At 58.8% G+C, this 273,983-nt stretch overlaps 8 protein-coding genes and 2 long non-coding RNA genes across 27 annotated transcripts in view; 6 read left to right on the top strand and 4 right to left on the bottom strand.

The window, feature by feature from the left end:
- Positions 1-37,352, bottom strand: part of PACS2 (phosphofurin acidic cluster sorting protein 2) — a 61,656-nt gene extending 24,304 nt beyond the window's left edge. The window contains exons 1-3 of the mRNA XM_059915253.1: positions 37,201-37,352; positions 3,906-3,993; positions 517-606 (exon numbers count right to left, since the gene is read on the bottom strand). Coding sequence (XP_059771236.1) covers positions 517-606; positions 3,906-3,993; positions 37,201-37,319 — 297 coding nt within the window. The 5' untranslated portion in view covers positions 37,320-37,352. The remainder of the gene's footprint in view (positions 1-516; positions 607-3,905; positions 3,994-37,200) is intronic.
- A 14,631-nt stretch (positions 37,353-51,983) lies between these two features.
- Positions 51,984-123,901, top strand: BRF1 (BRF1 RNA polymerase III transcription initiation factor subunit). Of its 10 annotated transcripts, none has more exons than XM_059915158.1 (18): positions 51,984-52,322; positions 60,483-60,563; positions 78,426-78,599; positions 94,522-94,553; positions 97,672-97,744; positions 107,258-107,407; positions 108,471-108,564; positions 109,806-109,932; positions 110,318-110,357; positions 110,688-110,780; positions 115,228-115,497; positions 117,066-117,124; positions 117,688-117,769; positions 117,874-117,929; positions 118,279-118,535; positions 121,622-121,673; positions 122,182-122,353; positions 122,767-123,901. In XM_059915158.1, the coding sequence occupies exons 1-18, from the start codon at positions 52,139-52,141 to the stop codon at positions 122,802-122,804; spliced, it is 2,034 nt and encodes a 677-aa protein (XP_059771141.1). In that variant the 5' UTR covers positions 51,984-52,138; the 3' UTR covers positions 122,805-123,901. The 10 variants fall into 10 exon arrangements, with proteins under 10 accessions (XP_059771141.1, XP_059771142.1, XP_059771143.1 ...); XM_059915157.1 differs by having other exon boundaries at positions 51,986-52,322; positions 117,063-117,124; XM_059915160.1 differs by lacking the exon at positions 60,483-60,563 and having other exon boundaries at positions 51,985-52,322; positions 117,063-117,124.
- BTBD6 (BTB domain containing 6) lies at positions 98,764-101,277 on the bottom strand. The gene is made up of 4 exons (XM_059915156.1): positions 100,850-101,277; positions 100,671-100,761; positions 100,411-100,529; positions 98,764-100,241 (listed from the first exon to the last, which is right to left on the bottom strand). The coding sequence occupies exons 1-4, from the start codon at positions 101,218-101,220 to the stop codon at positions 99,209-99,211; spliced, it is 1,614 nt and encodes a 537-aa protein (XP_059771139.1). The 5' UTR covers positions 101,221-101,277; the 3' UTR covers positions 98,764-99,208.
- A 486-nt stretch (positions 123,902-124,387) lies between the features above and the next one.
- On the top strand, positions 124,388-126,639 carry LOC132360786 (uncharacterized). Its single transcript, XR_009501180.1, has 2 exons — positions 124,388-124,965; positions 125,176-126,639. It is a non-coding gene; the product is annotated as an uncharacterized LOC132360786 (long non-coding RNA).
- Positions 126,640-137,350: 10,711 nt separating this feature from the next.
- LOC132360042 (uncharacterized) lies at positions 137,351-148,146 on the bottom strand. Of its 2 annotated transcripts, XR_009501044.1 has the most exons (5): positions 148,074-148,146; positions 145,162-145,426; positions 144,721-144,840; positions 141,113-141,223; positions 137,351-137,444 (listed from the first exon to the last, which is right to left on the bottom strand). It is a non-coding gene; the product is annotated as an uncharacterized LOC132360042 (long non-coding RNA). The 2 variants fall into 2 exon arrangements; XR_009501043.1 differs by lacking the exon at positions 141,113-141,223.
- On the top strand, positions 147,935-155,976 carry NUDT14 (nudix hydrolase 14). Of its 3 annotated transcripts, none has more exons than XM_059915152.1 (5): positions 147,935-148,103; positions 151,508-151,551; positions 152,163-152,227; positions 152,429-152,666; positions 155,662-155,976. In XM_059915152.1, the coding sequence occupies exons 1-5, from the start codon at positions 148,023-148,025 to the stop codon at positions 155,900-155,902; spliced, it is 669 nt and encodes a 222-aa protein (XP_059771135.1). In that variant the 5' UTR covers positions 147,935-148,022; the 3' UTR covers positions 155,903-155,976. The 3 variants fall into 3 exon arrangements, with proteins under 3 accessions (XP_059771135.1, XP_059771138.1, XP_059771137.1); XM_059915155.1 differs by having other exon boundaries at positions 155,709-155,855; XM_059915154.1 differs by lacking the exon at positions 147,935-148,103 and adding an exon at positions 150,913-151,135.
- Positions 155,977-161,387: 5,411 nt separating this feature from the next.
- JAG2 (jagged canonical Notch ligand 2) lies at positions 161,388-185,003 on the top strand. Of its 2 annotated transcripts, XM_059915150.1 has the most exons (26): positions 161,388-161,469; positions 161,643-161,993; positions 169,599-169,656; positions 171,438-171,689; positions 171,947-172,007; positions 175,491-175,621; positions 175,730-175,849; positions 175,998-176,111; positions 176,288-176,401; positions 176,518-176,631; positions 176,713-176,759; positions 176,868-177,038; positions 177,840-177,990; positions 178,085-178,237; positions 178,312-178,425; positions 178,688-178,801; positions 178,895-179,008; positions 179,149-179,265; positions 179,685-179,712; positions 179,794-179,879; positions 180,247-180,360; positions 180,459-180,574; positions 180,881-181,129; positions 181,651-181,782; positions 183,225-183,384; positions 183,638-185,003. In XM_059915150.1, exons 1-26 carry the CDS (start codon positions 161,404-161,406, stop codon positions 184,102-184,104), a joined length of 3,714 nt encoding a protein of 1,237 aa, XP_059771133.1. In that variant the 5' UTR covers positions 161,388-161,403; the 3' UTR covers positions 184,105-185,003. The 2 variants fall into 2 exon arrangements, with proteins under 2 accessions (XP_059771133.1, XP_059771134.1); XM_059915151.1 differs by lacking the exon at positions 176,518-176,631.
- A 48,571-nt stretch (positions 185,004-233,574) lies between these two features.
- On the top strand, positions 233,575-234,757 carry GPR132 (G protein-coupled receptor 132). The gene is made up of 2 exons (XM_059915251.1): positions 233,575-233,578; positions 233,736-234,757. Exons 1-2 carry the CDS (start codon positions 233,575-233,577, stop codon positions 234,755-234,757), a joined length of 1,026 nt encoding a protein of 341 aa, XP_059771234.1.
- Positions 234,758-242,457: 7,700 nt separating this feature from the next.
- Positions 242,458-259,309, top strand: CDCA4 (cell division cycle associated 4). Of its 5 annotated transcripts, XM_059915147.1 has the most exons (3): positions 252,702-252,981; positions 255,173-255,232; positions 257,285-259,309. In XM_059915147.1, the coding sequence occupies exon 3, from the start codon at positions 257,291-257,293 to the stop codon at positions 257,963-257,965; it is 675 nt and encodes a 224-aa protein (XP_059771130.1). In that variant the 5' UTR covers positions 252,702-252,981; positions 255,173-255,232; positions 257,285-257,290; the 3' UTR covers positions 257,966-259,309. The 5 variants fall into 5 exon arrangements, with proteins under 5 accessions (XP_059771132.1, XP_059771129.1, XP_059771130.1 ...); XM_059915149.1 differs by lacking the exons at positions 252,702-252,981; positions 255,173-255,232 and adding an exon at positions 242,458-242,478; XM_059915146.1 differs by lacking the exons at positions 252,702-252,981; positions 255,173-255,232 and adding an exon at positions 248,331-248,384.
- Positions 259,310-262,365: 3,056 nt separating this feature from the next.
- Positions 262,366-270,119, bottom strand: CLBA1 (clathrin binding box of aftiphilin containing 1). The gene is made up of 8 exons (XM_059915250.1): positions 270,082-270,119; positions 269,423-269,787; positions 269,123-269,310; positions 268,030-268,809; positions 266,756-266,901; positions 265,132-265,261; positions 264,031-264,135; positions 262,366-263,129 (listed from the first exon to the last, which is right to left on the bottom strand). Exons 1-8 carry the CDS (start codon positions 270,117-270,119, stop codon positions 262,965-262,967), a joined length of 1,917 nt encoding a protein of 638 aa, XP_059771233.1. The 3' UTR covers positions 262,366-262,964.
- Positions 270,120-273,983: the final 3,864 nt, after the last annotated feature.

The raw sequence follows: 273,983 nt of genomic DNA, 5'->3' as shown, positions 1-273,983 counted from the left end.
TAAATAATGCAGATCTTAATTATGCAAAGAGAAGCGGAGGGATGAGGAGCCTGGGGGGCGGGGGAGGGCTGACCTACTCACACCCCCCACCCCCCATTCCCCACCCGGGGGGCCCTCTGTTTCACACGGTGGGGGGGTCCCGGTCTAAACAGCCCACATTCACCGCCAGCACACCCCAAAATAATACTCCCGAGGGGTTTGAACTTGCAACACCGAGTTTCCATAGGTTCCTCCCCATTCTTCCTTTTCTTTTTTTAAACAATGTTGTTTTTTTGAGTGGCTTCCCTCAGCCCCCGCTCCCCCATCTTTTCTAAACACAGGAATGAGGCGACCTAAACCGATCATCTGAGTTTTGGCCTCACTACGTTCTCTTCCTCATGGGAATGCGATGAGAGACTCGACCTAATAAGCAAGCACATTTCTAACCTTGGAGAGTGAGCCCTGTGGGAGAGGGGACCTCTGTGGCCACAGGGGCTGCGGGAAGGGTGAGGGTGGGGGGTCCCCCTGGAGGCCCACCTGCAGGGAGAACGTCAGCGCCAGGTCAGTCTCCACTTGTCCACTGGGGGGCAGCACGATCTCGTGGGACCGCAGGATCCGCTTGGAGCCCTGGGACAGAACAAGACACCTCCTAGTTCAGAAGAAGGCATCTTAAAATGAAACAGCAAAGGTGTCGGCTTGTCAGGTCTCTTCAGACTGTCGGGCAAAGACCCGCAGATGGCGGGGGTGAGGCCTGAGCGCGTGTGACTCCCAAAGGCCCCGCGGGGAGATTTATCCGGAGCCTTAAAAGAGCCCATATCCTCTGACCCCCAAGTCCTCCTCTAGAAGTCTGTGCTAAGCCGTGAGAGAGGAGATTGAGAACAGTCGCTGCCAAATTTCATGCAGCTGCAGGACGGAGATGCAGGTGCACAGGCAGGTGTGCGAGAAGCCACACGCTCCCGGGAAAGCAGGACGGGGAGGGGTGACGCCCCCTCCCCACTGAGAGCAGAATAACTAAAGCCCAGCGGCACCGTCACGAGGACAGAGAGAGCAGTACAAGCCTAGAACCACATTCAGAAAACACACAGACTCGTGTAAAAACAAACCTAGTGTGTAATAAGGAGCCTTCAGGTCGGCAAGAAAAGCTAATCACTAAATGGCTGAGATACACGGGTGGTGAATCATCTGTATAAAACACACAGGTCCCGGGGGCTTCCTGGTGGCGCAGTGGTTAAGAATCCGCCTGCCGATGCAGGGGACACGGGTTCGAGCCCTGGTCCGGGAAGATCCCGCATGCCTCGGAGCAACTAAGCCCGTGCGCCACAACTACTGAGCCTGTGCTCTAGAGCCCGCAAGCCACAACTACTGAGCCTACGCGCCACAACTGCTGAAGCCTGCGTGCCTAGAGCCCGTGCTCCGCAACAAGAGAAGCCACCGCAATGAGAAGCCCGCGCACCGTAACGAAGAGTAGCCCCCGCTCACCGCAACTAGAGAAAGCCCGCACGCAACAACAAAGACCCAACACGGCCAAAAATAAATAAATAAATAAATAAATTAATTAATAAAATAATTAAAAAACAAACCAAAAAACCCCCACAGGTTCCAACCTCAAACCTTGTACCAAAATAAGTTCCAAATGGATTAAAGATGTTCATGATAGTATTGTTTTAAAAATAGCTCTCCCAACATGGACGAGCCTTGGAGATGTTACACTAAGAGCAGGAAGGCAGACACAGCAGGGCAAACCCCGTGAGCCCACGTCCAGGGGGCACCACGAGGAGCCAGATTCACAGAGTCAGGCAGGAGAGCAGAGGTTACCACGCGGCTGACGAGGCCAGGGGTGGCCTCGGGAGCTCCCAAGGCGTCTCACCAAGATGAGGGGTGCAGAGAAATGGGTGGGAGTGGGGTGTGGGTCCAGGACAAAGACGTGAGCAGCACAGACGTGTGAGCTGGCGGGAGTGACGGGGAGGGGGCTTGGGCACCAGTGTGGGGTGGCCGAGCGGCTGAGAAGAAGTCTTGCTGGAGACACTGCCCTCTGGATGCACGAGGCAGTGGTGCCGAGGCCGCGCTGCCTGCAGCTACTCCCAGCATGCAGTGTGCCGAGGGGGCCCCTCCTGCCACTCCGCCCCCACCCCTAGCTCTCCCGGGGGCAGGCACCCCGTGTGGGGTCTCGTGCTCTCCCCACCCCCTGGCCCATTCCCCTTTGTCCCTCACAGCCGTTTCCCCCCAGTTTCCTGCACATCTGATCCCACTCAGGTCAGGACCTGAACCGATGGGCCCGTGCCCGGGGAAGGAGGATCCAGGCGCAGACGGGGCGAGGGGGCAGCAGTGAACACATGTATGGAGACTCGGGTCAGCGAGGGAGGCCAGCTCGTCTGCTTCCTCTGGGAGTCAGGACACAGGGGCCTGGGGGCGGGGGGCAGCTGAGGAGCCAGGAGCAGGTGTGAAAGGCAGGTGACCCAGGCAGGAGAGGATGCCCCAAGAGAAGCAGGCAAGGAGCTGAGTGCCTGCCAACTGGGGGTGGGGGGGGCCCGGTGATGGGGGCACTCGGGTGAGCTGGAGGAACGGGGTGGCTCCAAGGGGCCTGGGACCCTGATCAGAGGCTGAGTGCTCGATAATGACGGGGTCCAGGGCAGGACCACAGAGACGGGCAGCTGGAGGAACGGGGCCAGAGTGCAGGGGGTCCCGTCGTGTCAGAGGTCAACAGTGCCGGTTTCAGAGGCCAGGGATGGGTAAACCACCTTGTTCTGAGGACCCGGAGCGCAATCGACCCCTCCCGAGCCAGGAGGCCCAGAGCACAGCCGCTGCTGCCCGCAGGCCGGCGGGGCTGGTTCTCGTGTGGGCACCTTCCCATGTCCCAGGCGTGCGGCCGGGCACGGCCTGCTTCACGCTGAGAGCAGCAGCACCTTCGGTGGGGAAAAGCGTTTCTTCGGGTCTTTGTTCAACAATGTACTGCTCTTCTGGTGACGGCAAATGACCGGGAAGGGCGGGCCTCACGCCTGCCGGGCTCCAACCTGAGCTCCCAGTTTGGAGGAGAGCCTGGCGCCGAGACCCACGAGCTGCTCCTGGAGGTCCAGCCAGGAAGCCCTGGTGAGCCTCATCAGGAGCCGCAGGCCAGGTCCCGAGCACGCACGCCAGCCGCGAGCCTGGGCTCCAGCAGCCTGGGGCTGGGGTAGAAGCAGGGCCTCCGCCCTGCGTGGTGCCGACGGTCTGGGGGTCCTAACAGGACAGGCCTCCGTACCCGCTGGGCCCCAGCCAAGGGGCCGAACCCAGGACATCCCCACTTCCAGGAGCTGCCACACAAAGCCACGCGTGAGCAGTGCTGGGGGAGGGAGGGCCCTGCCGAGGTGGGCCCGACACACGGCCACAGCCGCGGGGGACGGCTGCAAAGGGCTGCGCGAGGTATAGCCCAGGCCCGAGACCCACGTCCCACTTCCGGGGCCACCAAAAGGCCAAGGCAGCTCGCGTGGCTAACGGGGCCCTCCTCCAGGGCTGCTGGGGAAGGGGGCGCTGAGTGCTGGGGCAGCTGGGTCCCCCTGAAACACCGACACTTGTTCAAAGGCAGAAAGAAGGACCTGTGAGGCCCAAGGGACATGGAGTATTATGGCCTAGGAGCGAGAGCTGAGCACAGCCAGGCTGGGCCCGGGTGGAGGGCTGGCGGGCGAGGGGCACGCAGTGCCGGGGGGCGAGCGGGGAGCAGGGAGGGTCTGTCCCAGCTTCTGCACGGGGCCCATCTGCAGGTGAGCTCAGCACACTTGCGTTCCCCCGCACCCGGGGACCCTGGTGGCCTGCGCGTCACTGTGCCCGGGAGGGCGGGGCCTCCTGCACAGGCAAGGGTCCAGCTGCTGGTGCGGCTGTGCCCCTCTCGTCTCCTGGGCAACACAAGGCACCCTCATGGCCCCAGGTCAGTGACACAGGCAGACTCTCACCTGCATCTTGACAGCAATCACCACCGAGATGAGCTCCTTCTCCAGCTCCTTGAAGACCACCAGCTTCTTCAAGGTCAGGCTGCACAACCTGCAAAGGGCACAGACGGGCTCAGCAGTGACTGTGCACTCCGACGCCTTCTCATGTTCCAGGAAGGCCCCAAACCGCAGCAGCCCCAGCCTCAGCTGGACTGCGGGCTCTCTGACCCCAGCACCTCGGTCACTCATGGAGACTGGCCCTCACGTCTCCCAGGAGCCCTTGCCCAGGCCCAGCCAGACTGGGAGCCACCCTCGGGGTCCCTGCACGTAGGGGGCACCCATCAGCACCCCCAGGCTGTTGGACCAAGCGCCCCTCCGCAGAGGGTCTCCCTCTGGTGAAGGTGGCCTGGGTGGGTCCACGGGCGGGCAGACAGGAAACCTGAGACCACAAACCCCAGAAGCCCCCAGGGACCAGGGTACCAGCGCTTGGGAATCCCACTCCCAGCTGCCAGAGCACAGGCCTCCCAGGGACCCTGCCCTCAGGGTCCACTCGAGGCCCCGCCCCCCCTCCTCTCCAGGGTCCTGCCCACCCACATGGCCCCACCCATCCCACAGGCCACACCCACCCCAGCTGGGCTTCACCGCAGCCTGTCACCCTGGAGACTGTCATCTGCCCTCCACTGAGCCCAGAGGGGCCAGGAGACAGACATCAGGGCTTCCCCAGGCAGGGGATGCCCCTTATTTGACCACTGCAGGTTGGAGAGAGACACAGTACGTCCCTGATAGTCCCTGACACACAGCAGTGAAGCAGGGGAGCCCAGCAGGACCCCTCTCATGGCGGGGCCACTCTCACAGCTCAGCCCCTCTACCATGGGGGCTGCTCTGATTCTGCAGGGCCAGGGAAAAAGCTAGAGAAGGAGACGGATGAAAGCAGTTAACGTTCACCAGGACAGACCACATCCTGGGCCATAAAACAATGCTTCACATGCACACACTAAAAGAACTGAATCACATAAAGTATGTTCTCTGATGAAAATGGAGTTAGCTAGAAATCAGCAATAGAAGGACAGCTGGCAAACACCAGCTACTTGGGAAATTCAACCGCACACTGCTAAATCACCAACAGCACAAAGAGGAAACCCGGAAGGACATTAGACGTATTTTGTGTGGAATGAAAGTGAAAAACAACATGTCAAGAATTGTGGAATGCAGCTAAAGCAGTACTGAGAGGAGAATTCACAGCATTAAATGCTTACATTAGAAAAGAAAGACATTCTCAACTATACAATCTAGGCTTTACCTTAAGACACCAGGAAAAGAGCAAATTAAACCCAAAGTGAGAAGGCAGGAAATGAGGATACAAGCAGAACAATGAAATTGAAGACAAAGAAACAATTAGAAAAAATAAAACCAAAATCTGGTTCTTTGGGAAGAGTAATACAATTGACAAAAACTCCAGCCACACAAAGGGAAAAAAAGAGAGAGAAGGCAAAAATGACCCATATCAGGAATCAGAGAAGGAGCATCACTACAGAGCTCACCGACATGGAACAGCATGATGAGGGGTACTACAGATAACTCAACGCACACAAATCTGAGAATTGAGGTTACATGTACCAAATCCCTGAAAGCTACAAACTGCCCAAACTCACCAGGATGAACAACAGCCTGATCTATTAAAGAAGCTGAATTAATAGTTAAACACTCCTGAAAAAGAAAACTCCAGGTGAGTTTAACCAGATATTAAAAGAAGAAATAACACCAATTCTACAAAATATCTTCCAGAAAACAGAAGAAGAAAGAATACTTCTCAAATCATCTTATGAGGTTAGCAAACACCCTGATACCAGCACCAACATCAGACAAAAACAGTACAAAATTGGAAACTACAGACCAGTATTCCTTTCTGAACACACATGTAAAAATCTTCAACAAAATATTAGCAAACTGAATACAGACATATATAAAAGGAACAACGGATAATACACCATAACCAAAGGGGGTTTGTTCCAGGAATGCAAGGTTGGTTCAACATTTGAAATCAATGTGATACACATCAACAGAGTAAATACGAAAAACCATAAAATCTCAATCAATTCAGAAAAACTTCTGACAAATTCGATATCCATTCATGATTAAAAACTCTCAGAGAATGAAGAATAGATGGGAATCCCCTCAACCTGATAAAGAGCACGTCCAAAGGTCCAAAGGTGAGAGAGAGAATACTGTCCCCTAAGATCAGGAACAAGGCAAAGCCGCACCCTTTCACCCCTGCAATTCAGTGGGCACTGAAGGCCCGCCCAGGGAAAGAGGGCAAGAGAAGGAAACAAAAGGCAGGATAGGAAAGGACAGAATAAAGCTCTTCTTATGTGCAGACAACACAATCATTATGTAGAACGTCCCAAGGAATGTAGGAGAATGTGAAAACGAGCTCCAAGAACTAATGAGCTTAGCAAGATTGAACGACATCAGTTCAACATATGAAAGGCAACCACGTTTCTATATACCAGTAATGAACAACTGAAGTCAGTGTTTAAAAAACCTTCCATTTACAAAAAAGAAATACCTAAATCTCATAAAATAAATGCACAATCTGCATGCTAGAAACTCCCCACTGCTGTCACAAGGAATCAAAGAAGATGTGCCAGGCTCATGGACATTAATTCTCCCCAAACTAGATCTACAGATTTAATGCAATTCCAATGAAATCCCAGCAAGACTTTTTTGTAGTTATTAGTAAGCTGACTTTTAAATTTATATGGAAAGGCGAAGGAACTAGAATAATCATAATAATTTAGGAAAAAAGCAAAAATAAACAAATGGTACCTAATTAAACTTAAAAGCTTTTGCACAGCAAAGGAAACCACTGACAAAACAAAAAGACAATCTACGGAATGGGAGAAACGATTTGCAAATGATACGACCAATAAGGGGTTAATATCCAAAATATATAAACAGCTCATACCACTTAATATTGAAAAAACAACCAACCTGATTAAAAAATGAGCAGAAGACCTGAATAGATATTTTTCCAAAGAATACATACAGATGGCCAAAAGACACATGAAAAGATGTTCAACATCACTAATCATCAGGGAAATGCAAATCTAAACCACAATGAGGTATCATCTCACACCCGTCATAATGGCCATCATCAAAAAGTCTACAGATAACAAATGCTGGAGGATGTGGAGAAAAGGGAACCCTTGTACACTGTTAGTGGGAATGTACATTGGTGAAGCCACTAAGGAAAACAGTATGGAGGTTCCTCAAAAAACTAAAAACAGAGTTACCAAATAACCCAGCAATTCCACCCCTGAGCATATATCGTTTAGAGACAAAAATACTAATTTGAAAAGATACGTGCACCCCAATGTTCACAGCAGCACTGTTTACAATTGCCAAGGCATGGAAGCAATCTAGGTGTCTGTCCAGAGATGAAAGGATAAAGAAGACGTGGTATGTATGTATGTATATGTGTGTGTACATATATATGTGCATATATATATGTGCATATATATATATACATATATATGTATATAATAGAATATTACTCAGCCATAAAAAAGAATGAAATTCTGCCATTTACAACATGGGTGGACCTAGAAATAAGTCAGGCAGAGAAAGACAAAATACTCTATCATTTATATGTGGAATCTAAAAAATAAAATAAATGAATGCATATAACAGAAACAGACTCAAATATAGAGAACTAGTGGTTACCAGTGGGGAGAGGGAAGGCGGGAGGGGAGAGATAGGTATAGGGGAATGAGGTACAAACTCCCATGTATAAAATAAATAAGCTACAAGGATGTATTGTACAGCACAGAGAATATAGCCACTACTTACAGTCACTTTAAAGGGAGTATAATCTGTGAAACTATTGCGTCACTATGCCGAAACTAATATAATATTGTAAATCAACTACACTTCAATAGAAAAAAATAATGACTTTGAAAAAGGAGAACAAAGTAAGCTGGGCACCTCTCACTGACATCTAGACTTGCTATAAACCAACAGTCATCAAGACAGAGTGCTGTTGACAAAGGAAAGGCGTATAAATTAATAGAATAGAAAAAGAAAGTCCGATAAATTGGATGTCATCAAAATTTAAAACTCTGCTCTGCGAAAAACACTATTAAGAAAATGAGAAGACAAGCTAAGAGTGGGAGAAAATATTTGCAAATCACATATTCAACAAAGGATTTTATCCAGAGCATATAAAGAACTCTCAAATCTCAATAATATGAAAATAAACAACCCAATAAAAACGGGCAAAAGATTTCAACAGACTCTTCACCAAAAAAGACATATGGACAATAAATAAGCACATGGAAAGATGCTCTACGTTATTAGCTATTAGGGAAATGCAAATTAAAGCCAGAGCTAGATACCACACACCTATTACAAAGGCGGAAACAAGATCCAAAGGCCCAGTGCTGGCGAGCCGGCGGAGGGGGGGCCGTGACCCCGCAGGTTCAGCATCAGCTCCCAGGACCCCCAACCCCACTCCTGGGAATCCACCCAAAGACTCGGACACGAACATGCACAGCAGCTGAGTTCACATTCGCCACAAACTGGAAACCCAGACATCCCTCAAAGCCACCAGGCCATCCACACCAGGGAGTGCTGCTGGGGGACCGGAAGACCGAGCCCCGCCACGTGCACACGCATGCAGGGGCGCACACGCACGCTGCAGGAGAGAAGCCAGAGTCCAGAGGTCGCGCCCTGCATCTTCGCCCACCTATGTACCTTCTGGGAGAGGCAGTGGAGGGCACAGGGCGGAGAGTGGAGCAGGGGTCCCAAGGTTTGGTCTTGGGTGTCCTGCCCTGCCTGAGGGGTGACAGGGCTCAGAGCTGCACACAGAAAAGCAGGCAGGGTTGAATTTTACTGCATATACGGTTTTTTGTTTTTTAATTAATTAATTTTATTTGTTATTTATTTTTGGTTGCATCGGGTCTTTGTTGCTGCACGCGGGCTTTCTCTAGTTGCGGCGAGCGGAGGCTACTCTTTGTTGCGGAGCACGGGCTCAAGGCACGCAGGCTTCAGTAGTTGTGGCACACGGGCTCAGTAGTTGTGGCTCGCGGGCTCTAGAGTGCAGGCTCAGTAGTTGTGGCACACGGGCTTAGCTGCCCCGTGGCATGTGGGATCTTCCCGGACCAGGGCTCGAACCCGTGTCCCCTGCATTGGCAGGCAGACTCTCAACCACTGCGCCACCAGGGAAGTACCTGCATGTACGTTTTTAAAGTACCTTTTCAAAAGTTAGAAGAACCTAGAAGATCTAAAGGATATATCAACCAACTGCAAAACAGGGGCCTTATTTGGATCCTGCTGTGAATCAATTAATCATTAAAAAATACTTCCCAGTCCTTATTTGGGGGTGGGGGGGTCTCAGGGTCTCCATCTCTTATTTTCAGGGCTTTCACAACCCCCGTCTCTAGAAGCTGACGTCCCTCACGACGTGTCTGGCTGGGGAGGGGGTGAGTCCAGCGTTCAGAGTCCACAGCGCAGAGGGGACCATCCAGGAAGAGCCGGGTGCCCACGAGGACGTGGCAGTTAAGAAACCGCTCCATGAAGGGTGTGGCTTCCAGCCCGTAAGGAGGGGCCCGTGGGTCTGCAGGGAGCCCGTCTCCACCCCGGACGGACTCACTTCAGAGGCTCATCTCCCAGGTGACTGTGACACCTACAGCCATTTGGGATTTCTTGTGGGGTGTGTGTGTTCTAAGGTATGTTCAAGCTGATGCTATTTGTGCAAACAACACTAAAAAAATCGAAAGGATCACCTGCACCCAGAGACTGAGCCGGATCAACAGAATAAATGCTATTTGGTTTTTATCCAAGGTTGGTTCTGAGAAATAGGCCTGAGGGCAGCCAAGGATGAGATTTACTGCAGAATGCTTGGCCCTCAAGGAAACCATAAACAAATACACTGAGAAGCCCCCACAAACAGTGATTCATCACTAAGCTGGGACCATTATTCCGTCAAACACCCTGCATGGCACTAGGTTCCGCAGTGACACACAAAGAAGCCAAGGGGATCTTACACAGTCCCTATAAAACTCCACCCCATCAGCAGGTGAAAACCCAGTCTTTCCACGGGAGGGGGCCTCGCTCACAGCCAGTGTTCTCTTTCCTCGGACCGTGTCTGCTCCGAGCAGGAGAGAGGAAAGAGCCAAGCTCCACACCTAACCCAGAGAGGCAACATTCTGGTCTGTCTTCTAAAATAGAGAAAAGTTACAAAGAGTGATGCCACAAAACCCGCATACCCACCACCAAGTGCTAACAAATGTTCTCCATGCTAGCTGCAGATCTCTTTAGAGAAATAAGGCACCCATGACCACAGAAACGCACTGTGTGCTCTCCTCACCACCCCCTCCTTCCAAAGGAACCACCATCTGGAGGAGGGGTCTCCTCCCAGGATACTGCCAGCCGTCCCCCAACTCCGGTGTCCCCGTCCTCCCTTGATAACAGGCCTCCCCCATGTTAGCTGGGCACCTGCCTCCTGGCCAGAGACCACAGTCCTGTCTGGGGCAGCTCGGCATGGCCACTGAGCAGCCGGGGCGGCAGAACCCGAGCAGAGGCCACGTGATCATATTCTGGGTGGCAAGCCCTTGCTCACTGCCTTCCCCCTAGATGCAATGGCAGGACCCAGGCAGGCACCTTGGATCCAGAAGTGGAAGCCACACGCTCAGGACGGCAGAGGGCCCAGCCAGCCCTGGACCCCTAACCCTGGGCTGTACAAGAGGCAGGAATCAGCACCTCCAGGTGGCTCTGCCTTTCTGACTCCCTGTCACAGAGACATCGGCTGTGCTCTGGACTGCCAGGCATGTCCCATTTTCACTAAATTTGCATGTACGCGTCAGCGTGCATTGCTCTGTTTCTCAAGTCACATGCTAACACCACCCTGAGTGTGTTATTGCAACTTGCCCTTCCTTCTCTCCCCACCTCTCATTTCTTTTCGAGAGCCATGGGCACGTAACTAGTGTGCACTCCCCACGCCCGCCATGTACTTCCTCTCTGTACGAGCATATGGCTTCTCCATCTCCCCGTGATGGCCGTTCAGGCTGCTCCAGCGATCCGACACTACACGCTCTGGCCCCGTCTTCAAAGGGCTGCGCGGGCACCTTCTGCCCAAGTGGGGTTACTGGGTCAGCTCCACACACTCAGAACCTGTCCGGGGTTTTTGTCAAACCGTTCTCCCAAGCTGTGGGGTTAATGTGCACTCCTGCTGGCCCAGGGGGGTGTTGGTGTCCTGGGCCAGCCGTAACGAATACCAGACAGGGCGGCTTAGACAACAGACATTTGTTTCTCACGGTCTGGAGGCTGGCGGTCCAGGATCGGGGTGCCTGCAGGGCTGGTTTCCTCTGGTCATAAGAGAAGTATGTTTGGGCCTCTCTCCCTGGCTGGCAGACGGCCGCTCCTCACGGCCTCCATGTGGCCTCCACTCTGTGCACGCCCCCCACCCCCACCCCGGCGTCTCTCTGGGCGTCTAGACCTCCTCTTTTTAAGGACACCAGTCATAGTGGAGAAGGACCTGCCCTAGGGCCTCATTTTAAGCTAATCGCCTCTTTGAATACCTGTCTCCAAATACAGTTACATCCCGACGCACTGGGAGAGTCAGGGAGTCACAGTGTGAACCTGGTGGGGGCGGGACACAATTCAGCCCCTAGCACTCAACCCCCCAAACGAACAGAATCACTAGATTTGGGGGATCTCGCGGTGGTTTTATCTGGTATCGCCCTGACCTCCAGGGAGGTCAACTTCTGTGCAACTTCTCAGGTGCTTGCTGGCCGTGAGCGATTCCACAGCCTGCCGGTACAAAACCTTTGCCCATTATTCTATTGCACTGGCATTTCCTCACTGTCTAGGGATTCTTCATTTATTCTAGGTGTAATCATTGGCTTATGTATATCACATCTATCATCTACGTCCTAGCTGCAGGCTGTCACATGAGTGGGTTTCTAGACAATGTTTATTTAATTAAATGTCTTTTATGATTTATGCCTCTTGGATAATATATTCGTTAATTTCACACCCCTCCTCCCAATTTTTTTTTTTTCTCTTTTCACTGAGGTCATTAATCTATGTGGAGCTGTTCTGTGTATGGTGTGAGGTAGGGACCTGATTTTATTATTTTCTATATGGATGCCCACCTGTCCCCCAACCACTTCTGAAAGAGTACATCCCTTCCTTACGGATGAAGAAGGCTGTTTCTGAAGCGTGCTGCGTTTGTGTGTTTCTGTGTCCTGCTCTATGCCCCACAGGTCAATCTGTCCATACTTCTGACAATTGCATATTTTTTTCATCAGTATAGCTTATTTAAATAAACATGCATCTGCTAAGGTGAACACAAGCATACTTCATTTTTCTTTAAAGTTGCTTGTCTGTTTCATATAAACTTCATAATTTGCTTGCCAAGTTCAATTCCTTCACGGAATTTTATAAAACTGAATTGCAATTAGGGAGAAGTGACATCTTTAGGTCATCAGGGAGCCTCAGCACCTCCTTACTCAGGTGTTTTATGTCCTTGAGTCAGTGGTTAGCTGTTTCTCTGGCGAAAGTCATTAATGCCCTTTGGCCAACTGATTCCTAGATAAGCTACTAGCTGCTTTTCTGAATAACACTGTTTTTCTTATTTTCAAATTGAAACGCTGCAGGTGTTTCAACACTATTGATTCTGTGTGTTGATCTTGTATCAGTCAACCTTCCAGGACTGTTACTGGTTCTAACAGCTTGTATGCTCTCTTGTATTGTCCATTTGAACAACAATGCCATCTGCAAATGGCAGTTGTTTCTTTCAACCCATTCCTATCTGCTTTTCACGTCTTGTTGCACCGTCCAGTACCTCAAGGATAACAGCAGTTACCTTTCTTCTTGGTTTTAGAGGTAATATTTCTAGTGTTTAAGAATGATATGTGTGTACAGCAGCGAAGTCCAGTAACCTTTCTGCAGTGATGGAAATGTTCTATAGCTGCACTCTCTAATGTGGTAACCAGTAGCCAGCAGTCGAAATATGGCTGGTGCTACTGCAGAAGTGAATTATACATTTTAATGGATAAATGGATTAATCAGTAGCCAAATGTAGGCTAATACATTGGATAGTGCAGGTCTGTAGATTTTTAGTAGGTGCCCTATAACAGGTTAAAGTTCCTGTTTATTTCTACATCCCTAAGAATGTCTCTTAAATTTCATCAAATGCTTTTTCTGGATAGATCATATGATTTTTCTCTTTCACTCTGAATGTGATAAAGATAATAAATAGTCTAATGTTAAGTAAATCACCCACACACTCTTGAGATAATTCCTATTTCATGAAGTACTTTTGCAATTTTATACCTTGTAGGGATTTTTTTGGGGCTCAACATTTTCTTTAGGATTTTCACATCTATGTCCATGAGGTCAACCCTACCCTTGTGCTGCCTCTGGGAGTTTTGATGACTCTAGTGCCCTCATAAAATTGACAGCTTTGCCTCTTTTTAAACATCTTTTCAATCTCTGGAACACGTCATACGAGACAGGGTTTATTTCTTGAACATTTGGTAAAATTCACAAAGCCATCTGGTGCTCTTTGGGGAAGAGAGGAGGCTTTGATGTAACTGGTCTCCACACATTTTCTATTTTACTAAGTCAATTACTAAGTAATTCATATTTTCTCTAGAAAAGCATCATACTTATTTTTCATGTTTATTGACAACGTTGTTTAGTGTTCTTCGACTTTGTCGCTTCGTTCCAAAATTGTTTACATGTGTGCTTTCTCTTTCGATCACTTTTGCCAAAGTTTGCTACATTATTAGTCTTTCCAAGCAGTTGACTTCTGGCTTTTGTTAATATTTCATATTGTTTTCTTATTTCATTAAGCTTGCTCTGTTACCTCCATTCCTCTGTTTTTTTCTAAGATTTGCCCTGTTCCTTACATAACTTGAGTTGGAGGGGCCTGTGATTGAAGGCTCAGTCTCTCATTCTCTAACACTTGCACTTGAAGAGGCATCTCAGTGCTCAGAATCGACACCCACGCACGACATCAACGTGGGCTTCTGACGGCACGTGGCGGTCCACCATCCTCCTCACAGGGGCAGCCTCCCTGCCACTTCGGGTTCCCTAACCCCAGGCAGGGTGGCCCCAAGCCCCCCACCGAGTGCCCCGGTTTCACAAGCCCCTCACAGACGTGCTTCTGAGGCCCCCCAGCCACCCCCAGGCACCTCCCTGGCTCCGCCCTGGCCCAGGTCCCTCTTCATCCAGATGAATCCCCCCTGGGGATTTCCCCTTCCTTTGTTTGAGCATGAACACACAGCAAAGAACTGTTTCTACTCTGTCTTCCCGTGTGTGGTGGCCTCTTCCCAACGCAGCTGCTCTCGCTTTGTGTGAGTGTCGATGGACAGTACGCCCGCCCCTTCCTGCAGCATCTCATTGGATGTCCAGCCACAGGTCATCCTCAGCGCGGGGAGGAGCCGCTATGACTGGGGCATCACCTTAAAGATGGGTGTGGAAGACGCCTCTGCCCCCGGGAAGGGAATGCCCCCGCGTGGGTGTGAGAGGGGCCCTGACACACACTTCAGTCCTCAGGGTCTCTGGTTCTTGCTGTGCGGGAAGAGCTGGGCCTACAGGATTGAGGGACCCAGGAGACAACCGCGCACTCCCAAAGCAGAGACGGAGGAGTGCCCGCGAAGTCAGCTGTGAGGGCCAGCAGAGCTGCGGAGCTGCCCACAGCCCAGGGCAACTAGACACCCAGGCTGGGCTGTAATCCGGCTGAAGGCAGCTGCGGCCCCCTCAGAGCCGCCTCCCGCCACCAGGTGGGTCCCAGGAGGTGGGGCCGAGCCCATGCTGCCGGGTCTCTGTCCCTCCGGGTGACACCCGGGGCTGGGGCTTCCGTGTGCTCTCAGGTCAGTGGGCCCCACGGGCCCTGACGGGATGGGGCGCCTGGGCCGCCGCACAGTGCCCGCCCCTGCCCGCAAGGCGGGCAGGCCTCCCGGGGCTGGTCCTCGGCCGGCCAAGGTGTTGGACAGAGTCTGGAGGAAAAGGGAGGTGCCAGCAGGGTGGTGGAGCAAGGAGGGACAGAAGAGGAAGGGAGCGGGGAGATGGCACCCTGGGGGAGCGCTGGTCACGTCCTCTCTGGGGTTGACCTGAAGAGGCAGACTCTTAGGGGGACCTGGCAGCACGGGGTGCTGGGCCTGGGCCCTGGAGGGCAGGGGTCACATCGAGCGTGGGGTGAATGGACAGAGGCGCTGGGACAGAAGGCTGGCACAGGGGACGGGGACAGGAAGATGAGCAGAGCAGAGCACCCTGGGAACGGGAGAGCGGGGGCGGCAGGGACCTCCCCCGGGGGGCGTCATTCAACAAGGCCCACGTGAGCACCCACTACCCGGGGGCGCAGGGGCACGGGCTCTGCCGTGGGGTCAGGCTATGCTGGGACCCCGAGGTCAGGGAAGGCGTGCTGGGGGGTGAGGAGGAGCCACCGTATCCCGACACCCCTGGATTTTGTGAGTTACGAAACAAGTGACATTTCAGAAAGTTCACGGAAAGCTGGTTTTGCAGATGTTTTTGTACACAGGCCCGCAGGGCGTTCCCACTGACAGGAAGGTCTCACGATTAATGCCCCCCAGGGGCTGGGGGGGGACCAGTCTGCCCAGCCCCCCCCAGTCGCCCCGCAGTGGAGGGAGCTGAGGGTCCCCCAAGGCCCCGCTCCCCGCTGCTGCCCCAGGAAACCTGGCCAGCACCTGTGCCCAGCCCTAGAAAAAAGACCTCAGCCCACCCAGCTTCGGAGCCTGGGTTCCAAGTGGTGGGGGCAGGGCCTCCGGGGCGGGGAGACGAGGCTGCAAAGAGCACAAAGCCCCCGATTCCTCTTTGGGGGACTGACCACCCCCACGTCCCGCGTGGGGGACACGGGAGCCTGCGGCCCTGCTGCCCCGGGGCACTGGGGTCCCAGAGGAGCAGGGCGGCGCCTCCTTTAAACCAAATTCCCCGAGCTTCATTCAGCTGCGGGAGGGGAGGGCAGCGCCAGCTGGCGGGTGGGGATGGGCTCCCTGATGGCGGAACGCCACAGGGTCCCCAGGGCCCCACGTGGGCCAGGAGCAGGGCAAGGGCAGTCCCCACCGGGGGACTCAGCAGGCCTCGGGGTCTGGAGACGGCTCCCCACCTAAGCAGGACCCCAGGCGGGTGGGCCCCGAGCCCCTCCCTGGGTCCCCGCCTGGAGTCCAGCCAGGCAGCGTGAGGGTCAGCGCTGGTGAGCCCCGAGGCGTCCGGCTCTAACTTTTCCCCACCCTGGGAGAGTGTAACTGCTGCAGCCACGTTTGGGGGAACAGTCTGGCAATGCTACCTCGCTCCTTTTCTATTGCAGTAAAATGTATACAACATGAAATTTACCACCTGCAAGGAACCAGTCCAGGGGCATCAGGCACATTCACACGGTTGTGCCACCATCACCACGTCCCGTAACTCTTATCATTTTGTAAAACTGAAACTCTGTCCCCATTCAACACTCACTCCCCGCCTGTCCCCCAGCCCGCGGCCCCACCATCCTACTTCCTGTCTATGAATCCGACTGCACTAGGGACCTCATACGAGTGGATCACACACGATTTGTCCTTCTGTGACTGGCCCATGTCACTCAGCATGTCCCTCCATGATGCAGCCTGTGTCAGGACCCCTTCGTTTTCAAGGCTGGGTCATCGTTACCGTACGGACTAAGCACATTTGCTTGTCCATACACCCGCCAACGCCCTTGGGCTGCTGCTTCCACGTCTCAGCTCATGTGAATTGTGCTGCTAGAAACACGGCGGGGGTGGGGGGGGTGGGGGGGAAATATCTCTTGGAGACCCTGCTTTCAATTCCCCCAGGATGCTCACACCCAGACGTGGGATTGCTGGGTCTGGGGGCAGTTCTATCCACTGTTTTACACAGAAGATGCACCATTTTACATTCCCACCAACAGTGCACAAGGCTTGGTTTTAACTTCTGATTAAAAACCTTTGCTAAAGGACTTCCCTGGCGGTCCAGTGGTTAAGACTCCACTCTTCCAATGCAGGGGACATGGGTTCCGTTCCTGGTCGGGGAACTAAGATCCCACATGCCATGAGGTGCGGCCAAGAAGAGAAAAACAAAAACAAACGAAAACCTTTGCTAAGAGGGGCTCTTCCTCAACAGGGCTCCCCAACCCTAAGAGGAAAGCAAGGCTGTCTCACCCGACTGCTCCAGGCCCACCAAGAGCGCGGGGGCCGCACAGCGGGACCTCACCCCCTCCCTTGCTCGCTCTCCTCAGGACGGAAGAGGCAGGACCAGTCAGGAGGAAAGACATCTGAGGAGGGGACCGTCCCCGCCTGGGCCCGCCTGCTGCAGAGGGAGGCTCTGCGTGCTCCGGCAGGGCAGCGACCTTCCCGCATGGCCTGCGGAGGGCACCTCTTGGCCGCCCTGTGGACAGAGTGGACAGAGCACAGGGCCAAGGGCAGCAGGAGGACCGGCGGTGGGTGGGGGCTCCTTCCTGCAGGAGCGCCAAGACACCCCTCTCTCCACACACGGCGCCTGTCACTGTGACACTGGGGCTCCCACGGTATCTCTCCTGCCATCTCTGTGCACCCCTGTTTCTGCTCTGCTCCCCGGGACGGCTGCTCAGCTTGCACTTGGCTCCTGTGCCGAGCCTGTCCGCGTCTGCCGTCTAGCTGGGTGTTCCGGAATGTTCTTTCACCAGAGCCTCCTGTCCCCGCTCCACGGGTGCAGGGCTGCGCTGTCGTTGATGCTTCCTGCTACCGTCACTCTGTCGGACCCGGATGCCGGCGTCTGCTCGCATCCAGAGCAGGGACGAGGAGGGCTCCGGGCTCCTCTCTCCGCCCCGGTGTCTGTGCCTCTGTCCTTTGGAGAATCTGAGGTCTGGGCCTGTCCTTGGCTTTCCCTGCAGTGGGCCCGACCCGGTGGTCCTGGGCTCCCCCCGTCCTCCTCCTCCTCCTGGGCCTCCTCCCAGGTCTCTGGCCATTCCTGGTCTCGCTGGCTTCAGAAGGAGGCAGGAGTGCCCGTCTGCATGCCAACCACCATCTTTGCCACCTCTGCTCTTCTTGACATTTTCACTCTAAAATGAAAAGTTCCAGCCCAACGTGCAGTCCTTTCCAAAACACGGCCAGTTCCCTCCTGACTGCCCAGGGGCCGATCCCAGGCCCCCCGCCCCTGGCCCTACCCACCTCCTGGAAGCCCCTCAGCCTCCTCTCCACCTGACCAGCCCCCCAGGAGGACCCTGCACTGTCCTGTGGCCGCCAGCCGGTGTGGAGGCGCCTTGCGGAAAGAACCCAGTGACTGGCTCTGTCCAGCCTCCGGGAAGGCCCTAGAGACCTCCTGCACTCCCAGCCCAGGGCCCAGCACTTGGGGCCTGGCCCCGCCCTGCTGACCGGCGCCCCAACATCAGGGAGGTCCGTATCCCACCTCGCCCCACCTCACCCCCCCTCACTGATGGTGCTCAGGTGGGAAGTGTCTGTCCCGGTTCACCACGCATCCCCTTAAGCAGGGCTGAGTTCCGCGAGGACGGGACCAGGGCCGGGGCCTAGGACGGCACCTGGTGCACCCAGGTCCTCGGAGGAAGGGGGCCAGATGTGCCCAACTCAGCGGCTCCCCCAGCTCCACGAGACACTAACTCTTCCTGAGACCGGAAACGTGGACGTTACCGCAAGCAAACTCAGAGATGGGACAATGGATGTGGGAAAAGAGCCGCGATGCCGACGGCAGACAAAGGACTAATGTCCCAAGTACAAAGGCGCCTACAGAAGAGCAGCAAAAAGACAATCAACCCACAGAAATGTGGGCGACGGCGCAAAGAGGCGACTCACAGGAGTGCAGACCCATAGCCCACAACGCCCTCGGGCTCCAGAGCCTTCCAGGGCCTGCGGGTCACGGGTCACTGCCCGCCGCCCGCCGCCCTGGCTTTTATGAGGAAAAGTTCGAGCTCCACAGAAAGTTACAGCAAGAGCTCAGCAAACACCCCGCCACCAACAACCAGGGACCCCCTCCCCATGGGCACCTAGGATCGGGGGGCGACCCGGCTGAGAGCAAGCTGGGGCATCAGGACGCCAAGCGCGGGGCCGTCGCCCACGGCGCCCTGTCCTCCCTGCTGTCGGCGGCACGGGCCGAGCGCTATCGCCTGCCTGGCTGGTCTCCTCGGATCTAGAACCGTCCCGGCCCCCCTCCTTAAAACTCTTCCCTACTGTAGTAGAACGCGGACAACGTAAAATCGACCACTTGAACCACGTTCAAGCGTACACACCAGTGGCACGCAGCACCTTCACGACGCTGAGCAGCCGTCACCTCTAACCCCAGGACAGCTCCCTCAGCCCACAGAGGCCCGGCCCGGCGGGTCCCTCCTGGCGGCCCTGCCCGGTCTGACGTTCGGTACAAGGGGGTCACACGTGTGGCTCCTCCGAGGGGCGCCACGTCCGGGATTCACCCACCTGGCAGGTGTCGGGACAGCACTCGGCCCTCTGGGCAGCCGCCGTGAACACGCGTGTGCAAGCGTGGCTCCAGCCCCTGCTCCTCTTCTTCTGAAAGAGTGACGTGCCGGCCACGTGGCGACGTGGCCGGGCCTTCTGAGGGGCTGCACACCGCCGCCCAGAGCGGCCGCCCCACTGCAGTCCCGCCAGCAGCTCTCAGCTTGGGCGCAGGGCGACCACACGGGCCACGAGGGGCTGGCTGGGCCCAGACCCCAGCACAGCGCGCAGCCCGCGAAGCGCAAGGAGAGCGCCCCCCGGGTTTCCCCGGGCCGGGCTGGCCCCCCGAGGAGGACGCTGGCTCCCCCGTTTTCCTCCCGGCACCCAGGACGTCAGCGGTTAAAACGGGGCCACGTGCGGGGCTGCCTCTGTGGCCCCACATGCGCTGGGTGTTCTGTGGGAGGGAGAACTGAGGGGCCTTTTGTCTCCAGGAGCTGGCCCTGTCTGCACAGTCCTGCGTCTGCCCCGGTGGGAGCGGGGACCCTACGGCGGCAGGTGGCCACGCGGCCCCCGCGCCCGGCCTGCCCCCAGGGACGGGCCGGCCCACACGCGGCACCCTGGGGGCTCAGGCTCCAGGCCCACGCAGCTTGGCCACGGCAGGGCCGCAGGGCGAGGCTGGGGCACCTGGAGGCCTGGAGGGTTCTCGGGGCAGAGCCTGCTGGGGGCCAAGGGCTCCAGTTCCACCCGCATCCCGAGCGCTGGTCACCTTCCTCCGGCAGCCTGAGGCGGCTGCCAGCTCTCACTGGCCCAGCTCAGCTTTCTCTGGTGATCGAGCCTTATCTGGACATGGCTGCTTCCTGCTAATCAGGAGAGAAGGTCAGAGGTGCCTTCTCAGCTTCCCTGCCAGCGGTGTGGGGCTGGGATGGCCCTGCAGGAAGCAAGGGACAGTCAGGCACCCCAACACCAAGGCCGGGATCCCTGGAAGGGGTCACTGTGAGCCCACCTTCCTGCCCCAGCAGAGGCTAACCTGCGACAGGGGCCAGGGCACGGGGAGGAGGGGGCAGAAGAGCCAGTCCCCCTGAGGTAGTGGTGGGTGTTGAGTCAGAGGCCAGCATGGCCCCACAGTGGACGAGCCGGCCGGTGGGTGGGCCGGGCCGAGCACGGGTGCCCGGTAGAGGCCACATGGGCCCAGGCGCCTGCAGAGAGCACCCTGTGCCCACAACGGGGAGGGCCCCGAGGGGGCTGGGCAGACAACACTGGGACACATGCATAACCTCAACACAGGGCCTGGGACCCAGAGGGCTCCGGCCAGCCGGCCACGAGGCTGTTATACGTGGGAGCCGTCAGCCATCCCAGGACCCGGGCCTGGCCATCAGGACCTCCTTCCTTGGGCCTGCTGGGCTTCTGTCCCCCGCCTCAGTGACCAGAGGCCCCGGGCATGCGGGCACACCTCACTAGCCACTGGAGGGGAGCCCCGCACTGTCCTGGCCGCGAGGGAGATGGGGTCCCCTGGCGGGAAAGAGCCCCTGCCCAGCACTTTCCTGCGGGTGGGGCCCTTCCTCGGCAAGGGGCTTTATTCGGGTGGGACAGCAAGGCCAGCACAGGGAAGCTGGGCGCAGAGGACGGCCGCAGGCCACAAGCACCTCGCTTGGGCCACATGCCCTCCTGCACAGCCTGCCGGCTGGACCGCACCACAGGGGACTTCAGGGACCAAGCAGTGGCCCCGCTCAGCCTTGCTCCAGGCGGGAAGCTGTGGCCCAGGTGACTCACAGCCGGGACAGCAAGGGCCCAGCTGGCCGCAAGCCCTGCGGTCTGCCTGGACAGAGTGAAGGCGACGGCCTTCCTCCTGCTTCTTTGCCAAAATCTACCCATCTCCTGCCCCGCTCCCAACTTCCCATGGGGCGGGAGGGAGGGGGGGAGGGCACACTCGGGGGTGGCCCTGGAAGGAGGTGCCCCGTTCCCCGGCTCCTTTAACATTCAGCTTTCCCAAGGGCTGAGAGAGACCACGCTAGCCTCGCCCCAGCCCGGCCCGTCCAGGCGCGTCCCCAGGCCACACCAGCAAGGAGCCAGAGTCCCCAGGCTCCCAGCCCAGTGACAGGCGCCCACGAGGGCTGGCGGAGCGGGGCCCACGGCGACGGGGGAGCACCTGGGCCGCGTGCACTGACAAGCAGAGCCGCCGCGGGACACCATGACGGGGCAGCCTCTGGTGGCCCCGCAGTGGGCAGGCTCACGGAAGGGAGAGAGCACGCCCTGCTGGGTGTGGAGCGTGGCCGTCTCGGGGAGTTCGGTGGCTCCAGGTTGTCAGACAACAGGGGGTCGAGAGAGCCAGAGCAGTCAGGGCGGGCGAGGTGGGACAGGCGCCTCTGGTGTCTTACAGCAGGTGGTCTACAAGGACCCGACAAGCTCCGGGTCCCAGGCTGTGGGCACGCTCCACTGCAGGCCCACTGCCCACAGGCACCGGGTCTGGGGAGGGCATGGAGGGCAGCAGCTACATGCACCCTGGAAGCGTCTGTGAGGGGAGCAGAGTGTGTCCTGCCCCAGGTGCCCCTGAAAACACTGGGGGCACAGTGGGGGCTACAGGCTATTGTTTCCCCCAAATCCGTATGTTGAAGCCCTAAGCCCCAAAGTGATGCTATCAGGAGGAGGGACTTCTGGGAGGTGATGAGGTCAGGAGGGTGGAGCCCTCGTGAATGGGGTTAGTGCCCTTGTAAAAGGGACCCCAGGGAGCTCCCTCACCCCTTCCCCCAGTGAGGACACAGGGAGACACCATCTATGAACCAGGACGCAGCCCCCACCAGACACCGGACCTGCTGGCACCAAGACCTTGGACTTCCAGCCCTCAGAACTGTGAGAACTAAGTGCTGTTTAAGCTGCACGCCTGTGGCACTTTGCTACCCGCCTGAGCTGACAGTAGGGATGGGGCTCGAGCCTTCTCAGAGGATTTCTGCTCTGCCCCAGACGGGGCGCGTCTAGGACTGAACTTCTCACTTAGGAATCAAGACCCGCTCCTTGGCAGGGGGTCACAGGGGCTGCTGTTCAGCAGGAGACTGAGCCCTCAGCACCCGCGCCCAGGGGCTGGAGCCCCCAAGAGGAGCCCTGGACACTGGACCAAGATCCCCACCTGCGCCTCCTCCAGTTTGTGCCGCGTGGCTCCCTGCAGAGACGCCTCCCCCGGGAAGCCTGGGAGGCCCTGGGGGCCGAGCAATCCCACCATCTGAGGGCCGGGTGCAGTGCCCACCGGGCTTCACCACGGCCAGGAAAGGGTCGGCACGGCCAGGGCTTCTGTTCAGGGGCTCCTGTGTGCCCTGGGGGGCTGCCCGCGTGGCCCAACCACGGAGCTGAGGGTGGCCCCTCATGGTCAGAGCTGGCACTGGACGCTGCCGGGCGCGGCTCTCGCCAGGAAGGGCAACTGGAGACAGAGGAGGGGAAGCAGGACATCCGACCAGACCCCAGATGAGAATTCCTCCAAAACGAGCTGGGCAGACACTGAGTCCCAAGGAGGATGAAGTAATAATGTGATAATAAACACACCCAGACAGGCCAAATCCAAAGAAAAACACTTCCTAGCAACGAGAGAACACACGCCGCCCACAGGGGAACCACCGGCAGGCTTACCGCAAACTCGTCAAAACCACTAGAGAGGCCAGGGGACAGAGCCCCAGCGGCCCCTCCGTGCCCAGGGTGCGAGGACCGAGCGGGCGCCTGGCCAGAGCGGAAGGTGTGAGGAGGCTGACCCCCTCGTGAGGAGGAGTCTGGAACCGGGGGGCCGGGAGAGGGGTGCAGAGCCCCACTCGGGAAGGCCCTCACTTGCTTGCGAGGGAGGGAGGGATGCTGGTTTCCCGTCAATGCTGGGAATTCTCTTTTCAAGCACACGATAAAGGCACTTGAAAACAGATTTCCTGGAGAAGGTAATAAACAAAACTCAATCAATCTTCACCAATTTCCAAGGAATAAGTGACCAAAAATAGCAGAGGAAGAGCGAAACAAAGAAAGAATGATGGCAGAAACGAGCGCCAGGCTGACGTCACGGACCGGGCGGGCACGTGGCACCAGACGGGGCATCAAGCGGGATCCGGGTGAAGGCACCAGAGGTGATAAAAGGGCTAGTCACCAGGAAGCTGAACCACGCGGCCCTGCCCCCCATCACCAGGAAAGGGAGGAACGCTGCGGGTCCCAGCTGGGGGGCTGGCCGGGCAAGTCACAGAGGCCCGCGCAGGACGCGCCTCAGCTGGAACGGATGCCCCAGCCAGCGGAATCCTAGGAACCCCACGTCCCTCCTCCTCCCACGGACACAGCCTGCAGGCACCCACCCCACCGGGGCCTCGTCCTGTCTCCAGGAGGCCCCACGCTCGGACCTCCTCTCGGACCGCCGCCCATCTTCCGGCCCACGTCCTCTAGCGCTGGACCCACTGTGGGTCACCCCAGGCCAGCCCCCAGCCTAGCACCCCATCTCCCTCCCTCTGGTCCCTCCTGGGGCACCCAGTTCACCAATATTCTGCACCCGAGACGCTGGACACAGCCCCGGAGAACCCCTGGCACCACCTGGCCACCCAGGTCTGCGACATGGACGTCCGGCCCCCAACCTTCCTGGGCCCCCCGTCCCTGGACCAACACCTCCCACCGCCCCCCTCCCCCCACCTCGCTCCACTGCTCGCTCTGCTGAGAAACGGGGGTGACCTGAGGAGAGCTGCTGCTCACAGCAACCAACACACGGCCATTCCTCCCGGTACCCCCCATCCCGGCACACCCCCCCGAGCCCCCCCAGCTGCTGCTGCTACGCCCTCTCCAGAGCAGGCTCCAGACCGGGTCCATGCTCACCACACACCTCAATCCCAGCAGCTGGCCCTCCTGGAAACGCTGGGTCTTGGGCCCTGGCTGTCTGGGACGCTCTATCCTCCGACCTCCGTGTGCCCCGGAGCCCCAGGTCCCTCTCCTCAGCCACACCACTGCCCTCCGTCTGGGCAGGCGCTGGCCACACCAGGGCTGTCACCGGGCGAGGGGCAGGGTCACACTGAGGTCGGGCCAGCGATCAGACACACCAGCCCCCCAGGCTCGGCCACTTCCCACCACGGGCACAGCGGCCACCCCTGGGGGCCCCCGCTTCCCCGGTGGGAAGCCACCACTGCGTCTGCTCAGGTGGGTCCTGCCTCATGGCCTGTCCTCCACAGAGAGGCCCCGAGACCCCAAGACACAAGGGGGCGGGGCTGGTGCCGGCTGGAGCCTCCCCCCACCGGGTGCGGGTGCGGACACAGGGGTTCACCCCGAGTTCCCTCTTCCAACAGCAGAGGTCCCGGCCCCGCTCGGTGGAGCCCAAGGTCTCCTCCCTGAGACAGGCGCCAGGTGCACCTGCTCTGCGGTAACGCAGCCGCCGTGGACCCACAGGCTTGCTCTCAGTGAGGGCGCACTGGGCCCCGCCAGTCCCCAGGGGACGCTGCAGGGGTCCCTGCTGTGCCCACACAGAGGGCCGCCTGGACCGCGCCCAGCCATCGCGAGAAGCCCGCTGAGTAGTTACAGGTTCTGAGGAGACCAGAAGGCTCCCGCCACTCGCCCCGCCCCACACTGGTGCCCCCAGGGGACGCTCAGGCCCCCAGGCCCCTGACGCACTGCACCACAGAGGCCGAGCCTGGGGGTCCGAGCACCCTAGACTCCCCCAGAGCCCCTGGAGGCCCGGGGTCCCCTCCTCAACCAGGTCCGGTCCCCAGGACGTCCAGGTGCCAGGAAGCAAATCTCGAACGTCGATGGAAACGCCAAGTCAGGCACACAGGCGCGAGAGGCGAGGAGAGGGTCTGGTCGGGGCCATGCGGGGAGGGGCTGCAGCCCGCCAGCCATGCCCAGGGCCCCTACAAACCACAGGCGCGACTCCCCAGAGGCCTCTGCCCATCACCTGGCTCCACGGCCTTCTCCTTCACAAACCCAGCGCACAGCAGCGCCACGGCCGCCCGCCTGGGGAAGGGGGCGCGGGTCAGCCTTGAGAGGCCTCCTGGGGGCGGCCCACAGCCGGCTGAGCTAGCTCGGGAGGAAACAGCTGTGTAACATCCTGGCTTCACCTGAGTTAACTCAACTCACAGCAGGGGGAGGAAATTAAACTAGAGCCCCGGACATCTGTAATGCTCTATTGCTATGAGTTTCCGAATTTCCCTCCCGCAAGGCTCTGGGTCCGGGTGAACTTGACACCCTTTCTCTCTAGATCAATAACATGCAAAAATGGGGCTGCCAGGCTGCATGTCTCCCTGAGAAAGACTCTCACCTTCACTCTCCTCTTACAGGGAATTGGAAAGACCCCGAGTAGGAGGGGATTCCCGAGGAACTCTCTTCTAAACGGTCTGACCACACGCGGCTTCTTTTTATTCCTGACACAAACAGCCTAACTGGAAATCCCGCTTATCCTGTTGCCCACTGTGCCCTCCTTTAAAGGAGCTGGTTTTCAGCAGGAAGGCGCTGGGCTGGGGCCTACGCAGCCGCCCTCTCTTGCCCCACGGCCCGTGCACACTGCCCCAGAAACCTTCTCTGCAAAAGGACGGCAGCGCTGGGCGCCTATCTTGGGTACAGAGCACGTGCGGGATGGGATGCCCCAGCTTTCCAGCGAGCGTCCCCGAGCAGCTGCTGTAGCAGCTGCCCCCTCCCCGAGGCCTCTGCGGTGGCGGCGGGATGGAATGTCGGCCTGTCCGCTGAGCCAGGCCCGAGGCTCTGGGGGAGGGCGGCGTTTCTACCAGGCGCTGTCCCCTTTTCTCCAGGAGGCAGATGTGAAAGGGGACAGAGGTGTGTAGTTCTCTCCGCGGGTCGGGAGAGGCCTGGCTCAGCGTCCTGGCCGCACAGGTCCTCCCTACAGACTCGCTCCTCCCGCTGGGGAGGTGGGGGGGTCCCCGTCTGTGCCGCGCTTCTCTCCTAGAACGACCTTCACCATCGCCCCAAAGCTGGCATGACACCGAGACTGTGGGTGACCCCAGCATAGCCCCAGGGGCTCAGGTGCAGTGGTCCTACCCCTGACCCCATTTCTAATAAACAAACGTCTGAAGCCTTCGATGACCTGCCAGAACCAAGCCCACAGGCGGGTGTTGGCGAGCTGCGGCTGGGGGGTGGGGTGGGGGGAGGCATCAGACCCCCCCGCCGCCCAAACCCTGACGGTCAAGGTCCCGTGTCCTCTGCGGGGACCTGCAGCGGGGCACCCCCATCAGCTCTGCCTCGGCCGCTTTGGCACAAACCCAGGACAACGGCCTGCGGGGCAAGCACAGGGCCGTGCTCACAGCGCGACCAGCCGAGGGCCCGAGGGGCGAGTGGCTGGTGGGGGAGCCGGGTCCCTGTGCCACTCGGCGTCTGTGTACAGCCCACCACCCGCCTGACCCCAGGGGCGGTCCTCTGGTGGCCCTGATGGGCCCAGACGTGTGCCTCTCCTGCGGCCTCAGGCCGTTGCCGCCGGACCCTTGGCCTGTCCCATGCCCCCTCCTCTGGGAAGCCCTCATTCTGAGTGGGGCCCACGCCCACCCCCCAGCTGGCAGCTCAGTCTCGCCCCATTCTCACTCCTCTCCGGGGGGCGGGCGCCTGGCGCTGCATCGACAAGCACAGTGTTTGGAAACATGCTCGACACGGAGCTCACCTCCTGCCAGAGCCGGGCCGGCCAGGGGCACGCAGTTCGGGGTGTGGTGACTGTCACTCTCCATTAACTTGCCAAAGTGTGACAACCCTTAAGTCACACTGCAACCAGTTAAAGCAGAAAGTCCGGAGCCCGAGCGGGAATCAGCAAGAGACAGCGCGTTCCTGGGGGTGGGTGGGGGCAAGCACAGCGGGGGCACAGCCTGGGGGGACCCCGTAGGGACCCTGACCGAGAGCCGGCAGCAGTGTCCTGGCCGTGGGCTCGGTCACAGGAGCCCAGAACCAAGGACAGGTCTTTGCAGCCAAAGCTCACCCTGCCCTCACTGCCCGGCGCATCCAGCCTGGGCGGGCAGGGCAGGAGGGCCCTGGGCCACCGCAGAGCGTGGAATGGCCACTCCCTCCCGTGACCCGCCACGGGGCACCTCCGGTGGCTGTACCCAGCCGGCCCCTTGGCGGAGCTCAGGGAAGGAACCGAGGGGGCGCCCAGGGCAGCACCCACCAGGACACTCGCCCCAGCACGACACCTGTCTCAGGCACTTTCGGGCTCCTTGGAGATGCACTGTGTCCGCTCCCGGACAACAGGGACCAGCCCAGTCACGACACCCCAGAGCAGGGGGGAGCCCCCCACCCGGGTTCAGAAGCAGGGATGCGGGTGCTGGTTGCCGGGGGCCCCAGTGTGGTGACACTGTCCTCCGAGGCCTGAGGACACCTGCCCAGAGCCAGCCTTCACACGGAGGCACCTGAGGCCCCACATGCAAACTGTGCCGAAAGGCTCATCCCATCCTCTCTGCATCTAAAAGTCGGAAGATCCTGACTGGCCGTGGTCCGATAAAAGATGACACACCATCACTGCCGCGAGGTCGGCTGCAGGGCTTGAAAACGAGCCTCCAGTTAAGGGAAAGGTGCCAGTGTCCCAGCTGTCAAGGGTCCAAGGCGCCTCACTAAGGGTCTCCCCGTAGCAGCGTCACCACTGCCCCAGTGGGGACGCAGGCCCTACAGAGTAAAGTGGGCAAGGACGAGGGAGCCCAGCGCCAACTGAAGGAGCACGCAGCCCGTGCAGGTGACGCGGGGCAGAGGCGGTCGGAACCCAGGCCGCCGAAGGCCACAGCCACGTCTGAGCAGAGGGCAGTGCCTCTAAGGGCCAACTGCCCGCCAACAGGGTTCCACCTTCAAGGGGGCAGAGACGCCCAAGTCCACGCTGCTCTCCTCGGGCCTCACGGTGTGTGTAGGGCTGCACGTCCTGGCGGCGGGGGCGGAGGGGGGAATCGCCCCACGGACAGTGGAAACGGAGCCAGCTGATGGCCAGGACGGGAGACGGGAGAGGTGCTTCCCTTCCTGCCAAGGGCAAGACCCGGTGCATCTGCCCAAGGAGAAGAGGCCAGGCCAGGCTCCTTGTGATGCCTCCCAGCCGCCCCCCTCCGTCCTGACCACTGGGGGGCGGTGGTCCTCACTGCTGGTGGACCTGAGCCCCCTGTGCAGACCCTGCTTGCCCCGGTCCCTCCCCATCCCTCCCCATCCTCTCCTGCCATGGGGACAAAGGTGCCCCGGGGCCAGGCCACCAGGCGCGTCCCTTCTCAGAACGGCAGCTGGATGCTGCCCGGGGCGAGGGGGGCGGCGTGGTCTGGCCGAGGAGATGAGGAAAGGCCGGTGGGGGCAGCAGGGCCCGGCGGGCTGCCGCGCGTCTGGCAGGAAGAAGGGCAGCTGCGCCCAGTCCGCGGCATGTCCCACCAGCCTGTGGTTCCAGACGCCCCTCCCCCAGGGCCCACTCTGGCCCATCCATGCAGAAGACCGCAGACCTCGGCCTTGACCTCCAATGGGGAGAACTACCAGGCCGGCAGAGCTGGGCGCTGCGTGCCCACTGCTGCCGAGAAGGGGCTCCTGGAGAGCACGCGCGTCTCACCCTGTAAAGCACAGAGCACAGGGCGCTGCCTTCCTCCCGAGGCGGGCGGGGGCCGTGCAGGCTGGAGACACTCAGGACTAGAAAGTGCTTTACTAGAAATTCTGTTCTTCAGGACAAGGGTGTCCTCACCATGCATCACAGCCCCCTGCAGAGTCCTGCTTGGCTGAGGGCACATCCGTGACAACGCACCTCCAGGGCGGGAGGAAACTCAGCTTCCACATACACTCACAGGCTATTTTTAGGGCTACTTTCAGGGCCACCGTCTAACAACCCACAAGAGCAGCCAGGCGCAGGCGGCTGGGGGGAGGCAGCAGCTCCCACACTCACCGCCCAGCGCATCCTGGAGCCCAAAATACCCAGCACCAGCGGGAATGACAACTGCGAGCCAGTTCCCACCGAGACCGGAAGCTGAGGGGCCCGGTCTGGCGTGTCCGATGAGACCCGGTCGTACTGGCGGGAGGACACGCCGGACTGGTGGGGCCCGGGTGTAACAGCAGCACCAGGCCGCTCAGCGTCAGGAGCGCCCCCCGTCCTGCCGTTCCCTGCCCGCCGGCCCCTGAGCACCCGGCTCTGTGACGGGTCACTCCGGCCACACCAAGTGACGCTCGGGCTCCTGAAGGACCCTGAAGATCCAACCGTGATGCCTCCACGTGGTCGTCACAGGGGCAAAGACTCCCGTCATTCCTCCTGACTGCACAGCCACTCTCTGGAACAGTCCCCCAGCCCCACCCACCTGCTCCCAGACGCCCTTCCTCATCCGACCCTCCTGGGGTGGGAGGCTGGGCGTGCTGCGGAGAGGGGGAGGGGAGCCTGTTTTGGAGCCCAGATCCCGGGAAGAGAGGAACAGGCAGCGGGGCGACTGAGGGGCCCCACCTGGTGGATGGGTCACTAAGCATCACATGAGAGGACACCTGCCCCACGTGGCCACTTCCTTCCGCATAAAAGCCAACTCGGGAAGACGGTACATTTACAGCACTGTGCCCACGGAGGGCTACTGCCCACCTCGATACCTGCCGGAGGAGCAGGCCACCGCCCAGGTGTGCGCCAGGGCCGGGCACTGCCCGGCACAGGGCTATCGGGGGCGCTGAACGGAGCCGCGCTGACTGCAGCAAGGGGTCAGGCCTCCCCCAGAGATGCCCAGCCCGCAGGCCTGGATAGCTGAGGTCAGATGCCTCAGTCTCTCCCTCAACACGGCTCTCATCGCTCGGAAGCTGCCGAGCCCCGAGCCCACTCTCAACCCCCCGTGCTGCCCTCCCCGCCCCACCTCCCCCCACCCACATGCCCAACCAGAGCTCAGTCTCCAACTAAACTCACACCCCCCAACAGATTGGTGACTTCCCCAGACCTCCAAACGAAGCCCAGGGTCCTGAACACGGCATCCTGTTCAACCACAGGCACGTGCCAAGTGCCACTCCATGCCCGCTCTGCGCACGGTGGGGGACGGCCGATCCCGCCTGCCCCACATACCCTCCTGCAGGCTGGGGTGCAGTGGGATGCGGACGTGCCTCTGCAGAAAAAAGGGCTGAGAACTGGCCACTGAAACAGGGACGAGCAGAGACTGCCCAGTGGCCGGTCTCAGTGACATCAGAGGGAAGGGCTGCCAAAGGGCCGGCGTGTTCCGGAGGCGAGCAGACAGACAGGAAGAGACGACCACTGCAGAGAAAGTGCCTGAGAACTTCCTGGAAGTCACCAACCCACAAAGTCAAAAAGCCCAATGACCCCAACTCAGGCACACAAGAGAAACCCTCACCTGGGCACAGCAGAGAGGTGACTGCAGAACCACTAGGGAGAAAGGACAGACCTTCCAACCAATCACGGCTGACTGACACTGACCTCTCAACAGCAGAACCGAGAGCCAAGTCGGGGGAGATGCTGGCCAGGACCCCACAACCGGGAGGACACCCTCCGGGACGAGGGTGAACGTTTTCAGATGCACTGAAAGAACAGTTAGTTATCTGCAGGTCTTCACTGAAGAAAACCCTAAAGACGCATTTTCCGACACAAGGAGCAAAATGATTCCAAGTCCTGAGATACAAAAAGAATAAAGAAAAGAAAGTAGTGAGAGTTTTGAGATTAATCACGTATTAACAATATGAAGTAATAATAACCTCATCTGGGCTAAAAAAGAAGACAGTTAAAATACTCTAAACAAAAGCATGTAAACGTGAAAGTGTTGGGTCAGAATAATGTGCTCTAAGGTCCCGGTGTTGTTCAGGAAGAGAATTTACAATTAACTTTAAAATATAACAGCAAGTATGCAATTTACAATTTATATGGTAACCAGTGAAGAAGTAGTGACAAGTTTCAAACTAATAGAAAGGGAAATAGAATAAGAAAAAAACGCAAAATAAGGTATGACAGAAAAGAGAAACAAATGTAAAAAATGTAGGACAATAATAAGCACAAAAATAAAATGGTAGACATGAACCCAAATATCAGTAATTTAGATAAAGGACAACAGACTGAATGTCCTAGTTAAAAAATAAAGATTGTCAGGGCTTCCCTGGTAGCGCAGTGGTTGAGAATCTGCCTGCCAATACAGGGGACAACGGGTTCGAGCCCTGGTCTGGGAAGATCCCACATGCCGCGGAGCAAGTGGGCCCGTGAGCCACAACTACTGAGCCTGCGCGTCTGGAGCTTGTGCTCCGCAACAAGAGAGGCCACGATAGTGAAATGCCCGCGCACCGCGATGAAGAGCGGCCCCCGCTTGCCGCAACTAGAGAAAGCCCTCACACAGAAACGAAGACCCAACACAGCCAAAAATAAATAAATAAATTAATTAATTAATTAAAAAATAATAATAATAATAAAGATCGTCAGATTGAATGAAAACGAAATCTAGATTGTGCCAAACAACCAAAGATACATGTAACCTGTAAAGATACAGGAAAGTTTAAAGAAACAAGGTGAGCAAAGATATGACAGGCAAATATACCCAAAAGAAAGCTCAGAGAGCTACACTGTTACCAAACCTTTGCTCTGATGAAAAGCACCGTCAGGTCAGGAGTGAGACAGGCTGAACAGTACAAACACCGGGAGGGATTGTGATTTCTAAACAGGACGTACGTAATGACAGAACTCCAGGAGAAACAGACAAAGCCAAGCGTGACCTAAAGGGACAGGTATCAAACATGACACTGCCAAGTGCCAAACACATGACCCTTTTCAGGACAGACAGAACATGTATGAACACTGACTTCAAACAGGGCCACAGAGTAAGTTCCAAAGCATCGTAAGGACCTGGTGTCACACTGACCACCCTCTGTGACAACAACATAACTAAGTTAGAAATGAATAATGGAAAAAAAGAGAAGAAATGAATTCGGCAGTGGAAAAGTAACTAAGGAAAAAAACCATACGTTTGGATATTAAGAGACTTTGAAATATCCCATCATGCCAAAGAGAGAATAATGGAAATTTTTAAAAAGATTTTTAAACTGAAAGATTTTATATATAAAAGCTTGTGAAACGCACCCAAAGCATTACTTATTTTGTATTTATAAAATCTTATGTGAAAGGAAAGGAGGAAAAATAATAAGCTATTTATTTTAAGAAATTAGAGCATCCAAAAAATTAATTAATTAATTAATTTATTTATTTAAAAAAGGGCTTCCCTGGTGGTGCAGTGGTTGGGAGTCTGCCTGCCAATGCAGGGGACACGGGTTCAAGCCCTGGTCTGGGAGGATCCCACATGCCGCGGAGCGACTGGGCCCGTGAGCCACAACTGCTTAGCCTGCGCGTCTGGAGCCTGTGCTCCGCAACAAGAGAGGCCGCGACGGTGAGAGGCCCGCACACCGCGATGAAGAGTGGCCCCCGCTTGCCGCAACTAGAGAAAGTCCTCGCACAGAAACGAGGACCCAACACAGCCAAGAACAAATTAATTAATTTATTTATTTATTAAAAAAAAAAAAAAAAAAAGAATCTGCCTGCCAATGCAGGGGACACGGGTTCAAGCCCTGGTCCAGGAAGATCCTACATGCCGCGGAGCAACTAAGCCCATGCGCCACAGCTACTGAGTCTGTGCTCTAGAGCCCGACAGCCACAACTACTGAGCTCACGTGCCACAACTACTGAAGCCCGCGTGCCTAGAGCCCATGCTCCACAACAAGAGAAGCCACCGCAATGAGAAGCCCACACACCACAACGAAGAGTGGCCCCCACTCGCCGCAACTAGAGAAAGCCCATGTACAGCAACGAACACCTAACGCAGCCAATAAATAAATAAATAAATCAGAACAGGAGCATAAAAATAAAGAGCATAAGTGGAAAGAAATAAAGATACGAATATTCATTTTTTTAAAAAAATGATGAACCCTTGGTGAGACAGATCAGAGCGTGGATGTCCACGTGCAGAAATAGTCACCACCGGGAATGAAAAGGGGACAGCTCTGAAGGTCCTGCAGACATTAAAAAAAAAAAAAGGAATATTAGGAACAACTTTTTGCCAAAAACTTGAGAATCTGGACGAAATGGACAAATTCCCAGAAAAATACATATCCGAAACTAACTTAAAGTGGGGGTGTGTGTGTCCTACAATCATTAAAGAAATTGAGCCAGGAGTCACACTTGCCCCAAAGCAACTTCAAGCTCAGGTATTGTACTGGTGATTTCTCCCACACATTCAAGGAACAAACAATTCCTGTTTCACACAAACAATACCATGCAACAGCTCATTCTGCAGGATATCTTGGCACCAAAATCTGATAAGGGCAGTAGATGAGCAGGAGATTACAGACCCTAGACAGAGGTGCAAAAGTCCTAAGCAAAATCTTAATTTCAGTCTACCCACGTACAGGAAGGGGAACATGGCATGACCACGCTGGTATTTTTCCAAGAGTGAACGGTTAGCTTAATGCTAGAAAATCCATTGACGTAATTTACCACATCAGTCGTTAAAGGAGAAGGACCACGTCAGGCTCTTGCTTATACCCAACACCCACGCACAACAAGTGCGGAGTGAGACCCCAAGGAGAAACTGTCGTGCAGCCACCAGAATGGCTGGAATTGACAAGATGGTAACACAGAACGTACACAGAACGTGCACAGAACGGCTGGCAGCCTTGGAAGGTGGTGCCACCACTCCGGAAAGCCGGCAGTGTCTTCACAGTTGACACACCCCCGCCTCCCCTGCGACCAGCCATCCTGAAGAGAAGAGCGAACGCAGCCCAAGCCCTGACCCTGGATGGTCACAGTGGCTCTGAACACATCAGCCCCAAAGGAAATGACCCCAACACCCACCGGCAGGAGAAAGTTCAAACCACGTGCGGATGCCACCAACGTGGAGAGGGAGCCGCGGGGCTGCCGTGGGCGATGCCCGGGGCACCTGGCCGGTGGCGGAGCCTGGCCCCGAGCGCTCGACACTCATCTGCGGGGTGACAGAGACGTCCCCATCCTGCGGGCTGTGGTGGACCCGGGCACGCGGCTGCCAAAGCTCACACTTCCAGCTGAAGGCCCTTCTGCGAGTGTGAGCTCACCCTCCGTGGCCGGCAGAGGACGCCAACAGGAGGATGTGGAGGAATGTGAATGCGCAGTAAGCCTGTGGAACGATGTCCGACTCCGTGAAATTAATTCATAAACCTCAACAGGAAGGAAAATTAAGGGGCAAGTGCAAGGGTCCAAAATGCCCCAGACCCCGCTAAAGCTGGCGGGGAAGGAGGCTGCTTTGGGAATCCCAGCAGAGGGGCAGGGATAGGAAGACGCCAGGGCCGGGGGTCACTGGGGAGGGGTGCTGTCCGCTCCCTCGAGGAAATCCACGAAACCGAGCCTGCCTCTGTCACAGCCCCGTGGGCCTGGCACCAGCTCCTGGGAAGAGCAGGGAGCTCTCCCACCACCACCAGGAAGGAAAGACCACAAGACAAGACCAAGGACAACGCCGGGTGCACCTCAGGAGTCAGCAGAGACCTCGAAAAGACAGCCAAGAAGCGTGCATCATCAGAGGAGGGTGGTTTCAACACATTGCCGAAAAAGGATTACCAGTCCCTAAAAAGCTGCTGAGACTCAAGTAGGGGGGAAAAAAAAGGAGAAAAAAATTGGCAAAAGAAATGAACAGGAATTTCGCTGATGAGGAAGTACAAATGGCCTACATTAGTAATCAGAGAAATTCAAATTGAAACCACAATACCATTTCACACCCACCAGATTGGCAACAATTGAAAGTCAGGCAGTGCTGGCAAGAAGGCAGAGCAGTGGGGACGCCGGGGTGGGGGGTGGGGGTGGGGGCCAGAGCTGGCATCACCGCTCCGGGAAGGCTCCTGGTGGTGACGCCGAGCACACGCCCCCCAAACCCTACTGCCGGCGGCAGAGGGCCAGTGCGAGAATGCCCGCCCACAGGGGTGCATTCGTAACTGGCCCAAACCTGTGGACAGCCACAGGTCCCCCCACAAAGCAGAGACACGTGCTGCTGTCTTACAGGGAACACCACGCCGCAGGCACAGCCATCAGCTCGACGCCGCTCAGAAACTTAGAGACCGGGCAAGAGGAGACGCGCACACGGACAGAGAGTGGGATCCCTTCTACATAAAGTCTCCGAGCGAGCGGAACGAAGAACAGCCTATCCAAGGAGGCCTGCTCGGGGGGTACAAGCGGGGGACCCGCAGCACCTTGCGGGGACGGCCGCGCCGGGGCGGGGCTATTCTGTGCTTCCGACCCCTGAGCTCTGCGCCTGCCCGCCCCGACGGCTGCTCAGCCCCACGCCTACAGAGCAACCCGCCAGGCCCCGCCCCGTGGACCGCCCCCACCCCGCACCTAGCGCTGCACAGCCCCGCCCCCGCCCTCCCCACACGTCCACCCGAGGGGGCTTCCTACACCAGCTCCGCGAGGGGCCGACTGGGCCCCTCGACCACGCAGCCCCTGCCCACCTGCCACCTCCCTCACCTCCCCCTGGTCAAAACTTTGGTGGTCTTTCGGGGCACCCCAGGAAGCCGCTGAAGAGGTGCAGGAAGGGGGGCAAGCATGCCCTCAGGGAGCGCCGTGGGGAGGCAGCCAGCGCGGGGGTGGGGGGTGACGATGCAGGGGTGACAGACAGGAGAAGCATGGTGGGGAGGGTCCAGGATGACCCTTGGGTGTGACGCCCGACACTGGGCCAAATGCCAAGACGGGAAGTTGGAGAGGGTGGGAGGCCAGGCCTGGGAAGGTGCCCCTGAGACTTGGCAGACAAGAGGCAAGCAGGTGGGTCTCCCGCCGACACCACACCCTCCCAAGGTCCCACACAGGTCTGGGAGCACCCATCCTTCCCACTCGGCACAGACAAGGCCCTGAGCCACCAGCCTCGTGCTTGGGAGGGCAACCCTGGCACCCGGCACCCTCTGCGTCCCCAACACCTGGCTCGCACACCTGTTGAAGGAGCCGTGGCAGAGCGCACCCCGCTCGGTACACACTGGCCACTTCCTCTGGTCCCGCCAGGGGATCTCCCCAGGGAGAGCTTTTCCCTTCCGCCCCCCTGCAGCCCTTGTGGCCTGGTGTCCATTCCAGAACCAGGCCCTGGTGTGAGTTTGTCTCTCTTCCCCCTCAGCCTGGGAGCTTCCTCAGCAGGGACCACTGAATCAGGAAGAAACCCGCAGAGCTTCAAGCTGGCAGGAGGAGCAGGGAAGCGACAGGCCTGAGTAGAGTCGGGATGGCCATGGCGCTGTCCTGTGGGTGAGCCTCGTCCAGCTGTACCGCTGGGGACAGGGCACTTCCCCCCAAGTGGAAAGGGCAGCGTCCTTTGCGATGGCAAAATTAACAGTATGATGTAAGGAGCAGTGTTTATGTACAAGGAAGTCCCTAAATTACACAGCATAGCGCAAACAGGCAAGGGGCAGATATCTCCCCCCGCCAGCAGGACAGAGGGGGTAGGGCCAGACCCTCAAAAGGACGAAGGATGAAGGAATAAAATTGTGGTCCCAGGTCCCAGATCTGTATGTCCTCTGGACACTGCGTGCCCTGAGTGACTCCCAGGCCACTCAGGCTTGACAGTGTGGCTGGACGCGAAAGGAAATCTATGGTACCCGGTGGAGAGAGGAGACACCCTGAGTCAACTCCACCGTCACCGCAATGGTAGGCAGGTGCAACGATGCCGGTTGGGAGCCAACCAGGTAGGCGCCTCGGAGAGCCTCGGGGGACCGCGGGGCCTGAGAAACCCAGCGCCACTTCCTCCGCTGCACGGGACCAGGACCTCAGGGACCATCCACGCATCAGGGGTTGTCTGCACGAAAGGCGCGTGCCCGAGGTGGGGCGCAAAGGCGACGGCCCGGGGTGTGGGTCCCGAGTGCGGATCCCGGAGTGAACGGTTCCGGGTGGACTGTCCCGGGTGGGGGACCCGGGTGCAGGTCCGGGGTGGCCAGTCCCGCGTGCAGGCCCCGGGTGGGGACCCAGGCGCGAGGTCCCCTGTGGCCGGTCTCGGGTGGCCGGCAGGTGCGCGCGGGAACAAAGCGGCAGGCGGGCGGCGGCGTACCTGGGCACGCAGCTGGGGCTGGAGCCGTCCACCTCCCAGGTGGCGAACAGGTTCATGGGCACCGGCGTGTTGAGCGCGGCGGGCGCGCCGGCCAGGCCCAGGCGGCCCCGCTCGGCCATGGCGCCGGCCCCGCCGCTCCCTCGGCGGCCTGGGCTGCGGCCGGGCCGCGGACGCGCGGCGGGCGGGCGGGCGGGCCGGGCGCGCGGAGGGCGGCGGCGCGGTCACATGGCTGCAGGGCGGCGGGGACAGCCGGGCGGGCGTCGGACAAGCCCGCGGGCGGCGACCAGGCTGCGGCCGCCCCGCCCCGCCCCTCCCGCGCGCGCCCCCACCGCGCTCCCCCTCCCCCGACCGCGCCGCCGCCTCCGATTGGCTGGGCGGGCGCGCGCTCGCTGCTTTGGGCCCAATGACGGCCCGCGGAGGGCTCACCGGAAGTGAGATTAAGCGCCCCCCTCGAGCCGGCGCCCCAGGAGGCGCCCCAGCCCGCGGCCCGCGGCCCGCGGGAGCGCGCGTCCGCGCCTGCGCACAGGCCCCGCCCAGAGCGCCGCGCCCCGCCCCCCGGGAGAGGCAGGGAGGGGCCAGAGAGACCTCAGGGTCCGCCTGTGGCCCTGTGCCCCGCGAGCCCCCCAGGAGCACTTATTGTCCCCCTGTATCTCCCGGGCCTCTGCGCGTCCCCGACCCCCCAGTCCTACGCCTCCTCAGAATCTCCCCGCGCCCCCGCGCACTCCGCGTGTCCCCCGGCGCCCTCCAGTCCCATGCCGGCCCCAGGTCCTCCGCACCGACTCCTAGACCACCGGACCCCCGCGCCTCTCGTGTCCCCCGGAGACTCGCCCACCCTGCGAACTCTCTTTGTCCCCCCACCGTCTCCTTGTACCCTCCCCCCGCGCCGACTCCCTTGGCGGATCGCCCGGGTGGGGCGTGAAGTAGGAGGACCAGGGTCGCGGGTGGCACAGACCCATCAGCCCCCCCCAAGGAGTTCCTCCCTGCGGGCGCACTGGGGCTCCACACAGGCTCAGTGTGCAGCTTGGTCCTCCATAAATCCCCTCTGGAGTGTCCTCTTTCTGCCTGAGCCTCCTTATTATCCAGCAATGCCCTTTCTGCGGTTTTTACACATGACAATGGAGAACAAATGTCTGGGGGCAGGGGTGGCTCCTGGCCATGGGGCTCACAGTGAACTTGGGGATCCAGGCAAGTAGGAGGCAATGACCAGAGCTACCTATTGGGCCCATGGGGCAGGGAAGGTCAGAAAAGGCCCTAGAAAAGAACAACTAGTTTTGGGGGCCCAAGGAGGGGTCCCCTCCCCCCATCCTTTTGGCGGTGGTTCTGATCAGTCACCAGATCCTGCTGCTGAGATTTAGGAAAAGCTTTTCTGGCATCTCTTCTGTTTCTTTGTAGCCACAGTATTCACAGTTGCTTTTCTCTCTAGTTGCTGTCTGTGTCTTGTTGTCTACTGAAAGAAGCCCAGCCCAAGCAAACGGACTTTCTTCCCTCACCCTTGGGGTTTACCATCCAGCGCCCCGTTAGCTCTTTCTCCTGCAGAGGACCCCATGCTGGCTCCCTCCTTTGTAAGAGCTCAGCCTCCAGCTCTGACTCCCTATCTGGAGCTGCAAACAGCTGTGGCTGCTTAAAGCCAGGGTGGCATTTTGGAGAGAACAAGAGAATCTGTGTTTCCCACATGTTCCTGCGCCTTTGGGGTGGTACAGCTGAAAGCCACGCGGGGCTGTCTGTCCTCGGCCAGCTGACTGGGTATTGTCTTACATCGCTGCTCCTGCCATGCAGAGTGCCTGTGGGTCTCATACCTCTGAGATGGGGGGAGGGAGATGTCCGGAGAACGGGCACCAGCCCCCTGTGAGTACAGGGGCCCAGTGACCTCGGCGTTTGGCGTGCTGCAGTGCCGGACGGAGAGAGGTGCAGTGGCGTCAGATGAATGGGCCACCTGACACTTTGTGTCTGTGTGTGCTGGGATCTCACCCAGGAGAGGAGTATACCTGGGGGTCAAATGAGGAGATGTGGGGTGACTAAGCCGTACACAAGGGGGCTTGACACCAGCTGCCTGTACCGTGGAGCTGTGCCCCTCCTTGGTACCAGGGACCACTGTGAACCCTTCATGGACTGGACAGCCCTGTTCCATCCCCAATTCACAGATGAGGAAACTGAGGCACCCAAGGGTATGCAACCCCTAAGGGGAGGGGCCCAGGTGTGGGCTCACACAGTCTGGTCCAGAGCTGTCCCGATAAGCCGACAGTGGAAATGCTTAAATCTTTCTGCAAGGCAGGGAGGCAGAGACTGAAAACAGGCTGTGTGCTCTGTACCTGTGACTCTGTTTTTATTTGTTCCTTTTTTAAGGTAGGACCATGTGGACACCACAATGTTAGTGGTGCTGAGATGGAGTGGACAGGTATCACTTTGTGATCAGTCACCTTTTTGGCCAGAACCTCTTCCATGCATTGCCACCCTCTGTGTTTGAAAATGACTCTGCATTGTGTGTCCCAGGATGAGTGCCCTGAAAGCTGGGAGGATGCCCCTCCAAATGGTACAGGGTGACACATACTCCCCCCCGACCCCGCAAATGTTTGGAGGACATCTGTTCTTTCTGATGGCTGTTTCTTTAGAACAGGAACTTGGTTAAAGAGGACCCTCTCTGGACAACTGGTGTGGCACGGTTGGGGATGAAGCTGGAGGAGAGGGTTTGTCTGGAGCACTGAGGTCCCTGGAGGGCACCCTGAAATCCTTTGCTGAGGACCTGATAGTGCGCCACCTGCCTGCCAAGTTTTTCAAACGCATTAAGGCCTCGGCTTTCCAAACAGGGCGGTAAGACTGCCGCTGTGTTGAAGCCCCCCGACTCCCGGAAGACGGGACGAGGTGGAGGCTGGCTCCTTCCCTGCGATCCCACCCATCGTCGCTGGGGGGCCGTGCGCCTTCAATTCCGGGCTCTCGCTTTTCTACTGGGGCGCTCTGGACCTCCGGCTCTTTGGAAACTCATTCGTCTGTTCAGCCCGAGTTAAATCCCCCCAGGCGTGGGAGGCGATGCAGCACCAGGCAGGGCGGCCCCTGACGGCAAGAAGCTCCCCTCCGGGCGCGGACACCGCGGGGCTCCCTCCGGCAGGAGCCTCGGTGCGCGTCTTCCCGCGCCTGGAGCGCAGCGGGCTGGGGCGCGCCAAGTCGGGGGAGGCTGGTGTGCTCCTCCGCCCTGTGGCCTTTGGAGCGGCTCCAGCCGGTCAGGTGAGTGGCCAAGGCCTCCTGCAGGACGCAGACACCCGTTCAGCTGGGTGGTTCCAGCCTGCTCCAGCCCGCAGCTCGGCGGCATCTTCTCTTGCTAGGGCGGTGCTGGGGGAGAGGCGCAGGCGCAGAGCGAGACTCTGGCTGGCCCACGCTCCTGGCAGAAACCCCTGGATGTGACCTATGTCCCATCCACTCCTGTGGGTGGAAGATGTGGTGTGGCTGAGGCACCATCACTGAAGTAGGGATGGGAACTCTTCACAGGAGCCCCAGCAGATGACAAGCAGTGGCCCGGAAGGCAGTCCTCTTACAGGGGAAGAACAGCTGTGACCTCCCAGGGCAGGGCAGGTGTGCTGGGAATGCTGTGAGCGGAAGTCTGTGTCTGAGATGCTCCGGGAAGCTGCAACAGGATTGCGGGCATCTGGCACCAGAGCCGCAGGGGTGGGTGGGCTCAGCTTGAGGGCGGCATCAACGCTCCTTCTGTTGATACTCAACATAGGGTTAGAGATTCAGACACTTAGGATGCCTGCCTGTCTTATTCACCTGTCCACCCCGGCTGAGCTTCGTAAGCCAGGATGGCATCCAGCATCTGTCTCCCTGGGATGCCCTCTAAGTGGCTGGCATGGAGCAGGTGCCCCACTGATCCCTACCGTTGACTGACTGCGAAAGAAGCTAGAAATTCCATCGGGAGCTGCCCAGTGAGAACGTCCCAGGTGACCCTTACAGAGCTGAGTGGAAAGGTTCAGACATTTGTTCATTTCATAAATGATAATCAGGCTAGTGTCCAACCCTAGGAACACAGGAAAGAAAAAGCAGAACCTGGTTCTCACCCCCGTGGAGCGTACATTCTCCCGGGGAGAGAATATGAACAGGTCAACCAACACACAAAAACATTGTACTTTCCAATAACGGGTGTTGGGACTGAGAGAGCGTGGGCAGGGAGGTGACGTGGGGCTGAGGACGGAAGGACAGTGAGGTGCCAGTTGGGGGGAGGGCAGTGCCGGCCTGGGAGCTCCCTAGAATGCTGTCTGCTGGGCTCAGGCTCTGGAGGGCTGGAGCATCCCCAAGAGTTTAGGGCGGGCCTGCCCTCAGCCGGCTGAGTGTTACTGAACAACAGAGAACAGAGACTGAGGACCACGGGCAAAGGCACAGTGGGGTGTTTACAGAGGGGCCAACGGCACGTCACCCAGTGCGCTGGGGGCACAGAACAGAGTACGGGGAAAGGAACCACAAGCCAACCATCCGGAGAGGTCTGCACAGGGGCACATCTCGGCAGCCTTTTTCTACGCATACCCATACTTTTTAAAAAAATCTGGGTGGAAGTACAAATACTGTATTTTTTTTTTCACCTAACAGCACACTATGAGCATTTTGCTGTATCCTTAAATGTTTTTCTAGAGTGTGGTTTTCAACGGCCTTTTGGTATTCTGTGATGTGGATATGGTACAATCTGTTTACCCAGATGTCCATTTGCGGGCATTTAGACCAACATCATATATGTGGTAAAGCGTTAGTGGCATCCCATTAAAATGGTCAGTTAGTCTTTAAGACGTTAGTAAGGGCTAATGTTTTAGTGGGAGGAAGGAAGAGGTTACACTGTCATTATGAATAGAATTTGGTTATATCCTGAGAAAATGCAAGAGAAGAACCTGGAAGAGTGCTGTAACTAAGCAGAAGTGAGACTGTTACAGGTTGTAAGGTACAAAGGGACGGTCCACCCCTGAAACAGCAAACAATAAAACAAAATACCTCTCGTGGCAGAGAGAGCTAGTTGGCCCCAACATCTGTTCTCTCTCTTCCAGAGGGACGGAGCTCTTGATGTGGGGCTGGACACAGGAGGAGAGATCCCCTTTTCCAGCTTTGGGAGCGTACAGCTGGGTTGTAAAGGAACATTTGCCTGTGCGGACAGCGATGCCGTGTGAGGAGTCTTCTCTGCGAGGGGACTCATCAAGTGCTCCCCACAAGCAGACGGGCCCCAAATGGTCAGTGCAGGGGGCTCGTAGGTAATTTTGTGTTGACCCGATGGCCACAGGTGCCCAGATTACGCACTGTTTCTGGGTGTGTGTGAGGGTGTTACTGGATGAGGTCAGCACTTGGACAGGTGGACCAGTAACACAGGTGACCCTCCCCAGTGCAGGTGACCCCCCAGTACAGGTGGGCCTCATCCATCCGCTGAGGGTCTGAATAGAACAGAAGGTGGAGGAAGGAGGGATTTGCCCTTTTGCACCTGCCTCACCATCGAGCTGGTCCCGTCTCATCTCCTGTCCTCAGATGGGAGTGATGCCATCGGCTCCCCAGGTTCTCAGGCCCTCGGACTTGGGATGAATCACACCACCTGCTCCCTGGGTCCCCAGCCTGCGGACGGCAGCTCGTGGGACTCCTCAGCCTCCGTGACCGCATGAGCCGATTCCTCATAATAAACCTCTCTGTTGGGGTACGTCCTATCCGTCTGTGTCCCTGGAGAACCCTTAGTACTACAAGGAGCTTGAAAAACTGCTGCTAACGTTCAACTGGAAGAATAAACAAGAGGTCGTACCCGTGAGATGGGGTGACTGCGGTACCCCGTCTTCTCACTTGTGAGACGGGGTGACTATAGTGCGCACGCTGCCTTGTCGTGGGGTCAGCCACAGGGGTGGGTGTAACCGTGCGGAGCTGCTGCCCGGAAGGCCCCGGAGAAATGGGCAGTGTCGTGATCGTCACTGCTACCAGGCTTCGGAGGAGGAGGGGGAGGTGTCCTAACCAGCTGTCTCACGAGATGACAGGGACCGAAGCCATGCCTGCCTCTGCAAGAATCCAAGAGGTGATCAGTAGCACAGAACAGGTAAGAGGAAGGCTCTTCTCAAGGCTGCTTGCCAGAAAATCAGGTGTGAGCCTCCCTCGTGCAAAACACCTACGTGAAACCCAGGTGGACGACACAGTTAAGCGTCAAATACGGCAAAGCCACCTCTGGACTTGAGGGGACTTTCTGAGCACAGAAACACTCTAGGAAGTCACGGGCTGATAGCCGGCGGTGTCTGGGTACCTGGAGATGCCCACTGTCTCCGAAGCCAAAAATCCACCGTCAGCAAAGTTAAAAGGGAGAAAGGGGCTTCCCTGGTGGCGCAGTGGTTGAGAATCTGCCTGCCAATGCAGGGGACACGGGTTCGAGCCCTGGTCCGGGAAGATCCCACATGCCACGGAGCGACTAGGCCCATGAGCCACAATTACTGAGCCTGCGCGTCTGGAGCCTGTGCTCCACAACAAGAGAGGCCGCGATGGTGAGAGGCCCGCGCACCGCGATGAAGAGTGGCCCCCGCTCGCCACAACTAGAGAAAGCCCTCGCACAGAAACGAAGACCCAACACAGCCATAGATTAATTAATTAATTAATTTAAAAAAAAAAAAAGGGAGAAGGATATCTGGAATGTATGTCGTAGGCCAAGGGTGGTAACCTGGTTACCTAATGACCACCTACAAATGGATAGGAGCGATGCAGACAGGGAAAGGGCGTTCCAGAAGACCGGTAGACGGAGGTGGGTTGGCCGGCAGTCATGGGAATCGAATTCCCACGTACAGAGACACCCGTTTTGCCCTGAGAGTTTGAGGCTCTAACACCGGGATCCCTGCGTTGGCGCTGGCAGGGAACGGGTGCCGGAGCACCGGAGGGGCTGAATCAGGCCCCCTCTGGGGGAACCAGAGGAGGAGGGGCCAGGAGCACGGGACCCCGCCGGTGGCACTGCCCTGCAGTCACCTCTGACCTGTGGGAGCCGCGTAGGCCCGGGGCCGGGCCAGCGGGGCTTCTCAGAGTGAAGCCTGGAATCAAGTCCAGGGTCGCAGAGCCGGGGGAGGTCAGGCCGGCCACCGCACAGCCACCCCTTGGAGCATACAGCTGTGCGCAATGGTAGGTTAGGACACGCCTAAAAATACGATCCTTTCTGCTTACAAAATGTGTGTGTAAGTGCATGTACATGTAAAATATGTATTTACATGTAAGTGATTATACGTGTAGAAGACCTATTTTCAAAGTACAAGGAAAATACGGAAGGTTAAAAATGAATCCAAAGTGTTAAGAAATTATCTCTTTGGCAGGAATTCAGTTGATCGAACTTTTCTTTTTGCTTCTCTTTATCTCATATTTTCTCTATGATGAATATGTATTAATTGTACCACAAAAGTAAAGGAAAAGAATAGCAGCTTCTGTGGTCAAATGGCACGGGCGGCCTGTGGAACATAAAGATGCCAGTAAAATGGGTGATTGTGCAGCTTTAACAGCATGGGGAAAGCCCACCGCACGTGACTGTGTGAGAAAATCAGGGCGTGTAGTTAAACAGACAGCACACCTGGGGTCAGGATAACGCGTAGGAGCCCTCCTGCCTCTTACTGGGGGTTGTTCTGGGCCCTGAGTGTAAGGGGCACCTTTGTAGTTACATTTTAATACTTTTCTGTGTTCCCCGCAATGGAAATTGTGTCACAATAAGTCAGTACAAGAGTCAAGCGTTGGAAAAGAAAACAGCAAGGCCCTAATACAGAAATCAACAGAGGACATTCCCGGATAATTCACAAAAGATGGAACACCATGGTGGCAGCGCCCATGAATCGATGTTCGACCTCAGTGCTGTTCAGATTAACACAGGAATGATTTCTGGCTTTCCTTAGAATTTTCTTTGTTTTTCTAATGTTTTACAATTAGCAAACATGTTTTTGATACTTGAAAGCAACATTATTTCTCAAGCAGAAGAAATAAAGTCGGGCCAGTGGAGGGTGGGCCCCGAATGCCGGGCCTTGTGCAGTTTTAAGCAAAAAGAGACCGGAGTGACACAGCATTTTTCAAATATTGGTGTTGGTCACGTGGCACACGGGACAGGGACATCTGGGGCACCAGGGGTGCACTGCCACTGCCGGGGGTGGGCCTAGCTGGCTGCTGAGAGCCACGGGTAGGTGGGCCTGGGAACGACCTGGTGACCACTGGGGTTTGGGGCAGAGGGGAAGAGAGGAGTAAAAACCAGCTCAGGCTTGGAAACTGACAGTCTCCCAGGAGAACGAGCAAAATTCCTGAGGGGGAGATGCAGCACAGAAAGCAAAACAAACACACAAAGAAAAAACGGGAGAGTGTCTGGGATGCGGAACGGTCGGGTGGGGAGCCTGGCCCTGTGTTGTGCGCTGCAAAGGGACACTGAATCACACAGACACAGCACACCGCCCAGGACACTTCAGGCACTGCGAACTAGTGAGAGTCCCCTGACAGGTCTGTCAAGGGGTAACTTTAGCTGGGACGGGGAGGAATTCACTGGAGGCACAGAGAGTGGCACACGCACCCCAAGGGCCACCTGCATGACGTGGAGGGCGGGCGTGAGCTTTGCGTGGCCGAGCCAGCCCAGAGGAGAGCAGGGGCAGGGTGGTCCTCATCCAAGGAGGAAAACTTACCCATCCAGCGAATAGCTAGTAGGCCTCTTCCCCTTTGGGGAAGATTATGTGTTTGTACATAATATTAAATTTTGCAGTAGGCTGGGGGTTTGCAAAAACAGGTTCAGCTAAAAAAAAAAAAAAAATCCAGCTATTCTACTAACATTGCATGCCGATTTCTCTCATCCAGTATGACCCTGGCGCCGGGGCTGTGTCACCGCTGTGCTGTCCCGTCCCCAGGCCCTTTCCTTCTTGGGACATGTATTGGAGTCATGGGGGTCAGCCAGGGCTTGGAGACGTGAGGACATCCAGGGGACCCTGGGCTTTGACCTTGGGGTACACTCCCCAAGGAGGCCTGGTGCGACATTCCTCTCTCAGATCCTCTGGACCCGGAGCGTGCACCTGATGGGGGCCCTCAGTGTGGCCCCAGGAACAGTCAGGGGAGGCGACACCGTGGCCGTAGGCGGCCTCAGAGCCGGAGAGTGTAGCACCCACGGCGTCCTTAGATTCTTTGTTTGTGCCAAGTCCAAGCCTTATTAACTTGGTCTTGACGACTGTCTTGCACTGGTGCTGATGGGGTGATTCCAGGCTTGCTAAACTGTACACTGCTGGCCGTTGCTCTCCCTGGCCCATCTTGGCACGTCCCCAGGTGAAGGTCCTCCCGACCATCGAGGAGGCACCTTCTCTGAGCAGGTGGAACCAGGAGAGGCTCCGTCCCCAAAAGGCAGCAGCCGCAGCCACGCTCCTCCTCCCGGCGATGCTGTCTCCGAGGACATTCCAGATGTCTGGAGTTCAGGAGCCGTCCGGCGGTCGCAGAACTCAGGCGTGGCAGGAGCTGTAGAAAGGGGTCAGGCCCCCGTCACCCCGTCCACGGGAGGAACCAGAGAGATGCAGGCGGGGCAGGTGGCCCGCTACACCAGGGACCCCTCCTGCCCCTGGTGGAGGTGGGAGCCTGTGACCCACTATGCGTCGGCCCAGGAGGTGGGACACGAGGGCGCCGGTCCATGGCTTCTGTGGCGGAAGATGGACTGCCCCCCACCCCCGCCCAGTGGCACATGATGAGGGTGAGCAGAACAGACAGAGACAGGGGTCTGCGATAGTCACTGCTGTCTGTAGCACATACGCCATTTCCCCTGCTGTGCCCCCACGGCCCCCGCCAATGCTGGGATGGAGGTGCCATCACCTCTGCTACGCAGACGAGGAGATAGAAACTTGGAGACCTCGCCCACGGGCACTGAGCTGCTGATTTTCAGGTGAGGTGATGGAAGCTTGCGTGCCCAGCCCGGTCCTCTCACCTGCGCTGACTGCCACACGTGGGGAAGTGTTGTAAATGTGTTACGACCAGGGTTATTGTCCTCCTTAATCAACAGAAACTGATCAGAGGCCAGACAAGAAATTCATGCGAGGCTTTACTGGGGCCCCTGCTGCAGCCGGGGGGAGCGAGAAGTATCAGGCTCCCTTGCTTGCTCCCCGAGGTAGGGCGAGCTGGTTCCTTATAAGGGGTAAGGATAGGGGCGTGTCCAGGGGTCAGGCTGGAGGGGTGGCTGAGGTAGTTTGCCTACCCTTAGGCGGCGCTGTGTGCAGCGGACATGCGCAGTACCCTGCTTTTGCTCTGGGCTCTTCAGAAGCATCAGCTGGGCTTTTTGGTCTTTTTGTATCTTGTTGTCCATAATTTGCCCCAGCTGTTTGCAGGCACGCATTTATTTTCAGTCCCTTATAGTTTCTTTGTACTTCGATGCTGGAGGAGAGGTGTGTCCAGGTGCAAGCCCTGCAGCAAAGGGTCCCAGGTCCCAGCCCGTCTCAAATGTACCTGAGATTTGTTTTAATCAGGTGTGGTAAGGTGACAGACACAGAGACAACTGCCTTTGAAAGAAGGTGCCCGAAAAGCAGGAAGACAGAGAACTCTACAAAGCCTGGAGTAAAGCTTGGAATCCTATCAGCGCCTGATTGCATCAAGGTATGGGTCGCCCCCACCTGTGTGACTGACGGAAGGAAAATAAATTTTCTCTGAATAACAAAAACATCTCCCGAGCCTCACAGTTTTTCTTTACAATGATCATCATTTATTCCAAAATTACCAGGTATGCCAGGAAACGATTTCACATAAGCCAAGAAAAATGATAGACATAAATCCATAGGTCACCAATATTGGAATGATTAGAATGAACCTTACAATGTGATTAATATGTTCAAGAAAATAAATTTTAAAAAATGGAGAACTTCATCAGAGAATTGAAATCTAAAGAAAAATAATCATGAAAATTCTAGAACTGAAATATGAAATAGCTGAAATGAACAACAGAAGAGATGGTTTCAAAAGCAGATTACACACAGCAGAAAAGAGGATTAGTGAAATGGAAATTACGTTAAGTAGAAAATACCCAGATGGAAACAAGGAGGGGGAAAAAAGAAGTAAAATATAGAGTATAGTACGAGGAACGTGAGCAATGGAATAGATGCTTTTAAAAGCAGATTACACAGAGCAGAAGAGAGGATTAGTGAAATGGAAATTACTTAAGTAGAAAATACCCAGATGGAAACAAGAAGGAGAAAAAAAATGTGTAAAAATACAGAGGCATATAGGACATAGCAAAAATCTAACATGGGTGTAATTGGAATCCTAGAAAGAGATTTAAAAATTTTAAAAGCATCCAGGAAAAAAATTGTAGCTTAGCTTCAAAGTGCAACAAAACAGATAAAAAAACAGACTTTTTCAACAGAAATGACGCAAAGAAGGCCATGGAATGAGCCTTGAAATTACTGAAGGGAAAGGACTGACAGCTTTCAATTCTATCTTGGTTGCCCGCAGCGTGGCCACTCCCGCGGGGCCCTGTCCCCGCTCCAGCCGCCCAGCTGCTCCCACCTGCGCCCCACCACCGAGGGCAGCGGCCAGGCTGCAGGGTCCCTCGTGCGCTCTACACTCGTCAAGCCCCCCACACCCTCTCACACCCCCACCTCGGGCGTCCACACCGAGGATTCCTGCAGCTGGGCAGGTCCCCAGCCAGGGCGAGGGGCGGGCTCCCTCCTCCAGGCGCCCCCATCTCTCCTCACAAGACCCCGGGGTCGACCCCCACTCCTCTCCCCGAGGGATGGGGAGGAGAAAAGCCACCTGCCCTCAGGACTCCCTGCAAGGAAGGCAGGTGTCTCTCCAGCCCCCGCCCCCCAGGCCTGCAGCCTGCACCCGGCCTCGGCCTCGGGAGGGAGGCGCCCTCCAGCCTGGCGCTCCAGGCGGGGCCTGGGAGCCCACTGCTCTGACTCGGGGGCCCGGCTGGCTGGGGAGCCCCACCCCACGCCCGGGCAGCCTCTCCTCCTTCCCTCTGTCGGGTGACAGGTGTGGGAGGGAGACAGCCGTCCAGCGTCCTCCGCATCTGCTCGTCCGGGGCTGGCCTGGCTCTCTGTTCTGGACACTTCCCTCCTCTGTGTGGGTCGTGAGGCACTCTCGGGGCCCCCGGACCCCGGGTCTCTCCCGCGCCGGCTGCAGTGGGGTCCCCGCGCCGGTCCCCCTCCCTCGGAAGCCTGCAGGGGTCTGGGTGCCCGGGGTGGCGCTGGACGTCTGGTGCCCCGTGCGCGTGTCAGGTCGGGTCAGGGGGGCGGCCGGCGGCGCTTTTGAATATGTTGTGAGTCCTCCCCGCTCGGGTGTGGGCCGGACGCCCAGGTGGAGCTGTTGCAGCGACGGCACTGGCAGGTCAGTCATCCAAGCCTCGCAGCTTCTGTCCTGAGGGTCCCGGCCCCCCTGTGAGGACGCTGTGGGGGCCGCCGGGCGAGGCGCTCAGGCCCCACCAGGAGCCACGTGGGGGAGCTTGGAGGCAGAGCCGCTGGTTCCGGCCAAGTCTTCAGAGGACGCGGCCCTGGCCGACACTTTGACCGTGGCCTCGGGAGACCCTGGGCCAGGACTGTCCCGCGAAGCCTCTCCCAGACCCCTGACCCACAGAAACTGTGAGATGATAAAGGTTTGTCATTTTAAGCTGCTAACTTTTGTGGTTATTTGTTAGGCAGCAATTGATAATTAGCATACAAAAAGTTGGCCAAAATGTGGAACAGTATTGAACTATGAGACAGTAATTTCATGGGACAATTTCGGGGATCAATTTGCCCATGTATAGTGTGTTGAGTGTAGGAATACTCTGCGCTCCAGGGATGCCCCTTGGGTCTTCCTTGGGGAACATCCATGTGTGCATGGGGGCACGAAGACAAGGGTCATCACTGCAGCAACCTCTGTTTCCTCAGCATGAGACCGGTGACCAAAATTCTGCTCCGTCCTTCCAACAGAAGACTATGTTGTCCTGACCATACGTGCACTGTCTTCTAGCTTAACCGGCTCGACTGCCCACGCCCTGCGGTGAGGGCGGCCACCTGCAGGGGGAGGCGATGATGAGCCACACAGCGAGGGGGCTCAGAGGCCAGGCACCCCCCCGTCATGACAGAGACCCACTGCAGATTTACAATACCCTCTTGTATCTCATTCCAGGAGTCTTGCAGTTCTGTTTCTACATTCAGCATTTAATGCCATTTGGGATTTATTTTTAGAACAGGGTGAGGTTGGGGCTCAATTTACCCTTTTCCTCCTCTAAACGGAAACCCCAACCCCACTGAAAAGTCTGTCTTGTCCACAATGATTGAGCCCCCTAAATTTCCGTGTATAGTTGGGTTTGTTTCTGGACTCCTGGTTTTATTCCACTTGTCCATTTGTCCCTGTACAAATACCACGTGGTTTAATGGATGTAATTTGATATAATATTTTGATATACAGAAGGGCAATTTTCCTCTTCTTTTAGAATTTTCTTTTTTTTTTTTAAATAAATTTATTTATTTATTTTTGGCTGCGTTGGGTCTTCGTTGCTGCGCGTGGGCTTCCTCTAGTTTTGGCGAGCGGGGGCTACTCTTCGTTGTGGTGCATGGGTTTCTCATTGCAGTGGCTTCTCTTGTTGCGGAGCACAGGCCCTAGGCGCGCAGGCTTCAATAGTTGTGGCACATGGGCTCAGTAGTTGGGGCTCGCGGGTTCTAGAGCGCAGGCCCGGTAGTTGTGGCTCACGGACTTAGTTGCTCCGCGGCATGTGCGATCTTCCCGGACCAGGGCTCGAACCCGCGTCCCCTGCATTGGCAGGCGGATTCTTAACCACTGCGCCACCAGGGAAGTCCTTTTTAGAATTTTCTTGACTATTCTTGTGCAGTATCTCTTCCAGATGACTTTAGGGTCAGCTTATCAAGTTACTTGAAAATCCTGTTGACATTTTGGTGGGGATTAAATCGACTTTACAAACTGACTCGTGAAGATTTTAAGTATTTACAACATTGCTTTCAAATGGGAATAAGGCATTTTCTGATTCAGTTAGAGCTCCTGTCAGTCCTACAGTCAAGGTTTAAGAGTTTTTAAAAAAGGTGATCTTGGGAGTTCCCTGTTGGCCTAGCGGTTAGGATTCCGGACTTTCACTGCTGCGACCCGGGTTCAGTCCCTGTGACTGCGATCCCGCAAGCCGCGCGGCCAGAAAGAAAAAAAAAAAGTGATCTTGCACATTCCTTTTCAGGCTCATTCCCGGGGACCGCATGGGTGTTTCCGCGACTGTGAATGGCATCTGAAGATAACTGAGGGCGCGGGTGAGAGGGACACAGAAGCGTGATGACACCGGTAACCACAGGTGGCACAAGTGACTGTCAGGGGGTGGGGAGACACGGGGGGGGCCACACAACAGGGAGCGGGGTTGCATGGGGGCGTAGGGCCGCGGAGCCTGCCCCCAAGCCCGGAGGGAGGAGCGGGCAGCCCCGGGCGGCCCCGGGCGGTCCCGGGCGAGGGCTTCCACCCTCAACCTGAGCCAATCCGTCGCTGAGCTCTGCTTCTCAGACCCCGCCTGAGGCCCCGCCCACAACAAGGTACGCCCACAGCCCCTGGTCCCGCCCATAAGGCCCCCAGGTTCCGCCCACCATTCCCGTGCTCTCGCTCCTCAGGCCCCGCCCACAAGCCACGGTCCCGCCCGTCTGGCCCCGCCCCCGCAGGCCGCTCAGCTCTTCCTCCTGCTGCTGGCGCGCTGCTGTTGCGGCCTGTAGGTCCCAAATTCCGAGGCCTGGTGGCTGCGTCCCGGCCCGGAGGTCGCGGGTTCGAGTAGTCGCGTCTTCGCCGCGGCCCCGGAGCCCGTGCTCGTTCCGCGGGGCGCGACCGTGGCGGGCGGCGCCGTCCCGGCTCGCGCGGCGAATCTGCCGCTGCGAATCGGCGGGCTCAGCGGCGGCGGCCTCGCGAGAGTCTGGGCGGCGCGGACGCGGCTGCGGACGGGCCCGGCGGACGCGCGGGCCGGCGGGCTGACTGGGACCGGGGCCGGCGGGCGGGGGCCCGGCCCGGAGCCGCCGGCATGACTGGCCGCGTGTGCCGCGGCTGCGGCGGCACCGACATCGAGCTGGACGCGGCGCGCGGCGACGCCGTGTGCACAGGCTGCGGCTCGGTGCTCGAGGACAACATCATCGTGTCCGAGGTGCAGTTCGTGGAGAACAGCGGCGGAGGCTCGTCGGCCGTGGGCCAGTTCGTGTCGCTGGACGGTGGGTCCCGGCGGGGCTGGCGGGGCGGGGGACCGGGTGGCCCGTGGCCTCCGTGCGTGTGCGGTTCTGGCTTTAGTAACGGAACTTACCGGAACAGGGGACAGGATGCGGCCTGGGGTCGGGGTCGTGGCCCGTCCCCCTCAGTCAGCGCAGTCCCTTCGCTCCTTGGGGGGACAGTTGTTTGAATCTGGGGGTCGGGGACGTCAGCGCGTCCCCCCTCTCAGTCATCATAGTCGATTCAGTTCCTTTCGGGTTGCAGTTGTATGAATTTAAACACATTTGGTTTCGAGTTAACACCACAGCGAGGATAGAGTTCCACAGCCCCACGCCTCCCCGCAGCGGCAGCTGTCCTCCGTCCCTGCAGTCTTGTTTTTCAGGAATGCCGCGTAAATGGAACCAGCCCGTGGGCCACCTTCAGAGACTGGCATCTGTCGCTCAGCTCTGTGCCTTTGGGATTCGCCCAGGCTGTTGCGAGGATCTGGCCTCCTTCCTGTGCACGGCCCACGATTTGCTGAAGGACCTTTGGTTTGTTTCCAGTTGGGGGTGATGATGAATAGAGCTGCTAAAAACTTCGTGGATGGCTTCTTCCGTGGACATAGGTTTTCATTTCTCTAGGGTGGTTACCCAGGAGTGGATGGTAGCTGTATGTTTAACTTTATAACAAACCACCAAACAGATTTTCAATGTGGCTGCACCATTTTGCATTCTCACTAATTGCTTCACCAGAACTTGGTGTTGTCTCTGTATTTAAATATATTTTGGTTGTGTTTTTAGTGTGTTGTGGTGCCTCATCTCCGTGTTAATGCATTTTCCTAATGCATAGTGATGTTAAACAGCTTTTAATGTGCTTATTTGCCATCCCTTAATCCCCCTTGCTGAAATGTCCAAGTAGTTTTTTGCTCATTTTTTTATTCAGGTTGTTTGTTTTCTTACTGTTGAGTTTTGAGCATTCTTTAAATATTGTAGTTACAAGTCCTTTGTTAGATATGTGATTTGCAGAGCAGAAGTTTAAAATTTTGATTAAAAGTTTTAAAATTTGATGCAGTCCACTTTATTGATTTTTTTTTTTTCTTTCATAGATTGTGCTTTTGTTGCAGAGCATGGGCTCTAGGCACGTGGGCTTCAGTAGTTGTGGCTCGCGGGCTCTAGAGCACAGGCTCAGTAGTTGTGGCACACGGGCTTAGTTGCTCTGTGGCATGTGGGATCTTCCGGGACCAGGGCTCAAACCCGAGTCCCCTGTATTGGCAGGTGGATTCTTAACCACTGCGCCACCAGGGAGGCACCCTAGAGTGAGTCTTGAAATGAGATGTGATTCCTCCAGCTTTGCTCTTCCTTTTCAGAATTGTTTTAGTTATTGTAGTTCCCTTCCCTTTTCATTCAATTTTAGAATAAGTTTGTGTATATTTACAAAAAATCTTGCTGGGGCTTTGACTGGAATTGCATTAAATCTCTTGATAAATTTGGAGAGATTTGACATTTTTACTATATTGTGTCTTCCAATCCATGAGCACAGATTTGTCTCTCCATTCATTAGGTTTCCTTTGATCTTCCATCATGATTTGTAGTTTTCAGCATATAGCTCCTGTACATATTTTAGATGTTTACCTAAGACCCAAATAGAGCTATTGTAAATAGTATTTTTCAAAAATTCAGTTTTCAATTGTTCATGGCTGGCATATAGAAATATGGTTGATTTCTGTCATTGGCCTGTTTCCTGTGACCTTGCTAAACTTATTAGTTCTAGGAGTTTTTTTTAAAATAGATTCCTTGGGACTCTTGATGTAGACAATCATATTATCTATAAATAGGGGCTGTTTTCTTTCTTTTGTTTCTGTTTCTTGCTTTTGAGCAGACATGCTTGCCTTCTTCCCAGTCTTAGAGGGAAGCATTCACTCTCCTCCCACTCAATATGATGTTAGCTATAGGTTTTTGATACCTGTTCTTTATCAATAAAGTTGAGGAAGTTCTCTTTCCACTCCTAGTTCGCTGAAAGTTTTTATCAAGAGTGGGTGATGAGTTTTGTTTTTCTTCTTTGGTCTGTCAGTGTGGCTGGTTTTTGAATGTTCAACCTGCTTTGCATTCCTGGGGTAAACCCACTTGATCATGGGGTATTATTCTTTGTATGTGTTGCTAAATTAGATTTGTTAATATTTTGTTGGGGATTCTTGCATTTATGTTCATGTGGTATATTAGTGTGCAGTTTTCTTGTAATGTCTTTGTCTGATTTTGATATCAAGGTAATGCGCCTCCTGGAATGAGTTGGGAAATGTTCCCTTCTCTTCCGTTTTCTGGAAGGGATTGTGTAGAATTGGTGTTATTTCTCCCTTGACTGTTTGGTGGAATCTACTAAAGTAGCTATCTGGGCCTGGAGGTTTCTTTTTCAGAAGTTTTTAATTACAGGTTCAGTTTCTTTAATAGTTATAGGTTTTATTTATATTTTAGAATATCTCTTTCATGTCGGGTGAGTTTGTCGTTTTGAGGATTTGGTCCATTTGATCTAAGTTGCTGAATTTATGCACGTAGAGCTTTTGGTACTATTCCCTTATTCTTTGGATGTCCGCAGGGTCTGTAGTGGTGTCTCGTTTCCCTTTCAGATATCGGTGTTTTGTATCTTGTCTCTTTTTCCCTTTGTTTCTCCTGCTGGAAGTTTATCAAATTTTTTGATCTTTCCAAAGAACCAGTTTTGGGTTTCATTGCTTTTTTTCTCCTGTTTTCTGCATGGCACACGTCTCTGTGTTCTTCCTGGGACTGCTGTGGCCGAGTCTCCCTGGCACTGTGTTTGCAGCTTGTCACATGTTGCCACACTGCCCCCTCAGTCATCCAAGACTTTGATGCCTGTTGGGAAGAGAGTAACAACAGCAGGAAGAAGGAATAATCATCGTAGCTGACACTTAGGGTTTCCCGTGGGAGGCAGTGTGCTGAGTGCACCCCTTGTACCTGATGACAGCCTGTCCTCCCTGCAGACGACAAAGCTGGGTGCAGAGGAGTCCTGGACGTGAGAGATGTGCTGCCGCCTGTGGGCAGTGACGTTGGTCCCACGGCCTGTGAGCACAGGCTCAGAGCTGGGTGCCCATTGGTGGTGTGATTTAAAGGTGGTATGAACCTGGGCTGGCTCTATCTGGTGGGCTCACTCTCTGGAGGGTCCCCAGGGAAGCGCTGTAGGGGTTGTGGGTTCTCAGCTCCTGTATAGAGGGCGGAGAGGGAGGGGCGCCGCTGCCTCCAGCAGCCCCTCCCTCCCCTGGGTGGGTCCCTCCCAGACTCCTGGCCTCCTCCCTTCCCCGTCACAGCAGCAGCCATCCTGGTTGTCGGCTCTGGCTGCTGTCAGCCTCCCTGGTGCGGAGTGTGTGCCCAGCTGGCCCCCCAGCTCTTCCTTTGCTCCAGCCTCATCCTGGAAGCTGGGCCTGCTCTCTGGGGTGCCCTTGTGCAGGGCCCAAGGCCGCTGTCTTTCCTAAGCGTTCTTGCTTACTCTTTGAGAAGGAGTGGTGGATGGTTAGCCCCGCAGTTTACTTGAGAATATGTAAATTAGACGTCAGGGCCCCGTGGCCAGCGGCCCTGTCACCAGCTGGGCTTCTGACTGTGACCCAGGCCCAGGGTCCAGAGGCGAAGGAGCCCAGACCCCTGGGTCCCCTGGTAGATGTTTGAGGACTGGCAAAGTGTGAGTCCAGCGTCCCAGGCTGGACTCGCAGAGTGGTGGCAGCTAGGGTGGTGCTGGGGACGCCTGGGCTGTGTCTTTCAGTTGATGGGCAGCTGGTGAGGGGATGGGCGTGGCTGAGAGAAGGGGTGAATGTGAGGACTGCAGAATGGCAAGGTGGTGAGCGGAGCCGGGGCAGCTGGGCCTTTGCAGGCCTGAGGAGGGTCCCGCCGAGTCATGGGGGAGGGGCTCACCAGAGCGTCAAGGAGCTCAGGGGCAGAGTAGGGCTTCCTGGCACAGGCCCACGCCAGCATCCTGTCCCTGGTGTCGGTGCTGAAGGTCTCGAGGACAGCAGGTCTTTCCCCTGGGTCTCCCCTGCAGTTGATGGCGCACGGTGAGCCCGCGGGCCCCTCCCGAGAGCTGTATGTGCTGCTCCCGCAGGGTGAAGCCCGGAGGCAGAGGGAGCGCCTGCTGCCCTGGGTCCTTCCCTCCCTCTCCTGGGGCGCACCCCTGTGGGTTCCATGACCACAGCTTGTAATCGCTGCAAGCTTTGTCCCTGAAGTCAAGGTGTCTGTAAGTGCTAGTGTTCTCGTAGTTATGAGTAATGAGGTGCTTTCCATGCGTAACACGACGAGGAAGGTTCGATGCCCAGCTCTGGCGGGGGTGGAACCTCTCTTGCTCGCTGGGGCAGCTCCCTGGGTCCTAAAGAACAGCAGGCCCACCTGCCCTCTGCCTGGCTTGTGCCCTGCCCGGAGGGGGTTCTCTCAGGCACAGCCTACCAGGTGTCCTGGCCAAGCTCTGGTCCTGGAGTTTCGGAGGTTCTGCATCTCTGTTTCTATCTTGTGGCCCCTCAGAGCCCCACTGAGTTCCTGCTGGAAGGGACCTGCTCTCAGGAAATGGCTGAGTTTTGTCCTGGAGGCACTTGGGTGAGAGAGGACTGTTGTTCCTAAAATGTCATTTGCTGCTTTTGTCACCTGCCATGCTGCATGCTGCATGGTTTCCATAATCAGACTTTTAATCGTGACAAAGCAGGCTCTTCAGTAGCTGTGTCTGGTTGAAAGAAGTTTACGCTGCTGCCGCTGTTTAGCTATTGATTCGCCGACGGCAAGAGGTCTGTGTCCAGCCATGTCCCCATGCCCGGGGCTCAGTGTGGACTTGCTGAGTGTCTTTCGGGTGCCTTAGGGGAGTTATGCCCACGTCCGAGCTCAGGTCGAGGGGCCACTGGATTTCTCTTCCGTCCTGGAACCGCCCAGCTGGACCTCGTGCAGTTGTCCACCCTTAAGAGGAGTTCCACAGCGGTGACAGAAACCCCTCACTTTAAATAAAATGAGTACAGACTTAGGAAAGGTTTTGCTTACCCATGTGAGAGGGATCCGTGAGTGAAATGGAGGATGGTGCCGTGTGCTGCTTTTCTGTTTGTGGTCTTGGGGTGTTGGTGTTGCTGGCTTTGTCCTCAGTGCTCAGAGTGGCCGAGAAGCCCCCCCCCCCACCCCCCAAGTTGCAGGGGTCAGGCCTTTGCACCTTCTTGCTTTTGCAGCCACAACTGGGAGGGGCACAGGTGCATCTGGGTGAAATTTCCGGCCCCTCCCCTGCTGTCCACAAGGGGGCAGTCTTGGCCCGGCTGCGCTGACAAAAACTGCAACTTCTACTTCTTAGATGTAGCTGGTGTATCTTGTTTGTTACAGGACCTTGTTATAGAAAATATAAAATGTTTTTAGAAGTAGGGGGAATAATATGAAGGGCATCTGAAAGACAAGTACAGCGTGCATTGATGGTTTTGGTCAGAGGTGGTACTCAAGCTTTCTTTCACGCTTCAGGGGACCCTAGCCCCGTGGTGTTAGCTGTTTGAGATTTGCTGAATAAGCACTTTTCATAGGCTCCACCACTGCTTTCCAGATGTTATCTACTGTAACCAAATCCCCAGTGGGTAGTATTTGTTGAATAAAAGAATATGCATCCATTTGGCAAGCAGGTTTTGACCTCCTGCCCCCTCCCTTCCCCCAGCTGGCTGGACCCAGTAAGGCACCTTCCTTGCCAGGACTTAGTCCCTGTTTCTCCTGGGAGCACGTGCGGGACTGAGGCTACGTACAAGGACCCTGGAGAACACCGGGGTGGTGTGTGTGGATATGTGAGCGTGTGTGAGTGTGCATGCTGACAGCAGGCATCGGGAGACAGCTCCCAGAGCAGGTGGGGCCGGAGCAGCCCCAGGAAGGGTGACTGGGGCCTTGGGGAGAGACAGGGAAGGACAGCACGGCAGCAGGAAATAGAGGTCCTGGAAGTGCAAGGGGGGCACGTGCAGAGAGTGCGGGGGGGGGGAGTGAGGGGAGAGGGTGAGGGGAGGGTGTGACCTCTCAAGGTCTTGCAGTGCATTTCACGCTCACCCAGAACGAGTCTCCACTCTTACTCAGCAGCATCGTTGTGTGACCTGCCCTGGTCGCTTCCCGTCTGTGTCTAAGCAGGGAGAGGTGGCTGGGAGGAAGGCCACCCAGGGTCCTTGTGCCTGGAAGGTGGGGCTTCAGGGGATTTATACCCTTACATTGTCCTTTTTCTAATGCAACATTATTGTAATTGTTTGCTTAAAACACGTGCTGATTTCTGTTAAAACAACATGGTGATTTTTTTCCTTTTTCTCAAATAAAAGTTGGGCAGCACTGGACACAGGTCAAAATGTGGCTGTCCTGGTCAGGTGACTGAGGGATTGAGGCCTTCTTCAGTGGTTCCTATGTCTAAAAGATCGCAAATATAAAAATTCTAAAGTTTATAAAAGCTGCCAGTTTATAAAAGCTGCCACGAAATAGGCGGGTACAAGATGCAGACCCCCAGTCTCAGGCCAGTGAGCCCGTGTCGGGCTTCTGCAGAGTCAGAGGCAACACTGGAGTGTTGGAAGCCCCTCACTTCTGGGCCGGGTGGACAGGTCTCCCCTGGGCCCTGCACTGCGCCCGGCTCCTCTCTAGGCCCCCAGTGTGCCCTGCCTGGCCCTCTCCCTCCCCGCCCTCTATGGCCAGCTTCTTGAAGACGCTAAGTTTGTGGTAACTTGTCAGGGCAGTGATAGAAAACCAACACACCCAGGGTGACAGCAAAACCTTCCCCAGGCACTGCCGCCTGCCCCCAGGCTCCACATCCTACTTTGAGAGAGCCATGGGCTCCCTGCCAGTCCCCACGGGGGCCGGCGCTTAGACCCCACTGTCGGGCCACAGGAGTTGGTGGGGGACGCTGCCCAGCCCTGGGCCTCAGCCCCAAGGAAGCTGCTGAGGCGGGGACGCTGGGTGCTGGGGCCACCAGCCAGCCCCCTGCTGTGCGCCCGGCTACTTCCAGCCGCTCGTAGCCCACTAACTGCCCAGCCAGGCCTACTTGCTGCTCGTTTCAAAGTTTTCTTAGCCAATCTTATTTCTTTTTTTCCCAGCTGAACTTTAGAATCATTTTGCTGGGATCTTTGAAGAATCTTGTTAGTACTGGTTTGGGATTTGGTTGCAGTCACAGAGAAGCCGAAGGCTGACTTGTTCTCCGCTATCGGTGCTGGTAGCTGGCCTACGGATGACCCAGAGGTCCCTACTGGCCCCAGGGGGTGGGCCACGTGTTTTCCTCGGGGGACCTGTTCTCAGACTTCAGTGATCTGGCTTCCCAGATCCCTGTCACTGCTGAGTTTCCATTTCATCCTCCAGCAGGCCCTGCACCCTTACCTCCGCCACGTGGCTAACAGGGTGAGGTCGTGTCCACTAACTTCAGGAGCCTCTACGCCTTGGCCCTGGACTTGGTAACAGGCACGCTGGCCTGTGGGATGCGCAGCACTCCCGGCCCCCCCCCCCCGCCTGTGCTTGGCCGCCTGCGCCCCTCACGTGAGCGTGGTGCTCGCTTGAAGGTCGCGCTGCAGCGCTGGGGTTTGTAAGTCTGGTGAACAATCCGGATGTCCACCTGGCTGTCCTCACAGTGTATCAGGGCAGAAGTCCCCGCCCTGAAGCCCTGCAGAGTAGAGTGCGTGAGACGTCCTGGGGAGGCTTGGAGTCGGTGGCAGGTTCAAAACAGAGCGCCTGTAGGTGCAGCTATGGCTACGCGTTGGGTCCAGGGCTCCCTAGGTTGCTGCTCTGTGGGCGGGCAGCACACAGATGGGTAGAGGTGCCAGCGTCTCCTGCAGACTGGCTCCTGCCCTCCGGCAGCCCACCTACCCACCCCCCCACCCCCGGCCCCCCAGGAGATGGATGCGATAATAAATGTGAATGGGCTGGCCCAGGGCCCGCAGAGGGCCAAGGTGAGGGGCCAGGCTGGGCCGGGCCAGGCCTGGGCCGTAGTTTGGAGAGCTGTGTGACAGTCTGTTCTGGGACATGGTTAGAGAATGCAGATGGGCACGGTCCACGCCCTCGGCTCCAGGTCAAGGCCACGACCTTGTTAGCAGGGCAGAGGTGTGAGTGGTGCGGTGGGATGCTTGCTGCCTCCTGCTCTGAATCTTGCTCCAGAGACACTGATGCAACAAAAGAGCTGTTAACACAGATCTCTGCCCAGTTTCGGCTCATGAGTCTGATTTGTGTCTCTAGGTGCTGGCAAAACCCCAACCCTGGGCGGCGGCTTCCACGTGAACCTGGGAAAGGAGTCAAGAGCACAGACCCTGCAGAACGGTATTTCCCGCCGTGGGTGCTGCTGGAAGAGGGTGGGCTCCTGAGGCGGGACAGGGATGTGGGATGAAGGATAAGAGTGGACAGCCTGCTGTGACCCCCCATCCTTGTCACCAAGCCAGTGCAGGCCCCACTTCTGGGAGGAATTGTTGGCGGAGTCCCCTCCCCGGGTCGTCAGGACCCCGCCTGGGTGCCCTGCAGTGCCCTGGGCCTCCTGCAGGGGGCTCTCTGCCAGGGCTACTCAGTGAGGTCTCTGGACCCTAACGGGCCCACACCTGTCTGTTACAGTTTCAGTCGCGATAAGCACAGCAAAAACAAATTTATAGCAGTTTTGACGTGCAGTAGCATTTTCGTTGTATTTTATAACAGCCCCAGTCCACAACAGATTGGAGAAATGTCTGTTCAAACTGTGGCCTGTTTTTAATTGGGTTATTTGTCTTCTTACTGAATTGTAAAAATTCTTTATGTGTTTTAGATACAAGTCTTCTCATCAGTTATATGATTTGCAGAAAATTTTCACCCATTCTGTGGTTTGTTTTTTTCACTCTCTTGATGGTGTGCTTTGAAGCACAAAGGTTTTTAATTTTGATGATGTGCAGTTTATTTATTCCTTTGTTGCCTGTGCTTTTTGTGTCATAAGTAAGAAAGATTGCCTGATTCAATCCAAATCACAAAGATTTATGCTTATGTCCTTCTGAGTGTTATGGTTTTAGCTCTTAGGTGGAGGCTTTGATCCACTCTGAGTTAGTTTTTGTGTCTGGTGTAAGGTAAGGGCCCTACTTCACTCTTCTGCATGTGGATATCCAGCTTTCTCAGCATCATTTGCTGAACAGACTGTATTCAATTGGCACCCTTGTCAAAAGTCAGTTGACCATAAGTGTGAGGGTTTGGATTCTCACCTCTGTTCCATTGGTCTTCGTCTGTCCTGTTGCTGGTATCACACTGTTTTGGTTATTGCATCTTTGTAGCAAGTTTTGAAATCAGGAAGTGTGAGTCCTCCCAATTTGTTCTTCATTTTTAACATTGTTTTGTTGACTATTCTGAGTCTCTTGAATTTACATATGAATTTTAGGTTTGGTTTGTCAGTTTCTGCAAAGCAGCCAACTGGGATTTTAATAGGGATTACATTGACTCTGTAGATCAATTTGCGGAGTATTGCCGTCTTAACAAGATGAAGTCTTCTGAAACCTGAATGTGGAATGTCTTCCCATTGATTTAGGTCTTCCGTAATTTGTTTCAACAATTTTTATGGTTTTCAGAGTATAAGTTGTACATTTCTTTGCTAAATTTATTCCTAAATATTTTATTCTTTTTGGCTATTGTAAATGGAATTGCTTTTTTAATTTCATTTTTTGGTTGTTTGTTGCCAGTGTGTAGAAATATGAGAGGTATTTGTATATTGATCTTGTATCCTGCAGCCCTTGAAAAACCCACATATTATAATAGCTTTTTTAGTGGATTCCTGGGACTTTTCTATATATAAGATCACGACATCTGAAAATAGATATAGCTTTGCTATACTTTCCAATCTAGACACCTTTTAATTTTCTCCCCTGACAGCCCTGGCTAGAACCTCCAGCACCGCGGTGAATCCAGGTGTCTTATTCCTGATTTCAGGGGAAGTGTCCAGTCTCTCACCATTAAGTGTGATGTTGGCTGTGGTCAGCTCAGGCAGGGACACCCTCTGCTGGGACCTCTCAGACACTGTGAGGACGCTGTCAGGAATGTTATGGCACATAAGAGTGCCTCCGTATTGGGTGCGTCCCTAAGCTCCGCGATCTTCACTTGCACGCTGGGAAGATGGGCTTGGTGAGGTCCAGCATCCTTACCTATATGCTGGCCACCTTCTCCTTGGCTCTGGAGGACCCGCCTCCCGTTGCTGCTGTGGATGGGAGTGGCCAGCACAGACCCGGCCAGCAACTCCCCAGTCCAGCAGGGCTGACATCCACATCGGCCGACTACCGTGAGGGCAGGTGGTGGGCTTCTAATTATGACTCGCATCAAAATGTTTTAAATTTTCCATTGAGCTTTTTCCTTTGACCCCATGCGTTTATTAGTGTTGTTGGCTCTACCAGCTTGGTTCTTCTGTGTTTAGAGCTCATACTCCGTTGGATTTCAGTCTTTTGAAATGATTTGATGCTTGCGTTATGGCCCAACATATGGTCAATTACAGTCAGTTTGGGCACTTGAAAATATTTTTCTGCAGAAAGTGGGGTGTTCTGTACATGTCACTTGGGTCAGATTTCCTCCCAGTGCTCACTGATTTTGGTTCTGTTTGTCTGTCTATCACTGAAAGGGCATATTAAGATCTCCATGATGATTGTGGATTTGTCCATTTGTACCCATAGTTTTGTTGGTCTTTTGTTTTGCCTGTTTTAAGACTATGTGTATACAAGTTTAGCGCATACAAACTTATTTATTTATTTATTTATTTTGGCTGTGCTGTGCAGCTTGTAGGATCTCAGTTCCCCAACCAGGGATTGAACCCAGGCCACGGCGGTGAAAGCCCGGAATCCTAACCATTAGGCCACTAGGGAGCTCCTTAATGAACACAAATTCACAATTATTCCTGGCGGGTAGCCTGAGCCTCCATTGCCTATATGCTCGCCTTCAATCCCACTTGTATTGGCCTTGTTCCACCTGCTTTCTTCTAGCTGGTGCTATCACATCATCTTTTTCTCTGTGGCTGACTTTAAGATCTTCTGCACATGAAGAAGTTTATTCCCTATAGAGAATGTATCTATTTCCGGACTTCCCTGGTGGCACAGTGGTTAAGAATCCGCCTGCCAATGCAGGGGACACGGGTTCGAGCCCTGGTCTGGGAATATCCCACATGCCGCAGAGCAGCTAAGCCCGTGCGCCACAGCTGTTGAGCCTGAGCTCTAGAGCCCGCGAGCCACAACTGCTGAGCCCATGTGCCACAACTACTGAAGCCCGGGCACCTAGAGCCTGTGCTCGGCAACAAGAGAAGCCACCGCAATGAGAAGCCCGCGCACCGCAACGAAGAGCAGTCCCCACTCGCCGCAACTAGAGAAAGCCCGCGCGCAGCAACGAGGACCCAACGCAGCCAAAAATAAATAAATAAATAAATAAATAAATTTATAAGGGGAAAAAAAAAAAGAATGTATATATTTCCAAAAACCTAGACTAGGTGGCGCATCGGACTCAAATCAGTTGTAGTTGTAAAGAGCAGTGTTCATGCAGACGTATTCATGGCAGTAGAACTGGAAACTAGCAATAAAGAGAAATAACCCGCCTAATTTAAAAAAAGACTTTAAATAGTCCTTGGTTCAAGTATGAAATCAAAGCGGAACTCGCGGGCTCCTCGGAAAGGGCCCGGTGAGGCCTGAGGCCGAGGTGCAGCCCGCTCCGCTGTTTGGGGAAGCCCAGAGCCCCGGGGAGCACCCCGTCTCGTCCTCCGCACACCTTTCCCGGGGGCTCCTGCCTGGGGTCCGCGCCCAGCGGCCTGGCCCCTGAGGAGGGGCTGGCCCTCCCTCCGCCCACCTTGGCAGGTGTCCCCTCCTGTCTTCGGCTGCCTCCCCCGGTGTTGTCGTCCTGTCTCCGTCTGGGTCGGGGCTGCAGGGACCGAGGGGGGCCATCTCTCCGCAAGGCGCCTCTTTTCTCCGGACCGGACCGGAGCTGGCCTGTTGTCCTCCCCCAGGGAAGACTCCTGTCTTTTCACTTCCCATCACCCGCCCCCAGTCTGTTGGGTTGCGTTGAAATCTATGGATTTAACTTCAGCTGTTACTATTTGTGTTAGGTTTTGGGTGCCTTTCTTAGACAACAAGAGAGTTGGGAGAGGAACAGACGGCTTGGGCTGTGATTCTGTTCACGCGGGAGCCTGTGCCTCCTGGCCCCCCTCCCTCCCTGGAGGTGTGGTGCCCGCGCAGGTCCCTCTCTTGGGCCGTCTCTGGTTTATTGGGAACGTGCTCAGGTCCCAACTGAGGTGCAGCTCAGTGAGAGAGAAGCCCTGGACTCTGTCTTCCCTCCGGGTGCCTGGGAGGGGCTGGAGCGGGCGCCCCACTTAGCGTGGAAAGGGCATCCTGGGCGCCAGCAAGGGGATTTGGTCCAATCTGAGTTTCCGTCTCACTCTCTTTTTCTTTCCTAACTTGGACCTTTTGGGGTTTTTTTTTTTTTTTTTTTTTTTTTTTTTTTTTTTTATAGCTACTTTATTTATTTATTTATTTATTTTTCGCTGTGTTGGGTCTTCGGTTCGTGCGAGGGCTTTCTCTAGTTACGGCAAGTGGGGGCCACTCTTCATCGCGGTGCGGGGACCGCTCCTCATCGCGGTGCGCGGGCCTTTCACTATCGCGGCCCCTCCCGTTGGGGGGCACAGGCTCCAGACGCGCAGGCTCAGTAGTTGTGGCTCACGGGCCCAGCTGCTCCGTGGCATGTGGGATCTTCCCAGACCAGGGCTCGAACCCGTGTCCCCTGCATTAGCAGGCAGATTCTCAACCACTGCGCCACCAGGGAAGCCCGACCTTTTGGGGTTTTCTCTCTATCTTTGAAGTTCTGAAATGTCTCTAGGCTGGAGCATTGGTCACTGACTTGATGAGCCCTTTCACATGGGAGACATTTCTCAGGGAAACTTCTTATTCTATTCTTTTTGTTGGTCTGTTTTTCTTGGTATAACGTATGTATAGTAAAGTGTGTAAAATGTACCAGCCTTAAGTGAACTGCTTGATTAATGTGTATGACCTAAGGCCTGGGCTCATATCATGGTCGAGCATGTTTCTTGTACCCCAGGAAGCTCCCCACTGTCGATTAGTTTTACTTGGTTTTCTGCTTCAGACAATTAGAATCACAGAGAATGTCCTTTTGGTGTGTGTATATCAGCAGTTTGTTTATTGCCACGTAGGATTTCATTTGTGAATATACCACAACTTATCTATCTGCTTTTCCTAGCCACGGACGTTTGGCATCTCCATTTTGGCTGCCGTGTGTGTTCTTTTTTTTTTAATAAGCTTTTACATTCATTTAATTTTTTTGGCTGCATTGGGTCTTAGTTGTGGCACGCGGGATCTTTGTTGAGGTGTGCAGGATCTTTCTTTGTGGCGCATGGGCTCTTCGTTGCGGCGCTGGACTTCTCTCTAGTTGTGGCGCATGGGCTCTGTAGTTTGCGGCGCATGGGCTCTGTAATTTGCGGCACATGGGCTCTCTTGTTGAGGTGCACGAGTTCAGTAGTTGTGGCGTAAGGGCTTAGTTGCCTCACGGCATGTGGTATCTTAATTCTCTGACCAGGGATCTACCCGAGTCCCCTGCATTGGAAGGCAAATTCTTTACCGCTGGTTTCCTTTGCTGTGCAAAAGCTTGTAAGTTTGATTAGGTCCCATTTGTTTATTTTTGTTTTTATTTCTATTGCCTTGGGAGACTGACCTAAGAAAACAGTGGTACAATTTATGTCAGAGAACGTTTTGACTATGATCTCTTCTAGGAGGTTTACGGTGTCATGCCTTTTATTTATTTATTTATTTGGTTGTGTCGGGTCTTAGTTGTGGCAGGCAGGCTCCTTAGTTGCGGCTCGCTGGCTCCTTAGTTGCGGCATGCAGGCTCCTTAGCTGTGGCGTGCGAACTCTTAGTTGTGGCATGCATGTGGGATCTAGTTCTCTGACTAGGAATCAAACCCAGGCCCCCTGCATTGGGAGCATGGAGTCTTAACCACTGCGCCACCAGGGAAGTCCCTATGGTGTCATGTCTTATGTTTAAGTCTTTAAGCCATTTTGAGTTTATTTTTGTGTATGGTGTGAGTGTGTGTTCTAACTTCATTGATTTACGTGCATCTGTCCAACTTTCCCAGCACCACTTGCTGAAGAGACTTTTTCCCATTTTATATTCTTGTCTCCTTTGTTGAACATTAATTGACTGTAGGTGTGTGGGTTTATTTCTGGGCTCTCTATTGTGCTCCATTGATCTGTAAGTCTGTTTTTGTACCAGTACCACACCATTTTGATTACCATAGCTTTGCAGTATTGTCTGAAGTCTGGGAGAGTTATGCCTCCTGCTGTGTTTTTTTCCCTCAGGATTGCTTTGGCAATTCTGGGTCTTTTATGGTTCCATATAAATTTTTGGATTATTTGTTCTTGTTCTGTGAAAAATGTCATAGGTATTTTGATAGGGATCACATTAGATCTGTAGATTGCTTTGGATAGTATTGCCATTTTAACAATATTAATTCTTCCAATCCAAGAGCATGGGATATCTTTCCATTTCTTTGAATCCTCTTTAATTTCCTTTATTAATGCTTTATAGTTCTCAGCATATAAGTCTTTCACCTCCTTGATCAGGTTTATTCCTAGGTGTATATATGTATATTTTTTCGTGCTATTTCAAAAGGTATTGTTTTTTTACATTCCCTTTCTGATATTTCATGCTGGTGTAAAGAAATGCAGCCAATTTTTGAATGTTGGTCTTGTATCCTGCTACTTTGCTGAATTCATTTATTAGGTCTAGTAGTTTTTGTGTGGAGTCCTTAGGGTTTTCTATATATAGTATCCTGTCATCTGCATGTAGTGACAGTTTTACCTCTTCCCTTCCAATTTGGATACGTTTTATTTCTTTTTCTTGTCTGATTGCTGTGGCTAGGACTTCCAATACTACATTGAATAGAAATGGTGAGAGTGGGCATCCTTGTCTTGTTTGAGATTTTAGCGGGAAGGCTTTTAGCTTTTCACTGTTGAGTGTTATATTGGCTGTGGGTTTGTCATAAATGGCTTTTATTATGTTGAGATATGTTCCCTCTATTCCCACTTTGGTAAGAGTTTTTATCATGAATGGATGTTGAATCATGTCAAGTGCTTTTTCTGCATCATTTGAGATGACCATGTGGTTTTGGACTTTTCTTTTGTTAATGTGGTGTATTACATTGATTGATTTGCAGATGTTGAACCATTCTTGTGAACTTGGGATGAATCCCACTTTGTCATGGTGTATGATCTTTTTTATGTGTTATTGGATTCGGTTTGCTAATATTTTGTTGAGAATTTTTGCATCTATATTCATCAAAGATATCGGCCTGTCATTTTCTTTTTTTGTGGTGTCTTTGTCTGGTTTTGGTATCAGGGTGATGGTGGCTTCATAGAATGTCTTTGGGAGTGTTCCCTCCTCTTTATTCTTTTGGAAGAGTTTGAGAAGGATTGGTATAAATTCATCTTTGTATGTTTGGTAGAATTCGCTTGTGAAGCCATCTGGTCCTGGACTTTTGTTTGTAGGGATTTTTTTGGTTTGTTTTGTTTTTTTAACAGATTCTATTTCACTTCTAGTGATTGGTCTGTTCAAATCCTCTATTTCTTCTTGATTTAGTTTTGGTGGGCAGTATGTTTCTAGAAAGTTGTTCATTTCTTCTAGGTTGTCAAATTTGTTGGTGTATAATTGTTCATAGTATTCTCTTATTTTTTTTTTGTATTTCTGCGGTGTCAGTTGAGATTTCTCCTTTTTCATTTCTTATTATGTTTATCTGGGTTCTCTTTTCTTCTTGGTGAGCCTGGCCAGAGGTTTGCCAATTGTGTTTACCCTTTCAAAGAACCAGCTCTTGGTTTTACTGATTTATTTTTCTATTTTTTAAAATCTCTATCTCGTTTATTTCCTCCATGATCTTTATTATTTCCTTCCTTCTGCTGACTTTAGGTTTTGTTTGTTCTTCTTTTTCTAATTCTTTTAGGTGGTAGGTTAGGTTGTTTACTTGAGATTTTTCTTGTTTTTTGATGAAGGCCTGTATTGCTATGAACTTCCCTCTAAGAATTGCTTACGCTGTATCCCATAGATTTTGTATGGTTGTGCTTTCATTGTTGTCTGTCTCAAGGTATTTGTAGCATGTTATTTAGTCTTCATGTAGTCTCTTTTTTTTTTTTTTTTTCCTCATTTCTTTCCTGTGGTTGATTTCTAGTTTCATTGGCATTCTGGTCAGAGAAGATGCTTGAAATAATTCCTGTAGTTTTAAATTTGTTGAAGTTAGTTTTGTGCCCTAGTATGTGGTCAATCCTAGAGAATGTTCCATGTACGTTTGAAAAGAATGTGTATTCTGGTCTTTTTTTTTTTGGATGTAATGTCCTGAAAGTATCAATTAAGTCTAACTGTTGTATTATTTAGGACCTCTGTTGCCTTATTGATTCTCTGTCTGGAAGATCTGTCCATTGAGTGAGTAGGTTGTTAAAGTCTTCTACTATTATTGTATTCCTCTCCTTGTGTGTCTTTATCTCCATTAGTATTTGTTTTATGTATTTGGGTGCTCCTATATTAGGTGCATATATGTTGATGAGTGTAAAATCCTTTTCTTGTATTGATCCCTTTATCATTATATAGTGTCCTTTATCTTTCCTTATGGCCTTTGTTTTTTTTGTTTTGTTTTGTTTTTATTAATTAATTTATTTATTTTTGGCTGCATTGGGTCTTAGTTGCTGTGCATGAGCTTTCTCTAGTTGCGGAGAGAGGGGGCTACTCAGTAGTTGTGGCTCACGGGCCTAGTTGCCCTGCAACATGTGGGATCTTCCCGGACCAGGGCTTGAACCCACGTCCCCTGCATTGGCAGGCGGATTCTTAACCACTGCGCTACCAGGGAAGTCCTGGCCTTTGTTTTAAAGTCTATTTTGTCTGATACGAATAGTGTGACTCCCGCTTTCTTGTCATTTCAGTTTGCTCGAAATATCATCCCCTCACTTTCAATCTGTGTGTGTCCTTTGCCCTAAAGTGGGTCTCTTGTAGGCAGCATGTTATAGGCTCTTGTTTTTTAAAAAAATATATTTATTTATTTATTTATTTATTTTTGGCTGTGTTGGGTCTTTGTTGCTGCGCGCGGGCTTTCTCTAGTTGTGGTGAGCGGGGGCTACTCTTTGTTGCGGTGTGTGAGTTTCGCATTTCGGTGGCTTCTCTTGCTGTGGAGCATGGGCTCTAGGCATGTGGGCTTCAGTAGTTGTGGCACATGGGCTCAGTAGTTGTGGCTCGCGGGCTTAGTTGCTCCACGGCATGTGGGATCTTGCCAGACCAGGGCTCGAACCCGTGTCCCCTGCATTGGCAGACGGATTCCTAACCACTGCGCCACCAGGGAAGCCTGGCTCTTGTTTTTTTATCCAGTCTGCCACTCTGTGTCTTTTGATTGGAGCATTCAGTCTATTGACATTTAAGGTAATTATTGATACATATGTATTTATCGCCATTTCAGACCTTGTTTTGCAGTTGATTCTTTGTTTCTTTTTTGTTTCTTTCTTTTTGTTTTTCTTTTTGTGGTTTGATGATTTCCTTTTATGCTTGTGTTCTTTTTGGTTTTCGTGAATCTGTTGTATATTTTTGATTTGCAGTTGCCCTGTTTTTCAAGTGTGTCAACGCCTTCTTATATCTGCTTGCTTTAGACTGATAGTCATATAGGCTTAAACATATTCCAAAAAAAAAAGAAAAAGAATCTGCATTTTCTTACTGTCCTTCCCCACATTTTATGATTTTGATGTCCCTTTTTACATCTTCATGTTTATCCTTTTGCTGTTCCTTGTGTTTATCATTGCTTTCACAAATAGGTTTTTTTTTTTCTTTCTGATCTGTTTACTGGATAATTTAAGTGACTTACTGTCCAATTGTGATTTCCTCCTTCCTATATCTTCTTGTTTCCTTTCTGTTTCGAGATGACCTTTCAATATTTCTTTCAGGATAGGTTTAGTAATTGCTGTATTATTTTCATTTTTGCTTGTCTGAGAAATTCTTTATTTTTCCTATTCTAAATGATAATCTTGCTGGGTAGAGTATTCTACAGTAGGTTGCAGAGTTTTCTCTTTCAAGACTTTGAATGTATTTTACCACTCCCTTCTGGCCTGCAGTGTTTCTGCAGAGAAATCAGCTGATAGCCTTATGGGAGTTCCCTTGTAGTTAACTCTTTGTTTTTCTCTTGCTGCCTTTAGAATCCTCTCTTTATCTTTAACATTTGTCATTTTAATTATAATATGTCTTAGTGTAGGTCTGTTTGGGTTCATCTTGTTTGGGACCCTCTATGCTTCCTGTATCTGGATATCTGTTTCCTGCTTTAGGTTTGGGAATTTCTCAGCCATAATTTCTTCAAACACATTCTCAATCCCCTTTTCTCTTTCTTCTCCTTCTGGAATCCCTATTATGTGTAGATTGGCCTGCTTTTTATTATCCCATATGTCTCTTATATTGCTTTCATTTTTTTCATTTGGCTTTCTGTCTGCTGATTTGATTGGGTAATTTCCACTATTCTGTCTTCCAGGTCACTTATTCTTTCTTCTGCATTATTCATTCTGCTCTTCTGCCTTTAGCTCAGCTTTTGTCTCAGCAAATGCATTTTCTAATTTTTCTTCCCTTTCTCTGTAGTTCTAGTTCCTTTTTACAGTAATTTGCATTTCTGTCAATAGACTTTCTTAATTCTTTCAGTATTTTCATTACTGACTTTTTGAACTTGGTTTCTGTTAGACTGAAGAGGTTTCTTTGTTTGTTCCGTCAGGGGAATTCTCTTGGTCTTTTAACTGAGAGTGCTTCCTCTGCCTCTTCATTTTGCTTATGTTTCTCTTTGTGAGTTTAGGAGAAACAAATATCTACTGTAGTCTCGGAGGGCTGTTTATATGCCAGAACGTCTCTGTGTAGGTTGTGTGGGTTTGATATTTTTTTGGCGTGAGGGCTGTTCTTGGTTTGGATGCTTGCTCTCTCTTTCTTCAGCTTGTGCTGGCCTTTATCCCCTTGATAGGGGCATGCAGGTGCATGGCCCATGCGCATGCTCCCAGGGAGGCGGGGCAGCGGTTGGCTTCCGGTCATGGGTCCCTGGCGGAGGCAGCTGGCTGCACGTACTCCGGGGAGGTGGGGCAGTGGTTGGCGCCAGGTCGAGGGACGCTTGGCAGTGGTGGGCTGCCCACGTTCCGGGAAGGTGGGGGCAGTGACCTGCACCTGCTCACAGGACCCTCGGCAGTGCTGGCCCGCCTGTCTCTGAAGTCTGAGATGGCAGCAGCGAGTCGCGCCCGCCCCTGGAGCTCTTGCAGGCAGTGCCCTGCCGCGTGAGAGCATGGAGAAAGAAGCTCATATGGTGGGCCTGCTCCTCTCCTCGCGTGCCCCCAACAGCGGCACCCTGCCTCTCTGGCGGGCCCAGGCTTCTTCCTGGACTCCCTCATTTGTGGCGCACCACACCCCAGCCCCCTCAGGCTGTCTTCGTGCAGCCAACCCCGGTCCTCTCCTCAGGGTCTGACCTCCAAAGCCCGAGCCTCAGCACCCAGCCCCCACCAGCCCCAGTGGACGGGCGTCTCAGACTGTGGAGAGCCTGTCGGCACCGACCCTCTGTGCAGGTCTCTCTCTGCTCTGCCCTCTCCTCTGTCCTGACAGATCTCCCCGCCAGTGAGGGGACTTCCCGTGTGTGGAAAGCTTTCCTCTTTCACAGCTCCCTCCCAGGGCACAGGTCCTGTCCTGATTCCTTTCTCTCTTTTTTTTTTTTCTTTTGTCCTACCCAGTTACGTGGAGATTTTCTTGCCCTTTTGGAGGTCTGAGGTCTTCTGCCAGCATTCAGTAGATGTTCTGTGAGAGTTCCACATGTAGATGTATTTTTTATTTTTAAAAATTTTTTGCCATGCCTCGCAGCATGTGGGATCTCAGTTCCCTGACCAGGGATCGAACCCGTGCCCCCTGCAGTGGAAGCGTGGAGTCTTAACCACTGGACCGCCAGGGAAGCCCCTGTAGATGTATTTTTGATGCATCTGTGGGAGGTGAGCTCCGCATCCTACTCCTCCACCATCTTGATCCGCTCCCTCGAGGTTTGCATTTTTCACTGTGGACATCCAGTTGTTACAACACCATTTATCAAAAAGACCATTCTTTCCTAGTCAATTGCATTGGTCCGTTTGCCATAAATAAAGTGACCATAGACGGAGGAGTCAATTCCAGACTCTGGTGAGACACCACAGACACACTCTTTAACTGCTGTCAGTTGGTCTGTCTGTCTGTCCTGAGCTAGTGCTACATTGTCCTGATTACTGCGCATTCCAGTGAAAACGTGGTAGTGTAAGTTCTCCAGCTTTGTTGTTCTTCGAGATTGTCTTGGCTATTCTAGCTCCTTTGCATTTCAAAATAAATGTTAGAATCAGCTTGTTGGTTTCCAAAAGGAAACTTGCTGGTTTTTTGATTGGGATTGCATTGAATCTATAGAGCAATTTGTGGAGAATTGTTCCATTTACTTATGAAATCTGATAGTTTATAAATTCTCTCCTTCTTCATTAACTAACACTCATGTGGTCTGGGACTAGACATTATTGCTTCCTCCTTTCCCCTCTTTATGGTGGTCATTTATTTTCAGGGCTTTGTTACATTTTTATTGCTGTGTGTTGCTGCACTCTGCAGTGAGGTGCTGAATAGAATGGTGGGATTGGGTGTTCTTGTCTGGTTCCTGACAGTGATGGGAAGCGGTCAGTATTTCTTTGTTACTGAGAATGATGTTAGCATTTTGTCACATGCTTCTTTGTATTATTGAAATGATTATATATTTTTTCTGTTTATTTTGTTATTGTAATTAATTACACTGATTTTGTGAATGTGAAGCTCACCCCACATTTCTGGAATAAATCTCACTGGGTCTCGATGCATTGTTCTTTTTTTGTTCTCTGTAAGAGCTATGTGTGATTTACCACTTTCTTTAAATGTGTGGAAGAATTTACTAGCGAAGCCATCTGGGCTTTGAGTTTTCCTTGTAAGGAGATTTTAATTACAGATACATTTCTTTAACAGGACAATTTTAAATAGGAGTTTACTGGGACCACTTAGATTTTCTATTTCTTCTTGTCAGTTTTGGTGAGATGTGCTTCTCAATTTAATATCTGTTGCAGTAATTCAAATTCAGATTTGTTGTCGTAGTCTTTCATAATATTCTCTTATGCTTTTAATGTGTTTCCTAGATTTTTAGTGATGTTCTCCTTTTATTCCTGACGTTAGTAATTTATGCTTTATCCCTTTTTTTCTTGATCGATCTTGCTAGGAATTTATCAATTTAGCAATTGTGTTACTCTTTTCAAAGAGTGAATTTGGCTTTGTTGATCTTCTGCTGTCTGTTTTCTATTTGATTGGGTTCCGTTCTTTATTATTCCCTTTCTTCCACATCTTCTGTGTAGTTCGTTATTCTTTTTTGGCTTCTTAAGTTGGAAACTTCATCAGTTTTTCAGGCTTTCTTTTTCTAATATTTGCATTTAAGCTGTACATTTCTCTAAGCTTTAGTCTAGCTGTAACCTTCAAGTTTTGAGATAGCTATTTCTTTTTTTGTTTGTTTTTTGTTGTTGTTGTTGTTGAAGTATAGTTGATTTACCATGTTGTGCTAGAGATAGCTATTTCTCCTTTTAGTTCTGTGGGGTTTTTTAAAAGTTTTTATTTAAAGTAGTGTCAGACTTGCAGACTTAAGCAGAGTCGCAGATATAGCACTCTGAGCATTCCAGTCCCCAGCTTTCCCTTTAACATAGACACGGTCCATAACCTCGGCACAGTGACCCACACTGAGAAGGTGTGGCACGTGGTACAGGGCTGCTGACAACACTGCACACCTGGCTCCCCGTCCCGGTCTGCCCACTCGTGCCCTCTCTGCTTCAGGGTCCAATCAGGGCTCCCGGGCTGCATGTGGCCTCACCTTCCATAGTCTCCTCCCATCTGTGACAGTTTCTCCCAACCTGGACACATTGGAAGAGTCCTGGGTGGGTGTTTTATAGAAGGTCCCTCAGTTTGAGTTTGCTGTGGATTCTGGGGGAGATCCCACAGAGACGTGGCACCTTTCTCTTTGCCCCATAGCAGGGCTACCTCAAGTCATATGACTTGTCACAGGTGATGTTGGCCTAGATCACTGCCAGGGTCCTCCACAAAATGTCTCACGTGTTTCTTTTCCATCCTCTGTCCCTTAGAAGCAAGTCACTGAGTCCAGCTGCACTCAAGACAGGGGAGGGAAACTGAGTCCACCTCCCCGGGGAGGGGGGATGTTAATGTGCACACGTTACTGGAAGATTGTAGGGAGGAACTTAGTGGCTGTGCAATACGCTGCTTCTCCTTGAAGTCTTGCCTGCTGCTCCCAGTGGCCCTCAGCAGATCCTTCCTGCAGCAGCGCCTTTCGTGCTAAGGCCCTCATCCCCACACCATTTTAGTCTTCGGAATTCTGTCAGGTAGCATTGTCCCTTTCCTGTTAGTTCTGTCAAGTTTTACTTTGTATGTTTTGAAGGTAAGTTATTAAGTCCATACTGTTGCCCACCTTCAAATAAAACAGCCAGTTACCTTACCAGCAACATGAGTTTACTCGGGAGAGGCAGGGGAATTGCATTTCGGGACCCGCAAGCTATGGCAAACCACAGGCAAGTCCTGCAACAAAGGAGAGGAGCCTTACTTTATGGGGGGGGGGGGCGGGGGGAGGAAGTTGGGCGGGGCTGCTTTGAAGGTTTTCCAGTCTCCATTGGAGGAAAGTGAGAGTTGAGGGTGGTGGCGGTTTCTCATTGGCTGGGCTGTTGCTGGGCCGGGAGAAAATCTTCCTTCCTCTTCCTGGGGCAGCGCACCAGCTTCTTCCTGCCCAGAGGCGCAGAGCAAGCTGGGAAGGAGGGTCTGGTGTGAGAGCGCCCCCTTCAGGGCTTCCCGCCTCCGTTTTACACGAGGTTGTCCCTTATTAATTTCCACACTGTGTAGGATTGTTATTTCTTCCTGTGGTGTTCGTATGTTCTTATCACATGCCCTCTTTATTTCTAATAATCCTTCTTGCCTAAAAGTCTGCTCCCTGTCTGGAGGGAGAGGCCTGCCCATGTCAGCAGTGAGCCTCCCTCTGTGGTTTGTCACCTGGCCGCTGCCCTTCTCCTTTGGGGCTGCATTCTGGGAGGGAACCTTCTTCCAACTCCTAGCTCTCTTTTTATTTTTATTGATTTATTTATAAATTTATTTTATTTACTTATTTTTGGCTGCGTTGGATCTTCGTTGCTGCACATGGGCTTTCTCTGTTTGCGGCGAGCGGGGGCTACTCTTCGTTGCGGTGCGTGGGCTTCTCACTGCAGTGGCTTCTCTTGTTGCAGAGCACGGGCTCTAGGCGCCCAGGCTTCAGTAGTTGTGGTGCACGGGCTCAGTAGTTGTGGCTCACGGGCTCTAGAGCACAGGCTCAGTAGTTGTGGCGCACGGGCTTAGTTGCTCCGCAGCATGTGGGATCTTCCCAGACCAGGGCTCGAACCCGTGTCCCCTGCATTGGCAGGCGGATTCTTAACCGCTGTGCCACCAAGGAAGCCCCAGACTGTGTCTTATTAATTACAGCCTATTCATACATTTCTATGAATTGACATCTTTCTAGTATTTTGAGGTTATGATGCGGCTTGCAAAGCTCTCTTCTGTTAGCAGTTGGCTTGTGGAGCTTGGTGTTTCTCTCTCTTCATGTTGGCGTTTTCTACAGATTCTCAGTTGTTAGTCCACATTTATACGAATGTGGGTCTTAAACTGAACTCTTTACATCTATAGCCCACCTGGGGCACCCATTGGCTTCTGAGCGCCCCTGGATGTGATCATGGGAGTGGCTTCTAGTGTGTCGCTGCGTGGGGATGGGTGTGACATGCTAGTGCACCGTGAGTCAGGCCAGCTGCACAGGCCCGGCTGGCACTGTGAAGGTCCTTCCGGCCCGAGGGAGGCTTCTGGGGGAAGCCCTGTGGTGTCATGGCTTAGCTTCTTGAGCTGGGCCAGGTTAGACCCTCCTTCCACATGTTCCCGGGGCACTTGCCTGCCCGCATGCTGCTCTGTGTTCATTCTCGTGCTCTCTGCCGTCACCACAGTCCTGGAAGGATGCTGTTTGGCCACCGTCTCAAAGGGAGAAGCAGGCCTTATTTTTACAAAATGTCAAAAATTTGAACACCCTGTGTGCTAGTGCGTTGCCTTTTTGCATTCATTTACTATTTCAAGGAGAGGAAGCTGTGGTTAGTTAATCAGGAGTCTGTTTTACATGAGTTTGCATTTGTTAATAACACCTTCGTGCATTTAAAAGCTGCACACACGCCTGCGTCATGTGACTTGTTCAGTCTGCCAGTTGTGCTTGCTGAGCTTGCGTGAATTAAAAACTCATTTGGGGGGGGTGGGGAGTAACTGCCAGTGGGTACAGGGTTTCCTTTCGGGTGATGAAAATGTACCGAAGTGTGGTAAGGGTCGCACAACTCGGAACATACTAAACCACTCACCTGAAAACATTTTAAGTGGGTAAGTTTTACAGTATGTGCGTTATATTGCAGTAAAGATGTTACAACGTACTGCAATGACTTCAAGCCCCCCAAGCTGCTGGGGGGCCCTGGCCCGTGGTGTGGGGCGTCGGGTTGGGTCCTGGCCTCTGTGAGCTCCTCTGGGGAGCACCTCTCTCTCACCTTCCGTGGCGGGAGTTCCCAAATGCGCACCGAGGAGCTGGTTGGGAGCGAGCCCCCGGCATTAGCAGGTCTCCCGTCGGCCGCCCCGTTTACCTCCGAGCTGGCTGGGCTGTGGCGTGGACCGCGTCTGTCTGTCTGTCTGTCTGGCGCGTCTGGCGTGAGAGCGTGCAGTGCTGACGGGGAGCCAGTGCCCACCCTTCCTGTCTTTCTGTCCAGACGGTCAGTATGTCGGCTGTGCCCCGGCCTTGGCTCTGGCGCGGTGAGTGTGATCCCACGTCACTTCAGCCTGACCAGAGGCCTCAGCGCTGTGTGGGCTCCAGGCGAGCTTTGCTGGGGGTCGAGGGAGCAGGGCCACAGAGGGCAGGGACGCTTATGGGACGGGCTGACTGCCTGATGCCATGGTCGTCAGGCCCGTCCCTTGGCTGCCAGCCTGCGTGCCTGTGGCCAGCTCCCCGGGGCGCTGGCTCCCTGGGTGCCCACCTTTGGCCGGCGGTCAGTGTTGGCGTGTGTGGGGTGTGTGGGCCAGACCATTAGCAGACGAGGCTGGAGGAGACCTCACAGCCCTCGCTTCCCTGAGCCCATGGTCCTTGTCAAAGAGGGCAGCGGAATCGGCTGTTAGCTCTTTGTGGGCGAAGCAGAGGTCCCTGGCCCGGTGTAGGGCGGCCTTCGCCAGAGGAGAGAGGGTCTCAGGTGCCGAGGACACTGGGTGGAACTGGAGTCTGTGCTGGGACCTGTCTGCCCGCTGTGCCAACACAGCACATGGAGGTGGGCGTGGGCTGGGCCTGCAGCAGAGACGTAGGAAGCTGTGGACGCTCCGGCTCACAAGGGCGACGCGCGGCCGCGTGCTGGATGGCCCACCGTGACCCGCTGGCGTGTGGGCAGCACGTCTGCTTCCTCTCTTGCTGCTGCCTTTTGGCCCATAGCTTCTGAGACGGCCTCGCTTCAGGAAGAGGTGCGGACGCAGACTGGGGCCCGGGTCAGCTGACATCCTGGCCGTGCGAGGGCCCGCGCCCCTCCCTCCCCGAGTCTGCCTGTGCTGCACGTGGCCTCACTGAGGCTGGCGTGGGGGCCTTAGGGAAGGCTGGGTGGGCGTGACCCACCCCCGGCCATGGGAGCAGGAGGTAGAGCCTGGGGAGCTCAGCCACGGGGAGCCGGCGTTTGAGGTTGAGTGTGTGGAACTTGCGGGCCATGTTGTTTAACGGTGTTCAGCGCCAGGCCGGCCGGCCTGCACAGAGCCCTTTCCAGACACCCAGAGCTCAGGGCCCTTCAGAAGGGCCCTTGCTCCCGGGCCTGGAGCTGATGCCACTCCAGCCTGGAGGAGAGCGTCTCGCGGCACGTGAAATAATAGGAAATTTGTATCCAGTGTCCATACATAAAATTTTACTGGAACCCATGCAGAAAGTGAACTTAAAAGTGTAAAAGGAAAAGGGTAAATCTTTACTCTCCATCTTAAATGGCTGAGGCGGTCGTGTGACCCTTTTATTTTTAACGAAGTTGTCAGTTAACAGACAGTTGGGAACCCGCGGTAACGTTTCATGTTGTGTCCTAGGGAGGCGTCAGATCCATCATCTGGGGAACCAGCTGCAGCTGAACCAACACTGCCTGGACACAGCCTTCAACTTCTTCAAGATGGCCGTGAGCAAGCACCTGACCCGTGGCCGGAAGATGGCCCACGTGATCGCGGCCTGCCTCTACCTGGTGTGCCGGACGGAAGGCACCCCGCGTATCCTTTGGTTTGGGGACCTCTTGGAGGACCCCGTCTTGGCTCCCGGTCAGCCTCCCTCTGCTGTCAGGCTCTGTGTCCCAGTAGCTTAGTGTTTGTGTTTAATGGGAGCACCTTGTTGGGTTCACCGTCTGGACGGACACGAGACGTCCACAGACTGAGGAGCTGGGCGGCTGGGTGCCCGTCCCCCCTCGGCCCCTGGGGAGGACTCTTCAGCATCCTCCTGCGGTTGGCCAGCTGTAGCCAGGCCGGTGTCCCGCGGGGCTGCTGACCTCGCCCCCTCCTCGCCAGCCTCGCCCTCTCCCAGAGCACGGTGCTCTGCTCTCTCCTTGTGCCTGGACGGTGGGCGCTCTCGGCTGCCCTGCAGGCGTTTGCGTGCGTCGGGAATTCTGTCCATTGCGCCTTCCTGAAGAGGGCCTTCTGGGGCTTTCTGGCCCCTCCACTTGGCCTCTGTTCTCGCTGCCTCCTCGTGTCTCTTTTCCCCTCGCCTCTCCTTGTGGGACCCACGCTCCTGGCCCTGTGTCCTCGTCCTTATGTGACAGCGCGTCCCCCGTGGCTTCTGAGACCGGGCGCCTCTGAGCATCTGACCTCCTGTGGTCTTCCTTCTGCCCAAGCTTTGGGGATAGTCTGGCAGGATTCTAGGTTGCAAATTGGTCTCCGCAGCATTTGGACAGTGGTGCCCGTAGTCTTCCTGCGTCCCGCGCGCCTGTGGAACAGTTGGATGCCCTGGTCCTGGGCCCTCTGTGAGGGACGGACGGCTGCGTTGCTCTCCGAGCTGCAGCACCTCCTGTTTGTCTTCAGGCTCAGAGGTCCACGTGCGGTGTCCCCAGTGGCCCTTCCCCCGTGGCCTCCCGTCTCCGGCTTCTGGAGTCACTGTGGCTTCTCCCTTCGTGTCTTCTTTGTTCACTCTGCTGCCCTGCTGACCTGTCTTCTGGTCTCCTTTCCTGTTCCCCACTTACTTACCTTTTGCTTTGGGAGAGTTTATCTTCCAGCCAGGCCTGCGTTTCCGCTTTCATGGTTTGAGCCGGAGCAGCTCCGTGTTCTCCGCACCCTTCCTTGTGAGGCGGTCCTGCGAGGCTCTCGTGGGAGCCGCGGCGTCTGGTCTCTCGTGGGAGCGGTGGCCTCTGAGCTCTCTCCTCTCCTGCTGTTCCCTCCGTGTGCCGCGCAGGCTTTCCCCGATGGCGGGTGGCCTGGCCGTCGCCCCTGTTTGCATGGAGTGCTGGAAGGGTCCTGGGGACAGTGTGCGTGGGTGGGCGACCCTCAATATCAGAATCTTTCATTAAAGTGTCTTTCAGTTTTTGAAAGGTACCGTTTCAGCATAAAAGGAGCGTTTGTTGCTGGAAGGGATGAAGCTGCGCGCCCTGGCGGCCCCACGAGGTGGCGCGGTGGAGCTCCGTCCGTGGTCACCGCCTTGCCCCGCGGCGAGGCCTGCCCTGGCCTGGCTCAGGCGGGGTGGGGAGCCGGGGGGCTGCAGGGAGGTGCGGGCGCTCGGGTCAGGGCCCCGCTCTGCCTCCTGAGCGTGGCGCGAGCCGGAGCCGCGGGGGCCGCAGGGGCGGTCGGGGTGCGGACACAGGTGTAAGGGCGGGCGGGGCTCTGGAAACCCGGCGCTCCAGTCCCGGCCTCGCGCTCCTCCCGCTCCCCTGGGGCGAAGGGGCGGGCACCTCGTCCAGGGGTCCAGGCCTGGCCCCGCCCCCGGGTGGAGGAGAGTGGGCGGGCCCAGCAGCCCCGCCCCTCCCGCCCACACCCGAGGGGTGGGTGCCTCCCACACGGTGGAGCGGCGTGCCGCCTGCAGAGGAACGTGACCCAAACGTCCAGATGAGGCAGATCCAGACAGAGAGCAGATCCGTGGGTGTCGGGGACTGGGGGTGGTGACTGGGGGGTTGGGGGGGTTTCTTTTCTTTTTTTTAAATTAATTAATTAATTTATTTATTTATTTATGGCTGTGTTGGGTCTTCGTTTCTGTGCGAGGGCTTTCTCTAGTTGCGGCAAGCGGGGGCCACTCTTCATCGCGGTGCGCGGGCCTCTCACTATCGCGGCCTCTCTTGTTGCGGAGCACAGGCTCCAGACGCGCAGGCTCAGTAGCTGTGGCTCACGGGCCTAGTTGCTCCGCGGCATATGGGATCTTCCCACACCAGGGCTCGAACCCGTGTCCCCTGCATTGGCAGGCAGATTCTCAACCACTGCGCCACCAGGGAAGCCCCTGGGGGGTTTCTTTTTGAGGGATAAAAATGTCCTAAAGTTAGATTATGGTGATGTTTGCATAGCTCTGTAAATAGACTAAGAGCCATTGAACTGTACACCTTGAACAGGTGCATTTGTGGCCCTGACTTTGACCTTGTAAAGCTGTTAAAGATGAGACAGCAGTGTGCGGGGAGTCCAGCGCTCTGGCTGGTGGGCCTGCCGGTGGTCCCCTCAGGATGGCCGTTTGGGGGGTGGCGGGGGGGGGGCACAAGTGTGACACGGTCCTCTCTGTCCTCTTCTGGTTGACAGCACTCCCCTGCCCCCATCCCCCAGCGGGGGTCCCCAGACTTGTGCTGGCCAGGCCTGGGCTCCCACCCCCCCTTCCTGCTCCTTCACCCTCCCGGCCCCCTGGCTTGATCTGTGTCTGCCACCCTGCCAGTGCCACCTCCTTTTCTTCCACGTAAATTCCAAGCCCCTAGAGTGCATTTGAAGGCTTGATTCACTCTCTTCTCCTTGCCCCAGGCTGCCCTCCTGTCTCTGCTGCCTGGGGCTGCACTGGCCCTGAAGACAGCACCTCCCCCTCCCCGACCCACAGAGGGTAAAGCCCTCGCTGGGACAGGCTGAGGAGAGACCTGCTCTCGAGACCGTCCGTCCCTGGGTGGGCATTTGGCAGAAACTTTCAGGCTGTGAGCAGACACCCCTGTTGCTGCCGGGCAGGTGACCCGGCCAGCGCGTCTTCCCGAGCTGCGTGTCCAGATTGTTACTGCAGCTTTTTAAAAATTTATTTATTTATGTATTTTAAAATATTTATTTATTTATTATTTATCTGTTTTAGCTGTACCAGGTCTTAGTTGCAGCACGTGGGATCTTCGGTGTGGCACGTGGGATCTTTAGTAGCGTCACACAGACTCTTAGTCATGGCATGCATGCGGGATCTAGTTCCCAGAGCAGGGATCGAACCTGGGCCCCCTGCATTGGGAGCGCAGAGTCTTAACTACTGGACCACCAGGGGAATCCCCTCCCTTTTTTTTTTTTATTTTAACATAGACCATCTTCAAAGTCCCTATTGAATTTTTTACAATATTGCTTCTGTTTTATGTTTTGATTTTTTTGGCCTTGAGGCATGTGGGATCTTAGCTCCCTGACCAGGGATCGAACCTGCACTCCCTGCATTTGAAGGCGAAGTCTTAACCACTGGACTGCCAGGGAAGTTATTTATTTATTTATTTATTTATTTGGTTGCACTGGGTCTTAGTTGTGGCAGGCGGGCTCCTTAGTTGCGGCTCGTGGGCTCCTTAGTTGTGGCTTGCCAGTTCCTTAGTTGCAGCACGTGGGCTCCTTAGTTGTGGCATGTGAACGTTTAGTTGCGGCATGCATGTGGGATCTAGTTCCCTGACTGGGGTTCGAACCCAGGCCCCCTGTATTGGGAGCGTGGAGTCTTATCCACTGTGCCACTAGGGAAATCCCACTGCAACTTTTTGTGAAACACATCCATGGGAGGTGTGTTTTTGCCCACAGCTATTTTTTAAGTCTTTGGTATTTACTGGGTTCCAGCCGAGCTGCCAGCAGGCCTGTGTATGAGCAGGTGAGCCCTAGCAATGGTCTAGGCCAGGAGGCTGCTGTCACCTGTCACCCTTTCTGTGTAGAGCTTGCCCACGGCCACAGCAGTGTCCTGCCCACCGCGACCTTCAGATCTTCTTCTCTCCCAGGCTTCAGACACCGGGGGTCTTGTTAACAGCGGTTCAGGTCTGCAGATCTGGGGTGGGGGGTGGGCTTCCAGACTGAGCTTCTGTCCCTCTCCTCAGGTTCACCTGGGGATCTTCTTTCTTGGAGGGCAGTGCAGCTGGGGACTCCCTTCTCCCCAGCCCACCATTACCTGCTTCCCTCCGCCCCTCCCCCTCTGCTTGCCTCCCCAGGGACAGCCTAAGAATTGAAGAGAATTGTTTTTTTAAATAAATTTATTTATTTTATTTATTTATTTTTGGCTGTGTTGGGTCTTCGTTGCTGTGCGTGGGCTTTCTCTAGTTGCGGCAAGTGGGGGCCACTCTTCGTTGCAGCGCGCGGGCCTCTCGTTGCAGTGCCTTCTCTTGTTGCGGAGCACGGGCTCTAGGCATGTGGGCCTCAGTAGTTGTGGCGCACAGGCTTAGCTGCTCCGCGGCATGTGGGATCTTCCCGGACCAGGGCTCGAACCCGTGTCCCCTGCATTGGCAGGCGGATTCTCAACCACTGCGCCACCAGGGAAGCCCTAAATAGACTTTATTTTTAAGAGCAGTTTTAGGTTCACAGCAAAATTGAGAGGAGGGTACAGAGATTTCCCATACCCCCCAGTCCCCACACATGCACAGCGTCGCCCGGGATGGGCATCCCCCAGAGCGGAGCATTGTTACCAGTGGTGAACCCACAGTGATGCCTCATCATCACCCAGAGTCCGTGGTTTACCTTGGGGCTCACTCTTGGTGTAGCACATTATGTGGGTTTGGGCGAACGTATAATATGATGATATGCATCTATCATGATGGTATCATGCAGAGAGTATGTGGTCAAGAGAAGGCCTCAGGGTGGCTGATTAGCGTTTATCAGCAGGCACTCAGCATCACTGGGCATGAGGAAGTTGCAAATTCAAACCCATGCCAGGCAGAGATGGAGAGGACCGCCCAGTGTTGGCCAGCCTCGGGCCTCTGGAGCTCTGTGACCTGCTGGCAAGTGTGTCCTGCCTGCCAGCGTCCAGTGGTGCTGAGCATGGGCACACCCTGGGGTCCAGCAGGCATGTCCTGGGCCGAGGCCGGGGCTGGGCGTCTGCGTGGAAGGTAGCCTCCCTGTCCTAGCTGCCCTCCACCTCTCGGCAGTGTCTTTTTTTTTTTTTTTAATTTTTTATTTTAAATTTTAAATTTTATTTATTTATTTATTTATGGCTGTGTTGGGTCTTCGTTTCTGTGCAAGGGCTTTCTCTAGTTGCGGCAAGTGGGGGCCACTCTTCATCGTGGTACGTGGGCCTCTCACTGTCACGGCCTCTCTTGTTGCGGAGCACAGGCTCCAGACGCGCAGGCTCAGCAATTGTGACTCACGGGCCTAGTCGCTCCGTGGCATGTGGGATCTTCCCAGACCAGGGCTCGAACCCGTGTCCCCTGCATTGGCAGGCAGATTCTCAACCACTGCGCCACCAGGGAAGCCCCTCGGCAGTATCTTTTGATGAACAGAGTTCTTAATTCTAATGAAGTACAATTTATCAGTCTTCTCCTTTGTGATTAATGTTTTTGTGTCCCGTTTAAGAAATCTTTGCCCCAAATCCTGGAAATATTTTCCTGTGTTCCCTTCTGGAAACTTTTGGTTTTACATTTCCCATTGGATTGAGGACTTCTAAGGGGTTGGTCTGCGTGTCTGTTGTGAGGAGATGGTCAGAGTTTGCTGCTTTCCACTGGGTGTCCAGGTGACAAGGTGCCATCTGCTGACAACCATTCCTCCCAGCGCACAGTGGTGGCACCACTGTTTTGAACTTAGGTGGGGGTCTATTGCTGCTGTCTCTGACCCCTTCTGCTGGTCTGTTTGTGCCAATACCAGACTGTTTTCAGTATGGCGGGTTTATAACCTGTCTCAGGATCTGTGGCATGAGACCTTGAATCCAAGCTCTTCTTCTGCCTCAGGGGTGTCTGGGCTGTTCGTGGCCCTCTGTTTTTCTGTATAAATTTTTAAATCAGATTGTCCATTTCTGTAAAAAAAACTTCTGGGATTCTGATTGGGGTTTGTGGATCAATTTGGGGAAAATTGACATTCATTTTAACAATACTGAATCTTCCAACCTATCAATATCCCTTCTTTCTTTTTAAATTTATTTATTGTATTTTTTTGGCTGCGTTGGGTCTTGGTTGCTGCGCGCGGGCTTCTCTCTAGCTGCGGCGAGCAGGGGCCACTCTTCCCTGCAGTGTGCGGGCCTCTCATTGCGGCGGCTTCTCCTGTTGTGGAGCATGGGCTCTAGGCGCGCGGGCTTCGGCAGTTGTGGCATGCAGGCTCAGCAGTTGTGGCTTGTGGCTCCAGAGCGCAGGCTCAGCAGTTGTGGCACACGGGCTTAGTTGCTCCGTGGCATGTGGGATCTTCCCGGACCAGGGCTTGAACCCGTGTCCCCTGCATTGGCAGGCGGATTCCCAACCACTGCGCCACCAGGGAAGCCCTCCCTTATTTCTTGAGGTGTTCTCTGCTTTCTCTCATTTTTGATGAGGAGGTCTTACACTTTGTTCGTTAGTTTTATTCCTAAGTATTTGTGTTTTGAGCTAAGGTAAATGGTATCTTTTGTTTCCAGTGTATAGAAGTACAGTTGAGGTATGTTGATGTTATATCTAAAAATACAAAATTCAGTGAGTAATCTTACTAATTGAACTTTGGGATGTCTTGTTTTGTTTTCTTTTTCTTTTTTAAAAATTTCTATTTATTTTTGGCTGTGTTGGGTCTTTGTTGCTGCGTGTGAGCTTTCTCTAGTTGCGGCTAGTGGGGGCTGCTCTTCGTTGCGGTGTGTGGGCTTCTGATTGCGGTGGCTTCTCATTGCAGAGCATGGGCTCTAGGCGCGCGGGCTTCAGTAGTTGTGGCACGCGGTCTCAGTAGCTGTGGCTCGCAGGCTCTAGAGTGCAGGCTCAGTAGCTGTGGCGCACGGGCTTAGTTGCTCCGCGGCATGTGGGATCTTCCCGGACCAGGGCTCGAACTCATGTCCCCTGCATTGGCAGGTGGATTCTCAACCACTGCGCCACCAGGGAAGCCCTCTTGTTTTGTTTTCTTAACGTATACAGTTGTGTCTGCTGCCAGTTTTAGTTGCTCCCTTCTGATCTGTATGCCTGTCATGTGTTTCTCTTGGCCATCTGCACGCCTGTGGTGCCCTGTGGGGTGTGAAGGGGTTGCGGGGGCCGGGGGGGGTGCATCCTCGGCTCTGTTCTGGCTCCGGAGAGCGTTTCCAGCCCTTTGCCTTAGACGTCTGCTCTAAGATACCTTTATCAGGTAACAGGTTGAAGGTGTTTCCTTTTTCCTAATTGCCAGGAGCTTTTATTGTGAAGGGTGTTGAGTCATCTATGTATGTATTGGTATGATCATCATGTGGGGTTCTTCCCCTTAATCTGTGCCGAGGTGAATTACACTGACTGATTTTTTGTGGTGGGGGGGGGGGGTTGCCACGCCACGTGGCTTTCGGGATCTTAGTTCCCTGACCAGGGATCCAACCTGGGCCCCCTGCAGTGGGAGCTCGGAGTCCTAACCATTGGACCAGCACACTGCCTGATTTTTAAGGTTAAACCACCCTTGCATACCCAGATGTGGTCATGCCAAGTTACCCTCTCCAGGTATTGCTGATATTTTGGGCGGAGCTGTGCTGGTGGCCTGTCTTCTTGCAGTGCCCTCGTCAGCTGGGTGTGTCGCAGTCGTGCTTTTGCCCCGACACCGCTGGGAGGTGCCCCCTCGCGCTCTGCACCCTGGGCAGTGCAGCGGTGACCAGTACTGCGTCCTCTTGAAACGTTTGGGAAAACTCACAGCGAAGCCATCGGGGCCTTTAGCTTTCTTTGTGGTAAGATCGTCCTTGTGGCTTCAATTTCTATAGTAGGTGTGGAACTATCCAGCCTTTCTGCTTCTCATTCCAGTTTTGCTAGGTTGTATTTTGCAAAGCCTTTGTCTGTGTCACTTCAGAGACCAGATGTATCAGAGTAAAGTTATCCTTAACATTCCCGGTTTCCCTTTCGTGTCTGTGGCACTTGTAGTGACGACCCCGCTGTCATGTCTTATGTTTGTAATTTTGCCTTTTTTCTCTTTGATCCGTGTTGCTAGGGGTTGCCAGTTTTATTAGTCTTTTCCTTGGTAATGGCTTTGTTGAGATGAAATTCACCCGATATGTTGTGCAAGTCACTGGTTTTCAGTTACATGCACACAAGTGTGCAACCGTCACCACAGTCAATGCTAGAGCACTGTCATCGCCTCGGAAAGGACGTCTCTCATGCCACCAGTCCTAAACGAGCAGCAGCCTGCTTTCTGCCACTCTCTGTTTGCCTGTTCTGGACATTTCATGTAAATGGAATCATATAAGCTATCATTGGAGCTCTGTGTTTAACTCTGTGAGGCACTGCTGGACTGTTTTCCAAAGTAGCTGGACTATTTTGCATTCCTGCCAGCAGTGTAGGAGGGTTCCAGTTTCTCTACAGCCTCACCAGAGCTTTTATCAGCCTTCTTAAAGAACCAGACTTTTGCTTTGTTGTTTATCTGTATTGTACGTTTATTTTATATTTCATTGATTTACTTTTATTATTTCTTTCCTTCTAATTTCTTTCGGTTTAATTGACTATTTTCAGCTTTCTTAGGTTCTTGATTTTCATTTTTTCTGTTTCTCCTAATACAAGCATTTGAGACTATAAATTTCTCTCTAGGCAGGTTTTAGTTACATCACACAGTTTTGATGTGTAACATTTTTACTATGATCAGTTCAAAATATTTTCGAATTTCCATTTTTATTTCCTTTAGATATTAAGTCATTTAGAAGTGTACCACTTGTTTTGAAAACAGTTGGGAGTTTTCTAGTTATCTCTGTATTATCAGTTTCTAGTATAATTCCATTGTGGTCAGAGGACAAACACTGAATGATTTCCCTTTTTTCCCAGTGTGCTGAGATTTGATTTACAGCTCAGCGCATGGTCTATTTTGGTGGCCGCGTCATGTGCACTTCAAAGGAATGGGTATCTGCACCTGTTGGGTGGAGCAGTCTATAAATGTCCATTAGGTCAAGTTGGTTAGTCCCGTTCAAATCATCCTTGCCGATTTTTCAGTCCCCTTGTTCTAAAGAAGAGTGTTAAAATTCCCACTGCAGATGTGGACTTTATCTACTTTTCCTTTTATCTTGTTTGTTTCCCATTATATTCTTTTTTTAAAATAAATTTTTTTATTTTATTATTTTATTTTATTTATTTTTTGTTCTTTTTGGCTGCGTTGGGTCTTCGTTGCTGTGCGCGGGCTTTTCTCTAGTTGTGGCGAGTAGGGGCTACTCTTTCTTGTGCACGGGCTTCTCACTGCGGTGGCTTCTCTTGTTGCGGAGCACGGGCTCTAGACGCGTGAGCTTCAGTAGTTGTGGCTCGTGGGTTCTAGAGCGCAGGCTCCGTAGTTGTGGCGCATGGGCTTAGTGTCTCCGCGGCATGTGGGATCTTCCCGGACCACGGGCTCGAACCCGTGTCCCCTGCATTGGCAGGCGGATTCTTAACCACTGTGCCACCAGGGAAGCCCTCCCATTATATTCTGATGCTGTGTTAAGAGGATACAGATTCAGGATTCTGTATCTTCCTGGTGGAAATGACGCTTAACATTATAAAATGTCCCTCTTTATCACCAAACGCTTTTCCCCTTAAATTCTACTGTGTTGGGTGTTAGTATAACTATACCCGCTTTCTTTTGCTGAGTATGTGCGTGGTCTGTCTTTTCCCATATTTTAAAATTCAATGCTTTGCGATATATTTAAGGTATGTTTCTTATAAGCAGCATATAATTGCTACTGAACCAAACTTAGGTCCACTTGCCCACACACAGTAAAGCCAACCTACTGACACTGGTTGTGGTGAAGGAAAGTGCAGGGTTTATTGCAGGCGCCAAGCAAGGAGTCCAGGCAGCTAATGCTCAAAAGAGCCAAACTCCCCAGAGGCTTTCAGGGAAAGGTTTTTAAAGACAGAGTGGGGGAGGGGGTTGTGGGGGCACGATCAGCTCTTGGACGCTCTTCTGATTGGTTGTTGGTGAGGTAATCGGGAGTCAGCATCCTCAGCCTTCTGGTTCCAACTGGTCTGGGGTCTACAGGCTTGTGGTCACCATGCAGTTAACTTCTTCCACCGGGTGGGGGTTTCAGTATCTGCAAAACAGCTCAAAGGGCGTGGCTCAGAATAGTACCTATTGCCCTTGAGGAGGAACTAAAGGTCCTTGCCTTTGTTTAATGGCCAAATTGGTATTATTTTGTCTTGCTTGACTGTTTTCCTTTCTTTCTGCAATTTTTTTCACTGCTCTGGTTAAATTTATTCTTTGACTAAAGTTTTTCTACAGACAAAAGGCAGATGGAGGGCTTGGGTGAAGTGGAGGAGTCCTGTTCTGGGAAGGCCCCATAGGGTCCTGCTCGGTTACATAATTATGTGTATTTGTCTAATTTTTTTATCTAGTCTTAAAATATTTTTTATTGGAAAATTTCATCCATTTAAATTCAATGTGCTTATTGATATATTTGAATTTAATTCTAATATCTTACTATTTTCTGTTTGTTCTCTGTTTTCCCTTTCTTACAACCTCTTAGAGTAATCAAGTATTTCGTTATTCTGTTTTCCTTCAAATACTTTGTTATTTATTTACTTATTACTGCTTTGGTGGTTACCCTAGAGACTGTGTCCTGTGCCCTTGACCTTAAGTTAGAAGCTGGCCTTTCCTGGCAGGACACGCTCGCCCGGGCCCTGCTAGGGGCACTGTGGGCACTGCTTCCCCAGCCGTTAGTGTGTTCACTCACACCTACCTGCTCTGACCCTTTCCATTCCTGTGTTTCTGTGGTTTCATCTGGGATCGTTGTCCTCTGTCTGAAAAACAGTATGCCTGCTAGGAAAAGACTCCTTCAGCTTTTATGTGAAAACATCTTTGTTTTGTCCTCATTTTGAAAGATATTTTCAGTGAGTGTGGAATCCTGGGGCAGCAGGTGTTTCTCCTGGAGCTGTACTGCTGTCGTCCCGCTTCTGCCTTCTGCCTTCCGTGGTGCTGTGGAGTGGGCTTTACATCATCTTGTCACTGTTTGAAGGTTACCGTCTCTTATCACTACCTGCTTTTAAGAAATATCTTTGTCTTTCTTTCAGGGGTTTGACTCTGATGTACTTAGATGTGGTTTTCTTTCTATTTGTCCAGCTTGTTATTTGTAGAACTTCTGGAATTTGTGACTTAATGTCTTTTGTCTGTTTTGGGGAAATCTTGGGAGGTATCTTTTCAGACATAGTTTCTCTGCCGTTCTTTCTCTGTTCCCTTTCTAGGATCCCAGTTACACACACGTTAGACCCTTTCCTCATGTCTCAGGTTGTGTTGTGTATTTTCCATTCCGTTTTTTTTTACTTTTCCTGTCTCTGTTTCACTCTGAATGTTGTCCAGTGACCTGTCTTGAGTTCTTTCATCCTTTCCTTTGCAGTGTCTAACTGGTTGTTAAACCCATCTATTAACTTCCTAACTTCAATGATGGTTTTACATTAGATTCTTTTATTAGATTCCAGTTCTTTGGTAAAATTCTCCGTCTCTGCAGTTATATGAAAGCCTTTAGTAACTCCAACAGTGGGGTCATTGGTGGGTCTGTTTTTATTGTCTGAGTTTTCTTTTGGTTTTGGTTATTTGGTCCTGTCTGTTGTCATACTTGGTAAGTTTTTATCGAAGTGCTGGATATAGTGTTTGAAAACCTGTGGCAACTGTGGATAATTTTGCGCCCGCAGGGGACTTCGTTTCCTCTGGCAGGCAGAGAGTTGTGGGGAGCTAGCCCGGGTTCACTGGAGGCTGGCCCGTCTGGGTCCTCACTGCACATCTTGGGATGTGCTCGGCTCAGGACCTGGGCAGGACCTGGCAGTGCCATCACAGGGGTCCCTGCCCACTTTCTCTTCTCCAAGCTGACTGCCGCTGGCCGTGGCGTTAAGCCTTTGCACCCTTGTGGCCGTGCGGAGCAGGAGCTGACCAGGGCCTGGAGGGAGCCTGAGTGCATGGTGTTTGGCCCACTTCTTGACAGTTGGGTCCCTCGAGGCTGGCTGTCTTGGAAGTCCCTGAGTCCTACATTTTATCTTCCCTCGGGTGGGACTCTGTGAGCTCCAGGCTGTGGCCTTGACCTCTGCCTTCTGCTGTGGGGGCAGCCAGTGCCCTGAGGGGGAGCAGGAGCAGCTGGCAGGCCCCCTGGCACAACAGGAAGCCCTTCCTTTTCCTAGGTGGCTCCTGGCTGCTGCCCGACCCCCCCCACCACGCACCTCCGCGTCCAGGCGCCGCCCTCCCTTGTCACACAGCCCTGTAACTCCCCTTGATGCCTGCTTCCACTCCCGGCCCCTTTGAGGATTGCCTCCGGGACTTGGGTGGTCTCTTCGAGCCTTACATCAGGGCTGCATGTCGCTGTGCAGGTACAGCTGCACTGCCAGGTGATAACCGGTGCAGCAGGACACCAGGGAGAGGTGTCCTGGTGGCCTTTGTCCTTGGTAGGGCGTGGCTGCGAGCTCCTGCTCTAAACAGAGCTGTGGGCCGGCTCGTGAATAACTGCCAGCTGGTGCTGGCTGCCTGGGGAAGGGCTCGCCAGAGCAGGGGGCACCCCGCGGGGTTGGAGGGTGGGTGGGTGCTGGGCAGGTCATCCTTCTCAGGGAGGTCGAGGTTTGGCTCTTTAGTGCTGATGGCACCGTTGTTCCTGGGACTCACCGTCTCGTGTCCGGTACGGCCCCAGGAGGGTGCTGTTGGCTCACGTGGCTGCACCCCTGGCCTCACTGTTCGTCCTAAAGTGCGGCGTCCACGCACACACATGACATTTCGGACCTCTGGATGTGCAGGGGCAGTTTTTCACCTGGAGAGACACTGTATCAGAGGCAGCGTAGAGGAATATCACGTTCTTTTGACCTTTACTTCTGCCTTATTTAAATCTCTGTAAACTTTTCCTTTGACCAAAAATGAGTCTCAGTTTAAATCGGGTCCTGTCTGTGATTGTTTTCCCAGCAGTGCTGTGTGGGCCCGCCAGAGGGTCTCCCATCCCCTTGGGGCGGAGCTACTCCTAGGCCCCAGGGGCAGTGGTGGCCCAGTGTGGGCCGCCGCATGCTTTCTAAACCCACTGGACGCACTCTGGTCTTTGGACCCTCAGGAACGTCCAGGATCTTCTGAAGGTGTTTTATCCGCCACCCTTCTTTGTGCTGATGCACCTCTTCTAGGACAGGCACTGAAGTGGGTGTTCGTTGAGCAGAAGTGCCGCTTGCTAGAACACGACTGGGCCCCAGGAGGACGGGAGGGAGACAGAGAGGCCGACAGAACTACACTCATGCTGAGCCAGGGCTTCACGCAGGCCTCGTCTGTGGGCTTACTTACCGTCCCAGCAGGTTTGGGGGTCTGGGGTCTCTGCACTGAGGTTGGACGCAGCTGCCTAGCAAAAGGGAACGGCTGCTGGGAAGGACGCTGGCCCAGGGGCCAGCCAGACAGGAGACTTTTCCAAGCCATAGAACCCCAAACGCCCATCAGCTGGACCCACTGAGGCCCGGGGGGCGTTGGGGGGCTCTGGCCCAGGATGCGGCCTGAGGGGGGCGCCTCGTTCAGGAAGCACGGAATTCAGATCATCCTGCTCAGAGAGGAACCAGGGCTGTCTAGACATTCCTGTGGACACGGGTCAGGTGTCCTGCCATTGTCATTTCAAGGACAGCAAATGTCATTTCATTGTAACTTGGTTAAAAGTTGAATCCCAATCTCCTTTTTAAAATATACACATTTCCCCCCCCCATCATTTTATTATGAAAAATATCAAACATGTGGCAAAGTTGAAAGGATTGATTATGCAGTGGGCGCCCCCCACCCCAGTGGCTCCATCCACACTTTGCTAGTCTATGCTCGGCCCCCTCCCACCCGCCAGCCGTCCCTCAGACTGTCCTTTTTTGGTGTTTTTCAAAGTAGGGTGCAGACATCTATCCAGTGCCCCCAAGCCCTTCAGCAGGCAGATTATTAACTGACTAGATACCAGTATTTGTTTATGGTTCTTATTTCCTTTTAAGGTAAAATTGGCATAAAACGAAATGCACAGTCTTCATCATGCCATTTGATGAGTTCTGAGGAGTGCACGTGTCTGCGCGACCAGGTCTTCTGTCGGGATGCAGGGCGGCACCAGCACCCCACCCCAGAGGCACCCGCTCTCCTGGTGACGCCCGTGGGCTAGTTTTGCTTGTTCTGGAACGCCCTGTCCGGGATGCGGGTGTGTGTTCTTCTGCAGGTCTGTGGCCTGGCAGGCCTCTGCCGTCTTGTCTCCATGGGGCGAGTGTGTGACAGGTCATCGGGTGTCTCTGTCGACGGACACCCGGGCTGTTCCCGGTCTTTGCTCTTGTGCCGGAGCTGCTGTGAACATTCTTTTGTCCTCTCCTCGTGGTCGGAGGCCCTCGAGCAGGGCCGGTGTTCCACTGGGCGCCCTGCCGGCGGGCGTGGCAGCTGCGGTCATCTGTTGCTGTTGTAGGGGTGCTTTAGTTTGCTTTTCTGTGATAGCTGCTGAGGAGGGGGGCTCTTTGCTTCTCTTCATGAAACATCTGTTCAAAACTTCTGCCCGTTTTTTTTGCATTTATTTTATTAGTATTATTTTTAAAATAGACTTCATTTTTATGAGCAGTTTTAGATTTATGAAGAAATTGTGCAGAGTTCCGTATTCTCCACCCAGCACAGAGTTTCCCTATGATCAGCTCATGTTAGTGTGCTGTATGTTACAATTGATGGACCCGTGTTGATACAGTACTGTTAACTGAAGTCCATAGCTGATGTGAGGGCTCACTCTCGGTGGTCCACGCTCCACGTGTTTGACGAGTGAAAGGCCACGTGTCCGCCGTCGTGGTGTCATACAAGCGGCTTCGCTGCCCTGAAAATCCCCTGTGCCCCGCCTGTTCATCCTCCCACCTGACCCTTGGCAACCCCTGACCCTTTCACCGTCTCCAGAGTATTGCCTTTTCCAGAATGTCTTAGAGTTGGAATCTTACGGCATATAGTCTCTTGGTTATGTTAATTTGTTCTGTCGTCACCGATTCCTGCTCATATATTTACGGTGGTCTTCCTTTCATTTCTTGTGATTTCACTTCTCTTTTTTTCGAAGTTCTTCTCACTGGTTTGTTGGTCTGCACTGTGGCATTATCTGTCTTCCTGTGACTACACTCCCTGATGAAACGTCTGCCTTCATACGGAGAAACAAGGTGCCTTTGATTCAAGGACCTTGGAGGCCATGTTCAGACACTCGCCGCCTGGTGTGAGGCTTTGGCATTGGGACTTCCTTTCTCCTTGCTCTGTTGGGCCCAGGATTTCCCTCTGGACACCTGGTCTGGGCTCTGGTTCAGCATCATGGGGATTTCTTAGTCACTTCTCAAAGCCATAGCACATCCATGAATGACACTAATTTCACTTCATTTGACAAGTTGCCTTTCTCAGTGGCTTGTGTTTTATATTTCTGTGTATGTGTCTGGCTCAGTTTTGAATCGCTTAGGACATATTCTGGTTACTACTTAACCATCTGCTGAGAGCAAGGACAGGTCCCACGCCAGAGTTCCCACAGCTGCCCCCTCAAGCACCAGTACCGTAGTGGTGCCTGCCGGCCACCAAAGGTGGCCTGGTGTGTGTGTCTGTCCCCCAGGAGCCTTGAGTCCTGGGACAGAGGACACTGCTGGGCACCCGGCAGCCGCTCAGTGGATGCTCGTGAGACTCAGTGAGTGTGGTCGCGCACTTCTTGGGCAGGCCGGGGCAGGAGGCCCCCTCGGAGCAGGGGACCCCTGGCTGGGCAGAGCCCACACAGATGCGGGGGCCGTCCTGCAAAGGCAGTTGCACTCCAAGAACCGTGTTGCAGGCCCGCACCCCAGCTCCACTCCCCCTTGTCCGGTAGTGACTCGGAGGTCTCCCAGAAGGTGAGCCCTGACGCGGCTGCCTCACTCTGCCGTCATGGTCCAGTGCCGAGCTTAGGTCTGCAGCCAGGCTCTGCCTCCTGGAAGTTGTCGGGTGGCCGGAGCCTGTGGGCCTGGGCACTGCTCCTTGACTCCCCTTGCAGACATGCTCCTTGACCTCAGCGACCTGCTCCAGGTAGATGCATTTCCTTTCTCAGTCCCTTTCCTGCCCCGGTTGGGAGGGTCCACAGGCGAAGGACACACAGGGTGTGGGTCTCTGTTTGGAAACTGGCAAACAGAGTGGGTAGGGAGACAGTGGACACAGGGTGATGGTGTTGTCCCGGGGGCTGGGCAGCCCTGGCCTTAGAGCCAATGGAGAGACCCAGGTGAACTTTGTCCAAGGCAAGGGAGATTCTTTAAAAGAAAAAAAAAATGGACTCACATGCATACGTTTTAAACAATATAAAAACTTACATTTACAGTCTATTTAGAGAAACTTGCTTTCTGAGTTCCAGGAAGGCACCTCTCATTTCCAAATGCCTGACGGTAATGGGAAGACCCAACAAGAGGGACACCTGTGTGGACGGGACGCTCACGGGGTGGGAGCAGCGCTGGGGCGGAGCCGCTGCAACTCCGCACTTGTCCCTAGTGGTGGCGCTGGGGCTGGGGTGAGCTTGGCCCCGTGCCCTGGAGCTGGGCTCTGTGGCGATCACTCCGCTGAGGGCTCGGAAGGAGAACTGATGTCGTGGAAAGCAGCCGTGACCGCAGTGTGAGGACTCATGCAGGAGTCGCAGGAATCCCACGCCCCCGGGGAAGCTTCCTCGCGAGCCTGGCGCTGTGCTGCCCGGGTGCTGGGCCTTCAGTACCCTCGGTGCCGGCACACAGACCTTCACTGAACTCAGATGCCGCCTGCATTTGTGTTCTCCCAGGTGCCTTTATAAATGGCATCTCTCAGGAGCCCTGTTGAAACATTCAGGGGTCACGCTAAACATAATCCCTTGGAATTGTGAAAATCCAGCACTCCATGTGCCGTGTTTGGTCAGGGCAAGGCCACGTGGCCTGGTTTCCATCCTGGTGACTCCCCAGGAAGGACAGGAGTGAGGGCTCGCACAGGACAGCGCTCCAGAAGTGCTTGGGCGCCGCTTGGGAGGGAGAGGGAGGTGTTCCAGTACTTTCTTGCTTCACACCTTGGGAAGCGGGACACCAGTCAGGGTTCAGGTGGGAGAGGGTGACAGAGTAGATGCTCCCACTCACCTGGGGCTGGATCAGGGCCCAGCGGAGAGTCACCGTGCTGGCCAGTGAGACCCCGTACGTTCAGGCTGGAGCCACACAGACAGTTTTAACACCTCAGGTGGAAGGGTGAGCCTCGGGCCCCCTGGTCTTGGGCAGAGCCCAGCCTGGGCACTGGGAAGGTGGGAGGTGACCTGGCCCCGCCTGGGAGGGGCTGGGACAGGCTCAGCGCTCACAGGACACACGTGTCTGCAGCTGATGTGGGTGTGGAGCACGCGTGTCGGGCGAGGGTCCCACTCGGGGGCTTGCACTGCCGAGGGCTGGGCGCTCGGAGGGCGTGAGCAGAAGACCCAGGGCCCCCTCTGTCCTCGCTCACACACACGCCCAGGGCCCCCTCCGTCCTCGCTCACACGCACACCCAGGCAGGCTTCCTCCCGGCTTCAGCTCACAGCCAGCACCCTCTGCGCCCTGGGGGTCCTGGCAGGACGTCCCTTTGTGCCCCCTTATAGTGAGGCTGACACAGAGGCACTCGCGTGCCTGGGCCACGGCCCCTCAGAGGCCGAGCCGGGAGCCCTCAGGGTCTGCGGAGCCTGCCCGCCATGTGCTAGGGGCCAGGGAGGGCTGGCCACCCACACACAGCCGCGGACACGGGAGAGTGACCGCCAAAGCATCTCTGGCAATAACCACGCATTTTACAGGCATATCCTTTTTAAAATTTGATTTTCCACTTGAAGTTGTTCAGAGAACGCTTTCCTGCAGCATTCAGGCTTCGTCTGCCTAGGTCCCGGGGTTGGGGTGGTGGGGGTCACGGCGTGGGCAGGCAGAATCGGGATGTGCTGCGGGGAAGGCGGAGACGGCACGCCGGGTGGCAGGTCCGTTCTGCTCTGGTCTCAGCGGAGGGTCGGGACGCAGGAGCCTGGTGGGAACCCAGCGGAGGGAGGTGCACACCGACACGCGCGTTTCGGTGGCAGGCACCCCGGGAGCCCCCAGCCCTTGAGATGGGGATCTTGGAGGAGGGCAGAGTGACTGCCAGTGGGGTGGGGGGTGCCCTCTGCTGCCTGGACAGGGAGGCCTGGCCCCCGCTGGGAAGGCCCCAGGCTGCCTGGTGCCCACAGGTACCCTCATCTCCTCCCCTGAGGAGACTCAATGTTGTACCATTCCTTAGCACCCTGGTCCCCTGGTGGCAGCAGGCGCCCGTGTGCCATCTGCAAGCCCCGTGATGGATATGGCACACAACAAGGTCTTCATTCTTCCTCAGCACCTTTTCTGGTGCCCTCTTGGGTGCTGGGCCGAGGGGCTCACAGGCCAGGCTTGATCGGGTGAGGGAGCTCTCTGAGGCAGAGGGCCAGTGCCAGCCCTCCTGCGAGGCCCGAGTCCTGTGGGCAGGGCTGGGGTGAAGACAGGTGGCCAGGGGTTTCTCCAGCTCCGGCTGGGCCGGCGAAGCCCACAGCTCGGGCCTGAGGCGAGAGCCTGGGCTTGTCTCGGATCTGCGCGCCATCCACGCCTCCCCTGCGCCGCTCCTGCCGCCAGTCCGCTCAGCAGCGCCCTCCCCGCGAGCTGCCCAGCCCTTGGCCAGCACCAGGCAGGCTGGGAGGACAATGCCCGGCCAGGCCCCGGGCTCAGTCGCGCCCGGGGAGGTTCTGGCAGGGGACTGGGTCAGGGGCAGGCTCCACGGTGGATCTGGACTTGAGGTGGGAGCGGTGGAGGCTCACTGAGGCCTGCAGAGCCCCACAGCCAGGACTGAGCTGGCCCGTGGGGACAGAAGAGGATGCCCCCGTGAGCCCCTGGGAACGGGGGAGAGGAGTGGCCGTGGGCCCCGCAGTAGTGGCGCCTTGCGCACTGGATGATTCTGCTCGGCCAGCTACTCTTGAGGCAGCTTTTCTTCTCAGCAAGTTCAGTCGTTGCTGAGATAGTGGTAGAGTCTAAAAAAGCCACCTGGGAGAGGGAAGGAGTGCCCTGGGCTGCTCTGGGGGCTCGTGTGGGGCAGCAGGGGGGGCTCTTAAAGACTGAACGATGAGAAAAAAAAAAAAGCAAACACTTCCTGCACATGAACGCCCTTCTTAGTTGTGGTGTCTTCATGACAGGTGAACGTTTACGTGCTGGGGAAGACGTTCCTTCTTTTGGCGAGAGAGCTCTGCATCAACGCACCAGCAATAGGTACTGTGGGGCTTACGGGGTGCGCTGCCGGTGCTCTGGGTGGGAGGGTGGCGCGTGCAAGGGCAAGGGCCTCACAGGGAACAAGCGTCGCCTGGAGGCTGCCAGGAGCCCAGCAGCCTGGGGGGTTATTTCCGGTTTAAAACCAGAACGCTGTGGGCAGTGCCCGCAGGTAGGGATGGAGTGAGACGAAAGTGCTGCGTGGATGGGGGCCTGTCTCTCCACCTCTCGAGGAGCACCCTTGGCAGCACGGTGCCTCGGGGTGGGCAGGCCCCCTGCAGACAGAGCCGGGCCTTTCCCAGCCACGGTTGGTCGGCCTTTATGGCAGCTTTACCGTGAGGACTGTTTGCACAGTTGGCTTGGAGGGGCTGCTCCCTCCTTCACCCATCAGCGTCTAGAGGCACATCTCCTTGTACTAAGGAGGTGGTGTGTGGGGCCAGGGAGGGTGGGCAGGGTGTGCAGTCCTGGGTCACCCACAGGGTGGTCCCCCGGGGCCGGGAGGCATGGTCCAGCAGGGTGGGCCCGGAGGAGGAGGGCCGCAGGCACAGGGAGACCTGGGGCTGGGGGCTGTATCCCTGTGCCGCGTGACACGGTCCCTCCCTCCAGGGGTCATGCGGAGGTTTTTCAGAAACAAAGCAAATGCCCAAGGAGTTTGCAGCAAGGGAGGATAGAGGCAAGAGGCTCAGCGAGCCTGCCTGACGCCATGGCACGCGCGGGCAGGCTGCTGGGAGCCCGAGGTGGGAGTCCGCCCTCGGGGGCAGGAGCCCTGGGCCCGGCAGAGCCCCCCCACGCCCCCACCCAGTCGAAATCAAACAGTAGGATTTTGAGCAGCCAGTGACACTCCAGGAAGTAGACACAACCTGACACCTGGCTTTTTCTAGAGCGGTCTGGCTGCAGCCCGGAGAGCAAGCCCTCCCAGATGGCGGAGGCCCGGGCTGCCGGCAGAGGGCAAACTCGGCGACGGGTGGGCCTCTTGGGAGTACCCGCTAAGCACTGTTAGGGCAATTTGAGACTCGCAGTCGTTTATCTACGTGCGGCTCTCATTTTGTTAAAACTTTATTATGAAAATCCACTTAAACAGGTGAACTACTTTAAGTGACTTTTCCCATTTTGGATTTGAACTGAAGATCTTAAGCTTAGAACCACTTAGAATAGAATCCAAGAGGATGCGAGAGATGGCAAAGCCCTCAAAGCAGGCGGTGTGGGTGCCCCTTGGAGGGAATCTGGAGCCTGCCTTGTGCCCCCCAAATCTGCCCTCCACCTGGGACGTGTGCCCCAATGTACAAGAGATGCAGAGACCGAGGCTCTGGCTGTGCAGGAAAGTGTCTTGTGTCACAGCTTCAGGCTCCAGCCGACCACTTGCAGAGGAGGCACGCCGCGAGCGCAACCTTCGAGGTGGCGGGTCACGGGCTGCCTGTAGAGAAAGGGCCTGCCACTCGCCGTGCACCCCTGCCACCCCACAGCGCCTCAGGCGTAGAAGATGAGCTCGGGGATCTGGCCGCCCTGGACCCCGGTCCCGTTGGTGCTGTCGGAAGAGCACTGGAACTGGAAGGTCACCTTCCCGCACTGCACCTCGGTCATGCCCTCCTGCCCGAAGTAGCTGAGCTCGCTGCCATCCAGGACGGCGCTGGCGGTGTAGAAGGTGTCCTGCTCCACCTGCACGGGGTGTTCAAACCAGACTGAGAAGGTGCTGCTGGAGCCGTCGGAAACAAACGTGGTCAGGTTCTGCGCCAGGACCACCCCCAGCCGCTTGAGTTCAATCTTCACGCTGTACTCGGCTCTCCCGGAGCTAGAGCCGTACAAACCCAGACCCGCGATAAACACTCTCCTGTCCACGGCAAACTGGATGCTGTCGCAGCGCCCGCGGTAGCGCCACTGGTTGCTGCGGTAGGCGGAGGACTGGAAGCGGTGGCACGTCTGCGGGGCGAGGCCCTTCCTCTTGGTCAGGGGGAATTCGAGGAGGGGCTTGTTGGCCGCCGTGTACCACAGGAAGATGTTGTGGGTCTCCTCCAGCGTCAGGATGTCCGACTGGGCGGCGCCGTTGGCGAACTCCTCCAGGGTCATGGTTGGAATTCGGACCAGGTAGAGGGCTGGCCCCAAAACATGCCTCTTGTTGCGCGGGGTGACCGGCAGGCCCTGCCGCTTGCACTCTGCCTCGGCCCAGCTCAGGACTGCCTCGAAGACCACAGCCTCCTTGGTGTTGAGGGCCTCCCGCGTCACGATGATCTCCAGCGTCTGCCAGTCAATTTCACAGAAGCCTTCGGACCTCAGGGCCATCTCAGCCTGAGCATCGATGACCTCCCAGCAGCGCTGGGTCAGCTCGGGCTCCTCAAACAGCCGGCTCTGGGACAGCAGCACACAGGCGTTTTTGGCTTCCAGACTCGTCTCCAGGAAGTTGACACAGGCTTTTGCTAACGCGGGGACAATGTACTTCTTGGCGGCATACAGAGTGGCCAGCACCGTGTCAGCTTCCAGGTCAATCTCGTCACTGTACATGTACCTAGGCAGGACGGGGCCAAGTCACAGGCTGCGTGGGGCACGCCGCGCACCCAGGGCCTGGGACAGGAGCCCTCCGTCCCTGTGGACTTCAGGAAGCTGCAGGCAGCTGGCTGGCGGAACCAGGCAGCGAGGAACCGCCCCATCCTTGCACCCTGAGGAGGCAGACTTACTTCAACAAGATGAGAAAAGCTGTAGGTTCCACGTCAGGGATGTGGATTTCTGACTTGACTTCTGCCAGGTCCCCGTAAAACATGGCATAAAAGACAGAGCTACCCACGGCCAAGACATACTGCGGATGAGAGAGAGAGAGCTGCCCTGAGCCCTGGGCCCTCCCTGCCCCCAGCGGCTGCCACACCCGGGAAGAGGACCGTCCATACTCGGGAGGCGGCCGGTCGCCTTTGGGAGCTCAAAGGGCCGAGCCTCTACCAACCTTGTGGGCAGGCACCCTCCGGGCCGCGCCCGGGGGCCCCACGACGAAGTGCACGTCGGCCATGAGCTCGTTGTTGAACATCAGCGCGTTCCTGCAAAGGGCAGAGGCACAGGACACGGCTCGGGGCTCGCGTCGGCGCGGGGCGCGGGCAGGGGCGGGGGCGCAGGCCCCGGGCTCACCTCTCGCGCAGGGTCGGGTGGAAGGACTGCCAGTTGGGGCTCTCCAAGTTGTTGTTGTCGAGTGCGGGCGGCGCGGGCGCGGGCGGTGGCAGGGCGGGCAGCGGGGCGCTGGGCCGTCCCTTCCTGCCCGCGGCGGCGGCGGCGGCGTTGCTGTTGGCGATGTCCGTGGCGGTGGCGGCCGCGGCTGCGGCGCCGGCAGGCGCATAGAGCTCCGCGGCCATCTTCGCGGGCAGGGCGGCCTCCGCGCGCGGGGGCGGCGCGCCGTGCGCCCTCGCGCCGCGCCGGGGCCTCGGGGGCGGCTCTGCGAGCACCAGGAGCGCGGTGAGGCACTGCGCCACCCGGCCGTGCAGGCAGGCCAGGGGCAGCAGCATGGGGCCGCGGCGGCCCTGCGCGCGGGGGGCCGGCCTGCCCGGGGCGGCGGGCGCTGCTCCCTCGCGCCGCCCCGCCCGCCGGCCAGAGCCTCCAGCCCGCCCGCACCGCCGCGGCGCCCGCGCGTCACGCCGCGGCGCGGCCCCGCCCCGCGCGGTCGACGTGCTCGCCTGCGGCTCCGCCCCCTGCCCGGCTGCGCCCCGCGCGGCGTCGTGCTCGCCCAAGGCCCCGCCCCTTGTCCGGCCCCGCCTCGCCCCGCCCCGCCCCGCCCCGCGCGGGCGCTTGCTGGAATCCCGCAGCGGAGGTGCGGGAGGGACCGTGTGGGCGCGGGCCCGCGGCGGAGCGGCCGGCGGCGGCTTTGGTGGTTTTGGCGTGGTCCAATCTCTGCGCGGGACCCCGACGTGGGGGCTGCCCCTCTTCGAGGCCCACTCTGCAGCCTGCGCGCCTGTGCTGTCCGGAGTCCACGGGGCTGTCAGGGGCGGAAGGGACGGGATGAACTCCCGGAGAGACGACCCCCCTGGGTGGCCGTCCTAACTAACAGGTGAGGTGCTGTCTCACAGGGGGTTTGAGTTCCTCACGGTCAGTGATGTGGAGCACCGCGTCAGGTGCTTGTTGGTCACCTCTGTGTCTCTGGAGAGAAGTCTCTTGTACTCCTTTGCCTCTTTTTGAATCGGGTTGGTTTTGTCATTGCTGAGATTTAGGCGTATTCTACATATTCTGGAGATTTATCCCTTACCGGATGCATGATTTGCAAGTACTTCCTCCCATTTTGTAGGTGGCATTTTTCACCCTGTTGACTGTTTCCTTTGCTGCACAGAGGGTTTTAAGTTTGGTATAGTCCCATTTGTCTGTTTTTGCTTTTTGTTGCCTGTGCTTTTGGTGTCATGTTCAAGAAGTCATTGCACATTCCAATGTCATGCTCTTCCCTTACGTTTTCTTGTAGGAGTTTTATAGTTTCATGTCCTACGGTTAGGTCTTTAATTCATTTGGAGTTGATTTTTGTATATGATGTGTGAGATAAGGGTCCATCTTTTTTCTCTTGTATGTGAGTGTCCAGTTTTCCAGCACCATCTGTTGAAGACGTTACCCTGTCCCAATTGTGTAGTCTTGGCACCCTTATCAGAGATCATGTGACCATGCATGTGTGAGTTTGTTTCTGAGCTCTCTATTCTGTTCCATTGGTCTATATATGTCTTTGTATCAGCACCATAGTGTTTTTGGTTTTATCTTCTAAAATTCTTTTCCTGGTGAAAGTAATTTATTTATATATTTATTTTTCTTTATTACTTCTTTTTTCCTGTATTAATATTTTTTCCTAAGATGGAGGTTTTTAACCTTTTTTTTTAATGTTTCATTTGGCTTTAGAATATTTCCATTTCCCCTTTTTTAGCCCTCTTTGCAACACTCATATAATCTTTTTTTAATTAACTTTTTTTGAAGTATAGTTATTTACAATATCGTGTTCGTTTCAGGTGTACAGCGCTGTGATTCAATTATACATAGATACATATGTATATACATATACATGTATACTTTTTCAGATCCTTTTCCCTTATAGGTAATTACAAAATATTGAGCATAGTTCCCTGTGCTTTACAGTAGGTCCTTACTGGTTATGTATTTTATATATAACGGTGTATATGTGTTAATCCCCACCTCCTAATTTATCCATCCCCCCCCCCTTCCCCTTTGGTAACCATAAGTTTTCTATGGCTGTGAGTCTTTCTGTTTTGTAAATAAGTTTGTACATCTTTAATATTCCACATATAAACAATATCATATGATATTTGTTTTTCTCTGGTTTACTTCATTTAGTATGATAATCTCTACGTCCAACCATGTTGCTGCAAGTGGCATTATTTCCTTCTTTTTTAAAAAATTTTTGGCTGCGTTGGGTCTTCATTGCTGCGCACGGGCTTTCTCTAGCTGCGGGAGAAGGGGCTTCTCATTGCGGTGGCTTCTCTTGTTGCGGAGCACGGGCTCTAGGCGCGTGGGCTTCAGTAGTTGCATCACGCGGGCTCAGTAGTGGTGGCTCGCGGGCTCTAGAGCTCAGGCTCAGTAGTTGTGGCGCACGGGCTTAGTTGCTCCGTGGCACGTGGGATCTTCCCAGACCAGAGATCGAACCCATGTCCCCTGCATTGGCAGGTGGATTCTTTTTTTTTTTTTTTTTATAAGCAGTTTACTTATATGTGTGGGGTTTTTTTAATTAATTAATTTATTTATTTATTTTTGGCTGTGTTGGGTCTTCGTTTCTGTGCGAGGGCTTTCTCTAGTTGTGGCAAGCGGGGCCCACTCTTCATCGCGGTGCGCGGGCCTCTCACTGTTGTGGCCTCTCTTGTCGCAGAGCACAGGCTCCAGACACGCAGGCTCAGTAGTTGTGGCTCACGGGTCCAGTTGCTCCGCGGCATGTGGGATCTTCCCAGACCAGGGCTCGAACTCGTGTCCCCTGCATTGGCAGGCAGATTCTCAACCACTGCGCCACCAGGGAAGCCCCTGGCAGGTGGATTCTTAACCACTGTGCCACCAGGGAAGTCCCTCCTTTTTTATGGCTGAGTAATATTCCATTGTATACGTGTAGCACATCTTCTTCATCCACTCCTCTCTCAATGGACATCTTGTCTACTGTGAATAGTGCTGCTGTGAATGTCGAGGTGCATGTATCTTTTCCTGATATATGCACAGGATTGTGATTGCTGGGTCATATGGTAACTCTATTTTTAGTTTTTTAAGGAACCTCCATACTGTTCTCCATAGTGGCTGTACCAATTTACATTCCCACCAACAGGGTAGGAGGGTTCCCTTTTCTCTACACCCTCTCCAGCATTTATTATTCGTAAATTTTTTTTTGTTGATGGCTATTCTGACTGTTATGAGGTGGTACCTCGTTGGAGTTTTGATTTTCATTTCTGTAATAATTAGTGATGTTGAGCAGTTTCTCATGTGCCAGTTGGCCATCTGTATGTCGTCTTTGTAGAAATGTCTATTTAAGTCTTCTTTTTTGCCTGTTTTAAATATTTCACTTTGTTAGTTTTTTATTTAACTACTTAGTTCATTATTTTGTCCTTACCTAAGCACTTAAGTCTATTAAGTTACCTAGAAAATTGTTCTTTAATTTCCTAATAGTTTGTCTGGAGGTGAGGGGGCTGTGTACCCTTGTCTTGCTAATTTTTAGTTTTCTTGCCCTTGAGGTCAAAGGGCACATCCTGTGATATTTCTGTTCTCTGGGATGTAGGGAGGGTTTCTTTGTTCTTTAATACACGGTCAATTTTCATAACTGTTCCACAGACTTTGGAAAAGAATGATTACTTTTTGTAAGGTATTGACTTTAAAACATATTTGTTAAATTGAGCCTATGGTGATGGCATCCAGTTCCCCATTTGGTCTTTTTTTCCCCCAAGCCAGTCTGTCAAATTTGAGGGAATTGTGTTAAAAATCTCATATCATTGTGGTTATGTTAAAATCTCATATCAAGTGTGGAAATTTGTTTGCAACACTTTTTGCTTTATTTAATGCTTTCTCCTTCCCCGTGTGTCTACAGATTTGTGACTGTTCTGTCTTCTTTAAGATTATCTTGTCCCTTCCATCCTAAGAAACACCTGTCTGTGTCCCTTTCAGGGGTCCCTTGCCCTGAGTCCCTTGTTGCTGCTCCCTTCACGGCTGCCCTTTTCCTCCTGGTGACCTGCTTCGTGGGGCCCAGCAGAGCCTTTGGAGCTTCACCTTTTTGCATTATTTTTAAGTGTCTCTTGTAAACACCATATCCTGGTTTTAGCGCTTTGGTGCAAGCTGATTAGGGAATTTAACTTAACGTTGTGTGACCTATACTTGTGGTTTGTTATTTTCTCCTAGTTTTTTTTTTTTTTTTCTCCCTACTTTAAATGCCCCAGTCCATTCCACACCGATCGCAGACTGCTGGCATGTTTGCCTTGAAATTTTTACCAGTACCACAGTTTTCTATTTCAAGAACTAATCAGCGTCAAAGTCCCACCCAAATCAGGATGAGATCTTTTAATGTGCTTTTAACTTAATCCCCAGTTCTGATGGGTTTTGTTTTATTGTAAATAATTAGAAACCTTAGCAATTATATTTTTAAAATATGTTTTCTCCCAATAATATCTTTTTAAGCAACCAAATAACCCCCCCAAACCCCAAACCAACCCAAAACAAAACACCCACAGTGGAAGTAGGTGTAGCTCCAGACTGCCTAGGCTCAAATGACACTGCCCCATCTTGGACACCTTGTCGTCTCTGAAAGGGGGTTAAGTGGTAGTAGCTGCCTGTTGTCAACCTAAAACAGCCAATTACGTTACCAGCAACATGAGTTTACTCGGGAGAGGCAGGGGAATTGTATTTCGGGACCCACAAGCTATGGCAAACCACAGGCAAGTCCTGCAACAAAGGAGAGGAGCCTTACTTTATGGGGGGGGGGGCGGGGGGAGGAAGTTGGGCGTGGCTGCTTTGAAGGTTTTCCAGTCTCCATTGGAGGAAAGTGAGAGTTGAGGGTGGTGGCGGTTTCTCATTGGCTGGGCTGTTGCTGGGCCGGGAGAAAATCTTCCTTCCTCTTCCCAGGGCAGCGCACCAGCTTCTTCCCGCCCAGAGGCGCAAAGCAAGCTGGGAAGGAGGGTCTGGTGTGAGAGCGCCCCCTTCAGGGCTTCCCGCCTCCATTTTACGCGAGGTTACCCTTATTTATTTCCACACTGTGTTGGCTGGGCTGAGCTGGGTGGCTGTTAGGGTCCAGCTGGCATAAGGCAACCAAGAGGCACTGCTCCCTACGCCACCACAGCCTCCTCGGTCAGTGCAGGGGAGTGTCCGCCTGAATCCATGTGGTCCCTGGACGACCCAGCCTGCTTCAGGGGCGGCTGCCAATCTCTGTGGCCTCAGAAACCTTCCCTGGGTCCTTTATGTGAGCCAAGGCTGGCAGGGGTGGAAGAGGTGCTCGTAGGATCTATGGGGCTTCCAGGGGCCAGAGCTCAGTCATGAATGCCCTGTAGATGTAGGGAGGCCAGGAGAAGTGGGCAGGCTGGGGCCCAGAAGGTCGGTGCTGGGTGTTGGTAAACAGCTGGGGTCTCTGACACGCCTGCTTGCGCTGCTGTTGGAGGTGTCAGAGATGAGCTGACCAGTCCCCTTCCCTCCTGTGCCTCCCAGGGTCTTTCCGATCTGCCCTTCATCCTCCTCCGTCTGCCTGTACACACCTGCTTCCGGGCCAGCCCGTCCCCTCCTGGAACCCCCTCCTCGGGCCTCCGCCCCGGCCCCCTGAGCACAGCCTTCCTGGATGATCTTGTCCAAAGGAGGTCTCGCCCCGCTATTCTCTGTCTTAGGGCTCTGCAGGGTTCCTTCAGTTGCCTATGGCAATCCAGACGCTTAGCGGAATTGAGTAAATTACTTGGCTGTTTTTGCCCGCTCTGTGAAGCTTCTAGCCCAAAGCCGCGTGAGGGAGTGCTGGTGAGGAGGGAGAGGGTGTGTGTGCAGGCGGCTCCGGTCCCTCCTGAGCCGGGCTGACGCTCCCTTAGTGAGAGAGGCGTTCATCTGAAGAGGTGCACACGCCCGTAGACAGGAGGGCAGACGATGGAAGCTGGCGTTACACAAGAGTAAGTGCAGAAAATAAGTACGTAAAAACTTGGCTGACTCACAGCAGTCCATGGAATGCCAAATGAAGCAACGGGGTTTTGTGCATGCGTCTGCAGGAGCGTGTGCGATGCGTACGCAGGCTTGGGGCCCCCACGTCCCGTGGCAGGGCACGCACGTCCCGCCCACCGGCTCCGCTCTGGGTGCAGCAGCCGCCCGGCCGCAGTGTCTGCAGCTGCTCCGGGAGGCTGCGTGTCCAGGAGGGGGGCTCGTGTCGGAGGAAAGGGGCCCTGGGGAGCCTGTGCGGTGGAAGGACGGGTGAGGGTGGCCCGAGGGGGGGCCCAGGGGAGCTCTTGTCGCACCAGCTGGGTTTCCGTGTGCTGCCAGATGTGGAGCGCACGCCCCACAGGGCCTCCTGGCACTGCACACTCCTGTTCCAGGGCGCGTACGGCTGGCTGAGGTGCGTGTCTTCCGCAGACCCCTGCCTGTACATCCCGCGCTTCGCCCACCTGCTGGAGTTCGGTGACAAGAACCACGAGGTGTCCATGACGGCCCTGAGGCTCCTGCAGAGGATGAAGAGGGACTGGATGCACACGGGCCGGCGCCCTTCGGGCCTCTGTGGGGCAGGTGAGGCGGCCTTGGAGTCACGCTGGCTGGGTCCCGCTGCCAGTGTGCGGGTGCTTTGTGTCCCGGCCCTTCAGCAGGCCGAGCCAGTAGGTGGTGGGTTGCCTCCAGAGCTGCCTGCTGGCCTCCCTGGCCCAGTCCGAACCCAGCCCTCAGGGACTTCCGCCTGCTGCCTCTTGACCTCACTTCTGTCTTGGAGGACAGGCAGGACCCTCAGAGGCCAAGGGGACTGCCGAGCTTCCTGGCCTTGACCCCAGGCTTGAATGTTGAGGTGCAGCCGTGCTGAGTCATTGCTGCAGAGGGCACCCCGGGCTGTCGGGCTAGCGCCCCGTTCCCCAAAGGACAGTTGTCTCGTCTCCCCTCCAGGTGGCAGCAGCCCACAGACGGCCCTCCTGCTCTGTTCCTGACACTCCCTGGAGCTGGAGCCCCTCCCCAGGAGGGCCGTTACCCTTCCTCTTAGCCTCTTACCCTGCCCCACAAGGTCGAGTCCCCTCCTTTCCAGAGCGCTCAGCAACTAGCAGGATCAGTGCTTCCTGAGATGCATTTTCCATCTCCAAGCCTGACTCCCGAGTTTGCAGTCCAGAATCTGGGCCTCTCCCAGGATCCAGCCAGTTGTGGTCGGCAGCACAGCACACCTGGGCCCACTCCCTCTCTCCCCGATTCCTGGCTTGTCCATCCCCAGCCAGCGTTTCCCATACAGGTCACCTCAAAGTTCACTCGTTTGCTTTGAGAGGTTACACAAAGTTCTCAGAAAGTGTATTTTAATTTTTCTTGCGTTTAAAGAAGGAACGTGTGATGCAGTACTTCTTACGTTTTTAAAAATTACTGTATAATTGCCTGCAAAGCGGTTTGTGGATCTCAGGTGTTCTGACAGTCGTGCAGACCGTGCAGCACCGCCCGCAGGAAGGTGAGGAGGGCGGTGTCGCCCCGGGGCTCCCAGAGCACCCTCTGGCGCTGTCTCCCCAGCTGGTCGCACTGTGGGGTCATCAGCCCTCTGCCCACAGGATCGCTCCTGGGTTTGGCAGGAGCATCCTGTTTCTGAATTCCCCATTGTATTCCTTTCCAGCACTTCTGGTTGCAGCCAGGATGCACGATTTCCGGAGGACCGTCAAAGAGGTCATCAGCGTGGTCAAGGTGTGCGAATCCACGCTGCGCAAGAGGTGGGTCGCTCTTATCGCAGCCGGGGGCTTGGCCAGGCTTCCCTGCACAGCCTCTCAGTCCGTCCAAGCAGTGGCCCCTCTCTTCCACCCTGTGTTGAGGTGGACAGTGGTTTGTAAAGTCACTCTGACTCACAGGTCAGGAAACAGGTACCGAGAGTGGCCTCGTCTGTCTCCTGGCTGGTGCAGCCTGAGTGACCGGTCTCCCTGGGGGAAGCCAGGCTCAAGCAGAGGGCCACTGTGTCCCTGTAACGGAGTGGTCGGGCGAGCCCCTGCTTTGGATACTGTGTTCACAGGGTCGTTGCGGCAGCTCCAGCAGGAGCTCCACGTAGACTGTGACGAGAGAGTCACCAGCCCAGAGTCGCTGGCACAGCCGTCAGCGCAGGGTGTTTACCCTGAGTCTGGAGCTCTTGACGGCTGTCTTTCTACTGAGATCATATCCTATGGCAGTTTTCAAAGGCAGAGAGAAGTTTATTTTGCTTATTTGAACTCTGGTTCTCTTTAAAAATTTTTCTGTTGAACATTTTAAAGATGGTATAAAATGTAGGAAATGGACAAGAGTTAATTATGGCTGGGCACACTGCAGTACAGGAGCCCTGCCTGCCTGGGACTGGTGGCTCGGCCTCCTTCCTTCTGGGGCCTTCTTGAGTCTACCTGGGGGAGCAATGAGAGTGCCGTGCCTTTTTCTCCCAGGGGCCCAAGCTATCGGCAGGATAGAGTAGGGGCTGAGAGGCTGCCGGACAGCCCTCGGGCCTGTGCTCACAGCTGTGTGTGGCAGGGTGCTGGGCCTGGGAACCAGCACCCCTGAGGGACTGTTTTGTAAACGGAGTGCTGTTTTTTTTTTAATTTATTTTATTTATTTTTTGGCTGTGTTGGATCTTTGCTGCGCGCGGGCTTTCTCTAGTTGTGGCGAGCGGGGGCTACCCTTCGTTGCGATGCGCGGGCTTCTCATCGCGGTGGCTTCTCTTGTTGCAGAGCGCGGACTCCAGGTGTGCAGGCTTCAGTAGTTGTGGCACGCGGGCTCAGTAGTTGTGGCTCGTGGGCTCTAGAGCACAGGCTCAGTAGTTGTGGCACATGGGCTTTAGTGGCTCCGCGACATGTGGGATCTTCCCGGACCAGGGCTTGAACCCTTGTCCCCTGCATTGGCAGGCGGATTCCCAACCCCTTTGCCAGCAGGGAAGCCCTGGGTGCTGGTTTGAGCGCTGTTCTCGGGCACCAGGTTCCCTTTCAAACGTCTGTTTCAGGCTCACAGAGTTTGAAGATACCCCCACCAGTCAGCTGACCGTGGACGAGTTCATGAAGGTCGACCTGGAGGAGGAGTGCGACCCCCCGTCCTACACAGCTGGGCAGAGGAAGCTGCGGATGAAGCAGGTGGGCCCCCCGCACACCGGGCCTGGCTGCCCCACCCGTTTCCTGCTCTTGCTTCACAACAGTGGCGTAGCTGCGAAGACTGAAGCGGGGGCGGGGTGCTGAGCCCGGGCGGGGCCAGGGTGGGCCACACGGAGCACAGTCCCTCCTGGGCCCCGAGCCATCTCGTCTGCTGTTGGGGTCTCCCTAGACCCCCCTCAGTGCATCCCGTACAGTTTCTGGGGCAAGCCGCCTCCCTGAGGGCCCTGGTGCTCATGTCTCGGGGGGCCTGAAGCCCGAGTCCCTCTCGTCAGGCTGGGGACCTGCGCTGGGGTCGAGAGGCCACCGGGTGCTGGCAGGCACCGCTCTCGCTCCTTTCGCTAAACGCATTCGTCCTCTTCCTTTTCAGCTGGAACAAGTCCTGTCAAAGCAGCTGGAGGAAGTGGAAGGTAACCAGCCTATCTTAATGTACGGGTGCTTCAGGTCCTTACAGGAACGGATTGTGTGCTTGCTTTTTTTTTTTAAACATTTTATTTATTTAGTTAGTTAGTTTGTTTGTTTCCGCCGGGTCTTCGTTGCGGTACACGGGCTCCTTAGTTGCGGCTCACGGGCTCCTTAGTTGCGGCATGTGAACTCTTAGTTGCGGCACGCGTGTGGGATCTAGTTCCCCAACCAGGGATCGAACCCAGGCCCCCTGCACTGGGAGCGCAGAGTCTTAGCCACTGGACCACCAGGGAAGTCCCCTGTGCTTACTTTTTGCTGTTAATTTATTGCTTCAGGTGAAATATCCAGCTACCAGGACGCAATTGAGATTGAACTAGAAAACAGCCGGCCAAAGGCAAAGGGGGCCCTTGCCAGCCTGACAAAAGATGGTGAGTCCAGCCACGTCTCCTCACCCGCTGGCTCAGTTCACCCGTGTCCGGCAGTTGCCCCGCCGCCGAGCTTCGCTGCCCCTCCTGCTGCCCCCACCGTGGCCGTGCGTCCTGCCTCTTGGCTCCACCCCTGCCCCAGGCCTCCGCGCACCGAGCTGGGCATCCGCTGCTCCCAGGACACCCCGAGCCACCCTGTGTCCCCAGCAGCTCCGGGGCGGCCAAGTCTTCCAGACCAGTCTCCTGCCCCCGCTGCCCTCAGGCTACTCACTCACTGGCAGACGCTGCCTGTGGGAAAGAGCTCGCCCTGCGCCCGCGGCCCACACAGCCCTCCCCGCTGCCGCCTCTCCCCGCGTCCCATCGCATCTCGTGTGCAACCCCGTTTCTGGTTTGGGGCCTCGTGAAGCTGCCGTGAGCCCCCTCGGACAGATCTCTTTGTGCATGTGTGGTTTTCATTTCTCCCACGTTGGCTCCCTTGCCGTGCTCCGGGGACACCCCGGCTGGTTTGGGGCGCCCCCTCCGCTCACACTCTGCGGGTCCGCGGCCGGCGCCCTCCCACCCCCTCTCTGGCTCACAGGACAGGGCCGGGTGCTGAGTAAGCGTTGGTTCCGTCAGTCGTCCAGTCTGGAAGGCGAGCACCTGCTCACCGCCCTCCCCTGGGGCTCTGTAGCTGCCCCCCTCGTTCACTTCCTCGTCCCATCTTCAGAGTCATCCTGGCCGCCGCCCGCCCCAGCGCAGCTCTCCACCCTGTCCATCACCTGGAGCAGGTTGGCGCCGTCCTCCCCCCGAGAGCGAGAGTGGGGTGTCTCCCTCCCGGGGGTTTTCTTCTGAGTCGGAGGCCTTGCCTCAGGTGCTTTGGGTCCCAGCTGCACTGCCTTCTCTGTTGCTGCCATAAGTGGCGTCTTCAACTGCTGTGTTTGTGGAAGATACTGATTTCTAGGTGGTGCTTTTGTGCTCTTGTATGTTAGGGATTCTGTTACTGCTTTGAGTACTTCTCAGTTCATCATCGGATTATTCAGGTAATTGGTGAGTTAGGTCATCTACAAATAGTGGTATTTTACTGCCCTTCACGATTTTTAGGCCCCTACTTTCTTGCTCTTGCCTAGTCCATTGCTTGACCCTTAAAGACCATGCTGAGTCTTGGCTGTGACAATGGGCATGTCATCCGGCTTCCCCATAAGGCCTCCGTGCTGCCCGGGACACACGGTACAGGATTTGGGCTGAAATACCACGTTGTCCTGTAAAGGAAACACCCACCGCCGTTTTCACTGAGCCGTCCAATCTCAGCCGTCAGGGAGTGTTTCTGATGTCTGCAGGGTCTGCGGAGAGAACACAGGGTTTTCTTGGGTCAGTGAATGTGATCCATCATTTCCACAGTGTCCCATGGTTCTGGGAAGGCCTTGCCTGGCCAGACGGTGAACCTCTCTGTTCTTAGGCTGCCACGGCGTCCCATCCAGGCACAGATTTGAACAAACTTGTATCTAACAATACTTTTGGCTTTATTGTTTCTCTGGTTGTTTTCATTTTTATCCTTTCTTATTCTGCATAGTTTGTTTCTGTGTTTTTTTGGGTTTTTTAAACCTAGCTAGGTTGTTGATTTCCCGTTCAACCAGCTCTCGCACTGATTTATGAACCCTGCTGCCTTCCTGTACACTGTTGCTGATTTCCGCTTCCCTCTGCTCTGTCCTCCTCGCAGCTTCTCTCCTTGTTTTAAACTGAGGTCACTGCCTGGCTGGTTTCCTGTGACACACTCACGCAGGGCAGGGCCCGAGTGTCGTTTGAGCTGCGATCCGCTGTCCTGGTATCAGACGCTTTGCGCTGCTCACGGTCTCAGATTATATTTGTCTTTGGTGCTAAGAGTCAAGTGAGGGAGTTAAGAGTTGGGGCGGGGGCTTTTGTTTTCTGATTTTGTTGTTAACCTCCACATTTACTGCGTTGTGACCGAGTGTGTTGCTGGCGCTGTCCCTCCCTTGTGCCATCAACTCTTGTGGCCACAGGTCCGCTGGTTGGAGACGCCAGTGGTGCTTGGGAGGAGGCCCCCTCTGCTCCCGTCCAGCTGGGCTGGGCTCTGTGTCTGTCGGGGCATCTCACTGGTCACGTCGTCAGCTTTGAGGTCCTCTTGCAGACAGAGGTGGCCGCCGTGTTCCAGCTGAGGCTGGCTTGTTTTTGGTGCCTGGCGCCCTCCACGGCCTGGGGGCATGCCTGGTGGTCTCTGCTCTGCCTGCCCCACCTGTTCCGTCCGTGTCCTCCTCTTCTAGACAGCAGAGAATTGAGCTCTGCTTTCTGATCCAGCCTGAGAGCTTTTTCTCTTTCAACAGTGGAAGCGAGCTCTTTTATGTCTGCTTATGTGCCTTTCTGCTTGGTGTTTTCTGGACCTTGGGAAGGTCTGGGTTTTGTCCCAGTGGTTTCCTTCACGTGGTTTCTTCAGCCCTCCGTTTCTCGGGCAGCACCTGTTTGCACCTGCCCAGCAGTGGGGCGGACACAGGCTCGCTCTCCTGCCCCCGCCCGGCTGTCAGCGGCCGCTGTCACGCTTACCAGGCACTGTGGAGGGGCCGCTCGTCTCCTGCTCCAGTTCCAGCTTTTCACACGCTTCCCTTCTGGGGAGACCGTCGGGGACGTGTCCTCTTCCACGCCCCTGCCGTTTGGTTATCTGGACCATTTCCACGTTTCATCCGTTGTGTCAAGAATGAAGGGACGGGCCCGGCCCGCCTTGGCCATGGGTCGCTCCTCGGATCCATTGCCTCCTCGTGAACCAGCCCCTGAGCCTCCCAGCCCCGGCAAGGAAGCCGCAGCTCCCGCGTCCCCTCCTCTGCGGCGAGGACGGAGGCTGGGCTGGAGGAGGGGTGGAGGGGGACGCGGGCCACGGACGCAGGTACGAGTCCTTCCCTCCGGAGGACGTGTCGCATGCGTGCAGGGCACTGGGCCCTGGGACCCCACGGCGGACAGAGCGGACCGACTGATGTCCTCCCTCTGCTGGCCCTCCTGCGGGATGTCCGGTGACACACACGGTAATGGCGTGGGCTTCCAAGCAAGGGGCCAAGAGGGCGTGAGGGAGCTGTGCGCGTGGTCGGGGGTGTGTATTCCAGGCCCAGGGCCCGGCGAGTGCCCACCCCGGTGTGCAGCTGCCTCCTATTGCTGGAAATTAGTCGTGTTGTTTACGTACGTGGGATCGTGTAGTGTGTACCCTGTTTCTCCTCTGGCTTTTTCACTCTGTGTAGTTGTTCTGAGCCGTCCGTCGCTAGATCAGCCCTCTTTGTGGAGTAGTGGTGCCCGAGTGCACCCAGTCCGGGGTGGAAGGACCCCGGGATTATTTCCAGTCTTGGACCGTTGCACGTAACCTGCTGTGAACATTCGTGTAACTGTCTTTGTTTTTTTAATTAATTAATTTATTTATTTATTTTTGGGTGCGTTGCGTCTTCGTTGCTGCACGCAGGCTTTCTCTAGTTGCAGCGAGCGGGGGCTACTCTTTGTTGCGGTGCATGGGCTTCTCTCGCTGCTGAGCATGGGCTCTAGGTGCGCGGGCTCAGTAGTTGTGGCTCGCGGGCTCTAGAGCACAAGCTCAGTAGTTGTGGCCCACGGGCTTCGTTGCTCCACAGCATGTGGGATCTTCCTGGACCAGGGCTTGAACCCGTGTCCCCTGCATTGGCAGGCGGATTCTTAACCACTGTGCCACTGGGAAAGTCCATCATGTAACTGTCTTTATTTCCTTTTCCCTTGGGTAAATGCTGAGGAGTGGAATCGCTGGGTCAGGGGGAGACGTGTTTAAGTCTTTAAGAAAGCATCTGACTGTTTTCCAATGTGGTGGCACCGGGAGCGTGGCGTCCATCCCTCCGTGCCCCTCGCACTGGTGTGGCTGTGCGAGGGGGCGGGGCATGCAGGCTTGCAGGTCCGTCGTGACAGCATGACGCGTACCTGTTTATCACCCACGTCGCCACTGCTGGAGTCTCTGGTCAAACCTTTCGCCCATTTTTTATTGGGTTGTGTGTTTTCAGAGTTGTTTACACATTCTAGAGACAAGTGCTTTGTCAGATGTGTGATTTGCAGGTAAGTCTGCAGCTTGTTTTTTTGTCTTAACAGTGTCTTTCAAAGGTAGAGTTCTCAATTTTGATGAAATCCGACTTATCAGTGCTTTATTGATTCTGCTTTCAGCGTCATGTATAAGAAGTTCCGGTTTAATTCACAGTCACCTATCTTCCCATTGTTTCTCTGAAATGTTTACAGTTTTAGCTGTTAGGTTCACATCTGATCCATTTTGAGTTAATCTTTGCGTCACGTGTGAGGTGTGGGCTGAGGCCCATTCACGGGCGGGTGGGTGTTGGGCGCCCTTGGGACAAGGCACATCTTTTGGAATAAGTGCCTTTTGCAGCTGGGCGGAAACGCTCCTCTTCACCAAGCGGGCTCTCTGGCTTCCTGCCTGGGTAACAGGTGGTGCGTGAAATTGTGTCCCTAGGCTCCGTTGAGGACACCACGTCCAGCTTGTTTGGTGAGGAGGACGCCGAGGATGAAGAGCTGGAGGCCGCGGCCAGCCACCTGAACAAGGACTTCTACCAGGAGCTCCTTGGGGGAGGCATTCCTGGCAGCTCGGAAGCGGCAGGAGGCCCTGAGGGAGGCGGCAGGCCCCCCGCCCTGGAGTCCCTGCTCGGCCCTCTGCCCACCGCGGCCAGTCTGGGCATCTCGGACTCCATCCGAGAGTGCATCTCCTCGCAGAGCCGGGACCCCAGTGAGCGCCCAGGGACTGGGGGAGCAGGGTGGGTGGAGAGACGGCGGGGAGCTCCTCCGGGCGGGTGGGGTGGGGTTTCCAGGCCTGGGTCGTCCCCCCCCCCCGCCTGTGGGAGTTGGAGGTGCTGCTTCTGAGGGGCCTCCGAGAAGGGTGGGCTTGGGAGGGGCCCTGCCAGCTCCGCTGCAGGCTGTGTGAGCAGTCAGTGACCCCAGCTGTGCTGACGCCCGAATGCCGCAGGGCTTGTCAGCATCTCCGGGACCCTCCTCCGCTGACCAGAGCCCTCGGTTTGGTCGGGCTGTGGCTGGAGGCTCCTTCCTGCCCCTGTGCAACTCGGGAGGCCTCAGTGCAGAGGCCACATGCTACAGAGGGGCCACAGGGACAGACTGGCATCCCCTGCCCGCGCCTCTGCATCTAACCTGGTGGGAAAGTGTCGGCCAAAGGCGGCATCTCCACTGGTCGGACGGATGTCACTTGCTGGGCTCCAGTGCCTGCAGTGCCGGGGCACCTGCGCAGGGGCCCAGCTGCTCCTCCCTCGGGGGGGCCTGGCGTGCAGGCGGCTCCGGGAGGGCGGCGGGTTTGGTCTTGTCGCAGTTTCACCGTAAGGTGGGCCCTGCCTCCTCTGGGCGCCAAGGGCTTGGCCTCTGTGTGCGAGGAGCCTCTGTGAGAGGGACGCTGCTCAGATGTTCCTCCCGTGCCCTGTGGCTGGGCGTGGCGATGGGCGGTCGTGCGCCTACTGTGGTGGCGTTGGTGGTCTAGAGGGGAGAGGGATGTGACACAGACCCAGCCCATCAGTTAGGTACAGGTGGGTTGTACCCCAAAGGGGCTGCCGTATGAGTGGAACCCGGAGCAGGTCCCACAGCTCACTGAGCAGAGGGCATGTGCAAAGGCCCTGAGGCAGCTGGGGGCACTGCGACCTGGACAGAAAGAGGCCAAGCTGGCTGGAGCTGAGAGAGCAAGGGGAGCGAGGCTGACCGCAGAGGGGCGTGGGGGTGTGTCTGAGCGCCCAGCCTCCGCCGCGGAGCGGCAACGCGACAGGAGAGCATCCCCGACAGCCTGCTGGCAGGAGGGCATTCCCGGTTCCCGTCGGGCTGGAACCAACAGGACGGGGCAGAGAACCGTTAGATGACGAGCGGCGGCCCACAGGAGGGGCGGCCCACAGGAGGGCCGGCCCCGGTTTCTGGGCCGTGCAGGTTGTGCTGTTGACCAGCTGGGGCAGGAGGGTGGTGGCCGACAGGTTTTGGGGGTGTCCTGAGCGTGGTCACGGAAGGCTGCCCGAGGCCCCCTCTCCTGGGCCTGTTGATCTGAAAAGCTTTCTGTACAGGAGAGCGTGAGGTCTGGGAGGTCTTCCAAGTTAGCATCCTGCTGCTTCCACTCGGCGCTGGGATGTAAGCCTTGCCCCCTGTGCCCTGCACTCGCAGGGATGGGGCCGGGACCGGCTGGCGGCCGGGAGGAAGCGGCTGCTAGAAGCCCTTGGCCGCACCCCCGAGTCCTGAGATGGCCCAGGTGATGTATGCGCTCGTTTAACTGGACGTTGACCCTAAATGCCAGGCTGTGCTTCCCTCTAGAAGATGCTTCCGGGGACGGTGAGCTAGACCTCAGCGGCATCGATGACCTCGAGATCGACAGAGTAAGCGCCGTGAGCTCTCAGTGGCCTTCCCGAGGGGTGCTGGTTGGGGTCCGTGGAGTGCCAGGCTACGCCCCATTGGGAAGCTCCTGTGGGCTGGGGGCACAGCTCCATATCCCCCCGGGCCTGCCGTCGTTCGGACGGGCTCTTAGCAGTTTGTCCAGCAATGCTTGTTCTCTGACAGGCGGGAAGCCTTTCCCCTGATTTGTCACCAATCACCTTGTGCCTGAGGCCACCTGCGTGTTCTTAAGTTGGCGTCTTGAGCCCTCACCTCAGTTCCTTCTCCGGGACCCACGTCCCTGCACTCTGGCTGGCCTGGCTCCCGTGCCCCGGGGGACCACAAACTGCCAGGAGTGGGGGGGCGTTTGCTGCAGGGTTGGTTCATGGATGCGGCCCTCAGGCCGGCCTGGAAAGGCTGGAGGACACCAGGGTGTTAGCCGGCTCTCCACACACGTTCCCTCTTGGGTCGGAGGCCTGCTTCCTGACCCGCGTGTATGAAGGGGCGCACGTTGGCAGAGCTGAGCTCTGGGCGTGCCCTCTGATGGTGACGCTGCGCTCTGCCCCAGTACATCCTGAACGAGGCCGAAGCCCGCGTGAAGGCCGAGCTGTGGATGCGGGAGAATGCCGAGTACCTGCGGGAGCAGAGGGGTGAGTGCCCGCCCAGGCGCCCTGGAACGCGGGCCTCGCGGACCCCCACCCGCCCAGGTGCCCTGGGGCGCCAGCCTTGCTGACCCCGCTCCTTGACCTTTCAGAGAAAGAAGCGAGAATCGCGAAGGAGAGGGAGCTTGGCATCTACAAGGAGCACAAGGTAGGGCGCCGCCTCTTCCTCAGGGACCTGAGAGCTCCCGGCCGCCCACCCTGCGCTGTGCTGGCCTCCCACTGGCAGATGCCCGGCCAGCCCCCGCCCCCGCCCTGTGACCTGGGGAAGCCCGCTTGGGGCCCAGCCCGGCCGGGGCTCTGCACGGTGGGCTGTAGGCAGATTGCAGCTGCCCAGTGGCTCCTCCAGCACTGGACTGCCCTGTGCCCCACTCTCCAGGGAGAGTAAGACTCCCCAGCCGACCCTGATTGCTTGAGCCCCGCTCCCACGTCCTGAGTGGCACCTGGCAGGTTCATAGGACCAAGACCTACAGGAAACGTAATGTTGTGTTTCCATCGAGCCCAAGAAGTCTTGCAAGCGACGGGAGCCGATCCAGGCTAGCACGGCCGGGGAGGCCATCGAGAAGATGCTGGAGCAGAAGAAGATCTCCAGCAAGATCAACTACAGCGTGCTCCGGGACCTCGACAGCAAGGGCGGGGGCGGCCCACACAAGGAGGACGCCCGGCCTCAGGAGAGGACTGGAGCCAGGAAGCTGTCTCGGCGGAAAACGCCAGCCAGCAGGAGCGGGGCTGATCCCGTGGCCAGCGTGGGGAAAAGGTACCGTGCCAGGCGGGCTGGGTGTCGGGCAGGCGCAGGGCTGTGGGGCGTTCCCCACCTGTGTGCTGGGAACCAGTGTCGGTGTCCAGCGTGGCCCCCGCTGCCCTGGCCAGGAGCTGAGCAGGGCTTCAGCCCTGGAAGGGCTCCTGCGGCATCGGGGTCTGTTCTGTTTGAAGAGACTTGTGGGCCGGGCCCATTCTCCACCCCAGGGGTCCGTTCTCCCGGGAGGGCCCCCCGCCATGCTCTGCGCACTGCCTGCCCGTCCCCCATCCCCCTGCTCTCTCCGCTGAGGGAGAGCAAACCACTGATGGGGCAAGTGGGATAGGGTGGGGAAGACACCAGCGCGACCACAGGGCCCTCCTGATGGCGGCTGGTGGGGCCAGGTCCAGGCAGCTTTGCAGTGCCCCCCGCCCCAGGCCGAGAGCCCCTGCCGCGGCCGAGGGTGGTCGGTGTGCCCGCAGCCTGGCCCCTGGCTGTGCTCGCGGGGGGATTCCAGAGGGGAGGGCCCTCTGGGGCTGCACTCCCACCACCTGACCCCCTCTTCTCTGGCGCTACCGTTTTCTCGTCCTGACTCATCTGAGAAGTTAAAGATGTTCTGATTTGCATTTCTGTTCTCTAAAGTGGGAGTAATCATTTTTCGCAGTTTTTGCGACACTTCTTCTGTAATTTGGTGACCCCTCTCCCTTGTTCCTCGAGACCCCACGCCTCCAAGTCCCCAAGCGCCCAGTACAGCCTGTCAGTGTCCGGACAGCTGGTCCTGGTCCTGTTGGGTGTCCCCGTGCTCCCTTCTGATGACAGGCACAAGAGCGGGCACTGCGGGAGGCCCGCCCGCCGCTCTCCTGGAGCCTGGGAAGCGCCCCGCCCGGACACGGTGTGGTCGCTGCCTGTGCTCCCGGGTCGTGGCAGGCAGCCTCGTCCTTTGGCGAGGGGGCGCCTCACCCCCAAGCTCGGCATCCCCTGCTCCCATCACCGTGCACGGGGGTGACGGGGGCTGCTTTCCCAGAGCTCAGGTTCAGCCTGTGTTTGTCAGTGCAAAGTGCTGTGGCCGAGCCCCGTCGCACGGTCCGGCTGTCCCCTCGTGGACGTGGTGTTCGCCGTCCGTCTGTGAGCATTTTGGCGGCTGGCGCCCGCGGTGCATTTGCAGAAGCGGTGGGGCAGCGGCCCTGTGGGGCAGCCACGGGCCCTCCAGGCCACCGGCTGGGCGGGGCCGCGGGCGGAGGGGAGGAGCGTGTGCCCAGGTGCCCACAGACCCCCCGAGAGGCCCAGCCAGTCACCGGCTGCCGGGCGCGCTTCGAGAGGAGGGCCCGAGACCCAGACCCGCCTCCTGCCGGCCCTCACATCAGGAGCCGTTCTCACCCCGTCCGCTGACGGCGCGCTCCCCCGGCCGGGCTGGCCTCGGTCGGTAGGGAGCGCGCCACCGGCTCCCGCCTCCTGGGTTCTGGGGACTCTGGACTTCTCTGCTGGGCCTCGGGTTGTTGCAGCTGTGGCTCCAAGCTCACGCCTCCCCAGGTGACAGGTGGGGACCCGGAGAGCCGTCCGTGTGGGAGGGGCTTCCTCTGAGCTTGGGCACAGCCTTGCGTGAGCCGCCGCCTTGTCCCCTCCAGGCTGCAGCCCCAGACCGTGTAGAGCGAGGGCTTCCTGTGAGACCCCGGAGCCACTGCTGCCGAGGCCCTCACGGGGCGGGCTGCCCAGACCTGGCCTGACGGGCCAGACCCCCGCCGTCAGGTGTCCGCTGTCGGAGGCTGTTACAGGGTCCATTCCCCGTGTGCCCAGCATTCATTGGCACGTCACAGCAGGGCTGGGCCAGATAGCCAGGAGGGCCCAGGGTAGCGGACTGTGCGGGGCTGGGGCCGCCGTGGGTGCAGCTTGATCACCTGCGCCCCCTCCCTGCCCCCGCACATCTTCCTTCAAGCCATGCCCTGGAGGGAAGCGGCTGCAGCGTGGGCTCTGCCCCTGCCCAGGTCTGGTGGGGGGTCCCTGGGTCTGGATGGCTCCCGCGGCCAGGGCTGGGGGGAGGACCTGCCTCATCTCCCGTGGGAGTCCCGCCGTCGCCCTTGGGCAGGTCAGCAGCATCCGGGGAGCCTTGGTGTGCGCCCCCAGCCCCTTGCAGTGGTTTTGTGTAGAAAGCGCCTTGCGTTTTGTGTTTGGAGGGTCCGAGGGAGGAAGAACAAGCCCATTGGAAGGGGTGCTGTTAGCAGAAGTGGGTGCCCGGTGCCTTGGGCCTGGTGGGGTGGAGCAGGCAACCAAGGCTCTCAGGCTGGGAGGGGAGGGGAGGGGAGGGGCGGGGCGGGGCGGGGCGGGGCTTGGGTCTTAGAACGTGCCTCTCGCCCTTCTCCTCTTCCAGCAACAGGGAAACTCAGGAGGGACCAGTGGGAGGACTGAACGGGTCTCCCACAGCAGCTGCTGCCCACGGCCTCCACACGCTCTCCTGGAAGTATGGGGGTGGCAGGGGGCAGATAGCCCAGGACCGCTTCAGAAAACAGCTGACCTGGGGTGCCTGGTGGCAGGGCAGTGTGATTCCCGTGTTTATCCGTCACCGAGTATTGATCAGTACATGGGGCTTCTGTCCAGAGGGACCTTCTGTCGCCCTGCAGAGTGGCTTCAATGAAATTTGAATTTGCTGCCAACATTTAAAAAGAAGCTTTCATACAAAAATCCAGACTTCCGGCTGCTTCTGGCTCCCCGCGCCCCCATCCCCAGCACCCTGGCCCTGCCCTGCCTGTGGGTGCAGTGCTCACCCAGGCCCCGGGGGAAGAATCTTGCCTGCGCCATGTCTGTGGGGTAGACGTGAAGAGGCCCAGCCCCCTGCCCAGCCGGTGGGGTGGGGGGAAGGACAGTGCAGGGGCGGGGGCGGGGCGGGCTACCGGGCCTGGGTGGAGGAGGTGACTGGGCAGCGCTCAGGGCCCAGGCGCAGCCACTGGGCGGACAAGACCCAGGCAGGGTGGTGCCACGGGAGCCTCAGTACACCGTCGTCCTTTACATCTGGCCAGATGCCGCCGTCAGAGAACGGCCTTCCAGCGGGGCCCGTGTCCTCGTGGCCGATGGTGCAGCCTGGGCTGAGGCCACCGTGCTGTGCTCTCTTCCAGGTTGAGGCCGATGGTGTCGACGCAGCCAGCTAAGAAGGTGGCCGTGGGAGAGGTGCGTTGTGTCGACATAGCCGGGGGACAGGGATCCTTGGGAAACAGCAGACGCCCGGCACCGTGTCTGTGAGCGCCTGTCAGGGAGGGAGTGCCAGCAGCCCAGCCCAGCCCAGCCAGAGGGAGGCCCAGGGGCGGCCCGGGGCCTGAAAGCCTGAGCCCACCAGTGTGTGCCAGCCCACAGCCATCGCGACCCTCCGTATGGGAAGCCAGGCCCAGGTCCCAGGGTCCAGCGCAGTCAGCGGCCTTCCCTCTTCCCTTGTCTTGGGGTTCAGGGGTCTTCCCTTCTTATTGTTGGGGTCCTGGTCTGGCCTAGGAAACAGAAGGGAGAAGCAGGGAGGCAGGGCCCCTGAGGGGTCCCAGGGCAGCTGCAGGGGCAGGCTCGGGGGATCGGGGTGTCCTCGCTGACCACTCTTGAAGGGTGGGGAGTATCCCTCCACCCCAGAGAGCACTCCCCTGCGGTGGCCTGGGAGCCACGCTCTGTCCCCAGCTCACCCCCTCGCCGGCAGGCCTTGCTCCCGAGCCCCCCCTCCCTGGGCGCCGAGCCCGTCAGGCCCACGGCAGTCGTGGTGGAGAGTGGGCCTGTGTCGTACCACCCAGAGGAGGACGTGGACGAGGAGGAGCCCGATGAGGAGGACGGGGAGCCCTGTGTCAGCGCCCTGCAGATGATGGGCGGCGACGGTGAGATGATGGGCGGCAGCTCCGCAAGCGGGTGGGGTGGGGCGGGGCGGGGGCTTCCGGGGAAAGGGGCACGAACCCCTGACTGCACCTTGGAAGGGAATTTGAACTGGCGTCTTACGATTGGCCGTATTGGCTTTGAGGCCAGGGCTGCTAGAAGGAGCTGCTGTGCTGTGCAGACTGGGGGCTCTGGGCTGCCCGTCCAGCAGGAGAAAGGTTCCCACCCCCGCACTGCTCACACGGGCGCTTGCCCCCGGCACCTGCAGAGATGAAGGGACCGACGCGGCGGTCCCCGTCGGTGGTGGGGCCCGTGCAGCCTGGCCTGGGGCGCCGCTCACGGGGTGGGCGGTGGCGGGTGCAGCGTGCTTGACCACGCAGCGCCCCCTCAGTGTCCGTGACTCTTTTGTGCTTTGCAGATTACGGCTGTGACGGTGACGATGACGATGGCTACTGAGGCGTGACCTTGCTGCCGGCAGTGTCCTGCTGGTGGACCCCCCGGCATCTCCTGAGGGGTCAGATGGGGCCTCTGGGGCCAGCCCACGGGCGTGAGCGCCGAGACTTGTGACAAGATGGGTGCCGGCCCGCCTGCCCCGCCGCCCTCATCCACAGCCACACGTGGCCTCTGTGGCACTTGCTGTTTGTTGCGACCATGTTTTGAGCGACGTAAGGAGTGTTTCTGCCCAGCAAGGGGGGCCGGACCAGCTTCTGCATCTGGTCAGAGGTGGGTCTCACGGCCCAAGAGCCCTTGCAGGCGGCAATGTCATGTCCCACGGAAGGAAACTAAGGCACAGGGAGCCCCGGCCGCTTGTCCAAGTGCGTGGAGGGCTGGGCGGCCTCCAGGACCCTCCTCTGCCTGTGTGGAGCTGGGTTCCCCGCGCCCCTCACCTTCTTGCCACGTCTGAGAAGCACTTTGTGTCCCGCCGGTCCAGAATTGATCGTGTATCTCCAGCTGAAGTCCCCAGCCAGGCCCTCGCGCCTCCCTGCCACTGCCTGGGCCCTGGGGACCCCACAGATCTGCACCCAAGAGCCCAGAGGCCGCTTGGCCAGCTGGCATCACTCAGCAGACATGTGCACAGCCAGCCAGGTAGCCTGCGCGGCCGGCCTGGGTGAGAGAGCTGCAGGTGCTTCGCGCCTGAGCTGCGATCGGGCTCACCGTCCACCGAGGCGTGGCCGGCAGAGGGGCCTCGAGCTTGGCAGCCCTGCTCCGGATGGTTCCTGCCACCCAGAACCCCCCGGGCCAGGCCTCCTCATTGGAAGGCCCAGAGACCACTCTCGGTCTGGCTTGGGCACCGCTGCCCGGGAGGTGTCCTCGGGGGGAGGGCAGATGCTTCTGCCCCACCCAGGGCCCAGCCCCCCCGCCCCTGGGGTGGGCAGACCCCTCCCGGAGTGCACCCTCCCGGAGTGCACCAGAGATTGCAGGGGGTGGGTTTTGAGGCCATTGGCTGTGCCCCTCGGCCTGTACCATGCAGCCAGCCGGGACTCCAGGGCTCCTGGAAGGCTGGAGTGGAGGGTTGGCTTGGTGAAACAGAAAGATCGTTCCTTAAGCAGAAAGCCACTGAGTCTGTGGTCTACAGTTCCCTGTCTGCTTCCTGGAGGAGTGCGGCTGAGGCAGGGGTACCTGTCCTCCAAGTTCCATGCTCCTGGCCTTGACTGATGGGGAACCATCAGTGACATGTCCACCCTCACTGGAAGTCCCTGTGCCACTCTTCCCAGCTGTGGGCCATCCTGGCCCTGGGCCCCTCTTGGGGCTAGGAGAGCTTGCTTGGCTGCAGGGGCTCTTAGAGGAGCCTCATGGGCTGGGGGCTCATTGCACTGCGCAGGGAGCAGGTGGTGGGCCGGACCAGAGGCGACCGGGGAGGGGGGTGCTCGGGGAACCTCCCGGCGGGGCTGAGCTGGCGGCTGGGGAGGGCGGAGGGGTGCGCGCTGGCTGTGCCTGTGCGGGGCTGGCTCTCCAGACAGAGCTGTGGCTGGATGGTTCCCCTGGGAGGCTGGGCAAGAAGGGGGTCCGGGGGGAGGCATGGGAGGCTGGGTGGGAGGGGCCGGTGCTGCCCAGCCCCGTAAGGTGAGGCCAGGGTGAGGCTCAGGTCTGCGAGTGGGTGTCCGCGTGCAGAGGAGAGGCTGCTGAGGCCGGGAGTGGAGGCGGGCAGGAGGTGGAGGAGGTTTGAGGGGCGAGCCGAGGCCCAGAGTTGAAGTGAGGCTGCTTCCCCAGCTGGGCCTCCTCCACCCCCGGGGACGGGAGGCTGCGAGGCAGGGCGCTGCTGGAAGGGGAGGTCTGGGGGCACGTGGTGGTGACCGGGTGTGGCGTCTGGTTGGAGGAGTCAAGCCCCAGGGTGGCTGGGGGTGCCCCTGGGCCACGGCCCACGCCCTGCGGGCAGGCCACCACTGCCACGTGCTGGCCCAAGGGGGACGTGCAGGCCCGTGTGCACCTCCGTCGCACATCTGCATGCCATCCTCCCACCCCGAAGAACGACCTGTTCGTCTGACCCCAGGATCGAGGGAGGGGAGGCCAGGAGACAGGGCCCCGGAACTCACACTGCCTGGTGTCTGCCTGAAGCCGGGGCCTTCCAGCCGCTGGCCCAGAGCCCTCTCCCGGGTGCAGGCCTCCACACCTGCAGGTACGCACCTGTGCGCACAGACATACACGTACAGCTCGTACACGTCTGCGCCCATCCGTGAACACGCGCATCTGTGCACACATTTATCCATTCGTGCCTCTGGACCACCCTTCAGGGTGCTGGGTGCTGGGCTCTGACAGGACCCAGATCCACACCCCAGTGGTGGCCGAGCTCAGGTGCCCGTGGGCCTGATGGTGCCTCTCGCTGCAGGGCATGTGTGACAGGGCTGCCCACTCCCCAGAGAGGACGTGGCATCTGCTGGTCACCCAGCCCACACCGTGCCCATTCCTGCCCCTCTCTGAGCCACAGACTTGGGACCACAGGTAACCTTCCTGGCAGGGCTGGGTGGGCCCCGGTGACGTGCCACTCACTGCCTCAGGCTCCTCCAAGAATGGGGGACAGGCCTGAGGGCCTGGCCCCCACCTCCCCCCTGCCAGGGCCCTCGGGAATGGGCCACATCCTGAGCCAGCCTGCTCTGTGCTGCCCTAGCTGGAGCCTTAGCACCTTGGTCCCAGGTGCCCTGAGCCGGCAGTGGGAACCCGGGGGTGGGGGTCAGGGGTCAGGCAGAAGGAGGGCTGGGATGATGGCAGCGCCCCTCTGCATCCACCTCCCAAAAACTGTCTACAGTGGATGGCATCTATGCAGTCATTCAAAGAGCTCACAGCCTCAGCCCTTCCTACCCTGTGCCCCGCTGCCACTGGTCACTTAAAGGTCACACCAGCTCGCTCAGCCTCAGGCCGTGTGTGCCCTGGGCCCGGGCCCACACACCTGCCTCTTCCCAGCTGCTCCCCACGTGCCCCCGTGTGGCCCCGCAGTGGTTTCTGGTTTGGCTAGGCAGGCAGCGGACCGAGGGCCACCCACTGCCGCCAAGGCCACCTGTGGGCAGGGGGAGGGTCTCTCTGAGGGAGGGGCAGGTGCTGGGCGGCCCCTGAGAATGAAGGTCTGCTGACACCTTCGCCTCAAGGAGCCCAGCCTGAGCCCCCCGCTGCGCCCTTCCCACTGGCAGCCCCATAAACGCTGCTCCCACCAGCTCGGCACCATATGGCAAGTTCCAGACCGCACCTCCCTCCGTCTCACCGTCCCAGGGCCGGTGCCCCGTCCCCCATCCACCTCTTGCTCTCCCCGCAGCCCCTCTGCTGTCCTCTACATCCTGCCTCTCCGTCCGCTTCTCAGTAGGCTGGAAAAGTGGCGGAGTGAGGGCTGGGCTGGGCTGGGCCCGGGGGTGGGGACCTCTCGTCACTGGCCAGCTCCGGGCCAGGTGCCCACTCCTGCGTTGAGTGGGGCCCCGGGAGGGGTGTAGGTGGACCCGTCACCCCTTGCAAGGTTGGGGATCGCCCTACGGATTGTCCAGCAGGCGTGCTGAGAGCACGGCTCCCGGGGTCACAGCAGGACAGACTCAACAGACTCACCGAGAGCGTGGCAGGGTACACAGGGATCTATGGTTGCGGGTCTCCCCGCGCGGCCGTGACCACGTCGGGAGAAGCCGGGGCCTTGCCCCCATCCAGCACTGGCTGAGTCAGGGCTTGGTTGCCCCCCAGCCCCATAGCTGCGGCCACACGGCTGCCCAGGCCAGTCCACCTGGCTTCCAGGCCACAACGAGGGTTCAACAGAGACCATGGCCCCCACACCCCGAGGACACCCCGTTCCCTGAATAATAAAGGCTACCGTCAAAGCCACGGGGCTCGGTTCAGGGCCTTTGTTCGCTGTCACCGCTGGGCCCGGGACCGCGCTGCCCACCGAAACCCCAGTGCAGCGCCGCTCCCGCCCTAAACGGGCATCCAAGAAGGCTCGCTGTCCCCCACACGCCCACCCGGTTCCCTTCCTGGGACTGAAGACCCCCTCGCCCAGCAAGACGGTGAAGACTAGCGTGGAGAGAAAGCCCGAGCTGCAGCCCTGGGTCCGAGCGTCACCCCAGGCCCCTGCTGCCCGGGCTCTGGCCACCCCTCCACTTGCGGCCACAGTGCCCAGCGGACCACCCAAGCTCTCAGAGCCTGGGGCCAGCTGGACACCTCACCCCAGCTGCCTGTGACCTGAGGGGGCCCCAGACTGTGCCCCACCTACAGCACTGGCCCCAGCTATGCAGCCACACCCCAGGCAGCAGGGGGCGCCCCAGGACCAGCTGGGCTTGGTGGGGAGGCCTGGCCTAGCTGGGGCAGGCCCTCTGCCTGTCCCCTGTCCTGCAAGGGGACTGATGCCCTCCTTACGGCCTTGGGTTCTGGGCCCCTACTCCCCAGGCCCAGCCCAGGTGTCCTGCCAACACTTTCCCAGGCCCCAAGCTGCCACGTCCGTAGGACACACAGCCACCCTGCACACACACCCTGGCCTCTTGGGGGACACGGGGGCCAACTGCTTCCTCAGGGTAGGAGCTCCTGAGTGACGGCCGCGTTTGGGGCTGTGCCTGCGTGTGGCCGGCAGCTCCCCTGACTGGGCAGTGCCCACCTATGCTGTCCTGTGCCTACGTGCCTGCAGGGTTGGCCGGTCCCCGGGGAGGCCTGGGCCCCGGCCAGGCTGGCAAGGGGTGGGGGCCGAGGAACTGGCTCCAAGGCTGCAGGCCTCGCGCTGGCCGCCCAGGCCCTTCAAAGGGGCCGTGGGCGGTGGCAAAGTGGAGGCTTGATGGTTTTCCTGCTGGGAGAGGAACCTGGCTCAGGAAGCCATTGTCGCCACACAATGGGCCCTGTGAGGGCAGGGGCCCCAGATTGGTAGGACCTGACCCTGACCTCAACCCTGACCCCAGCCCTCAACACAACCTTGACCCTGATCCACTGCCAACCCAGTGGGAGGCCATGATGGGGGCACATCGTGGGATGGCCCCACGGGGCCGTGGTGGAGCAGGGAGGGTCATCACACGTCACAGGGAGCAAACTGCTGAGGCCACGCAGACTTCGCTGGAGCCCAGAGACCCTGGGTGACCAGAGGCAACGCCGCTCTGCCAGATAGCGTGGGGACTATCCTCCCCTTGGCGGCGAGGGGCCTTCACACTGACCAGACTGAGTAATCGCTCCTCCCATCTGGAGGTCACAGTGAATAAGGACATGGTCTGCCAGGTGCCCGCCTCGGTGGGGGCCTGGGAAAACGACCGTCAGGCGCTTCACAGGGCGATGGCACCGTGGCCCTGGCCTCCAGCCTCAGCGGCAGTGTGGAGCTGAGCTGGCAGCTGGGGGGACGCCCCTCGGGCGGGAGGGCTTGGGTCAGCGAGGGCCAAGCCGGCAGGACCCGCGCTGTCCGGGCAGGGCCTGCCTGCAGAGGGAGGTGGGCCCCCTGGGATCGGCAGCTGCACGTGCCACGTCACGTCGAGTGATGGGAAATGGAGATGTTAGTGTCTGCCTCTGTGTCCGTCCCACCCCCCAGGTCTCCCTGAGGTCTCACCACCTCTGGGTTTCCCTCCGCACCAAAGCCCCTTACCAGGATACTCCTTCCAGCCACAGGCAGGACTCTGGAAAGCACGTATTTCCCATTCAAGGCCTCAGCAGGCCTTGGCAAAGCCTCGTGGCGAAGCTCTGAGGTTCCGAGGCTGGCCGTGGGGCCGGGGACACGGCGGGGAGGGAACGGCCTCCGTGCTGTGGGGAAACGCAGCAGGCAGGGCACAGAGGGCGAGCAGTCGTGTGCGCCGGAGGGCGGCGCGGAGGTGAGGGCGGCGCAGAGGCTCGAGGCCCGCCGGAGGGAGGGGGAGCCAGCAGGGTCTGCGCAGGAGGCCCCTGTGGTCGTCCCTGGGGGATGGGGGCCGTGGGTTCGGGGGCCTGCTGGGTGCGCGGGGCAGCGGATGGAAGCGCCTGAAGTGACGGAAAGGCCACACAAGGGGTGGAAATCCGGAGCACACCAGCCTGCGGATGGCATTCAATCCCCCGCCCCCGTTGGTGCACCCCCAGCCTGGCCCTGGGCAGGACTGCTGCTATTCAGAGACAGATTTTCCAAACGACCATCACTGACCCCGGCCTGGGACTGTGAATGCTGTAGAGGTGGCATGGTGGCCACAGGGTGCGAAGGAGTGCCCACACACACATGGGCACATGCCGTGCGAAGCACCCACTTCCTAGCCCCGCAGGCTCGGCAAGCAGAAGGGGGTCCTGCTTGGTCAGCCAGCAGGCGGTGCTACAGGACTCCCGGGTGGGCCTGAGTGGGCATGCTGGGTGTGCACGATGAGGACCCTCTTGCAGGTTTTGTGTGTGCGTGTGCACACACGTGCTTGTGCATGTGTGTGGGTCAGTCCCACAAGGAGTCCTGCTCCAGGGAGAGGTTGGCACTTCTCCTTTGGGAAGGGGCCCATCCAGACAGCTGGTTCCCTTGCCATTTACATCTGCCCCAGACCTGGGGAGGGGCGCCCTGCGAGCTCAGACCAAGACGAGCTTCCCAGGGCCCTCTCTGCCCCGTCCCCAGCTTCGGTCCCCGTCCTGACCCACGTGGCGTCGTCGGGCGTGCTGGGCGGGGGGTGCACTGGGGCGAGGGTGGGAGGTGGGTTCTGCCAGTGAGCAGCGGACTCTGGGTTCCCGCCGAGGGTCCAGTAAAGCTCAGAGACGAGTTCCATGGACTGGAGACATCCATGGGAGGCCCCAGGGTGGGAGGATTGTAGGGGTTAGACCAGGAAGGCTTCCTGGAGGAAGAGGGGTCCACACTGAGACCAGAAGGAGAAGGAACTGGTCAGGCCGTGATGGGGCACAGAGGAGGTAGGGGGGCTGCCAACCTGGGGTTGGGTGACAGGGTGTGGGGAGAAACAGTGAGAGCTGAGGGTGGGAGGGGTCAGGGTCCCTGGAAGGTGTGGTGTGGTGCGCCTTGCAGAGCTGGGGGACAGCAGAGCCCGTGGGTAGCGAGCAAACTTGTGGCCGCCTAGGTGGGCAAAGCAAGGAGCTTGTGCTCAGCCCTGGTGGGCCCTGCAGCCCCGGCTGCCCACCCTACTGGCTATGAGCACTTGGGACTGGGGGGGCACAAAGAGGTGGGGCACCTCAGCCCTGCTTGTCGGGGATGGGGAAGGGAGGGCAGGGCTAAAAGATGGGGAGGATGCTGGTGGGTGGAGAATGGTGGGAGGACCGGGGAATGGGGGCTCAGGGTGGCCCTGCCAGCCAGGTGTGGGCCAGGGTGAGGGCAGGAGTTCTCAGGAGGCAGGGGGTGTGGGCCAGGGTGTCCCCAGGCCGGGCTCTCAGTGAGTCACTGCTGACCTGGTGTCCCGGCGCCACGGGGCCCAGGCCTCGCTGGCCGCAGGAAGCGTCGTGGGCTGATAAAGGGCGGGAGTCAGAAGCCGCCGGGCCTCCCATTTCCTGCAGCCCGAGCAGCAGGGCCCGGTGCTGGGCAGAGGCCGGGCAGGTATCTACTCATGCAGGCCCGGGTGTCTGTGGCTTGGCCTGGATGGCTCACAAAACAACGCAAATGTGACCCATGACCACCTGGCTGTGCTTGCGGAGGCCGTAGTGGGGGACATCGTGGTGGGCGCGGGGAGTGCCCCGTGGCTGCTGGCAGGAAGGGCAGCCGCAGTTTTGAGGCTTTGGATCAAAGGGTGAAGTGGAGAAGGTGGTCAGGGTGAGGACACGGCCGGGGCCAAGGTGGGGTGGAAGGCGGGCCAAGGTTGCTGTTAGTCAGGCTGTGGGTCAGAGGGTCAGGCTGTGTCCGCTTGAGGGTTGGACTGCATCCACCTGAAGGTCAGGTGTGTCCACCTGCCCAGGCCACTGAGGCGTCACGGTTACCTAGGTTATTCAGGAGATGGGGTACTCAGAGCACATGGGAGGGGCAGGAAGAGTTGGCAGGGGACACCTTGTTCCTCGGAGGGCACGACCCCAGGCCACTGAGTGGAAGCCTGGGCAGCCTCTCCGAGGCACCTGGAGCCACGTGGGCTGCCCTACGGCGCCACCCCCAGTGACCGCAGCCCCAGCACTCTGCCACGCCCGTGGCCGCAACCTGCCAGCCCACCAGCAGGACCACCACCGTCAGCCAGATGGTGCTCACCACCAGCGCCACCAGGCTGGACCTGCATCTCCGGGGCCACAGCCCGCACCCTCTACGCAGCACCGCCGTCACCGTCACTCCCGGCCCAGCCTAGCCCCTGGGACCTTGACAGAGCCACCGTGCAAACACTCTCCTTCCGATGGCCACCTTCTCCACAGGCCCAAGGGGCAGCTGTGTCAGGGCGATGCCTGGGGCCTGGACACACCGCCGGCGCCCTGGCTGCTCTGCCTGCGCCCCTGGACCCCTTGCCCTTCTCCAAACGCGCGGCTCCTCCTTGACTCCAGCCTGTGTCTGGGCCACTCCCTCTCCCGGTGGGTCTCCCCCGTCCTGCTCTGGCAAATGCAACACAGGTGTCACCTCCCCCAAGAAGCCTTCCGATGGCCGGGTCAGAGCCCTCTCCTGGGCCCTGCAGCCTGCGAGTGTCCCTCTGCCTTGACTTTGCCCACCCTGTATCACCCCTATCCTGGGGAAGGCTCCCACCAGCGCAAGGGCTTGCTGAAGGCGGGGCTTGCAGGCTGGTGATGCCAGGAAGTAATGGCAGAGCTGCGGGCTGGACACACAGAACAGGAGGCTGCCGTGGGCCCAAGCTCCCAGGATCCCTGCTCTGCCTGGGGCCTGCCAGGCTCAGAAGGGGGCCACCTCATCCTGCCAGGAAGAAAGAGCCTGTCTCAGTTCTCCCAAACCTCTAGGCCTTGCCCCTCTCAGCCCCCCTCCTCCCCCTGCAGGTGGCCAGGCTTCTTCTGGAAGACGCTGTGACCCCCTTCCCAGACGTACACGCACCCCGCCACATTCCCTGCCTACAGTTCTGTGCCTGCCTCTTCGCAGAGCCTCCCAGACTAGGGGTGATGACCTGGTGCACCTGGGCCCTCCAGAGCCAGCGCAGGGCTGACTCCCGACCTCTGCTCCACGGCTCAGGCCTGGGCAGGGGCCCCCGCTCGTCTCTGGGAGCTGGCTCTCAGCGCCGGGCCTCCGCACACGGAGCTGCCCCATGTTCACCATGGGTCCTGGCGCCCCCGGAGGAGGAGTGCCTCAGGCAGGCGGGAGGACCAGGCTGCCCCCGGAGCACAGCGAGCCGCCCGCGACCCTCGCAGAGAGCCAGGGAGTGCGGGGAAAGCCGGCCGGGCCGCCCTCCCGGACTGTTGCACCCAAAGGAGGCGAAGGAAGCGCAGCCAGGCGCCGACTTCCGACGCTGTTAGAGGGGAAAAACTCTCCAGAGCGTGGCTTCCTTGGCCCGCCCAGGGTGCAGCCGGGCGGGCGCGCCGGGCCGGGCCGGGGGCGGGGCCAGAGCCGTTTGGAGGGGCGGGGACGCTCCCCGGTGAGTTCCCGGATTGGTCCCCGAGCGGCCGGCGGGGCGCGCCGTCTCCCCATTGGCCCCCAGTCCGCGGGGCGGGGCCGCGCCAGCCCTGAGCTCCTGCCGCGGAGCCCGGAGCCGGTCAAGCCTGCGAAGCCGTCTTATCAGTGCGGGCAGCTGGTGGCCTGTCCGTGCGCGAGCGCCCCGGCCCAATTCAATGGCCATTGTCCGCCGGCCTCTTTGTTCAGGAGGCGGCCACTTCCTGAGGGGCTGGGCTGGGGCTGGCGGGCAGGAAACGCTCTGAGCCGAGGCCCAGACACAGAGGCCGTCCGGGCCTGGGGTCAGAGGCGACGGCCACCTGCCCAGAGCCGCCCTGGGCTCGCTGTCGGGGGCTCCGAGCCGGACCAGGGGACGAAGCTGGGCTCAGCTCAGCCCTTTCCTCTGGGTCTCAGTCTGCCCGTCTGCAGGGTGGGTGGATGAGCCAGAACGTCCCCTCCTGGGGAAGACTTGGCGGGGGCTGGGCTCGTGAATCAGACCCGGTAGAGCTGGGGGAGGGGCATGGGAAGGCGGAGAGAGACCCGCTGGCGGAGGGGTGCTCCTCCCAGGTCCGGGCTCTTCCTATGACCCCTGGCAGGGGTTGCAGGCCTGAAGACGTTAAGAACAGCATCAGGCGGGACTCAGGTTCCAGAGGGTGGAAACCCAGCTCCCACCTATCCCGCTCCCCTACAGAAGGGGAGGAGGAGCCCCCTGGGACTCCGGGCTGGGAAGCGGGACTGTGGCCTGGCAGGGGAGTGAGGGAAACAGGGCCCCCCGTGCTCCCCCACCTGGGCCAGGCCTCCGCTCCCTCCTTCACCCGGGCTCTGCCACGCAGTCCTGCCCATCGTGGACAGGCCGTCCACTTGGGGCCACACCAGGCCTCCACTTCCATCGTGCCCTCTGCCCCAAGGTTGCCCATTCACCAGGCCCCGTCAGTCAGCCCAGCGCAGCTCTCTGGCTGGGCCTCAGTCACATGCTCACCCACAGCTGAGAGTGGGGTCTGGGAGGGGATGGGAGACGGAGCTGGCCCCAGAGGCACGACGCCCCGTCCTCACCATGCCAGCCAAGGCGCACATGGCCCAACTTCTGCCCGCTTTCCCACCACACAGAGCGGACCTCTCTGGGCCAGCCCCCAAGCCCGCCCCTCTCCCCAGTGCCCTGGAACCTGCTGCAGTTCCTTCCTCTGAACCCCCCTGTGGCCCATCCTGCAAAACCCTCCCCGACTCTGTCCAACCCAACCAGAAAAAAACACTGCGGGTATTTCAAATGGCGGGATTTAACATGAGGAGTTGGTCCCAGAGGTCTTGGCTGCCTGAGGCCAGAGGAGCCCAGGGAACAGTTGTCACCCAAAGCCCACCATGGCTGTGTCCCCGCGGTGCTGGGCTACTGGCCGAGCCCCTCTGCAGCCTCGGGCAAGCCTCAACTCCCTCTGAGCTCAGCTGTAACACCGGGGTTTGCGCAGAGACTTGAGGTGTCAGATGGAGAACACCCAGCGCAGTGCCAGGACATCGTAGGTGCTGTACAAAGGGCAGCGAGCGTTCGCAAAGGGCCTGAGCACCCACCAGGGAAAGCGGGGAGCCGTGCCACCCTGGAGGCTTGGCCTGAGGTGACCTCCTTGGCTGGAGGTCACAAGGTCCAGGAGGGGGGGCGGCGGCTTGAACTTGATCCCATCTGAGAGGCCAAGTGGGGAGCTGATGTGGAAGAGATCTGGGGGGAAACACCTGTGAAGAATCAAGGGGGGGCCGGAGGAGTGGGGTGCCAGACCCCATGCAGGGAGCCTGCCCCCAGGGAAAGCAGGAGAGGCAGGAGGCCCGGCAGGAGGGGCCTCAGGCTGCCGTGTGGCTGCAGGAAGGGGCCTCTGCACCCCTGCCGCGCTCCATCTCTCCCTCGTGGGCAGGCGGCAGCCGTGGGCAGCGAGGCCTTGGCGCCAAGGCCCCGTGCATCCGGAGGGCAGAAGCCGGGCCACCGTCCACCAGCCTCACAGCGGGATGTCCTAGTGAAGCCTCATCTCAGCCACACTGGCCAGCCCCACAGTGCTGTCATCGATGCCTGCAGAGAAGGGCCGTGTGTCCCCAAAGCAGGGCGGTCGGTCCCACCATCTCTGTGTTTTGGGCCTTGAAGGGGAGGAAAGTATGAACCGGGAGCGGCCCCAGAGCTCCAGGGAGAGGGTCTGGCCGTGGTGGGGTTTGGGTGTGGGAGTGGCAGAAACCTCAGGAGAAGGCACGAGGGTGGTCCCTGTGCCCTGGGGACAGAGAAAGGTTGAAACATGGAAGTCAGGGGAGGGCCCGACAGGCTGAGTGCCCTGGAGGACGCATCAGAGCTGGGAAGCAAGGGGAAGGGGGGACCGACAGGCAGCCCTGTCCTCAAGCGTAGAGCTGGGTGGAGACAGCGTCCTCATCACACGGCCCAGAGGACTCCTCAGTGTGAGCCTGGGCCTGGTGCTCTGCCCCAGATGCCGGTGCCCTGCTCTGCGCCTCCCCCGTGCCCCACAGTGGGGTGCAGGGGTCAAACCCCCTCCACCGAGGCCCTGCCTGCAAACCTCTTCTTGAGAAGGGAAAGACCCCAGGAGTGCCCTCAGGATCCTGTCCCCACCCTCCGAGCAGGTCAGACATCCCTGAGCTCTGGGTCTGACCACCGGGGCCATCCAGGGCTGCGCGTCACCCAGGACCTGTGGGTGGGCTCCTGGCACCTTCAGCCTCAGTCCCTGGTGTCCCTCGTCGGTCATTAACCGCTAAGCTTCCTCATATCCAGGAATGCCCCCCAGGCCACCCCACCCTCTTCACCCAGAATATGGAAGGAGCCCAGGCACTGCCGCTGCTAGCCCTTCCCGGAACCTGCTCCCCTCCACCCAGTACCGTGGCCTGCCCTCACCGTGGCACCCCATCTGCTCTGCCCCTGGACCCTCTGTCCCCTGAGCAGCTCTCTTCATGGCCCTCCTGGCTGGCTCCTGCTTAGCTGTTAGCGCTCTGTCTGAGCTCCCCTCCTCCAGGAAGCCCCCCACGTCCTCCCCCAGCCCTGCTGCTGCCTGAACAGCTCCGGCGCCTCTGAACATATCCAAGCTGCTGGGGTTGGAGCTGAAGCTCGGGAGGGCAGGGGCTTAGAGGACGGCGGGTGGAACCTCGCCTGGCCCTCGGGCCCCCAGGGGTGCAGGGCCCTTGGGGCACCTAGCCCTGGCTGACTTGGCTAGAAGCTCCTCTTTGTGGGAGGTCTTGTGTGAATCACCCCTCAGTCGAAGGCACAAATGCAGGAAATCGCCATTCTATTAAACTCTATTTTCTCCCACAGAGGGGAAAGTCTGTCACACGAAGGGCATTGTTCCCGGGCTCGTGCTTTCCGGGCGGGCTCGGCTGCGGTGGGGCTTGCGCGTTCCCGGGGCTCCTGGCTGAGCTGTTTCCCTTCGAGACCCAGGGGCGCCTAGAGGTTGGGAATGTGGGGCCTTGGTGCAGCCACCGGCGCAGGGCGACGCCGGCACGTCCACAGGACGGTGCACGTCCAGGAGCCGGCACTGTGCGGGGGCCAGAGCGAGGTCAGAGCTGGGGTCCCGCACGCCGCCGCCGCCGCGCTCTCCGCCTGCCTGTGGGCCTCGGGGTCCAGCCCAGGCCGTGCCCCAACTGCCCCTGCCTCCCCAGAAGGGCCCCCAGCCGCGCCCTGCACCCCCGGCAACCTCTGAGACCGGCCAGGGGACTCTGGCCAGTGGGCCTGGTGCTGTCCCACGGCCCCAGCTCAGCTCGTCTCTGGCCTGCAGGGGCCACTCTGTCCCGGGGAGACCCTGCCACGGCTGGGGGTCTGAGAGTCCAGCCTACGCCGTGCCCCAGGGGGAAGCGGGGGGGGGGGGGCAGGCAGCCCTCACGTGACCACACCGCCACCCCGGGGCCACATCGAGTCCCACCTGGGTGCGTGGGCCACGGTGTGGTAAAGGAGCAGTGGTGTCGCCTGCACGTCGGCTCAGCTGTACGCGGGGAATGGCCAGTGACCACAGTGAGGAGTCTGGGCACCTGGGGATGCAGGTGTGGGCCGCCCCCAGCTCTGAGCCCCAGATTAGCGCCGGCACGGGGTGGGGGGATGGGCAGGGGCTGAGGCCGGAGGGCGCGGGGGCTTTGGGGGCTTAGGATGGGTGGAGGCAGGCAGGAGCGGCTGCGCTGCTGGTCAAGGCCCTGGTGGGTCCTGCGGGCGGGGTAGGGAGAGGCCCCCACCCCTGGTCCCGAGCACGTCTCCCCGCTCCGCAAGCTCTGTGGCGGAGCCCGGGCGTCCAGGCCGAGGCGGAAAAAGAAGCCACAGGGCCCGGCTGTTCTGGGCGGAATGACTGACCGGAGGGGGCTTCACAGAGAAGCCCAAAGGGTGGGTGCTCAGGAAGCCGGAGGCAGGAGCCAGGGCTCAGAGAGAACCAAGAAGAGGCACGGACTCGGGAGGGATGAAGGGCCACCCTGACGACACAGCGGAGGATGGAGAAGGATGGGGAAACAGCAGGTTCGCGATTCCCAGAAGGAGAACAGAGTGGAGGCGGGGGCTCTTCGGAGACACAAAGTCTGAGGATTTGCCTTCGTTACAGATGAGGACTCGGGGGACTTCCCTGGCGGTCCAGTGGTTAAGACTCCGTGCGTCCACTGCAGGGGGCGAGGGTTCAATCCCTGGTTAGGGAACTAGATCCCGTGTGCCGTGCGGTGTGGCAAAAAAAAAAAAAAAAAGATGAGGACTCGGTGGGGAGGTCCATGGGGCACAGGGAGGAGGTCCCGTGATGTGTTTCCACACTGCCCCCTCCCGCCCGCCCTGCCCGTCCCCGGGTCACCTAGACCCCCCCTCCCCCTCCCTCTCGCCCCCTCGCACGCCTCCTCCAACCTGGTTGTGCCGAGTAGATCCCAGGCGTCACTTCGTACTTCAGCTGTATTCCCAGAATGTACCCGTAATGCCGTCAGCACGCTGAGAACCTCTCAGGGTTCCGGGCTCCTGGTCACTGTTAGGAACGGCGTCTGTACAGTTGCCCTGATGAAGACGCACACGAGGCCCACGCGCTGTGACCGCCGGCACGCGTCCTGAACCTCTTCATCCTCAGGTTCTCCCGCCGGCTGTCGTGAGTTTGCCCCGACCGTGCATCTTCTGTGGACCAGGGCTGCGGTGCGGTCCCTGTGGGGGTGGTCGCTCATCAGTGGTTCTTCAGTCAAGAGGAACAAGGCTCTTTGCCTGTCTTGTTTTGCGTATTTTTTTTTTCTGGTGGTTATTATACCTAACATAAAATTGACCGTTTTAACCATTTTAAATTAGGAGACAGCAGGATCCAATATTTGTGAGATAAACAGCAGATCAAAAACATACAACATGTATGCAACTAAAAACATAACCTCAGGGACTTCCCTGGTGGCGCAGTGGTTAAGACTCTGCGCTCCCAACGCAGCGGGCCCGGGTTCGATCCCTGGTCAGGGAACTAGATACCACATGCCGCAACTAAGGAGCCCACCTGCCGCAACTAAGGAGCTGGTGAGTCGCAACTAAGGAACCTGCCTGCCACAACTAAGATCCGGTGCAACCAAACAAATAAATTAAATAAATATTTTTTAAAAACCCAAAAAAAAAAAACATAGCCTCAGAAGACAGAAAACAATAGGTGACAACTGACCCAAGAACGGTGGTTGGAGATGGAAACCCTCCAACTCCCGTCTCAGACACTGACAGCTCAAGCATCACAAGCAAGGTTGCAGACTGTGTGGGTAACACAAGAAATAGAAAGAGGCGCGCACTCTTTTCTAGTACAAATGGGACGTTCCCCAAATTAACATATATTATCAGGTCCCCAAAGAGGCCTCAGAATGGCTTGAGAAGTGAAAGCAGCCACCCTGGAGGTAAGCGGACAAGGAATCAGTACCTACGAAGTGCTGGAGGAAAGTGATTTCCAACCTAGAATTCTATACCTGCCCGAGCTATCATTCAAGTGTGAGGGTTTAATAAAAACTTCTGAGACATGCAAGGTGTTAAAATGCATCTTCCATGCATGCACTGTGTCTCAAGCAGCTACTGAAGGATGTGCTCCGTCAAAAGGAGAGTAAACCAAGAAATAGACCAGGCAAACGGACCTCCAGCATCTAACTCAGGAGCCGGGGGGAGATGAGTGCACAGGGGGTTCTGAAGGGAGACGTCTGCAGGACAACCGTGCCCCTGGGACTGTCAGCCATCCAGGTCAGACAGTGTGACACAAGAGATGGCACCTCGGGGGTAGCTGAGGATGGGGCTTCCCCAGGAGTGTCTCCTTTGGCCCATCTGACCTGTGCCGGAGGACTGGGAGACAGCCCTGGTGGGTTCAGAAGCAGAAATACAGGACAGCCCAACCCCCAGCCAGATGCCCCGACTGTGGGGGGCCTGGATATCCCTAGGTCATCTGTGTCCCTGCCCACTGATGGCCCCAGAACAGTTCCTAAAAACCCTCAGGGAGGCTGAGGCCAGACCTGGACCCCATGGCTCTGCTCGGCTTCTCTTCTCCTGGTGCCTCCAGGTGAGCAGTTTGTCAAAACAAGAGAGACTACAGCTCGGGGGACACACACCGAATGCTGACAGGTTCAGAAGAGGCAGCGGACAGTCTACGTTGTCTGGAGGAAGTTACTTTGCTGGGGGCAGGGTCCTCCCCCTGCAGCTTCCAGGGCACCAGAAATGTGCTATATTCCGTGACCTGGCTCCTGCGTGTCTGTTTTACTATTATTCTCTAAACTGTACTTTATACAAAGACGTTTTTCATGCTCTTCTGCATGTACACATTTCACGTTTCAGTGTTTGTAAATCAGTGGCGCCCCTTCCCATGGCAGTAAGCCAGCAGAATCCTGACAGAAAGCAGGGCAGTGTTCCCAGTAGGAGGGAAACTATGCAGGAGTGGGTCAGCCGGCAGAGAGGAAGTCTGGACGCAGGCGATCCGGAGAAACGAGGAGATCTGCTCCGTCTGGGCACATGGGGAGCCGTGCAGACCCTGAGTCTCTCCCAGGTGACTGCAGACCCGATGCCACCCCAATTCACCTTCCTGCCATTGGTTTTGTCACACTTATTCTAACGTTTGTAAGGAAGAAAGGTCAATGATAAGTAAGTTAATTCTGAAAAAAAAGCAAAAAAGCCTGTAGAACCAGGTATGAAGATGCACTCAAAACCACAGCAATGATGGACTTCCCTGGCGGTCCAGTGGTTAAGACTCTGCACTTCCAATGCAGGGGGCCTGGGTCTGATCCCTGGTCGGGGGACTAAGATCCCACATGCCACACAGTGAGGCCAAAAAAAAAAAAAAAAAAGCCAAACCAGAGCGATGAAACAGGCTGATGCTGGTGCAGCAGTCTATGGAGGATAGCGGGGTGGAGAAGGAAGCTTGAAGACAGACCCCCACCGGGTGTCCGCAGGTCACTCTGCTCTGTGCCCAGGCCGGGGGCCCAGGGCTCCCCTTTGGAGACAGACACCAAGAGGCCCACAGAAAGGACCCCCAGGCACTGAAACCTGGAGGCCCCACCAGGGGGCTGGTTCGACAGTTTGCAGCGCGGCCCCCCCCAGTTGACAACACACCCACCCAGACACCCCCAGCCCCCGAATTAAAGGAAACAGAGAGAGTGAGTGTGGGCCAGAAAAACCCAACTGTACCCACACTCGGGGGGAAGACACGGAAGCGGGAGAGAGAACAGCCCCCATCAGGTTAAAAATACAACGGGAGAAATATGGAAAAGATAGATGGACTGAAAGATAAAACTGAGAAACTCTCCTGTAAAGACAAAGACACATAAATAAAGAGGAAAATTAAGAAAATTAGGGGCTCGTTCACGTAATCGAACATCCAACTAACCGGAGTTCTAGACAGAAGAGAGAAAATGGAAGGAAAAAATGATCAAAGAAACAATATGAAGATTTCCCAAATGGAAGGGCACCTGTTTCCAGACTGAAATGGTCACTGCCTACTTGGCCAAGGATTGAGAAACCCAGGATATTACGGAAGCTGGGGACCCAAATGGCTGCAGAGGGAAAGGAGTTCCCCGCAAATGGTCAGGGACTAGAAAGGCACGGCGGCTCAGTGGTCAGCCTGGTGCTGGAAGCTTCGTCGTGGGAAAATGACACTCCTACTAGAATTACCCATCTGGTCAGGCATCCATCAGGGTGAGGGGCTGGTGACATTTCCACACACGTGAAGGTCCTCACTGATCAGCTTTCACGAGGCATTTCGAGGACGAGGAGGATGTGCACCAGCAAAATGCGGAAGGAAATGAGGGAAGGGGAAGGCGTGGGGCCAGCGACCCGGGGATGCAGCTCATCTGGGAGACAGGAGACCCCTGGGTCCTGCAGGAGGAAGTACCAGCCCAGGGCGAAAGGAGGAGGGCCCCGGGGAGCTGCCACCCAGACAGACCAATTGCAGGACAACCGGGGCATTGACCTTGGCGGGGGCGACAGGTTCTCCAGAGAAACAGAACACATATGTGAGTATGTGTTATATATAGAAGTGTAAAGTAGGACGGATATATATACCCATTTATTATGAGGAACTGGCTCACGCACAGTTATGGAGGCTGACAAGTCCCCAGGTCTGCAGCCGGCCAGCTGGAGACCCAGGGGAGCCGGAGGTGTGAGGTCCTGCCTGAGTCTGTGTCCAAAGGCAGGAGACCGCTGTCCGAGCTGGAGACCGTCGGGCCAGGAGAGTGGATTCTGCATCACTCACTTCTGCTCTGTTGAGGCCTCCAGGACTGGACGAGGCCCACCCGCAAGGGGAGAGCACCTGCTTGACTCAGACCACCCGTTCAGATGTTACTCTCAACCAGAGACACCCAGAAGAAAGTCCCACCAAATGCCTGGGCACCCGTGGCCCAGCCAAGTCCATACATAAAATTAAACATCACAGAAGGAAAGGAGGAAAAGGCAGGGGTTAAATCAGAAAATCAGAATTACCTGTGGCAGGAAGGGTAACCAGAATGCACTTCAGATGCTACGGGGTGCACCCTCTCCTCAAGGACAGTGACACCCAGCCCTGACTCAGCTGGCGGTCCTGAGGGGGACGCACTGGGAGAGAAGGAAGGGGACGTGCGGGTGTGGAACCCTCCAGGGCCGCGAGCCTGAGGCAGTGGACGCCTCTCCCATGTCCACTCCCTCCCACCTCACCTCCTCTTCACAGTACTAGCCTGGGGTTGGGGGCGTTCACCCTCCCTGGGGTGTGCTCAGGGAAGGCACTGTGCCCCCCACACCCTGGCCCAGATCTTAGAGGTGAATGGTCACTGGTCCTCACAATGGGGGCTTCTGGGTAAGCGTTTCCTCCTTATTTGCAAAGAGACTGTCCTCCCCTTTACTGATGCCACTGAGTCTGTAGGTGATGCCTGGGCTACAGCAGCCATGTTGAGATCATGAGGTTGAGTAGGGGCTGACCTGCTGTGCCAGTGGGACGTGCTCTATGGAAGGCTTTGGGGCCTCCTCCTTCTAGACTTCTCGTGGGAGACTGCCGACCCCACGCTGTTGGAGCTATTCTGGTGGCTCTCCTGGTTGCCTGTGGCTGAGCTGGCCTGACCAAGGCAGTCAGAGGAAAATGCCCACAATCAATAAATCAAGAAATGGCCACGTGAGCAGAGACACTTGGAGGGGAAACATCAAAAGAATCAGCCTGAAGGGTTGACAGTGGCCGCCTCTGGGGGGTCAAACTGTGGAGAGGGGTGGGCTGGGGACTGGTAGTTTTGTGTATGAGTCTTGCACTAATATTTAACGTTTTTCTTTTTCCTTTTGCTGTGTATGTGCATCACTTTGGAAAACAATTAACTTAAAAAAGAGCAAAACACTCAAACCAAATGAAACTAAAAATCCACCACAAACATGAAACACTTAACCATCACTAAAACTCCCTAACTCAGGTGAAAAGAAAAGGCTTCTTGGGACTTCCCTGGCGGTCCAGTGGTTAGGACTCGGTGCTCTCACTGCCGTGGCCCAGGTTCAATCCCTGGTCGGGGAACTAAGATGCTGCAAGTAGCGCGGCACGGCCATAAAAAAAAAAGAAAAGGCTTGTCCAGGTGCCCAGAAAGATCAGGGGTTTTGCACGGCCCCTGCTTTCTGTTGCTGCCCCTGGCGCCCCCCTGAGGACCTCAAAAGGTGAGACCTTTAGCCCCAGAAGGTAGGCTTACTGCGCCTGGGCCCTCAGCCCCTTTGCTTGGCGTGGCAGACCCACTGGTGCCCAGCCTGGATGCCCTTTGCTCCTGGCTGCAGAGATGCAGAGGGTAGGGCGCTGCCCCTGCAAACACACACTTGCGGGCAGCTCGTCATCAGTAACCAGGTGGCGTGAACCCAGCCCCCTGCCAGCTGCCCCAGGCCCTCTCCTCCTCTGCCCACTCCCTGCTTTCGGGGTATCACTATCCTCTGGACCTGGTGTCCGCTACACCCCTACAGCTCGCCAGTGTCACCCCTGGAGCCCCGCCCAACCCCTCACTCGGGCCCCGGCCTCAGGCTTCCTCTGCGCCCACTTCTGCCGCCAGCCAGCAGGTCCCACGCCCACGCCCCTGACCTTGACCCTCCCCGACTGCCCTCTGGCTCAGCCTGCGTCCAGGCTTGAGTTCTGCGCCTGTTTTGGACGCCCAGCCCGACTCCCCTGCTTCCCGCTGCCCGCCAGCCCCTCCGGTCCTCACCACCCTCCATCCCTGGGGTTTGTCACATCAGGAACTCCCTGACCAGTCTCCTCACCTCTCTGGACCCACGGGCTGCCCGTCACCCCCTCTGGGAAAAGGCTGAGCCCTGGAGGAAGCCGATGTCCACCTGTCCACTTGCCCAGGCTGCTGGGCGCCGTCCGAGGGCCTCCTCCAGCCTTGTGCCAGCAGGAAGCCCCACTCACCAGGCGACCGCGACTCCAGGCCCCCGACCCCATGGGGACCACGTGCAGCCACCCTCTCCGCCCACCCCACTCTTGGTAGATGACCTCGTCCCTGCCTCTTACAGAGGAAGGGGAGGCGGCGGCCAGCAGGAGTTTCCCCCAGTCCTGCCAGGGCCCAGCAGACTGAATCCCACCCAGGACCCCGCCCTGGCTCTCGCGTCCACACCGTACTCCCAGAACCCTCGAACGGGGAACCTTACACGGCAAAGACGCGGTTAAGTGAAGGACCCTGAGGTAGGGGGATCCAGGATCATAGGGGAGGCCGGTGTCGTCACAGGGTCCTCGTGGGGGACGGCAGGGGGGGTCAGAGTAGAGATGTGACAGCAGGAGGTAGAGCCCTAGAGAGAACAGGACTGCCGGCCGCTGGCCGGGAAGGTGGAGGAGGGGCCAGGAGCCAAGGCGTGCGGCCGCTTCTAGAAGCTGGAAGAGGCCAGGAAGGGGTTCTCCCCTGGAGCCCCCGGAAGGCAGCCCTGCCCGTGCCTCGGCTTCAGCCTAGGGAGGCCCGCTAGGGCTTCCGCCTTCACAGCTGTAGGATAACCAGTCTGTGCCGTTTCAAGCCACCGAGCTCGCGGTGGCCTGTCCCGGCAGCCCTGGGGCGCTGACGCTCAGGGTGAGGGTCTCCACGCGCGCCGGCCTGCGCTCACCCCGGCCGCACCCGAGCACCTCTGAACGCGGCTCGGCGGGATCTCCAAAGCCCCCTCATTCCCAAACCCACAGGCGGGTTTTCAGAGGCTCCTCGTGGCTCAGGCCCCGCCCCCCCGAGCTGTCCGCCACCCAGACACCTACTCCTGCACCTGCTCCCATGGGGTCCAAGGCCACCCACCTGCACGCCCCCGCTCTGGACAACGGCCGAAGTCCCTCCCACTGGCCTCCTGCTCCCCCTGCCGGGCGGCCACAGCGACCTTCCAGAGGCAGAGGCTGACCACCGTGCCCGTCTGGAACCTTCCACGGCTCCCAGTGCCCTCTGAGGGGTCCAGCACAGCCCGGCTGGCGGCCCCGTGGGCCGTGGCACCCTCTTCCATCCCGTCCTCCTCCTCCTCCTGGATCCTCGGGTCTCTGCGAACAGCGCCTTGTCAGCAAGCCACCCCGCAGCCCAGCCCCCCTCGACCGCGCCGTGTTCTTGTCCTAACGCCCTCCGAGCCCCAGTTGCGCACTGCCCGCCCGCGGCGAGCCCTCCGGACACACGGCTGAACTCCCTCTGCCTTTCTGGCCTCCCGCCTCTGAGCAACGCCCCGCCAGGCCTCGCTGCAGACCCCCACCGTGCCCCCTGTCCCCAGGCCCGTGGCTAGGCCGCAGGGGCCTGGTCCCGACCTGCCACAAAGGGCCCCGGGAGTGCAGCCGACGGGGCTGGGTGTCCACGGCCAGCGTGGAATGCTCCGGAACGGTCTCACTGGTGTAGTTTTCCTTCTTTAAAAAAAGTGAACTGAAATTCACATCACATTAACCGTCTTACCTTGTACGCTTCGGCAGCGTTTAGCACACTCACAGTGTTGTGTAATTCACAGTGTTTGTTGTGTAACCACCAGGCTCCCTAGTTCCACAACATTCTCATCGGCCGGAAAGGAAACTCTGCCCCATTAAGCACTCACTCCCCGTTCTCCCCTCCCCCAGCTCCTGGCAACCCCTAATCTGCTTTCCGTCCCTATGGATTTACCTATTCTGGGCGTTTCATGTAAATGGATCATATAACATGGGACCTTTCGTCTGCCTTCTTTCACTCAGCATGACGTCTTCAAGGCTCCTCACTGTGGTAGCACGTGTCAGAATTTCATGCCTTTTTAAAAAAAATTTTTATTGAAGCATACTTGATTTACAGTGTTGTGTTACTTTCAGGTGTACAGCAAAGTGATTCAGTTACACATATACATATATCCACTCTATTAGATTCTTTCCCATATAGGTCATTACAGAGTATTGAGTAGAGTTCCCCGTACTATACAGTAGGTCCTTATTAGTTATCTATTTTATAAACAGTAGTGTGTATATGTCAGTCCCAATCTCCCAATTTATCCCTCCTCCCGATCCCCCGTGGTAACCATAAGTTTGCTTTCTACATCTGTGATTCTATTTGTTTTGTAAATAAGTTCATTTGTACCTTTTTTTTTTTGGCTGCGTTGGGTCTTCGTTGCTGCGCGCGGGCTTTTCTCTAGTTGAGGTGAGCGGGGGCTACTCTTCGTTGCGGTGCGCGGGCTTCTCATTGCAGTGGCTTCTCTTGCTGCAGAGCACAGGCTCTAGGCATGTGGGCTTCCGTAGTTGTGGCTCGCGGGCTCTAGAGCGCAGGCTCAGTAGTTGTGGTGCATGGGCTTAGTTGCTCTGCGGCATGTAGGATCTTCCCGGACCAGGGCTCAAACCCGTGTCCCCTGCATTGGTAGGCAGATTCCCAACCACTGAGCCACCAGGGAAGTCCCTGTACTATTTTTTAGATTCCACACATAAGTGATACCATATGGTATTTGTCTTTCTCTTTCTGACTTACTTCACTTAGTATGATCATCTCTAGGTCTATTCATGTTGCTGCAAATGGCATTATTTCCTTCTTTTTAATGGCTGAGTAATATTCCACCATATATAGGTACCAACCTTCTTTATCCACTTTTCTGTCAATGGACATTTAGGTGCTTCCATGTCTTGGCTATTTTAAATAGTGCTGCAATGAAAAGTTTCATTCCTCTTTATGGCTGAGTCACATTCTCCTGTGTGGCTAGACCACACTGTTTATCTGGTCATCAGTTGATGGACACGGCTTGCTCTGACCTTTTGCTATTGTGAATACTGCCAGTATCTGTCTGAGTCCGTTTCGAAGCCTTGGATAGACACCCGGGAGCAGAAGTGCTGGGTCACCCAGTAACTCGATGTCTAACTACCTGAGGCACTGCCAGGCTGCTTCCTGCAGGGGTGGCACCTTGCTGACATTCTGAAGGCACACGTGTTCTGCAATCTACACTGCACGCTGTCTCGGCCTGCATCAATGTCAGATGCTACTTCCCCCGCAACGTGAGCACAACGATGCTCTGTGGAGATGTTGCTTCGTCCCTGCACCTGAGCCGCAGCTTCTGGGGACCAGCCCAGCCAGTGGGCGGAGGGGCTGGGAGCGGGGCTCCTCCTTGGTCTGGGCCGCAGCTGTGCAGGCTCTGTGGTTTGTTCTCATTTTCACACAAACACAGGAGGAAATGGCCTGTGTTCGAGGGAGGGAGCACACCCTGGGTCCCGCGTGTGTGGAGAAAGAGGCCCGCCGGGCTGCTGGGCAGGACGGGACCAGCTTCTAGGATGGGCTCTCTGGCGGACGCTCACTCTGGCCTCCAGGACACTATGTGGCCAGGCCAAGGCTGGGAAGCGCACTGCCCTACAGAGTTATGGGGGTGATGGCTAGTCTCTTACGATGGCCCTTATAAACCATGTGTCCCAGGTCTCCTACCCTCGGGAAGTACCCCCCCCCCGGAATCTGGGGTGGCCAGGACTTACTTTCTGGCCCATAGGACGCAGTGGAAATGATGCTGTCAGACATCCCGGGCTGGGTCGTGAGAAGCTTGGCCCCGTGACCGAGGACTGGGGAGCTGCCATGGAATAATCCCACTACTCTGAGACCGCTATGCTCCCAGGAAGCCCAAGCCGGCCACACTGAGAGGCCACGCTCAGGGAGACGGCCAGCCAGCCACACAGCTAGGGCACCAGACATCCTGGACGTGCATCCCTTCAGAAGATCCCCCCCCAGCTGCTCCCTGACCACACTGCAGAGAAGCCCCAAGGGGGAGCCGCCCAGCTGAGCCAGGGCCATCCACAGACCAAGACAGAGAGGAACAAAGGGGGGCTTTAAGCCACGAATTTTGGGGGTGCTTTGTTACACAGCAATGGATAACGGGGACATGGGAGTCAATTTCAAGCCCACCTGGGCTGTCCCCCCTGGGGCCATAGTTCAGAGAGCAGGTGCAGGTCAGGGCTCAGCTGCCCCACCCCAGCATTTGTGCCTGTCCCTGGGGAGGCAGCGGTTGCATTTGAAGCAGGTCCTTGGGATCCACATCCAAGCAAGGAGGGGGCCCTTCCTCAGCAGGGAGGGCCTTCTTGGGGGAGGGAAGAGCAGTTAGTTGCCGGCTGAGGTGGAAGAGGGGCAGCCCCGGAGACAGTGAGCGGCAGCTCCTCTCGGTGGGGCAGGGGGGGCAGGGGGACAGTCGGGCCCAGGCCAGCTCCCCGCCAGCCCGCCGGAGCCCCGCGGGGAGGGCCTGGCTCTGCCTAGACCCTGGTCCCTCTCCCTTCCCCACTCAGGCTCCTCTCACCTTGCCCTCTTTCCAGAGCCTTCTCTCCCTCCACCCAGGGGCCCCTAGAGGTGTAGACACTCTCTCCCCACCACGGCGCACGCAGGATCCCGTGCGCAGCCCCCAATCCACCTCTGCCTTCCTCCTCTCGGGCTCGGCGGCGAGGCAGCTGTGACCGCCAGCTTCTCTCTTCAGGGCCTAGTCGCTCCTTCCCTGGAGGCCCGCCCCGCCCCGGACGACCCAGTCTCGGGGTTTGGTCAGTCCCACTGGGGGAGGCATCCGCTCGGCTCATCCCCCCTTCCCCCAGAGCTGCGCTGCGTCTCTCTCCCCCCAACCAGGACGCCCAAGTCACCCCCCCGCTCCAGCACCGGCGATCACCTCTCAGACCGTCCCCTCCAGTTGCGCCCGTCCCGCCCTGCCGCACACTCGGCTGATCCCCCCCTGTCGCGGGGCCCACCTGGCGAGCCCCCCGCCCTGCTCACGCCCTGCGCGGCTCCGGGACCGCCCCGCGGTCGCGAGCCCCCCACCTGCACGGGGCAGGTGCTACCTGCGCGCTGGGCCCGCCCTCCCTGCTCGGCGCCGCCCCGCGCCGCCCCGCCCCGCGCGCGCCGGGCATGCGCAGAGCCCGGTCACACGCCCGCCCGCTCGAGTCCTGAGCGGACTCTGCCCGCGTCCGCCCCGGGCCCGCGCTACGCCGCGCGCCGCCATGGAGCGCATCGAGGGGGCGGCCGTGGGCCGCTGCGCAGCCTCGCCCTACCTGCTGCCGCTCACGCTGCACTACCGCCAGGTGAACCCGCCTTCCGCGCCTTCCGCGGCCCGACGCCGGCCCCGGACCCCGCCCTCGCGCCCATGGCCCCGCCCATGGCCTCGTGCCCCCGCCCCGCGGGCCCCGCCTCTCCGCCGAGCGCTCTGCCCGTGAGTCCGGCTTCGTAGACGAGTTGAGCGCCCGGCTCTGGGCAGGGGCACCTCGGGGGACCACTCATTCCTCCAAGGAGGCTTTGCTGGGCCCCGGCCCTTTTTTGCGGTGGGACGTATCGGGCGCCCCGGGGATCAGGGAAAGCTTCCCGGTGGTGGTGGTCTCCGTTCTGGGCAGAGGAGGCCGGCGAGGGAGCTGGTGAGCACTGGAGAGCCTCTCCAGGTGGGCTGCCTGCCGGGGCGTCACCTCCTCCTGCCGGCCCGGGGAGGGAGCGCAGGACCACACCGCCTCCCCTGGCGCCGTGCAAGTAGTAGGCTCACAGGAAACACTTGTTTGTCCAGTCGGGCCCCCGCCTTCCGCTTGCCGCTGCAGCGAGTTCCTCCACGCCGTCCAGGTGAGGACTGCACTCCTCCGAGTCTGGTGCAGGCCCTCCCTGGCCCTCAGTTAGGACCGGTGGTGCAGGTCTTTGGTGCCCCTCTGCCGGGCCGTCCCCGGCCTGCAGCAGCCTGTGCCTCCCCTGCTCCCCAGGCCCCTTGCTCTCACTAACCTGTGAAGCCCTCTTGACGCCCAGCCTGAGAGAGGCTGCACTCCCCTCCCCCCTCCTTTGTCGCTGCTGTCCCGTTGGCTCTAGGGGACAGGGAATTCCTATCCCCAGGATGGACCCAAGTTGGCAGCACCGGCCTGGGGCAGAAGCCGGGGTTGGTTGAGGGGCAGAGTGCAGGGACACGGAGGTTGCTGCCCTTTCCCTGGTGTTGGCCTGGGGCGGGGATGCCTGATTGTGGCCGCACAGCCTCCAGGGGCTGGGGCTCTGGGGCCAGCAGGTGGGCGCAGGGTGGTCCAGGCACGTAACCGCTGTGGCACGTGTGGTCCAGGCACGTGGCCTATGGCTGTGGCACCCTCCCCCACTTCCTGTGGAGTGTGGATGGGTGCTGGTAACCAAAGCTGAGCCCACGTGGGCGGTAGGCTGCGATGGACACAGGCTGGGGGCCGGGGTGGTGTTTCCCAGGGGCCATGGGACACTGGGCTGGGTGGTAAATGTCACTGAGGGGCATCTGCAGCCTTTGGTCAGTAGCTGCCCATGGCCAGGGGAGATCTGGTGGATGGACAGACAGACCAACCAGAGGCAGGGCACCCGCATGGCTCTGAGGGGGAGGGGGCTGTGTTTAAACTCCAGTCCTGTTCCTCCCTCCCAGGGCCCTGGAAGATGAGCCAGGCCTGGGTCCTGACCCTCTGGGAGGGGCTGGCTAGTCCTCAGTGGGCCCCTCTGGACCTTCCCCTGCACCCTGCCTTGGCTGGACCTGAGGGTCTGACAGATGTTTTGATCTTGATCTGAGAGGGTACCTGAAACCAGCACGAGGTGACACTTACCCTGCGGGAGGCAGGGGACACAGCTGGCACATGGCAGACTCGGGGGCAGGCCTTCCTCAGAGCTCGTCCTGGGGGGTGGTTGGCCCTGGGGTGGCCAGATTGCAGGCAGGCCCAGGCTTGCCTCTTGGGGGTGGTGCCTCACAACGGCCTCCCGGGCAGCCCGACCTGCACAGGACAGGACATCGGCTCTCCCTCCCGCTTGGAAACCGAGGCTACTGCCCGTCCGGAGCACCTCTGCCTTCAGGCCCAGCTCAGACCAGTTTTCCCAGCTCCCCTCAGACCAGCACGTGGGCCTCTGCCTTCAGGCCCAGCTCAGACCAGTTTTCCCAGCTCCCCTCAGACCAGCACGTGGGCCTCTGCCTTCAGGCCCAGCTCAGACCAATTTTCCCAGCTCCCCTCAGACCAGCACGTGGGCCTCTGCCTTCAGGCCCAGCTCAGACCAATTTTCCCAGCTCCCCTCAGACCAGCACGTGGGCCTCTGCCTTCAGGCCCAGCTCAGACCAATTTTCCCAGCTCCCCTCAGACCAGCACGTGGGCCTCTGCCTTCAGGCCCAGCTCAGACCAATTTTCCCAGCTCCCCTCAGACCAGCACGTGGGCCTCTGCCTGTCAGACCAGTTTTCCCAGCTCCCCTCAGACCAGCACGTGGGCCTCTGCCTGTCAGGGCCCACTGCTGGGAATGCTCTTTCTTTTCTGTGGGGCCTGGTGCAGTGTCACCTCCTCCAGGAGGTCCTCACACAGGCTGTTCCTTAGTGTCCTCGCTCTTTTGCAGCCCTGGTTGCACTTTCGGTGTCTCTGGTGCTCAGATCCATGTCTGTTTCGTGGCTCGGACGGGGCCCCAAGTGTGGGGGCCAGGAGCTCGCCAGGGCGCAGGGCTGACCCAGTGGCTGAGCGGCAGTGGGCTAAGCAAGCCAATGGTGGGCGTCCACAGGGCTGGGCTCTAGGGCCCCAGGGCCAGCCCCATCCTCAGAGACCCCTTGGGGAGGGGTCAGGGCCAGGCGGAACAGCCCGGAGGACGGGAGCCTGCCTCGCTTAGTGGTGTCCAGCTGGCAGGGTTCTGGCCCGTCATGCCCCCTGCCGGCTGGAACCCCGCTAGCATCGGTTCTGGCCGCCCCCGGCGGTGCTGGCCCAGGCCCTGGCCCCCCGCACTGCCTTTTGTTCACTGAATGCTGCTCAGAGCCCTGGGAGCTGCTGGGCAGGGTGTCCAGGGTCGGGGAGCAGGAGGGTGGCAGGAAGTGACAGAGCAGCAGGACCACAGGACACAGGAGAGACAGCCCAGGACAGAAGCCGGGCCGGGGAGAGGGCCGTCCACTGTCCGGTCATCATCACTGAATCGTCACGTCCTGCGGGCTGAGCTCCTGCCCGGCGCAGGCACACCCTTCCCCAGCTGCTCCCGGGGCTGCTGCGCTCTCAGGAGGCCCGCCTGCCCCTGCTGCCCTCCTGTCGCCCTTTGTCCAGTGGCCCAAGGGAGCTTCAGCAATGAAAACCTGATCTCTGCTCTACCCACTTGGGACCCCTCCTGCCCCTCGCCCTGACTGTGAGGACATGTCATGCCTGCCTCTCCCCCACACCCCCATGGTCCTTCCCACACTTGGTGACAGCCTGCATCTCTCTGCAGCTTCTCATGCTCAGCTTGTGCTGGGTGGCGGCTCATGCTGTGCCTGGGACACCTTCCCACCCTTTGCCCCGGTTTTCTGCCCCACCCCTTGAGAGCATCTGGCTGTCCCTGACTTCCCTGCCCACGCTGGCGGCTACCCCCTCCCCCCCACTGCAGCTCCTCGCTCCCGATGGGCCCGGGCCGTGACTGGCCTGGTGCAGTGGGTCTGTGTGGCCTTCTCCCTCCCTGGAGCACCTCCACCCGCGCTGCCAGCCCTTCAGCCCTCCCTGACCGCTGCCCTGCCTCTTGCAGAATGGTACCCAGAAGTCGTGGGACTTCATGAAGATCCATGACAGGTGAGGGCCCAGCCTGGCTGGCCGCCGGGGAAGCCCCAGGCTGATGTCTGCAGGGACACCGGGCCCAGGGGCACAGAGCCCCACCCGCCTCTGCGTGTCTGAAGTCCCCACTTTCCCTGTCCTCTCACTGAGGGGTCAGCCCGAGGCCTGGAGCCCGAGCTGGGTCCCAGCTCAGGCCACCTGGACCATGGTGGTGGGCAGGCCCTCTTGGACCTGAGAGAGGCTGCCCAGGTGCCCTTGCCCCCGAGCGTCGGGAGTATGGGCCGGATGGCAGCGTGGCTTCAGGAGTGTGGCTGGCGGCAGCTGGCCAGCAGGGGCCACGTGTCCCGTCAGTCACCCGCCCTCAGCTGCTTCTACCCCCGGCCTGCCCAGCTGCCCAGCATGTCCTTCCCACCCCCCGGTCCCCGTCCTGCCAGCTGGAATACAGGAGGCCTGGGTCCTAGCCTGACTGTGTGACCCTGGCAAGCTGTGACCCAGCCTGGGCCTCAGTCTGCCCATCTGAGCAAGGGACACCACCTTCCTGGGCTGTGGAGGAGAGGAGGTGGGCTGGGCCCCCAGGGGGGTGAGGTGAGGGGCCGCTTCTATGCTGAGCTGGGTCTCTCCCCCTGCAGTGTGACCATTCTCATGTTCAACTCTTCTCGAAGGAGCCTGGTGTTGGTGAAGCAATTCCGGCCAGGTGAGGTGGCCCAAGAGGGGTATGGGGGGAGGGGAGGCTTGCAGGCTCACGTTCAGGCCCCTGGGGTCCTAGGGTCAGAGTGCAGACGTGGGGAGAGGGCTCTAGAGGAAACTGAGACCCGGCAAGGGGGTCCGGCCAGAGCGCGTCACGTGGAGCTGGCCACCACAGGGCGGTGACCGCGGTCTGCCTTCCCCCGACCAGCTGTGTACGCTGGCGAGGTGGAGCGCCTCTTCCCGGGGTCCCTGGCCGCCGTGGACCAGGACGGGCCCCGGGAGCTGCGGCCCGCGCTGCCGGGCTCGGCAGGGGTGACGTTCGAGCTGTGCGCCGGCCTCGTGGACCAGCCCGGGCTCTCGCTGGAGGAGGTGGCCTGCAAGGAAGCGTGGGAGGAGTGCGGCTACCACCTGGCCCCCTCCGACCTGCGCCGGGTCGCCACGTACAAGTGAGTGGGGCTGGGCCCGTGGGCCTGCGGGGCTGGGGAAGGGCCGTCTGCTGCCAGCGCAGCCCAGGGGATGGGACGAGCTGCCTGGGAGGCGGTGAGCACCCGGTTCCCAGGGGTGTGCAAGCAGGGCGATTGCTCCTTGTTTTTCAACCTTCCCACACTGGGGGAAGGTTGGACGGAACGCACCTCAGGGCGTGATCTGGGCTGGAACCCGGGGCCCTCAGGGCTAGTCCTGCAGCGTGCTTGGCCCCGTGCCCTCCACCGCGGCGGGGCCGGCTCGGCTCCGGCTCTGGGTGGCAGCTGCTGCTGACAGATGCCTCTACTTCCTGTGGGATTAAGCGCCGAGCGCTGGGGGTGGGAGTGAGTCACAGGTCTGCTCTGACAGCGGCTCAGGGGCGAGGGAAAGGCCGAGTCCTGGGCCGGGGTTGGGGGGCGAAGTGCGGCCCGCCCTCGCCAAAGCCCAGGTGCCCGCCTGCCCCTCATTCCCCCCGTGAGGCCGGCAGCTGGGGCCGTCTTCCCAGGGCAGGATGTCGGGGTGAAGCCCACCCTTGGCCTGAGGATGCCGCGATGGGTCCCTGACCTTGGTCAAGTCTGGGAGCAGGAGGAGGGTCTCACGGTGTCGCCCTGATGCTGAGCCCCTGGCGGCCTTCTTCAGGGGTGGAGGGGCCCTCCTCAGTCCAGCAAGGGGCCGCTCAGTGTTGGGCCTGGGCCCCCTCGGCGACACCCAGGGCCTCGTCCGGGCGCCCCCGGCCTGGGAGTGGGGCGGGGGGGGGAGTTGACCTTTAGTCCCGGGAACTTAAACGTGGGGTTTCTACACCAAAGAGCCAGACATCTTGGTGTGAGGGGCCTCAGTTATCTGCAGGCGTCCTCCGCGTGGCTGGCCAGTGGCCACTTGGCCTCTGAGCCTTTGGGCTGGCGGTCCGGGGGGTCGGGAGAATCCAAGGGGCCTGACCTCGGGTAGGGGTTGAGCCAGTGGGCAGGCCAGGAGGAAGGCAGGTGGAGGTGCCCTGGAGGGTTGGGGTCCCCCGAGCAGGTGAGTCTGGGTGGAGTCCTGGCAGAGGGGCTGCATGGCAAAGGCTCAGGGGCAAGGGGACAAGCGGCCCTGGCCTCTGGGCCACGGCCTGATCCTGAGGGTACTGGGGAGCCAAGGAGGGTTCTGGGCAGCGAGTGGCCTGCTCAGACTGCATTTTAGAGATGAGGATGGCTGGCTGTGGGGAGGCAGGACCGGACGGGGCTGGAGTGGGGGCCAGGGCAGCTCTCCCCGGGAGCCCGACGGCGGGCTGCATGAGCAGGAGCTCGTGCTGCCCTGTGGTAGGGTCCACGGCTTCCTTCCGTGGCCCCGGGGGTGAGCCAGGCCACTCACCTGCCCGTCCCAGGTGACAAGGCCCAGCGCTTGTCTGAGATCCCCCAGCTGAGGACGTGATTGAGTGAGCAGGGAGAGGCAGTGCCCGGCCTGGCCGGGCACATTCTTCTCGGCGCCGGTGTCCGTCACACGCCGGCGGAAACTGGGACTGGAAACCCCACAGACCGCTGCTTCCATCAAAGGCGCAGGCTGTAGCTGCCGGCGGAAATGGGCTGTCAGGAAGGGTCCGAGGGAGATAAGGGGCCGGAGGGCGGAGGAAGCAGCTGGGTGAGGTCAGTCTGGGTGGGGCCCCGCCTGGGGGTGGGAGGCTTGGGGAGTGGGAGGGAAGCTCCTCCAGCTCTGCTCCTTGCCCCACGTGCGGGGCGCACCTCTGGGGCCGCTTCCAGCTGCAGGCCCCGGCTGGCCTCAGCTAACCTCCCGGGGTGGCCTGGGGTCTCCCTTATCCCCTGGACGTCTCCCCAGACACCCTCTGGCTCCCCTCTCCCCCTGCAAACCATGCTCAGCCCTTCCCCTCCTGTCTGTCACCCCGTCCTCATGGCCAGCGGTCACCATGGCTGTGCACTCCTGAGCTCCACCGGCACCAGTCTGGGCCCCTGCCCTCTGCCTCGGTGCCTGTCCCCCTCCTGGTGGCCAGAAGCCCCCTCCCGGCCACCACCCAGGGAGGGAGGGGACTCCTTGACACCTCCCTCCAGCCTGTGAACCCTGGTCCTGGCCCTGGGGACCTCGCCCCACCCCGCCGTGAGCCCCAGCCCCCAACCCAGCCCAGAACAGGCGTCCTGCAGGTGCCCACATGGCAGTGCTCGCAGACCCAGGCTGCACCGGCCAGAGCCCGGGTGCGAACCGGGGCCCGCTGTGTGGGGAGAGGCCTGGCTGCGGCCCGGCGTGAGCAGAGTGCTGGTGCCGCAGAACCACCTGCCGGACTCGGCAGCTTTCAGCGACCCCCGTGTACAACCTCACGGTTGCTGTGGGTCAGCAGTCTGCTTGCTGGGGACTTGGCCTCCTGCTCAGGGTCTCGCAGCCTGACCGCCAAGCTGCGGTCAGGCGTTGGCCAGGCTGAGGTCTAATCTGGGGCTGAGGGTTGTCTTCCCAGCTCCTCGTGGCCGTGACTGAGGGCTCTGTCTCCCGCTGGCTGTCCGCCGGGGGCCCATGGTCGGCTCCTAGCCCATAGGCCCTGGCGCGTGGCCCTCTTGCAGCATGGTGGCTTACCTTGTCTTCAAGTGTCTCTCTGACTCATTCCATCTCTGACCCCTAAACTGGCGATGAAGAGCTCGCCTGATTACGTCAGGCCCACCCAGGATCATCTCCCTTTTTGATGAACTTAAAGTCACCTGATTAGGGCCCTTAATTACATCTGCAGAATTCCGCCTTCGTCACCTGACCTAACCTCATCACGTGGGAGCCTATTCACGGTGGGAGGTCACATCCAACATGTTCCTAGGTTTCCCCCACACTTGAAGGGAGGGGATTACATGGAGCGTGTACACCGCAGGGGGGAATCTGGGGGGCCAGGGGGCATCCTGGAGCACGCCTACCAGGGGCTGGAAGGAGTGGACGAGAGAGGGCTGTGGAAGGGGCAGGGGTGGCCAGCGGGGCCTGTGTGGCTGCCTCAGCAGATGCTGTCCCAACCCGTAGGTCTGGTGTGGGAGTGACCGGCTCCAGCCAGACCATGTTCTACGCAGAGGTGACAGATGCCCAGCGGGGTGGCCCAGGCGGGGGCCTGGCCGAGGAGGGCGAGCTCATTGAGGTTGTGCACCTGCCGCTGGATGGCGCCCGGGCCTTCGCAGATGACCCGGATGTTCCCAAGACCCTCGGCGTCATCTTTGGTATCTCGTGGTTCCTTAGCCGCGTGGCCCCTGGCCTGGGTCCCCAGTGAAACTCCAGGGTGTCTGGACGAGCCCAGGTCTGGACACTTGCCCTGCAAACCCAATAAAGGCTGGTGTAGCTCTAGCCTGTGTCTACTGACTCCGAGCTGTGACCGGGGTGGGCTGGGGGGCGGGGAGGGTGCGGTCTACGTGAAAGCCCCTCAGCTCCACCGGAGCAGAAGCCTTGGCTGCAGGTTGTGCAGGGGGCAATTGGGAGTTGGCGGCTGGCAGAGGGCTAGGCCAGGCCCTGGGTAGTGCCACAGGCTGAGTGCCGTGCAGTGCCACTTCTGCGGGTAGGAGAGGTTGGGGACGGGCTCAGCCATGTCAAGCGCTCAGGGCCCACTGGGCACTGGGCAATGGATGGAGCTATGGCCTCGGGAGCGGTGGCTGAGCCAGCCACGTCAGGAGAGGATGCGGACAGGCCCACAAGGCACGTGCTCCCTGCTTCTGGGGCCAGTGAGGGGTCCCCTCCCTGACTGGGGCTCTCAGTAGCCCTGTGTCCCCTGTGTTGGTGATGAGGTCTCACCCCACCTGCCAACCTGTGTGTGGTGTAGCCTGAAAGCCCCGTAGGCCCCCTGCCTTGCACACTGGCACGCACTTGGGGCCGCAGGAGGGCTGGATGTCTGCCCAGCCAGGCACCGAGTAAGATCTCTGTACATAACGGGTGGGCTGGAGCCCACCGTGAAGAATGTGTGCTGGTCACCATGGTCATGGGCATTTGTGGGCGTGGCTGGGCCATCAGTTGGGGATGAGGGCCCAGCCTGAGGGCCAGGCAGGCTTCTTGGAGGGAAGGCCGGCCTGACCCCTTCTGAGGGTGGTGACCTGGCCTGGCCTTTTCCCAGAGGCCCCCAAACCCTCTGGTCAGCCCCTTGGGCAGTGCCCTAGGGGATGGGATGGGGGCAGCCTGGGTCATGGTCCACTGACCCTGGAGAGGGCAAGGTGTCCAGGGCATGCTGCCCGACAGGCAGGTGAGCCAGCCACGTGGGAGCTGGAGTGACCAGGAGCTTTGCCGTGAACCTGACTTTGTGCCCTGTGCCCAGTGTCCCCTGGGACTGGACCCTGGGCTGGAATGGTAGAGGACGCCAAGGCAGGACATGCTGCCCTGGCTTCTGCTGAGACCCTGCTGTCAGGTGGGGGCACTTCCCCGGGGCTGAGGTCCCCCTACCCTCCTGTGCCCCCCTGCCCCGCCCCAGGCCCACCCCAGGCAGGCAGGCACTTTCCTTCCCGCTGGCCTTCCCGCAGGGAGTGGCTCAGTGCCAACAGCCCCCGGAGCCTGGCGTTCGAGGCTGCCTTGGGACAGCTGCACCCAAGGGGCCCACTCAAGCAGCATCACCTGTATGCAAATGCCGGCTGTGACCCAGGTGGGGCCTCCTGGGAGCCCAGCCAGGCAGTGACACGCTGCTGGGGAGGGGCACTCAGGCGTGGGTGTGCGTCCAGGGGGCCGGCAGGGTCGCGCTGCACTGGGGTCTTGAGCAGCCCAGCTCCGCCCCATCCAGAGAGGCCTAGTGGGCCGCCCCGGGCCCCAGGACACCTGGAGAATTCCCAGGGCAGCAGCTCTGCCCAGCCTAGAGCCGCCCCACCCTGCCTGCGTCTTGTGGACTGCCTGATGCCCACCTCCTGAGCTCTGCTGGCCTTCTGGGCTGGGCTGCAGGCGCTGCCCACCATCTCAGAGGGGCCCCTAGTGGGTACTGGCTGGGGCTGGGGGCTCTCTGTGCCCTGGGGAGCATGCCGGGCTCCAGCCTGGCGGGGCGGGGGGTGGGGGCAGGGCCCCGGACTTGGGTGCAGTCCAGCCCCGCACTCTGCTTGGCAGCCCGATGGGGCGGGTCAGCAGGCACCACCGCCGGACCTAATGGAGCTGGCATCGATTTCCCGGCACAGGGCTGGGGGGGCTGTAACCGGAAACTCCCCTCCCTGGCCGCTATATTTAGCACCGCAGAACACGGGCGGAAGCGCAGCTCACTCCTGAGCCCCGCCGGCTCTGTCCAGACGCCCAGCAGCTTGTACCCCGGCCTGGTCCTGAAGCCCCCAGGCCAGGCGGAGCAGCCTCCACCTCGTCTGTGCCTTGTCCGGCACAAGTTGAGACCCATCCCAGAACTTGCCTGGTGTGGGGAGCTTGGAGAGGGAGCCCTTGGGTCAGCGGGCGGGTGGGGCGGGGAGACTGAGGCGTGTTGTGGCCCAGTGGGCCCCAGAACAATGCTGGGGGTCTTCCTGGAAGAGGCAGGGCAGCCTGGCCCAGCAAGGGAAGAGGCAAGAGCCTGGCTGCCTCTGGCTCTCCAGCCCTCTGGCCCAAGGGGTGCAGAAATCCCTGTAGCAGGGGCCCCAGGAGGGAGGATCCCCTCTGCCAGCAGCCCCAGTGCCTGCCCCTTCCCTCAAGCGGCCAGCTTCCTGTCTTGAAACTCTCCTGGGTCCCTTAGGTCTGGGCTGTGGCTTCTAGGGGGCAGGAGGGGGAAGGGGACCATGAGCACGAGGGGGTTTCTGTGCCCAGGGCCGGGAGGCAGGGAGCCTGTCCCACTCCCAGAGGGCCTGGATGGAGGCAGATGGGGCCGGACCACTGTCTCCCCAGGGTTGCAGGGCGGGCAGGGGCTCCCTGTATCCCTGAGGCAGGGTTGGCCAGTGGGAAGGGCTCCAGGGCGGCCGCGTCCCCTGGCAGGTTGAGCTGGAACCTTGAGACGGGTGAGCATCCCTCACTGGTGCCTTCAGGCCGAAGACAGCCCTGAGCAGGGGAAGAGCCTCAGCTGAAACGCAGCAGCTTCTGGAACCGGCCAGCAAGCCCGGCATCAGCCACACCACCCACCGTGTGAACTAGTCCAGGCCGTCGTCTCCTCCCACAGCTGGCCAGGAGCAGGAAGCTTCGGACGAGGGAGGGGCACGCGGCGGGGGGCTGTTCTCCAGATTCCGCCTCCTACTTGCGCTGGAAGTCCCCCCTCCTCCGCCCCTCCATGGCCAGGCCCTGGCCCGGCCACCGGCCCCTCTCGTGTGCACTATGGCAGTGGCCGCCTATGGCCTCCCTGCTGACCTCACCCTGTGCTGCCCCTCCCCCCAAGCCAGGGATCTTTGTGACAACGTAAATCACAAACGTGCAGCCCAACCCAGCTCAGCTGCTTTCTGTGACTTCCCGTCAGTCTTAGCAGGAAGACTCTAGCCAGGCAGGCCCAGCACAGCCGGCACTCACCACCACCTCCAGCCTCCCCCCTCTGCCCCTCACCTGCTCTGCCCTGGCCATGTGTTCTCCTCAGCCCCAGGGCCTTTGCATGTGCTCTTCCCAGCCCCTCACCTGGCTGACCCTGGCCTGCCCTCTGGGTCTTAGCAGGCTTCTTCCCCATGTGCTGCTGCATGCCTCACCCTTACAGTTTGCTGTTCTACGTTGTTTGTCTATGTTCTCTGCCCACCCGCCTCTCAGTCCCCACTGGGAACTGCCTGAGGGTGGGCAAGGGCTGTGTCTGCCTTGCTCACCGCTTGACTGAGTGCAGGAGAGCAGTGGGTGTAGGACAGTGGGCATGGGCAGGGTTGGAGCCCTGGACCCCTGGGACAGAGCCTCCAGTACTCAGTACTGTCTCTGGGCCAGAGCAAAGAGGAGGAAGCCTCTCCCCGGGGAACCCCCTGTCCCCACAACAGTAACCGCTGCCCACCCTCAGGAAGAAAGCAACTGGAAGGCTCTGAACACAGCTCACATTCCCTTATTTGGTGGGGGTCACTGTGCATGGCGGTGCCTGGCTTGTGTCCTTCCCCCTCCCAGCCTACAGAGGGGCTCAGGTAGGGATGGGCGCTTGGAGTGAGCAAAGCCAGGCCCATCTCTTTAGGTCCCTGAGGCCTGGACCCACAGGCTGGGCGGTGAAACCAGGGCATTAGGCCCCTTAGGCTGCTGCTGCACCTACATATCCTAGTGTGAGAGAGGGCAGTGCCTGTGCTTCTGAGTTCCTTCTGCCATTGCCCTTGCCCCTGAACCTGGCCTTCAAAGTTCTCTTCCTCCAGGAAGGCTTCCAGCACCCCCCCCCCCCCACAAATTGTAGCAGTGATTAGCTCCAGGCAGGGGCTGCACTCCCAGCATCCAGCCCAGGGCCGGAGGAGCCAGGGGAATGAAGAAAGCCCAGTTATTATGGAGGTTGAGCGGGAAGTCTCCCTTTGGACCGAAGCGGTATCCCTAACGGCCAAGGCGAGCTCCAGCCTTGAAAGGGACGCTGACTGGCGGAGAGGCTGGGTTGTTTGGAGACAAGGAGCCTCGGAGGAGGCGAGGCGAGGTTACTCCAGTAGAGGGCAACAAGGTGATGACAGAGGGTGGGATATGGGGGCCTGGCGACCGGGAAAGCAGCAGCCGCCTCTTTGGGCGGCCCTCTCCTTGTCCTTTTGGCGGTGCACCACCGTCCTTTATTCGCAGCCCCCCGCCCAAGCCCCGACACCCGTCCTGGGCGTTCCTCGAAAGTATGGCCTGGCGACCCCCGCACCAGCACCGAACTGGGCACACAGTCTGCGCGGAAGAACATTCGTTCCCTGGCTTCCTGACCCGCAGGCAGTGAGTCGGCGAGGGCCGGGGCGTCGGAGAGGAGCAGCGCCCCCTGCGGCCGGAGTGGAGGTGGTAGGAGCGGCACGGATGGGGGCACTCACGGGGGAAGGGGAGCGAGCAGCAGGGCCGGGCAGGCTCGGGTCCCAGGCCGCGCCCGCCCCGCGTGGGGCCGAGCCCTGATTTGTGCAGGAGGCATCTCCTTTGGGACCGCGAGCAGCGCGGAGGCGGCGCACCGATAGGAGGGGACGACGGTGGTGACCTCAGGGGGCGCCCCACCCCCTGGCTCCTGACACCCGGCGGGGCTCGGGCGAGGGGAAGCCGCTTTGCGGCGCCCGGCCCCACTCTCCCGGCTCGGCGGAGGGTTTAGTGGATCCGCCACCGCCGCCCCGCCGCCCCGCCGCCCCGCCACCCCGCCGCCCCGCCACCCCGCCGCCCCGCCACCCCGCCGCCCGAGGGCGCCGGGAAACGTGCGCCGGGTACAGGCGCTGGCAGGAGGAGTCCTCCGCCGCCTTTAAATCCTGGGCGCCCCCGGCACCCCCCCCAGCCCCACCCCGCGGCGCGGCCCCGCCCCCTCATGCATATGCAGGTACGCGGGTGACGAATGGGCGAGCGAGCTGTCAGTCTCGTCCCGAACTTGTTGGCTGCGGGCGCCGGGAGCGCGGGCGCGCAGAGCCGAGGCCGGGACCCGCCGCCGCCGCCGCCGCCGCCGCCGCCGCCGCCGCCGCCGCCGCCGCCGCCGCCGCCGCCGCCGCCGCGAGGGAGCCGGGTCGGGCCGGAGCGCGGCAGCCTGCGAGCCCGAGCGCCGCCGCCCCCGCGCGCCCGCAGCCCCAGCGCGCCCGCCGCCCGGGCCCGCGCGGCGCCGCCTCGACCCCGCCCGCTGCCGCCGCCTCTGCCGCTGCCGCTGCCGCTGCCGCCGGCGTTCGGAGGGCGGGCAGGCGGGCACTGGGAGGCCGGGGCCGGGCGCGCAGGGGCGGCGGCGGCGGCGGGCCGGCGGGCGGGGTCGAGGAGGCGATGCGGGCGCGGGGCCGGGGGCGCCTGCCCCGGCAGCTGCTGCTGCTGTTGGCGCTCTGCGTGCAGGTGAGCGGGGGGCGCGGACGGGGCGCACCGGGCCGTCCCTCGGGGCCGGCGGCACCGCCTGCGGGCGCCGCGGTTCGGAAGCCCTCGAGGCTGCGCGGCGGGTGGGGGCGGGGCGCCCCGGCTCGCGACCCCGGCCCGCGCTTCCCTGCGCTCTCCCTCTGCCTTATTTTTAGGCGGCGCGGCCCATGGGCTATTTCGAGCTGCAGCTGAGCGCGCTGCGGAACGTGAACGGGGAGCTGCTGAGCGGCGCCTGCTGTGACGGCGACGGCCGGACGACGCGCGCGGGGGGCTGCGGCCACGACGAGTGCGACACGTACGTGCGCGTGTGCCTCAAGGAGTACCAGGCCAAGGTGACGCCCACGGGGCCCTGCAGCTACGGCCACGGCGCCACGCCCGTGCTGGGCGGCAACTCCTTCTACCTGCCGCCGGCGGGCGCCGCGGGGGACCGGGCGCGGGCCCGGGCCCGGGCCGGAGGCGACCAGGACCCGGGTCTCGTCGTCATCCCCTTCCAGTTCGCCTGGCCGGTACGTGCGCCCCCCTCTCCTCCCCCAGCCCTCCCCTCCCTCGGCGCCCGGCCCCCGGCCCCCGGCCCCGCCCTGCCCGCCGCCCCTCGGCCCCTCGGCCTCCCGGCACCTGCGGCTCCGGGCGTGCGTGCGAGCCGCGCGCGCCCGGACCCGGCGGGTGGGGCCGGCAGGGGGCGCCGCGCGGCGTGCGGACCCCGGGCGCCTGCTCCGTGGGGCCGGGTCCGCGCCCGGGCACGTGGGCGCGCGGGGGTCGCGGCGGGGCGGGGTGGCCTCGGCCCGCGTGCACGGCGGCCCGCGGCGTGTGCCTGCGTCGCCTTGCGCGTGTCTGTCTGGGTGGGGAGGCGCGGCCAGGCGGCTCGGGCCCGGGCAGGCCGCGGAGGCATGTGCGCCGCGCGTGCTGGGGCTGGTCTGGGGCAGGCCCCGGCGGAGCCGCCCGGGCCCTCGGCCAGCCAGCGCCCGCCCTGCAGTTTCCTGGATGCCCGGGGGCGGGGGTCGGGGGGGCAGCTCCGGCGGGCGCGGGGGGACCTGGGTCCCAGCGGACTTCGGGCACGTGTGTTGGTGGCAGCCTTTGCCTCTGGCCCAGACCCGGGGGGAAGGTTCAGTGGGCCTTGGTGCAGTGGTTCTCTGTCAGGCTCCTTATACCTCACAGTCTGGGGTTTTTGGTTTTATTCTTTTTTGGGAGGGGGCTTGGGGCTGGCTTGTCAGGCAGGAGCCTTGGGCCTGAGAATGCTGGTAGGGACGTGATTCATCTCCGTGGGCTGCAGGGAGCTGTGGTTGGGCAGGTCAAGGCCTCCTGCTGCCTGATGTGGCCTGAAGCCACCGGGCCCCGGCCCTCCCGGGTGTCTGTGCTGCATGCTGCATGGGTGGGGGCAGGGATGAGAGAGGACCCTGAAACGCGGGGCCTCGGTGTGCAGGAGCAGGTCCCTATAGCTGGGGTGGGCTTGCTGCAGCAGGATGCCAGGCTCCGACTGAGGGGCTGTCTTTCTGATTAAGGACCTCTGGCTGGACCAGCCAGCGGGAGCCAACAGGAATATGTCCACCTGATGTCTCGGTCCTGGAAGAGACGGGGGGTTGAGGCCGGCCTGGCTGAAGTTGGGCCCGATGCCCTCCTCCCCGACCCGGCTCTGGGCCCTGTGCTGGCACCTTCTCCTCAGCCTGGGCCGGGGGCCTCCCCTACCCTATTTACCCCCTTCCTGACCCCGGGCTACAGCCCCCTGGGGCCACAGCCCTGCCCCTACATACCTGGCTGGCCTCTGGGGTCTCCCTTGACCCCGGGGCCTCGGGTGGGGAATGTGTCCCTGGGGTGGAAACGGCAGGGGCGGCCTGGGAGGCCCCGGGCGCGGGATGAGCCCAGCCCCCTCGCCCCCGCAGCGGCGCGGCAGGCAGGTCTGAGCAGGGCCCGCAGCCTGTCATCTGCACTTGGGCCGGAGCCAGCACGGTTCGAAATCGCTACCTGAGGATGTGTTTTCGGCTCAAGTTGGCAGCAGTGGGCGTGGGGGCAGGGAGGCCTGGAGGAATGTGGCGGGCCAACGCGTGTCCCTCAGGCGCTCGGCCCCGCTGGCCGGCCAGGGGTGGAACGGGACGGGGCAGGCCCTGGTCTCCCCAGGTAGGAGCCTGCAGGCTGGGCACCAGGTCCCGGGCCAGCTCACCTCCCTTCCTCCTGCTCCCAGCTGGGTCCTCTCGGAGGGAGCAGGTGGCCCACCCTCTGGGCGGGGGTGAGGCTGGGGGGGTAGCCGTGTGCTGGGGGGGGGCTGCTCTTGTCCTCTCCTCCCTGCCGGTAGTGTGGCCTGGCTGCCAGGCCTGCAGCTGGTGCGGCGATGCCAACGCACTGGTATTTCCGCTCGGCCGGCAGCAGCCCTGGGGCCACACTGCCTCTGCCTGCTGCAAGTCCAACTCCATCCCGTGAGCTGGGGCGAGTTTGGAGCCCAGTGTGCCCACTAGGGCCCTTGACCCTGACCAGAGAAAGCAAGGACTGTGTCTGGTGCCCTGGGGACCGAGGAGGGGGCCGGGCCTTGCCTCGGGGCTTCAGGTGGACGGGCTGCCGTTCAGGACCCTGGAGTAGGGGTGTGAGCAGGGCCTTGAAGGTGGCTGGGGGTGCACGGGTGTGGGACCCGCCCTCTGCACCCGGCCCGGGCCCCTGGAGGGGGAGGACCGGCGGCTGGTCTGGGCACTGCACCTACCCCAGTGACCCTCAGCCAGTCCCGAACACCCCCCTCCGCCGCTGCCCCAGGCCTGGTCGGGGCACCTGCGCTGTCTGCTGCCTGTGGTTTCAGGTTGGTGTCGGGCTTAGCTTTCTGGAGAGGGGCGTGTCCAGGGTCTTGGAGGTGAGGGAGGTGGGGTCCGCCTGGGTGTGAGGCCTGCCCCTTCTCTCCTGATCCCGCCGCATGGATGTCCGCATGCGTCCCGCTGGTCCCCCCAGGAGGTAGGTGATACCTTGTTGACCCCAGTGCCTGGCCCGTAGCTAGTAGGGCGGAGGCCACGTTTGGTCACATGTGTGTACACGTGCACACGAGTGAGTTCTGCCTGGCTGTGGTAGGTGGCCATCGGGGGTGTTGGGGGGGCCGGGTGGCGTCGGGGACCCTGAGTGAGGGGGCCTGCTGCCGAGTTGCAGGCCACACCCGTCTACTTGGTTTACGTTCTGGTACCTGGGACCCCAGGACCTGGCCCACAGGTCGAGGGCCCCTCTCCCGGCGCGAGCCCTGTGGGTTTGAGGGGGTTGCTGTGTATGGTGGCACGGATGGGGTGTGGCCGCTCGTGAAGGCCAAGCTGGAGTCGTGAGGAGAACCGAGGTGGGCCTGGGCCTGATCCCGTTTCTGGCGGTGTAGCCAACCTGAGATGGTGGGCCAGAGCAGGTCCTGGGACCTGGCCGCGTGGTGCAACCGTGTGGTCTTGTGAGGGGGGGACAGGGCTTCAGGGCTCAGTGCCCAGCCTGGCCTTCCGGCTGGTCTAGTCACCCCCCTTCCTCGCTGGCTGCCCAGTAGAAGGCCGGAGTCCCTTGCGGGGGCTGTGACGCGCTCAGGGGTGGGCGGGGGACTTGGGCCAGTCGGGGACATGCACACCCAAGGGGGAGGTCTGCCGGGATGTGAACAGGGGGCCCAGCCCCCCCCACGTCCAACCGCCAAGGGGGCTTGTCAGCAGCACGAGCCCCCATCCCAGGGTGGGCCAGGCCAAGGTCTGCGCCTGGGAGCGCCTAGGCTGCCCTGGGTGGTGTGTGGCACCACCCTCCGTGTGCTCCCGACCCCCAAGGAGCTGGGGACTGGGGTGGGGGGCTAACGTGGACCCTGACCCCTTCCCCACACTGCTCCCAGGGCCTCCTCTGCCCCCTTCCTGTCCATACCTTCCCACCGGGGCCTTGGGGTCCTGCTCAGGTGGGGCTCGGCAGGCTGCACCTGCTGCATGCCCCGTCACCTGCCTCGTACGTCAGGGGTCTTGGTCAAGGCTTTGACACTGGGGCAGCAGGGTGGGGCTCTCGGGCAAAGTGGGGACACCGGGAGGGCTGCACCGGCCAGCGGAGCGCTTGGATACGGGCTGGGGCTTTGTCCCTGGGCCTTGAGAGGTGGGTTGGGGAGCAAGGCTGCAGCGTGGCGAGGAGGAGCTTGCTGGAGGCTTTGGGCGGGGGCTCCGCGGAGGAGTTGTGGCTTTCAGGGATCCTCTCAGGAGTGGTGTCTGGATGAGGGCACGCTGGGCCGATGAGGGGCTTCTCGGTGGAGACAGGCATCTCTAATCCTCAGGCCTGAGCCAGGGTCCGCATCCCCCCAGACCCCAGGTGCACCGGGGTCCTCATCCCCCAGGCTACCGTGAGCCTGGTGTGACCAGGGTCGACCTGACTGTGGGCTTTGCAGTCCCGCAACGTGCGTGTGATGAGGTGTCAGGAGACCGTGGGCTGCCGGCCCGCAGTGGGGTGGGAGGGGCACGCCCAGGCAAGGCCCTGGCTGGTCCCTGGTGCGGAGTGTGGGCGTCTGGCTTCTCTTGTGGGGAGGCTGGCGGTCTGCTCCTCCTGCCGGGGCGCCAGGGCCCAGCGCCTTGAGGGGAGGTGGCCCCCTCCCCTCCCTGTCGGGGGACAATGGAGGCAGAGGCTTGGCCTTTCTGAAGCTCGGGTTTCAGGAAACGTATCTGTGCTGAGAGCTCCTGGCGCCGGCATCAAGCTCTGCTCCGTTGGGGGGCCGGGCGCTGATGCAGGGTGCTGTGGGAGAGGAACCAGGGTGGAGCCCGTGGACCAGGGCAGTGGGTCCAGGGTCTGTGCTAGGCCTTCTTGGCCTGGGGTGCCCTGGGCCGTGGGGTGTGGTACATCCGGCCCCATGTCTGCCCTGTGCCATTTCCATGTTTTTGGGCGGCCGCCCCATCATCCTTTCTGGGGGGTCAGACAAAGGGTTTGGACCTGGCCTTGGGGGTGGGCCAGGAAGAAGGCCGTGGTCGGGCTGGGATTCTGGTGGGGTAGGTCAGGGCGGGCTTTCTGGAAGAGGTGTGGCTGGGTCTTCAGAGACTAAGGTCAGCCGGCTGGGTGGGCCTCTCAAGGTTGGGCAGGCTGGTGGCCCAACTGTGCCTGGCCAGGGGTGTTCCTCTGCCCGCTTACTAGGGAACCCGCCCCCGGCCCCTAGCTGTCATCGACCCTGCTCAGGCACCCAACCCCCAGCCCGGTCCCTGGGATGACAGGGCGCCCTTCGAGGCCTCCCGTCCAGGCCCGTTGCCTTTTTCCTGTTCTGTAGGGATCTGGGGTTGACAAAGCCCTGCCGGGCCCGTGGCCCACGAGGCAGCAGCACTGGAATGAAAGGTTGTCGTTTGCAGAAGGGAAACTGAGTCCTAGAGGCCAGTCGGGAGGAGGAGAGAGGTGGAGGCCCAGCACTGGTGCCGCCCCACCCACCGGCTCAGGTTCTCTCTGGATGACTTCCTGCCGTCCAGGTGTAGAGAACCCAGCTGGCGGGCGGTGGGTCCCTTGCAGGTGGGCGGGCAGCACACGTCCCCACGGGAGCAGGTAACCGGAGCCCTGGGCTCTGGCGAAGGTGGTGGTAATCTTACCTGAGTGGCTGGCGTGGGGTTTCCTGGGAGCCAGGAGGCGCTCCCTACTCCCCGAAGCTCAGGTGTGGGGAGGTGGACTCCGGCTGCCCCAAAGGGTGAGCGCCCCGTGGGATGGGCAGCCCGGCCTGGGGCGTTCCTCCACCTGCCCTCCTGGGGGCCTTGACCGCCGTGGTCCCGCCCTCTTGGGCGCAGCCCACGTCAGCTCCCTGCTTCCTCCTGTGTTCTCCCTTGTAGCCCGTTCTACCAGGTGGCCAGCACGACTGCTGAAGCCCCGTTGGTCTCCGGCCTCATTCAGACCCACTTGGCAGCCACCCACTTTGTTGCAAAGCGTTAGCACCAGAACTGGCACAGGGGCTGGCAGCCCCGTGGTCTGACTCTGAGTCCCCTGTCCCCACATCCCTGCTCTTCCAGCCCGAGGCCCTGCCACGTGGCTCCTGCTCGGGGTGCTTCTTCCCGTACTCTGCAGCCTCAAGCGCAGAGACACCCTCTCCGCGGCCTGCCCTGACCCCCCTTTTAGAACAGCAGCTCCGTGCCCCGCTGACTCACCCGTCCGCCGGGGCAGAGGTTCCGGTTCCCGGTGGCTGAGCTGTGCCTGGTGCACACTCGGACGGACGGATGGATGGACGGATGGATAGATGGATGGATGGATGGACGGACGGACGAATGGATGGATGGACGGATGGATGGATGGATGGATGAATGGACGGATGGATGGACGAGTGAGTGCGGCCTGGGGAGGAGCTGGGCGCTCCAGCTGTCACCAGGAGTGGGAATGGCCAGGGGAAGGCTGGCCTGAGGGGGGCATTCCAGGCAGAGGGATGGAGCCGTGTGTGCAAAGGTCCAGGGGCAGGGTGGGCGTGCTGGGTACCTGTGAGGAGGGCGCACGCCACGGGGAGCCCCAAGAAGGCTGAGCAGTGGGGGACATATGGACAGAGCCCTGGGGGTCATTGAGGGTGTGGACGGGGGTGTGGAGTCCCCAGTGTCTGCTGGGAGCCCCTTTGGTGGGGATGGGCAGCCTGGGCACGGATCCTGATGGCCTGGCAGAGGGCGGTGGCAGGATTGAGGGAGTGGGTTTCAGGGAGACTCAAGAGGTGGGATTGAGAGCCTGGGGACAGCTCCATGGGGGCGGGGGGCGGGGTTCTAGAAGGATGGAGGATGGTTCCCCGCTTCCTGCTCATGCTTCTTGGGTGGGTGTGGATCCTAGGGTGGCGGCTGTGAGCATGAGCTCCTGCGGGTCATCCAGGGGTGTCTGGGAGGCAGCTGCTGGGGGGCTGGGCTCAGGGCAGGGGCAGCGGCGTAGGTGAGCTGAGCGAAGTTGAGGGTGGGCACGTGTGTTCTGGGCCCTGAGGCTGTGTCGTGGGAGGGGCGGGAAGAGGAAGGGCAGCTGGAGGCACGGGGTAGGGGACAAGAGGAGGGTCCCCGAGGGTGGACCACGCTTGGGTGTCCAGGGGCTGTGGGTGTGATTGGATGTGGCAGGCAGCCCGCAGGGAGCTGGATGTGATTGGATGTGGGGGACGGCAGAGCTAGGTCTGAGTGGGGTGGGGTGCCGGCAGGCGGCTGCAGGGGCGAAGAAACCAGCCTGCAGGAGCTGGGAGATGGGGGTGCCGAGGGTGGGGAGGAGTCTGGCCTCCCCAGGGCAGTAGCCCTTGGGCAGCAAGCCGGCCAGCCCGTGGTCCCAGAGGTGGCCCTGTCCTGTGAGCCCCCAGCCCGGGTGGGGCTAGGGCTGGGTGGGTGGTAGTCAGCACTTTCGTGGCTGGTCCGAAGAGAGGGCCGAGCAGCGTGGAGGGGGGAGCCACGGAGGGTCCTGGGCGGGGAAGAGCTGGGCGGGGGTGGGGGGGTGAGGCGAGGCGCGAGCTTGTGCCTGGGAGTGACTGGCTGTCTTCACGGCAGGCGGGGCGGCGGTGTCCTGGGGCTGCTCAGTGATGTCACCCCATCATTTGCCTGGCGCCCGAGGGCCGGATGGTCTTGGGGGCAGGGAGGGGGAGAGAGCATAGGCTGAGGCTGCCTTGGGCAGTCCCTGGGCCTCAGTTTCCCTGTCTGTGCAGCAGGGGCCGCTTTCCTGGTCTCGGGTGAGGCGGGCTAGTGGGGCAGACATTCACTGTGTCCCGGGGGGGGGGGGCCTGCCCCTGCCGTCCCGTGGCCTGGTGATGGGGCATCGTCCCTCCCGGGCAGGCTGGGGGTGGGACCTCCTGTTGCCCACGGTGGGTTGGGCCCCCGTGAGCTGCCGAGGGGGCTCCCACTCAACCCCCTCTGGTCCCGGGCCCCCCGGGACCCCTGTCTGCAGCTGCTCCAGCTGTGCCCGCCTTCTGCCCGCTGCTCCGTCTGGGTCACTCTCCCTTCTCTCCGTCCTGACCCAAGCCAGTCGGGCTGGCAGGTGGGCCACGGGGCTGCAGGAGCCGCGAGCTCACGCCCCCTGAGCCTTCGTGACCTGGAGGGGCAGTCTCCCTCCTCCAGGGGGTCATCTCGGGGTCTGCTGAGGCGACCCCTCCTCATAGCCGAGGGGTGAAGTGGGGGTGTGGCCGAGGCACGGGGCGGGGAGGGTTGGGCCGGGGCCTCGGGTACCTGACGGGCCCCTCCCTGTGTCCGCAGCGCTCCTTCACCCTCATCGTGGAGGCCTGGGACTGGGACAATGGCACCACCCCGGATGGTGAGTTAGCCCCGGCTGGGTGGATCGCTGCCTGCAAGGCCTTCCTCAGGGCACCGGGAGGCTGACCCCCTCGTTCACGGAGGTGCACATAGCCGGGTTCCTGGTCCTTTGCCTGCTGGGGACAAAGGCCCACGTGGCAGGAAAGCTGCCTCTACCCTGAGGATCTTTGCGCTGTTTCCCTTTTTGCCCTGGCTGCCAGGAAGCTCTGCCACACTTGTGATTTGCTGAGCTGCGCATGCACTGCCCTCCTCCCCAGTCTCAGCTTCGCCTATGTTGTTCTGATGGGCATGTGTCCTCGCCGAGGGCCGAGGGCCCAGGGCCTGCACCTGGGCCTCCCCAGTGCTCCTGTAGCCTCCTGCTGATGCCCAAACCCAAGCCTGTTCTTTTGAGGCCGGGTCAGCAGCACAGCGGAGTGGGTTGCTGCCGAGAGCTCTCTCTGGCTTTCTGAGCCCCTCTCTGCCCATCTGCCCTGGAACGTGGGGCTTGGCGGCCCTCCCCCGCAGGCTCACCTGGTGGCTGGCCGACCTTGCACGGCGTCTGCGGGGCCCTGCGGTAGTAGGGCAGAGAGGTTTTCCGTGGACAGACAAGGAAGAGCATTTGCACGCGCGGCAGGAGCAGTGAGTGCCGAGGCCCTGAGGCAGGATTGAGCCCGATGTGTTTGGAGAGTAGCACGGGGCCCTCGTGGCAGGGTGGAGGCAGCGATTAGGTCAGCGAGGCCGGGGTCGGGTCGCGGAGGTTTCGTGGCTGGCTTTTCCCTGGAGCGGGGTCGCTCCGGCTGCTGCATGGATGGCGGGCTGCGGGGCCGGCGTGGAGAGGGGCGAGGAGGCCGCTGTGTGAACCCAGGTGGCGGTTGGGGGTGCTGGGGCCAGGAGCAGCCTGCGGAGTGAGAGGGGCTCCGGTCGCTCTGAAGGTCAAGGCACGGGGCTTGCTGATGGGTTGGACGTGGTGAGAGCAGGTAGGGGTGGCCTGAGCAGCCACAGGGCCGAGAAGCCGTTGTGCGGACGGGCCGGAACACAGTCTGGACGCGCTGCGTTTGGGGGCAGTGTCACGCGGGCAGTTGGATGCCAAGGCAGACCGAGCCCCTGGGTCCCATGGGTGACAATGTTGTGGGGACGCAGAGGGGCTGGGCTGGAAGCGGCGGTCAGTGGGGCTGGGCGGGCGGCGATGGGTCGGCGCAGGGAGAGACGCTTCTGGGAGGGGCCTGGCCTTCCCTGTAGCTCGGGGGTGGGGTGGTGCACGGGATCCTTAGCCTCTTATTGCAGACTTCCCCAAACTGGTACGAACGCGTAGGGAGACGTACCACGAGCCCTGTGCCTGTGCTTGCCAGATTGGGGCGCTTCCACCCACGCGGCAGCTTGGTTTGAAGGGAGGCCCAGCCATCGGGTCGCTGGATCTGTGCATTCTCGGGGCCGAGAGAGGCTTGTTTTCAGAGGGGGCGGTAGTGAGCGGTGCGGTTGCTGCCGGGAAGGCCCTCAGAGAGAGGGGGTCCCGGAGCAGGGGCGGGAGGGTGGCCAGCGGCGAGGGGTGGGCGTGGTGCCCGGTGGGGGTGCCGGTAGGAGCAGGGCCGCGGGCTGCGGGGCGCAGGCGGGGACGCCCCCGCCCAGCCCTGCCGGCTCCGCCTGCGTTTGGGGAGCAGGAGGCCCCTCTAGCCCCGCACTTCCTGCAGTGGCCCTGCTGTCCCGGCTCTGTGGCCTGAGGCCGCTGGCCGCGTGGTTTCGCGGGCTGTGCGCCTCCGAGGGGGATGGGGCGGCTGCGCCGGCTGACTCTGCCGCCCCCCCAAGAGGAACTGCTGATCGAGCGGGTGTCGCACGCGGGCATGATCAACCCGGAGGACCGCTGGAAGAGCCTGCATTTCAGCGGCCACGTGGCACACCTGGAGCTGAAGATCCGTGTGCGCTGCGACGAGAACTACTACAGCGCCACCTGCAACAAGTTCTGCCGGCCCCGCAACGACTTCTTCGGCCACTACACCTGCGACCAGTACGGCAACAAGGCCTGCATGGACGGCTGGATGGGCAAGGAGTGCAAGGAGGGTGAGTGGGCTGCGCGGGGCCACGCGGAGGGGCCGCAGGAGTGCCACACGGAGGGGCCACAGGAGTACCACACGGGGGGCCACGGGAGTACCACGCGGAGGGCCGCAGGAGTGCCACGCGGAGGGCCACAGGAGTACCATGTGGGGGGCTGTGCGGGGCGCCACCTGGAGGCCCCCCCACCCCGTGCCTGCCTCCGGGCTGTGGGGGCCCGTGCATGGCTGGCGGCAGCGGCGCCTCTCTGGTCTCTCTCTCTGCAGCCGTGTGTAAACAAGGATGTAACCTGCTCCACGGGGGGTGCTCCGTGCCTGGGGAGTGCAGGTGAGTGCCGGGCGCCTGCCCCTTCTTTGCTCTCCAGGCACGCTTGCTCCCTCAGCAGGATTGGGCTGAGCGCCTGCTGTGTACGCGGCGCTGGGGAGCTGGGTGTTGGGGCCGCAGTGAGTGGGGACACGGGCCCTGCTCCCACGCAGCTTATAATCGGCGCAGGGACGCACGCGGCCTCAGAGCCTGGGCGTGCCCGACAGCGATAGCCCCACGAGGACAAGGTGGTGGGTGGTGGGGGCCTGGGGAGGGGGGCGGCCAGGGCCGTTTCACGTAACTTGGTTGGGACGGTCTTATACACAAGGGGCAGAGTCCGGGAGGCAGAGAGCCACCCGAGGGCAGGTGTCTGCAGCATAGGAGGTGCAGAGGGCCCAGTGGCTTGTGCTCTTGGGTGGAGGACAGGGGGAGGGTGGTGAGTGTGTGGGGGGGACCTAGAAAAGAAGGGGGGGCTGCTGCAGAGTTTGGAGCTGAGTGAGGTGGGATGGAAGGACCAGAGCAGCTGCTGTGTGGGAGGAGCCAGGCTGGGGAGGGGGTGTGTGATGGTGACGGTCCAGTGGGAGGTGGAAGGGTGGGCAGGTCCTGCAGACGTCCTGGAGTGGAAGAGTGGGGGATCGGGGAGGACCCCAAGCCTTCTATATCCTGTGCCACTGGACACAGGGATGGGCTCAGGCGCAGCAGGCAGAGGTGAGAGCAGCAGGTGATGTAGAGGTGCCCTGCCCTGGGTATGCGGAGAGAGGCCTGGCCCGAGACACGGGTGAGCCCCTGAGGCACACGGGCGGTGCTGACAGCCGACGGGGGGCAGTTGGAGAGGAGAAGAGGTCCAGGAGCCAGTTCCAGCCTCCTGCTGGTGACTGTACGATGAGGGACTGGCAGAGGCCACCGCCACGAGTCAGAGGGAACTGGGCAGTGACACAGGGTTGGCCGGGGGTCAGAGGGAGCCAGAGAGAGAGGGGTCCCCGCAGCCTCGTGCAGACAGTGGAGGCCATCGGAGACCTTGATTGGGGGGAAGGTAGAGTTGCCGGCTTGGGCAGGGTCAGGCGGCTGTGGGAAGGAAGGAGTAGTTCTGCCAGGTAGTGAGCGGAGACGGTGGGGGGTTGGGACAGCTGGAGGGGCGGGGCCAGGGTTTGGAGCTGGGAGGGCTTCGAGCAGGGCTCTCTAGGGTGTGTGAGCAAGGGTGGGCGCCGGGGGTGCACGAGGATGGCCCGGGAGCTGGGCCTGGGGGGCCAGGTGGACGCTCAGGGGCGAGCCCCTGGGAGGGGCCTGCACGTTGGCAGGGAGGTGAGCAGGTGCAGTGAGTGAGGCCTCTGCCCCAGCCTTGGGTCTCACTCGTCCCAGGACCCCCTCTGCGGGGCGGGTTTGCTCCCAGCTGTGTTTTTCAGATAAGGGCGCTAAGCAGAGAAATTTAGTCACTCCCCCGTTGAGTTTGGACAGGGAGGGCAGTGTTTGGGAGCCGGGGGCCGGGACGGGATGGGAGGGTGACCCTCTCTCTGCTCGTCCTGTGGTGGCTTCGGCCTGGCAAGTGGCGTGTGGAGCAGTCCCGCCAGGCCCAGGGCAGGGAGGCGGGCAGGCTGCCCAGGGACAGGCGGGGGGCTGGGGCTGCACCCACCCGGCCACTCACTCTGCCAGGTTTCAGACAAGTTGAGTGGGTCTCCAAGTGGCGTGGGGAGCACAGCGCCGGTGAGAGGGCACCTGGGGGCCTGGCCCAGGGCGGGTTCATGTCTTGAGGGACAGGCACCTCCAGGAACCAGATCCTGGGTGGGAGACTGGGTGCGGGACCGCTCTCTGCCCTGGCCAGGGCCTTCCCCTGCAGCCCTGCCCTGTGACCTGTGTGGTGGGCATGAGCCCTGGGACTCCGGGCAGACAGGTCCCCACCTGGGTCCTGAGCAGTGGGGCTGGGTCTCAGCCCCGCACACCCTGGCCCGGCCCCGTGGGCAGCGCAGTCCTGGGGCCCTGCTAAGGGCCCTGGGTGGCCGGCGATGGAGCAGCCGGGTGGGAGGAGGGTGGGAGGGAGGGGAGGGAGGGCCCGGGCCCGCCCTCCACTTCAGTGTGGGCTGTGCAGGAAGGCGCGGAGGGGCGGGGGTGCGGCGCGGGACTCTCGGGACGGAGGCTCTAGGTGAGCCCTAGCCGCCTCTCTCCCTGGCCTGCGGGTGAGGCCCAGCTGCCGCCTGTAGCTCAGGGCTCAGGTTTCAGCGCAGGACAAACCCCCACCGGATGCTGCGGAGATGGCCGTGCCTTCCTGCCGTCTCCTCCCTGGGCTTCTAGGGCCAGGAAAGCTGAGGTGGGGGGGGCCTGGAGAGGGCCGCCCCACCCAGGGCCGAGAGCACGCCCGAGGCACCCTCGTGCTCCCTGGCCGGGGTCCTCTGGAGGGAGGGTGGTGGGTGGGGGCGTGCGGCCCAGGCCGGCACACACACCGCCCCCCCGCCTCCCCGGGTACGGGGGCTGGAGGAGCCCCTTCTCACCGGCCTTGGTTTCCCTGTCCTGCACTGGCTGAGGTGGCCAGCGTCCCTTCTGGGTGCCGTGGGACTCGGGGGCGGCCCGGGAAGGGCCGTGGCTCTTTCCTTTTCCAAAAATAAATCCACGTGGTGGTTGATGGCACGGACGTCACTCCATCCTGCGGGACGAAGTTCTAGGGAGGGTCCCCTGGGGGTCACGTCCAGGGCCTGAAGGGCAGCCCGCCGGGCCCTGGGGCGTCCAGCACAGGGTGCTGGTCTCTCTCCCCCAAGAGCAGTGCCCCCGGCTGGCTGAGTTCCGGGCCCTCACTGATGGCCTGGGTGTCTTTCTGCTCTTCCTCCTGAAGGACTTCCCAGAGAGGACGTTGGCCCACAGCTTAGGCAGGGCCAGGCCTCGGGGTCATGGCCTTGGAGCCAAGAGGCCTTTTGAGGCCGTTTGCCAGGGAGCGGTGACTCCTCTGGCTCAAGAACTGCCCTGAATCTGGCTTCTCTCAGGGCTGGACTGGGGCAGCCTGTGGGCCTCAGTGTCCCCATCTGTGAGATGCGCCCGTGGTTGGGCCTTGTGGAGAGAGAAGTTACTGCCCTTGAGTCACAGGTGAGGTCACGTGCTGTGCCCAAGGTTACCGGCCGGAGCCGGGCCAGGAGTCCTTTCCTGATGCCCCGCTGGCCTGCCCAGGCCTGGCAGCACCTGGCCCTCTCATTCGTGGGGTCCCGGCAGCGCCTTCCTTGCCTGGCGCTGGCTCTCGGGGCCCTGCTTGGGGTGAGTCCCAAAATAGCTCCGGGAGGAGTGACTGGACAGCTGCGGCCAACCGTGCGAGGCCAGCGGCCGGGAGCGCCCGTGACGGTGCGGGCTGGCCGGCGGGACCGTCACCCCCGCCTGGCCCGGGGCCCGTTCCGGTTCAAAGGCTGAGGCTGCCGGCCCCGGGCGGCCCATGTGACTCTGCGCCCGTGTCCCCAAGCCACCCTGGGAGCGGCCAGAGCTCCTGGGGTCCGCTGTCACGCACGTGGCCTCACGGCCCTCGGCCTTCCCCAGGTGCAGCTACGGCTGGCAGGGGAGGTTCTGTGACGAGTGCGTCCCGTACCCGGGCTGCGTGCACGGCAGCTGTGTCGAGCCCTGGCAGTGTAGCTGCGAGACCAACTGGGGCGGCCTGCTCTGCAACAAAGGTGCGCCTGGCGGGCGAGGGGCGGGTGGCGAGGCCCCAGCTCGGCGCCTCGGGGAGGTAGGGAGCGAGGGTCTCGGTCTGCTCCCTGAGCGCCCACCCCTGCCCCCAGACCTGAACTACTGCGGCAGCCACCACCCCTGTACCAACGGGGGCACGTGCATCAACGCGGAGCCCGACCAGTACCGCTGTGCCTGCCCCGACGGCTACTCGGGCAAGAACTGCGAGCGGGGTACGTCGGGGCCGGGAGCCGGCGGGGCCCACCTCTCTGGCCTTCTGTGCGGCAGGCACCCCCCACTCCCACCTCGGGGCCTTGGGGGCTTGGGGAGGAAGGAGGGGGCCTGGGCCGCCACACCCACTCCCTGTGGTTCTCAACACAGCCGAGCATGCCTGCGCCTCGAACCCGTGTGCCAACGGGGGCTCTTGCCACGAGGTGCCCTCAGGCTTCGAGTGCCACTGCCCATCCGGCTGGAGCGGGCCCACCTGTGCGCTTGGTGAGTGCCCACTCCAGTGCGTCTGGGGCACTCAGCCTGGCATCTGAGGGGTCTGGAGGGTGGGGGTGGAGTGGCCGTGTCCACGTGGGCGGCTGTGGTCAGGGGAGGGGTGACAGGAAGAGCCAGGCCCGTGTCCCTCCTTCCCACCCCACACCTCTCGCTCTGACCCTGTGCAGACATTGACGAGTGCACCTCCAACCCGTGTGCGGCAGGGGGCACCTGCGTGGACCAGGTGGACGGCTTCGAGTGCATCTGTCCCGAGCAGTGGGGGGGAGCCACCTGCCAGCTGGGTAAGGGGCCCGCGGGGCGCGTGTGTGCATGGGCTGTGCACTGGGCATGCGCTGCTGCTGCGGGCGCCGGGGCAGGTGGGGCCCGGGCCCCATCGCTGCCCTTGTCTCGTTCACAGACGCCAATGAGTGCGAAGGGAAGCCGTGCCTTAATGCTTTTTCTTGCAAAAACCTGATTGGTGGCTATTACTGTGATTGCATCCCGGGCTGGAAGGGCGCCAACTGCCACATCAGTCAGTACGGGTGGGCGGGCCGCAGGCGGGCAGGGCTGGGGGAGAGGGGGACCCAGCCGTGACCCGCGCCTCTGCCCGCAGACGTCAACGACTGTGGGGGCCAGTGTCAGCACGGCGGCACCTGCAAGGTGAGGGCTGGCCCCGTGCCGTGCGCGCACGTTGGGGGAGCGTCGGGGGGAGCCGCCTGCGGGGGCGGCTGTGGGAGGTTCACCCCCCACTCCCCCCACTCCCCCCAGGACCTGGTGAACGGCTACCAGTGCGTGTGCCCACGGGGCTTCGGGGGCCGGCACTGTGAGCGCCAGCTGGACGAATGTGCCAGCAGCCCCTGCCACGTCGGCCTCTGTGAGGACCTGGTCGACGGTTTCCGCTGCCACTGCCCCCAGGGCTTCTCGGGGCCGCTCTGCGAGGTGAGGCCTGCGCGTGCTGCCTGCCTCCCGCCTCCTCCAGCCGCTGCCCCGGGTGGCCCGTCCGAGTGGCCAGGAGGGGCCACAGTGGGTGTCGGCCCTGCAGAGAGTCTGGGCTGCCTGGCTGGGCAGGGGCAGAGGAGGGTCGCAGGGTCACTGCTTGTCAGGACGAGCCCCTCCTGGCGGGGTGGGCCGGGAGCCCTGGCAGGTCAGCTGGCTGCCCCAAGCCCTGTCTGTCTGATTCCCACTGTGGCTGGAGGGCAGGCGGCTTTGACGGGGCAGGGCACATGGGCCCCTGAAAGAGGGGCCCTAGGGTGGGGTGGGGGTGCCACACACGGGTCTGAGGAGAGGCTCGCGCACCCATCACCCTCTGACCCGCCCTGGTCATCGCAGGGGAGAGTAGTGGGGCTGCAGGGGTGCAAGGGGCGGGTCTGGAGCCTGGCGGTGATGCTTCTGGGAAGGACCCACGGACAGGGCTGAGGGCGGCCCTGGTGGCTGGGGAGGGGGGCCAATAGCTGGCCTTCCTGCCGGTAGGAGGGGCGAAGGCCGGATGCAGCGGAAGAGGGCCGCCCTGGAGGCGAGGGTGGTGGGAGGGGCCTGGCCCCCGCAGGTGTTTCCGTCCGGCTGAGGGGCCTGGGCAGTCAGGGTTGGGCGTTCCTGCAGGCTCTGGCTGCAGCGGCCTGGGTGTCTAGTCCGGATGGGGCCTGGATCTTGGGGGTTCCCTGTGTGGACACGAGAGAGGCCTGGCTCGTCGTCCAGCACCAGCAGTAGGGCCTGGGCTCTCACGGATGCCCCCCTCCCCAGGTGCACGTTGACTTCTGCCAGCCAAGCCCCTGCCGGGACGGGGCCCGCTGCTACAACCTGGAGGGCGACTACTACTGCGCGTGCCCCGAGGACATGGGCGGCAAGAACTGCTCTGAGCCCCGGGCGCCGTGCCCTGGCGGGGCTTGCAGAGGTGGCTGCAGTGTGGGCGGGGCCTGAAGGGGTGGGGTAGGGTGAGGGGGTGGGGCCTGCAGAGGTGGGGCTGACCCCTCCCATCTCTGTGGCAGTGGTCGATGGCTGCGGGTTCGAGGCCGGGACCAGGGTGGCCCGCGTGGCCCCCTCCGGCGTGTGTGGCCCCCATGGACACTGCGTCAGCCAGCCCGGGGGCAACTTTTCCTGTGTCTGTGACAGCGGCTTCACAGGCACCTACTGCCACGAGAGTGAGTGGCTGTGGACAGGGGGCCGGGCGGGGGCCGGGAGGCCTGGGGACCTGGCTCACGCCCGCCTCCTGCAGACATCGACGACTGCCTTGGCCAGCCGTGCCGCAACGGGGGCACCTGCATCGACGAGGTGGACGCCTTCCGCTGCTTCTGCCCCAGCGGCTGGGAGGGCGAGCTCTGTGACACCAGTGAGTGGGCCGTGCTGCCCCTCCCTCGGGCCCCACGTGGCCTGTCACCGGACACCTCAGCCCCAGCGGCCCCACGTGGTCACCGGCTCCACGTGGCGAGCTGGTGACCGGAAGCGGCGCCTGTGTGTGTGTGTGGCGGAGGGGCACACGCTCTCCCTCCCCACCCCCTCTGTCTCTCCCTGGCCCAGCTCCGGCGCTTCCTCCCCCCGCAGCCCTCCCTGAGCGCCGGTGACCCCCCGCTGACCGGCGTCCTCACCCCCAGATCCCAACGACTGCCTTCCCGATCCCTGCCACAGCCGCGGCCGTTGCTACGATCTGGTCAACGACTTCTACTGCGCGTGTGACGATGGTTGGAAGGGCAAGACCTGCCACTCGCGTGAGTGCCCGCGAGCCCCTGCTGCGCTGGGGGCTGCCCGCCGGGATGCCGCCCACTGCTCCGGGCGCCCCCTGAGCGGCCGTGTGCCCGCAGGTGAGTTCCAGTGTGACGCCTACACCTGCAGCAACGGTGGCACGTGCTACGACAGTGGCGATACCTTCCGCTGCGCCTGCCCCCCGGGCTGGGAGGGCAGCACCTGCACCGTCGGTGAGGAGCCCCGAGGGCACGCTGGCCGTGTCTGCCCCTTGCTGTTTGGGTTGGAGGCGTGGGGTGGAGGCCCCGGTCTGCCCAGCCCAGATGAAAGCCCCCTTCCTCCTCCTCCTTCCTCTCCTCCTCTGCCCTTGCAGCCAAGAACAGCAGCTGCCTGCCCAACCCCTGCGTGAATGGGGGCACCTGTGTGGGCAGCGGGGACTCCTTCTCCTGCATCTGCCGGGATGGCTGGGAGGGCCGCACCTGCACACACAGTGAGCCCGTGGGCGTGGGCGTGGGCGTGGGGTGGGACCCACTCCTCTCTCCCCCAGCTTCCGGGTCCTGCTCCCTCTCGAATCTGCCTCACAGACCTGCCCCTTGCACTTGGCCACCAAAGTCCAGTTGAACCCCAAGATCTGCCGTGCCCCCTCCAACACCCCCTGAGCTCCGCAGCCCAGCCCCCTCCCTTGTGTTCTGCCCTCTGTCCGTCGCCCGCCAACCACTCGCCCTGTGGCCTGGGCGTCCTGCTCGCGCGCCCCGCCCTCCTACGCCAGTCGCCTCCAGGCTGGTCACGGTGGGCTGGCGGGGAGCTCGGTATCCTCCCACCCTGCATGCCTGGGGTGCCCCAGACTCGGCACGGATGGGTGCCAGGCGGGTGGATGCCGTGCCCACTGTCCTCTTTCCGCAAACACAGATACCAACGACTGCAATCCTCTGCCTTGGTGAGTGGCAGCCCCTGAGGTGGGCTGGCCGGGGAGCTCGGCCTGTCCTGGGCCCCCTGACACCCGCCCTCTCCCCTGCAGCTACAACGGCGGTGTCTGCGTGGACGGCGTCAACTGGTTCCGCTGCGAGTGTGCGCCGGGCTTCGCGGGCCCTGACTGCCGCATCAGTGAGGGGCCGGGGGCACCGGGCGGGCAGGGCTGTGGGACCCCAGCCCTGGGAGCTGCTCCCAACTCAGTCTGAGCCCCAGTTTCCTCTATCTGTCCCCCGCCACCCGGCAAGCGGGTAGACCCTAGTTTGGGTTGAGGTCTTTGTACCCAGAGGCCCCCCCGCCCCCGGTCCAGAGGCAGATGGGGGTGGTGCTTATCGAAGCCTCGGGCTGGTGACAGTGATGGCGCCAGGCCCAGCTCAGAGGGCCCCCCAGGGCAACCCGAGGCCCAAGCTGGCTGGGCGCTGCTCCTCCCACTCGCCAGGGCCTCCCATGCCGCCCCAGCCGCCTTCCTGCTGCCCGCTGAGCCCGCCCGCTTTCCCTGCAGACATTGACGAGTGCCAGTCCTCACCTTGCGCCTATGGGGCCACGTGTGTGGACGAGATCAACGGCTACCGCTGCAGTTGCCCTCCTGGCCGGTCTGGCCCGCGGTGCCAGGAGGGTAGGTGTGGGGGGACATAGTGGGCGAGGGCCATGCCAGGTGGGGGCAGGGCGAGACCTGGCCTTCACGGCTGCCCCCACCTCTCCTCTTCTCTGCAGTGATCGTGTTCGGGAGGCCCTGCTGGTCACAGGGCGTGCCCTTCCCTCACGGGAGCTCCTGGGTGGAGGACTGTAACAGCTGCCGCTGCCTGGACGGCCGCCGGGATTGCAGCAAGGTGCAGGAGGCTCCTGCCCCAGAGCCTCTCCAGCCGGCCCTGCCCGGCCCTCCCTCCCAGCCTTGCCTCCCCGCGCTGCCCTGCTGGGTCTGATGCCCCAGTGCCTTGGGCCTGGGGTCCCCGTCATTCATCCATGACCCTGTTGCTCACCCTGTGAGGGTGCTGGGGGAGGGGGACGGGTGAGCCAGGCTCCAGAAGACCTGGGTCTGCCCTGCCCTGCCCTGCCCTGGGACTCGCTGACCCGACCGTGTCTTTTCCCCCCGCGTGGTGCCGGTGTGTCTGCGGGTCCCATCTACGTGTGCCCAGGTGTGGTGCGGCCGGAAGCCCTGCCTGCTGGCTGGCCGGCCTGACAGCCTGAGCACCCAGTGCCCACCTGGGCAGCAGTGCCAGGAGAAGGGCCCGGGCCAGTGCCTGCAGCCGCCCTGCGCGGCCTGGGGGGAGTGTGGCGCGGGGGAGCCCTGGCTGTCCGGCAGCTCTTGCCGGCCGCGCTCCGGCCACCTGGACCGCAGCTGCGCCCGCCTCACCCTGCACTTGGACCGCGAGCGGCTGCCCCAGGTGAGCGGCGCCGCCCACTGCGCCCCGCACCCTTCCTCAAGTGGCCACCGGGATGGCCCGAGGCCCCTGCTGCCTGCCTGGCGCCGGCGGGCTCGGGGAGGCTGGGGAGCCTGGCCGCGTGCGGTCGGAGGAGGTGGCGTGTTGGTCCCAGGGGAGTGGCCAGCCTGGGCCGAGGTGCCTGTCCCTCCAGTTGTCCCGGGGCCTGGGCTGAAGGTGGCCTTCCAGGGAGGCTGGGGGGGCAGCCCACAGCTCGGTGGGCGCTTCTCACTCCGGCCGCGTCCCTGTCCTCACGTCCTTCTGGCCTGAGCTCCGGGTGAGGCCCCACCCAGCCCTGACCACGGTGGTGGTCTGTGTCCTGCTGTGGGAGCCGGTACCCCCCCGCCCCGCCCGCACCCCTGCTCTGCTCCCCCAGACAGGCTGTAAGGCGTGTCCCACCGCCTGCCCGAGGTGCCGGCTTGGGGTGAGCGCCCTCAGGTCCTCGGCCCGCGGGCCGTGCTCACGCGCAGCCCGTCTCTGCTCAGGGCACCACCGTGGGCGCCGTCTGCTCGGGCATCCGCGCTCTGCCCGCCACGAGGGCGGTGGCCCAGGACCGCCTGCTCGTGCTGCTCTGTGACCGGCCGTCCTCGGAGGCCAGCGCCGTGGAGGTGGCTATGGTGGGTACTGGCGGGTGGGGCGGCCACCCTTGTTCAGCGCCCCCCTCTCCAGGGTCCCCCTCTGCACGTGCGCCTGGTGGGGACTGGGGCAGAGGGCCCAGGCCAGGCAGGCTCCCAGGTACTTACTTGGGGACACGGGGTGACCACAGACCCAGAAGTCCGCTCCGGCACAGTTGCGCAGCTTAGGGCTGTGGCATCTCCCCGTGCCCTTGCTGGAGGCCGGCGGAGCCGGGGCGGGCCTGCAGGAGGGGTGCTGTCAGCCCGGCGAGGGGGGCAGGAGGGGCCAGGCAGGGCGCATGTGCAGCTCCGCGGGGCCAGCGCGTGCAGCTGGGACTCTGGGCAGGGGTCCGCAGAACTGTGGGAGGCCCCGGGTGACAGCAGGAGTCGGGGTACAGAGGCAGCACCCAGAGACGGAAGGAGAGGGGTCAGGGGCCAGGGTGGACAGCAGCGGGGCATAGCTGGAGGATCCCTTGAGGGCCGGGTGGGGGGAGTGAGGAAGCTCGTAAGCCCGGGGCCTCAGGATGGGGAGCCCTCATGTGGGACCCGGACTCGGGACCATGGGGGTCAGTTGTGGCCTGGGTGCGGCGCTAAGACCAGGGCCTGCCCGACGGGACGGGGCGGGCGGGATTGTGGGTGGAAGCCTAATTTTCCTGCCGCCTCGGCTGCACCTGGCCCCCTACTTCGCCTGTGCTGTGTTCTTGGTGTCTATGGCAGCAGGGGTGCCCGTGGTCTCAGGCCGCCTTGGGATGTGTGGTCAGGGCCTGGCCACCCGCCCGGGCCCTCGGCTGAGTGGGTGTCCTTGGGGCCCTGCTCTGGGGCCCAGGTGGGTACCCGACGTAAATGGGCACCACGGGGTCGGGGGAGGCTGTGGCTGGGGTTGTGCGGGGAGAGACGAGGGGTGAGGGGCAGAGCAGCTTCTCGGGGTGCTGGCTGGGTGCCGGTGTTTGGGCAGCAGGGCCGCACGGTGCCGGCAGGGCTTGGGGGAGCCCCGGCATCGGGTGCCAGTGCTGGGTTTGTGGCACCCTCTGGACTCCAGGCGTGGCTGGCTGGGGCTGGGAGCCTACCCGCAGGGACAGCCGTCCCAGCCCCAGGTGCAGGGGGGTCCAGACCGGGAAAGTGCAGACCAGGCCTCATCCACCTTCCCATGAACTGCCCAGCGTGGGGCATCCCCCGCCCAGGACCCCCCTTCGATGAGCCTCCCTCCAGGAAGCCTTGGGGCCGCAGGTTCCCAAGCCCTTCACTCTGCTCCAGGACGGCCCTGCTCGTGGGACCACAGCCACCCGCGTCCCTCCTTGCCGCTGACCGAGAGCCGCTGGCCTGGATGGGAACCTCAGTGTGCCCTGGGGCCGCACACGGGGCCAGGCACGCTGTCCCACGGGGGGTGGGGGTCACAGGCCCCCGGACGCGGGCGGGCTGCCCCTCAGCTCTGTCCTCTGCCTCAGTCCTTCAGCCCGGCCCGCGACCTGCCCGACAGCAGCCTGATCCAGAGTGCGGCCCATGCCATCGTGGCGGCCATCACCCGACGGGGGAACAACAGCTCGCTGCTGCTGGCTGTCACCGAGGTCAAGGTGGAGACGGTCGTCATGGGCAGCTCCTCCACAGGTGAGCAGGGGGAAGGGGGGCCGCTTCCTGGCCCCCTGGGCCTGTGGGAATCTTTTCGGGCACGTGGGGCTTGGAGGGGAGGGGCTGCGAATTTCCCCGGCCCTGCCGGGGGGCCGTCCAATCCACAAAACGCTGCAGCTGCTCTGCACCTGCCAGTGAAGGGCCCCCAGCCCCCCACGCACCCCCTCCCCAGCCCACCACCGGGAGCCAGAGGACCCTCGCCCGACGGTCCCCTCACGGCGCCCCGCCCCAGGTCTGCTGGTGTCGGTGCTGTGCGGCGTGTTCAGCGTGCTGTGTCTGGCGTGCGTGGCCGTCTGCGTGTGGTGGACCCGCAAGCGCAGGAAAGAGCGGGAGAGGAGCCGGCTGCCGCGGGAGGAGGGCGCCAACAACCAGTGGGCCCCGCTCAACCCCATCCGCAACCCCATCGAGCGGCCGGGCGGCCCCAAGGACCCGCTGTTCCCCTGCAAGAACTTCACGCCGGCCCCGCGCGGGGCGGGGGAGGCGCTGCCCGGGCCGGCGGGCGGCAGGGAGGACGAGGAGGACGAGGAGCCCGGCCGCGGCGAGCACGACTCCCCGGAGGCCGAGAAGTTCCTCTCGCGCAAGTTCACCAAAGACCCCGGCCGCTCGCCTGGGAGGCCGGCCCGCTGGGCCTCGGGCCCCAAGGTGGACAACCGCGCCGTCGGGAGCCTCAGCGCCGCGTGCCGTGCCGTCCGGGAGTAGGGCTGCGGCCGCCAGCTGGGCCGGGACCCGGGACCCCTCGCCGGGTGCCACGCCACCCGCCGGACCACAGGAGGCCGAGGCCGTGTGCATAGTTTCTTTATTTTGTGTAAAAAAAAAAAACCCCAAAAGCAAAAAGCAGATGTTTATTTTCTATGTTTCTTTAACCTTGTATAAATTATTGGATAACTGTCAGGCGGAAAACAACGGAGTATTCTCGGATAGTTGCTATTTTTGTAACGTTTCTGTGTGTCGCACTCGCCGTGTGGCAGGGAAAAGCAAGGATGTCTGTGCTCTCACCAAGTCGTTGAGCGTTTGTTCCCAGAGGTGGTGCACTGTTTACAGAATCTTCCTTTATTCCTCACTTGGGGTTCTCAGTGGCTCCAGGCCAAAGAGCCAGTGGGACCCATGGCTGTCGGTGGGACCACCCGAGGCTGACAGCGGGACCCGTGGCTCTCAGCGGGACCTGTGATGTTCGGCGTGGCCCATGGCTGTTGGTGGCACCTGCGGTTGCAGTGGGGCTCGAGGTCATTGGTGGGGCCCGTGGCGGTCGGCGTGGCCCGAGGCCCGTGGGCAGACCCTCGCCAGGTCGCCAGTCCGTCCGCGCTCCAGTCCGCCGTCCTCGCTTGCTCCTGCCCAGAGCACTCGCTCCAGAGATCTCTCAACTGTGCTTTCAGAAGTGCCCTTCCTGACTGCTCTGTTCTCCCCGGGACGGCGGCAGTATTGAAGCTTGTGACAAGTGCCTTCACACAGACTCTCCCCTCGCAACTGTCAACGTTTGCCGTGGGCACCAGGCCGCTGCCCACCTGCCGGCCCCGGCCGCCCCTCCTCGTGAAAGTGCATTTTTGTAAATATGTACATATTAAATGAATCACTCTGTATATTTGATTTAATAACTTAAATGTTTTGTCCTCCCTTGTTCTTTGGGTGCTGTTCCTTTGTTACTTAGAGTCTGGACAGGAGGGGGGCGTCCACGGCGCAGAGCCAGGCGCGGGGGCGGGCGTGTGGGCCGTGTGTGAGCGGTGGGAATGTCCTGCTGCCCCAGGGCCCCTGTGGGCCGGGAACACGTTCGCATCTGTGTGGTTGACAGAAGCTTTCCTGGAAGTGAGGCGAGGGAGGCACTGTGCATCCGCTCCGTACTGAAAACAGGTGAGCAGGGCTTTGTAAATTGTGTCAAGTCGCTTAGCAATGAAGAGCTCTCAAGGTTTCAAGGAATTAGGTCAAAACTTGAGAGTGTGAGACGCTGCACCGTGAGTGGCTCTTGGCTCCCGTGGGTTGGGCAAATTGGGACTCAGCGTGGTGGCCTCGGGGCGGCCGTTGAAGGCTCTGGCACCTGTCGGTTTGTGCACAGGTCGCTGAGAAGACCAGGTGGTCGCTAACTAAGTCACGGTTTATGCCAGCCTCGCGCACATGTGGAGCTCATGCTGCCACCGCCGGTCAGCCAGAAAGATCCTGAGCTTCCGGTTTCCTTTTAAGCCATGTTTACCTAACTTGAGCCCCCAGGTGGCTGGGAGAAACAAATGCCAATGGCCTTTGTCCTGGAACTGTCTACGCCTCGTGATTTTCCAAAGTCAGTGAACAGACCACAGTCCAGACCCAGCACGAAGGGAACCCCAGCACCAGGGGCAACAGCCATCAGAACCGTGCCAGGCTGCAGGTGCCCGTCGGATGCTCGGACCCAGAGTATGAAATGCGTTTGCTGGGGCTCCCCTGGTGGTCCAGTGGCTAAGACGCCACGCTCCCAATGCAGGGGGCCCGGGTTCGGTCCCTGGTCAGAGAAGTAGAACCTGCATGCCACAACTAAAAGATCCCGCACACAGCAATGAAGATCCTGTGTGCCCCAACCAAGACCTGGTGCAGCCAAATAAATAAAAACTAAAAAAAAAAAAAAAGTGTTTGCTGGCCGTGCTCAAACAGGACAGCTGGGCAATGCCAACAGGCCGGATGGGAGCTGGAAAATAACCAAGTGGGTTTGAAAAAAAAAAAGAGTGGAATTTCTAGAAATGACAAAGCGCCATCCCCTAAACTGAAAACTAAACAGTCATTTTGAGATGCTGCTGAAGAAAGAATTAGTGAAAAAGAGGCCAGAAGAAAGGGGTCCCGAGGCAGCCCAGAGGCAGAAGGTGGGAAGATTGTGAGCGGCTGGCGTGGCTGGGGGGCCGGTGGGGTGTCCCGAGGCGAGCGGAGCCTGGCGGGTGTGGGGCGAGCAGAGAGGGGGCAGAGGCGGCAGCGGCTGGGCCGCTTGAGTCCCTTCCTCAGGACATGTGCCGCGGGCGACGCCAGTGGGTCCCCCACATTCTGGGCAAGCCCCCGTGACCTCGAGGGGGTGGGCCTGGCCTGGCCGGGGGGGCTCACCGGACGCTTCCTGCTCGGGGGGAGGCTGGCTGTCGCAGGCCACTGTGCACGCCATGCCCACGTGTGCACCTTCACGTGCAGCCTGGCCCTCCCTCCCAGCCTGCCGCCGGCATCCTGAGCCCACCTCAGGCCTGGCCTGGGTGACCCCGTGCCCGGCAGGGGTGGGGACAGGGCCGTCCACGTGCCTCCCCAGGCCCAGCTCACTGCCGGCCGCACTGGCGCGTCCCATGCTCCGCCGTCTCCTGCTGGTGTGCCCCTGGCTGGTGGGGCTCGTTCTCGCTTCCAGCACGGCCCCCTCCCCCGCTCTTGGTGAGACCGCGAAGGGTGGGTGGGATTGCAGCCCCTCGGCCCCCAGGGCGCCGCTCGCCACGCCGGCCTCTGCCCTCTCTTAGGCTGGCTACACAGAGGCCGGCCCCCACGGCAAGGGTCAGGCGTCTCTGTCCCACCCCTGCCAGCACCTTGTCCTCTCCTGGGTGGGTAGGTGGGCAGTTGACCCCCCAGAGGGACAGCCGCTTGATTAGGAAGTTCAGACAAAGCACGCTCACGGGCGCCGGCGCTGTCCCCGAGGCTGCCCCGCGTCTCCCCGAGGCTGGTGCTGGGCTCCTGCGACTCTCCCGGCACAGCAGGAAGCTGTGGCCGTGGGACAGTTGGCCCCCAGACTGAGGCTCCCCCGTTTGCCTGTGTGACGCAGCAGCGTCCAGCTGTGGCAGCTGGGAGTGGACGTGAAGTCCAGGAGCAGTGAGGGGTCCCCGGGTCCCCTCTGCAGCCGCCTCGCTCTGAGCACCTGCGGGCCTCCTCCCAGCGGCCCCACCTCTTCCCCTTCCTGGTCGATGGGTCTGGGGGAACCAGACGGGAGGGGCTGAGGGGGCCTCTTCCCTGTCCTTGAGGTGCGTGTCACCACGGTAAGGTCTGGACCTCCCCGGAGCCGGGTGGGCAGTGGGCTTTGGGGCAGCGGGAGGCTCAGGGGTGTAGGCCTTGGGGGCCGGGGGCTCCCTGAGAGGACAGCCCGGCCAGGAACTTTGGTTTGCTCCCAGCTGGGGTCTGGGGGAGGCTGAGTGGGCCCAGCAGGGTCTCCGTGTCCCCCTCATTTGCATCTATGACCACAGTGCTGTCCAGTCGAGAGAGGATGCTGGTGGGGTCAGGGCAGCCGTCCCTGACGGACGGAGGGAGGTCGGTGGGCTTCAGCCGTGCGCTGAGGCGCTGGCCTGGGGATGGGGTGGGTCCAGGCGGCGTCCGAGGCCTCAGGTGGGAGCCTGGCCGGGCTGTGCTGGGGGAGGTGCTGGAGACTGGAGCTGCCCCGGGCAGTGGGCACTCTCTCCACGGGCAGGGGACCCAGGCCCGGGAGCCTCGGCGTGCCCCCTGGTGAAGAGTGGCCAGTGCACGGCGGTGGTCGCCGCACGTTCCACGGCACGGGCGGAGCGGCACCGGTGCGCCCACCCATGGCGACACTGTCTCCTTCAGGCTGGGGTCAGATCAGCCTCTCCCACCCCCTCATCCCCACGTGGTCAGAGCGGGGAGCGGTGCCCCATCACTGCCGGGCCTGGACCAAGGGCCGTGTCACGACCCAGCCTCCACTGCAGGCGTGGAGCAGCTCCGAGGCCAGGATCGGGGCCGCTCGTACCCGCCACCCCAGGCCTGCCCGCTGCTTCCTCAGGGCTCGGCCCCAGGGACTGCAGCAGCTGGCTCTGCTTGGCGACAGCTCTGACGGCCGAGTCTCCGAAGAAACCGGGCCCTGGGGAGCGGGGAGGAGATTCCACACTCGTCCCCAGGGCGGCCGGGCCCATTAACCCCTGCGGGCCGGGCTGGTGTTGGCCTCGTGGTGGCCCAGCTCCAGCTATCCTGGGACCCAGCCCGGCTTGCCCCTCCTTCATCAGACCCCCCAGACCCAGATCTTCCAAGGTGCTGGGTTGTCAGGGACCTGTGAGGGTCTCCAACCGACAGCATCCGGGTGCCAGGGGCGTGGAGACCACTATACAAAAGGGAAACTGAGGCCTGAGAGGAAGGACCTGGCTACAACAGTCTGTGGTCTCCCTGGCCCTGGCGGATTCTGGAAGCCTGCCATGGGGCCACGGAGGGCTCACCAGAGCCCTGCTGACATTCGAACAGGCTCAGGGCCAGCAACGAGGCCAGGGTGCCAGCTGGGCGGTGCCTGAGCATGAGAGCCGGCAAGGATGGGGGTCGTGATGCTCAGACAAGGTCAGGAAACGGGCTCTGAGCTGGGCGGGGGGCGGGTGGCGGGTGTCTGCTCAGGTGGGAGAGACCGCTCATCAAGCAGAGGTGCGCCACGTGGGGGTCCTGCACCCCCGAGCTCCCGAATGTCGAACTCTTCACGCTTAGGCCACCCCCCAACCCCGCACCTGCACCTGGGAGAAAACCTCCTAGAGGCCCTGTGGCAGCCACACCTCACATCCCAGCCCTTCCTGCATCCTCCCAGTTCCCCATGGGGCTGGGGGCTGTTGCACCCTCCCCTCCAGCTGTAGGTAGAGCTGCTGTGCCTTCCGCTACCACGGGCCCCCCAGGCCCCCAGAACCAGACACAAAAATAGCCCTCGGGGGGGTCGGTATCTAGAGGGAGGCCCCGTCAGGACCCCCAGGACCTGCCCCATGAGACAACGGTTGCAGGAGAAACGGCCACAGAGCTAATTATCAAAGCGAGAGAGAGAGAGAGAGAGAGAGAGACAGAGAGAGACAGAGAGACAGAGAGACAGAGAGAGAGAGAGAGAGAGAGAGAGAGAGAGAGAGAAAGCATTGCAGGAGATCAAAGGATGGCTCGAAATGGCTCTGCAGCTAAAACATGAGGTCCCAGCGAGAGATTCAACAGCAGAATCGAAAGAACAGGTGGTCAGTGCTGAGATGCAAAGTAGTGCCTTGAAGATCACAAGGGAAAAGATGAAATTCTTGGGTAGAGATTCAGGGGAGGTGACGTGAGTCACAGGAGCTCCAGGAAGAGAGAAAGGAGCAGGCGGGAGAAGCAGACACAAAGTGAGAGCCCTGGCTCCGAGGGAAGGGCCCTGTCCCAGGCCGTGCCTCAGCAGGCGCCGGGAAGTTCTCTTGGAAGCGAAGGAGGCTCGCACGGATCCAGGGAGATGAGCCCAACCCATGAAGGGCAAGAGTGAGGTGGAGTGCGCAGCAGGCAGCACTGATGCCCCCCGCGTCTCCGGTACTTTCCCTCCCCAGGCAGGTGACACGCATGAGTGACCTGTCACCCTGGTTCTCTGCCCTCCAACCCCACCGAGCCCCGTGGTGACTGGGACGCGCCACCAGCTGAGACCTGGGCGCCGGGCCAGCCCGCAGCCGGCCCCAGTGGGAGCAAGAAGCCCACGTGTGTGTTAAACCCCGAGACTGGGGGCTGCTGCTTCCTGCTGCACCTCCTCTCCCAGCCCGACGTGCACAGGGCCCTGGACGTCCTGTCCGTGCAGGCACCCTCGCCTCACTGCACTTCGCAGACACTGCGTTTTTGCAAATTGAAGGTTTGTGGCACGCCTGTGTCGAGCAAGGCCATCAGCGCCATTCATCCAACAGCATTATTTTATTTTATTTGTTTATTTTTTAATTAATTAATTAATTAATTAATTTTTGGCTGTGTTGGGTCTCACTGCTGCGCGTGGGCTTTCTCTAGTTGCGGCGAGCGGGAGCTACTCTTTCCTTGCGGTGCATGGGCTTCTCGTTGCTGTGGCTTCTCTTGTTGCGGAGCATGGGGCTCTAGGCGCGCAGGCTTCAGTAGTTGTGGCACGTGGGCTCAGTAGTTGTGGCTTGTGGGCTCTAGAGCGCAGGCTCAGTACATCCAACAGCATTATTTTAAAATGAAGGTCTGCACAGTTTTTTTTTAGACGTCATGCTATTGCACACTTAATAGACTACAGTATAGTGTAAACATAACTTCTATATGCACTGGGAAACCAAAAAAATTCATGTGACTCACTTTCTTGCAATATTTGCTTTATCAGGGTTGTCTGGACCTGAACTGCAACGTCTCCAGGGTCTGTCTGTGCTAGGATTGGTTATCTGCTGTTGCGTGAGAAGTTACCCCAAACGTAGTGGCTTAAAATGACAAACCTTTATCATCTCACAGTTTCTGTGGGTCAGGGGTCTGGGAGAGGCTTCGCGGGACAGTCCTGGCCCGGGGTCTCCCGAGGCCACGGTCAAAGTGTCGGCCAGGGCCGCGTCCTCTGAAGACTTGGCCGGAACCAGCGGCTCTGCCTCCAAGCTCCCCCACGTGGCTCCTGGTGGGGCCTGAGCGCCTCGCCCGGCGGCCCCCACAGCGTCCTCACAGGGGGGCCGGGACCCGCAGGACAGAAGCTGCGAGGCTTGGATGACTGACCTGCCAGTGCCGTCGCTGCAACAGCTCCACCTGGGCGTCCGGCCCACACCCGAGCGGGGAGGACTCACAACATATTTAAAAGCGCCGCCGGCCGCCCCCCTGACCCGACCTGACACGCGCACGGGGCACCAGACGTCCAGCGCCACCCCGGGTGCCCAGACCCCTGCAGGCTTCCGAGGGAGGGGGACCGGCGCGGGGACCCCACTGCAGCCGGCACGGGAGAGACCCGGGGTCCGGGGGCCCCGAGAGTGCCTCACGACCCACACAGAGGAGGGAAGTGTCCAGAACAGAGAGCCAGGCCAGCCCCGGACGAGCAGATGCGGAGGACGCTGGACGGCTGTCTCCCTCCCGCACCTGTCACCCGACAGAGGGAAGGAGGAGAGGCTGCCCGGGCGTGGGGTGGGGCTCCCCAGCCAGCCGGGCCCCCGAGTCAGAGCAGTGGGCTCCCAGGCCCCGCCTGGAGCGCCAGGATGGAGGGCGCCTCCCTCCCGAGGCCGAGGCCCGGGTGCAGGCTGCAGGCCTGGGGGGCGGGGGCTGGAGAGACACCTGCCTTCCTTGCAGGGAGTCCTGAGGGCAGGTGGCTTTTCTCCTCCCCATCCCTCGGGGAGAGGAGTGGGGGTCGACCCCGGGGTCTTGTGAGGAGAGATGGGGGCGCCTGGAGGAGGGAGCCCGCCCCTCGCCCTGGCTGGGGACCTGCCCAGCTGCAGGAATCCTCGGTGTGGACGCCCGAGGTGGGGGTGTGAGAGGGTGTGGGGGGCTTGACGAGTGTAGAGCGCACGAGGGACCCTGCAGCCTGGCCGCTGCCCTCGGTGGTGGGGCGCAGGTGGGAGCAGCTGGGCGGCTGGAGCGGGGACAGGGCCCCGCGGGAGTGGCCACGCTGCCCGCAACCACAGGGTGAGGAGGGGAAGGTGTCATAAAGGGAAGCTCGGCCAGAGTCAGGGTGAGGACCTCATGGGGAGAGGAGGGGTCGGTGGGCGTGTCCACATCTCACCCCATGGAGGGGTGGGGGGAGGGGAGGGGCGGTGGGCGTGTCCACATCTCACCCCATGGAGGGGTGAGGGGAGGGGAGGGGCGGTGGGCGTGTGCACATCTCATCCCATGGAGGGGTCGGGGGAGGGGAGGGGTGGGGAGAGTGTGATCCCACAGGCTCATCCTTGCTGTGTGGGGTGGTGGGAAGCAGGTCAGGTCACAGGTGTTTGGCTGCCCAGCTGCTAACAGCAGGAGAGTCATGTCTGAACAGAAAAGCAGGTAAGTCTCCACTCACAGGGGGGATGAGAGGGATGGGAGAGCAGAACTTCCCGTGAACAGGGAGATAAGGAGGGAACAGCAGGGGCCTCACATCGCCGGAATCCAGAGCAGGAAGAAGAGGAGCCAGGAGGGGCAGAGCACAGGAGGAGAGAGACGCGGTGAGTCCTGCCATTCCGGCTCCCGGCCCAGCGAACCCAGCCGTGCTCCCACTTGTGTGTGCTCATCGGGCTCCCAGGCGCTCACGTTGACTCCTCAGCGGAAGACAGTCTAAAATTAGACGCCGATATAAAGAGAACCCACGTGACAAAGTGGGATTTGACGGATCGATCGTTTAGTAAGTGGAGTTCGCACACATGGCTCCACCTTCTATACGACAAAATTCATAAGGACTTAAATATAACGCTGACAAAGCCCTAATATCTATTATATTCAAAGAGCCTCTACAGACGAGCAGGAAAACAAATATGCCTAATAGAAAACTAGGTGAGGAAGGCGAGGAAAGAATTCTTGGAAGAGAAAATCGAACGGCAACAACGGAAAAAGTGTGGTGGGCAGCTCCGTGTCCTGATCCCTGGAACCTGTGAAGATGGGACCGTACCTGAGCAAAGGGGCTTTGTGGGTGCGACTAAGTGGGGATCTGAGATGGAGAGATGGTCCTGGGAGATGCGGGAGGGGCCAAGGTCTGCTCATGAGTCCTTAGAAAACCTTGGTGGCTGGGGAGAGAGTGCAGCTGGGGAGACAATGCGCCGGGAAAGGGCAGAGACACGTCCACTGAGAGCTGCCGAAGACAGAGGAGGGGACGCGAGCCGAGGAAACGCAGCGCCCCCAGAAGCTGGAAAAGGTGAGGAACAGATTCTCCCCTGGAGGCTCCGGAAGGAACAAAGCCCTGCTGACACCCTAATCCTAGCCCAGCAAGACCCAGGTTGGAATTCTGACCTCCAGGACCGTGCGATCATCAGTTTGTCTTGTTTTAAGTCGTGAAGTTTGTGGTGATTTGTTGTGTTAGGAAACTAACATAGAAAAGCCGTTCCACTTTCATAACCATCTGAGACATGCGAGTTAAGTTCAGAGTGAAATAGCACCTTGACCTCATCAGGATCGCGCACCCGGCTGGTGGAGGGAAGCTGGGGGTGGCAGGAGCGGACGGTTGGTGGCCGAGAAGGGGGAAGAGCCGCAGCCGTCGGGAAAGCACCTGGCACTTGGACGAGCGCCCCGTGCTTGGCCCTTTGGTGCAGCCTGAGAGCACTGAGCATTAGGGTCCTAAGGCTGCGCTGTTTATAGCGCGTGGCCAGTAGTCACCAAGAACCAGAGCCCAAACCACGCCACCTGTCGGGGAGGGCCACCTAAGCTGCGACAGCCTATGCGGTGTGGGACGTGGCGAGGTTTACAAAGAGCGCACTGAAGCGCTGTCCGCACGCAGCCTTGGGAAGCTTGCCCCACTGGATGGCTGAGTTGGAAAAGAAAGATCCAGAAAAGGAGTCATGATATCTATTCTGTGTTCTTTTTTTTAATTCCATTTTAAGAAATTGTGGTAAAATAGACATAAAATAATTTACCACCTTAGCCATTTAAAGCATGCATTTCTGTGGAATTAAGTACATTCACACTGCTGTGTAACCATCATGATTTATTTAAAAATTTTTTCAATTGTGGCAAAAAACACAATGTAAAACTTCCATCCTAACTGTTTTTGGGTGTATGCTTCAGTAATGTTAAGTATATTCACAATGTTGTGCAACAGCTCTCCAGAGCTTTTTCATCTTGCAAACCTGAAACTTGGTCCCCATTAAACAGCACCTCTGCATTTTCTCCTCCCTGGAGCCCCGGCTTCAAATTCTAGGAACTTGACTACTTTAGGTACCTCATACAAGTGGAATCATGCAGTATTTGTCTTTTTGTGACTGGTTTATTTCACTCAGCATGATGTCCTCAAGGGCCATCCTTGTTGTAGCCCATGTCAGAATTTCCTTCCTTTTTAAGGCTGAACGATATTCTGTCGTCCGAATGGATCACATCTTGTTCATCCTTTCATCTGTCCGTAGACCTCAGATTGCTTCTAGCTCTTGGCTGTTGTGATAACGCTGCTGTCAACCTGGGAACGCAGATCTCTCTTTGAGATCCTACTTTCAATTTGTTTGGATAAATAGCCACACCGGGATTGCTGGGTCATATGGTAGTTCTATTTTTTAGTTTTTTGAGGAACCATCATACTGTTCTCCACAGTGACTGCACCAGTTTACATTCCCATCCACAGTGCACAAGGATTCCAATTTCTCCACACCCTTGCCAACACTCAATATTTTGTCTTTTTTTTTTTTTTATAGTAGTCATCCTAATGGGTGTGATGTGGTATCCCAGTGTGGTTTTGATTTGCATTTATTTAATGATTAGTGATATTGAGATGATCTATGTGTGTTCTTTTAAAAGAAATCATGACGGGACTTCCCTGGTGGTCCAGTGGTTAAGAATGCAGGGGACATGGGTTTGATCCCTGGTCAGAGAACTAAGATCCCACATGCCTCTGGGCAAACTAAGCCCACGCCTCAACTAGAGAGCCCACGTGCCGCAAACTACAGAGCCCATGCGCTCTGGAGCCCAAGCGCCACAACTAGAGAGGAAGCCCGCACGCCGCAATGAAAGATCCCGCATGCCGCAGCTAAGACCCGACGCAGCCTAAAATTAAATAAATAAGTAAATAATTAAAAAAAATAAATCATGACTATCTGTGTCATACATGCATATCCATCTATGTGCATTATGTGCATATAATATGACCTCACAGGCATTCCCCAAACTGGACAACAGTGACCTTAGGTTTCAGGGACATAAATGCCCCAGATGCTTTCTACATGCACACTCCTGCTGTAAGAACCATGGCTTCTCCCAAGGAACAGAATATGTGCTCAACTGTGGAGAAAAATTTACAGTTACCATCACATATTCCTTACTTTAAAAAGTAGTTTTATTGAAGTGTACTTGACATACAATAAATGGCACACGCTTAAAGTACACACTTGATAAGTTCTCACGTGAGTATACACCTGCAAAATCATGGCAACAATCGAGAGTGAACTCGGCCATCATCCTCAAAGTGTCCCTGTGCCCCTCTGTGACCCCCGCCCCCAGCCCCAGGCAACCTCTCATCAGCTTTCTTTCATGATGGGTTACTTTGCATTGCCTGGAATTTCATGCAAATGGAATCATACAGGATGTAATCTTTTTTGACTTGGTTTCTTTCCCTCAGCTTAATTATTTTGGGGTCATTCCCTGTTGTACGAGTCAGTAGCTTGTTCCTTTTTATTACTGTGTAGTTTTCCATTGCATGGATGTACCACCGTTGGTTAATCCATTAGTACCCGTTGGTGGACATCTGGACTGTTTCCAGTTTTTTGATTCCTATAGCTTTATAATAGGTCTTGAAATCAGGTAGTATTAGTTTTCCAACTCTGTTTTTCTTTTTCCTTTTTTGGCTGTGCTGCGAAGCTCACAGGATCTTAGTTCCCCCACCAAGGATCAAACCTGGGCCCGAGCAGCGAAAACACTGAGTCCTAACCACTGGACCACCAGGGAATTTCCTCCAACTCTGTTCTTCTTTTTCAAAGTTCTTTTGGCCATTCTAGGTCCTTTGCATTTCTATCTGAATTTTAGAATCAGTTTGTCAATTTCTACCCCTCCCCCCCAAAAACCCTGCTGAGATTCTGTTCTGTTTTTTAACTTTTTACTTTGAAGTAATTATAAAATCACAAGACGTAGCAAAAAATAGCACAGGGGGTCCTGCATGCCCATCACCCTGCATCCCCCTCCGGCAGCATCTTCCATAACTGTGGGGTGTTACCAAAGGCAGCACGCTGAGCCACACGATATGACGAACCAGCTCACAGACCTTCCTCAGACATTGCCAGTTTCTGCAGACTCCTTTTTGTGTGTGTCTTTGTGTATCGCTCCTCGATACTTTATCATAAACGTAGATTCCTGCAACCACTGCCGCAAGTTAGATACAACCAAGATCACCACCACCACAAAGACACCCACCCTGCTGCCCTTTCCTAGTCCCCCTCCCTCCCTGCCCCTGACAGCCACTAATCTGACAGCCACTAATCTGCTCTCCACCAATGCAATTTTGTCATTTCAGGAATGTTGTGTGAGTTGAACTACACAACCTGCAACATTTGAGATGGGCTTTCCTCCCGCAGCAGCACCTCCTCTGTATCCATCGAGCTGATGATGGACAGTCTGTTCCCACGTATTGCTGAGCTCTGCCCCAGTGCATGGATGCCCCAAGATTTGTCCAGCTGTTTACCTGCTGAAGGGCATTTGGGCTGTTTCCGGTCTGGGCTGTTACACAGAAAGCTCTATAGACATTAGTGTTCAGGCACTGGTGTGAATGGAGGCTTTCACTTCTCTGGGATAAACGCCCAAGAGTGCAAATGCCGGGTTGTAGGTTAAGTGTACGTTTAGCTTTTTAAGAAACTGTTTGACTGATTTAAGGAACGGCCCTACCACTCCTGCTGGGATTTTGATTGGAGCTGTGTTGAATTTGGAGAGATTCCGCGTCTTAACAAAATTGGATCTTCTCACCCATCCCTGTAGTGTACCTTTCCATTGATTTAGGTCTTGGTGAATTTCTTTATATTTATTTATTTATTTTTGGCTGTGTTGGGTGTTCGTTGCTGCGCGCGGGCTTTCTCTAGTTGCAGTGAGCGGGGGCTGCTCTTCGTTGCGGTGCGTGGGCTTCTCATTGCGGTGGCCTCTCTTGCTGTGGAGCACGGGCTCTAGGTGTGCAGGCTTCAGTAGTTGTGGCGCGCAGGCTCAGTAATTGTGGCTCGCGGGCTCTAGAGCGCAGGCTCAGTAGTTGTGGTGCACAGGCTTAGTTGCTCCACGGCATGTGGGATCTTTGCGGACCAGGGTTTGAACCCGTGTCCCCTGCATTGGCAGACAGATTCTTAACCACTGCACCATCAGGGAATTCCCTTCATGAATTTCTCTTGGCAAAGCTTTGTCGTTTTTTTTAAATTTAAAAATTAATTTTACTTTTCTCCACGTATAAGTGATACTTGTTGATTAGAGAGAATGTGGACAATATAGAAAAACATAGAAATGAAGGGAAAACTTTCACAATCTCACTACCCAGAAAACAACCACTGTTAATATTTTGGGACTTTTTTTGATTTTCTGTCCTTTTATTATATGTAATTGTAAAATATACATAACATGTAATTTACCATCTTAACTGTTTTTAAGTGTGTAGTTCACACTGTGGTTTTCCGTTTACAGCTCTGGCACATCTTTTGTCAGATTTATCCTAAGTATTTCCTATTAGGTGATGCCTTTGTAAATGGTATTTTTAAGTTTCAGTTTCTGATTGTTTCTTGCTAGAATATAAAAATATAATTGAGCTTTGTTTAAGGATCATGTGGCCTGCAACCTTGACACATTTGCTTCTCTGTCGTAGCCCCGCCTCTTTACCACTTAGGATCTGACACAGCTCCGTTGGTGATGAGGCGCTGAGTCATCCCAGAGGATCCACCGGTTAAATTTCCAGATGTTAAGCGGCGGGGTCCCAGGGCGGGTGGGGTTCTGAAGAAGAGATGCTGATGGTCACAGGTGTGCAGGGTGGGAGTGGGCAGAGCCGCTGCTTGAGTGGGGAGGGGGAAGTGGCCCTTGCCCTGGACGCGCTGCCCGCTCCCTGTGGGCGTCCGCGGCTGTAGGCACGAAGCTCCGTTTTTTTGTTTTTTTATAAATGTATTTATTTATTTATTTTTGGCTGCATTGGGTCTTTGTTGCTGCGCGCGGGCTTTCTCTAGTTGCGGCGAGCGGGGGCTACTCTTCGTTGCAGTGCTCGGGCTTCTCACTGCGGTGGCTTCTCTTGTTGCGGAGCACGGGCTCTAGGTGCACGGGCTTCAGTGGTTGTGGCACACGGGCTCAGTAGTTGTGGCGCACGGGCTTAGTTGCTCCGCGGCATGTGGGATCTTCCTGGACCAGGGCTCGAACGCGCGTCCCCAGCATTGGCAGGTGGATTCTTAACCACTGCGCCACCAGGGAAGCCCCCGAAGCTCCATTTTTAAATGGGTCTCTAAACCCGAGCACGGGAGCGGTGTGATCGCTGATGGCGGGGCTGCAGCGAGAGACGGAGGGGCAGCCCCCCCGCCCCCACCCCCGTGTCTTCACCCGCTGTGGGTGGCACATCTATCCTTGCCCTGCCGATCTATCCATCCCGTCCGCGCTCCACGCCACGCGGCCTTTTTCCCATTAGATTGAATCCTGTGAAATTGCCTTTTATAGGTCAAATCAGACACATAACAATGATTTCATGCTGTTCAACCTGATTATTTCAGTGCAGCCACACGGCAACAGTTTTCTCAGGGCAGAACTTCCCAGGTCCCAGGGCCAGTCAGCCTCCAGGGGCATGGAACGCGGGAGGGAGAGCGGAGTCCCTCACAGCAGCAGTTCAAAGCCAAGTGCCCTCTGATCTGGAAATGGAGGGGAGCGAGGAGGTCCAGCAAGGTCTGTCCTCCTGTGCTGTCCACCTTGGCTTGATGGGCCTTCTCTCCCTCCCCTCCCCCTCCCCCCATTCCCTTCTCCTCCCATACCATGTTATGTTATGTTTTAAAATAACATTTGGAATAAAGAGGAATTCATAAGATAAATTACAAAATACTTAGAATTTAAAAATAATGGAACCTTTACAAGTTAACATTTGTGGGACACGTTTAAAACAATATTAGAGACAATTGTATACCTTTGAATATGTTTATCTGAAAGTAAAAAAGACTGAAAAAAATCAACTAAGTCAAGGATCTATAAAAATAACACAGAATAAATCCAAAGAAATTAAGAAGAAGGAAGGAAATAATAAAAACATAAACCAAGAGGGAACAAAAATGAAGAGTAGAAATGATGACAAAATCAAAGTTGGCTCTCTAAATAGTTTATTTCAAGAGTGCTTAAGGGAGGGACTTCCCTGGTGGTCCAGCAGCTAAGACTCCACGCTCCCAATGTAGCGGGCCCAGGTTCCATCCCTGGTCAGGGAACTGGATCCCACATGCTGCGACTAAGAGTTCCCATGCTGCGACGAAGATCCTGCATGCCGCAACTAAGACCCAGCACAGCCAAATAAATAAATAAATAAATATTTAGAAAAAAGAGTGATTAAGGGGAGAAAAGAGGTAAAACAAAATATAGGACAAAGAGGGTAAATAACTCTTGCCATATGATCATTATTCTAAGCACAGGAGGTGTTTTTTTTAAGTATACACCAATAAGTTTGAAAACCTAGGCAAAATGCATAGATGCATAGAAAATTGAAAATACTGAAATCCAAACAAGAAGGAAGAGAAAACCACAAGAGCTTAATAATTGTTTAAAAAATTAAAATAGTAACCAAACCTCTCTCCCAGCGTGCACATGCACACACACTCCCCAAAGCTCCTAACCCAGCAGTTATCACAGGTTATATCTACCAAACCCTCAGGGAACAGATAACCCATGTGATGTATAAGTTGTTCCAGAAAAAGAGAAATGGAGGGAAAATGGTCCAACCCATTTTATGAAGCTAGTATAGAGATTAAAAAAAAAAAAAAAAAAAAGCACATGGTAAGTAAATTCTAAACCAGTTTTATTTATGATCATGAATTTTTAAAATCTTAAAGTATTTTAGCTAACCAACCATATTTAAAGTAACATAAAGTTTCTCTCAGTAATATAAGGATAGTTCATATCAGAAATTTTAACACAGCAATTCACCAGGTTAAAGAAGAAAAGAAATATAATCATTACACTGATGCAGAATAAAGCATTTGATAAAGTTTAACACATACCCATGATTTAAAACAAACAAACAAAAAAAAAAAATGTAGGAAATAGAAGCTAGATGGTCTTTTCCTAACTAATAAGGACTATTTCCCTCAAATCTGTGGCAGGCTTAACAGAGACACTTTGCATGCATTCCCTTTGGGGTTGGTAATAACATAAGAATGTTCATTCTCACATTTACTGTTCAATATTATTCTGGAAGTCCTGGCCAATGCGATAAGACAAGAAAAAGAAATCAGTAGTTTAGGAACTAGATGAAGGGAGATAAAATTGTATCATCATGTCTTTTCAAATAACATGTTAACTTACACTGAAATGCCAAAATAATCAGCAAACTAACTATTAGTACTAATAAGAGTTTAACAGAGCTGCCCAATACAAAAGTCAATAGTATTCCTTTAAGTCACTGAAAAATACATATATAACAGGAAAGATGTTATTTTCAAAAAGAACAAAAATTGTAAAATATTCAGGAGTTAATCTTGAAATCCACAAGTCCTTTATGGGGGCAAAAAGCCCTGAAATATCTTTCCAAGCTTTAACAGAACACTGGAATAGATGACACTTTTCTGCCACGCTTGTGGGTTGGGACCCGGATGTGAGGGTGAGGCTGCTGCCCTCAGGCTGCTGTCGCCTTGGCCACACTTGCCGGTTCTGGTGCCCAAATTTCTGTGGGTTTGGAGACCTGCAGGAGGCTCTGAGCGGTGGGGTGGGTCACTGCTCTGTAGGCCTCATGGCCCCTCTGGGTCTGCCTTTGATCCCAGCTGGCCCACGGCTGGATGGAGCTGCCCCGGCCCCCAGCACTTGCATCCATGGGCTGTGCTCTAGTCTCCTAATCTATGGTGCTGGGACCTGGGCTTCTCCAAGGCTGCCCATCCCATGCTGGGCTTTGTGTCTCCTGCGACAGGACGTCCTGGCCCCTCTGCCCCACACAATTGGTCACAGGTCAGTGGCCCACGTCGGTGTTTTCTGCTCAGCCCTCCATGGTCTGAGCTCCTGAGAGAGACATTGTGGTGTGACCAAGCCTGACTGGTTCTTCCCAGACCATCCGGCCAGGAATGCCGGGGCGTGCTGGAGCATGCCTGTCTGCCATCTGGCTCAGCAGAGCTGCTTCCTGTGTGTGTGTGCATGTTGGGTGTGGGGCCTTGGCCTGGACCCTGCAGGAGATCTGGAGTCAGCTCCTCCCTGAGCCTGGAGGGGGCAAGCCAGGGGATCTCCCCTCTGCCCAGCCACCTGGACCCTAGGTTGGCTGCATGATGCCAAGCCAGTCACCTGATCTCTCTGGGATGTGAGTCCCAGCCACGGGCCTTGGCCTTGGTTGAGGGTCTCATTCTGCGGACCCTTGGTGAGGGCTTTCCCTGCCACAGCTGGGGACACAGGGTCTGACTCAAGCTCAGGGGTGACATGTGAAGAGGTTTGGGGCCCTGGGAAGGGCAGAGGCAAGGGCCAGGGGCAGGGAGGAGGTATGGGGCTGTGGGCGGAGCGTGCCATGGCTGCGTGAGTCCGGAGTGGGGGAGGAGAGGGGCAGCATCAGGACAGGGTCTGCAAAATTGGCCATGTTTGAGCCCTTGCCTCTTAGAGCTTCCTCAGTTTGGCCCCAGGGCCCTCAACATCTTCACATCCCACCCCTGAGTCTAGGTCAGACTCTGTGTCCCCCAGCATGGGGGATGGACATAGGAGGGGTGTGTGCAAACAGCTGAGCAGGGGCTTAATGGGCGCGCAGGTTTGTTCCTGTGGGCACTGGAGAGCCATGGTGGGCTTTAAAGCAGGAGAGGGTCCTGTCACATGCGTGCCTGTGTTGGCAGCTGGAATAGGGCAGGGAGGGGGCAGGTGAGGACTACCTGGGGTGTGCTGGAGTGGATGGAGGGTTAGGAGGCTGGACAGGAAGGGATGACTCCCACCAGGTTCCGGCCTGAGCAGCCAGGGGAGGGGTGCATCTGAAGCGGGGGGGGATCAGGGAGGGTCCCAAGGCCAGCTGGCAGCCCCATCGGTGCTCAGAAGGAGTCTGGGCTGGGGACAGAGGGCAGGGTCCCTGGCACATAAGGGAGATCAGAGCTGGGGGTTCCTGGAAGTCGCCCAGGAGGGTGTGTCAGGTCCTAGTGCCAGAGAAGAGGCTTGGGGGGAGGATCGAGGCATGGCAGGCAGAGAGGCAGGGGAAGCGCTATGACATGCCACTGGAGGGGTGTGAAGCTGGCCCAGCTTCGCCAGCCAGCAGGTGGTGACCATCGGGAGTCCCTACTTATTTCTAGAAATCTGTCTTCGTGAGTCAGAACGCGACAGTGATGCCCCACGCAGAACTACCTCTAACTGGAAATCTGGAAACCATCTTAATTAATATCCAATATTAGGGGATTTATTCAATAAACGTGGGTCCCGCCTGAGAGACGGATTATTCTACAATCCTGTGCATCGTGCTTTCACGGTGTCTGTTGGGGTGATCTTTCCAAAACTCGCATCTGACCATATCACTCGCCTGCTCAAGCACCTCCCACGGCCCCTACTGCCCTCACGAGGGTGCTGCAGCCCAGGCCTCTCCATCCAGCCTCACCTGCAAGCTGGCATTCAACCTTTGCCCTGTGCACCACACCAGGCATTTCTCAGGGCTCGACCTTCACTCCTTGGGGCCCCTGCCTGTACCCCTCAAGACACCCCGACTCTCCTGCCCTCTCAGCACTTCTGGCCTCTCTCGCCTCTGTGCCACCATTCTCACGCTCTCCCCCAACCCCTCCTCTGTTATCCCCTCCCTCTGGGGCCTGTGAGTGTGTCCAATGCCCAACCTGGGCCTGGGGGTGCGGTGGTCATTGCAGGTGAGCTGAGCACATGGGAGTGAGAAAGGACCTGGTCGCTTGGGGGAAGCAGCCTTGCAGCCCAGCCGGCCCTCCAGCTGGTCCCCAGGGCCCAGCCCTCCCTGGTGGGCCCCCCCTTCCAGCAGGGCCCCAGGACGCCCTGCCGCACTCCGCACCCGGCTATCGGCGGCCCCTGCGGACCTCGTGGAGACTGCCCCGCCCTTGAAGGCGCGCATCTCCCTGGTCGTGGCGGATGTTTCGGCCCAGCTCACGGCAGGACGCTGGCGCCCAGCAGGTGCGTGTGGAGTGAGCGAGCGGGGGCGCGGGGGCGCGGCTGAAGGGATGACACCAGCGGCAGCAAGCCTCCCAGCTCCTGCTCGGACCTCCCACCCCTGCCACTCCCTGCGCGACCACACAGGCCGCCCGCGCTTCGGCCTCTGCTCTCGCTTCGCTCTTTGCCCGAGCCCCGCCGGCTGGGAAGCGTCGAGACAGGCTGCCCGGGCTCAGCAGCGCCCGTCCCCACCGGCTGCCACCTGGCGCCGTCACTCCACCCCTCTGGGGACCATCCCTCGGCCCGTCACCACCCCCAGCGTGCCCGGGGCCCAGGCCTGAGGTGGACACGGCCTCGGGTCCCCGCTGTCGGAGGAGGAATTCACCTCTTCCCGGGGGTGCCTTCCGCCCTCCTGCCGGTGGCGCCTGGCCTCGCCAGGAATGCGCACGGGGCCGGGGCGCGGGCCGAGGGCGGGCGCTGGAGTGCGGTGTGCCGGGCCCGCCGCGACACGCTAGGGGACGCCGCGCTGTGCCGCCGCCTGGCGCCCCGAGCCGCCCCGTCTGGCCAAGGGGCCGTGCCGTCCCCGGGCCGGGCAGGTGCTGGGGGATCGGGGTCCCGTCCTCCCGCCCCTCCCCCGCGCCGGCCAAGTGCCCGACGGTGGCGCAGGAATCCGCAGGCCCAGCCGGCCCAGCCGCTGTGCTGGGATGAGGTGCGCGGCCACGTGGAAGGCCCTGGCCTCTCCGTGGGCCCCGCCGCGCTCCATCTTTCCACCTTGGGTGGAGGTTTTGCTCAAGAATGCGTTCCTGCACCTAAGGGACCTCGCCGTGACCCCTCCTCCAGGGAGCGTCCCTGGCTGCTCCGGTCGCAGGATGCCTCCTCCTCAGCCACTGCGTGCAGACTCTGAGGGCCTGGCCCCGTCCCTCTCCGTGTCCCCAGAGGGCGGCACCCGGTTGGGAAAGGACACCCCAAGTCTCTGGCAGTCCCATGGCCGGGTAGGGGTCGGGGGCAAGGCCTGACCGGGTGGAGAGGGTGTGCACACAGCAGGTGGGCAGGAGAGTGACTGACACCGAAGGTTCCCCGCGAGCCCTGCGGCGTGGCTCTGAGGCCGGGCCCTCCCCTTCCTCGGTGGAGCCCTCCTTGATTCCCTTCTCCTTGGCTGGGGGCACGTGGCTGAGGCTGAATGAGCATGTCCCAGGCCAGCTCCAGGGCCAGCTGGCCTCTGGGAGGGGTGCTAATTAACGGTAATTAACATCTGCAGGTGCGGAAACCCAGGGACGGCTGGCTGAGGAGGCAGAGCTGAGGCGCCTCTCCAGCCCCAGCCCCGCGCCTCCGCGAGCTCCCGAAGAGACCCCGCCGCCAGCCCTCCCGCTTGGGGTTTTGAGATTCTGTCCCCCAACCCAGGCTCAGAGGGCGCCCCTTGTCCCGGGGTCGAGGGTGCTCAGTGGCACTGGCACGTGGGGTAGGTGACCCACTGTACTGAGTGAGTAGCAACTGTCAGCCGCTCAGAGAGAATGTGGGGGAAGGGCAGGAAAGAAGCACATTTGTGGGTGACAAGCCCAGGATCAGCTCCACTGCGGTCCAGGGTGAGGCCAGGGTGTCCTGGGGTCTCAGAATGGGTCAGCTGTGGCAGGGGCGTGAGGGTGGAGGTGAGCAGGGCAAGGCCCAGCTGGCAGGGGGGAGTGGGCCTCCGGACACCCCAGGGTGGGCTGGGGGAGGGGCAGGGCTGGTGTTGGAGACTCACAGGCCGAAGGTGGGGAGCAGATCTGGGCCCCCAGGTGAGAGGCAGGGACCACCTCCCGGCGGGCAGGAATTCCCTGGGGCGTCCGGGGAGCAGGGCTGGGCCCTGGGAGCTGGGGTTCAGAGCCTGGGGGAGCAGGGGCTTGAGACCTGCCCCCTGCCCCCCTCCCAGCCTCCCCTGTGGCCTGGCTGGCAAGGCCTGGGCGCGCCCAGCTCCCTGGAATTGGCAAGGATCAAAGGGTGGAAAGCCGTCCTCCACCCTCGCCCACTGAGACAGGAATTTGTGGCCCCGGGGGACGGAATCCACAGCCACATTCCGGGTGCCCTGGTCGCCACAAGGCAAGGGTGGGGCAGGGCTGGAGTGCCAAGGCTGGCACCAGGGAGTGTGGGAACCCTGCCGCTGCCAGCACCTGGGCAGGCGGCACCCTCTGCTGGCCTGGGGTCAGGGCCTCTGCGGGGCCAAAGTGGGGTCCAGGGTGCAAGGCAGTGGGTGGGGCCTGGGTCTCTTCTGCTAATGGCAGGGTCACTCTCACCACCCAGGGGAGGCGCAGAGCGTGCCCTGTCTGGCCAAACAGCGGCCTCGGAAGGCAGAGGGTATTGGTGGGCCGCCCTGGTAGGGGTCACGCTGAGGGACAGGATCCTGGCGCACTCCGATGTGCTCACACACGTACGCACTCAGCCTGCGGCGACTTGCTCGCTGGCAGGAAGGCGGCCTCGCCTGTCCTGATTGCAGCCCCAGAAGCACCCTGGAAGAGGCTGTTCCCTGCTGGCTGGAGCAGAGCTGAACTGCCCTGCAGACCCCCACCCTATGGGCACAAGGCCTGGCCTGCTGAGGTCGCGGCCTTCAGAGGCACCCGTGCTGGGGGAGTGGGGGGTGGAGCCCTGCTCCAGAGGAGGGGGACGGAGACCAGCCTGGCATGGGCTGGAGGCCAGAGCCCAGTGCTCTGACTAGGAGTTGGCCCTGCCCAGCCAAGGCAATGCCTTCCCACCCCCACTTTACAGGTGGAGAAACTGAGGCCCAGAGAGGTCAGGTGACTTTTCCAAAGTCACACAGCAAGGTGGGGGCAACACAGCAGATACAAGGTGGACTTGGAGAACCCTTAGAGACCCGAACCTTACTTTCCCAAGAGCCAGGCTGGGTGGCATCCCCGTCTCTGGCCTCAGTTTCCTCACCTGGGGAGTGGGCTCACAGTAACCACCTGGCAGAGCTCACAAGACGCCCAGAAGGTGGCAGCCAACAGTCAGTCTCTTCTGCCCCCAGTCCCCACTCCCAGATCCCAGGTAAGAGGCTCTGATGCACCCCAACTCCACATCCAAAACATGGCGCCCCCTGGTGGCCGCTGGTGGCATGAGCCCACCCGACCTCTGCCCTTGGGTGAGGGAAGAGCCTTTGCCAGGTGGGTGAGAAAGGACCTGAAGAGGGGAAGGGGAGAGGGGCAGGGGAGAGGGCAGGCCTCGGGGACAGCGCTGTGGGGGCCACAGGCAGTGGGGCTGCTGGGCCAGAGCAGCGTCCCTGGGGGCTGGTCCGTGCAGGGGAGGCTGCAAACGACCGCTCAGGGGTTTGGAGCGGGTCCTGTGGGTAGCTGAAGGCCATTAGGGCCGAGGCACACTCTCGCCTGGAGGATGGCCGCAGGGGAAGCAGGGACCAGGGCTGGGCCTGCACCTGAGAGGAGGGCGGCCCCAGCTATGGGGGTGCAGACGCGCTGGGGGCGCTCAGCTGTGGGGTGTGGTCAGTCTGAGGCCTCCACCAGTCCGGCTGGGAGAAGTGCTGGCCAGGCTCCCGAGGTCTTCGGGAGATTGCAACGCCCACTCCCTTTCAGATCCGAGCGCGTGTCATCTCGGGAGGCCTTCCCCGCTCCTCCACCCTCAGAGGCCCACCCTGACCCTAACTTGTCCCTGAGCAGCCAGCAGCGCACTGGCCTGGGAGGCCCACCGTGCTTGTTGAACGGGACTTTGGTGAGTGAATGGATGGAGGGGCTCCCAGTCCCCCCGGGCTCCCCTCTTGCCTCCCCGCCCCCGCCTGGGGTCCAGCCACAGGCACCATGCTGCCTGTCTGGTCAGAGCCAGCAGACTGTGATGGTCGGGGGCAGGAGGGACGAGGCTGGGGGTGGACGGAACTCAGGGTCATCCACCGGCCCCCAAAACCCCAGGGGGGAGCACAGAGAGGAGCCTTGAAGGGTGGGGGTCACAGGCCGAAGAGGGGCCGGGCCAGTCCATGGGGCCGCGCTGGCCTTTGGGTAAAGGGCTGGGCTGGGGTTCAGGGACACCTGCCTGGCCTCTGGGCACAGGGTAAAAGAACAAGTCTTGGCTTGTAGCCTGTGGCCCCTGCTCCTTCCACTACCAGTGGGTGCGGGGCAGGACAGACACCGGTGTGGCCCTGTGCGGGGAGAGGCCCTCAGCTCGCCCCCTCACCTCAGGGGCACTCCCGGCATCCTCCAGGGAGGGGGCGCCATGCACCATAGCACACATGCTCGCTGGCGTGAGCACACATTCACGCCAGCACGCACTCACAGGCCCACACCGTCACACACAAAGGAGCACAGGGCACGCACCCTTGTATGACCCATGCCCACACACGCACGTGTGAGCCGACCCGAAGCGGTGGGGACGGGGCTTCGTGGCTGGGTCCCGCGGCCTGTCTCTCCTCCACGGCAGCTGTAACAAGCCCCCCTCACTGGGGGTTCACCAGACACCGTTCCAGGCACCGTTTATGTATCAACTCCCAGACCCTGATGAACCCTCCAGTGATGGAAGCAACGCCCCTGGCACAGAGCGGGCAACCGAGGCAGCTGGGATTCACACCAGTGGCGCGGGGGCTGTGAGGTGCGGGCGGGGACGCGCAGGGCGGCAGGGCTGCAGCACCTGGAGGAACCGGGCCTGGCGGCCCTGAGGGGAGGAGGAGCTCGGTGCGCGCCCCGCCCCGTCGGGGAGCCGGCCTCCTCTTACCCCCGCGGGCTGGGGCCGGCCCGGTTCGGAGGGGTCGCCGAGGCCGGCGGCCCCCCCGGGAATTCCGGGCGCGTGTGTCAGCGCGCTCGGCTTCGCCACCTCCTCGGCCCCCTCGGCCCCCGCGGAGAGCTGGATTCCCGATGGGGCGGGGGAGGCCCCCGGGCCTAGGGCGGGGTCGGGGGCCCAGCCCTGCACCCCCAGAGCGTCCCTGGCAGGAGCCGGTCTCCCCTCCGCCGCCTCCCAGTTTCCGCGCCCCGAGGGGTCGCCGCTCCCCCGGGGACGGGCGGGGAGGGCTGGCACAGGAGGACCCTGACTGCGGAAGTGGACGCCCCTGGCCCTGGGTGCCGGCACGTGCGCCGGGAATTCTCACCACCTTGGGGGGGGGGGGGCGGGTCCTGCCCGACAGACAGGTGAGACCCTGGGGCTCGGTGACGATCCCCCAGGTCATGACCCTCCAACTGTTTCTGTGCAAACCTCTACGTGAGTTTGGGGCGGCGTCTGGATCTTGGGTGCGAAGCCCAGTTGTGCCTCGGTTTTCGCATCTGGAATATGGGAACCATAGCAGTACCTACCTCGCAGAGTACTGTGCAAATAAAAGACACCACGGGGAACCCCGTCTGTGCCCGGGATGGGGTCCTGCCTGGGAACCCGGTCGCGGTCCTCTCCGGCGCGCGTTCGCGCGGGGACCCAGGACGCCCGCTTGCCCCGCGCCTCCGCTCTGTCCGCCTGGCTCCCTCGGGGGCTGCCTGGAGCCCCCTCCGGGCCGCCAAGACCGAAATCTCCTCGCTCGCCCCAGGCCCGCCCCGGCGCTGCTTTGCCGGCGGTCTCAACAGGCCCCGGCGCGCTCAGGCCCGCCGCCGGGCGAGGGTGGGTGCGCGCCGCAGCCTGGGTACCCGGCCGGCGGGCCCGGGGCGAGCCGGGGATCGGAGGGGGCAGCGGCGGCTCTAGGCCGGGGGAGGGGATGGGAGGGGTAGGGGTGGAGGGGTCGGAGCGAAAGGGGCAGGGAGTTGGGGGTAGGGGCTGGGAGGGTCCGGGCGGGGGCCGGGGTAGAGGGGGCAAGGAAGCTCAGGGCGACGGGGGCCGGGGGAGAAGCGAGCAGGCTCAGGGTCTAGACGGGGTGAGGGGAGGAGGGGAGGGAGAAGGGCATCTCGGGATCCCCCATGGGGGAGGGGGCTGCGGGGCGGCTGAGAACCCGGAACCCTCAACTCCCGCCGGTGGATGCCCCGCCCCTCCCCGGGCCCCTAGGCGCCGCACGCCCGTTTCACTGCGGGGGAAACGAAAGGTACAGGTCTGCAGCGCATCTGGCGGGGGTGGGGTTTTGTGTCCCTGCGCCCGGGGTGCTGAGGGGTACCCCCTGGGTTGCTGATGGGAACGCTGGCGGCGCTGGGGGGAGAAGCAAGCCCTGAGCACTGGCCGAGTCGGTGGTCTTGGACCTCACCTCCGCCTTCCTCTGCCCTCACCGGCGCCTCCCGGACAGGGGCTCTGGGCCGCGAGGCGAGGGAGGCGCCCGCGCCCGCCGGCGGCCGAGAGGGAGCTCGGGAGCGAGGCCCGGGGGGCGCAGTGCCGGCCATGGCCACCAAGCGGCGCGATGGGGCCGGCAGAGCGGAGCAGATACGGTTCCCCAGGCCGGCCCGCGGCTTCCCGAGATGCGGACGCCTCGCCTCATTTTGGAGTTTCTGTGCGAGAGGGGGACAGGGAGGCGGCTATTTGGGGCATTAGGTGGATGAAACTTGGGGTCCCCAGCTGTGTCTCTGTGAGGTGACCTTAAGCACCTGGCCCAGGCTATGCCTTTGTCTCCCCTATGGAAAGGGAGGGGGGGGTGGGGAGAGAAGAGCATTCCCTGGGTGCTGGTCCACCTTGTTCCGAAGAGAAACAGGCTGTGGGGACGCTGGGCCTCTGGAGGGCGGAGAGGGCGGACAGCTGGCCCAGCTGGAGGAGGGGAAGATGGGCCCCAGGCTCAGCTGGGGAAGTGGCAGAGCCAGGAGAGGTCATCTGGGACCAGAGGACCCTGCCCTGAGCCTGGGGGCCGTGGGGGCCTGGGCCTGGGGCTGGACAGCTGGGAGGGCACGTCTGTCACCAGGGCCTGGCCACTCTGGGGAACAGCGGGGGAGGAAGTGGGGGGAGCCCAGCCTAGAGCAGTGCCCCCCACCCTGTACCAAAGCTCAGCTGCAGGAACCAGCCCTGCATTCAAAGCAGGCTTCTCCCTCTGGTGGGCGCTGCCAACCTCCAGCCCTGGGACCCCTCCCCAGACACCTGCCTTCCCCGGGTCCAGCCCCACGGAGGGAGGAGCAAGTTGGCTGGATAGCCCACTTCTAGCTGTGGCGTTGCCCGAGCCCGGCCATCACTCCCTGCAATGCCCAGGGCCTGCCCACCTGCCCCTCCCCTGCCCACCTCACTCCCACCCCGTGTCCCAGTCGCCGAGGGTTCAGCCTTTCCTGAGCCCTTCCCTGAACTCACCCTGCAAGGCTTGGCTTCACTGTCACCCTCAGAGGACCCTTTTCAGAGCCTGTGCAGTACAGGATTAACCCCACAGGCCAGGGTTGTCCACACCCTGCACAGTCCAGAGAAAGGTTCAGCCTTTGCCTGGCTCCTAGGGGGCAACCTCTGAGCCCCTGGAATGTCTGAGACCCCTGTCCTGAGCCCACAGTAGACCCTTGGGTGGGTGGTGGGCAGGCAGCAGCCCCAAGGGTCCAGCCATCAGGTCTTTGTCCTGGTTTCCCGTTTACCAGGGCACAGGGTGTGGAAGAAGCACCCCCAGTTGTAGTCAGGCTCTCAAGATAAGAAAGTGGGACTTATAGGGAAAAGGGAGGGGGCACAGTGGATGGATAGAGAGGTGGGCAGATGGATGGATGGATGGAGGAAGGAGGGAGGAACAGAGGGGTGGATGGAAGGGTGGATGGAGGGAAGGAGGGAGGAACAGAGGGGTGGATGGGTGGGTGGATGGATGGAGAGATGAATGAAAGAGACAGTGAGTTGTGCACTGTAAAACGTAGGTGGTGGGTATGTGGGGTTTCCCTGTACAATTCTTTTAACTGTGCTGTGTGTTTGAAAATATAATACAATGTAGGGGATATGTTTATAGACAAGCACTGTAACACACGTACACACGCTGCTAAAAACTCGTGAGCTAAAGAAGAGATCATAATAGAAATTTTTAAATACCTAGCACTGAATGAGAATATAAAACACTGCGTATCCAGCTGCGTGTGTGGAAAAGAAGGAAGCCGCAGGGTTTGTGAGCCGCGTCCCCGTCTTAGGAAGTTCAGGGGGCGTGGGGTGGGGGGAGCAAAGGGGCAGGAGGGAAGATTTTACACTGAATGCAAGGTATCCCTGAATTTTGTAAATCAAATAAAAAGAAGATGTTGGGGGGAAAAAAGAAGATTTTGCGGGGTAGGACAGAATAAGCCCAAAGAAAGTTTGAAAACAGAGATAAAAATAAGCTTGGGAATGGATGAAATAGGAAGCAAAGGTGTGATGGAGAAGGTCCGTGGAGACAAAGTTAGTTCTTGGAAAAGAATCAACCAATGAAACAGACCAGCTTCTGAGAAAAATAAACACACAAAAAAAGGAAAGAAAAAACACAAATTAAAAAACGTGAATCAAAAAGAAGATACAATTTTAGATTTAAAAGGAAATGAGAAGCCACAGACTGCTGGAAAATGGTTGCAAACCGTGTATCAGATAAAGGACTTGTATTCAGAATTATAAAGAACTTCGAGAACTCAACAGTAAAGGAACAAGTAACCTGATTTAAAAATGGACCAGGGACTTCCCTGGTGGCACAGTGGTTGAGAATCCACCTGCCAGTGCAGGGGACACGGGTTCGAGCCCTGGTCCGGGAAGATCCCACATGCCGCAGAGCAACTAAGCCCATGCGCCACAACTGCTGAGCCTGCGCTCTAGAGCCCGCGAGCCACAACTACTGAGCCCACGTGCCACAACTACTGAAGCCCGCGCGCCTAGAGCCCGTGCTCTACAACAAGAGAAACCACCGCAATGAGAAGCCCACGCACCACAATGAAGAGTAGCCCCCGCTCGCCTCAACTAGAGAAACCCCACGCGCAGCAATGGAGACCCAATGCAGCCCCCCTCAAAAAAAAAAAAAGCGCCAAAGATCTGAACACAGCATGGATGATGGCAAATAAGTACATGAAAAGATGCTCCCCGTCCTTTGTCATTAGGGGAGTGCAAATTAAAACCACGGTGCAATGCCACCGCATACCCATGAGAATGGCGGAAACTAGTGACATGAATAAAATGGCAACACCACATGCTGATGAAATTGTGAAGCCAAAATTTCTTACATATCACAGGTGAGAATGCAAAGTGGTGCAGCCCCGTGGAAAAGTGCGGTCACTTCTCACCATCTGGTGACCCAGGATTTCTACTCCCAGTATTTCCTCAAAGAAATGAAAACTTATGTTCACACAAAAGCCTATGTGTGAATCTTTATAGCAGCTTTATTTATGATCACCCCAGACTGGAAACAAAGCAGGTGTCCTCCAGCTGGTGAGGAGGTGACCTCTGAGGTCCGTCCACGAGATGCCGTGAGAGGAAGGGGCTCTCCGCGGGCCCAGCAGGGATGAACCTCCAGTGCCTTTTCTGTGGGAAAGACACCAGACCCAAAAGGCTGCACAATTCCCTTCACATGACATTCTGGAAGAGACACATTGAGAGAGAGGGAGATAGATCAGTGGTTGCTATGGGTTGGGGGTCAGGGAAGGATTGTCTCGCAAGGGCAGCAGGAGGGAATTTGGGGTGATGGAGCTGTTCTGTGGCATCACTCTGGTGGATACACAACCGTATGCATTTGTCAAAACCTACAGAGCCGAACACTGCAGAGTGAATCTTACTGTATATACATTTAAATTTTTTGAAGTGCAAACACATCAATTTAAAAAGAGAGGTAATTAGAGAGTACTGTAAACAACCATATGTCACCATTTCTGAAAACATAGATGAAATGGACAAATCGTTAGAAAAATAGAATGGGCTAGAAGAAATAAAAATCTTGAATGGCCCTATGACTAGCAAATCCATTGAAGCAGTATTCAAAAGTCTTCGCATGCGGACACTTGGGGCTGGAAGTGAAGACACAAAGGGTGGAGGACGGGGACCCAAAGCCAGGGTCAGCTCTCCTGACCACGTTGACAGGCGACTCTTGGCTCTGACGGGCAGGGAGGGGCTGGGGGGGCGGGGAGCCTGGCACGCAGGCGGAAGCGGTAGCCCATGGCCACAGCAGGGGACGGAAGTCTGCCCACTGTCTCCCCGACGCTGAGCGGGGTTTCTGGGGCTCAGCCTGGGACCACAGATGCCACTGTGGCACCTGAAGGCAAGATAGGACACGTGAAGGCTGAAGGTAGCAGTAGCACTCGCGCTTCTAGAAGGGCCCTGTCACTTCTGCCCGCAGGAAGGCCTCAGGGGCCAGCACACAGCCGCCAGCGATAACGGGAAGTTCACGGTGGAGCCCGGGGCCTATTTGCAGAATAAAGTAGGAAATACAAGTTTCCTACGCAGTCACACTGATGTAAACGGGACGAAGAGGGCTCTCTGTGCAGAACCAGTAGAATGGGCCGTCCCCGGGGCACTGACCCCAAAAGGCATCCAGCTGGGAAAGGAAGAAGTAAAATGACCTCTGTTGGTAGGTGGTGTGATCTGAGATGCAGAAAATCCTAAAGATTCCACAAAAAAACCTGTTAGGACAAAGAGATGATGTCAGCTTAGTAGCAGGATACAAAGTGAACCTGGAAATCAGCTGTGTTTCTATTCACTAACAGCAAAGAAACTGGAAAGGAAATAAAGAGATCAGTTCCGTTTTCTTTTCTTTTTTTCCTACCGTGGGTCCCAAGAATTTGCATTTCTACCAAGTTCCCTAGGGATGCTGATGTGGCTGGTCTGGGGGTAGAAACCAGTTCCATTTTCAGTGGCATCAAAAATAATAAAATAGGGCTTCCCTGGTGGCGCAGTGGTTGAGAATCTGCCTGCCAATGCAGGGGACACGGGTTCGAGCGCTGGTCTGGGAAGATCCCACATGCCGCAGAGCAACTAGACCCGTGAGCCACAACTACTGAGCCTGCGTGTCTGGAGCCTGTGCTCCGCAACAAGAGAGGCCACGACAGTGAGAGGCCCGCACACCGCGATGAAGAGTGGCCCCCGCTTGCCAAAACTGGAGAAAGTCCTCACACAGAAACGAAGACCCAACACAGCAAAAATAAATAAATAAATAAATTTAAAAAAATAATAATAAAATACTTAGGAATGAACTGACCCAAGGAGAGAAAAGCCTTGTACAATGGAAGCCACAGAGAAGTGAAGTGGGAGAAGTGAAGAAAGACACAAGTGAAGGGCCCACATCCCACGCGCAAGGACCAGAGGGCTCACCGTTCTTACAACGTGATCTGCAGAGTCACCGCAAACCCACCCGAATCCCAGTGATGTGCATTTTTCCCCCCAGAAATATCCATCTTAAAATTCATATGGAGCCTCAGGGGCCCCAAACAGCCCAGGGAATTAACCCTCCTGGGGCAGAGATGGACGCCTCCCCACCCCCCCCACCCCCCGAGCCGGCAGAGACCGAGGGAGAGGGCACTGGGACAAGGGGGCGGGTGCAGGAGGGACGGGCCGCACCGGGGAAGGAAGCCAGACAGACGGGGAGCCAAGTCTGCGGCCGGGGCCTGACGTCAGTGTCCCAGCTCAGCCAGGGGCGGCTCTGTCCCACACCTTGCAGGTGCTAACACCCCTCCCGGGGTCCTGTCCGCACCCCATCCTAACCGGGGGAGCCAGGCCACCTGACCCGCACAGGGAGGAAAATGGGCCGGGGGTGGGCGGGGGGTGGGGGTGGATTCCAAGCGCTCCAGCTCCTCCTGGTCGCCTGGGGCCCTTGCCAGGGTTCCTGCGTGTCCGTGTGCGACGGCGTGCGTGTGCGTGCGAGTGAGTGCAGGTGAGCCTACGTGCCGCACGCGCGTGCCCCGGGTTCACTCGTGTGTGGGTAAACCAGCGAGCCTTGGTGTCGCAGGTGGTGAGGAGGCAGATGGGGTGCCAGCAGGGCTGGGGTGGAAGAGGCCCGTCCAGGTGGGTGAGGGCAGCGATAGGTCACGGGTGCGGAGCTTTGGGCGAGCGGCAGGAAGTGGGAGGGAACAGCTCTGCCACTGACCTGAATTTTCTGAGGTGGGAGGAGCCTATGCGGTTGGAGTGGAAGAGATGGCTGCACACGCACGCGCACACGCACACGCCTCTCCCACCTGGACTCTCCCCAGCCCTGAGCAAAGCCCCTTCAGTGGGTTGGCTGCACCCCCCACCTGGTTACCCCGGGAGACCAGCTGCAGGCCTGGCCCTCGCGCTCCCCCCGGCCCCCCGACCGTGTCCTCCCGCCCTCGGCTGCGCCCGCCCCCCTCAGGCCCCAGGTCCCTCTGCAATGCTTCTGGCCACCCACCAGGGTTGTGGTCACGCTCCCAGGGCGGCCACAGTGCCTCTTCCGGTGCCTGCTGACTTGAGGGACCCCCTCCTCCAGCTGTGGGTTCCTGGAGGGCCGTGATCCCTGCCTTCCAGGACCTTCCGCGGGGCAGTGCACACAGCAGGTGCTCAGCAAATGCTCACTGGGTTGAGCTGATGGCCAGACCAGCCCTAGTTCCCCCAGCCCAGCAGCCTCCCCTGGGTGTTACCCAAACTGCTGTAAGGAGGTTGGCCGGAGCTCCAGCACCCTGCAGAGGAAACCGATTGCTTCCGGAGCAAGCAATGGGCTCCTGTGTCAGCCGGGGTGTCTTCCACGTGGGGCTGCTTCCTCCGCCTCGTCTGTCTGGGGAGCGGGGTGGGGGCAGAAGGGAGCGGGGTGGGGGCAGAAGGGAGCGGGGTGGGGGGAGAAGGGAGCGGGGTGGGGGCAGAAGGGAGCGGGGTGGGGGGAGAAGGGAGCGGGGTGGGGGAGAAGGGAGCGGGGTGGGGGAGAAGGGAGCGAGAGGTGGGGGGAGAAGGGAGCGGGGTGGGGGGAGAAGGGAGCGGGGTGGGGGCAGAAGGGAGCGAGAGGTGGGGGGAGAAGGGAGCGAGAGGTGGGGGGAGAAGGGAGCGAGAGGTGGGGGGAGAAGGGAGCGAGAGGTGGGGGGAGAAGGGAGCGGGGTGGGGGCAGAAGGGAGCGAGAGGTGGGGGGAGAAGGGAGCGAGAGGTGGGGGGAGAAGGGAGCGGGGTGGGGCAGAAGGGAGCGAGAGGTGGGGGGAGCCTCAGCCCACAGCCTCGACAGCCCCACCCCTGGCAGTTTTCCTCCCCAGGTCACTTCTGCTTTCTACTCAGTGGCCACGGATGACAGGTGGGGGAGGGCACAGCGCCTCAGACCCTGCTGGGCAGCTACAAACCTCGAAGCACGTTCTCGCCCTGCCCTCCTGGCACCTCGGCAGCTTCGGGCTTCCCGGGTCTGGGTCGGTGGTGGGTCAGGGGCAGCCCCTCTTGGCAGGGCTACCAGGCAGCCTGTGTCCCCGCCCACCCTCCTCCCACGGGGGCATCAGAGCAATTCCTAACAGGGGGCCTGCTTTAAACCCGCCCACAGGCCTTCGGGGCTCCCTACCCCGAAGGCAGTGCCGACATTTGGGGCTGGAAAATTCTTTGTGGTGGAAGAGGGCTGTCCTGGGCATTAGGGGTTGTCTGGCATCATGCCTAGCCTCCCCCACCCGATGCTAGCAGCACCTCCACCCCAGCTGTGAAACCCAAAACTGTCTCCAGAAAGGCTCAATGTCCCCTGGGGACGAAATCGCCCCAGCTGGGGACCCCGGGCAAGGTCCTGGGCCTGGATGGGTTGCAAGGAAGTGAGGCCCTCGGGGCCTCAGAGGCAGGGGATCCAGTGGGAAGGCTTCTGCTTTCACTCCCGACCTGCCATCTGCGGCCGACCTTGGACAGCTGAGCCGGGAGGCAGACTGGAAAGAAGGCAGACGCTCGGACCCGATGTCTGTGAGCCGCGCCACCCTGCCACGCGGGCTGCTCCTGGCTGCCTCTCCGCTTCTGCCTCAGTTCTCGCTGGACCGAGCTTTCCAAAGCTCCCGGGGCAGGGCAGGTGAAGCGCTGCACACACCTGCACTTCTGCGGGACAGAGGCTGTTCTGCCGTCCCTCTGGGGGTGGCCTGGGGTGGCCCTGGTCTTTGGGACCCTTCCTGTGTCATGGGATCCGTAGGGCAAAACAAGCAGCTCCCAAAGGCCGCTGAGGCTGGACCGCAAGGGCCCGAGGGCCACACTCCTGGGAGGGCAGCAGGGCTGAGGGAGGGCAGGGGTCCCTTACCTGGGGTGGGGAGACTATCTTGCCCCTGCTTTGGGCCTGGCACACAGTAGGTGCTTAATAAAACAGCTGTTGGCCGAGTGAATGGCCTCCTGTGTGGCCCTGTGCACATCCTGTCTTGCAGAGAGGCTCACTCAGCCGGCGCCTTCCCGAGTCCTCGGTGGGTAGCCCTGGACAGGGTGAGCGCTGCCGGCCAGGCTGACTCGGGGTCCCCGGCCAGGCGTGCTGGGAACCGTGGACACTGTCCACCGAGTGTCTGCCTGCTGAGGCTCCCTCCCTGGGGAGGCCAGGGACCGCCCTGGGGGCTCGTGGACCCGCCGTGGCTGGGGGGCCGTGGGCCGCGTCCACGCAGATGCCGGTGCCTCTCCCCTGCACGTCTCCACCTGCAGAAGCTCCTCGCACACCTTCAGTATTAATTCTTGTTAATTGTAGCACCTGTGCTCTCCTGTTCTGTCTTCGTGCGTTAACTTGGTGCAGGCATCCCCTCGGACAAGAGGGACAGACAGAGGGGGAGGCCCTGTCATACGAGCAGGACTCGGTGTGACGGTGACCCTGTCCTATGTCTGGAGCCCGCTGGTGCCCCCAACAGACACTGGTGATCGTGGGTCCCCAAAATATCACCCAAAGTGTCACTTGACGCTTTCTTTTTTCTTTTTTTTTTTAATTTTATAGCTACTTTATTTATTTATTTATTTATTTTTGGCTGTGTTGGGTCTTCGGTTCGTGCGAGGGCCTTCTCCAGTTGCGGCAAGCGGGGGCCACTCCTCATCGCGGTGCGGGGACCGCTCTTCATCGCAGTGCGCGGGCCCCTCACTATCGCGGCCCCTCCCGTTGCGGGGCACAGGCTCCAGACGCGCAAGCTCAGTAGTTGTGGCTCACGGGCCCAGCCGCTCCGTGGCACGTGGGATCCTCCCAGACCAGGGCTCGAACCCGTGTTCCCTGCACTAGCAGGCAGATTCCCAACCACTGCGCCACCAGGGAAGCCCTCTTTTTTTAATTTATTAATTTATTAATTTATTTTTGCTTGTGTTGGGTCTTCGTTTCTGTGCCAGGACTTTCTCTAGTTGCAGCAAGCGGGGGCCACTCTTCATCGCGGTGCGCGGGCCTCTCACTATCGCGGCCTCTCTTATTGCGGAGCACAGGCTCCAGACGCGCAGGCTCAGTAGTTGTGGCTCACGGGCCCAGTTGCTCCGTGGCATGTGGGATCTTCCCAGACCAGGGCTCAAACCCGTGTCCCCTGCATTGGCAGGCAGATTCTCAACTACTGCACCACCAGGGAAGCCCTCTTTTTTAAAATTAATTAATTAATTTATTTTTGACTGTGTTGGGTCTTCGTTGCTGCGCGCGGGCTTTTCTCTAGTTGCAGTGAGCGGGGGCTACTCTTCATTGCGGTGCGCGGGCTTCTCTTTGTTGCGGAGCATGGGCTCTAAGCACGTGGGCTTCAGTAGTTGTGGCACGTGGGCTCAGAAGTTGTGGCTCGCAGGCTCTAGAGCGCAGGCTCAGTAGTTGTGGCCCACGGGCTTAGCTGCTCCGCGGCATGTGGGATCTTCCCGGACTAGGACTTGAACCCATGTCCCTAGCATTGGCAGGCGGATTCTTAACCACTGCGCCACCAGGGAAGTCCCCTGATGCTTTCTACTGAAGAGGTGATGGGTCCTTCTGGAAATTCTGGAATGAACAATAAGGTTATTTGCCATATTTAGCTTCCCTGGGAGGAGCACAGTTCTGTCAGTGGAGGCGGGTGTAGCAAATCCTGTTCATGCTGGTGGGCCAGAGCCACGTGGGCCAGAAGCCACGTGGGTTCATGGTTTCGGTTCTCCATGTGGGTCCTGCTTCCCAGGCTTGTGGGTGGTGGGTCTCCTGGGGTTTCTGAGGGGAGAAAGCCACCTTCAGAGGAGCTGATCCAGCCTCTACGTTGGGGCCTTCTCCCCTCCATCTCCCCTCGTCATCCCTCCCCCAAACCCCCTCTCCCAGTTTCTCTGGTCTCTGGGGTCCTCCTCCTCCCAGATCAACCCCCCTCTGGACGCTTTTCTCATCTGGGGGCAGTTTCATCCCTGGGCCTAGGCACTGTGCGCCTCACCCACCAGTCTGGGACCTGCCCTCGCCAGGTGGAAGGGAAGCTGGTGACCACGTGTGCCCAAGGCAGCACACCCCCAATACCCAAATGCCCCTTCTTGCTTAGGAAGAGCACCCAGGGTCAGTGGACACAGTGAAATCAAAGACCACATTTCCCAGCCGCCCCTGCAGCTGGGTGTGGCCACAGGACTGAATTCCTGAGGAGGCAAGACCAGAAGCATTGGGTGGGGATTCTGGGATGTCTCCTCAAAGGGGAGGGACCCCATCGTTCTCCACTTCCTTCCTTCCTAACACCTGGAATGTAGATGTGAAGGCTGGAGCTCAAGTGGCCATTTTTGACCAAGAGACAAGGCACCTGGTTTCCCAAGGCCATGGAAGCTGCCGGACCAGCCCCGAGAGAGAGAGAGAGAGAGAGAGAGAGAGAGAAAACCCCTGTGTGTTCAGCATGGTTGTCTGGGGTTTCTGAGGTGATGGGTAGCCTGTCCTGGGCTGATCTAGGGCACACTATAACTTTGTTGAAACCATGACCCATGATTCACATTCAGAGTGTGCCCTGGTCAGAGGAACACGGGCTGGTATGAGTTTCAGAATCACCAAGCTCTTGGGGTGACAGCTTCTCAAAAGCCCCTTTCCATTCCCAGCCTCTTCTCTCTCAGGAAAACTCTCTCTGAAACTACCCTGAAAGCCCCTTCCCTGGCTGGTGCCGGGGAACTCCTGCCCTCTTATGAGAGCACTGAGTCCCATGGAAACCCCCGGAAGCCCCTGCCTCCCCCTCCTCCAGCCCGATTCAGTGACTCAGCACCACTGAGGCTCAAAAGTGGGGGAGGGGGGGAGAGGTCAGCAGTCAGGGAAGCCTGGCAGACTTACTGGAAGAAGGAAAAAAACGATCATCTCAGCCAATGGGATCCGGCGTCGCACAAAAGGACTGACACACACGACGGAGTAGGGCTCACTCCAGGCTCGTGGTGTTTGGTGATCGATGGACAAAATTTACCATAATAACAAAGCTAAAGAGACAGACCATGTAATCATCCCCACAGAGGCAAGGTGGATGGTTCATCGAGTTTGGGATAATTTGAGTGTCCTCGAGAGTAACGACTGTGGTCGACGGAAACACACTGAAGATACAAAAACCCACGGGTCCTGCACACCCGTGTTCACAGCAGCGTTACACATGGCAGCCAAAAGGGGGAAGCAACCCACATGTCCATGGACGGATGATGGATAAACAGATGTGGCCCATGCACACAGTGAAATAGGACTCAGCCGTAATGAGGAGTGAAGTTCTGACACCTGCTCCAACATGGGTGGACCTCCAGGACTTCATGCTGAGTGAAATAAACCAGTCACGAAAGGACAGATCCTGTGTGATCCCACTCATATGAGGCCCCTAGAGCAGACAGTCCTAGAGACGGAAGTAGGATGCTGGGGGCAGGGGTTGGAGGAGGGGATGGGGAGTGAGTGTTTAATGGGGACGGAGTTTCTGTCTGGGGAGATGAAGAGTCCCAGGGATGACGGTAGTGGTGGTCGCACGACTATGTGAGTATATTTATCACTGAGCTGTTGACTTAGAAGTGGTTAAAATGGTAAATTTTACGTTATGTATAATTTACCACAATAAAAATCCCCGAGTCCTTAATGATACTCGGGGAGAGAGTGAGAGAGAGTCCCAGACCTGGGCTACAGCAGGAGGCGACCATTGCCTGTCGGTTGGGAGAAGAGGGGGGGGCAGCTCATTTCTCCCCGGAACCTGCCGGAGGACACAGGTGGAAACATCACATAATGGGAAAGTCACCACTTAGCCGACCAAGCAAGGTGGCTGCCCTGGGATGGGGAGTGGGGGGTACAGCGCCAGGAGGGGTGGCCAGGGTGCCGGGGGGGGGGTCCACCCCCACCACCCATCACCGGCCCTGTCGAAGGAGTGGTTGTTGTCGCCGTGATCCCGGTGCCAGAAACGTCGAACTGAACCTGCCGGGGCTTTAGAACCATTTCCCAGTCACGGGAAGCCCGTGATGGAGAACCACGTACAATGACCCCGGGAGGACCCAATCAAGCAAATCTAGAATGTGCGACATTTTAGGAGACAGACCCCTTCGGAAAGCGAATGTCATGGGCGCAAGGGGTCGGGGCGCTGCTTCCGAGTGAGGAGACCAAGAGGCCTGACGTCAACCAGCTGCACCGTCCCTGCTGTAAACACCTGGGGACAACCAGGCTGGCTGTTGGGGGCCAAGGGGTGCGGAGGGCGGGCAGGACACGCAGGTGGCTCTGGAGGTGAACTCGGAGGGTCTGGGTGCCGAGCCAGGGGCCCGATTCTGCTCACAAACACGAAGCCCATCTCAGGGGATCTTCGTGCCTGTTGAACGTGGGCGGTGGTCCCCCCCGTCCCCTATAAAACCTTTAGGAGCAGTGAGGAGAGTGGAGACGTCAGCCGGAGGTGCACGGTGCCCGGCAGATGACCGGAGAGGGTCGCCACCGCCCGCCCTCTTACCTCTTCTCGAGTTTGAATCCATGAATATTCGACCCACTTAAAACGGTGAATAATGTTCCCCTGTCACGAGGTGATGAAAGTGAGGTTGCAGACAGGATCAGTGAGGAAACCCTTCTGGGTTCACAGACACCTGCCTGGTGGAAGTGGGACCACGGAAGCTAGTGGCCTCTTCTCAAGGGGGCCCCCGGGACATTGTCAAGAGGGGGCTACATGGTCCCCCTTTGTCCTGCCTGAAAGACACTCAGCCTCCAGGAAAAGCACCCAGCCCCCTCACCCCCCAAAACCCCTTCCCCACACCTGCTTTGCTGGTCAGGAATTGTGCTCGGAAGGGGGTGGGGTGGGCACAGCTGCCACCCCCCAGCTCACAGCCCTCCACTCCCACCCCAGGGGCCCAGGCTTCCCTTCCCAGACCCCCCTGAAGACCCCAAGGGGAGGATTCGGCTGCCACCCCTGACCCGACAGCCGCGGCACAGAGGGTGACGGTGGCCAGGGTTCCACGCCCGAGCCCATCAGCTGGGTGCGGGGCGGCCCGGGAATACGCGGACCTCTAGGTGGGCGTGCAGAAGGGAACAGTCCCAGGGAGGGCCTGGGCCGCCCCCATGATGACAGCTGTCCCCCGCCATCCCTGAGGGTGCCTGGCCCACTGGCCGGACGTGGGCTCTGCCCCGGCTGAGGCCCTGCCTCACTCGGGCCCCAGGGGTGGGGGTGCCACCCGGCCCACCCAGACCTCAGCTCTCCCTGCCACTGCTGATCGGGGAAGAGCTGCCCTGGGCATGTGCTCCGGGAAGGCTGAGGGGGGCCTGTGCTCAGACCCACGTGCTCTGCACCCAGCTCCCCAGGTGTTCCACGCCCCCACCCACCCTGAGAAGCTGCTGCGGAGGTGGGGGGACCGAGAGGGAGGCAGCCGCCAGACGAACGTCCCGAGGGAAAGTGCAGAGTGGGGGCCCGCCCTCCCGGGCTCCCCTGGCCCTGGACGTGAGGGGGGCGGTGGCCTCAGTTCCAACGCCGCCTGCCGCCCCTGCTGTGGTGCTGGACACAGATCACCCACAAATGTTGGTGGGCCCAGCCCTGCCCTGGGCTGAAGAGCCAGGTCTGCAGTGGGGACGCAGGGAGGGGCCCACGGTGCCTCCGTCTCACCCCGAAACCCAGAACCAGCCCAGGGTGGTCAGGCAAGGTGGCGGTCACCTGCAGCACCCCCGCATCTTCCGAGGACAATGGCCGTGTGCTTTAGGCTGTGATCCTGCAAGCCGGAGAGAGACACACAGACCCCCCACAGCCAGCGTGGACACTGGGTCCCCGGGGGATCCCACGCGGCCTCTCAAGAGAAACCCACCCTCAGAGGCCACCTGGCCTGGCTGGAATCGGCTTTAGGGGCTCAGAGACACCACCCAGATGGGGTGTGCTGACCCACCCCAGGACGGGCAGCGGGGAGGGCGGGCTCTGTGTGAGGTGTCTGGGCGCTGGGGATAGGTGCTGTGCCGGGGCCACGGTGGGCAGGGCCGGCAGCATCTCTGTTCCCAGTGCCCCACGGGTGTCTCTGGGAAGGCAAGGTCTCTTGCAGGCGGCCCTGCTCTGTGCTCACCAGCCTGTGAGGGGCCATGCCAGGCCTGAGCCTGAGGAGCTGGGGTCCGTCTCCCCGGGGGTCCCTGCCCCTGGGTGTCCAGCCGCAGCTGTCTGGGAACACTAGGCACCAGCAGCGCACGCGAGCGGGTCCCACGTTCGGCCCGAGCCGCCTGGGAAGGTCCTGAGGGCAGGCAGGCCTGCGTGTTGCCAGAACCACGAGGAGAAGGGGCACTGAGGCCGCTTTCAGGCAAGAAATGAGGCCACAGTCTCACCTCCACTGAGAAGACGCCCCGCCGGGCTGGCCAACCCCAGGTCTCACTCTGTTTGCGGTTTGGGGAGTTTTAGAGGCACTCCTGCTACTTCCTGAAAGCTCTGAACTGCGCCTGCAGGGAGGGAGCGCGAGGCTGGCGCCCGCTGGGCCCTGAGTAAGTCCCGGGCCCTGTGCGGGGAGCAGTCGGGGTGGGGCTCTGAAAGCAGAGTGATCCGTTGGCATAAAGGTGGGGGCTTGGTGGAGGGTCTTAACCTGGGCTCCTTCACCGAGAGAGACCCCAGGGCACCACAAATGCGGTGGGAGGGCGGGGACTGGGGGGAGGGACAGCCCCTCTGCAGGGTCCCCCGCCCCCCGGCCGCAGGGCTGGGCCGGCTCGGAGCCGGGAGCCGGGGGCTTATCCGCCCGGGAAGCTCTCCTTGCCCCGTGCCCAGGCACTCGGGGACTTCCCAGGGGCTGCGTGCTTGTCGCTGGTTCTCGGAGGTGGTGGGGAGGCTGTCGGGGTGCGTATAACGCGCGGCCACCCTGGCCTCCAGGGGCTGGTGGGGCCAGAGGCACGTGGGCGAGAGGAGGGACGGAAGGCCAGGGGGTCTCTGCTGGGGTGGGCAGCCAGCCCGGTCCTGAGGCCGGGCAGCTCGCAGGCTTCTTGGGACGGTGTCCAGCGCCAGGCGCTGGGGGGGGGGCTCCCGTAGGTGTCTGCCGAGAACGGTGGGCAGGGGCTGGGCGCTGAGGAAGGGGTGCTTCCTGGCATCTCTGCCTGGACGGCGACAAGGTGATGTTTAAGGGGTTCCTCCAGGCGGAAGGGAGAGGACGGAAGTGCCTCTGGCGACGGTGGGACAAGGTGCGGGTGTTCCACCTCCCTAGCCATCAAAGAAAGGGAGGTGCGTTTTAGAAGGCACACTATAAAAAATCTATCTAAATGGGAGAAATGGAGATGGACTCCCGCTGTGCTGGTGAGATGGGGGCCTCGGTTCAGCTGCCTGAGAGCAAGGCGCTCAGGGGCTGCAGGGGCTGGTAAGTCAGGAGCTCCCTCCCCAAAGTGTAACCTACGCACAGGGACAGAAGTAAAGTCAAAGCTCTGAGTGTGAGGAGGCGGGAGTGAGAGGCTGGAAATAACCTGGAAGTTCCAGCCGTAGTGAAAGGGTGAAGACGTCCTAGCAGACCCACCGCGACGCTCCGTAGCTGGGGACCAGGTCCCGCGGCGCGCGGTGGGGCACCGGGGGGGAGGGCAGTGCGCCTGCCGCACCTGGGCTCGTCCTCTGTGCTTCTGTGTTTGTTTGAAAAGCTCCAGAGTGAAACGTCTGAAAGTGTATCTTAAATGACGGGAGGGACCCACTGCACACGCAGGGCGTAGGGCGCCGGGGGCCAGCGCTGGGGGCCAGGTCACTCTTTACCGTGTCATGTGAGCGTCCATCCGGACGCAGTGCTTCCTGTGGGGCTTCCGTGGGCCCTTTGGGGATGTGCAGGCACCAGGGTGGTGCCCAGGGCCAGAGGGGGTGGGGGCGGGAGGCAGGGGCCGCTCGAGCCCAGGGGTGGGTGCGTAGGGGCTTCAGGCTGACCTGGGCCACCCACCCCATGGCCTGTGGCTGTCACAGCCCCCCTGGAGCGCAGAGCAGGGACGGAGGCCCTGAGCCCATCTGGTTGGCATGCTGGGCAGGAAGGGCGGTGAGGCTGCTGGCGTGGAAGATGCATCCGTCTTGGCACCCGACCCCGGGAGAGGACAAGGTGGCACCCAGGCCTACCGGCTCCTGGCCGGCAAGAGCCCCAGCTGCCAGTGGGGAGGGGCCACGGGCACTCTGGGGCTGGCGGGGTGGGGACACCAGGAGGGGACAGTCCACGGCCACCCGGGGAGGAGGCCGGGGCGGAGACCTGAAGCCATGTGTGCATTGGGCAGGGAAAGGCCAGGACGAAGCCCAAGGCTGGGCCGAGCTCTGCTGGGCAAAAGGCCGGGGGTGGGCACGGGGGCAGGTGCCCGGGCCTGTGGGCATGGGCAGGGCGGGACCGCACCCCGGGGCGTGGGGCGGTCCCAGTGCCTGGCTGCTCCGGCCTGGGCCTCCTGTGGCCCCCGGTCCTCTCAGTGTGCCCCCCGCACCCCGCCAGTGCCGGCAGACTGTGGGCGCCCGACAGTCGGGGACGCGGCCCCGGATCTGGAATCAGTGCTCTGCTCTGCACAGGCTGCACAGCGCGGGGGGGCCGAGCAGGGGCCCCAGGACCGCACAGTGTCAGTTGGGCCGCTTCCTCTGGCTTTTGCAGAAGTGACTTCTAGAGACAGTGGTCCCCTTTCTGCTGCCATCTGCATCAGGGAAGAGCGGGGCGGTGCAGCCCTTGGGGGAAGGGACCACCTCCCAGTCTTCCAGAATCTCCGTTCTGACAAAGGAATCGGGCCCAGGGTGAGGCTTGTTGTGTCCTTCCCGGGCTCACGGGGCTCAGGGGCGTCTGGACAGCTCCCAGGTGGCTGGCCCCCCTGCAGCTCAGGGTCCCCCTCACAGTTGGAGGCCCTCCTGGACCCCCCTTCCTCAGGCTCAGCCCTCCCTCACCCCCGAGCTGAGCGGGCCACAGCCCCACGTGCCACGCTGAGCCCGCTGGTGGCTGCCCTGGGCACCTTGGGCCATCTCCTCAGAGGGCAGGACGCCCGCTCTGCGTGCGGGTCTCAGGGCCGGGCGTAGACCTCGGCCAGAGCACCCCTGGGTGGCCCCCTGCCTCACTTCCTCACTTGCAGGGGGCTGACTGAGCAAGGAGGTGCAGGGATGGACGGGGGAGGCCCATTGACCCTCCAGGCCCATGCCCACCAGTCCGTCAGGACGTCAGTTTCGAAAGGTCAATGCGTTTCTTGATTCTTTGTTGCCTCAGCGCCTTACCTTTGTATTTTCGAGGTCTTGCTTACAAATTCTCAGTCGATGAACTCCCTGCAGTTTCAGGTAAACACCTCGGCTTCCTGTTATTTCCCGGTGGTTCACCTGTTGTCAGCACAGCCGGCCTGCCCAGTGTTGGGGGGCGGGGCCTGCACCTGCCGACGCCCCACGGGGCTGGGGGCTCCGCCTGACAGGGACTGTGGGTGGGGTCTGGGCCTGGCTCCAGGCTGGCTGAGGAAGGGTTTAGAGAGCCCGCCTCCCCCAGACCCTCTCTGGCTGACAGGATGGAGCTTACGTTAGGGGCACCTCCGGTTCAGGAAGGAAGCAGAGAGACGGGGTGCGGGGGGGGGGGGGAGCCAGGATTCTGCCCCATCTGCCAGCACCCCCGAGCCTGTCCACCTCTGTCGTGGGCGGTCTCCCAGGGGTCCCGGTCCCTTTCACAGGAGCAATGTCCATGCACTTTGCATCTCAGGTAATTCTTTCACCAGGAAAAATTCCTAGAAAGGATTTTATCTGCTCAAAAGTGAAGCACAGGACTTCCCTGGTGGCCCCAAAATAAATAAATTTATTTAAAAAAAAAAAGTGAAGCACATTGAAGACTTTAAAATAATTAATTAATTTATTTATTTTATTTTTTGCTGTGTTGGGTCTTTGTTGCTGAGCACGGGTTTTCTTTAGTTTCGGCGAGCGGGGGCTACTCTTCCTTGTGGTGCACGGGCTGCTCATTGCGGTGGCTTCTCTTGTTTCTGAGCACGGGCTCTAGGCATGCAGGCTTCAGTAGTTGTGGCACGTGGGCTCAGTAGTTGTGACTCGCGGGCTCTAGAGCGCAGGCTCAGTAGTTGTGGTGCACGGGCTCAGTTGCTCCGCGGCATGTGGGATCTTCCCGGACCAGGGCTCGAACCCATGTCCCCAGCATTGGCAGCCGGATTCTTAACCACTGCACCACCAGGGAAGCCCACATTGAAGATTTTTGAGGCATGTTACCAAACTCTGCTAGAAAACATCTGTGCCCATGTATGCTCCCAACACAGTGAAGGATCCCACTGCCTCACTCTCTTGCCAACACTAAGAATTAAAGTTCTTTATTTTTGCCAACCTGATAGGCAAGAAAAAGACCACTGTTTGGTTGTTTACGTTCGCATTTCTTTGACCATATAAGTGAAGTTGAGCGTTTTCCAATTTGTAGGAGGTACTTTTACTTCTTCTGTGAATGATCGGCTTTGACACTTATTTCTGTTGATTTGTGGGAGTCCTTTTTATATTAAGCCTCAGCTATTGGTATCCCACAGGATGAATACAAGACTTGGCACTTAACAAATGCTCACCAACCATTTGTCAAATAACTTAATTTGTGATTTAATCTGATTTCCCTAAAGCAATTTCAACCCACCCTTTCTCCAGGTCACGTGAAACTCGGAGGAACTGTCTCAACAGGACTGTCATATGACCTACACCGCAGCCCTATCGCGAGCCCAGAGCTGGCAGACATGACAGGTGAGAGCCCCACGCCATGCCTCCTTTGACTTGGAACATTTAGGAGGGAGCCCGTGAGAATTTTTCTACCAATGTACTTTGTCTCGTAACAGGGAAAATTACTTCAAAAATTAGCATGCAAAAATAGACTTCTCGAGGGACTTTCCTGGTGGCGCAGTGGCTGAGACTCCGCGCTCCCAATGCAGGGGACCCGGGTTCGATCCCTAGTCAGGGAGCTAGATCCCACATGCTGCAACTAAGAGTTCGCATGCCGCCACTAAAAAGATCCCGCATGCCGCAACTAAGACCTGAGGCAGCCAAATAAATTAAAAAAAAAAAAAAAGTAGACTTCTGGAAATAAAAACTAACTCAGAAACAATAAAGCCAGAGGCTTTCCACCAAGACATCAGGAAGCACCCACTCCTTAATTCTCTTGAAGTGCTAGAAAAGAACCAAGAACAGGACTGAAGGAGAAGTGGAGGCTCTGGGGTCCACCTGGGCCTCGTATCCTGCCCACTTCTTGTGAGAGACCCCGTGCCGAGCCACAGATGCCCCACAGCGCCTCCTTCCCCTCCTGGGGGCTCGTGTGCCCCCAGCCCGGGAGACTCCTTTCCCAAGCAGTCAGGGTCCTCTGAGTGCCCCGTGGTGGGAGGGGCAGGCTCTCACCTGTGTGCCGAGTGCTGGTCACCAGACGGCTTGGGGGAGGGGACTGGGCGTGGGCAGGTGAAGACGGGAGGCCATGTGCCAGCCTTGTGGCCCCAGCAGGTGGCATGTGGCTGCACCAGCTATACTGAGTCCAGTCGGCACCCTGTGGGGGGGGTGGGCAGTGCTGGTGGGGGTGGCTGGGATCAGCGAGGGGCCCACAGGCCTCAGCTGGGCCTCCACTTGGGTTTTGGGTTCCCTGCGCTCTGCCCCCCAGAGTGTGGCAAGACAGGGTCGGTGCTGGGCTGGAGCCAGGGCACTGCTGGGGTCCAGGGCGTTGGGCTGGCGCCTTGGAGGACTCGCATGGCTGGGAGGGACGAGCCGTCCAAGCAGGGCCAGCCTGGGCAGACAGGTGTCACCTTTCTCCCACCTGAGAACCGCCCTCCGCGGCCCGGTGCTCCCCTGCGCACCGTCAGCCCCTCCGCTTGGTGCAGCCCGACTCTCGTGTGGAGAGCTGACAGCCGGGTCTGATGACTCCCAGACGCCCTCCGTCTGCACGTGGAATGAAGCCCACGTCCCGGAGGTTAGGGCCATGGGTGGGGGCCCAGAGAAGGCACCGCCTCGCTCCCATCGGGATGGCCACTGTCAAAACCAAAATACCAAGGGCTAGCGAGGATGTGGAGAAATGGGAACCCCCGTGCGCTGTCGGTGGGAACGGAAAATGGAGCAGCTGCTGGGGAAAACAGTATGGCGGCTCCTCAAAAAGCTAAAAAAGAGAATCGCCATACGATCCAGCAATCCACAAAAAAGAAGTGAACTTGGGTCTTCCCTGGCAGTCCAGTGGTTAAGAATCTGCCTTCCAATGCAGGCGACTCGGGTTCGATCCCTGGTCAGGGAACTAAGGTCCTACACGCCACAGGGCAACTAAGCCCACGCGCCACAACAAAGAGCCTGCGTGTGGCAACTAAGACCCAACGCAGCCAAAAATAAATAAATAAATAAATAAGAAGTGAACACAGGTGTGGAAGAGGTATTTGCACACCCATGTTCATGGCAGCACTACTCACAATAGCCAAGATGTGGAAGTAGCCCGAGTGTCCATAGACAGATGAGTGGAAAACCCTAATGTGGTCCATCCACACAGTAGGCTATTACTCTGTGCTAAAGAGGAAGGGTGCTCAGACACACGGACCCTGAGGATGTGACGCAAGGCGAAATAGGCCAGTCACAGAAGGACACACTCTTTACGATCCACTCACAGGAAGGGCTGGGGGAGGGGTGGGCAGTGAGTGTTTAATGGGGACAGAGTTTCAGTTTTGCAAGATGAAAAATTCTGGAAATGGGGGCTTCCCTGGTGGCGCAGTGGTTGAGAGTCTGCCTGCCAATGCAGGGGACACGGGTTCGAGCCCTGGTCTGGGAAGATCCCACATGCCGCAGAGCAACTAGGCCCGTGAGCCACAACTACTGAGCCTGCGCGTCTGGAGCCTGTGCTCCGCAACAAGAGAGGCCGCGATAGTGAGAGGCCCGCGCACCGCGATGAAGAGTGGTCCCCACTTGCCGCAACTGGAGAAAGCCCTAGCACAGAAACGAAGACCCAACATAGCAATCAATCAATCAATAAATAAATCTTTAAAAAAAAAAAAAGAAAAATTCTGGAAATGGATATGGTGACGGTTGCACAACAATGTGAATGTACTTAATGCCACAGAAGTGGACACTTAAAATGGTTAAGTTGGTCGCTTTTATCTTATGTATATTTTACCAGAATTTTAAAAATTGGGAAAAACAAGTGAGTGGCACAAAAGGGTGTCGGGAGCACACTGGGGGGCCGACAGCTCCATCACCCTGGGGACCTTCACAGCGAGCCTTCAGCTGAAGAACAAGCACTGCTCTCTGCCCGCCTTCACTGTCCTGCCGCTAATTTCTGCATCAGGTCGCCCTGCGGGGGGCGGGGGGTGCTGAAAACCATGCATGGGCATTGGGGCTGAGTCCCTCGGGAGGGCCCTCGAAGCCCGAGGGATCCTGGACGGCTGCCCGCGACCCCACGGCCATGTCAGCGTTGGGATGCACTGAGGTTTCCTTGGCTGTTGGATGTGCATGTGGAAAGGTCCAGGGGTCTTCAACCTAAGCACCTAAAGAGCTTCCAGGCCTCAGGGGTCACTGGGCTGCGGAAGCAAGGGCCACGTTCTCCGCTCTCACTGAGGCCACCCCAGGCCTGTCCAGCCTGCTGGCCACTCCCCTGGCCGGATCACGGGGCCATCACCGCCAGAGGCTGCTGCAGCCGAGCGGCAGCGCGAAGCTCCACCTGCGTCCGGGCGCCGCCTGCGGCTCCCGCTGACCTCGAGGGGCTGCTCCGTCCACAGCCTGCTGTCGGACATGCACAGGGCCTAAACGGAACAGCATCTCCCGAGGCCAGGGCACAGGCTCTGGGAGGTGCGTGTCCCCCCACGGCCACCCAGATGTTCCTGTCACATGGCAGGTCCCAGGGGCGGGTCAGGAGGGAGAGGGTCCAGGAGGCTCCAGGCACAGGTCAGGCAGTGGGTGCTGGGGTCACCGCCACGAGAGGGACCCAGGAGAGGCAGGCTGGGCGGGAGAGGGAGGGCGCCTGGGACACGCTGGCTTCCTTCCCCACGTCGTGTGGGGTCCCTCAGCCTGGGGAGCCCCCGGTGTGAGTCACCGCAGTGTCCGTGGATCCTTAGACGGGGGGCAGGGGGCTCACCCCTACAGCAGGGCTCTTTGTCCTGTGACTCATTCCTTGTCCCCTCGGAAACACCTGGTGGGGAGGCAGGTGAGGGGACCACCTCGCAGGCGCCTGGGGCCTGGAGCACCCCTCCGCACTGGCTTCTTTCCCCCTGTTGAGAGGGGTGGTAACTGGCATCCCAGGCGGGGCTTAAGGGGAGGGCAGGTGGGCATCCAGGTCCCGCCTTCCTCCTGGATCCTCCATGACAAGCAGGCACTGGAGCTTGGAGGAGCCCCCAGTGCCAGTCTGTGGTTCTTCCCAGCCCCCCATCCCAGCAGGGACCCCAAAGCCCTGGTGAGCTTCCACTTCCCACGCTGTGGCCCAGCAGCCCGGCTCTGCACGGTCCCAGTGCGAACCCCGCAAAGCCCAGCTGACACATCTGAAGAGCGTCGTGAAAGCTTGGCTGAGCCCACGGGGGTGGAGGAAAGTCCGGAGCGGGCAGCGGGCCGTGGGCTGTGGGGAGCCCTGGGTTGTGTGATGCCGAGGTCCCTCTGAGCTGGGCTTCATATGATGGCTGACGGTGGCGACTGTCCCGTGTAACTGACGCCTAGAATCAACAGAGGGACGCTGACAGGCCTAAGGTTTCAGGGCTCATTTCATACTTATGGACGGATTCCTTATCGTTTGCTTCTTGAGGGCACAGCAGGTGAACCCTGGCTCCCACGTGGGGAGGGCGTGGGCTCTGAATTGGGACACCTGCACAGGGACCGCAAAGTTCAGCCCCGCTATGAGGCCTGGACGGAAACCAGCCCTGGAGTAAATCCAAGCACTCCTGCCCTCCGGCCACCCGAGCTGGGGCAGAGGTCCCAGGCGGCCGGCTCCAGCCAGCCCACAACCCCTGGCAGGACAGCCCCTCCCACTCAGGAAACGCCCACGGATAACGCCCCATCAGGCGTGAGCTCACAACCGCCACAAGACGCGCGAGGGAGCCGGCCCGTGGGAGGGTGTGCAGGCACTGTGCCATGGCGGGGGTCCTGCCTCCAAGACTGCAGGTGCTGGGAGGGTCACGCACAGTGACATCAGTACGTTGGGTGAATGTAAGGAGATCAGAGACGGAAGGAAAAACATGAGCAGAGAACAAGAGACTCGAAAGGGAGCCAGATGGAGTGTCTAGAAATGAAAGACATGATCCCTGAATTTTAATGCAGTGAATGAGTAAAAAAAACCCGCCAATTAGACACAGATACAAAGAGCTCACAAACTCAAGTTCAATGTCAGTAGGTTGCCTGGACAGAAGGACGGTCCTGCAGGATGGGGGCGGGGGGGGGAGGGTGCAGAGCGAGGTGAGGACAGGGCGAGAGGTCCAGCACGTGCCTGACCAGAGCCCCAGGAAGCAAACAGAGGGGCATCCGGAGAGCTGGGGTGTACAGAGTCTCAGATTCAGGGGTCCGAGGGCACGGCAACTAGACAGCAGGCGGCCGCCGTCGCAGCTTCAGAAGCCAGAAGACGGGCTGCAGCGGGGCCGGAGCTAAATCAGACCTCTGGGGGAACCGTCCTCCAGAATCGGGGTAAAAGTGCATTTCAGGTGAACCAAAGCTGGGGCAGGCTCTCGTCCACAGGGCTTGCGAGGGCTGTCTTCAGGGAAAGGAGGGAATGACCTCGGAAATGCAGCAGATGAAGGAAAGGGAGCGGGCAGAAGACTGGCCGACATGTGGGCAGCTGTGAACAGGGATGGACAGTGTGAAGTCACAACAACAACCACGGCAGGAATAGTAATAATAAAAACATCTGACCTATGGGGTTAAACAGGCAAAGAACCCCCACGACTCCCATAACTGGGACCAGAATTGCACGTCAGCCAAACGTGGGGCCGTTAGAGCAGCAGTGTCCCAGGGTTTGTGCCCACCAGGAGGTGAAGTTTTTCTCACTTTAGACACTACTAAATATGCACATTAAAACATCCAGGGTACTCTCGAAAAGATTAAAAATGGCTTAATAATCTCCAAACCAATAAAGGGAGAAATAGACTAAAAACTAAACTCAATAAATCCAAAAGATGTATTGTTTGCTAGGGCTGCTGTAACAAAGGACCACAGACCAGGTGATTTATTTTTTTACTTTATTTTTTGGCTGCGTTGGGTCTTCGTTTCTGTGCAAGGGCTTTCTCTAGTTGTGGCGAGCAGGGGCCACTCTTCATCGCGGTGCGTGGGCCTCTCACTATCGCGGCCTCTCTTGTTGCGGAGCACAGGCTCCAGACGCGCAGGCTCAGTAATTGTGGCCCACGGGCCCAGCCGCTCCGCGGCATGTGGGATCTTCCCAGACCAGGGCTCGAACCCGTGTCCCCTGCATTGGCAGGCAGATTCTCAACCACTGCACCACCAGGAGAGTCCCTAAATGTCCCCTTTTTATAAGGACACAGTCATACTGGATTAGGACCCACCCTAAAGACCTCATTTTGACTTGATCACCTCTGTAAAGATCCCATCTCCAAATCCAGTCACGTTTTGAGGTCCTGGGGGTTAGGACTCCACATATCTTTTTTTTGGCGGTTGGGGACACACAATTCAACTCATAACAGAAGGCGAATAGAGAATAAACTCTCTTCAAGCCCACAAGCAACACTTTGGAAAATGACTCGGTTAGTGACCAGGATGCAGGACGCGGTATTGCCGACCTTGTATCCTCGAGGCCATCGGCTGGGGGATGGGTGATTTAGGGTCACATTAGGAAACCATCTGGAAAACTTTAACCCTGGCGCGTCCAGTCCGCAGCTGACAAGAGCCTTCTTGCCCCTTCTTGCGCTATTACATCTGATTCAGGGGGTTCCCAGCGACACCCGCCCTCACGCTGTCTCTGCCCCACAGGAAACGCCACGCCGGTGACCAGCCCTCTGCCAGGGGCCCTGTCGACTGGCGTACCTCCCCAGAACTGCACGGTGCCCTTCAACGACAGCAGGGTGTTCCTGGTGACTGTGTACAGCACCGTGTGCACGCTGGGCCTGCCAGCCAACTGCCTGACGGCCTGGTTGACGCTGCTGCAGGCGCGCCAGGGCCACGTGCTGGCCGTCTACCTCTTCTGCCTGGCGCTGTGCGAGCTGCTCTACATCAGCACGCTGCCGCTCTGGGTCGTCTACATCCAGAACGGGCACCGCTGGCCCCTGGGCCCGCGGGCCTGCAAGGTGACTGCCTACGTTTTTTTCTGCAACCTCTACGTCAGCATCCTCTTCCTGTGCTGCATCTCCTGCGACCGCTTCCTGGCAGTGGTGTACGCGCTGGAGACACGAGGCCGCCGCCACCGGAAGACCGCCATCCTCGTCTCCGTGTCTGTCTTCGTTCTCGTGGGGCTCGTCCACTACCCGGTGTTTCAGATGGAGGAGAAGGAAACCTGCTTCGAGACGCTGCCGATGGACCGCGAGATCGCCGGGTACTACTACACGCGCTTCGCCGTGGGCTTCGCGGTCCCTCTGTCCGTCATCGCCTTCACCAACCAGCGCATCTTCAGGAGCATCAAGCTGAGCACCAGCTTGAGTGCCGCCCAGAAGGCCAAGGTGAAGCGCCTGGCCATCGCGGTCGTGACCATCTTCCTGTTCTGCTTCGCTCCCTACCACCTGGTGCTCCTGGGCAAAGCCATAGCCTTTTCCTACTACAAAGGAGACACGGGCCCTATGTGCGCCTTCGAAATCAACCTGTACACGGTCTCTGTGGTGTTCCTGAGCCTGGCCACGGTGAACAGCGTGGCTGACCCCATCATATATGTGCTGGCCACGGAAGTTTCACGCCAAGAAGTGTCCAGAATCCACAGGGGGTGGAAAAAGTGGTCCATGAAGACAGACGTCGCCAAGCTCACGTATTCGAAGGATTCAGAGGAGGCACGATCGCCCACATAGCTCACAAACGGCTACGCCTTCCCCAAGCCTGTCCGCCCACCAGGGCCACCGCCGGGCGCGTGGGCCTCGCCATGCACCCTGGAGGGCCCAATTGAGGAGCCCTGCTGAACCCAGCATGGGAGTCCAGGGCCGATCGCTCGGCTCCCCACGGAGACTGCCCGCCAGTGTCCACAGCGCCGGCTGCGGAGCCCCCTCTGGATGACACGCCACAGATTTCTCGTTCTTGGAGCTTCTGCCCCTTGGGGGTCCCAGCCCCCCAGGCTTTTCCACTGGGAGCGGAAGCCCCACAAGGGAGGAGGCAGGACGCCGAGGGTAAGGGCGGGTCTGCCAGCTGCAGGGAGAGCCCGTGGCAGGCAGGAGGGCTTGTTCTGGCTGGCGCTCTCGGCTGTGAGCGCACCGCAGGGTCGCAGGCAGAGGCCGTGTGACCGCTTGGTGCTGCTGGCAGCCGGCACAGGCCGTGCGTGCGGTAGGTGCCTGTCAGCCTCCGTGTGATGGCTTTATTTTCCGTGCTTTTCTGCAAGCGTTGCTTGGATGACTGTGACAGTACGTGGCGGGGCCTTTGTTCTTCTGCCCCAGATCGTCGGTGCAAACTGTGCCCCTTCCTGCGGTGACTGCTCACGGGGCCTTGGCTGGGGCCTCTCTGTGCCGCAGACCCTGAGGGGAGCCGGGGGGCGGGGTGCACTCACGTGGCCTCCGGAGGGAGCCCCAGGTGCTCGTGGCAGCAATGCCCATCAGCCGGGAGGGCCGGGGGGCACCCCAGGCAGGGTGACACGCCGCCAACGGGCTCCGAGGACGGCGGTGAGTCCTCCGCACCGAGGCTTCCCAGCCCCGCTGTCGGGGAGAAGCCGCCGAGGGCCAGGCCAGGTCACAGCGCTACCTCCGTTCCCCCATCCGTGACAGGGCCAGTGACACCTACCTCAGCGGGCGGCATTGGGGGCTGACCACACCCACCGCTTATGTTCGCATTTCCCTAAGGCAGCGATCGATGTTTTGCATTGTGAGAGAGCCTGAGAGGATATGTGATTCAGAAAATACGTTTAGAAATAAAAGCGCAAGAATACACGTCGGTGCCAACTTCCTAACCTGGGGTAATGTCATTTTATCTTCTCAGGCAAATGTTTCCCCTTAGGGACCTCTTGGAGGGCCAAGCCCTGGGGGGAGGGGCGTGCGCCTGGGCTCTCCAGGTGATGGGCCGGCTTCTAGAACAGTCTGGAGTATTCAGGGCCGGGATCACAGGACGTTTCAACAACATCTGACATATGACTTCCCGGGGCTGCTGTACTAATTACTGCAAACTGGGGGACGTAAAGCAAACAGGATTCTCTCAGCCTTCTGGGGTCTGGAGGTCGGAGATCAAGGCGTGGGCAGGGCTCCTTCTGGCGGCTCTCAGGGGAGCCGGTTCCATGTCTCGCTCTCGGCCTCTGGTGCTGCCGCGCCGCCCCCCCCCAGGTTCACCCTCCTCTCTGTCTCTCTTCTGTCTCTTTGGACTTAGGGCTCCCCTGGATAATCCAGGGTGAGCTCAGCGCTGCATCCTTAGCCAAAGCCTATTTCCAAATAAGGCCCCGCCCCCAGATTCCGGGGAGTAGGTCGAGGCGGATCCTTCCGGGGGCCACCAGTCTATCCACTACGAATGGCAGGAAGGAGCGAGAATCCTGCTCTGAGGCTCCCAGGGGAGGAGCGGCCCCCAGACCCACCACCCACCCCTCGTCGCTCCGCACCTGTCACCGTCCACTTGGCGGTGACCGTGACAAACGTGGGAAGACACGGTTACCGCGCAAGCACCCCACGGCTGTGCTCTGGCCTCCCAGTTGCTGCGAAAACCTGCTGTACAAGAAAAAGAATGATGCCAGTCTGTCTTTTTCATTAATACCCTTTCTTGGCAGCCTCATGCCGCTTCCTTGGCAGTTTTAGGAAAAGTTCCTAGCATCCGAAATCCCAGCCTGGGGCTCTCCCTCCAGCCCCCTCACCTGGCAAACCGCCCCCCAGGACCGTCCTTGCACCCTAGCCTCTCCGGCAGCGTCACTGGCCCTGGGGTTTCGGCATCTTACGCCTCAATTTCAGTCACGGAGGTAAAGCTCGTGCTCCCACCGAGGGGAGCCGCAGGGCCTTGTGAGCAGGGTCCCCACCTCCGTGTCCATGAGAGTCCGGGGCTGCCGAAACAAGTGATCACAAACCTGGACGAAATGTCTTAAAACAACAGGAATTTACCCTTTCACAGCTCCGAGGCCCCAAGTCCAAAATCAAGGTGTCGGCCGGGCTGCGCTCCCTCCAGAGGCTCCAGAGGACAGTACTTCCTGCCTTTTTCAGCCTCTGGTGGCTCTAGGGGTCCCTGGGCTTGTGGCTGCATCACCCCAGTCTCTGCTTCTGTCTTCACGTGCCCCCTTTTGTGTCCCTCCGGGTTGCCCCTTCCGTCTCAAGGCCGCGTGGTGGGCCCCAGTGGCCGTCTGGACGCCCGGCGCTGGCCCTGCCGGGTCCGCAGTCATCCTGGCCCAGCGGCTCTGTGGCGGGGCACTGCTTTCTGTCCCCTCTCCCCGGGGAGCTCAGAGCCTGCCTTGCCCGCACCAGGGAGCCCAGGCTGGGCAAGGCGCAGGGGAATCGGATGGGGACTGGGTGAGAACTGTGCCCGACGGTCCGCACCCTCCACCCTCGGCCGTGGGGCTTCATCCGGACTGGTGCGGGCGTAGCGAGTGCGGGAGCCTTAGCGGTGGGCCCGGCCTGTCCCCCCTGCCCCTCGTCTCTCCCTCTGTCCTCTCACGGGACTGTCTCAGAGGACCGCCTGTGTGTGTGTGTGTGTGTGTGTGTGTGTGTGTGTGTGTCATGTGACCCTGGACGCAAGCCCCCAGCCCCCAGCCCCCAGCAAAGGGGCTTCCCCGTTAGTTCACCATCACCTCTTCACACCCAGGCTGGGAACTGCCTACTTTTCCATCTTTTGCTGACATGATGCAACCAATAAACGGCCCCTTTCTTCCCGGGCAGGGTCCCATCAAGCTCTGCCCGGCCCACCAGCTCCCCACTGTGGCGGAGGCAGGGCTCAGGCCCCGGAGCCGCTGGCTCAGGAGAGGGGCTGCCAGGACTTTGCCGGGAGGGGTGGCCTGGAGGGTCTCCGCCCCCGGGAGTCTCAGAGGGTGCCTGCAGGAGACATGGGGCCACATGAAATTAGAAGGTGGCTGCGTGCAGGGGCTGTCACCGCTGGGGAGGGCAGGCTCCGTGCTCAGGGCCCAGCCAGGTCCCAATCCGCCATCCACAGCCCTTAGTGGAGGGGCTGCCCGGAGGCGGGGGGGGGGGGGGGGCCCGAGGGAGGGGCTGGGCTCCGGTCACCTGCCAGCTCCGTGCTGGACACAGGGCCACCCAGGGCGTGAGGCGGCCCTGCCCTTGCGGCCGAGACCCTGGGGAGCAGCTGGGGAGGCGGTGGTCAAGGGCCCACCTTGGCCCGAGGCACAGTCTTCCCGGACGCACACCTCCCCTCCCCCCAGGGCGGTCTTATCAGTGGCTGAAGCTTCCTTCACCGACCACAACCTTTCTCCTTCGTCTGACTCACGCTGCTCAGGGAAACTTCTCACTTTCATAGTGGGGTTACAGAGCCTGAGAGCTGGCCAGACAGCCTCCCCTCCCTCCATCACCCCCCTCCCTCTGACCCTCCCTCCCCCTCTTCCGCCCACCCCCTCCCTCCCTCCCTCCTCCCTCTCCCACCCACCCCTCCACAAAGTGCTCCCCGTGCTTCCGCGAGGTGGGGAGGGAGCCAGGCACAGTGAGGCCCACCCTTGCTGTCCTGGGGTCCATGGAAGGAGGCAGGGGCTGAGGAGGGGAGCCCCGAGACCCCTCGGGGCTGCCCGGCCACCTCGAGCAGCCCAGTCTACACTCCTGGCCTCTTTCCTCAAGTGTGTCCCAGACCAGCGCTCCCTGGAGGGACACCCTGCTATTTGTTCACTGATGTATTCGCAGCTCCCTGGACAGGGCCCGTTGCTGTTCCCTGAGGGACCGACGGTCGCGTGCATGGGCGAGCACCCTGCCAGCTGGGAGACCCACCCAGGCTCCCCCGACACTTCAGCACTCACATGTGTCCAAATATTTGAAAAGCCAACAACCTAACAGCCCCGTCCCACCAGACACACCCCGGCTCCCAGCCCTGCCAGATACACCCGCACATCCGGTGCAGGGTCAGGCCCCCTCGGGGGCCCACCCTCACTCCGCCGGGCTCGCGAGTGGCCGCAGCCCACAGGTGTGCCCACCGGGCGGACCCCGTGGGGACAGGCCCAAGGAGAAGCCACGGCAGCGGTGGAGGAGGTGAGTTCTGAACGGTTTAGCTGGGAATCCTGGGGTCACGTGGTCTGGAGTTGGTCTAGAAGGGGCGGCACAGCCCCAGGAAGACACACTGCTGCCCAAAGCCTCCTGACCCAGTGAGAGGGACCTGCCGGCGAGGCCCTCCTGAGCGGACAGGAAAGCACGCTGACATTCGTGGGAGCGCTTGGTCCTAGTGGGGAAACAGCCGCGCTCCCCGTGTTACTCTAAGACCTTCCGGAAACCCCGGACGTCGGAGGACAGCTCGCTTTGGACGAGGTATTTCACCCCCGCCAGCCCAGCGTCGTCACCTGTGATCTGGGAATGGCCACAGGACCTGCCCGTAGGGCTGTTGGGGACGTTCACTGACATCTTGTCTGTCCCCCGCTTAAGCTGTGCCTGACACCGAGTGGGCGCTCAAGACTTAGAGCCTCGTTTCAGCTTCCTGGGTGGTCTTTCCCCGGGGTCCTGCGAAGACCCAAGTTCTTGATGACCAAGGCCCGCCCGTCCCAGTGACGGCCCCTAGAGGGCGACCGCGAGGCTGAGCGCACCGTGCGTGTCCGGCCCGCGGCCGCCAGGGGGCAGCACCACCCGAGGCGGCGGCAGCGGACTAGGCGGCCCCACCGCGGCCTGGGTCTCAGCGCCCCTTCCTCGCCGGATCCGGACCCCTTAGAGCGGTTCTAACGGGAGAAACCACAAGGGGCCACGCAGGCAGGGCGTGCGGAGGCGGGCCCAAAGCCCGGTCTGAGAAGGGGAAGAGAAGCCGAGAGAGGCCCTGCGCCCGGTGACAAGTGACAGTGACGTGATGGTTGACGGTGACATCAACCGGTGCTCCCGGCCTCGTGCGAATCCGGAGAAACTGCAGGGTCACGGGGCTTCGGGGCTGGGCCCCGGGGGATGGGAACACACCCCTGGGGCGGGGAGGGCGGGGACCAGCAGGGCCGGCGGTGGCCCTGTCGCTGGGCGCCGGGCAGAGCGGAGGTGGCCAGGGCCGCGCAGCAGGGAGGCCCTCCCGGGAGGCACCCAGAGCGCACCCGCCACCAGCCGGGGCAGCTGCTGTGGACACGGTCTGCCGGTGCCTCACGTTTACACGTGACCCAGCAACGCCACTCCGAGGGCGTAGCCAAGAGCGTTGAAAGCATCCGTGTACACAAATGCTGGAAGCAGCATTATCCCCAGTAGCCAGGTGTCCATAGCAAAACGTGGTCTATGACACGACGGACTGTTACTCGGCCACGAAAAGGAATGAAGTTCTGACACGTGTTACAGTGTGGATGAGCCTCAAAAACATGCTAAGTGAGAGGCCAGACACAAAAGGCCACATAAAGCATGATGCCATTTCTAAGAGGTGTCCAGAATAGGGAAATCCATAGAGACAGAGGGGAGATGAGTGGTCGCCTGGGGCTGGGGGCGGGGCAGTAGGGCGTGGTAGCTAAAGGGCAGGGGGCTTTTTCTGAGGGCATGAAAGTGTTCTAACATTGACTATCTGTGGATACACTAAAAACACTGGTTTGTACACTTTAAAAGGGTGAGCTGTATGGTATGTGGTCACATCTCAATAAAGCTGTTTTGTAAAAAAAGACACATCAGACCCCCTTCATCCAGCCTGCAGCCCCAAGGCCCCTGAAGGGACATTCTGGGGCCACCACAGCTCAAAGGAGGGTGGGCTGAGAGGCCTCAACCCCAGTGGCCCCTATGTATCCCCCACTCATGGCTCTGGGGCTCCACAGCCCCCTAGTGACAGAGGCCTAGGTTTCAGGCAATGGGCAGGCAGGGTGGGCAGGGTGGCTGAGGGTCCCCAGTGGGCTCTGCCCTCAGCCCTGCCAGACCACCTCCCAGCCTCACCCCAGGGTGTCAGGTGAGGTAAGCAGGGTACCTGTTGTTTCTGATGCTCAGGAGATAATCACCTTCCTCCATCATGACCATTCCTGACTCGCCTGGAGATGACAGCCCACCCTGCCCTGCCCGCCCCTCCACTGCTGGGTTTCGGCTCTGGGTGGGCTCTGATTGCTTCTCAAGTTTCAGCCTACATCAGAATGCCCTGGTGGGCCTGTTGAAACACAGACAGACAGAGCCTAGCCCCAGAGCTTCTGGGTTGGAGAATTTGCATCCATAACAAGTTCCCAGAAGATATTGCTGCTGGGGGGTGCAGGCCTACACCTGGAGAACCTCTGCCCTAAGCCAAACACCGTTGGAAAGGCATGTGTTCAATTCTGGCCAGTGAGAGGTGGGCCAGAACTTCAGTTTGCGTCCTGGAGGAAAGGCTCTCTCTTTCCCCAGAACTCCTGTGAGACTGGGTGCAAGGTCTGGTGCTGCTGCAGCCACTCTGAGACTCTGGGGGCAAAGCCATCTGAGCAGGAAGCCCACACACAGGGGAGGACCTTTGTGCTCTGCACCTGCCCATCCTGCTCCTTGGCCTCTTCAGGGTTAGTGGCATTTGCCTCCAGTCCACCACAGCTCCTGTGCCCAGGGCCTGCTCCACATCAGAAGGTGTGCCAGCCACACACTGATCGACCCCTTTTACTTCCTTCAGCTCTCTCACGCTGCCTCCCCTGCCGTGTCTCTTCAGTTTCACAAAGACACCGTTTTCTTTCCTTTATTATTATATCCATGTATACTTATAGAAGTTGCACTTTTCCTAAACGTTTGCTTGCCTATATAGGTACCCATGGAAACTATATAGAATTATTTTGTGTATATACTTTTATCCAACTTTTAGTTTTGAAATAATTTCCAGTTTACAGAAAAGCAGCACACACAGTTTTGTGGAATTAAAGAGACTAAAGTAGGAGCTGGGACAGGCCTGTAGGGGAAGCTCTCATGCCTCCTATGCATTATCAATTACCCCAAACAGGAAACGACGTTTACCTACATCTCCCACAAAAGGTGCCTCCAATTACAATCCAACAGGAAGAAGAAAACCTCTCTCTGCCCCACGACAGCCCAGTCAGGGGCTATAACAGCCCAACCAATGAGAAGCCTTCATACTCGGGGCTCTGGGCTCGCTCCCACCCTTTGGGTATCACAGCCCCTCCCAACTCCCTTCTTTTCCCTATAAAAGCAAGCTCCTCCTCCTTGTTCCCTGGATTTGCCTGGGGTCCACCATAATTCACATACGCAGAATTGCTGTTCCTCTGGCTATTCCTGAATAAACTCACTTTTGCTGGTAAAATAACTGGCTACTATATTATTAAAGTTGACATATTTGGTGTCAGAAGTGGGGTCCAAAGGAGGCAAACCCCGAGAGATGACAGCTCGTGGAATGCAGTGACTTGCCCACACTGAGCCCCTCGTGCTCATCACGTCTGTGAGTTGCCACCTGCTTTCGGTTTGGTGCGTCTCCTCTTGGATTCCACGCCCCGCTCTTTTTGTGTTTTGAGCTCTCAGACTTTACATGGGACCTGGAAAGGTTTTGTCCTTTCTGGTTCAAGGCGTTGTCCTTGGTAAGTGCTCAGTTGTTTTCTGGAGTGCGGCAGCAGGGTTCTCTTTTGGGTATCACGCTAACCGGGACCTTTATTCCCTTTGGAATCTGGGCTCGGACTCTAGCAACTATCTTGGGTTTCCAGGAGAACTGAGGGAAATGGCATCCCAGTCTCCTAAATTCTCTGAGGGCAGCCCGCCTTCAGGGACTCTGGCCAGTTTCATATTCAAAAACTATGGACCCCCATATGCACATTTTAACTAAGTGGGCCAAACAAATTAAAAGTAATCCGGAATTACAGTGCACATTATGGGGAACTTTTAATCTCAAACTCATTTTTGTTAGGATTACATTGGAGGACCGTGGTCCTAAAATTAAACAAAATGAATGGTAGATTTATTTTTATTGGCACCTAAAAGCTTCCAAATGTGCACAAAACTCTAAAATTGCCTCTTTGCAAGGTACCGTTTCTAAATTGGCCAAAACAACAACAAAAACCTAGAAAAGAACAAAATGGCTTATGAAGCCTGGGGCTCCTTGTGTTACCTCCCCCAGCTTCTTTGTCTTGCTTGTCTTCCCTGCCTGCTTTGTCTCAGACTCCACCCCTTTGTCTCAGGCCCCACCCCCTTGACTCAGACTCCACCCCTTTGTTTCAGATCCCACCCCTTTGTCTCAGGCCCCATCCCCTTGACTCAGACCCCACCCCCTTTGTCTCAGCTTCAGCCCTTAGCACCATCTCCCTCTCTCCTCCTCAGCAAAAACCTGCCCCTTTAAAATTGGATCCAAATGCTAAACCTTTAATTACTGTTTCTACCTTAACTGGAGCAAATAACAACTAGAAGGAAAGATTTAAATAGCAATTGCCCTAGGTTTTTGATTATAGACAAATATACTCCAAAACCTCTAGGAGAAAACTTGCTTTCTGTTTCTGTTTGTTGAAGCCTTTCGGTAAGTCACCATCCTGTTCTAAAGGCGGAAACTTTGTTTGAAATAAGTCCACCTTAAGGGGCCCCCTTAAAAGAGAGGATTCCAAACGTCTCTGGAGACCATGTAATGCGTTCTTTGATTGGTATGCAGAAGCTTCTAAAAGACAAATTGACTTCATAAACAGCTCTAAAAGGATCCTTACAGCACAGTTTGGATCTAACTATTCTTTTGAGCTTATATCTAAGACATGGCTAGAATTTTAAATGAAACTGTAAGGTCCCTGTTTGCATCTATCTGTATTTTCATGTGTGTCTATATATGTGTTGTAGTTGTGTGGTATTATTTTTCTCTTCTATCTCTGGTTATTGTTAACATTAATTTGTAAAAGGGCTCTAATTAAGTGGTTTAAAAACAAACAAGTCATTATATGAATTAAAATATAACAGACTGGCCTAGGTGCTTTTGGGGTTTATGTGATCTGGGATTAATTTTGGTGAATTAAAGCTAACTTGGAGTTGTTGGTTTAATTAAAATAAACATGTCTCTGGAGTTATCAACTCTGAAAAGAAGGCAGCCATTCTAAGACCTAAATAGACATTTTTCCAAAGAGGATATACAGATTGCCAACAAACACATGAAAGAATGCTCAACATCATTAATCATTAGAGAAAAGCAAATCAAAACTACAATGAGATATCATCTCACACCAGTCAGAATGGCCATCATCTAAAAATCTACAGGGGCTTCCCTGGTGGCGCAGTGGTTGAGAATCTGCCTGCCAGTGCAGGGGACACGGGTTTGAGCCCTGGTCTGGGAAGATCCCACATGCCGCGGAGCGGCTGGGCCCGTGAGCCACAACTACTGAGCCTGCGCGTCTGGAGCCTGTGTCCCGCAGCGGGAGAGGCCGCGATAGTGAGAGGCCCGTGCACCACGATGAAGAGCAGCCCCCGCACCGCGATGAAGAGTGGCCCCCGCTTGCCGCAACTAGAGAAAGCCCTCGCACGAAACGAAGACCCAACACAGGCAAAAAAAAAAAAAAAAAGTAGCTATTAAAAAAAAAAAAAAAAAAAGATATGTACCACAATGTTCATTGCAGCACTAGTTACAATAGCCAGGACATGGAAGCAACCTAAGTGTCCATCAACAGATGAATGGATAAAGAAGATGTGGCACATATATACAATGGAATATTACTCAGCCATAAAAAGAAACGAAATTGAGTTATTTGTAGTGAGGTGGATGGACCTAGAGTCTGTCATACAGAGTGAAGTAAGTCAGAAAGAGAAAAACAAATACCATATGCTAACACATATGTATGGAATCTAAAAAAAAAAAAAAAGGGTTCTGAAGAACCTAGGGGCAGGACAGGAATAAAGATGCAGACGTAGAGAACGGACTTAAGGAGACGGAGAGGGGGAAGGGTAAGCTGGGAAGAAGTGAGAGAGTGGCGTTGACATATATACACTACCAAACGTAAAATAGATAGCTAGTGGGAAGCAGCTGCATAGCACAGGGAGATCAGCTCGGTGCTTTGTGACCACCTAGAGGGATGGGATAGGGAGGGTGGGAGGGAGATGCAAGAGGGAGGGGATATGGGGATATATGTATATGTATAGCTGATTCACTTTGTTATAAAGCAGTAACTAACACACCGTTGTAAAGCAATTATACTCCAACAAAGATGTTAAAAAAAAAAAAGAAATGAATATGCTCAAACTACAATAAAAGATTTAAAATTTAAAAAAAAAAAGCAGGCATTCTACCTGAGTTATTTATTTATTAATATTTGTTTATTTATTTATTTAGGCTGCTCTGGGTCTTAGTTGTGGCACGTGGGATCTTTTTTAGTTGCGCATGCATGTGAGATCTAGTTCCCCGATGACCAGGGATCAAACCCGGGCCCCCTGCTTTGGGAGCCCAGAGTCCTACCCACTGGACCAGCATGAAAGTCCCCTACCTGGGTTTGTTGGTCAGACAAGACAAGTTCATGTTATCTTTGTTAAATAATTTGCCAGCAAGAAAAATAACTGGGTATGATAAAATTTTTCATGAGTGATCTAAATATGACTGTTGAAAACAAATGAATTGAATGGATGTGGATGAGATACAAGTTTGTAGGTAAACCTTTTAAATAGGTTCCTCAGACCTTTTTGGTAACCTGAAACCTTACAGTTTTGCTAAGTTAAATTAAATGATGGGTAGTCATTAAATATCTAGATTATTCCCAAATAAGATAAAATACTGAAACATAACTAAAAATAGTTTCATTCACTTTTGGCTTCCTTTACAAAGGAAATAAAGATATTTGGGTCTATTGGTAAACATGCCGCATTGTAAAATTTACTACAAGGATAATATGCTTTTAAGAATTATGAATTTTATTGATAAATTTCTAGTAACAGACCATTCATAATTGTTTAAAACTAGTAGAAATAATAAAAGAAAACAACTCTATACAAGGAAAGTAGGATGTGTGTTTTTGGTAAGAAAAGGTATGAGGAATGGAAATGCACTTTGTTGAGGGAAAGAAAGTACTTTTGTTCTAAAGTGAATCTGATTGTTTCAGAATAGGAAAAAGGAAAGACAGGACAGAAGCTGGATGGTAATACTAAGTTGTAGGTTTGTGGAAAAGGAATCTTAAAAAAAGGAAATTTATGTGTGGTCAAGATGGCTAAAATTGAATTGCTATTACAAGGGTTTTAAAAATAAGCTTTAAAAAATAAATAAATAAAATAAAATAAAAAAATAAAAAATAAAAATAAGCTTTAAAATCAGTAGTGTACTTATGTAAAACTAAAACCTAAGTTTCATATGCTAACAGGACGAGGTTTTCTTGAATTGTTGCCTGCTTCTGATAAGAGATTGTGAAAGGTTTTTCCTTACCTTTTAGTAATCTGCTTAGAAAACCAAAATTGTGTTTTACCCAGATTATTTCCTGTGTTTCAGGTTGTCTTAATCAGGTATTTGATTACTTACGAAAACTGAATCTTCTCAATATTAAAATAGCTACATTTTGCTTACAACTATGTAACTTTTTAATTTATCTTTGAAATCTTTTATCATTACTTCGGTCAAATAGATAATTAAGCATCATTTCTTAATGGTCCATTGTCCTGTTTGAGCAAATGTCCAAAATCTTTTGATATTTTTGACAAACTTTCCAAAAGTTGGGTTCTAAGTGAAGTCTTTCTGACCTTGAAGTAACTCTGGACTCTTCCAGCAGGCCTTTGGAAAAGCTCAAAGGATTTGTCTCTCACCCGGTAAAATGTTAAACTAATCAGGCTTATTTGATGTTAAATTACATGGGACACTTGTTAAAGAAGAAGGAATACTAAACCTTTTAACTTTATATTTGTATACGTATGTATTAATATAACTATTCCAAAATTGTATGAAATTCCCAAAATTCTGATATGTCCTGATATAATGTCATCAGTCATAATTTAAAAGTAGATGACAGAAATAAGATCTTCGTTGAGCTTGGGGATTTCCCTTGTTGTGTAGTAAAGAAAGGAAAGTTGCCCAAGGAGAGGTGTGGTCTTTGCCCTCGGGTCGTGGGAGGGGATGTCCTGCCAGCTAGTAGTGTTTTGCTGGGGGCCTGGGGCCACACCACATAGTCTAAGTTGAGATTTAGGGTGGGGGTGTGGAAGCCCCGAGCGAGCACGGATGCTCCTGGCTCCAGCCTCCAGCCCGACACACGGAAGATGTAATCTTTATCTCTGCATCCTTTCGCAGTAATAAACCATGACAATGACAGTTTTCATCTAGTTTTGTGAGTCCTTCTGTGTATCCTATTTAGGACCTCTCCATTAAGAAGTTTTTTTTTTTTTTTTTTTTTTTATAATTGATTTTTTTTTTTTTTAATTAATTAATTTATTATTTATTTATTTTTGGCTGTGTTGGGTCTTCGTTTCTGTGCGAGGGCTTTCTCTAGTTGCGGCAAGCGGGGGCCACTCTTCATCGCGGTGCGCGGGACTCTCACTGTCGCGGCCTCTCTTGTTGCAGAGCACAGGCTCCAGACGCGCAGGCTCAGTAGTTGTGGCTCACGGGCCCAGCTGGTCCGCGGCATGTGGGATCTTCCCAGACCAGGGCTCGAACCCGTGTCCCCTGCTTTGGCAGGCAGGTTCTCAACCACTGCGCCACCAGGGAAGCCCGAGAAGTTATTTTTTAAAGAAACCTCCTCTCCTTTCCATTTCTTTTTAATTAATTAATTTATTTTAGGCTGCGTTGGGTCTTCGTTGCTGCGTGCAGGCTTTCTCTAGTTGCGGCGAGCGGGGGCTGCTCTTCGTTGTGGTGCGCGGGCTCTCGAGCGTAGGCTCAATAGTTGTGGCGCACGGGCTTAGTTGCTCCGTGGCATGTGCGATATTCCCGGACCAGGGCACGAACCCGTGTCCCCTGCATTGGCAGGCGGATTCTTAACTACTGAGCCACCACGGAAGTCCCTCCTTTCGACTTTTGTGATTTCATTTCTTACAGGTAAACCTGAAGCCCCTGGAGGGACGAGCAGTCCAGGGAGCACAGGCGCAGGGCTTCCCTCCTCCACCCCGTCCTCTCCCCTCCCCCACCCCGTCCTCACCCCCTCCCCCACCCCGTCCTCTCCCCCTCCCCCACCCCGTCCTCTCCCCCTCCCCCACCCCGTCCTCTCCCCCTCCCCCACCCCGTCTTCTCCGGCCCTACCAGCCCCACCCTCCGGAGGCCAGCGCAGGCGCACTGGGGCCGCGCGCGGAGACCTGGGAGCCGCCGGGGGCGGAGCGGCCGAGGGCGCGGGCCCAACGGCCAACGCGGCCGCGCGGGAACTCGGGCGCCAGGCCCCGCCCATGGTTTGAACCAGAGGCTCCGCCCCCGCGCCCGGCCAATCAGCGGGCGGGGCGGCCGGCGCCACGGCGACCCATTGTGGGCGCTGCGCGGCACCGCCCCCGGCGGTCCCTCCCCGGCGGCTCCGCCCCTCCCGGCGGCCCCTCCCTCGGCGGTGGCGCGGGCGGCGCGGACGCGGGCTGCCAGGTGAGCTTCTCGGCGGGGCTTGGGCCTTTGTGCGGCGGCGGGGTTCCCGGGAGGGCTCGGGCGTGGTCGGGGACCCTGGGAGCCTGTGGGGTCCTTGGGGGGCGGCCTGGGGCGGGGGACCCGGAGAGCTGAGGACAGCCTGGGGAGTTGGGGGTGGCTGGGGGTAGTCCGGGGGAGGGGTGGCTTGGGGGTCCGGGGGCGCGTCGGAGAAGGGGGCGCAGTCGCAATGACCGGCGCCCCCCGCCAGCTCGACGAGTGACCGGCCTCCTGGGATTCCCCCTCTGCCGCCGCAGACTAAACTTTGGCTGTTCCGCACCATTTCAAGTCAAAAGTAATATATAGCCTTGCCTTTAACCTAATTGGGGGCTCTTTTTAAGAGGAGAAACAGTTACGATGGGTCTGTTGGGCTCCTCCGCAGGGAAGTCCCTACGTTGTCTTCTTACCTGTGACTTGGAAGGGGTCAGTGCAGGCCCTCCTGCTCCTCCTGGTTCCCACGAAGACCCTCCTGGGAGACCTGTAGGGACCCTGGGGAGCCACTTGTCTGGCCGACTTGGATTTACAGCCCTGACCACAGTGCCACCAAGTTGCCGCTCCTCTGTCACTCATCCATCCCTCATTCTACGCCTCCTTCCACCCACCGGTCGATCCTTCCATCCATCATCCACCCATCTACCCACCCGTCCACCAATCCATCATCCATTCATCCATCCTTTTATCCACCCATCTGTCCATGTTTCTAGGTTTCCTTCCTAATCTGCATTCCTTGTAGAGCGAGGAGTGGGTGGTGAGTGTTAGCGATGGAACACTTGAATTTCATCCTAGGTCCTTTTAGCAGAACTGGGATTTGCAATACTATACTGCCTTCCAGAAATGGCCCGGCCAGGGGCACCTTTCTCTGGAACCCCGGGGGGCAGGGCTGCCTCCGTGTAGTAAGCTGCATGCCTGCGAGTGTTCAGTTTGGGTTCTTTTACTTTGTGTCTCAGTTTTAATTGCTTTGAAAAGGAATGTTAAGGATATTTTGCAATAGCTTCCCTCCCCATACTGTAGGAGACCCAGCTTCTCTCTAAGCTGGTCAAGGGGGTATCAGGGAGCAAGGAATGCCAGCCTTGGGTGGCCTGAAGCTGGTGCTCTGTCTGCTTCCCCTGCAGGCTGGCCTAAGCTGCCCAGTCCAGTGGAGACAGACATCAGGGAGGGGAGCAGGATGTGGGGGGAGGAGAACTCCCAGACCCTGGCTGCTAAGGGAGCTGTCTTCAGTGGGCTCCTTGTTCCACCACATCCTGCTGCAGTCAGAGGACTAGGAAAAGTACCAGGCACTCACTTCCACAAGTCAGAGGCAAGCACAGCTCTACATTTTCAAAAGCTTATTGTCCCCAAAGCAGGATTCCCAGGAAAAGCATCCACCAGGTAACTGTTTGCTGGGAGAAGCTGTGGTCCAAGTAGAGGGTTTCCCTCTGCTGGAAATCGCCGTGTTTCCTCTTGTGGGGCCCTGTGTTGCTTACACAGAACAGCCAGACTGAGTTTACTGTTACGTTAAAATGAGCCAAAGAAGATACTGTCCGCTTACAAAATTAAGTTAAATATTGTATGAACTTCCTACATACAATTGCTCTTTATTTTCAAGTTTCACCATGTATTATAATTAAAGTAGAAATTCAGAATAAAAAAATCAGTTACGACCTTTTTTTTTTCCTTTTTTTTGGAGAGAGAGAATGACAGGTTTTATCTTGGAAAGAGGGCTGGAAGTTTCTCTCAACTTGCTAGGAGAACATATTCCCAGGCAGAGAAGGTTTGTGTATTTTATTCCAAGTAACAAAAGTACTTGAGGGAATTCCCTGGAGGTCCAGTGGTTAGGACTCTGCGCTTTCACTGCTGTGCGCCCGGGTTCAGTCCCTGGTCGGGGAAGTAAGATCTCACAAGCTGCACGGCACAGCCAAAAAAAAAAGGTACTTGAAAACAACTTTTTAGTGCTAGCTTATGAAAGCTGCAGACAGGCAATAGTGGAGGGGTGACCGCCACACAACTCAGAGGCAGCCTTCTCAAAATTTTGTTTTGCCTGCTCTGCCTTCAGTTTTCTTTGATGAGTATTTCAAAGCCAATCTGATAGTGAGACAGAAACTGAGAGTGTTCATGTTGATTTGCCTTAGAAACCTGAAACTCACGAGAGTGCTTGGCCGTGGCTGAAGGTCATGGTGACGAGTCTATCCCCAGCGCCCCGAGCCCTGCTGCTCTGGATCTGGGGATCTGCATTTTCCACCGGCTCTTGAGATGGTGGCCACGTGGCGTGAGAGCTGCTCAGGAACGGGGACCTGGCTGTGACTGGGGTCCCCTCTGCTGGGAGTGCTCGGGGTCGGGGGGCGCAGTGCCCCCCCTGGTTTCACCGCCACGTGGAACTCCTGACCTGTCTGTCCGTCTTCATGTTCCTCTGTCCGGCCTGCACCTGGTCTGGAGGAGGTCTGAGGGCGGTGCTGTGCGGCCACGGGGGTCAACCCTGGCGGCCGGCTGTCCGGGGATGTTGGAGGGTTTTGTGTGGCACATGCTAACTGTGGGGACTCGGTGGGCCTCGGGTGTTTCACCAGCTATGTGGTGAGACGACTGTGGAGGTGACGGAGGTGGCTAATGCCTAACATTTTTTTGTTCAGCACTCAGCGGTGAGTCAGGCTCTGCGGTTAGGACAGCCTCGGAGGCGTAGGGCCTTGTGTCACCCCATGTTGGAAGGGTTCAGTGCCCTCCGGCCACAATCACTGCTGGGCAGGGAGCTGTGCTCCACCAGGCCATCCTAGGGGTTCTGGGTCCCCACCTCTGCCCTGAGCATCTCTCAGGGTCCCTTCTGAACCGTGCTCTGTTCTGACTTTGTCCCAGACACAGATGTCTAAGGAGGGGGAACCCTCGCAGGCCACCTTCTGAGATCATCGTGACCCCACCCACTCACCCAGCCTCTGGGTGGCGGGCACTGTCCACAGGCTGCCCCCTTCCGTAGATGTAAGTCGGCCAGCATCTTCTTTGTGGAGTGTGGCACAAATTAACAGTCGCTTAGGCTTTGGAACGTTTGTGGGGAGTAGTTTGGGCTGACTTGGAGCCTGTATGTGTTCTGGCCTGCCCATCGGGGCGCCGGGGGCGGGCAGTATCTAAAGTGTTTAGATTTAATGTGGTAGCCACCCCCATCACATTGGTTATTGATGCATTTTTGTTTATTATGAAGGTATAATTTGATGCAATGAAACGAACAGATGTTAGTTGTGCAGTTCAGTGAATTCTGACAAATGCATCCTCTCGTGTGACCCAGGCGCCCATCTAGAGGGGCTGTATTCCCACCGTCCCAGGGAGTTCCCGCCAGTCGTGACTCATCAGTGGCAACAACTTGGGTTAGCTTTGCCTGTTCAGTGAGTTCATATACATAGCAGTACGGTCCCTGTGTTCCTGTTCTTGCTTTGTTACTCATATTCACGTGGTGTTTTGAGATCCATCGTGGCGTGTCCTTGCGTCTCATGGTGGGTTTTGTTTGCCAAGTGGTGTCCCATTGTCAGATACACCACACTTCACCCATTCAACTGGCTGATTTTCAGTCTTAAGTAATGTTATGTCGGGTGGTGAAACCGGCTGGTGGAGGGGCCCGAGCAGGCAGAAGTGCTGTGTGGGGTGGGAGGGGTAGGGATGTGGTTGGGGGGGTCTAGCTGGGGCTGGGACCGTCGGTGAAGCGCAGGGGGAGCTCCCCAGCAGCTGTGACACATCAGTGCAGGAGAAATGGCGGAGGGAGAATTGGTTCTTCCTTCCTTGGAGGCAGCTTGGTAAAGTCGCGCTGCCCCTCGCCCTGCAGATGCGCTGAGGAGTCAGCGCTGGAGCTGGGAGGGCCGCCTCCACCCGCCTGGAAGGCTGGGAGGGCAGAGCCCTGGGTAAGCCGTCAGTATGATCAGGGCGTTGTATGTTGGGACAGACGGCTGTCAGAAGTGGTGGTAAAGTTCTGAGTAACAGGGAAGGTGTGGCGAGCAAGGAAAGCAGGACTTGCCGAGACTCAAACACGTGCTCGGGAAGCGCTGGGAGCCGGCGTGGTGACTGCTTCCCGAGTGTCTTTGTCTTGTGCTTTCTGCTTCTTTCCCGATTATCTGCAGTGACTGTGGAGGTGGACGAAGGCGGCCTCGCGAGGAGAGCAGAGGCTGTTGATTCCAAGCTGCTGCGGCCAGGGAGCCGCCGCCACCACTACCACCACCGGGCTGAGCAGGGACTCGGGCAGCAGGGGAGAGGGGGCTCGGGGGTCCTGATGGGGGCTGCGGGGCTGGGGAAGCTGGACGGCCGGCGAGACCCGGGCGCCACTGTGATGGCTGGGGCACGTCTGGTTTTCTCCGGTTGGTCCTCAGTCGGAAGCGAGGACAAAGACCGTGGAAGCCGTGGGTTATTGATCAAGCCAGGCCATTGGGGGGGATGTCACAGGGCAATTGTAGGGCTTCGTGGGCTGTCGCTAGAGATGGAGGTCTGACTTCTTGCAGGTCTGGCGCGGAGGGAGCGGGCTGCTTCCTGGGCTGCTTCCTGTGATGGTGGCTGGGTGTCCCAGGCGGATCGGGTGTCATCGCGGTGTCCCTCCCGGCTCTCAGAGCGAATAGCCGTAAGCCTGCCCTCTGCCCTTCTTTCCTGGCAATGCTGCCCCAGGTGTTGACTACACCGGGCTGCAGCCGGCCCTGAGCTCAGCCCCCGGGGCTCCCCCTGGGTTGACCACTCGTGAATTCGTGGGCTGGGCGTTCTGAGGACCCCTCGCGGAAAGGGAGGTGGGGTCCCAGGGTTTCCTGGCTGTGGGTCAGCTGTGGTCTCCGGCCCGACCCCGCCAGCCTGAGTGGCCGCTGACCTGAGCTGCATGGGGCCCGTGGAGGGTGGCTCGACTGCCTCTGTCGGTAAACTCAGGCTTAATTGTGTTATTCGAGGGAGTTTGGTTTGGGCCTTAAATAATCTTTTTTTTTTTTTTTTGGCCACGCTGCAGGGCTTATGGGATCTTAGTTCCCTGACCAGGGATGGAACCTGGGCCCTTGGCGGTGAAAGCGCGGAGTCTTAACCACTGGACCACCAGGGAAGTCCCTGGGCCCTAAATTAAATTGGTCGCTGTGCAGAGTCAGGATTTTAGGTTTGGTCGAAAAGATGCTAAAAGCCAGAGGTGATTAACTTGCCACAGAGGAACCCTTGAAACTTAATTTTTTTCACCCCAACACAGGGTGTCTCTTTATAGACATAATTCATATGAATTATAAATTAATTATAGTTAATTATAGATTAATTTATATTATAAATAAATTATGTCTTTATTGACATAATTTATAGTAATTCTCAATATGCTTAGACAATTTAAGCCAGTGACTTTTACACAAGTAACTGGGGGGAAAAAGACTGTAAAAGTTGAATTTGTAGCCAAGACAAAAAACCTGAATCCCTTATTACTAGAAGTCACTGAAGTATTTTTCCTGTATTTTGGTGGTAAGCTGCTGCTTTTGTAAACGCAAGTTCGTGTGCCGGATGCACACTGAGGCCAAACAAACTGAAACACCAGAGACTGGAGCAGAGAAAGGCTTATTGCAGGCCCTGCACGGAGACGAGGTGGCTCCTGCCCTGAAAAGCCTCGAGCTCCCCGAAGGGTTTCGGCAAAGCATTTTTAAAGGCCGGGCGAGGGAAGGGGCGGTGGGGGGTGGGGGGGGAGGTCGCAGGGTGCGCGATCAGGTCGTGCACGATTTTCTGATTGGCTGATGGCTGAGGGAACAGGGCGCTGTCACAGGGGTTCGCAGGACCAGTCCTCAGGCTCCGGGAGGCCTGGGGCTACGCGCTCGCTCCTGGCCATCAAGTGGTTAACGTCTTCCATTTGGTGGGGGAGGTTTTCACATCTGCAAAACAACTTCAGGAAATGTGCATCAATTACTATCATCTGGGTACTTGGAGAGGCGCTAAAGCAGAGGCTGTGGGGGAAGGCCTGTACCGGGAAGGCCCCCATGGTATCCTGCCCGGTTGCACTGTCATTCACTTAAAGACAGTTAATAAGCGGGTGTGTGCAAGTGTTACGATTGGCTGTGGCCTCGGGGTTATGTTGATAAGTTAGACCTGTTTGCTGTTCTGGGGAAATTAGTCTTGAGGGGAATGAGCTATAGTCACTTAGTTTTTAAACTTTTTGTTTTGAAGTATCAATAGTTACGGGTCCAGGGGCAGTTGTAAAGAAGCGTCCTGGAGGTGCATCCTTGCCCTGCCGCCCAGCGTGGGCATCTGCGTGAGATGCCCAGACACGCATCCCCACCAGGAAACTGGCTTCCGAGCAGCCACGGAGCTGATTCGTGTGTGTGTGTGTGTGTGTGTGTGCGTGCGCGCGCGCTTGTGTGCGGTTCTGTGCAGTCGGAGCTCACGTAGCACTTCCTGGACCCCCCACCGTGGTCCCCACACCGTGGTCCCCACACGGAGCCATGTCCTCGCCGCAGAGAGCCCCTTGGGCTCACCCTTGGCCGCGCACCCATCTGTCGTGTTAGGGTCCTTACAGAGGTGGAGACTGCCCTGGGCAGCCTTCTGAGATTGGCTTTCTCGCTCTGCATGACCCCCTTGAGACCCATCCGAGTCCCCCAGCCACTGGTCACTCCTCCGTGCTGTGTGCTGGCACCTGAGTGGCAGCCTCTCCCCGCTTGAAGGGCTTGGTTTCCAGTATGGGGCTCTTACGAGTGGAGCTGCTGTGAACATTCTTGTACATATTTTTGTACAAACATTGGTTTTCATTTCTTTGGGATAAATGCCCAAGAAGTCACTTTTAAAAAGTTTTTTAAATGTTAAATACACAGGAGGTGAGAGCTACGACCTTGAAAGGAGATTCAGACGACAGGGGACCTTTTTCCGTCTGTGTAAGGCTGCGGCTGGCGGGGCTGGGGGCAGGTGGGGGCAGGGCCGCTTCTTCCTTCACCACAGAGCTTCCCATCAGCCGGTCAGCACAGGCGCTGCCACCCGGTCCCAGCACCCCTGGCCACGCTGCAGTCATAGGCCAGCAGCAGCCACAGGGGGCCACGGGATGGTTTTCTTTTTTTTTAAAGAAGGAAATCCAAAAATTAGCGTATTTAAAAGATTCTAACTCTCTTGGGACTTCCCTGGTGGCACAGTGGTTAGGAATCCGCCTGCCAACGCAGGGGACACGGGTTCGAGCCCTGGTCCAGGAAGATCCCACATGCCGCGGAGCAACTAAGCCCGTGCGCCGCAACTACTGAGCCTGTGCTCTAGAGCCCGCGAGCCACAACTACTAAGCCTGCGTGCCACATCTACTGAAGCCCGCGCGCCTAGAGCCCGTGCTCCGCAGCAAGAGAAGCCACCGCGATGAGAAGCCCGCGCACTGCAATAAAGAGTAGCCCCCGCTCGCCGCAACTAGAGAAAAGCCCGCACCCAGCAGTGAAGACCCAATGCAGCCATAAATAAATAAATTTATTAAAAAAAAAAAAATTCTAACCCTCTTGATGAATAACTCAAATGGATTATCTGAAATAAAAATGTTTATCTACTTTATGAACTTGAAAAGAGAGACAGTTCATGCGTTATAACTTAACTTTGTGCTTGGAAGGACAGACCTCGCCAGGTTGCTTGTGGGGGCAATGCTGGGGCCCTTTCTTGCTCCGCTTTTTAATTCCCCGAAGGTCTCCCAACTTGGAGTCTGTTCAGAAGGACAGCTTCCTTGTACTTTTGCCTCTGGGAGCTGAGGTGCAGCGAGCTGGCTGCGTCCGGTTGGCATCGGCCCGGGTGAGGCCCAGGAACCAGCCAGCAGCGTCACGCCGTGGTGCTGGTACGGAGTCCACTCTGAGTGATGCCGCCTGGGTGGCCGTAGGCTGCCCCAAGCCCTGGTGAGGACCCCGCCCCTGGGCCTGGGCCTTCCAGACACGGAGGGAGGGGAGGAGTTGGAAGGGGGCGGGTGGCCTAGCCGAGCAGGCAGAGCCCAGCCTGGCGGAGCCCGCCCTTGGCGGGAGAGCGCTCGTCCCGGCTTGCTCCGCCAGTGCCCCGGGGGCTCCCTGCAGGTCCGGCATCTCCCCTGAAACTTCTGGGGCACAGCTTTTCAGGGGGGCTGTGTGGCACGCGTGGGGACCCCCTGCTGGTGAAAGCACTGAGGAGCCTGCGCCTGCGTGCAGGAACGGCTCTTGGTGGCCAGGACCCCTCAGTCAGCCGGCTGTGCGTCACTCAGCCCGCCAGCGCCAGCGACCGGCGAGCCGAGGCCCCCGTCCTGCCCGCGGCCCCCGTGCTGTGCCCAAACTCCTCCCTCCCAGGCGCCAACACTCGGAAAGTCGGTGTTCCCGTTCAGCTGAGCTCTTTAAAATGCATTTATCCTGTTTTTGGTCCATTTATTATTTTTTAAAATTTATTTTATTTATTTTTGGCTGCGTTGGGTCTTTGTTGCTGCGCGCGTGCTTTCTCTAGTTGCGGTGAGCAGGGCCTACTCTTCATTGCGGTGCGCAGGCTTCATTGCGGTGGCTTCTCTTGTTGCGGAGCACGGGCTCTAGGCGCATGGGCTTCAGTAGTTGTGGCTCGCGGGCTCTAGAGTGCAGGCTCAGTAGTTGTGGTGCACGGGCTTAGTTGCTCCGCGGCATGTGGGATCTTCCCGGACCAGGGCTTGAACCCTTGTCTCCTGCACTGGCAGGCAGATTCTTAACCGCTGCGCCACAAGGGAAGCCCCATTTATCTTTTCTGATGGAGACGGTTGCGCTGCGATGTAGAGGTGGCGTCTAGAACAGCCTTTACAGGGTCTCTGTGGCTGGGTTTGAGCCAGAGGCGCGCAGGGGCTGCAGCCGCCTGGAGTTGCCCCTCAGCCCCGTCCCGCGCCCCTGTCTGCGTGGGTCACTCCTGACGTTGAGACTGAACCTGGGGCAGAGTCTGCGGGGACCCGGAAGTGGGCTCAACGGCATCTTTCTCGGTTTCCGCAGGGCACGATGTTTGCGCGAGGGCTGAAGAGGAAGTGCGCGGAGGACGAGGAGGCCGCGCCCGCGTACAGTCTGCAGCGCCAGTCGCTCCTGGACATGTCGCTGGTCAAGCTCCAGCTGTGCCACATGCTGGTGGAGCCCAACCTGTGCCGTTCGGTCCTCATCGCCAACACGGTCCGGCAGATCCAAGAGGAGATGACCCAGGACGGGAGCTGGTGCGTGCCGGTGCCCCAGACCGCGGGGCGGGCGTCACGCGACCGCCTGGTGTCCACGGAGATCCTGTGCCGCTCGGCGCGGGAGGGGGCGCGCCCGGCCCCTGACCCCGGAGACCCGGCCTCTGAGCTCCAAGTGGTCCCAGCAGCGCAGGCTCCCGGGGCCCCTCCCGGTGCCGTTTGGGACGGGGACGGTCCTCGAGAAAACAGAGGAAGCTTTCACAAGTCGCTCGATCAGATATTTGAGACACTGGAGAGTCAAAGCCCCGGTGCGGTGCAGGAGCTGTTTTCCGACGTGGACGGCTCCTACTACGACCTGGACGCCGTGCTGACCGGCATGGTGGGCGGTGCCAAGTCGGGCCAGGACGGGCTGGAGGCCTTCGCCGCCACGGCCGCCCCGTCCCCCAGTGCCGGCTGCAAGTCGGACCTGGGCGAGCTGGACCACGTGGTGGAGATCCTGGTGGAGACCTGAGCCGCGGCCGCGGCACACAGCAGATGTGTTTGCGAGGCCCACGAAAGCAGCCGGCGCGCTGGGGGTGTGGGTGCCCGCTGCCCTGCAGCCGGGGCTGGCCTCTGGTTTGTCTGCGATTAGGAGACCGACCCAGAACAGCATCCGGTCCGCCCGCTCCCCCCTCTCTCCCTCCCTCCCAGGGCTGGGCTGCTTTCCCGCAGGCCGGTCATCGCGGCTGCCCTGGGCCCTCGTCTGTGTCCTGCTACAGCCCCGCTGGAGGATGCCAGCCCCCTTCCGCATCCAGCCTCATCCAACTTTAGATAGGTGAATTTTCTAAAATTAAGTTTTATATGTTTTGGGCAATATTTTGTCTTAAGATATATTTTTAAACTTTTAATACTTTTATCACTTTAGATTTTTTTAGCTATTTTCTTAAAAATATATTTTTTCTATAAACATTCTCTGCTGCTACATTAGAAACTTTTATAACCTAAACAGTTGCAGTTGGTGTATTTCATTTTTTTTAAGGTTTAACACACACTGTTCTTTTTCCAACAAGTGTCACTGCCGTGAGTCTGCAGTGTCCACACATCGTGATTTCCACTTTAGACTCGGGTGTGAGCCTTGCCCATACCCACTGCTGCGGTCAGAGCGAGGTCAGAGTTGAAGGCCTTGCACGGTGGTGCCTTTACCAGATCTGCTGTGCGAGCCACGTCTCAGTTAGACTTCAGTGTAGATTTTGGAGGGTTTTATTTATGCCTATTTATGTATAAGTGTCTTCAGAGCCGACGGTCAGGTACGGTCTACCTGGAGATCACGCGCGCCCTGAGGTGTCTTGGGCGGTGCCTCCAGAGGGTCTGTGACTCGGGGCCCCTCCTGCGCGGGTTCCCAGCACAGCTGACCTTCCTCCCGAAGATGCTGCCCTCCGCGTGCCCCTGCCTGGCCGGGCTGCTGGACCCGGGTCAGCAGGGCCAGTGTGCCAGTGTGTTTGGGGAAGGCGCGTGTCCGTGCACCACTGGATTGGAGATTGGTGGCATAAATTTAAGTCTAGGGTTAAAGAAGTCTGTACACATGTCATCTGTGGGCCCTCGATCTTGAGGGTCGTTGACGGTGGGGTTGGCTGGGTGGTGTGTGTGCCCTGTGACCCTGCCCCAGGCACCGAGACCGCCCGCGACTTTTAGATCTTTTTCACTTGTTTGCAAGTGAGACTGCACTCTCTCTGCACACCCACCCCACGTTTCCCGTTTCTCGTGCTTTTTCTTCCTTCTCCAGCCCTTAGCCAAAAAGGGTTGTTTTCTTTTGCGCATATGCCATTCTTAGTGTCAGTGGTGTGCACCTCATTTTATTAAAAAATTATCCAACAAAGTGGAAATGTGTTGTCAATTATCTACCATGTCGTAGTCCTCGAGTGGGTCTTTTTACCCTAGTTGAGCTCAACCAGATTATCTAAGGGAGACTGTGGGGCTGCGAAGGGATTCCCCGTGGGTTGTTGACAGGCAGGCTGTGGGACGACTTCATCACCTGACCTCGCAGGGCTCTGAGGCAACTCTCCCCACCCCAGCTCTTGTGGCAGAAGACAGGTGAGGGACAGCGCCCTTGGATTTGGGCCGATGGTGGGAGCCTAGCCTGGTCAGGAAGCTGTGGGTGAGAGGCAGGCTGTGGCTCTCAACGTCCAAGGGTTGCTTCCTTCAGAGTCTGAAAGTATTTCCTTGTGGGAAGTAGCTTAAGTATGTTTTATAAGCAACAAACCTAAAGCGGTATTTTGTGTCTTTATGGCATTTCTATCTTTTTAAAACATTTGCTCAGTTTCAGGGTAGCTACAGTGTCTTATCTGGCAGCCTTCGCAGTATGACACAGGCAGGGCTCAGGGTGGGGAGTGGGCAGCGCCTATAGCCAGGCTTCGGCTTTAGGGTCCCCATCCCCTGAGAGGCTGAGACCCCAGCCTCCTTTCTGCCCCTGCTAGGGACCCCTCCTTCCTCCCTTTGCTCCTCGGGTTCTTTCCAGCCACCCACTCATTTCGGCAGCTCCCTTGAGGTGCTGATGGCCTAGACGTCCCGGGCAGGGCGAGGTGGAGCCCTGCTGGACACCGATTCCTCTGGAAGCATCAGAGTTTCTCCAGAGAGGAGCAGAGGCAGGTGGCCAGTTGCTGAGGATGGATTTGAATTGAATATGGAAGTGCGGGGCGGGGCGGGGCCGGGCTTTAAACCCCCCGTGTGCGTGTGGTCACGTGTCTGTAAACTTTGGAAAAGGAAGGCTGCTGCCTTCACCCCACCACCTCTCCTGGGCTGGTCCTGGGCTCCGGGTCAGGAAGCTGGGTTTGTGGGGAGCGAGTCATGGTGTGTGTTTGCAGTTGCTTCTGAGCACAGCTGAGCTCCGGCCAGCTCCTCCCCCGGAAGGACTTGGAATTCGCTTGCTGCTGTCCGCAGGGCCCGATGTCCCGGGAGCACGTGGAGGGAGGGGAAGTGGGGTTTCGTGGAGGGAGGCAGCAGCCAGCCCTCGAAAGGAAAGACTGCGGAGGGGTTCCCAGCCCTGAGGACAGTTCAAGGTACAAGCCTTGGCCAGTGGCAGGTCCTCACACTGAAACTTCTGAACCGTCGCTAATAAACATACATCGAGTTATCTTTATGGACAGTAAGTGATATGAGATAATCATCACATGAGAAGGTGATTAAAAAGCTCGTAGGCAATGCAGGTTGAAGTACTGAGATGTGTCAGGCAGTGATGGATCCCAGTTCGGTTACTTTTCTGGAGTTTGTGAATTCCAGTCTAAGCACTGCTTGCGTTGCTTCCCTCCATATTTTGATGTTGTATTTTCCTCGTCATTCATTTTTAGAATAAACGTTGTCACGTGTCCTCCTGGCTGTCTGTTGCTTCCTCCCCCATGTGGCTGGTTCCTGGGCTGGCAGACTCCAACACTGGGTCCCTGGGCATCTCTCGGCTTCCGTCTGTGTGGTCACTCAGGACCCCTTCCCTAGCGTGGAGGCATCAGGGAAGCCAGGCTCCTTTTTACACAATGGCCAAGGTCTCTCCAGGCCTGTGTCTCTGAACCCAGCTCTGTGACGCTGATTGAGACTTGGTGGCAGAAACCCCAGAGTGCCCGCCAGAGGGGCTTTCTCTCTGCTCTCCGACCCCCACTTCTGCGAGAGCTGCCTCTGCTCGGGGGGATTTCTTGCAGCTCTCCCCCTCACGCCTGGGCTGGAGGATGGGCCCAGACCTGCCCGCCGCTGGGGCTCGGGACTGGACTCTGCTGGCCCAGCGTGGAGCTGAAAGTCTCCTCGCTCGCCGCTGGGGTGATGAGAGCGGCTGTGGGCCTCTTCTGTTGCCTAATTTCAGTAAGTATTTTAGACTTCTTTGTAGTCTTAACCGTGTTTATTTTCAACCACGGTTTGGTAGCTGATTGATTGGGCTTGTTCTGCTCAGGGTGTGAGTGACCGCCTCCTACACCCTGTACGTCTGAATCAGGTGACCAGTCAGCACTTAACCGTGTGCCAGCCTGTCTCTCCCAATTCAAGAAGCCCCCTCCTCAAGCACATGGGCTGGACATGAGGACACAGAATCAGAGGCAGACTTGATGTCTGATTAGACGGGGAGTGAGGGGGAGGGGAGCAGTGGTTTCTGGCTTGAGGAGCTGGGTGGGTGGCGGAAGAGCAGAGCGGGGTCGGGGAAGAGTTCGGATTTGGGGCCTGTGGAGTCTGGGACTCCCGTGAGGAGAAGCTGGAGACCCAGCTGGACGCTGGGCCGGCGAGGGGAGGGGAGAGCTCGGCTTGCAGCCAGGGGGCAGGGAGGGCAGCTGTGAGGACAGTAAAATGACAGCATCTGAGTTTGAATCTCTGGGGGGGGAGGCAGAATGGCATATTTTGGGTTGTCACGTCTAACTTTAACCAAAGGCTGGGAAATGATGGCACGGCCCAGGTGATCTCTGCCGGTGGGGTCCTGGGAGACCCCAGAGTGGATGCTCGCCTTTGACGGAAGCAGCATGGCAGAAAGCAGTTTCCAAATTCCCACCTCTTTCTGGCTGAAAATGGAAATTAGGCAGATTTCCCAAACATACAGCCCCCCAAAATCTGTTACCTCTTAACAAAGGCTCAGATCCACAGGTGGTCTGTGGAGTGGCCGAGGGTGCTGGGGTGCAGGTGACAGCCAGCCGCCTCCTTCTCCCATGTGACAGGTGACATCTGCTGGTCACTGTGACCCCACTTGGCCTCTGTCTGGGTCTGACACCTCCATCGATGGAGCTGGCGTCTGAGGCTGCCCCCGGCTGTGGTCTCCCAGACTCGACAGTGGCCTTGGAGGGACAGTGACGCCGGGGGCCTGCTGTGCGTGTGCCAGGCCCCGCCAGTCTTCAATCCCCAGACCTCCCTGAGGCACTGGAAGGGCTGCCTGCCAGGGTTTCCAGCACCAGTCCCCACAGAGCCGGTGATTCAGCAAGAACACAGCTTGTCCAGGCTGTTGTTATTTAATAAAATTTTACAAAAGTCAGTGCCAACTGCTGGGCTCTGCGGTCATAAGAGGTTCCCTCAGCTGAATCCTGCCGGCAGGCAGACATCACCACTGGGTAGGCACCCAGGCACCGGGCAGGCGAGCACACTTGCTTTGCGGAAACAGCATCTACCCTTGCGAGTGCCCTGCCACGTGGACACCCAGGCCAGGGGCCAGTGTGGCAGCAACGCACGCAGGGCCTCCTGGGTCCCTGAACGGCTGCTCCCGGTGACAGACAGTTCCAGCCACGTGCGAAGCCACCCTGGGGTCCCAGGCAGCCAGGCCTGGGGTCCCGCACAGGTGCCCCCAGCGGCTGGCAACACCTTCCCGGGGGAGGGTCCCTGGAGCCAGGCTGGGGTGGGGCTCCTGGGGACCCGGGTGCCCCCTTCCTGGTGACTGGCTCTGCCGAGGGACACACCCCCCATCAAAGCGTCAGCCCTGATATGGACCACCCCTCCACCAAATAGCTCTGGTTTCCAGTACCAAACCAAACCGGTAAGAAACCGTAAAATCCCTCATCAAGACACAAAGTCCTCCCGCTTTAGCAAACGTCACTGTTAAACAATGTCATCTTTAGGTTACGAGGAGTGAAAATCTTCTTTTTCCTTGGAATTGTGATGTATTGCCCATTTCCGCGTACGGGGGTCTTGAGGAAGAGGCTGTATGTGATCAGCCTGCCCTGTCTGCCGCCCGGCGTCCCTGAGAGCTGGCAAGAGAGGAGGGACAGGTCGGGGAGAGCACACGCGCCCCCAGAGACGCCCCCGGCCGCCTGCGCCTGCCCTGGGCCCCCGGCCCGTCTCTGGGCCCTTCCCCTCATCTTGCGCCCCTCCCCACGCGCTGCCACCACAGAGACGCGCGGGGACAGAAGCCACAGCTTCTCCCGGAGCAAACTGGACTTCGCCGTGAGCAGGGCCCGCTCTGCCCTAGGGCCGTGTCGGCCTCCTGTCCTCCTCCCACCCGGCCGGTGGCCCCAGGGACATTCCCAACGAACGGCTGCTGTGGCCGCGGGCCCCGCAGGGGCTGCCCGGGGTGGGGGTGGGGTGCTTGCTGGGGACGTTTCTGTCTTGCTGCTCTAAGACGGCCCCAGGCACGTGCCTCTAGAAGGTTCCGCCTCCTGCCCCGCGGTTTCGCAGAGCAGAGGGGTGGCCCCTGTGCCCGTCTCCCGCCAGCCGGGCGGCGCCAACTCACACCGGAGCCCCCTCCCTCCACGCCCTCCTGCCGCCCCAGCTCCGGATCAGGCCCTTGGCCTCAGCGCCCCCTGCGTGGCACCCCGCACTCCACGCTGTGCCATCCCGCCTTCTCCCTGGGGGCGGGGGGCGCGCAGAGCCAGCTCCACATCCGGGCAGCACGGGGTCCTGGGGCGCGGGGGTGGGGACGCGCCCCGCGGGAGCTGGGCTGCTTACGGCGCACCCCTCCCAACACGTGGTCCCAGGGTGGGCGGGAGACCCCGTTCCCGGAAGAGGCTTTTCCTCCAGAGGGGCTGCAGGACGGAGGCCGCCTGCCTTCCTCCTGCCTGCCGCCTCTCTGACTCTCACGAGCCCATGAGAGTTAAAGGATCGAAGCGACTGGAACCCGAGACCCAGGCCCCAGGCGTCCCGGGCGCTCACCTTGGTCTGGATCAGGGCTGTGCAGCGGTGCAGGCGGAAGCCGAGCTCTTCGGGCTCGTGGAGGCCAGGGTCTCCCAGAGTGCGGCCCGGGCCCTCCGAAAGGCTCTGAGGAAGTAAACCAGTGTCAGTAGAGGGAAGGAAGATTAAAAGGTCGTTTTCTCCCGTTTTCCTTTTTTCACCTGGGCCCCGCGGCACGTCTCCCTGGAAAATGGCAACGTGGCCCCGACTCGGGCTCCGCTGGGGGCTGCCAGCCGCCCACCCCGGCTCACGCGGCCCTCCGGCCAAGGACCGCGGTGCCCTTCTCAGCCGAGGTCCTCGCCGCCTCTCCTCCCCCGTCCCCCCACTGTCTCCCTCCCGCAGAGACTCACCAGCCGGGTCACTCTCCAGCCCCGCAGGCCCCCTCCAGGCCAGTATGGCCACTGCCACCATTCCTGTGCCCCCGTGTTCACCGGGGCCTGCCTGCCAGCCCCTTCTGTGTTTTCCACTTTTGAAAATTTCCATAATACTTAAAAAATGGAAAAAGATCTTTGCCAACTTGGTGCCTGAAAGACGACCATCCTTACAATTTGCGTTTCTTTGATGACTCATGAGCCCTATGGCGTGTAAGTGGCTGTGAGTTGGGTCTCAGTGAGACACGTGGCCTCTGGCCGTGGCCTTCCCGAGCGCGTCCCCGGCCACCGCTCTGCTCCGGCTTGGCTGGCGGTGGACCCCACACCTCCCCTGCACCCCCCGCCTGCGGCCCTCACAGTGAGCCGGCCCCGCCGGAGCCCCAGCCCCCAAGCCCACCGCCTCCAGTAGCACCTGTGGCGTGTCTGCGCCCTGCGGCCCCCAGCGGAGTGCGCCGCTACATCACCGCGCTGCCAGGGCACCTCCTTCACCAGGCGCCGAGGGCAGGGCTGCGCCTGACGGCCCGTCGAGGAGCTGCCGGAGCCAGACGAGGGCGCCCTGGCTCGCCCTTCCCGCCTTCTGAGACGGCAGCGTCCCGGCTGCAGGTGCGCGCCCGACCCCTGCCCCGTCCAGGAGCGGCGCACAGCGTGGCTGGCAGAGATGCTCAAGGTCCAGCCGGCCCCCAGGAGCCCACCTCCACCCAGGTCATTTCACCTTCTGAGCAGCGTCTATTCCGAGAACAAGAAGGAAGTTTTCCCGGCAACGGGACTCGCTCCAGAGGCATCGGGAAGTCATCACGGTCCTGGTGTTCTGAAGAGCTCTCCAGAGTTTTCTGGATTCAGAACTGGAAAAGAGCGGCATTAATTACAAACTAGCCCAGAAGGCCTTCAGAAGGGAGGCAAAGAGGGCACCTGACCCTTCAGAACTCTGACAACAGAGCCCCGGCTTCTCACCACTTTGTTCGTTTACTCAAGCATCTACTGTCCTGCAAGTGCCCAGCACTGCCCCCTCCTCCCGGCTTTATTTCTCTCCACAGAGCACAGCCCTGGCCTGAATGACCAATTTCACCATCCCGTGTCTCCTCCGAGGGCAGAAGCTCTGGGAGGCCAGATATTCCGCAGTCTTGTTTCCTGATGATCTCAGGTGCCTAGAACCATGCCAGGTACCACAGAGATGTCCAGAAACTGAGAGGAGCAGATGCCCAGAGGGATAAACACGAGTGTGAGCCGCAGCCCCGCCCTGCTGTTCAGCCTGGCCTCCAGGAGAGGAGGCGTGGCAGGCGGGCAAATGGCTACAGGGAGACGGACTCGCCAAGTGCCGAGTCGCTTCCAGACCACCCCAGAGTAACCCTGACCCTCTGTGTCACCACAGCGTCCAGCCCGGCCCGGTCCCGACACTCAGGACCACCTGTGCCTGCGGGTGCCCCAGGATCACACGGCCCGCCTTCTGCCCTGGACCACGACCTGGGGAAGCAGCATGCCCAGAGGGCACACCAGCCACCTGGGCTGTCCTGGTCATCCAGGCTCTGGCTTCTGTCCCCAGGCCTCTGCTGGGGTGGGGGGAGAGTGCTCTGGGCAGGCGCTGGCTGGGACCCCAGCTCGGACCCCCGCCAGAGCCTAGGAGAGCCCACCTGCAGAGCTGTCTGACAAAGTCTCCGCCTCCCGCCTGCCCGGCAGCGCGCAGGGACCAGGGAAGTCAGCCCCCACACACCTCCACCTCCTCCCTCTGCGGCCTGGGTCCAGCAGGTCCCAGCCTGCTCAGCCGCTATTTTATCCACGCGAGCTAAACTGGTTTTTCACTCAGTGCTCAGTGAAAGGGTGTCTTAGAAAATGGCCATCCACAAACAAGTGCCTTTGCCATCTCCCTTAGGGACCTTGCCCTGGGAGTGTCAGCCTTGCTGGCAGCCCCAGGAGCAGCGGTGGGCTGACCCTGTGGTGGGCCTAGAATGTCTCCAGGGCGCTGGGGTGTCTCCAGGGTACTAGGGGGTCACTCGGTCCAGTCCCCCAGGAGCCCCTGTGCCCGCCACCCAAGCCCACTGGTCCCTCCCTCACCCCCAGCACTCTCACCAAGACCCGAGGAGCTGGCACTCCCTGGCCCACTTTGCTCCGGGTGAGCTGGTGGGGGGCGAGGGGGGGGCTGGACATGGTTCCAAAAGGAGGAGCCGCTGCACCTGTGCCACCCGGTCCTTCGACCCTTGGACCACAGGTGGCGGAACCTCGGGAGGGACAAAGCTCTCTATAGAGGTAAAAACGGAAGACCCCACGCGTCCACCATATCAACCAAAGGCATAAATGCGGAGCTGCCAGAAGAAATGTGAGTACCAATTCAAGTTCATTACCACAGTTTATGCACAGATTCAAGGCCAAGTTTTTCTTCATTGCTTGTTTCTAAGAAATGGTCGAAGGTGGAAACATCTTCAGTTGCCTGTGGGACTGGTACTTCTTGAAAAGCGAACCTAAAAATCTTCTCATAGTTGACAATAGGCTGAAAAAGAAGAATTAGGAGAAATACACACATCATGTCACCTTATTCCAAATTTATAATTTTGGTACAAATGAAATTTGTAAATGATTATATACCGTTACTGCTACTAAAACATGACATGTTTGTTCTTAAAAATCACTGCACTGTGCATCGTGCAGTGGAAATCAGTGTGTGTGGAAAAGTGTGATTAGGGGACAATAGTCATAAACTTCATCAGTGGCACATGGAAAAAAGATATGCACACAATAAAAATATGAGCACTGTTTCCCACGTGTTAATTGGTTGAGAAATCCATTCCTATTACAATAAACATGGCCCTTCCTGGAAAAGAGGTTTGCAGGTTGTGAATTAGTGTGAAGTGCTGGAAGGTGGGTTGTCTGACGTCAGGGTGGGTGTTGGTAGACCGAGGTGGCTGGGAGAGGTGGGCGTGTGCGTGGTGTATATTCACATGGGCCTCAGTTCAGCAGGTGTGGTTTTCTGCATTCACCTGGGGTTTCCTGCAAAGTTCACATTATGCTTCAATTGTTCCCGAAAGAATAATCGCATTGGAAGACAGTCCTGTCTTCAAAACAAGCATTAAAGCAGAGCTAACTGTACGAAGACTGGATCTTGTCAGAGGTCCTGGTTTAGAAAACAAACGGTCCATCCTTAGAACCAGCACATCGTCTCCTCCCTTGTCTGTCTCACTTTTGGTGTTCGGGGGAAACCGTTTGGGAAGAGAAGGCAGAGAAAGAGGAGGCTGAGAGGAAGCCACACTGAAGGGAAACCCTGGAGGTCAGGGCAGGAAGGGTGGGCGGAGCAAGGGGGCGAGTCCTGGGCTCTCCAGGCCACCTCCAGTGCCCGGTCAGTGCACGCACACTGAAATGTGACTCTTGGTGAGGTTTTCTAAATAAGTAGATTGACAACTCAGACGAAATGCTCTTTCACCCCATGCCCTAAACTGGGGCCAGGAAAACACAGCCTGGTTGATGGAGAGTGGGCAGACGCTCCCCTCAGGAAGGTGGAGGGAAAGGAAGGCGGGGGTGGGATGAAGACCCGGAGAGAAGCAGACCCCCTCCCTGGCCAGCCCACCAAAACATAGGAGACACTTCCTGTGCAACATGGCAAAGACGAGTACTTTAGAAGTACCTCAGAAGGTGTGATGGCGCTGGTTCCTGTCACCCCAGGTCCACCCTGGTGAGATTGGCGAGAACCACGCTCCTCCTGGGCAGAAATGGTTCTCGGCGGCTGAGGTTCTGTGGGCCTCTCCGGGAGCTCAAAGGACTGAGAGAATTGTTCAGACCTGGCTGAGGATTCCCGAAAGCCTTCAAACTCCCCCCAGGCACCGCTGTGTTCCCCTAGGTCTGGACCACTGGCGGAGGCAGACAAGCCCTCTCCGCTGCGCCCAGAGATCCTGGCTTCCCCATCGCCATCCGGCGGGGGAAGGAGGGAGCGGGGACTCGCCCACTCGACAGCGTCACCGCTCTGTCTCCCAGGTGCCGAGCCTGCACCGCTGTCTTTAGAAACCCGGCAGAAGGAAACCCCGCCTGCTTGCTCTGCGAGGTCACTCAGAAACGCGCAGCGAGGGGGCATGTGGCCAGGTGCTCCCCCCAGCTCCCGCTGGCCTTGCATGTTGGTGCCGCCAAGCCCGCATAGACGCGATGGGAAGATGTTCAGGAGACATGCACACTGCTGGGCGCGAGCTGCCCGGGGCTGGACAGGGCCCGAGGGGGTTGCCTGCTCGCCCACTGCCCAGCAGCTGCCGGCGGCTCCCTCGGGAGTACGGATGGCCTGGTGTGGGTCCACTGTCGCTGTGGAACGGACACAGACCGCATACACAGCCTGGTCACCCAGGGAAAAGTGACCGGAGCTGCTGCCCGGCTTCTTCCTCCACGCGTCTGGGCGAACGGTCCAGCACAGGGGCGTGTCCTAGAGACCAACCAGGTGCTGGGGGTCAGCACTGCCTGGGAGGGTGGACGAACTGCGGGGTCCTGCCTCGGCCGCGGTGGGCAGGGGTCTGCGAGGCCCAGTCTGGCAGAGCCGGGGAGAGTCCGGGCGCCCGCGGGAGGGCGGCGCCCGGGGGTCCCCGAGAGTTGGGTCGGGGGCTCGGGTAGTCCCCTCGCGGGGCGGGCGGGGGTCCGAGGCGGCCGCTGAGGACCACGATCGGGCCTGGCCTACGGCTCCCGAGGGGCGGACTTGGGGCGCGCTGGGGCCCCGGCGTCGGGCTCGGGCCCGCACCCACCTCGGCCACGTCTCCGCCTCCGCCCGCGGACGCAGCAGGCTGCCGGGGGTCTCCTCGGCCTGCGCCGGAAAGTTGCCCGGCAACGACGCGCGACTGTGCAGCTTCCGTCGTCTGCCGCCCTGGCGTCAGTGCGCCGGCGCCGCGCGGGGCGTGGCAGCGCCAGGCCCCGCCCCCGCGCCGGCGAAGTTCTGTGTGCGGAGGGAACGGACTGGCCTGCTGGGACCCGTCACCGCCGCGCCTCTCAGCCGCCGCGCGGAGAGGCTCTGGTTAATTAGACGACTCCTCGTGCTGCCACCCAACGTGGAGCGGGCGCCCTACACTCCCCGCGGCCGGGAGTGAGCAGGCGCGTGCTGCCGCCAACGTCCTTCCCTCCCACCCCGGCGGCCAGCTGCAGCCCTCCGACCCGGGCCGCCCTGGATGCCCTCTCGTGCCCCTGCCCCGCCGCAGTGGGGATGTCTGTAGCTGTGCCATCTGTCTTGCCAAATCCTGAATCCCCAGAAGCTAGTACTTCCAAGCGTGGGTCTCCTGGCAGGCAGGAGCCGGGGCGCGACCCCGTCCCTCTCGGGTCCCATGTAGTGCCCTGATTCTCGGCCTGGTCACCAGCCAGCCCCAAGGCAGAGCAGGGCCAGTCTGGGCCATGGACCACCAGCCCCTCCTGCTGCCACCTGCCCCAGGACAAGGGTCACTCATGGGCTAGCCCTGCCCTCCTGCTAGCTCCCTTCCCAGGCGCTCCAGGCCTTTCCCCATCTGCCTAAATCAGCCCTCCACAGATGCGGCCGTCAGGCCCCGGCTGAAGCCCTGATCCATATGCGGTCTCCCAGTCTACCTCCATGCTCAGATTTCTCCACCCTGGGACCTCCTGGGGATCTCCCTGGGCCCTGTCCGGTTTGCATGAATCACCTGCTCTCTTAATGGTCCTTCACAGCTAAGCTACCGAAAATTTCAATTTTAAAAATTACCAGATGAGATCGTTCTCTGAACCCTGGACCGTAGCCATCTGCCCCGTCCCCTGCTTCCCGAGGGGCACAACGGCCAGCAATGCAGTGTTGGAGCAATGCAGTCAGACTGCCCAGTGCTGGGCAGACACCGGGGTGACCCTGCAGGAAGGTGACCAGACACCGGCTCTCTCCTGCCTCGACGTCACCCAGGGAGAGCGGTCCCGTGCTGTCCACCCACTGCTCGGACCCCCTCATCCACTGTCCTTGCCATCCTTACAGTCCAGGGGCTGGAAAGGGGTAGGAGGGGTGTTGTCCTCGTGTCCCGGTGAGGAAACTGACGCCCAGGCACGAAGACCTGAGTAAGAAGTGTTGCTGGGGCTGGAGCCGGCTCTCCAGACCCTCGGCAGCTCCCCACGCGCTGTCTGGACCTCAGTGAAGAGTGAGGATGGCACTGTGACCCTCAGGGGACAGAATGAGGTGACCCAACAAGACACAGGCCCGCGGGTGGGTTGCTCTGCGTTATGTGGTGTGGTAGCTGAGTAAAGCCTCCTGCAGGAGCCCCTGCTGATCCCCAGAACCTGTGAATTTGATGTCTTACAAGGCAGAAGGGACTCTACAGACATGATCAAGTTACGCCTCTCACGATGGGAAGAGGGTCCCGGGTTACGCCGTTGAATTCGATGTAATCCCAAGGGTCCTTACAAGAGGGAGGAGGGAGGGTCAGAGTCTGAGAGAGAATATGGCAGGACGGAAGCAGAGGTCAGAGTGATGCAGGGCCACCAACCAAGGAGCGCAGGTGGCCTCAGAAGCTGAAGAAGGCCAGGACATGGATCTGCCCTGAAACAGATCCCCGGGAGGAATGCAGCCCTGCCGACACCCGGAACTGTAAGGGAATAAATGAGAGTTGGTTTAAGCCACTGCCTCTGCGTGTGTGTGTGTGTGTGTGTGTGTGTGTGTGTGTGTGTGAGTGTGGTTACACCTGGCTGACCCCTGGCTACCCCTCTAAGGAGGTGCTGCCTTGGGGGAGCCAAGACTCAGAGGAGGCAGCAGAGGTGACCCCGACATTGGGTGCCGTGCCCTGGACGCAGGAGTGGGTGGGGGAAGCCCAAGGAGCTGACAGGTGGCCCCTGGCTCCTCAGGCCGGCATCTGGGGGCTCTGGGCATGACGTGGGCAGAAGCCGAGGGCCAGGCCTCCAGGCGGGTGGGCAGGGCAGGCAGCTGTTGAAGTTTAAAAGGCTTCACGTGCTGGGGGAGACTGGCCAGAGGGGGCAGGTACCCATTAAAGTGGGGGCACAGGGCACACAAGCCACGACTCCCCGAGGTGCTGTGCGGGGTGGGCACAGTGTGGTCAGGAGAAAGAGCCCATGTGGCCCTCCCAGGCTGCTCCTCTCTCGACACCTCGGTCCAGCCCTGAGCCCCTGAGCCCCTGAGCCCCAGCCCTGCGGAACGGCGGTGGGGGCAGCTTCTCCTCTGCCATTGCCCAGCCGAGCCTCCCTTGACACAGCCTCAGGAAGAAGGGGCCGGCTGCCACTCCGCCTGGAGCCCCGCAGTATCCTAGCAACTGTGCACATCGCCTGGTGAGCCATGGGGAGGGGTCACCCGCTCCAGGAAGCACCTAGCTTTCCGCTCCTCAGCCCCAAGTCCTTAGGGTGAGTCCCCAGGCCTGGAGTGGGCACTCAGCTTGGGGGAGAGTGAGGCAGTGAGAGGCCGGGGGCCAGCGGACGTGGAGCCCTTCCCCCCGCCTCTGTGCAGAGGACTGGGTGCGAGGGCAGATGGCAGTGGAGGACGTCCCAGGTGCCCCCAGCACCCTGGTGTGCCCCTCCAGCTGGGCTGGGCTAGGGCAGGGACAGTGGCAGAGCTATTTTTGCTTATGCTGCCGCGGCTGCTGCAAGGAGGCATCAATCATTGATGCTCTGGGCATCCCTGCCTGCCCGGAGTGGCACGGAGAGCAGCCGGCCAGGAGGGTGGGGCAGGCCTGGGGCTCTGCTGAGGAGCTGGGGCCCAAGGAGCTACGGCCGCCGGCAGCCCTGGCTCCTCACGCTGTCCCCACCAGTGCACTGCACCGCCAGCCCCAGCACCTGGGTACCCAGCCTGAGACCCGCGATCAGCGGGCCGGGCCAGGGCTGGGGTGTGGCGCCAGCCTCCCTGGCACGGTGGTCCTAGGGAGGAGGTTGAGCAAGTGCGGGCCAGCAGGAGAGAGCGCGGGCCGCTCACAGCCCCTACAGGCTGCCCCCCGCAGGGGTGACCCTCAGAAACGGTGCGGGGCCTCGTGTGTGCCAAGGGTGGCTGTGAGTCAGCCCGCGTCTCCATGCTTCTTGAGGGGCAGCTATTCCTGAGCCATGCCAGCTGCTGTGGCCTCCGCCAGCGGGGCGTCTGTCCCCAGAGGGGGACCTCAGGACGGGGCTGGAGCGGAGCGTGACGGCAGGAGCTCCTGGCTGCGCAGGGCTCTGCGGCAGGCGCCTGGCCAGGCTTCGGCTGGGCGGTAGGGAGGGCAGGGGTTGGGCACAGATGGGCCTCACAGGTCCTACCCGGGCGGCCTTCTCCCCATCAGGCGCTGTGACCCCGGGGCCGGGCTGGGGTTCCAAGGCCCCCACGGGTTGGGGGAGGGATTGGTAGGAGGAGGCAGGGCCCAGCCTGGCTGGCCTGGGGGCAGACTCATGGGCAGTCTCAGTCTACACAGCTGCAGTCCGCCGTGTGTGGGGTATACTGCCGGAGGGACCACACCCTTCCGGAGATGAAATGGGCCTACAGGGCCCCAGGTGGTACGTGGGGGTGCGCACAGCGGGTGAGGCCAGCCCTCTGCCTCAGGGGAGACAGGAGAGGGGAAGGGGCAACCCCTTGGCTGGGGGTGGGGGGCGGTCCCTGCCTACCCTCATCCTGAGTCTGGGGCCCTGAGCCAGTGCCGAGTCAACTCCCTGGCCGCAGAGCGAGCTCGGCCCCAGCAGGAAACTGTAAGCCCACCCAACCCTCACCAAAGCCCGAAGGCAGGAGTGGCCCCAGGGAGGGTCCCTGCCTCAGCCTCCCCCAGGCCCTGGCTGGCCAGGATTCCCAGGGAGCCCCCAATTGCCCAGGGACTGTCCCCAGAGGGGCCAGTGGTGCCCGCCTCCACTCTCCCTCAGTGGCCACATGAGACCCCCTCCTCCTGGCCTCTGTTTAGGTGGGGCAGCCCCCTGGCCTCCCCACCCAAGGCGCCATCCTCCCCCTCCCCGCAGAGCTGACAGGAGCCACCACAGCCCTGTGTGCACCATGCTGGACAATCAGGATATGTCGCACAGGGTGAGGCCACTTCAGCTGAACGGGGGCCCAGGATCCACACGACTTATCCAAGTTCCCATGCCTAATAGGGCAGGGGGACAGAGAGCTTGTGCTCACTGCACAGACTGCCCCTTGTTCCCAGGCCCGCAAGGCCAGAGTCACACACACAGAGGACAGGCAGGCTGAGCCCCCCGACAGGCCCGAGCAGATGCCAGACACACCCAGGGACACATACAGCTGTCTCCCTGTGCCCACAAGTAACTGATTCCCATCCGGACAGAGCAGGCCAGGGTCTCGGGCCCCAGGGCAACGCTGCCTGGCCCGAGAGAAGACACCAGGGCAGGAGGGGTGAGACCCAAGCCCCAGTGTCCCCACCTAAAGGACAGGGCTGTGCCCCGTCACTCCATGGGCTCGAGAGACGGGAGGCTGCCAGGGCCTCTTCCCGGCAGTGATGTGTGTGTCTGTCTGACCGTCTGCTGGAAGGCCGCCCGGCTGCAGCCCAGCTAACGGGAACTGCGGGGCATGAGCCGTCCCGCTGGGCAGGCTCACCTGGGCCCTGCCGGCTGTGCGTATCCCTGAGTGAGCCCAGGAGTAAGTGGTGTGCTCTGTGTGTGCACCTGTGTGTGTCTGCATCCTGTTGTGCACAGCCCGGCACGTGGGCCTGAGTG

The sequence above is a fragment of the Balaenoptera ricei genome, chromosome 2, assembly GCF_028023285.1.
Source record: "Balaenoptera ricei isolate mBalRic1 chromosome 2, mBalRic1.hap2, whole genome shotgun sequence".
Lineage (NCBI taxonomy): Eukaryota > Metazoa > Chordata > Mammalia > Artiodactyla > Balaenopteridae > Balaenoptera > Balaenoptera ricei.
This window is presented reverse-complemented; position numbering and strand designations above follow the sequence as displayed.

What these genes read in the sequence shown, in the direction of transcription:
- CLBA1 (XM_059915250.1), bottom strand. Translation starts at nt 270,119, where the DNA reads ATGGCTACGGTCCAGGGTTCAGAGAACGATCTCATCTG. An exon ending in GTGTAGGGCGCCCGCTCCAC is followed by an intron (nt 269,311 to 269,422) that starts GTTGGGTGGCAG and finishes CTCCGCACACAG; the next exon opens with AACTTCGCCGGCGCGGGGGC. An exon ending in GAGGCGGAGACGTGGCCGAG is followed by an intron (nt 268,810 to 269,122) that starts GTGGGTGCGGGC and finishes GTTGGTCTCTAG; the next exon opens with GACACGCCCCTGTGCTGGAC.
- JAG2 (XM_059915150.1), top strand. Translation starts at nt 161,404, where the DNA reads ATGCGGGCGCGGGGCCGGGGGCGCCTGCCCCGGCAGCTGCTGCTGCTG. An exon ending in GGGCGCCAACTGCCACATCA is followed by an intron (nt 176,632 to 176,712) that starts GTCAGTACGGGT and finishes CTCTGCCCGCAG; the next exon opens with ACGTCAACGACTGTGGGGGC. An exon ending in CATGGGCAGCTCCTCCACAG is followed by an intron (nt 183,385 to 183,637) that starts GTGAGCAGGGGG and finishes GCCCCGCCCCAG; the next exon opens with GTCTGCTGGTGTCGGTGCTG.
- NUDT14 (XM_059915152.1), top strand. Translation starts at nt 148,023, where the DNA reads ATGGAGCGCATCGAGGGGGCGGCCGTGGGCCGCTGCGCAGCCTCGCCC. An exon ending in TCACGCTGCACTACCGCCAG is followed by an intron (nt 148,104 to 151,507) that starts GTGAACCCGCCT and finishes TGCCTCTTGCAG; the next exon opens with AATGGTACCCAGAAGTCGTG. An exon ending in TTCATGAAGATCCATGACAG is followed by an intron (nt 151,552 to 152,162) that starts GTGAGGGCCCAG and finishes CTCCCCCTGCAG; the next exon opens with TGTGACCATTCTCATGTTCA.
- BTBD6 (XM_059915156.1), bottom strand. Translation starts at nt 101,220, where the DNA reads ATGCTGCTGCCCCTGGCCTGCCTGCACGGCCGGGTGGCGCAGTGCCTC. An exon ending in GGAGGGTGCCTGCCCACAAG is followed by an intron (nt 100,530 to 100,670) that starts GTTGGTAGAGGC and finishes TCTCATCCGCAG; the next exon opens with TATGTCTTGGCCGTGGGTAG. An exon ending in GCTTTTCTCATCTTGTTGAA is followed by an intron (nt 100,242 to 100,410) that starts GTAAGTCTGCCT and finishes CGTCCTGCCTAG; the next exon opens with GTACATGTACAGTGACGAGA.
- BRF1 (XM_059915157.1), top strand. Translation starts at nt 52,139, where the DNA reads ATGACTGGCCGCGTGTGCCGCGGCTGCGGCGGCACCGACATCGAGCTG. An exon ending in TGCCAGCCTGACAAAAGATG is followed by an intron (nt 110,781 to 115,227) that starts GTGAGTCCAGCC and finishes TTGTGTCCCTAG; the next exon opens with GCTCCGTTGAGGACACCACG. An exon ending in GCATCTACAAGGAGCACAAG is followed by an intron (nt 117,930 to 118,278) that starts GTAGGGCGCCGC and finishes GTTTCCATCGAG; the next exon opens with CCCAAGAAGTCTTGCAAGCG.
- CDCA4 (XM_059915149.1), top strand. Translation starts at nt 257,291, where the DNA reads ATGTTTGCGCGAGGGCTGAAGAGGAAGTGCGCGGAGGACGAGGAGGCC.